Source organism: Ruditapes philippinarum, unplaced genomic scaffold (assembly GCF_026571515.1).
Source record: "Ruditapes philippinarum isolate M1 unplaced genomic scaffold, ASM2657151v2 ctg370_1_1_1_1, whole genome shotgun sequence".
Taxonomy (NCBI): Eukaryota; Metazoa; Mollusca; class Bivalvia; order Venerida; family Veneridae; genus Ruditapes; species Ruditapes philippinarum.
The window spans coordinates 280,250-545,000 of NW_026852008.1; the positions used below are offsets into that span (position 1 = coordinate 280,250).

General features: G+C 32.2%; 9 protein-coding genes across 14 annotated transcripts in view; 4 read left to right on the plus strand and 5 right to left on the minus strand.

Annotated features, from left to right (window-relative positions):
• Positions 1 to 4,869: 4,869 nt before the first annotated feature.
• LOC132746260 (methionine-R-sulfoxide reductase B1-like) lies at positions 4,870 to 11,917 on the minus strand. The gene is made up of 4 exons (XM_060735352.1): positions 11,748 to 11,917; positions 8,995 to 9,137; positions 8,269 to 8,390; positions 4,870 to 6,543 (listed from the first exon to the last, which is right to left on the minus strand). The coding sequence occupies exons 1-3, from the start codon at positions 11,800 to 11,802 to the stop codon at positions 8,274 to 8,276; spliced, it is 315 nt and encodes a 104-aa protein (XP_060591335.1). The 5' UTR covers positions 11,803 to 11,917; the 3' UTR covers positions 4,870 to 6,543; positions 8,269 to 8,273.
• An 11,457-nt stretch (positions 11,918 to 23,374) lies between these two features.
• LOC132746264 (uncharacterized) lies at positions 23,375 to 142,104 on the plus strand. Its single transcript, XM_060735367.1, has 163 exons — positions 23,375 to 23,533; positions 26,172 to 26,309; positions 26,765 to 26,836; positions 31,023 to 31,201; positions 31,508 to 31,582; positions 33,786 to 33,884; positions 34,497 to 34,601; positions 35,499 to 35,624; positions 36,130 to 36,306; positions 36,696 to 36,813; positions 37,307 to 37,461; positions 37,877 to 38,083; positions 39,140 to 39,289; positions 39,999 to 40,169; positions 40,477 to 40,691; positions 41,303 to 41,432; positions 41,803 to 41,888; positions 42,372 to 42,474; positions 42,893 to 43,018; positions 43,637 to 43,689; positions 44,038 to 44,302; positions 44,778 to 45,002; positions 45,279 to 45,419; positions 45,629 to 45,769; positions 45,984 to 46,172; positions 46,786 to 46,938; positions 47,377 to 47,571; positions 47,984 to 48,130; positions 48,421 to 48,621; positions 49,263 to 49,406; positions 49,893 to 50,222; positions 50,568 to 50,753; positions 51,174 to 51,344; positions 52,887 to 53,069; positions 53,200 to 53,346; positions 53,903 to 54,100; positions 55,006 to 55,152; positions 55,820 to 56,023; positions 56,556 to 56,690; positions 56,876 to 57,205; positions 57,479 to 57,664; positions 57,873 to 58,010; positions 58,485 to 58,670; positions 59,217 to 59,354; positions 59,753 to 59,944; positions 60,406 to 60,564; positions 60,809 to 60,991; positions 61,334 to 61,462; positions 61,884 to 62,078; positions 62,634 to 62,786; positions 62,969 to 63,157; positions 63,601 to 63,732; positions 64,019 to 64,687; positions 65,052 to 65,249; positions 65,765 to 65,881; positions 66,204 to 66,380; positions 66,621 to 66,755; positions 67,305 to 67,496; positions 68,556 to 68,696; positions 69,051 to 69,371; positions 70,164 to 70,346; positions 72,542 to 72,670; positions 73,276 to 73,473; positions 74,031 to 74,174; positions 74,416 to 74,601; positions 75,358 to 75,498; positions 75,950 to 76,144; positions 77,717 to 77,851; positions 78,549 to 78,734; positions 79,276 to 79,404; positions 79,658 to 79,843; positions 80,191 to 80,319; positions 80,676 to 80,855; positions 81,263 to 81,406; positions 81,645 to 81,833; positions 82,155 to 82,280; positions 82,755 to 82,940; positions 83,286 to 83,414; positions 83,686 to 83,883; positions 84,548 to 84,794; positions 85,325 to 85,416; positions 85,740 to 85,862; positions 86,073 to 86,264; positions 86,912 to 87,043; positions 87,247 to 87,432; positions 87,733 to 87,903; positions 89,753 to 89,956; positions 90,185 to 90,319; positions 90,925 to 91,116; positions 91,434 to 91,577; positions 92,285 to 92,461; positions 92,805 to 92,933; positions 93,216 to 93,416; positions 95,152 to 95,271; positions 95,560 to 95,751; positions 96,232 to 96,366; positions 96,797 to 96,982; positions 97,239 to 97,358; positions 97,722 to 97,907; positions 98,156 to 98,287; positions 98,822 to 99,013; positions 99,455 to 99,586; positions 100,127 to 100,321; positions 100,728 to 100,862; positions 101,599 to 101,775; positions 102,135 to 102,254; positions 102,527 to 102,733; positions 102,922 to 103,047; positions 103,400 to 103,585; positions 104,091 to 104,207; positions 104,851 to 105,051; positions 105,457 to 105,606; positions 105,881 to 106,066; positions 106,737 to 106,880; positions 107,937 to 108,122; positions 108,511 to 108,624; positions 108,989 to 109,171; positions 109,444 to 109,566; positions 109,952 to 110,137; positions 110,676 to 110,807; positions 111,232 to 111,414; positions 114,115 to 114,240; positions 114,438 to 114,641; positions 115,086 to 115,214; positions 115,581 to 115,763; positions 116,203 to 116,334; positions 116,840 to 117,028; positions 117,295 to 117,414; positions 117,787 to 117,972; positions 118,940 to 119,065; positions 119,553 to 119,744; positions 120,252 to 120,374; positions 120,888 to 121,070; positions 121,604 to 121,726; positions 121,929 to 122,249; positions 122,952 to 123,137; positions 123,644 to 123,775; positions 124,250 to 124,429; positions 124,719 to 124,847; positions 125,115 to 125,297; positions 125,971 to 126,102; positions 126,388 to 126,576; positions 127,274 to 127,402; positions 127,846 to 128,028; positions 128,245 to 128,373; positions 128,637 to 128,819; positions 129,552 to 129,677; positions 129,913 to 130,095; positions 130,584 to 130,892; positions 131,278 to 131,397; positions 131,719 to 131,910; positions 132,628 to 132,765; positions 133,270 to 135,228; positions 135,462 to 135,583; positions 135,973 to 136,223; positions 136,442 to 136,623; positions 137,220 to 137,450; positions 137,979 to 138,067; positions 138,371 to 138,469; positions 138,907 to 138,990; positions 139,561 to 139,782; positions 140,218 to 140,448; positions 140,967 to 142,104. Exons 2-163 carry the CDS (start codon positions 26,207 to 26,209, stop codon positions 141,034 to 141,036), a joined length of 28,776 nt encoding a protein of 9,591 aa, XP_060591350.1. The 5' UTR covers positions 23,375 to 23,533; positions 26,172 to 26,206; the 3' UTR covers positions 141,037 to 142,104.
• A 1,059-nt stretch (positions 142,105 to 143,163) lies between these two features.
• LOC132746271 (DNA repair and recombination protein RAD54B-like) lies at positions 143,164 to 178,594 on the minus strand. Of its 2 annotated transcripts, none has more exons than XM_060735387.1 (26): positions 178,572 to 178,594; positions 170,774 to 170,922; positions 169,784 to 169,863; positions 168,882 to 169,072; positions 168,380 to 168,447; positions 167,799 to 167,820; positions 163,942 to 163,996; positions 163,494 to 163,581; positions 162,695 to 162,782; positions 157,438 to 157,595; positions 156,956 to 157,110; positions 156,430 to 156,477; positions 155,907 to 155,988; positions 154,962 to 155,042; positions 153,885 to 154,034; positions 151,879 to 151,990; positions 151,249 to 151,428; positions 150,659 to 150,882; positions 149,883 to 150,053; positions 149,112 to 149,238; positions 148,628 to 148,734; positions 148,269 to 148,334; positions 147,324 to 147,440; positions 146,281 to 146,430; positions 145,148 to 145,222; positions 143,164 to 143,696 (listed from the first exon to the last, which is right to left on the minus strand). In XM_060735387.1, exons 2-26 carry the CDS (start codon positions 170,870 to 170,872, stop codon positions 143,595 to 143,597), a joined length of 2,796 nt encoding a protein of 931 aa, XP_060591370.1. In that variant the 5' UTR covers positions 170,873 to 170,922; positions 178,572 to 178,594; the 3' UTR covers positions 143,164 to 143,594. The 2 variants fall into 2 exon arrangements, with proteins under 2 accessions (XP_060591370.1, XP_060591362.1); XM_060735379.1 differs by lacking the exon at positions 178,572 to 178,594 and adding an exon at positions 174,640 to 174,736.
• Positions 174,715 to 185,177, plus strand: LOC132746288 (uncharacterized). Its single transcript, XM_060735395.1, has 5 exons — positions 174,715 to 174,921; positions 179,984 to 180,019; positions 180,355 to 180,501; positions 181,054 to 181,208; positions 181,829 to 185,177. The coding sequence occupies exons 1-5, from the start codon at positions 174,828 to 174,830 to the stop codon at positions 182,033 to 182,035; spliced, it is 639 nt and encodes a 212-aa protein (XP_060591378.1). The 5' UTR covers positions 174,715 to 174,827; the 3' UTR covers positions 182,036 to 185,177.
• A 1,296-nt stretch (positions 185,178 to 186,473) lies between these two features.
• Positions 186,474 to 188,128, minus strand: LOC132746298 (tripartite motif-containing protein 29-like). Its single transcript, XM_060735407.1, has 2 exons — positions 187,700 to 188,128; positions 186,474 to 187,520 (listed from the first exon to the last, which is right to left on the minus strand). Exons 1-2 carry the CDS (start codon positions 188,017 to 188,019, stop codon positions 186,890 to 186,892), a joined length of 951 nt encoding a protein of 316 aa, XP_060591390.1. The 5' UTR covers positions 188,020 to 188,128; the 3' UTR covers positions 186,474 to 186,889.
• Positions 188,129 to 199,375: 11,247 nt separating this feature from the next.
• On the plus strand, positions 199,376 to 204,952 carry LOC132746305 (uncharacterized). 2 transcript variants are annotated; one of them, XM_060735426.1, is made up of 4 exons: positions 199,376 to 200,122; positions 202,438 to 202,526; positions 202,738 to 204,021; positions 204,558 to 204,952. In XM_060735426.1, exons 1-3 carry the CDS (start codon positions 199,785 to 199,787, stop codon positions 204,012 to 204,014), a joined length of 1,704 nt encoding a protein of 567 aa, XP_060591409.1. In that variant the 5' UTR covers positions 199,376 to 199,784; the 3' UTR covers positions 204,015 to 204,021; positions 204,558 to 204,952. The 2 variants fall into 2 exon arrangements, with proteins under 2 accessions (XP_060591409.1, XP_060591403.1); XM_060735420.1 differs by lacking the exon at positions 204,558 to 204,952 and having other exon boundaries at positions 199,377 to 200,122; positions 202,738 to 204,217.
• A 15,806-nt stretch (positions 204,953 to 220,758) lies between these two features.
• LOC132746321 (uncharacterized) lies at positions 220,759 to 226,569 on the minus strand. The gene is made up of 3 exons (XM_060735437.1): positions 226,191 to 226,569; positions 225,439 to 225,527; positions 220,759 to 222,325 (listed from the first exon to the last, which is right to left on the minus strand). Exons 1-3 carry the CDS (start codon positions 226,529 to 226,531, stop codon positions 221,040 to 221,042), a joined length of 1,716 nt encoding a protein of 571 aa, XP_060591420.1. The 5' UTR covers positions 226,532 to 226,569; the 3' UTR covers positions 220,759 to 221,039.
• Positions 226,570 to 240,590: 14,021 nt separating this feature from the next.
• Positions 240,591 to 251,281, minus strand: LOC132746330 (evolutionarily conserved signaling intermediate in Toll pathway, mitochondrial-like). Of its 4 annotated transcripts, none has more exons than XM_060735447.1 (6): positions 251,221 to 251,281; positions 248,433 to 248,924; positions 247,253 to 247,364; positions 243,093 to 243,316; positions 242,067 to 242,280; positions 240,591 to 240,947 (listed from the first exon to the last, which is right to left on the minus strand). In XM_060735447.1, the coding sequence occupies exons 2-6, from the start codon at positions 248,922 to 248,924 to the stop codon at positions 240,670 to 240,672; spliced, it is 1,320 nt and encodes a 439-aa protein (XP_060591430.1). In that variant the 5' UTR covers positions 251,221 to 251,281; the 3' UTR covers positions 240,591 to 240,669. The 4 variants fall into 4 exon arrangements, with proteins under 4 accessions (XP_060591430.1, XP_060591443.1, XP_060591452.1 ...); XM_060735460.1 differs by lacking the exon at positions 251,221 to 251,281 and adding an exon at positions 250,992 to 251,214; XM_060735469.1 differs by lacking the exon at positions 251,221 to 251,281 and adding an exon at positions 250,866 to 250,889.
• Positions 251,282 to 251,304: 23 nt separating this feature from the next.
• The window catches only part of LOC132746359 (caspase-3-like), a 25,675-nt gene continuing 12,228 nt past the window's right edge, over positions 251,305 to 264,751 (plus strand). The window contains exons 1-3 of the mRNA XM_060735479.1: positions 251,305 to 251,455; positions 262,152 to 262,248; positions 264,429 to 264,676. Coding sequence (XP_060591462.1) covers positions 251,443 to 251,455; positions 262,152 to 262,248; positions 264,429 to 264,676 — 358 coding nt within the window. The 5' untranslated portion in view covers positions 251,305 to 251,442. The remainder of the gene's footprint in view (positions 251,456 to 262,151; positions 262,249 to 264,428; positions 264,677 to 264,751) is intronic.

A 264,751-nucleotide genomic window follows, 5' to 3' on the forward strand; every position in this document is an offset into this window, starting at 1 on the left:
AGTAAGGGTCTACAAGACAATGCCTTATGCAAAATATCTAAGCTCTGGGCCTTTTGGATCTTACAAGAAGGTATTTTAAGTTTTTACTATATGTACATATAGTGAAATTCAATGACCCCCCGGGCGGGGCCGATTTTGTTTCCAGGGCTATAATTTGAACAATCTTAGTAAGTGTCTACAAGACAATGCCTTGTGCAAAATATCTAAGCTCTGGGCCTTTTGGTCTTTACAAGAAGGTATTTTAAGTTTTTACTATATGTACATATAGTGAAAATCAATGACCCCTGGGGCGGGGCCGATTTTGACCCCAGGGCTATAATTTGAACAATCTTAGTAAGGGTCTACAAGACAATGCCTTATGCAAAATATCTAAGCTCTGGGCCTTTTGGATCTTTACAAGAAGGTATTTAAAGTTTTTACTATATGTACATATAGTGAAATTCAATGACCCCCCGGGCGGGCCGATTTTGACCCCAGGGCTATAATTTGAACAATCTTAGTAAGTGTCTACAAGACAATGCCTTATGCAAAATATCTAAGCTCTGGGCCTTTTGGGTCTTTACAAGAAGGTATTTTAAGTTTTTACTATATGTACTTATAGTGAAAACCAATGACCCCCGGGGCGGGGCCGATTTTGACCCCAGGGCTATAATTTGAACAATCTTGGTAGAGGTCTACCAGACAATGCCTTATGCAAAATATCTAAGCTCTAGGCCTTCTGGGTCTTTACAAGAAGATTTTTTAAATTTATTCTTATAATTCCTTTTGGTTGCCATGGCAACCAGATTTCTGCATGGAATGAAATTCTTTGAACAACTTTGGGAGCCCTTCACCCAAGGATCAATCCTGCCAAGTTTGGTTGAAATTGGACAAGTGGTTTTTCACAAGAAGATCTTTTAAGTTCACTATATAATCTATATAACACACACACACACAAACAAACAAACACACACACACACACACACAGGTGAATCGCTATATGCCACCGCATCGCAGATGCTGCGGTGGCATAAAAACGTGTTTTAACATTTTCTTTTAATTATCATACATTTCCTCATAACCATGTAGCTTTAACAGTGTTTTATTATTTTATATAACATTACATTAATTGATAAATGTATTTATTAAAGGCCCATTATGACCCAGAAAGGCTTTTATTTTCATTCCTTAAAAGATTTTTATTTTTTTGAAGTAATTTCATAGTTTCCAAAAAGTTACTCATTAGCCAATTACATGAATCAGGATTTTCTGTTGCTTTTTGACAATTAGTACTGTTATAGTAATTAAACAATTTGTATAGAAGTCAAAATACTACATTGTTTACATTTTGCTATTTAATGACAAATAATTTTATACTTGGCCTTAATTTTTTCAGGTAACAAGCATCCTTCATGCTTTAAAACTATTATTTCAAAGTTATAAAACTCATGCTTGCCCTTTCCAAAGAAGTAAAAAATTATTAGGCATAATGAACCTGTAAGAATAGCAGTAACTCCATCAGTAATACAAAAATATATGAGCAATAATGAAAGACCATGCAGAATAAAAACATTCCAGTGCAATATATAATACCTTTTATTAATACATTTTAATATACACCAGTCAGATAGTCAAAAACAATTTAACATAAAATGTAAAAACAGCGTCTTTCAAATAGAATTATGCCCCTGCCTTGATTGTTAGATCAGTTGTACCCCTGCATCTATTTGAAAGACACTGGTAAAAGGAAGAAAAACTAGAACTATCACTAAATGTGATTAATACCCCCACAAGTCTGCTTCGGAAATGAGGATGTTACTAGTAACAGAATACCTTGTAAAAGAATTGAAACATAGAGTTATGGTTGTGGGCAATTAAAGATAATTGTGGTTCATGTATGTTGCATTTCCTTTCAATGTGGTTGGCCATTGATGAAGTTTAATTGAATTACTCTGTAATAAGTCCAGAAAGACAAAGAAAAAGAACAAAGGGCAATAACTCTATAAATACTGAAGATAGAGTTATAGTTCTTGTGCACTGCACTTCCTCTTATTATGCTTGACCATTGTATGAAGTTGTTTTGGATTCCAACCAGTACGTTTTAAGTTATGCTCCGGACAAGGAAAAGTATCAAAGGGCAGTAACTCTGTATTTTGTCAAAATGGAGTTATGGCTCTTGTGCACTGCACTTCCTTTGAATGTCCTTGACAACTGTATGAAGTTGTACTGAATTCCAAACAGTAGTTTTCAAGTTATGCTCTGGACAAGGAAAAGTAACAAAGGGCAATAACTCTGTAATTAGTCAAGATGAAGTTATGGTTCTTGTGCACTGCACTTCCCCTTATTGTGCTTGACCATTGAATGAAGTGGTTTTGAATTCCAACCAGTAGTTTTCAAGTCATGCTCTGGACAAGGAAAAGTAACAAAGGGCAGTAACTCTGTAATTAGTCAAGATGGAGTTATGGTTCTTATGCACTGCACTTCCTCTCAATCTACTTGACCATTGTATGAAGTAATAATGAATTCCAACAATAAGTTTTCCAGTTATGGTCCGGACAAAAGAAAGCAATGGAAAAGTAACAAAGGGCAATAACTCTGTAATTAGTCAAGATGGAGTTATTGTTCTTGTGCACTGCACTTCCCCTTATTGTGCTTGACCATTGTATGAAGTTGTTTTGAATTCCAACCAGTAGTTTTAAAGTCATGCTCTGGACAAGAAAAAGGAACAAAGGGCAGTAACTCTGTAATAAGTCAAAATGGAGTTATGGTTCTTGTGCACTGCACTTCCTCTCAATGTGCTGGACCATTGTATGAAGTTATAATGAATTCCAACAATTAGTCTTCAAGTTATGGTCCGGACAAAAGAAAGCAATGGAAAAGTAATAAAGGGCAATAACTCTGTAATTTCTTTAGATAGAGTTATGGTTCTTATGCACTGCACTTCCTCTCAATGTGCTTGACCATTGTATGTAGTTATATTGAATTCCAACCATTAGTCTTCAAGTTATGGTCCGGACAAAAAAAAGAAGGCAATGGAAAAGCAACAAAGGGCAATAACTCTGTAATTACTTTAGATAGAGTTATGGTTCTTGTGCACTGCACTTCCCCTTATTGTGTTTGACAATTGTATGAAGTTGTTTTGAATTCCAACCAGTAGTTTTCAAGTTATGCCACGGACAAGGAAAAGTAACAAAGGGCAATAACTCTGTAATTAGTCAAGATAGAGTTATGTTTCTTACGCACTGCACTTCCTCTCAATGTGCTTGACCATTGTATGTAGTTATATTGAATTCCAACCATTAGTCTTCAAGTTATGCTCCGGACAAGGAAAATGCAACGGACAAAAAAAAAGCAATGGAAAAGCAACAAAGGGCAATAACTCTGTAATTACTTTAGATAGAGTTATGGTTCTTGTGCACTGCACTTCCCCTTATTGTGTTTGACAATTGTATGAAGTTGTTTTGAATTCCAACCAGTAGTTTTCAAGTTATGCCACGGACAAGGAAAAGTAACAAAGGGCAATAACTCTGTAATTAGTCAAGATAGAGTTATGTTTCTTACGCACTGCACTTCCTCTCAATGTGCTTGACCATTGTATGTAGTTATATTGAATTCCAACCATTAGTCTTCAAGTTATGCTCCGGACAAGGAAAATGCAACGGACAAAAAAAAAGCAATGGAAAAGCAACAAAGGGCAATAACTCTGTAATTACTTTAGATAGAGTTATGGTTCTTGTGCACTGCACTTCCCCTTATTGTGTTTGACAATTGTATGAAGTTGTTTTGAATTCCAACCAGTAGTTTTCAAGTTATGCCCCGGACAAGGAAAAGTAACAAAGGGCAATAACTCTGTAATTAGTCATGATAGAGTTATGGTTCTTGTGCACTGCACTTCCTCTCAATGTGCTTGACCATTGTATGTAGTTATATTGAATTCCAACCATTAGTTTTCAAGTTATGCTCCGGACAAGGAAAATGCAACGGACGTCTGGACCGACCGACCGACCGACCGACCGACCGACCGACCGCCCGACCGACCAACCGACCGACCGACCGACCGACCACCGAGTGACTCCTATATACCCCCCCAAACTTCGTTTTTGGGGGTAAAAAATAACATAACTTTAAATCCAGTGAAAAAACAGCAGATCATAACTTCATAATATATAACATGTATCTGCATACTTGTTCATAGTATAACCCTTATAGGCTGAATTCTTTAAGTGCAATTGTCCAGCTTCCATGCTTGGAATGGCCAATGGGGAATATGATGGTCAGAATGCATGTAACTGCAGGCTGACCTAGCTGTATACTGGTGGTAAAGGCTGACAGCAGGTTCAGGGCTATTATGAGGACAATAATATTTTTTTTTGATGTTTTAACCTGCTACTGTCTATATTATCAGCTGGATAAAGCCTTGCCAGATAAACTTACCTATCTCCAGTCATTATGTCATATGATCATACAGATGACATCACATGGTTAGCAGCAAAACTAAACTACATATAGATGCTGTTTTATTGAGGAAAGGAAAAGTAAGAATGAAACCATTTAAATAATCAAAAACATGATCAAAGTAGACTAAAACAGGATAAATCAAATACATGGTTGATTTCCAGATAGGAGAGGGTCTATCAATTCGCTGCGAAAGGGAATCTTGGCTCACTTAAGCTTGCCAAGTTACACTTTCTCGCTCACAGGATAAACCTTTTCCATCCAGACATGATCACATCAACCATGTTTTCTCTATTTATATATTCAAGGCTTCAAATGCAAGATTTTTACATTCATAACAATTTAAATATTAGTTATCACAGAAAAATCTTCAGGGAAGCAATTCATGTAAATCCTCGTTAAAATACTCTTTTTTTTGTATACTTATTTAACTCAAGATATAACCATCTTTTATAATGGTTTAAAGTTTAATTAGTTTAATTTCCTTGAATACCCATACAATGACTTTCTTAAGGTCAAAATATTGGTTAATGATTTCAGCTTATTTGGAAGATTTACAGAAAAGCTTGCCTGGATAATAAAACTAGATAAATTAATACAGGTTGAAGTTTTTAACCAAAAAAATGTTATACATACACATAATATAGTACTTTATTCACTTTACTTGACAATACCACAGCTTGAATACTACAATTTCAAATTCTTGAAGAAAAAACCTAAGGCAATTAAATGTTCTATTAATACAAAATATTTTTTAGTTATACTTAACTGATTTATAATGTACATGCCATTTTAGTCTAAAATCTTTATCTTACTAAAATAATGATCTAAAAAAGCTTAAGAGAGCATTCCTGCCAGTAGCCATCATTTCTATGCAGTCCAATTCTTAATGCAAAATTCTTAATGAATATTAACTCGCTCCTTTCTTGAAAAAGAATCACAGATTTTTCATGACACTATTCATACTGTGTTAACTATAGTTTTTTTAAAGATTAAAACATAACTTATCTTAACTTTATTTACTCAAAAGATGTTTATTTTCATTTAAAAAGAGAATGTACAGCAATTATTAGTATTTATCAAATATAAGACAATTGACATAATACAACTTTAAATTAATTTTATTTATAATACATTGTGTATTTTATTAAAAGTATTGTATGTATATTTGTAAAAACTTCATGCTATATTAACTTGTATTGTTGTACGAAGAAACATAACAAGCAATTACCATCACTCTGACTGGCTATTTTCCATCAAGGAGCCCTCCTACTGTGAGGGTTTATGCTCCTCAACATCATTCTGCCATCAGAATGGGTCATTAACTCTTACTCATGCCAAATGTACAACACCTATTAGATTTCCAGCAAGCTTAGCTATCTTTTCTCAGAATATTTCATGTGTGTGACGCTTTGTTGTTTCCCTTACACATTTTCTATCATACAGTTGCTAACCCGGATCAAAACCAGTTGTATTCTTGACATTTCCATGGCACTTTATCTGTTATACAGTTGTTAACATAACCAGATGTCTTCTTGATGTTTCCATTGCACTTTATCTGTTATACAGTTGTTAACATAACCAGATGTCTTCTTGACATTTCCATGGCACTTTATCTGTTATACAGTTGTTAACATAACCAGATGTCTTCTTGACATTTCCATGGCACTTTATCTGTTATACAGTTGTTGACATTACAGTTGTTAACATTACCAGATGTCTTCTTGATGTTTCCATTGCACTTTATCTGTTATACACTTGTTAACATAACCAGATGTCTTCTTGATGTTTCCATGGCACTTTATCTGTTATACAGTTGTTAACATAACCAGATGTCTTCTTGATGTTTCCATGGCACTTCATCTGTTATACAGTTGTTAACATAACCAGATGTCTTCTTGATGTTTCCATGGCACTTATCTGTTATACAGTTGTTAACATAACTGATGTCATTGTGTTGTTTATCCATACATGGTCATTGCTTGAATGTTAACTCATTACCTGCCATCATGATGTTCCAGAGACAGCTCAAAATTGCCTTTGATCCAATTTTTGTTAAACCTGATTCTATGCTTGCTGGAAATCCAATTTTATCTTTACATTATGAATCTAAAAGATAAAGAAAATAATTTGTTTACTTAAATATGTATAACAAGGGCCACTGCTGGACGAGGGCAACGCTCGACTCTTTTACTTTTTCTAAAAGCAAACAAATAAACGGTTTAAACAAATCTTTAAAAAAGAAAAAAAGTTTTTCCTTTCTTTAATTTTAATAGATCTTTCTAATATTACTTGTTTTGTTCAAGTATGAATCCTTTCCATAAATGTCAAGGTCATATTTACATTATTTCACATGTCTGTTTGGTCATATGTGTTATTTTGTCCCTGTATGAATCAAATCCATACATTAATAACAAAATTATGACAACTTAACCAAAATTCAATACTTTGACCTTGATGGTCAAGGTCATTTAAAGCTCAAAAAATATGATAAACAAGATCAACAAAAAAAGGCGGCGTTCAATGAACCCAATCCCCATATGACCCAGCAACAAGAACCAATGGCAAGGAGCCCAGGCGGACCCCAAACAAAAACAGGACAGGGCAAAGACAGAGCACGGACAGGCCAATCATTAAATGATAAATAATTTGTAACTGATTAGGAATTCAAAGAAAATAATAATAGGCCCACAAAGGGGAAGGGGACAGGAGACGGGGGGAAGGGGGGGGGGGGTAATCAAAGAAATAAAAACTAGAGGCAATGGGGAAGATACTTACCGTAGACGAGAAAACAACAAGGGACACAAGCTCAAAGTTAGTCTGTTCTTCTTGAAGGTCATGACCCAAGGGTTGTTGTGGCCAAGTATGAAGACAATAAACCCAGAACAACCTTTTAGAAGGTCTTGTCCAAAATGTTGCTTTGTCAAAGTATGAAGATAATCCATTTATTAATTACCAAGTTAGTCAATTATAGCAAAAATCAAAGAAAGTTCAATTTAACCTTCAAGGTCAAGGTCATAAAAGAGCCAAGGCCAATTTGAGTTTGATATACATCAAGATCTTATTCTAAAGAATGTTATGTTATAATATGAAGTCAACCCATTCATCAATAACAAAGTTACAGCCAGTAACAGCAAAACAATGAAAATTCAATAATTTGACCTTCAAGATCAAGGTCATTCAAGGTCTGTCTGGTTAACTTGAAGGTCTATCCTTAAAGATTAATATGGCCAAGTCTGAAGACAATCCATTTCAAATAACAATGTTATAAAATCAGCAAAAAACAAGCAAAATTTAGATATTTAAGTTTGAAGGTCAAGGTCATTTATGAATGAAGGTCAAAGTTAGTCTGTTCTTCTTGAAGGTCTTGACCCAAGGGTTGTTGTGGCCAAGTATGAAGACAATACACGTTATGATCAAGGTTAAAGTTTGCGAATGACAACGGCAACGTCGACATGTACAGTACCTCTTTTTTTTCCAAAAAAAAATCAAGCTAATTATTTAATTAACTGCTTATAAAGTTCTTTTAAGACTTGGCTATATGCAATCTCACCTTGACTTAGTCAAAGTTAAAATTGAATTGTTTAAAGCATCTACACAACCTACCTACCAAATGAATTTTTGTAACAGACAATTCAAAATCTTATATTGAGTAATATTGTTTGACAAACTATTGCCAAAACCTACAATCAATATTATGTTGACTTTATAAATGATGTAATATAACTTAATATGTTCTCTAAAATATTAAAGTGAACTGTAACAAGAGCCCATATGAAAATACTAATGAAAGTCTATAAATGATACACTGATACAGTAAGTAATTTCACAAACCTATGCTATTTAGGTACAAATTTCAAAGAGGCACTGAATATTCAGAAACGACTTTGGCCTTTCTTTGGTCCATCACCCAAAAATTCATGTCCAAGACCATTTCCACATTTTGCACAGGAAACCTGCAATTATGGAACTTCCATTTTAAATATAAAAATATGCTGGACAAAAAAGTTTATTAATAGTGTCAAACAAATGTTTTTATTTTCTGTTAAACTTAAAATGATGTGAAATATGTTCTCTCCTTCCTTGGTCTAACACAAAGATTTTGATATTTTACTTTTATTGTTTTCTCAGGCATGAAGAAATTGTTGATTCATTGTAACATGCTGATGATGAATGAAAAGTGAAAGCTAATCATGCTTAACTTTGAGTGCTAGAGCTTAATCAAAGCCCATTGCAACTTGACTTATAATACAATTACATACATAAACATATAATACTGTATAATATAAGGACGTCAGTGGCAGAGTGGTTAAGTTCGTTGACTTTAAACCACTTGACCCTCACTGATGTGGGTTTGAATCCTGACATGGACTTTGGACTCTTTCATCTGAGGGGGCAATCAGCTAGCTTATGTAACGTCGGTAGTTCTACTGTGGTGCCCGATTTGTGCCTGAAGGGTCACCTTAGGTCTTCCTCCACCAGTAAAACTGGAAAGTAGCCATATGACCTATACTGTGTTGGTTTGATGAAAAGTTCATCCTACAAAAAAACATATAATACCTTTAGTGCCCCTGGTGATTCTTGTCGTTTAGAAAGACAGTCTGGTGTAATAGGATCAAAAAATGCAGGCCATGGTGTTTGGTGCTCATACTTTTGAGAACTGTGAAATAATTCTGCCTCACAGTTGGAACATGAATACACTCCTGTAAACACAACAGATCATCATATCATTATATCTTTTGCAGTTCAAAATATGCCATGTATAATTATTCATACAAGGACATGATAATAAATGCTGCCAGAAAAATGGTCTCCTGCTGAAACATATGTCAACTTAAAACTTGTTTCAATTTGAATACAAAGCAAATTGTGTATTGCTTAAATTGCTTTAATGGTAAATTGATTTTACGGTTGTAACAAGACTTTGGTACAGATCAAAAATAGGCAGCTATTTCTAATATCTTATTGAATCTAGCTTGACTTGAATTTTGAAATCAATATTTACACTAGAGTTTCATTTTTATATTACATGTATTATCAAAATGTAGTAGATACACTGTAGTATGTTAATAGCTGAAAGAATTCTCTAACGAGCAGATATATTGACAGGTTAAATTTGACATTGTGCAATTATTTTACTCAATTTTCAGCGGATGACGGTGTAAACTGTAATGGCTGTATGACCTTTATAAAAACTAGGAGTTATTTGGAGCAATGAAACCAAAAAACATAGGATAACTCATAGCACGAAGTGGAAAAAAGAACAACTTTAAATATGAAGTTGTCAAGATGACTGCAACTTCAAGTGAAATTATTTCCTTTTCACTGATTTTATAAAAATATTGGAATACACTTTAAAAATATGATTGTTAATAAAAAAAGTAGAGTACACTTTATGATTGTTAATAGTAAGTAGAAGAGTTTTAAGAATACTCTGGAGGTAAGAGAAACTAAGATCTACAATATATAAATGATTTTGGACCAAACCCATTTTCAACAATTCATGCCTGTAGCGTGTATCCAAGAACCGTCGGGGGAGGAACTAGGAATGGGCAGAATAGTCTGACAATCATCTGAGTGAAGTCACAGTATTTCTACTTGTACTTGACACTCCTGAATAGTCAAAGAAGATTATGACTGGGTGGTGCTGTCAGGGAAAAACAGTATTAGTCAAAAATAATATAACAGTTTAAAGATAAAAGAACAGAGTGCAGTAATCAAAAATAAAATATTAGTCTTTCTGCTGGGACTAGATTGGATATGACCTGGGAGACTATTCCTATAGCTCTTGGACAGGATGAGTTGAAATGATACTGGGTACAAAACTAGGGTTTAAAAAACGGTCAGACGGTGAAGGCAAATACAATATGTCTTTGTGTCTGCCAAAAATTAAGACATAATAATGCAGTTAATTGTTTTAGAGTTTATACCATAGGCGGATAGTTTAAAGATGACTTTATGATGGTATACCTTATCAAATGCTTTGGAGAAGTCAATTACTATAACATTTAACATCAGTCTGTTGACTTTTGTCTAAACTGACAGTAAAGCTGACTAGTTCAGAACACTTTGACCTAAACCATGTCAGAGGGGGCGAGGAATATTATATTTATCAAAATAATTCATCATGCTGGAGACTGCAATATGGTCGATAATTTTTCGAAACAATACCGGTTAGTGAGGTTAGTCTGTAATGGCTGGGTTTTATCTTTGGGCCTTCGTGTACCCTGGGACAATAACAGTTTTTTCCAATCCAAGGGGACAATATTGGAATTATGGAATTTTACAAAGGATGGGGTCATTTCAATACACAAGGACGGGAGAGATTTCATAGGTCCATTTGCTTGCAGTGTGTAAGAACACACAATAATTTATCAATTCTTTCAACAGTAATGTTAATAGATTGTGTGTGACCTAATTAGAAACTTTCCAGCTCTAAGCAAATCTGTGTCATGGAAAGGGGTTTGGGCTGCAGAAGATTGATTCAAATAAGCTATTCAATTTTCATTATCAATGGGTTTTGTGTAAGTACTAAGTAACTCATTCACATCTGAGTGGGTGATACATCATACTCCAACACAGTTATCTGTAATTTTTTGAAGTCCTTAAAAAATATGTTGCAATGTAAAATTCTTAACAGAAATGTGTTCAACATCTTCATTTTGATCAAAATTATTGCACCAGGCCCAGTACCTTTATTCTATATACACTGTATTTGGATTTCATATTCTGTTTCTGGCATAAATACTTTGACAATTCTTTGACACTGAACATTATACTTTGAAGTTTCCTTTGAAAACTGAATGAAATGTTTGCTGACAGGTGTTGGCACAATGAATTGGATCATAAAGAAGTTATTTAACCTATTTTGTTTTATACTTTGGATAAGTAACATATTTTTTAAGGACTTGGAAAATTATGTGTTATATAAACATGAAAAAGGGGAAATAATTCTCACAAAAGTGACAGTTTCCAAATATTTTTCTTTCTGTTTAGGTTATACATTATGCTCAATAAACAAACAAAGTTTAAAAGAAATCTCATTACTTTTCTAGAAATATGATTTTTTATGTCATAAGCCCAATCCGGCATTTTCACTAGCCTGTTCAACGAGGCCCATAGTTTACAGCTGCAGATAGTCCAGGAAACGTTTGTCTTAGTTCCCTTTTCTTCTAGATAATTACCACAGATTATTTACTGGGCCTTCAAAATTCATAAATTAAACAGAAACAGAAAGTTGAGCAACAACATAATTTTTTATCCGAAAGGCATTGTATCCGAAAACATTACAAAAACACACAACCGTTTCTCACCTTTCTCGAAGTGATCTTTATATTTTTCACCGCCAAACCACGAACAAAAAGACATGTCTATTTGACAAGGTAGTAGATATAATTTAAAAATTATATATATCGATATATTTGTATATATATTAAAATTAGTGTACAATTACATAACGAGTCACATGCCAACTTATCACTGGTATACGGTACTTCGCATTGTGACCGGTATTACGGTTTGGGTGGTGTAATTTCAACCTAATTAAAGACACTTAAAAATACATAACTACTTAACGCAGAAATGGTTAAGGAAGAAACAAGCCGTTAAAAGTTGGCAGTCTAGTGACGTTCTTGTATTAAAATTCCTGTGTTGAAGGATTTTTTTTCACACTTACAATGGCAATCACTTTTCATTTAAATACAATTTTGAATGGATTTATTTATGCACAATTCTTGAACAGAAAATGTAGCTAATTTGATATTTGAGGACCAATTCCGCAGCTGAATTTATTGAAGTACTTAAATGTCCAGTGTTATTATCACTTGTTTAATAATACACAATTGACAGTGCACACAATTCACAGATTAGCCCAATTGTTGATGAAGTCTATATGCCTTATCAGCTAGGGTCTTTCAATTTTATTTGAAATACTCTGGCTTAATGAGGGTCCATTTGTCCAAAATGCAGCTTTTGCTTTCGAGTACGAACCCGGATATGTCGCCAGTCATGCCCTTTAAAGGCTTCATTTTGAAGCACAAAGTGGTGATAATATTTACCTTCATGCAACTACCACGGATCGAGTATTAGCCAAATATATGAATTTTGAGCAAAAAATAATTAAGAAGGTTACTGTACGACGGCCAATGAGCATCTTAATGTACAGTAATTTAAACATAGTTTATTTTTTAAAACAAGTATACACGTTAACAATCTACAAATAAAACTTAACAACACATGAAATGAATGAAAATGGATCAGAACCGAAAGCTGATGCTTATATATAGGTCTTATCCACCGATTTATATTACAATTGTTATTAAATTGCTAAGTGTTTTTAGTTTTATTTTAGCTCGAGTAGGCGCGTCAATGAAAAATGACTCTTTTTTTTTTCACTTTAAACGGTCTTTGTTTTGGGTATGTGATAAAAAGAATATTAAATTCGTGTAAGTTCATTACTGAATTTATTACACCAGAGGCTCGCATAATATGATTTTATTCAACTCGTGTAATAAATTCAGTATTTAACTTACACTCATTCAATATCCTATATCTAGAAGTATTGCCGACTAGAGAGAAAATTAAGATAATTTGGTGTACAAGATCGTGAGTCATCTTGTAAAAAAGTGTTAGCTTAATTGTGGGGTTTCCTTCGAGTATGGAGCGTTTCCCATGGTACTTCCTTCTGAAGTTCATGGAGAGAAACACGTTTTGTAGAACCAGAAACGATTCGAGCTGCATCGTTTTGGATTTTGTCTAGTTCTGTTTTGAGTTCACCTGAGCACAAAGTGATCAAAGATCACAATTTGTTTGGCGTCCATCGTCTATCAGTGCGTCCATCGTCAACTTTTTATTCAAACGACTTCTTCTCAGAAACCTCAGGGCCAAATTAAATTAAATTTTCCTGGAATGTCCCAAGCATGAAGCTCGATCTACACTAAAATAGTTCAAATGATTTGTTTTATTGGAATCTGAGTCAGAAGGGCTAAAATAGATTTTTGAAATCTTTAAAAAATTTCTTCTCTAAAAGTGCAATGCCTAGTCTGTAGCCAGAGATGATTTTGTCATTCTCTGCATATATTAAACGATGATTCTGTATTAAGTACGTTTAGTTATATTTATTATACACAGGTACACAAAATGTATGGGTTAAACTTTGTTCAAAGTAGGATATACAATGTAATTCATTATTAAACATATGCATGCATAATGCTCCGCAAACCGTTATCTTCTTAAACTTTACGGAGCAGGAACAAGACACTTTACTACCCCCCTGTCCCCTATAAGCACGCCCGTTTAACTCACAACGAGTGAAAAATGTCCAAGGTCTTGCCTAAAGGGGTGTTGTTTCAAAATATGAGTAGAATCCGTATACTAATAAGGAAGTTATGACCAATTTTTAAGTTTTTGGACAATTTGACCTTCAAGGTGAAGGTCATTCAGGGGTCAAGGTCAAAAGAATATAGGATAGTTGAAAGGCCTTGTCCAAAGATGTGTTGTGCCTAAACATTATGCCAGGACATTATGTTTTTGGACAATTTGACCTTCAAATTAAAGGCCATTCAGGGGTCAAGGTAAAAAATACAGGTCCGTAGGAAGGTGGTAAGTAATGTTGTGTTCAAATATGAATCAAATCCGTTTACTAATAAGGAAGTTATGGCCAATGTTAAAGTTTTCGGACAGATTGACGAACTGACAGACGGACAGTTCAAAACTAATATGCCTCCCTTTGGGGTATGCACAACGTCTTGCAAAGAAATGCTGCTGTGCAAAAACGTTTTAATTGCTGTGGTAGATTGAAAATTATATTTTCACCATCTGAATTACATATTAAAACTATACACGCACTGCGCTTGTCTTGCTCACAACGAGGTTATGGTGCTCGCAACGAGGATTAAAGCAAAAAAGGTATATCTTCGTTTCTATGAAGACTTTCAGATAATAATTTACGCTGAAGACTTGTGGGCATCTGTTTCAGGTTAGAATGCACAAAACGTCACCAGAATCGACGTTTTCAATGTTAAATTAGGTCCAAAGAGAAGTTGTCTCCAGTTTTCCAGCTACCCCGAGTGACTGCGTCGCACGGTATTTCCATCAAATTGTCCACCAACAGGCACTATCTTTACATGTGCATACTCGGAAAACACATCGCTAGCTAACTGCATTTCGATATTTTTACATAAATGTCTGTAATCTTCAAAAATTATGAAAAACCCACCTTGTTTATCGTGTCATACGTCAAAGATGGGTGCTCACAACGAGGAACGGAAGTTGCTCACAACTTTTTTACCGATGGACATTTTTCACTCGTTGTGAGTTAAACGGGCGTGTATAAGGATTTAATCATTTGAAACGGCCGAAAATGGATAAATTGCTCGTTTTGTTCAGCTAGTTCGTATGGAAAACGTAATCGTTAAAGCCTTTTAAAATTTTGATATATATGCTTGTTGTCGAGTAAGTTTTTTTCGAATAGCTGTAAAGCAATTTTTCGGGATACATCGCCAATGCTTACAGACACCTCACCCTAAGACACTGTACACTCTAGAAACCTGACACACTTTATCAAAAGGTGAAGTGTGGCGGCATTGCCGTGTGACTAGTAGCCTAATGATCGCTAGCCGCATGGGTTCAAACCCCGTTAGGCGCAAGCCGTTGTTTCCTTGAGCAAGAAACTTTACACTCATTGCTAAGTACGTACTGGTTGCTTCCAGGAACGGATTCGAAAGTGTGTCTATAAGCTTATAGCTTCCTACACAATCAAACTTAAATAAATTCTGTATGAACCCAAAGGTGAAATGTCCTCTATATTTAAGATTTGAAATTTTCATTATGTACATATAGTAATTAATTCGAAATACTCTGGAAATTCGCGAGAAAGGTTGTTTTGGTGATTTCTAGGGCAGTTTCGAATATAGGTCATTTGGGGTCGAAAACTACGTCACACAGCCCAAATATGGAAGAACCTCATTAACACTTTAGAGGCTACAGTTTTGATCCAAAACTCCTGGAAATCGATTAGAAAGTTTGATGTATTAGATGTATTTGATGGCATTAGATGTATAAATGTCACTGATTCAAAATATGTTTAAAACTTTATATTATTAAACATTACTATATTCTAGAAATAAATACAAAAATTACAAAAGTTTACCATCTGTTTGAAAAACATTGACGAATAAAGTTCAACTTTTGTTTCGGCTTTAAACAACAACAACAACAACAACAACAGTAACAACAAAGTTGTTTTCATTATCTGTAGAAAAGTTTCTCTTATTTGAAATTTTCCTTACTTTAGGAACTATACTTTTTAAATAACTTCAAATAAATCAATGTAATGTATATGGAGAGATTTTTTTGTTTGTACCTGTCATTTTACATCAAATAAGAAAAGGGTGGGGTATGAAAAACCGTCAGATTTTGTCAAATGTAATCGGGGGAATCAAATATTTTTTAATAATAATTATCTAGAAACTATTCTGAATTATTTGTGCAAAATTTAAAGAAAGTTTACCGTGTTGATTTTAAATAATAATCATTTTAATTCGTTATGCTTTCCAATTTCATACATTTCACAGTAAGAATTATACATAAAACTTCAAATTTTTTCTTAAATATTACAAATTTTAGATATAGATTATTATTAAGAAAGAAAATAATAATCTGACAAAACAAAAAGAAGAAAAAAGACAAAAATTAAAAAAAGATATTGCATCGTCTAGATGGGATTTGAATCCATGCCCTATCGAAACTCTGCAAGTTCAAAAAATGGCTCATCTTAGGTCAAAAAGTAGATCATATAGCCCAAATATTGAAAATACAGTCCGAATATTGAAAAGCCTCGTTAAAACTTTAGAGGATAGTTTTTTGGTCGAATTCTCCTGGAAATTGGTCAGAAAGGTTGTTTGTCTAGGCAAGATAGGATTTGCACAAATTGTAATATGGAATGGTCGAAAATGAATATCATTTAGTTTGTCCCAAACACACAGTTATGAGAAATAAATATCTAAAACATTATTACTGTAAATGGCCTTCATTAAAACAATTGAATTTTTTTATTAACAACGTCACCTGAAGAATTAATTGGTTTAAGCAAATACATGTATATATGTTTGTTTTGCATTTTGCGATAGACACAGAATTTTATTTCATCCTTATACTTCCTGTGCTAAGCTTTGTTTATGGTATTTTCTTGTATTTGAACTTGTACCACTGTTAACATTATTTCATGTATAGGTATAATGTTGTTATAACATTTGTGCAAATAAAATGTTGTTGTTGTTGTATGATTTCTAGCTCAATTTCAATTATAGTTCATCAGTGGTCAAAAACTAGGTTACGCAGTCCAAATAAGGAAGAACATTGCTAACACTGTAGAGGATACTGTAAATAGGTCCAAGTTTCCTGGAAATTAGTCAGAAAGGTTGTTTAGATGGTTTCTATGTCATGTTTGAATATGGGTCTTCTGGGGTGAAAAACCCAAATTATGGAAGAATATTGTTACATTTTAGAGGTAATATTTTCATCCAAAATATCCTGAAAATTTGTCAGAAAGTTTGTTCCGATGATTTCTAGCTCAGCTTTGAACATGGGTCATCCATGGTCAAAATCTAGTTCACACAGACCAAAAATGGAAAAAAACCTCCAGCGGTTACATTTTAGTCCAAATATCATGGACATTGGTCAAAAAGGTCACCGCTGGTTTGAACGATTTCCAGTTCAGGTTTGAATAAGGGTCATCTGAGGTCAAAAAAGGACACAGAACATAAAAGGCATATATTATAAAAACTTTAACATTTGCATTATTTCAGGTGCAGATATATGTTATGTTATATATGAATGTTATAATATCAGTTAAAGTTTATAGATTATATGTGCCTTTCACTCATTGCTAACAATAAGAATTCAGAGCCTCAGGTGAGCGATATAGGGGTCATTATGACCATTTTGTTTCATATTGGATACAATTGTCATATAATACGTCTGCATACTCTAATGTAGGTATAGGGTGGAAAGGGATTTTCTATCTAGCTGAAATTTAAATGATCTCATAATGTGAATTCTCTGCCAAGATAGTTCTATAATAGAATTGATATGTATATGCCACGAAACGCCGTAAAATGTTTGTGATAGGCTACTGACGATATCGGAGTGTCATTCATAAATAGTTGTGGGTGTAACGTTTTCCAGACTTTCGAGAAATTACCATAGTTTCAGATTTTGATGGATGGAAGGTAACTAACCAACGAGAAGCCCAAACAAAATTTTTATCAATGACAGATTGCATAATTTTGGCATAGTCTACGATGATATGGAGACTTGTATGGTCAGCAGATTGATGAACATCTGAACGTAGATTATCGACAATGTCGTTGATATATACCAGAAACAAGGGACCCAAGATAGAGCCTTGAGGAACTCCAGCATTGACAACTGACCAGAGACAATATGAAAAGGAGGTAGCCCTGAAAAGGGCTGTTGGTGCCAAGCAGAGGGCGTGCCTTTCAAGCTGACACTGTCTGTGCCAGGGGCTCACTCACCAAAGCAAACTTTTTCGTCGTCACTGCCTACTTTACAGGACCTTTCCCGTCGGCATTAGTCATGTAAGATACAAGTTTCGGTTATCTTTCAAGTTCTTCAAATCTTCTGCCGATGCCATGTGCCTTTATTGTGAGTGCACGTTCCGAGGGGAAGGAAGAAGTATTCGCCTGGTTATACTACCTTATTTCCTTATATATCAGTTTCTTCTGAATTATTGAGATAAGCCCTATATAGTAGTAGTTTTACAAGGCTGGTCATTTAATGTCCCAGTACATGTAAGCAACAACTATGTGTCATTCATTACTTTCATAACAGACAAAAAAATGAGTGGAAAAGGACAACGTCAATCCTTTTTATCTTTTATTTTCTGCTTTAAATACCTTTGGGCTGTACACTATTAAAACCCATCAAAGCTCCACCCCGCAGCACCCCACCCGGATGTTTAAATAAGCTTATAACATTTAACACAATCAAAATAAAATAAATTCGTATAGTGTAAACTAAATTATAAAGAGCCTATATAAGGTCCCTGCTATATACATGTATATAGTGGAAATATCATTATGGTAGGTCATTTTTTCACTGGCTGGGTTTTACGTCGTAACAACACAGTAGAGGTCGTATGGCGACTTTAAAGCTTCACGGGTGGAGGAGGACCTCGATTGCGTCTCCGAACATAACGGGCTCTGGACTAAAACTACCGACGTATATTAAACGGATAGCTTCCTCACATTAAAGATCCCATCGTGTCTGACGGGATTCGAACCCTCAGCGGCGAGGGGAAAGTAGTTGAATGTCAACGACTCTCTTTCACCACTCGGCCCGAACGCACCTCTTATAAAACACAATTTAATTCACAGTGTTACATCTGTATCATATTTTGTATTATTTATCTAAGAACATGTTCAATGTGCTTTATTGTGATGGACTATGTCCGTTGTGCGTTGTGTATCATCTTTTTTTTTAACAACATCTCTTTTTAAACGGTTGGGTGAATGTTGTTATAATTTAACGGAACGTTCCTTGTACGATGCTTCATTTATTTTAAAGGTATACTATGCTCATTCTTAAGTAAGGTATCACAGAAATTTATTGAAATTTATGAAATTCTTACTGACTACGTCTAATTTGACAAAAAAAAAAACGAATAAACTATGTATGGGAAGCCAATATATTACAGATATACGAATTTACATTTCATGTTAATAAATAGAGGTAATTAGAAATTCATTTCCTATAAAGTCTAAGATAAATTGTATAGTAAGAAATGAATACATATATTTTAATGATTGCACATAATGTGGACAAATATCTGCAGTACATATTTTACATATTCTTCGATGTTTGAAAATTGTTTCAGAAGCATAATTATATACATATATAAAATTTCACTAAAGTGTGGTAACAACCTTAATTACAACATGCAGGATTTTTAAAGATCCTGTATGTTGTAATTAAAAATAAATTTCTAATTACCTCTCTTTATTAACATGAAATGTAAATTCGGTAATATCTTTACAAATAATGCTTTTTGGAACTTACAATATTGATAAATCTTTATTTGAGCATTAGATTTTTGATATGAAACCATAACAAAATGCGTTACAGGATCTTTAATTATTCCTTGCTATAGTAATAATAGGATGAGTGATATAAGGGCCGTCTTGTCCCCTTTGTTCACTTCACGCTTTGTTGCTATTGACTATGTTATCTGTCAATGTATTATGCTATAATGCAGATAAACTGTATTGTATCGTATCGTATCGAATGGTATCGTATCGCATCGCATCGCATCGCATTGTAATGTATTGTATTGTATGTATTACGCTGCCATGTTGATATACAAACAAGTAATACAATTTTTTGAGCAATAAACGAAATTATGCTACCAAACTTTGACGGATATCACAAACCGTGTGCACAGTTTGTATATACAGTGACAGAAGAAATGTCTCGATTGATTAAAACAGATGAAATAAAAAATAAAGTAAAAGCAACGAAAGCACTTGCGAATAACTAACAATAATGAATTTATTTTTAAAACGGAATACTTAACATATGTCAGCAAATTTCTACCATTTGTTAACAAATACTGTCAAATATATACAAAAGGTGTATGATCTTGCTCTGCGTGAATTATACGGGTTACTGACAAAAAAGTTTAACCGTTTCGTCTCCGTCAATAAAACTGGAATAAAAGTGTACAGGTCGATTAATTTTAATAGATTTTAAAACAAAATCAATACCTATGATGTAATATAAACATTTTCATAATCTTCTTTTCAAAAACTGAACGCCCGTTTACATTGCCTTAAATAAATATGAATGAATAGGATACCCATGAATAACTTTATGAAATGATTCACTGACATGAAAAATACATTTTATTCAGAGTAGGATGTGCAACTTGTAGTGGTTGTGATTCATATTTAAATGTATATATTACGCATGTACTAAATATCCACCCGCCCTTTCAGACATAAGAGTACGGAACCCGGACCCCATGGTTAGTTATGGCAAGCATGTATCGCCTATCTAGATCGAGAACCTGTTGTCTGAGACAGCCTTATCATTGTTATATATTTCGACATTAACATCCATTTAAACAACAGTATAAAAAAACATAGTAGGGATCCAACTCGTGCAGGGTGAGCGTAATGATTAATTTGTAAACATTGATGATCGAAGTACGACATACAATTACTAACAGATTTCAGATGAGACTTTAAAACAGAATGGAGGTTCAGTGCAGATGTACTTAACACTTTGTTCATTGAAGATCCAGTTGTGTTTTACATAATTTCCTAAAGAAAATTCCTTATCAGACGTCTTTTTATGAAAAAAAAAATATTGTGTCACGGATCAGAACTGTTCACTATTATGGGAAGATGATGTATAAATGGTGGAAAAGCCGCGGCACAGTATTCCGAGGGTTCTGGTTTCGAGTCCCGGTCAGGCTGCACATTTTTCTCGCCATGTACGTGACATTGGCACTCAACGAGGGACCGTGACTGCACATAGCTCAAAGTTTAATTTTCATTGTTCTGTAACCCTGAGAAATTCGAGGACGAATTTCATGCAATAGAGTATGTCACCGTTCAGAACTGTTAACTTATTTACTTTATTTAGGAGTGTAAGCTGCCGGAAAGCTTGGTCGGTATGGTCGCGGAACGGTGTTCTGAAGGTCCCGTGCTCGAGTACCGGTCAGGCTGCACATTTTTCTAACCCTGTGACACGTCAACCAAATGGGTTTGATGTGGCGACTCTATACTAGTAATAACTTGTATAGAAAGTTTTAAGGTATTTTACTATCAAACTATTTTACGGTATGTAGCGACTCTTAGGTGTAGGAGGTCACGTGTTCACTAATATCACCTGTTTTTCGCCCAATGTGACAGACGCCAAGAATATAGAATATGTAACGCTTTTGAATGCCTTGATGAGGTCATGGAATCGATACCCAGTTAGTTATATCAGTACCTGAACGTATTTCTATTTATCTCTTCTAATATAAGCTTGTCAGTGATATGAGTTCGTCATATTTCATTACCTCCCTTTGACCGCTTGTACAAGTTTTACGCCTGTTTATGCACTTGTTATCGTGCTAAAGTTTAAGTTAATTTAAATTACAGTTGAAATATATTAAACTATTTTTATTTTGTAATAAATATATGTATTCAAAGTAGCATTCTGTATAGAAGGATTAGCTTTAGATTAATATTTATAAACATTACCATGTTTTTATACTATAATAGCTTTTATAAAAAAGCAATAATTGCTTTAAACAATTGACCTAGGTTTTAGGAAAAAAGTGGTTATACATTATCGGCATCGTGAACAATGCAGGTTTATATGTGCAATGCACATGTCTAGGGAAATACTCTTCTTTATTTATTAAAGGCATATTATACCTCAGAAAAAGATAAATATGTCCTTCTTTACAATGGACAAACAAGTGTTAAAAAATGTTTTAGAGCATGTAAGATGTTTATCGCCTGGAATAAGTAGCACTGAATGTTAAATTATTTGATATCAAAATAGCAAATATAAACAAACTAGTCATTTGACTTACATGCAAAATCCTTAACACTATAAATGTACTAGCAGCAGCAAAGGCTGGTTTAGGCCAGTGAGTATTTTTTAACTATAACTGGGCGCAGAAAATATAAAGAAAAAAACTTTGTAGAAATAAACGTTAAAGCAATTCCGGGGGAATAATAAGCCTTTCACCGAGTGCTCTGGTCGCTTGTTAATGCCGATGTTCTGTGGTTTGGTCACTTTTCGACGACATAATGGCCCTTTGTTGCTGTCCCTTTTCACCTTTGTACTACAGCTCATACTGCCTTTTTTAATCAGGAATTTAAACCATTTAATGATCAACATTATTTTTTGTCCAATCACATTGTAGTATTTTTCAAATTTCTGCTAAGTCTAACTTTGGTTAATGTGACTACTAACTAAATGAAATTTACTTAATCTGTCGTCTAACCTGAGTCTAACAAATTTCAATAATGCATTATATTAGGGAGGAGTTAGAGGTGTGATTTGCACTCTGAATTGTAAAATATCTAGGTTAGCAAAACAATGCCAACGAAAAAAACATTAAGTAAAGGTTAGTGTTTGATAATATTGTATAACTATTGTCAGCAAGTGCCTCGTTGCAAATTATTTATTATTGTTCAGTTGTTACTTCTGGAATAATTTACCACTGGCGGGAAAGTGCAGGCAGGTATGCCTATATAGAGAAATCTACTGATGTTACTGATACATAGACAAATATGAAGATTTTTACAAACGATCATTTTGTATAAGCAGAACATGTTTGTTTCATTACATTTTTTTTCTGTTAATATTGTTTAAATTTCTGTTTTGACGTTGTTGGTAAGGCGAATAGTAAAGCATATGTATATGGGTAAGGTTTCCTATGATTCACAAATCGTCATATAGAAACGAAGAAAAATCTTATTTATTCATTAATTTTACTTATTTTTTTGGACGATGTGTCATTTTCTAAAAGAGTGACAATGATAAAAGAATGTCCAAACTGTCTCACGTATTATTAATTTGCAGACTAGCCCTAAATTACTATGTCTACTGTCAGGCAGGTTTCAAAATTATATAATTCAATCTATTTTGTGCATGTAAAAAACAAAATGTCATAGTATCTATTTATGGTTTAGTTTAAAACTTGTTTCCCACGATTTTGAAAGTAGCGCCATAAAATCTTTAACAGTCCAGTGAGTAACGTATTCCGATTGGCTGCTATTTTTATGTACGCCCTCGACTATGTTATGCAAATGTCTAAACTTGAGCTGTCAAACCGGTTTTACCACTTTACGCTTGAATGCGTTCGGTATACTATACGTTCTAAAAATAGATCAAAATACAGCATTTTCTTTAATGAAAACGCCGGTAGACAAGACACAGTTGAATACACAAGGTGTGGTGTTATACCCAAACTAGAACCAGGTGTGACGGTTCGCAGTTTTGAGTAGTGTCTTAAAGCATCAACACTTAGAGGCTGGATTTTTCGTGAAAATTTTATATAATCTTTGATTCAAAGGTAATTAATTAACATTATTTTTGTATTTACATGCTTTTAAATCAATGATCAAACAAATGTTTATCATCTTAATTATTAAGAAAGCAAGAAAAACTGCAGAAAGTTAACTACACAGCTACGATTTAAATTTAATTGTTTAGTTGTTTGATCTTGTTTAATTTATATAGTCAGAGACATATAGATTTATCATTACTAGTGAACAAGCATTATAGAAATAAGTACAAATAGAAGATCATGTTGATACATTAATTTAAGTTTAAGAGTCTATTGTTTAATATAAATCTGATAAGCAAGTGTCACATAATTGTAGGCGTGAATTACTATGCTTGAAAATATTTGGCATGTTTAACAAGCAGGGCTGGGTATTTAGTTGCTTGTATATAAATCAATGTAATATTTTTTATTATTTCTTGGTTTTAAATGTTTCTTAAAAGCACACATACTATTCTTATACCTGTGATTTCTTATACGACCTATTTAAACATTTTTGGGTGGATTTGATAGTTTTAGCTTGGGGTGTGAAAAAAGAATGTGTAATCACATGAGTTTTGTGATCATACACATTAGGTTTGTTGATGAATCAAGATTTAATAACAATTTACCATTTCTTAAATTTAAACATTCAATTTTTCTTGAGTTTTCAATTATTTGTGATCTAAGCAATACCATGAGCTTAATTGTTTGTTTTAATCTTGTGAATACTTGTGAAAATGGGTTGATAATTTAAGTACCAGTGAGTCACATCATGATGCTTAACTATAATGTCCATATATTGCATGGCAATGGAAAGCTTTTATTGTACATGAAAAATGTAATATTCCATAAAAATGCTTAATTGAAATAACTTGCCCAGATCCTGGCTTTATGTAACAGCTAGTAGGTGTTGGCTTTTCTGATATCAGAAAAAAACATTTTCACAGATTAAGTAGAAATAGAATAAAACCTATTTCATAGGAGGGAATTATTCGATGATTTATAAAAGTTAAAACTTTATAATTTTATTGGAAGGGTTTGAGGAAAAGAATATTATACTGTAATCATATAGTTAATGATGCATTTAGTGTACAAATAATCTTCATCAGCTATATTATAACAGGTTTATATGATATATTTTGGTGTAGTTAACATTTGGGTAGTTGTAATTTTCAGAATGATTGCATAAGTTAAGTCTTGCATACATGTGAACTCTTCCACTTTAAGCGGGAGACTCCCACTTTTGGCAGCCATATTTTCAAAGATTTTTCTTAAAATAAGGGGTATTTTCAAAAATATAAGAAATCTCCCTACTTTTGATGTCAAAACTTCCTTCTTTGTTTATTGCAAATTCTAAAATCTCCCTCTTTTTGAAGTATAATCTCCCACTTGATCATCAAAAAAAGTTCACATGTATGGTCTTGATATATTATTAAAGCTACGGTATGTCTTTATTTATAAAATATTTCAAAATACGAAATATTTCAAATGAACATTATTTTGTAGGTTTTGGAGTTATTTTGACTTAAATCTATATTTTAGAAATAACTTTCTAATGCTTTATCATGGAATAAACATGGTTCCAATCCCAGTCAAATCTACAAGTGAAAAATCCAGAAATAAACATGGGACCCATGAGACAAAATAAATAGTTTTATTTATTATATACTTTTAAATGAAATATTGAGAAATATTGATGAAATAAAATGCGTATTTTCATTTTCCGTATTTTCACTGTAAAAATTTATTTTTCACTGCAGTGAAACATATTTTCCGTATTTTCACTGGTGTCTTGCCGGACTACTTTCTTTTAAATTCTGCCAGTACTCAAAATTTGAGGGAAAGTCTTGCAAATTTTAATGTCCAGAAAGAGAAAAATGTATATAATAAACAGAAAATTCAAGTTTTTTCTATAAATACATGATTTATTTTCATCTTGTGGCATGAAAATTACCATATTTCACTCGTGGCTACCGCCACTCATGAAATATTTATTTTCATACCACTCGATGAAAATAAATCATGTATTTATAGAAAAAACTTGAATATCCTCTATAGATTTTACCTCCTTAAGCAGTGTATATCATTGCAACTTTCGCCAGACTGAGTGATTTGTTCCTTCTTACCATAAACATAAAAATGGAGAGCCTCAGTACAATCCATTATGATCCTGCCTTTTATTTGGAAGTAGAAGAAGAAATCGATAGTAAAACTACAATTCTGAGACAAACTTGGGACAAATCCCTGGTAAAACTACAAGTCAGAGATAAATTTGGAACAAATCGCTGGTAAAACTGCAAGCCTGAGATGAAATTGGGACAAATCCATGGTAAAACTACAAGTCTGAGATAAATTTGGGATAAATCCTTGTTAAACAAGTCTGAGATAAACTTTGAACAAATCCATGGTAAAACTACAAGTCTGAGATAAACTTGGAACAAATCTGTGGTAAAACTACAAGCCTGAGATGAAATTGGGAATAATCCATGGTAAAACTACATTTGAAAATAAACTTTGGACAAATCCCTGGTAAAACAAGTAGTCTGAGATAAACTTGGGACAAATCCCTGGTAAAACTACAAGTCTGAGATAAACTTCCAAGAAAAACTGCAAGTTCATTAAACAAATTCAGACAGTTACATGATTCTTCCTTTTTCTTTTTCAGTCATTGGGGCACCAACGCCTCAACAAAGCTCTAAAATGGCGATTCACGCCAATTTGGCGTGCCAACTGTTAATTCTACTGGCAATGTTTAAGTATGTCCATCTTCAAGCTCAAGTTCAATCATCGGCTGTCAATCCATGTAAGTTTAATTGCCTTTTATACATTTAAACAAATATCCCACACTCAAGATAAGAAACATACAAATACAATATAATTATATATATTTTAAAATTCAAAGTAGAGTTGTCCTTTTGCTAAAACTTGTTTGATGACATACAGATAGGTTGTTGGACGATTAAATGTTTTTGATAGTGCAAAAAGTTTAATTATTAATAAAACATATTTGCTGAAAATTATCAGTTAAACTCATTATGTGTCTTAAATAGTTCATGAAGAAGCACCTTATGTCATTTACCAATAAAGCAGTTGGAAAGTTACTTTGTGAAGTTTGAATTTAAGCAAATTAAAAGAAAATATATGAAAGAGAAAATGTGACAGATCACTGTCCTTTAATTCAATTAAATTATTGTTTCTTTTTAAATAAATGTTGATGAAGGATAATTTTCAAATAATTTTTTCTTTCCCTTTTTATAGGTGAAGTATATAATTTTACTACTGGACAAGTGTTGCTCACTAAAAAAATTAGTGTAAGCATCCAAGAAACAGGTAAGATATTTGAACCTCTTTTTTGCCATTTCAGCATGTTAAACTTTGCAACAACACAATGATTCATTTCTGTTTTAGCCTACATGCATGTTCAAAAATAGGGCTGGGGCGAGTATCCGAGTACTCGGATAATCACGAATCAAAGTGAAAAATCGAGTTTGAATATTCGTAAGCCCAGAGATCGTGGATCGATATCTTATTTGCTTATATACATTTACGGTTTCTCACACACTAAAAGTCGAGAAAAATACGATTTGAGTATAAATTATGGGAAGTTAACCTATAAATACAATTAGCCGGTTAAAGACCATGTACCATGATGACGAGCTAGGAAGTAATTGGTTTCAAAAAACAAAACAAAAATACTCGGCCAAAGAATAAAAACATAAACCTGGTTGCATATATGTTTAATGTTTAGTATTGTTTTTTTTAAATAAACATGTTTTTAGAACTAATGTACATGTTTTTATGGGTGTCTTGATAACAAAAGATTTGTGGTTTGATTTGTGAATCGTAAGTGCTGAATCGTGGATCGGATTGGATCGTCACTTATCCGACGATCCACACCCCTATTCAAAAAATAAACGTGCTCAATTTTAAGCCTTAACTTGGTGAATTTGTTAAATGCATTTGCTGGGCTTTAAATTTGACAAAGTTTAATAGAAAGTTAAGGAAATTTCAATAACAGAGTACAAAAAATGAGCTTCCAGTAGTATAGAACCTGTTATAACAGCACAGCTGTAAGAGCAGGCCAGCCTGGCTGTATATTACTGGCAAGTTTTAACCCCTTTCAGTTACGTTAACAATTCAATTAGCATATCATGTTCAAATAACTTATTCTTTATTAGTACAAACACAATGAAATTTATTTTTAGTGAAGAAAAATGATTCATTGGCACAAATATTATAAAGTGTTTTACTTACAAAACACAAAAAGAGTTCCTTCATTTGTGTTTTACAGTTGTTTTTATGCCCTCGAGCATATAGTAATTGAACCGTCCATTTGTATGTCCATCTGTCCATCCGTCCATACAAGCTTAACCTAGAACCGCAAGTTGGATTTTTCTACCAGTACTAATTGTTCCATAATTTGCACAAATACAAATCAATACAAAATACATACATATCTATGGCTTCCATATTTACCAAGTTATTGCCCTTTTCAGCACTTAGAAAATGAATAATGGTGAACCTAAACCAGCAAGTTGGAAATATCTTTAGTTCTATGTATACCAATGGCTTCATAATTTCCACACTTACTTATCAATACAAAGTACATGATATTGCCAAGTTATATAACTGTGCTATCCATTTTCCAAGTTATTTCCCTTATTACACTTTGAAAATAGGGCCTGGTCAGGATAACCTATTCTGGCAAGTTAGATTTATCTTAAAATTCTCGTATTTGCTTAATTTATTTATTGATGTTTTTCATATTTGGTAGGTGGATACCTTAAATGGTCCTTTAATTTTTTGTGGCGTTAGGGGTATCTAGGGTAAAGGTCAAGGTCACTGGTGCAACAAATAAATTTAAACATTTTTGCTCATACAGCCTTTATTTTAAGGTAGATGTATTTTGTGTTTAATACAAACATGCTCGAGAGGAGTCATTTGGATCTAGGTCACCAAGGTTAAGGTCACCAATGTCAAAAATAGAATTTTACAGGTTTATTGACTTTACTCTATTGACAGATGTCATATCTAATAGGAACATAAAATTGAGGTCTTCTCCTTTGGATGGAGTTAGGGGTCTGTTGGGTCAAGGGTCACCAGTGCTAAAATAGATTTTTACATTTGCCCATACAGCCTTTATTTATTGACAGATTTATTTCATATTCAGCAGGAAGATAACTTGCATGGTATTTTTCCTTTTGATTAAGATAGGGATCAGTGGGTCAAGGTCACTACTGCTCAAAATAGAATTTTACACTTTTGCCCATACAGCATTTATCTATTGACAGATGTATTTCATATTTGATAGGAAGATTCCTTGCATGGTATTCTGGCTTTAGATGGATTATATGTCAGTTGGGTCAAGATTACCAGTGCTGAAAAGAGATTTTTCCACTTTTGCCCATACAGCCTTTATTATACCCCCGCACAACGAAGTTGTAAGGGGGGTATACTGGAATCAGCTTGTCTGGCTCTCCGGACGTCTCCCCGTCCGTCCGTCGGTTTTTTTTGTTCGCCGGTTTTTCCTTGTCCGCCCAATAACTTGAGATTCCTTTGGCCCTCAGTCTTTATATTTGGCATGGAGGATAGTCATGATTAGTAGATGACCCCTATTGATTTTGGGGTCACTGGGTCAAAGGTCACAGGGGCCTTGACTTTAAAAAGCTTGTCCGCCCAATAACTTGAGATTCCTTTGGCCCACAGTCTTCATATTTGGCATGGAGGTTAGTCATGATTAGTAGATGACCCCTATTGATTTTGAGGTCACTGGGTCAAAGGTCAAGGTCACACTTGATTTTTAAATTTTCACATTTGAAGCATGGAGAATACATATCTTAGCAATGCGCTGGCTTAGAAACTCAGATTTGGCAGGGTGGTTCTAAATGGTCACTGTTGATTCTGGTATGCGGGGGTATTCAAGCCATGACAGTGGCAGTTCTAGTTTATTTACAGATGTATTTCATATTTGGTAGGAAGATACCTTACATGATAATCTTCTTTTTCATTGAGGTAGGGGTCAGTGTGTCAAGATCAGATAGATAGATATTATATCTGCTTTTTTTATAGTTTACAATATTACCTGTTATTTGTCATGGAGAGTATTAATATTCAGGTGCCATAATGGTCCTCTTATTTGAAATATTGATACTGACAAGAATCTGAGCCAGGGGCACTTGTGTTTAATACACACAGTCTTGTTTTTTAGCTCGACTATTCGAAGAATATGAGAGCTATTGTAGTCGCCCCGGCGTCGGCGTCGGCGTCAGCGTCCGCGTCGGCGTCTGCGTTGGTTAAAGTTTTTTTGTAAAGTCAAATATCTCAATTATTACTTGAGATATTCAATTGAAACTTACAATACTTATTTATAGTAATAATGTACATCAGATTGACAAGTTGGATAACTCTGCCTACAATATTGACAGAATTATGCCCCTTTTTAACTTAGAAATTTTGGTTAAAGGTTTTTGTAAAGTCAAATATCTCAATTATTGCTTGAGATATTCAATTGAAACTTACAATACTTATTTATAGTAACAAGGTACATCAGATTGACAAGTTGGATAACTCTGCCTACAATATTGACAGAATTATGCCCCTTTGGAACTTAGAAATTTTGGTTAAAGTTTTTTTGTAAAGTTATTGCTTGAGATATTCAATTGAAATTTAAAATACTTTTTTTATAGTAACAATGTACATCAGTTTGCAAAATTGCATAACTCTGCCTGCAATATTTGCAGAATTATTTGCCCCTTTGAAACTTAGAAATTTTTGTTAAAGGTTAAAGGTCTTCAAAGATATTTACTTGAAACTTTACACATGCACTTAGGGTCATAATTGGAATGTCATAATTGTATGTCACTGACCAAGTTCCATAACTCTATCTTGCATTAAGGCTGATTCATATCCCCTTTTCTACTTAGTCTCTTGGTTAATGTTTACATGCAAGTTTTACATATCTCAATAACTATTAAAGATATTTATTTAAAACTTCACATATGCATTTAGGGTCATAATTGTAGATCACTGACAAAGATCCATAATTCTATCTTGCATTTAGGCTGATTTTTCTCCCCTTTTTCAACTTAGAAATTCATGGTAAAGTTTTGCTTGTAAGCTCAATAACTACTGAAGGGTTTGTGCCTTTTTTGGGACAATTTTATGCATTCATAATAATAAAGCGGTGATTTACTTGATAAAGCATCTTAATAACAAGCCTTTGTACCTTTTCTGTCAAATTTATGTATTCGTAGGTAATTAGTATTATTATACTCAATAAAACACCCTTGTGACAATACCTTCCGAATAGTCAAGCCAATACTGTATAATTAGACTCTCTCTTAGGCCTATAACTTGAATTTATAAAAAAAAAATTAGCCCTTTTGTGAACTTAAAAAATTTAACACTATCAAGGCTCTTTTACTATCAAGCACTTAGAATAGTCGAGCGTGCTGTCCTACCGACAGCTCTTGTTTTGTGGTCATGTTTCTTGAATGATTTTATTTTCTATTTACAGACACACAAGCAACTCAATCACAGAGTGTAAATTTACCGATAGGTGGAGGAAACATACCGACACTAACTGGCTCTGAACAAAATGACAGAGACACTTTAGATCTATATGGAATTTCTGTCAGCTTCAATCCATTATCTGGATACATGACATTGTTCATTGATAAGGAGATTGATAGAGATGTAAGTTAAATTTTATAATTAAGAATTAAGTTGATATTGTTTAGTTGCTAAAAAAACATGATGTTAACTTTTTCCCACAACATTTACATGCTTCATTAATTGCAATATTATAAACCATTATGACATTAAAAAGACTAAACCATTATGACATTAAAAAGACAATACAAGTGAATTTGTAACAAAAATCTGATTGCATTATATAGGGAGTGATGAACATTCATGTCTAACAATTTTATGATAGTTCTTAATAATTCATTTGTATCTGATTTAAAGTTATGTACTCTTAAATATAAATGTGAATTTCAGGGTACCAGTCCTCTCAATTTTGATGATTTAGATGTCATCTCATTCCTTCTACAGTGTGTATATACGGATACAGTGGTAAGTAATATTTATAACTAGTGCAGCATCAGCTTGTCAACTTGGTAGTCTTCCAAGGTTTATCATGATGAATACTAAGATGTTTTTATGCCACCGCAGCATCTGCGATGCGGTGGCATATAGCGATTCACCTGTGTGTATGTATGTGTGTGTGTGTGTGTGTGTGTTTGTGTGTTTGTGTGTGTGTTATATAGATTATATAGTGAACTTAAAAAATCTTCTTGTGAAAAACCACTAGTCCAATTTCAACCAAACTTGGCAGAATTGTTCCTTGGGTGAAGGGCTTCCAAAGTTGTTCAAAGAATTTCATTCCATGCAGAAATCTGGTTGCCATGGCAACCAAAAGGAATTATAAGAATAAATTTAAAAAGTCTTCTTGTAAAGACCCAAAAGGCCTGGAGCTTAGATATTTTGCATAAGGCATTGTCTGGTAGACCTCTAACAAGATTGTTCAAATTATAGCCCTGGGGTCAAAATTGGCCCCGCCCCGGGGGTCATTGATTTTCACTATGTACATATAGTGAAAACTTAAAATACCATCTTGTAAAAACCTAAAAGGCCTAGAGCTTAGATATTTTGCATAAGGCATCATCTGATAGACCCTTACCAAGATTGTTCAAATTATAGCCCTTTGGTCAAAATCGGCCCCGCCCCGGGGTCATTGATTTTCGCTATATGTACATATAGTAAAAACTTAAAACACCTTCTTGTAAAGACCCAAAAGGCTTAGAGCTTAGATATTTTGCATAAAGCATTGTCTGGTAGACCTCTACTCAGATTGTTCAAATTATAGCCCTGGGGTCAAAATCGGCCCGCCCCAGGGGTCATTGGTTTTCCTTATATGTATATAGTAAAAACTTAAAAAAATTCTTCTAGCAATCAACAAATACTAAAGGTTAGATATTTTGCATGAAACATTGTGTTGTAAAACTCTAGCAAGATTGTTCAAATTATAGCCCTGGGGTCAAATTGTCCCCGCCCTGGGGGTCATTGATTTCAATATATACATATAGTAAAAAATAAAAAAATCTTATTGTCTGAAGGTACAAGGCTTAGAGCTTTAATATTTGTTAAATAATATCATCTAAAGGTACTCTATCAAAGTTTTTCAAATTTTGCCTCTTGTGTCAAAATAAGCCCGCCCCTGGGAGCCACAGGTTTATCCTATATGTATATAGTTAAAACTTAAAAAATCATCTTCTCTAAATTTACAAAGGATAAAGTTAAGGTATTTTGCATGAAACATTGTGTAGTGAACCTCTAGCAAGATTGTTCAAATTATAGCCCTGGGGTCAAAATTGGTTCCGCCCCGGGGGTCATTGATTTTCATTATGTACATACATGTATAGTGAAAAAAAAAATTTTTGTCTGAAGGTTCAAGGCATAGAGCTTTGATGTTTGATATATAATTATTAATATCATCTATAGGTCCTCTAGTCCAAAGTTGTTAAAATGTCAAAATTTGGCTCTGCCCGGGGACAGTGATTCTCATTATGTACACATAGTAAAAACAGAAAATAAAACAAATGTTTTCTGAATGGGAGAAAGCTATAGCTTAGATATTTGACTTGAAATGTTGTTTGGTGGACCTGTATCAAGATTGTTATTAAACCCTTGGGTCAAAATTATGCCTTGCCCAAGGGGACAGTGACCTACTTTCTTGTCCTTTGATGTACAGCAATGACATTTTGACCATGTGCACAGTTTTAGTTGTAAAATTGAACTTTGACCTAGATTTTGATGATGTGACCTACTTTCTTGTCCTTTGATGTACAGCTATGAAATTTGAACCATGCGGTGGCATAGCATTTTTCTCAAATGCAATCTTGTTTGTTTTTTTTCCCTTCAACCTTCAATCATATGGTACATGCAATTGACCATAGCAAGTTACATACCTGTGATCTTTTCAGCATAAAAGCTTTGAAGAACAAAAAGCATTGTCATGGTACTTTACAGTTTTGAGGTTTGATGTTTGAATACTTTTCATTTGTTATAAGTAGCAGCCCTCTGACATATAGGTTAATGCTTCACTGAGTTCAACATAAAGTTATCTGATGTATGAAAATAAAAACTCTGATTTTGAAGTGATTGCACTTTTTATTTCAGTTTCAGATTTGTTATAATACTTTTCTGCTGATGGTTTTTGTCGCAAATAAATTTTGACAATTACAGATTATTTGAAGATATGTTTCATTTTTTACAGACAAGAACTTCATTTATAGATGTGACTATCACCGTGCTGGATGATAATGACAACTTTCCCATATTTTCACAACCCGCATATTCAGAAACCATTAAAGAGGTAGGTACAAGGATGCATTTTTATAAATAACATGTGAAGCTTAATTTTTTGGCACTGACATCATCAAATTTGGGATATCAAGATAAAATTTCGAAGTTGGTGACTTTTGAGCAAAATATTTAAAACCTATTCAGAATGTACTGACATTACATACTAGGCCAACAAATGTGTTTAGTTTTTGTTCAAATGTATAAAGGGTTTTGAAAAATCTCTGGCTTACAAATTAAAATTCTTATCATGCAGAACTTTTTGTTGCAGACACTGTCATTTTAGTATAAACAAAAATGTTGTTTATTTATTTGTTATGCAACTGCTGCTTATATTATCATTTCTATCATTCTAAAGTTTAATTCATACATGTACCTATTAGGTATGCATATTTAATTGACAACCAATGTTTGTCTTTCCTTTATCAGATTCTTTTTTGAAAATGACTGAAAAGAGTGAAAATTAACCTTTGACTATTATTTATTTGGCCTTTATTATGAAACTAAATGATAAGATGTAGTGATCTGGAGACAATTTTTTTATGTACAATATATCTACATTGACACCATTTATTATTGTTGATGCTTAATTTTAAGCTAAATCTGTAAATTTGTTCATTTTCAGCAAACTCCAATTGACACCACGGTTTTGGCTCAGATTAGTGCAACTGATCTAGATGTTAATGAAAATAAGAATCTTGTGTATTCTATCATTGCAGGCCAGAACTATGTAAGTCATTCAAAATTTTAATATCTTACATGATTGTGTATTATATATACCGTTTTGTTCCCATATACCCCCCCCCCCCTGAAATAATTTCCCCCCAACCACCCATTACTACCACATGTTGTAAAAGAAAAAATCTTTCCCCTGCCCCCTAACAAAATGCCAACCCACAGGGCGTTAAATAGAAATAATACGGTATATTACTATTGTGTATTATTACAGCAGTATTATAATATGTATCTGCATTTAATGGATACTGAAAATAGCTTAGTTAATATGAATATATGTTGACTTTTAAGGGAAGAAAAAAAAAAATTTTTATTTGTAGTAATTAGTTGTATAACTTGTTTAACTTGTTAGATGTCTCAATATGAAAGAAGTTTATAGCTACACTGGCCATATATTATTTCTTTCTTTAAATTTTCTTATGAAAAAAAAACAAAACAACATTCTTTGATATTTTATGTAATTTATGAAACTTGTCGCAGACACACTTTGTATAACTTTCCTAGATTATATTAGTGTTGATAAGATTATAAATAAATAAATGAGCCGCGTCACAACAAAACCAACATAGTGGGTTTGCAACCAGCATGGATCCAGACCAGCCTGCGCATCCGCGCAGTCTGATCAGGATCCATGCTGTTCGCTTACCAACACTATTACAAGTGGAGAAACTGACAGCGAACAGCATGGATCCTGATCAGACTGCGCGGATGCGCAGGCTGGTCTGGATCCATGCTGGTCGCAAATCCACTATGTTGGTTTTGTCGTGACACAGCTCAAATGTGTCATTAACATCCTCACGTACTTTTCAGGCCACAAAAGAGCTGGCTTTGTTCAAATCTTTTTAAAGCAGTTTCACTTTATGTTTCACCCTATGATTGTGTATAATTCCAGAATGGCGAGGAAATTTTCGTTATGCCACCTAATGCTCAGGGAAGGATTGTTTTAAATAGACCAGTTGACTATGAACTTTTAGACCAGAATAATGACTTAGATTTCACTCTTACAGTACAAGCTACGGTAAGGAACATTTAATTTGTATGCTGCAGTTTGTACACTTACTGAATAATTTGATCAATAATGCCAGTGTAAGTAATATATATTACATTTACAAGGATGTATATATACACTATTTACTGTGAGAATAATGATGATTTAAGGTTTACAAATAACCAACAAAAGGTCTTTGTTTGGCCCATTAAATGTGATTTTTGATTGAATATGTTGTTGTCTTCTTGCATCATGTAGCAAAAAAAACGTAAATTAAACTTACAGCTGGTAAGAATTATTTGCATAGTCTGTCCATTTTTTCTTTTCCTTAATTGGTTAAAAGCTCATTTTTTCTTTTCCTTCATTGGTTTAAAGCCGTGGCCTATGAAGAGAACAGTTAATGGTTGAAATAAGGTTATTTACAACAATTCTTGTTGATACTAGTAAATGACTTTGTGTTATCCTGGTTTTGTTTGATATGCCATGTGTACAAACATTGAGAGTTTGCCTAAGACATTCTTTACTATGTTTACAGGACAATGCAGTTGATCCAAATGAGCGTAAAACGTCAACTGTTACAGTTACCATAACAATAGCTGATAGTGATGATTTAAATCCAACTTTCTACCACCCTGGTTGTCGTGATACTTCAACTCTGGCAAATTCCTGTGATGGTGTTACGTATCGTGCATCTATAACATCTGGAGTTAGGGTATGTGTTTTCAAAAAAATTGTTCAACTCTGCCTGTCTGACTCAAAATTGATTACTCTTTATACCTAAACTATGATTTAGGCAAGCTTGCAAATCTAATGATCTAGGCTCAAAACTTTTGATAGTTCAATTTTTTTACTTTTGATGTTGAAATTCCTTAAATTTTGAATCGACTGTGCCGTCTTTTAAAGTAGACAATGTCAGTATATAAATTCAGCAGATTAAGAATTGTTGAATATCTCTCTGGTTTAAAAAAAATACTTTCTGTAACTTTATAAACATGTACAAATGTATGTATACAGGCAAATCAATGAATAAACATGCTCAAGATGACCTCATTAAAGATTGATAGTTTTTTTTAATAAATTTAAATTCTTCAAACTTTACAGGCAACTGATCCAATAGCAGTGATACCAACAATATCTGGAGCAGAAACAACACCAGGACCCCTTAGTGCGTTTGATCTTGACAAACTAAATGCAGCAATAGGCTTTGAAATTATTGGAAGTGAGTTGTGTTTTTAACATATTTTTTTTATTTTGTACATGTTCTAATGCATGCCTTATGAAAATGGGTTGAGTACAAATAATTTTGTTCAGTATTTTCACTTGAGGTCACATTAAATCCTTTGCAAAAGGCCAGCCTATATGGACATGGTTTTTTGATAAATTCAAAACTAATCTATAGTGAATTGGTGATGTGGTTGACCAGTCTCATACAAGGAAGAACAACTGTCCACCAATGTCACATTTTATATCCACCGATAGTCTCAATGAAATAGAAATATATGTACCACCCAGATAGTTGTCATGTTTATATGATTATGAAATTCCTCTTTTTAGCAAAAAGTTTCTTTCTTTATTTAAGTTCAGTCACTAGAGAAAAGTAATATGTATTATAATTCTATAAATCAGTTATTAGATAGAATAAATTACTTAACTTATATATATAACTATATACTTTGTCACAATTTAATTATGTAAATTGTCTCTTTCTTCAGCTCTTCCTTCTGGATATGAGAATTACTTTACTGTTAGCACGTCACCTGCACCAGCAGATGCAAATCTTCCTGGTAGGAATATATACACTGCCAGTCTGACACAGAACACAGCCATTAACAGGAATGTGGCCAAATCGTTAGATGTTTATCTAAAGGTATTCAAGCATTTATGAATTGTTTTTAATACTGAATATATTTACTGTATATAAGTTTTGATTTCTTAAAAAATTTATCTTTTTAACAAAAACAAGTTAAAGATAAAAGTTATGTTTGTTGGATATATATATCATATATTATTGTCTGCTTTCTATTTATCTTTTAATTCTTTTTTCAGAAAGATATTTGTTTAAAAATAACTTAAGCTACTGTTTTATTATTGTCAGAAATGATTGATGGCATTCAACTTTGCTTTCCTTTGTTTTTTTTATCACAGGAGATCTGATCATTTAGATTTCACTTCTTTTTAATGAAAGATATTTGTTAGTACAGTATTGGTTCTGTTAAAAATTGTACTGTAAACTTTGCTTCGGCAGATTTATTATTGTTTTTTATTTATATAATTCACAATAGGCAAGGCAAACTGATAACAGTGAGAGATACCGTATAGCAACTATAAAATTCCAAGTTGAACCAAATAATGCCAATGATCCAGTCGTGTCAATAGTTACCGGTGGAACAACTGGATATATCAAAGAAAATGTCAATTATGGTACAAATGTCCGTTCTGCAGCAGATGGAGAGGCTTCCATGCAGATTCAAGTTACTGATGCAGATGTGGTAGGGACTTTTGTACAACTTAAAATACATGTATTCCTATAATCATAATTGAAAATCATTATGATGTTGGACTGTTCTATATGAGGAGAATTGTAGCTAAGTTTAAAAAACACAGTAAGAGACATATTTACCTAAAAATATAGATTAAAGTTTACAGTTGAACAGTGTCATCTACAGTTTCATAACAGATCACTTAATTACAGTTAAGGCCACACCACATCTTGTTAATACCAGAACTTTTCATAATTGTTATGGGACGGGGGTCCAACCTTGACTAAAATATAAACTTAATGTGTTTTTTTTAGCTCGACTATTCGATAAGAATAAGTAGAGCTATTGCAGTCACCGGAGCGTCGGCGTCCGCGTCGGCGTCGGCGTAACCACTTATGTTAAAGTTTTTGTAATAGTTCAAATATTTTCAAAGTCCATAAACATATGGCTTTGAAACTTTGCACATTTGTTCACCATCATGACCCCAACCTGTAGACAGGAGGAGGTAACTCTATCAAGCATTTTGACAGAATTATGCCCCTTTTTCGACTTAGAATTTACGTTAAAGTTTTTGTAATAGTTCAAATATTTTCAAAGTCCATTGACATATGGCTTTGAAACTTTGCACACTTGTTCACCATCATGACCCCAACCTGTAAACAGGAGGAGATAACTCTATCAAGCATTTTTTTTACTATCAAGCACTAAGAATAGTCGAGCGTTGCTGTCCTACCGACAGCTCTTGTTTCTTTGCTTGCTACTCAGAACTGAGAATTTGTAACAAAAATAACACAAAATTTTTTTTTTGCTTGCTTGCACATCAAAAAATTATGAATTTAGAAAAATAAAAAATCTCTTTTTTTGCTTGCTTGCCCTATATTTTCTGTAAAAAGTCCATAGAACAAGAAATCAATTTGGTTTGGCCTAACTGTCCACAGTTTTTTAAATCTGTAACAAACCAACTGAAAATAATGTGTAGCTCAACCTGAACAAACAAATGAACATGAAATAAAGTAACTAATGTTTAAATACATGTACACTTATTTTTCTCGCTTTTAACATTAGGTTGATGGAGATGTCCAAGGCTACACATACAATATTATAACATCAACACAAGTACCTTTTGCTATCCTGCCAAATGGAAATGGTGAGACTGCCACTATTTATGCAACAGGACCATTGGATAGAGAGACTACACCTTCCTATACTTTTACTGTAAATATATAATACTTTCTAGAATTCATTTACCATTTTTTTGTTTTTAAAAGTGGGAGATAAAGGTCATGGACTAGGCATCTCTTGTGCCTCAACACTGAGGGTGGTTGTGGTGTTGGTAGTTTTCACTCCGAATCACGGCAGTAAGCCACATTGAATTCAGTGTCATGCAGTTAACCGGTACTAGTTGCCTTCACTTACACAAGGAACTGAAACTTCTGTACATACCAGAGCAGAGCTACAGTACAAATAACAGTAGAAAAGATTTCATAATCTATCATAATGATAGTGACCTGCGCCTTCAGTGAATAGAACCTGGGTCGCCCAATTCACAGTCCGATGCTCTACCTTATCAGAATTATTTTAGGCTTTATTATTTTATTTTATTTTGTAGATTTTTATTACTGATAAAAACAGTTGAAACTGGAAACTGGTAGAATGTGTTGTTAAATTCTTGCCTTTTTTATTGTAGAGAACATATCTTTCATGAGCAACTTTTCCTACATTTCATTACACCATAATTGTCACAGTTATCCTTGTGCATGTAATTGGGCGCTTGTAATCATTTCGGGGATTTTTTCCCTTTGTAGTTACGTTTTCATATGTTAATGATGAAGAAATACACTTCCGTGGTAAAGGTCTCCAACATTTGTGAAGGGACAATTTCTGTCAGTCATTTTCTGTAAACTTTTTACCTTACATTATCCAGGTTCGTGCAACAGAGGATGTGGGTTCATCTCCACGATCAGGTAACCTCCAAGTCACAGTTATTGTTCAAGATGAAAATGATAATCGACCTGTTTTCACTGGAACTGATTACACAAGAACAATTACAGAAGGGGATTATAGTGGTTTGGGCAATAGAATTCTCCTGTCTGATGTAAGTTCAATTTATATACATTGTATGTGTATCTGCTTAAAAGACAACCCATGATGTTAAACATGAACAGATATAATAGAAAGTCTTACTAATAATAAAATACAAAATATTTATCCATATGATTTCTATTGTATCAATCACCACTAAATATATTTCTTTATCTATTTTCATTCATGATAAAATATGCTTAATTTAAATATACTTCATCCTCTTTATGTATTTTACCTATACTTTATGACTTGCAATCTGGTAAATTTTCCTTTTTTCCCCACCATTTGTTGTTTAACTTTTTACATGTTTTTCATAGCAAATTCGAGCAACTGACGATGATGTTGGTGATAACGCATTGATCTCCTACAGTATCAAGAGTGTACGAGTAACAACAGGTTCTGTTACTGCTCAAGATCTTACTAATATTTTGGCGATTGAGAATGGAAATGTTTATTTGAACGGAGCAGTTGCTGCTGGGCTTACATTTGTTGTGTTTGTTGAAGCCTCTGACAATGGTGCCATAAAACCAAGGTTCGAACTTTGTTATCATTTAGAAAAATTTACCTTTGGTAATGTTGAGATGTACAAATAAAAAACATACATGTCTTGTTGATGCTAATGAATGTCATTGTTTGAAAAAAAATCAATTTTAGTACATGTAGTTTTGTTAGTAGTAAAGTTTGGAATACAAATTGTTAAAATGTAATAAATTGGGTGCAATTGTGTTGATTTATAGAATTTGTTTTGATTTTATTAAAAGGATAGATATCATAATATAACATATTATGTGTATATTTTTATTAAGGAAAGATGAAATTGTATTAAATGTAGAATGTATTTAAAATTTTTTGCCTAGCTAGCTAAGTCTGATATAGGTTTAACAGTTGTGTATGAGTTCAATAGAATCAGTATTCTTCTGACCTACTTATTTCACATTTTTAAGATTCTGACAGAATTTTGTTACTTCAAGTACAATACAACTGTGTATGATATTTTGACCCATAAAATGGAAATGAGACTAGATGGGGTATGATATGCATTTGATAAATATGTTTTAGACTCTGAAATTTTTAGATGTATTAGGTTAATAAGTTATACTGTATACATGTATTGACAGCATAACATTAATATGTTTAATACAGGACAGAGGTTGCTAGTTTGACAGTTACAGTGGTTGGTGATGGAAACAATCCTCCTGTGTTTGGTGCTAATAACTTTGTAACACAAGAGAGTGAGGCTGCACCAGGCCAATCATTGGTCATGACTCTCACTGTAAGTTTTTATTTACACATTAGACTTAGTAAGCTGTTACTTCATTCAATTTTGATCATCCCTCAGAGGTGTTTCTTTTTGTGATTACGTGAAATGGACTAGTCCTGCAAACAGAAGAAAACTATATTTCCCCCTTGTTAATGTTAAACCATTTTTATAGACTAAGACATTGCGCTTTAAATCACACTGGTTGAATGCTACCAGGTCTACCTCAGGGTCCAAATAAGTTCTCTGTGCCATTGTCTTAAAAATGATTTTAAAGAATTGCAATAACTGGTTTGATTGAAATAACTTTCAAATGTATTGCAACATGTATTTTACATAATTCTATAGGGTTGCACATGATTTACACAATTTTAAATGATTTCAGGCCAATGACAGGGAGGATTCAACATTAAACTATGCTATTACCTCATATACAACAGGAACTGATAAATTTGATATAGGAATTAACAAGTATGTCTAAGTTTTTATCTTCTGTATAGAATTCATGACATACCGATTTATATCAGATGTCTTTTTTTACCATAGATTTTGATCTATTAAAGGAAATTGTCTTTTTGGTGTTTTTTTTATTACATGTATATGAGGAAGGTTAAGCTTTTTGTAATGTTAATATAAGGTTGGTGTTATTATCCTGGTATCCTATACATGAGATAATGCCAGGAGGAAAAAATGGAAATTTTCTACAAAAATTTAACCTGTAAACTCATTCAATAAACATTTTGCATTCATTAAATAAGAAAAAAAATTATAGTATTCACAATTTGAATGAAATATAATTATTCTTAGAAAGAGTATACAAAGACAAGTAATGATAATATGTGAAAAATATCTTGCTTGTTATAAGATTTGAATACTGAATATTCAATGACTTTTGTAGTAATGTTACATTTCAAAAAATTGATGAAGTTTTATTAATGCCAATATATTTTCTAGCGGAGAAATTCGAATCACTGGACCAAACTCTCAACAGCCATTGGACTTTGAGACAGAGCCTGTAATAGTGTTTATTGTTACAGCTACAGACAGTTCAAACTTGGTAAGGATTCTTTTACTAGTTTCAACATTAGTGTTTTAATTATAGAATGATTATGAATATTAAATAACAGTTACTCTAAATACTTAAAGGGAATTGGAGATTGTATACAATATTAGTGGAGTTATTTTTATGCAAATGATCTGTGTGCAAATCATAGATTTTTAACAATTTTCACATTGCTATTGAATGCTGTAAAAAAGAGATATACCTGGCAAGCATAGGGAAGGTAGACATATATCCATGTTACTGGTCTCATGTCACAAATTATATATCATAATATTATAGATCATTAATTATGTAAATGTAATAGTTAGCAAACCAAAAAAATAAAAATGAATAAATCTACAATATTTCATTGTGTAAAAACAAGTCATTAAAGAAATGAATCTGAAAAAGAGTATATATTTATATGTCGCAGGTTGGTACAACAACAGTTACAGTGCAGGTAACAAACGTGAACGATAATCCTCCTCAATTCACATCTACAAGCTATGTGTTTAATGTGGATGAGGGGCAAAGTAATGCAGTTGTTAACACCATCTCTGTAAGTAATATGTGTTACAAGTAATATTGGACATTAATTTTCACCTCCACTTTTTGATTAACAATGTGATAATTCCCACAAGCCATACCCATTTGAAGTTAAAAAGTTCAAGGTCAAGGTTTACTATCCAACAGACCAACACTGAAAATATGGAGCTGATATCTCCTCTGAAAGCTTTTGTTATTTTTTCCAGTAATACATGCATAGAAGTTCACAATCTCACCATGTGAGAATATTTTGTCAATTTGTGTAAAAATACTTTTTTGTAGTGAAATAAAATACTATTGTTTGACAGAAAAGTACATACTGATATTGTTGCAATATAAAATGGACAATGTACTATAAAACTACGTTGACAAAAATGGCTTAAGATATTCACTCGGATTTGTATTTTTTCCTTAATGTAAATATTTTAGTGTAATTCATCAATTATCATGTCCATTTTGCATAATTTTGCTGCTTTCTTTTTCTTATAGTCTTCAATAAGACTAGAACCAACATATTGTACCTTTAAATGTACATGTACATATTATTTGTATTTTAAAGAGTGAAATGGTTGTAACAAAATATTTGGGCTTTATAACTTTGGTTTAATTGACAACACTTGCTTTATTATAGGCCAATGACCTTGATGGTGACACTGTAAGCTACCAGCTAATCGACACAACAGCGTATGTAGTCTTTTATGATAACAAATAAATATTTAAATTTAAAAATCTAAGAGTCTTATGTCTGTGATTCCGTTAACGAGTCATTCTTAAGGTAATTGTACATGTCTTACACAAATCTGGAAAATGTACCTTGATGATGACTTAGCTTCATATTTACTGGCAAATTTCCTCTTGCCATGATAAAGTAGATAAATAGAAATTTTTATTCTAAATAGAGATTAACAATGTTGTATATTATATTTATTTGCTTTGTAAATGAGCTTGATAGTCACAGTTTGACAGAACAAAAATTTTACAATGTTTGTACATGTGTTTTTTATGACTTTGTTTTCTTTTTTCCCTAAATAGATTTGGCATTAATGCAGGATCTGGTGAGATTCGAACTTCAGTAGCTCTGGACTATGAAACACAGTCACAGTATGTATTTTTGGCTCGAGTAATTGATAGTGGGAATCCCAGCTTATCAAGTACAGTGCAAGTGACAGTGAATGTTAATGACCTCAATGACAATATACCATTGTTTGTTGATCAGATTTACAATGGTGTAGTTGTTGAAGGACAAAGCGGTATCGCTGTTACAAGAAGTGGATCAACTGAGAATCTTCAGGTTGTGGTAAGAATCTATTCAAACTTATCTCTTTTCTTGTTTGACTTTTTTCATGGCTTGACATTGTAGGGGCATCCACTGCCTTTGATTCTAGTTAGTAGTGTCTAAAAACTTTAGGTTTAAATCCCTCAAGGGACTTTGGTTCCTTTCATGTGAAGAAGCTTTCCAGCTACCTTATGGAATGTTAATGGTTTCTACTTGGTTGCCCGCTCATGTCTGAAATAATTCATGGAAAGGTTACCTGCGGAAAGGTGTTACATTTCATTTAAAAAGTAATGTATAAGAGCAACATGAAAACAAGGTATGCTGGACAGTTGGACCTATCTGTGTTCTGTAAAAGTATTGTACTAATCTGTAGGCACGTTTACATTTATTTGTGAAAAAAAAAGGAATTTTGGGCTGGAAATTGCCATAGGAAACCAGTACTAATATGTATATTTAATTACAATATCTACTTGTTTTCTTTTCAATCTTTATACAGGCCACTGATGCTGATGCCACTGATCAGATCACATACAAGTTCCAAATTTTGCCGAATAATGACTTCAGCATTGACCCTATCACAGGTGTTATATCAACTGCTCGTGCTTTGGATTTTGAGACACAATCCACTTATTCTTTCTACGTTACAACAACACAAGGAGAATCAACAGCTCAGAATTCACCAAACAGTCAAGCTCGGGCACTTGTTAACATTAATGTCATAGTATGTATATTATAGATTCGATTTGTTAACTGACTGCATTTACTTCACATAATTTGATATTATTTGATATTATGTTACTGATGAAATTTACCACACTTAGTTAATGAAAAGCTTGCTATAAATGCATCAATAGCTTATATTAAGAATGTTTTTGCAACACATGCTTTTAAGTGATTTTTTCTCAAGAGACCAAATATTTCTTATGCACAGCTTTATGAATTTTAAATTGTAAAGCAATTTAATGTTGTTAAGGCAGTTAATGATTATGTTTTTCAGAATGTCAATGACAATCCTCCAATAATTGGTGCAACAAATCCCACTAGAGATTTACCAGAAGATTTCGTTGAATATTCCTCAAGTCAAAACATTCCAAGAGAAATCAATTTTGGTATTTTCGGAACAGATCGTGATGCTCCAGTAAGTTTGGTTAGAAATAATCTATGAAAATGTTACTTTGATAGTCTTTTTTAAAAGTAATATAATTAAGTCAATAACAAAAACAAAAGCGGAGTATGTAAATCAAATTTCTTTTTACAATGCTTTGAAAAAACTCAATGAAAACAACAATAAGAAAACCAGCTTATTGATCATTATTTTAAAATGCTTTATGTAATTTTGAATTTCAGGGTGCTGGAAATAATCAGATAGATTATTCTATTGCATCTGTGACCCCACTTTCAGCTCAGGGCAAGTTTATCATATACGAAAATTCTAACCTCGTCACTGTTATTGGCACTTTGACTGACGATTTTGCTGGACCTATTACGGTAAAACTTATATTTCCTTGTGATAATTTAATTTGATATAAACATTTTTTCTAAATTTCTTAAAATGATTATTTATAAATATATATTTTCATTCATTAATGTTATTGGCAAATTCTGAATCCTCTAATATCACTTTTAAACAGAGATTAATTTTTGTTAAGTATGATAATCTTTTATATTTAATATGTATATATTTTATACATTTATTTTTTAGCTTACTATCAGAGGTACAGATAAAGGAACACCTCCTCGACCAGATAATGATGACCTTAAAGTCACAATCAATGTGATACGTAACTCAGCACCACAAACCAACCCTGCCATCAGTAGTACTGAAAACATTAATGATAATATAGGAACTAATACTGTTGTGTCATCCTTCACACTTATTGACAATGATCTGGTTTGTATTAACTATTTGTATCTTATCTCTGAGAAGACTAGTTCCTTTTTTAGTATACATTTAATGAAAATAGTTCCATTTTTAGTGTACATTTAATGAAAATAGTTCCATTTTTAGTACACATTTAATGAAAATACATATTTTTATTGTATAAACAGATTTTGATAATGAAACTGGTTCAAAATGTTGAAACAACTTAATAGGCAATTTATTGCAAGTTAATCTCTTAACCATTTGAAAAATTTCTGTCAATGACCAGACAACAATTTTATAAGATTTGTAAATAAATACAAGATATATCCTGAAGAAAAATTTGTATATGTATATTACTGGTCCACACCTGGTATAGTGCAAAATTATTATTCTTCACGGGACACTTATTTTTGTGGTTTCCGTGGATACCTCCTCTCACAAATTTAAGATCCAACAAAATTTCATTTTGTCTGCTGAAGGATTGTTTTGCATCACACATTATTTATATTTTACCTTTTGTTAAAATAGGCAGTCAAGGAATTTCATAACCCATGAAAATGTTCTTTGTGACAAAACTATGTAACTTCATGCCCACGAAATTAAGTGAATTCACAGTAGTAATAACTGAATATTTTTGCAGGAGGTTAGATTTCAAGAGCTGTCAGTGGAATTCATTGGTGAGGCAGACTCCAAGAGGTTTTTCAGTTTTAACAGACGTTTTAATGATGACAGTATTATTGATATTTCCACTACCAATGAACCTTTGACAGCAGATGATGCCCTCCAGTACATTGTAAGTTTTTTCCCATCATTGTTACTTGTAATATTCTATCAAACTAAAGCTATTTACTGGTCTAGTTAAATACAAGATTTTATTACACACCATTTGTTTTCAAGTTAGCACAATGTGTTACATAATTTTTTATTTATTCATCTTCATATTTTATTTGTATAATATACATGTCATATTTATAAAACATTGTTCATCCACATTTTTTTTGCAAACTAATTATATTCATACAAAGTCATTTTTAAACAAAAGCAGGACAGATACATGTCTGGAGAAATTGGCAATTTTATAGAAAATATAAAAATTTTAGAATAGAATTTATTTGGGGCTGGTGGCAAACCCATTATGTTGGTTTTGTTGTGACACGGTTCATATAAATTAAGAAAATATTGTCACAAATTGAAATAGAAACATTGATTTATTTTTTATATCTTCCTGCAGCTATTGTTTAGAGTCACAGATGGAGCTTATGGTGATGCCAAAAAATCAACAGATTATACACTAACATTGAATGTAGATAGGAACAGAAATAGTCCAGAATGGCTCTCTACATTTACTGCACCTATTAGAATCCCTGAAAGCCTGGATCTTAGTAATCCAGTAGCTTTCATCAATATCAGGGATCTAGATCTCAGTGTAAGTTGGGTTTTGCTTATTTCTGTCATATGATGATTAAATTTTGTACTTTATAATATTGTCTAAATGTTAGTACTGTATTGCATAGATATGATTTAATGTATATTGGCTGAAAGTTTGGCAATAAAAATGGCCTTTTGTTTTGAAAAGATTGATTGTCACTCAGATTTGTTTCTGATTCAATATTATTGATTTTTAAAATATTTTAAATCTATAAACAAGTACCTGTTTCTCATGTGGATTATATTTAAATATTGTTTATGAAAATAAAAATCATTAGAAGGTAAAATATGAATATATACTAATAGTAAATATAATTCTGTGCAAATATATTGTAAATAAGAGTGCCATTGGTCACATATATGATACAACAAAATACTGTAATGGTTTGATAATTATTTCATGTTTATAGGAACCCCATAATTTGATGGACTGCAGAATTATCCAGGATCAAACTGCTATAGAATATTTCCGAACAGAAACTGACAACAATCTTGATAGATGCAACATCTACATGAAGAGATCACCAGCTCGTGACAGAACTTTGAACACATTCAATGTAAGTTATATCAAATTAATAAATCTTGGTAACGATGTACATTTGTATGTAAAACATCCAGTCAGATTTATTTCAAATACATGTGGGCAATATGGCTATGAGTACACAGTGATTATGTGCTGGTTATAATTTAAGCGATATTTTCCTTTTATGATACAAACACATGACCATAAATAATAATGACTGACTTATGATAGAGTGAAAGCAAAAAAATAAAAGCATTAAACTTAAAAATTGTAAAATCATCTTTATTATTATTGTTATAACAAGAAATATTATATTGTTTCTAGGTGGAATTGAGTTTGACAGATAGAGGTACACCAACACCGAGATCGGCTTCACCTCTAAATCTTGTTTTCGAAATCACCCGAAATGATGAAGCTCCGATATTCTTTGATCTGGTTTCTGGACTGTTTTTAGCAACTATTAATGAAAATAGTGCTATCGGAAGCGAAGTAAAGACTGTTTCAGCCTCAGACTCTGATCCAGATGTAAGTTATTACTTTTTTTATATTAGAAATACTAAGTACATCCATGATTTACTATTGTGCTTCATATCTTTGATTTTGTTAGTCACTTGATCCTTCCTATTGTGAATTCAAATAGATAATTGCACTGTGAATTTATTTTATATAAATGCAGTTATTCCAGTATTTAATAGAAGATTATTGATTGATTTTACTTAATGGTCTATTTTAGTTGATATAATACACATAGATGTATCTCACAAGTTAAACTACTTTTTTTCAAATGATTTATATCGTTAAAGCTATCGTTTTTAACCTACTACATTCCTTTTTTTTAATCACAAGTATCATTATATATAAGCCATTATATAAAAGCTTAAATTTTACCAACTTAAAAATATATTATGAAAGTATTAAAAGGCCAATTTATTCCATTTAATTATTATACACAAGTTCATCACTTGTAGATACTGAACAGGTACTATTTGTTCAAATAGAAGAGAAAGTAACTATCATGGTGTTATGTTTGATGTTGATCATATACCACCTATTTAAATGTTTAATTTTATACAAAAATGGTGTTTTCTTTACTGACCTACCAGAATCATTATAGATTTCTTTTATATATACTAGTACATTGTATTATTCATTTTCTTCTTTTGCAGACTGAGAACAACCAAATTTCATACAGGATTGTTGCAGGTGCAGATCAGTACTTTTCGATTGAATACTTATTTGATAATGGAAGACATCTAGGCGTGGTGAGAGTAAAGGGGGATCTGAGACAAGACCCTGCCACCTTATACCAAGTATGTTTCATTTACTTCAAACAAATTTCTACTAATTTTTAGCTACTAATTTTTAGCTAACAACAAAAAAAACAACAACAAAAAAAAAAAGCAGTAAAAATTTAATCTGCCTTGCTTATATTTGTGTGACTAATACCTTATATTATTTATTTTATTACATTTACATGAACATAAAAAGTTATGTAGAAAGATTGAGGAGTTTTTTCAATATTGCTGAAAAAATTATTGACAGACCTTTGTCTTATTTTACTCATAATTGAAAGATGGAAATAAAAGACAATAGAGAAACTAGTTATGTAAGGCTGGTTGATGACTATATAAGATGAAGAAGTGCACCACAATTTCTTGAGTTTTTTTGTGACTTTTATTTGTATAAAATCTAAAATGATTACATTAGCTTAAGTGGGTGAAAGTGGGTTGTTTTTTTTAGATTATGAAGAAGTAACGTTTTATCAATTTATATTATTCTATTATTTTGTGTCTCAGGTAATAATAGAAGCCTCTGACAATGGACTATTCAGAAGAAGTGCAACAGCAACATTGTTGGTGACAGTGAGAAGAAATTTCCAAACTCCTGCATTTACATCTGGATCTTTGAATATAGATGTTATAATTGCAGAGGATAAGGAGCTAGGTGTTGGTATTGCAGAGCTATCTGGCACTGACGGTGACTTACATTCACCAAACAATGTGACTAACTTCAGATTTTCTCCAGCATCTGTTGGACAAGATTATTTCCAGGTCAATCCTGAAACTGGTATCATATCTGTACTGAAAGATTTGAAGGCAGACCCTCAAAGAAGAACTGTTTTTACGGTACTTTTCTTTTTTGAATTTAACTGAATTTAAAATATCTCAGTATTTTTTTTTTTTAATTTTTATGTACATGTATTGAGTTTATTAAGCTATTGGGTTGTGTTTTATAGTACCTTTGATATGAAGATCTATTTGTGTAATTTAGTATGAAACTAGTTCTGTTTGAGTTTTTAATTATTAAGTATACATATATAATATACATGTATATAATTATATATATCTAGAGTTTTATTATGATGGAAAAAAAGATTTTTGGAATAAACAATAGTTTTCTGATGAATTGAAATAGTTAAATAATATCAACATGTAATTTTTTATTATTTTTGTTTTGTTTTGCTCTGACAGCTTCAGTTTCAAATATACGATCTCGGAGAACCAGAACTATCAAACACTCAGACAGCCACTGTTACTGTTAGAGTAGTGAGGAATAATGCACCAGGATTTACCGAACCTCAGAAGTCTGCAGTAGTTGATGAAGATGATCCAGTGCCAACAAATCTGGGATCATTCACTTACTTTGACTCTGACACGGTACAAGCATTTGTGACACTTTTTAGTAGTTATTATTCTGAATGTTAACTTAAAATTCTAAACATTACATTGTCCCTTGTCAATGTTCTGCTTATTGCGAATTTTTAGATGTATTAAAATATTATTAAGTTCGCAAAAAATATATATGTATCTCCTAATAATAGTATTGAAATATCAATACTCATGGCATAAATAATCAGTAAAAATTTCATGATTTTTATAGTTGAGCATGAGAAATATCTGTAAACAATGATTATAATTTCTATAGATTTTTATGCTTTTTTCTTAAGTAATTTTTTTTTTCTTTCATGTTATATATTGAAATGTGTTTGTAAAAACACTATTTGTTAATTTTTTCTGCACATTCAGGTATTAATTAATTATAAAAATGTTATTTATTTCAACTGTTTGCCATTTTAGACAAATGGACTAAATGGAAAGTTCTCTACTCTAAGTTTTGACATTGTGTATCCAAATGGTGCAGACAACTTCTTTAGCCTTGTGAATGAGCCAAACTCCAATACACTGACAGTACAGACAAATCGCCTGTTGCAGGAAATTAACAACCCAAATAGAGTGAATGAATGGGATGTAAGTATAAACTGACAAATATAGTATAAACTGACAAATGTAGTAAATGAATGGGATGTATTTTAGTATAAACTGACAAATGTAGTGAATGAATGGGATGTATTTTAGTATAAACTGACAAATATAGTAAAAACTGACAAATATAGTCTAAATAAATAGGATGTATTTTAGTATAAACTGACAAATATAGTTTATGAATAGGATGTATTTTAGTATAAACTGACAAATATAGTAAATGAATAGGATGATGTATTTTAGTATAAACTGACAAATATAGTAAATGAATAGGATGATGTATTTTAGTATAAAATGACAAATATAGTAAATGAATAGGATGTTGTATTTAAGTATAAAATGACAAACGTAGTAAAGGAATAAGATGTATTTTAGTATTAAACGACACATTAATTTTGCATTTTAACCCTTAACCTGCCTGAACTGAAAGCAAACAGTCTTTGCCACCAGCATATAGAGCCATATCACAGTATGGATAAATTCAATTCAATTCATAAAGAAACTTATCAAATCAATATGCTCATACATGTCTGTAAAGAAACTTTAAATGATATATCAATAGAATGATATTTAAATACCTAGGATATGATATTTTTAATTTAAACAATGCTTATAATTGTTCAGTGACATACTACAAAGGTTAAGTTATAATCACAAATAAAAAAAAATGATGAGAAATCATTTCCTAGAAATGGTGTTTTTACATTTAGTTAGTAAATAGATCATATGAATATTTTAGAGAAATGTATTTGTGAGATCCAGTCTTTAAAAATAAAAAAGCTTATTATTGCAGATAGTCATTTATAAAAAAAATTAAAAGATGTAATTTAGAGATTATCTTTAGGATAGATCTACTGGTCGGAGACCATCAACTGGACACTTTTGGAGCATTTTTCCGTACAGATTTCTTGATTTTTAACATAGAGACCAAACAATTTGACACGGTTCAGCTAGGTTCTTCTCCTAACTAACAAACTAGTTTGTTTATATCTGATTGTATTGACACTTATATCTGAGGCTCGACAAGGAGGGTATCAAAATTACCTAAATTGTCTACACTACAGTACCATGTGTCCGGACAGATATGTACATGATGTGATTTAATTCAGATAAAAGCTTTGGTGTTTTGATTTTTTATTTGTAACATGATATACAATATGTCAGCCACAAATGCTGAAGTTTTGGATATTCTATTATTCACTCTGCAAATGATTATAGCTGATATATGACGTCAGGCATTGCTTTCTTGACCCCCGAATTCAACGTCAACATTCTTGAAATAGACATTAAAATATTACCATTTACGGAGGTTGAAATAAATTTATTTACTTAATTTAAAAAATAAAAAACATGAACTTATTGTTGATAAAAAAGTGACTGACAACCACTGAACAAAGAAAATACTAAAATAAGCATTTTCGGGGCCGTCCGGGTTTGGTGGTTGTCCGGTTTTGGTGGTCCCCAACCAGTAGTTGTTAATGTCAGGAAAGAAATGATTTAACCTAACTTAATTGCTTTATATTTCAGCTTGTATTACAAGTGAAAGATGATGGTGGTCTAACAGGGACAACAAGGCTTACTGTGAGGATAAACAGAAACTTGTACCAACCTGTAATGGCAGAATCATCCATGTCAGTCACAATTAAAGAAGACCTAGCTGGTGGAGAAACATTTGGTGATCCAGTTACGGCAACAGATTCAGACACTTCAGTATGTGTGTTATACAGCTTTGTATTTATTCCTGTTATTGAGATTGCAATCCAAATTACATAATACTTTGTGCATATTTTGTATGTTATTTTAATGCTTTTTTGATTTTCAAACCTTTTTTTATTTTCAGTCTCCATACAATGTACCAGAATATTATATTGCTGGAGGGTCGCAAGGAGCTACAAATTTCTTTGATATAGACAAAGCTACTGGAAGGCTTTTTGTTAAACGAAAACTTTACACTTCTGGTAAACCAACCTCTGACTCTACATACACTGTAAGTAAATGTGTGAATTACCCAAAATAACTTTAATCTTGCTGAATGTACATATATTTGTAAAAAAAATATTTTTTTTATATATAGACACATCTTTATGATTAGGGTTTGCAGCACTGTTACTAAATATGACAGATTCACTTTATGATGTAAAGCCAGACTCATCATCTCTGTTGGTAGTTTAGGAAGTTTAAATAAGCGAACAAATAACTATTTTTTTATTTTTGGCATTTAGGATTATCAAGTGAATTTTTGAAGGAATTCAGTATCGTCAAATATTAAATATAAGCCACCAACCTTTTAAAGTCTTTTCATAAAAGCTGACAGTGCCCTGTCTTTGTCAAATGAAAAAGTACTATTGCTTTCAGCATTCAGAGAATTTATTACCTTTGATCTGTTGTCGTAACAGTTTAATTGTATATTGAAACAATAAGATTACTATGAGAAAGAAACATCAGTGAAACAATTGATTGTTAGGCTTTTACTCTTAATCCTTGTATATTGTATTACTTTTAAGAATTACACTTAAACAATATGACTTAATTTTTTGTTTTAGCTAAACATTGGAGCAAGAGATAGTCAGGATCTTCAGTTGACTTCTGTGACCAACACTCAGTATACTATTAATGTATTGCGAAATCTCGAGGACCCTGTGATAGCCAATGCTGCTACTGAGAGAATTTCTATTTCAAAAAGTGAACAACCTGGAATTATTATGACAGTCACTGCAACCGATGCTGATGAGACAAGAAGGGTACGATAAAAACTAAAAACCATATGAGCCGCGTCACGACAAAACCAACATAATGGGTTTGCTACCAGCATGGATCCAGACCAGCCTGTGCATCCTGCGTTCGCTCACAAATCCTACAAGTAGAGAAACTGATAGCGAACAGCATGGATCCTGATCAGACTGCGCAGATGCGCAGGCTGGTCTGGATCCATGCTGGTCGCAAACCCATTATGTTGGTTTTTGTCATGACACGGCTCATATATTCTATGTTCAATTTACATAAAAAAAACAACAACAACAAAAATCATGAATTAAGTTCATTTTGTAGAGTTAAGTTAAATTGAGTTTATTGTAATGAATTCAATTATTTCTCAAGATGATTTTTCAAAGATTGTATTTAAATTATTATTTTTTATAAATGTTTTTTTTTTTTTTTTAATAAAAGTACACATGTTATTTGGAACAATAAATTCAAACGTGTACCTAGAAAATCTGGTCAGATATCATCTTAAACAATTTTATGTTATTATCCCTTTTCATAAAAGGAAATAATTTTATTTATAGTAGAAAAGTTGGAATTGTCTTTATCTGAAGATATATTAAAGATTTTGTTGTTTTAAATTGTTGTTCAATAGTTTGTATAAAGTAAATAATTCAACATCATTTACCAATAATGTCAAATAAAAATGTGATGTTTATCAATCAGTAGAAGCTAAAATAACTTTCTCATTATCACTTAATTTCATTTCAAAGTTTTGAATTCAAAGCTAGATCTTTGGTTAAATGGAACTTTTTTATGGTGACTATTATTATTAAATTTAACAAAGTTAATTGATGAAAATGAATGTGAAAAAAGTTAGACAAAAATATAATCTCTTTGTTATCATATAATATGATTGATTGTGTTTTGTTTTATATTTTCATAGTTCCCATTCAATGATATAACATTCAGTATGCCATACTATGAGGGAAATATGTTCATCATCAATACAGTGAATGGACCTGTTGCAGGAACTAAACAAGGCACAGTTCAGCTTGTAGGAAATCTTAATACAGGCCTATCTGAATACTTTGTAAGTACTTCACCTATTTGTTCTTCACAAAGATGCAAAGTGTTTACGCGAGCATGAAATTCTGTTAGTTTACACACATTGGGTGTTCTCTCAATGTATCAGTGTATAAACTAAAAGGTAGATATTCTGTTAGTTTACACACATTGGGTTTTCTCTCAATGTATGTGACCGCCTCCGTGGTGCCTCCGTGGTCGAGGGGTTAGAGTCGATGACTTCTAATCCAGTTACCTCTCTGGCGTGGGTTCGATCCCCGGGAGATGCTTTGGTAGTTTAGCGCGGAGGAAGGTAGTCTAGTACTGGTAACTCTCCAGGAACGATGGTTAGGAAACTACCCGCCTATATGACTGAAATACTGTTGGGAAAAGGCGTAAAAAGATACAAACAAACAAACAAAGCCTCCGTGGTTGAGGGGTTAGAGTCGATGACTTCTAATCCAGTTACCTCTCTGGCGTGGGTTTGATCCTTTGGTAGTTTAGCATAGAGGAAGGTAGTCTAGTACTGGTGTAACTCTCCAGGAACGATGGTTAGGAAACTACACGCCTATATGACTGAAATACTGTTGGGAAAAGGCGTAAAATGAAAAAAACAAACAAACAAAGTTAATGTATCTATCAGTGTATTAACTTAAAGTTAACATATATATATATAAATAAAATGTTTATTTTAGTTGGACATTTATGCATGTGATGGCGGTCCAGTTCCACGATGTGATGTTAAATATTTGACAGTATCTGTAGATAGCAACTTGTCACCACCAGTCATCACCAGACCTGATGCTACAAATAATTACAGAGACACTGTTGTTATACTAGAAGATATTTCATCTACTAACACTGTCTATGACATTGATGCTACAGATGGGGACACAACTGTAAGATTTGTTAACTTTTCCCCATATAACTTACCTGCACTGCTTCATAAACCATAATGAAACTTTAATCTATCCTTTATTTTCTACAAACTAATGTCTAAATATTATTCTTAAACTGGCATTATAGTATATTATAAACAGTTAGTTTACAAATAAAAATCAAATCAGTGTGCATTGCTTCATAAGTTTTCAATATAGTTTTTCTATTTCACATTAATGATTAATTTCTTTCATAATTTTTGAAATTTCTGTAAATGTTCTTTAGAGATTATCAGTTTAAGGTTTAAATGAAAAAAGGTGTTGGAGGTTTTTCATAATTTCTAACAATTGTGATTTTCAATAATCACTATTATGGTAGACAGTGTTTAGAAATACATACGGCTTATTCAGCTCAATGAAAAAAAAACCAAAAGACATGTTAATTAAAGAGATTAAATATGACCAAAGTGTCAGATATGTAGATTTCTAAAGATGTTTTTCTAGTTATATGTACTATGTTCACTTCTAATTTTTATGTAAATATTTTTTTCAGAGTCCATTTGGTGATGTTACATTTGAAATAGTTGATCCTACAAATACTGAGGCTAAGGAGCAGTTCATTGTCAATAATGATGGTGTAATCAATATCAGAAAATCTTTAATTGGAGTTGCCCAGGATAACTTTGAGGTATGTAATTGCTTTAAAGTATGTCTTAGTGCTCTTAAATTTGACAGATCAAATTATACATTTGTATATATTTAAAATACTGTTCTTTACATACCAGTGGTGAAACTAAATTTCATATTACAATTATCTCAATACTTAGTATTTTTTTTATATCAAATTCATCAATTTGTTAACATTATTTACAGTTACATGTACAAGCAGTGGATGGAGGTGGAAGGAGGTCTCAGGTTACTGCTATAATCACAGTAATCGTTCGTAGAAATGAGTTCCCACCAATTTTTGTGAGCTCTGCCACTAACCAGTATCCATATGCTGTAACAATTGAGTATACAAGACAGGCAGGTTCAACAGTGGTAGATGTTGATGCTGTGGACAACAGGGACACTTTCAACATAGTCAAATATAGACTGAATTCAGCATATAGCCAGTACTTTGGTATTAACATCGATACTGGTGTTATCATATTGACTGGAGATCTGAGTGACACTGCTGTTTCCTCGGTTACACAGTTTAGTGTAAGAAATAATTTGCTAACTTATCTAAATCATCTTATTTAATACAGTAAAATATCATAGTTATTGTAATGCAAAAATTCATTGATAACTATTCCAGAGAAATTTAACTATTTAAAAAGCTTCTGACTTTCTGACTTATTAAGTTTAACCTTTGTTATAGAGTAATAATCCTTGTTTTAGAATAGATATACAAAAAATGTAATACGTTTGTAAGTATCAACAACACCTGAATACAGTAAATTTAATAGGTATACATAATTGATTACATTTCAGCTTCTAGTGACTGCTTTTGATAACGGTACACCAAGTCTGGAGAACATAACAACAGTTATAGTGAATGTGAACCGCAATCAGAATTCACCAAGGTTTGCCATTACCAGCTCTATAAAAAGATTATCGGAAGAGACTGCCCTTGGCACTCTAGTGGAAACAGTCAGTGCTGCAGATGATGACCTTACAGTTAGTATTTTGTTTCTTCAATTCATTTATAATGTAAGCTACCATAAAAGTTTATATCCTAACTTTGTATGTTAGTATTTGATTTATAAAAGTAAATGCTTGAATTTTATAAGAAAATGTGAAGATTTTAGATATTTATTGGAGAAAAGAAAGAATTCCAATTGCAACAAGAAATCTCTAAACAAATATGTGATTACTTCTTTTTCAGTCACCTTACAAGGATGTGTACTACACACTGGTTGGTAGTACAAAAGCCCAGCAGTTCTTTTCAGTAGACCGTAATAATGGGCAAATTACTGTAAAAGCTAATTTGCAAGGAGATGTTGATCGTCAAGCTAGTTATGAGGTAATATTTCACTTATTTAAATGATGTACTCTTTTAGTTTGAAAGTTTAGTTTCATTTATTCAAAGTTCAGCAATTACCAGTTGGAAATTCAATCTTAGGTTTAAGCTAATTTTTTTCAATGTGTTAGGTCTTAAGTATATTGCAGCGATATTTTGACTTTTTTAAAGTGTATTTAGTGATAAGGCATACAAAGCAAGTTTAACAGTATCTTAAGTGCAGTTGTATGAAACAGAATGTATTTGCTAAGAAAGAAATGAGAAACTCAAACAGGATAGTTTTGGTAAAGAAAAATGAGAAATAGGTCAAACGTATTGAAATTAGGTCCTTGGAATGTAATTGGAATGAAATGAAGTTCTTATCATAAAGTAAAATGATACAATTAATGTGTTGTCTTGTCTTAAATATTGTAACTATTCTATATTATGTGTAAGCATGCTTGAAGGCTGCACAGTACGTTATCTGTATCATTTCAGTTGAGAGTGACAGCTGTAGATGGAGATGGTAGGCAATCTATCAACACAGCAACAGTCCGAGTCAATGTTTACAGAAACAATAATAATCCTTTCTTTACTGGTACTACAAGACTGATTAATATAAATGAAGACCTAGGAACTGGAACTAGTGTATTCCAGTTTTTCTACAGTGATGTAGATCCGGATGTAAGATTTTTATCCTTATTTACACTTAGATATAAAAAAATAATGAAACACTTCTGGGCGCTGCAGTATCTGAATGGTAAGAGTGTGGAAAAAATTGAAGCCCACAAAAGCTCTATTTTGAATTAATCTTGCATCTTTACTGATGAATGTAGAATATTGGGACGGTTTGTATAGTTAAGTCTAAAACCTGATTATACAATTACTCTGTAAAAAATATATATAATTTTCCTGTAATAAGATATAAAATTTTCTCAAAAAGAAAATTGATAAAAAAGAGAGCTAAAATTATATTACACAGCCTTAAAGAGAAAGCTTTTGTAGCTTAGACAGTAGTGGTACCGTAAAGTATTCTGAGGGTTCTGGCTTGAAGTTCCATCAGACTCCACTTACTTCTCACCCTTTTATATGTTTTATGAGAAAATTAGTGATAGTAACATATCTACATGTATATGTAAGATTTGTTAAAAAAAATTTCGTTTGTATGTAGAAATTGTATGTATTTCTAGCCATATTTTGTGTTATAAAATATTATTTCTCCCTTTTCAGAGGCCTTTTGGAGCTGAAGATCTTACAATTGAGCCAGTGGGTGATTTTGGTGCAACCAATTACTTTAACTTGGACCGAACTACAGGTGTTCTTTCTGTTGCCCAAAACATTGCACAACAAGAATCTGATGTTTTCTATGTAAGTTTTTTATCAGAATTAGTTACCCATCACCTCACAGATGTTTTTGTTCTAGATCTGTGTGCGACTGTAGATTTCACAGAATTTCAAAAAACTATAATTTAACAACCAACTGCTAAGTGTCTGATCACAGTGAACGGCATTTATTTCATCCCAATCCTCATGCTGCAACAAAAATGTACCTGGTGATGTACCAGGTGATAGTTTATTACTGAGAAAGCAAATATTCTTGTCACATTACATAGCCTGAAACAATTAAATGATAAAATCATTCTGCTCATTATGTTGTCAATTTTTATCTTTGTTTTTTTTATCTATTATAACTTTGTTCTATCATTTATAATACAATTATGTTGATAGAAACATCAGTGTAGCTTTTATTATTTTTATCATTACAGTACCGTGTGAAAGTAGCCGATGGTGGCAATCCACAAAGAACATCAACCACAGTACTTACCATAAATGTTAACCAGAACTTAAATACTCCTGAATTTGATACAACTGGTGGTCCTTGTTCCAGAGAATTTTCAGAAGACACAGCTCCTGGCTCATTTATAGCTTCAGCCACTGCAACAGATTCTGATCCTAAGGTATTGTGAAAAGTTGAACTAATATTCATCCACAAACCATATATGAGGGTTTGCTAAAATTTATGTCCAAAAATGTTTATTACAGGACTTAATGTGAAATTAGGTATTTCTACTTAAATGTGTAAAAAAGGAACAATGTACATTGTTGTTTTGAATATATTAAAAATTGATATCCTAAGGATTCTACAAATGGAACTTCGCCACTTTTTATATCATCTACATGCTATACATAATTTTTGGAATGACACATTATAATAGGCCTACAAGTTAACCTTCTATCAACTTGCTTTTGATAATTTGTGTCTTCACCCAGACTGGAAACAGTGGAGAGTCTACATAATCTTGTTTACTATAAAAGAAAATATATAATTAATCTGTTTAGTATTGAAGTTCTTCAAAATAGTAGAAAATACAAATGATCTTTATTTTGGATTCCTGATTGTATAAATTTCTTATTTTAGGCAAGATACAACACACCAACATACACGTTAGAATCATTGAATGATGATGATCACACATATTTCTCTATCAATGAAGTCACAAATAATGGAAGAATTATAGGACAAATAACCCTGGCTAAAGATTTGAAGGATGATCTATTAGATCGGTCATCATATACGGTATGATTTTATGTTTTAGTTTAGATCCGCTATTAGTAATAAGTGTTCAGAATTTATAATTTTTTTATTATAATTATTAATTATTGATGTTGAAACATTCATTTTTATAAAATACACATTGAGAATTCTTGATGAATCGTTTCTTTCATAAGATCAATATTTACATCATCATCAAAGAGTTACGATTTGACACTCTGAACTGACATAATTGTTTATAAATTGATGAAAATATTATTTATTACAGATCCAAGTTTTTGCTAGCGATGGTGAAAGGACTTCACAGCCACTGACATGCACATTCACAGTTTATAGGAACAATAATTCACCCAGGATAACAAATACCAACTTTGAAACCACCATTAATGAGAACCACACTTTGTTTACTGACACTGTGTTTGACCTTAATGCAGAGGACATTGATGATAGGGTAATTTATACATACATTGTTTTTAACTATTTCCTTTGTGATTTTTTTTTCAAATGTACTTGTCCAATTTTTTAAAGTTGGTAGGCCAAGAGCAGAAAGACAGGTAACAAAGACGTGTAGCCAGGCTTTGGTCTATACTGTTTGCAAAGGTGGTTTAGTTTTGGTCAGAGTTTTCAAAGAGTTACAGTGTGTGAACAATTGATATTCAGAAACAAACTTATAACCCAGTACTTTGGATTTATTCATCTTAAGATATTGCTATTTTTTCCTCTTTTAAAGATTCCTATTCTGTTTATACTCATACAGAATGATATAAAGTATGTTACATATATTCTATTTCAGGCTCCATACAACTCGCTATCATACAGAATTACGTATGATGCTGATGCACAGCGTATATTCAATATAAATAATCTCGGCAATATAACTGTACAACAAAGTCTTCTAGTGGAACCACTCAACCAGTATAAAGTAAATATTTCAATACTTTAAAACAAATATGAAACAAAACTTCTGATTTCTAAAACACTTTGAACGAAATACTTTTTCATGACAATAATACAATTGTCAAGTCATGGAATGTGAGATTCGAACATAATATGTATAAAAGGTTTAAAACATAGCTATTCTAACAATAGCTGTTGATCACGATATACATTATTAAGTATATTTCTTTCTAACGCATAGGCCTACTTTAATAACTTATTGATTTTCTTTTAATCTATTTTTTCAAAAGTTACATATAGACCACATATAAATGTATATAATTTAATCATAGATTATACAGAATTTGGTTTTCATTAATGTTTTCACAAAAGTTTTCATTTTCTCGACTTATCTTTTTGAAATGTTTTTCATTAAATGAAATATAACTATTTTTTTTTAACTTCAGCTGTATATTGAAGTGGCTGATGGGGCAGATGTGCCAAGAGTAGCAAGTGCTACTGTGACAGTAAACATTCGACGGAACTTCTATGAACCACAACTTGGTGTTAATGAAAATTCCAATATTAATGTAGAAATTTCTGAAGTTTCATCAGAAGGATATCTTGTAGTTGACTTGAATGCTCGAGATTTGGATAGAATTGTAAGTTAATATTGTAAAAATGAAATTTTGATGTTATGAAATTGTACAGTATGCTGATAGGAAAGTCAGTTGATCTGCTTTTATACCTGCAACATTCGGATATAATAAATGTAGTGGATTTTTTTTTTGGTCACTGTGGGACTTTAATATTGTTGGTGTGTAATAAACACAGCAAGAAAACCCCAACAAAACTTCCATTCATTTAAAGAAATGATTATCATAATTTTTGGCATAATTTGGATGCTTTGCTTTTTTCACTTTCACTTGTAATATTGATTTTAGGCAATATCTTGTAATTTCTTTGAATGAATAGCGAGAAATTTAGATACAACTTTAATCGTGAAAGAGCAAACAGAAATGATGACTAATTAATGTAACATATATATGTAAAAACAGGCTGAATTTCTTTTTGAACATTATTTTACAGTTGTTTATATAATTTAAAGATATTGCAGTACATCATAATGTATATCATAATTTTTGAAGATTTGACTTTTTCAGATGACATAAATGTTAATGTTTAATCTTGATATTTATTGCTTTACAATATTACAGCCACCCTACAATGAAGTGAGATATGTTCTTACAAGTGTTACAAGTACAACTCCAACTCAAAACATTGCAATGCCATTTATACTGGACAATGACAATGGACAGATTACTGTCAAGGGATCACTCCTGAATCCACCAAGTCTTAATGACTATACTGTAAGTGAATAAATGAAATAATTATCTTTCGTAAATGTACAGAATGCATACACAGTATTAGTGAGATTCATAGCTGAATTTGTACACTAAGTGAATAACAAACATACAAATCATAATTTTTATTAGTACATGTTTTTTTTTAGGCATAAAACTATTGATATCTTATGTTCATAACATTTCAGCTTACAATTGGAACTCAAGATGGTGCCCCCAATCCAAGAACCGGTGTAACATACACTGTTACAATTACTATATATAGAAATACATTCAGACCTGAAATTCTTAATGTAGATGACACTGCCTCCATTGACTCTTCTTTAAGTGCAGGACAATTTGTTTATGATTTTGAAGCACGTGACAATGACACAAGGGTGAGTAGTTTTCTACCAGTTGTTCAGACATTTACTTATGTTTTCAGTGTTTAATAAAAGCTTAAATTTGTTTGTATTTCATCCATTGGGAGGTCATTTCTGTACTGACAATGATACCTTGATAATTAGTATATTAATTGATACCAAATAAACTTTAAAGGAAAAAATAAAATTAATTTTGAATATCTTATTACATGAAATTCTTGAAATGAAATTTGTCTTCTATATACTTGAAACTGTCTGCTGTTCAATAAAAAAATATTGTAGTTAAACGCAAACATAATATTGGACTGCATAGAGATTCAAGCTGGTATGGCAGTTAACTGTAGGAAAGGTTTTGTTATTTCAGATAACTGATCATCAAATTTAGAAATAAATAATAAACAGTTGCACCAAATTTAATGTTGTATGGAATCATCATAACTACCTTGTATATTTTGCAGAATCAATTCAACCAATTTGGATTTTACCTTAGTAGTGTTTACCCAGTATCTAGTGTATTCAGTGTGGATAGGGAAACTGGTGTTGTAAGCTTGAACAGAGATATCAACACTGATCCTCATGAACAATACTTAGTAAGTTAACATGTTTTCTTAACTTGTGGATGTTTATGAGAGAGAGATTGTTAGCAGTAACCGTAGAAATTTATGCTTTAACAGCTTTAATTGCTATAGAAGAAAAGCATGACTAGATTAACAAAAGGTAATAGATATACATGAATTAAAATGAAAAATAAAAAAGTAACCTTTTATCTTGGTGATCATAGAGTTATCTAAAACGGTGATAAATGGATCCAATAAGCAAAATAATGATTTTTAATATCGCAAAAGGAAATTGAAAACAAATAATTTTTGTTTACAGATTCAGGTTGAAGTACGTGATTCTGGAAATACGTATATTGTTGGGCGTCCATATCTGTCAGCATTTAAAACTATAAGTGTTACTGTGAATCGCAATGCTGGTGCACCTACATTTGTTCCTGACACCTATAACCCAACAGAAATTACAGAACATTTTCCAACGTCAGTTGATATCCAGAGAATTACACTGACCGACCCTGATGGTGATGCAGTCGAGATGATGGTGGACTACACAAAAAATAAAGCTGATTACTTTAGAGTTAATGGTGACATGCTTCAGCTGATAAAGCCACTATATGAAGATCCAGATAAACCCACACTGTACACAGTTATTATAAATGGAAATGACATGAGAGATCCAAAGAATCCAGCAACCAATACTGCAACTGTTAGTGTAAGAGTAGATAGAAACGACTTCCCACCAGAATTTCTTAATTTGCCATATACTGGAAGTGTAACACGAAACACTGCAAATGGTACAGTTGTAAGAAGAGTTTCATGGAGGGATAATGATTTAACAGCCCCCTATGGAGAAGTGACAGTTTCAGTTTATGCAGGATCAGGCTATGCAGAGCAGATCTTCAGATTGACCAATGTTGTAGGCAATGCTGGAGATATTGTTGTATATAATGACCAACTTCTGGCTTCTGATGATGCATATGAATATACAGTAGGTTTACACCAAAATATGTTTGTACTCTGTAAGGTTAAACATATTCAATACTATAGAATATTTATTTTGTTTTATATTGTTAGGTATGTGGCTAATGTGTTATGGATTAATACAGTTAGAAGTGCCTTCATTTGATTTATGATTGTAAAACAGTTTTGTTCAGATTAAATGCCTATCTCTAATAATTTAGTACATTATTCTCTTGATTAAAATATTGACTTATTAAGGAAGTTAATCACAAAAAATTGTCATTATCAAGTTCTTGGTATCTATTTGTATTTGTTTTGCATTTACATCCAGTGTAAGATTTTCTGCAAAATTTTATGAAGTATGGACGGATAAAAATTGGTTTAATTTTCAGTTACACCTACAAGCTGTGGATGGTGGTCCAGATCCTAATTATGCAAAGGCTGATGTAGAAATTAGTGTAGATAGAAACCTGCTTCCACCAACATTCAGTCTACCACCTAGTGCTAGCCGATATGTGGTCAATGTGGAAGAAACCAAGCCAGTTGGAACTGAAATTTTAACTGTATCAGCAACTGATCTTGATCCTAAGGTATTTTAGTCCTTTCTTATTTTATCTGATCTTATAATGACATGAAGACTTTATTTACCACTTTAATGATTAAATTGTCTAGCACTTGCATTTATATTGGTAAAATTCTATGTTTTTATTTTTAGGATACATTATATAATTCATGTATAACTTATATTGATTTTCTCATGAGCACATATTTTATGTATTTAGCCTTGGAGCTTTATGGTTATAGAGTTGTTGGGTATATATTTGCAATATGATAATGCAAAAGCCAGCAGTATTGGTCTGGCCTCGGTTTTTTTGTTTTTTTTCTGAGTGCAGTCTCAAATCTCAGGATTTTTATTGGTCAGTGTACATTCTGTGGCAGTTTCTGACCAATCAAAAACCTGAGCTTTGAGTTTGAGCAAGCATTGCAGGCATTGCTTTATACTGTATATATTGTAAGTCCAGTTTATATGAACTATCAACAGACATTTTTTTTGGAAATAATATTAAAATGTTACTTAACTAATTTAAGTTTTCATTCATTTCAGGCACCTAACAACCAATATAAGTTCTATGAAGCGGCTCCGAATGACTATGTGAAAATAGATTCAGATGGTATTATCCGTGTTAAGGGAGATTTGACCGTTCCTACCTCACCATTGATTGTATGTATACTTGAAAATATCATTGATATTACACAAGTAACTCATATATCAACTGTATGAAGTACATATTAATACAAGCAGTTTACAAATTAGATTTTTAACAAAATTATTGTGTTTTCTTTTAGAAAAAGATGCTTTTTTAAAAAATTTCTGTTATCCATTGTATTTCATAATCTTTAAAGAAATTATCAATATTGAAAGATTTGCTTGTACACGTATTTTTCACTTGATATAATTTTAAAAATACTACTTTATTGTAAACTTACTTTTTTTAAGCTATTTTTTTTCCAGAGTAAACAAGTTTTTGATTTTATTCTTCCAGTACAACATATATGTTGAAGATGAAGGAGCAAATAGAAGGCGATCTGATGTTCAAGTTCAAGTGAATATCCTCCGTGACTCTGCAAATTTGAGATTTCAGGTCAACTCTTATAATGGTCAAATTGGTGAAGCTGTTCCAACAGGATTTACCATCCTCACCGTTCGTACAATCCCTGAAGTAGGTTTCACTTCTCTTTCTGATATTATATGTTAAAACTATATAAAGTGATGATTTTTTAATGATTTGTTAAATTGATGCATCAATTGTTAACATTAAGTATTTCTCTTTTATTATGTATATGAAATAATAAGAACATTAATGTTAACATCATGAATTTTCCTAACAAAAAAGGAGATAAATAGACATTGTTTGTTGAGGAAATATCTGTATACATGTAGTATATTTCTTGTGTTTTAGGATGGTGTGACATTTACTGTGGACAATGACAAATATCTGACTGCAGCTGTTTACTTCAATATAAATGCTACAACAGGGGTGATATATGTACAGAAAAGTTTGTTGGAAGACCTTGCAAGAGAAACACTTTATACTGTAAGTAATTTCAGGAAGTTATGATATTGTTTACCATTATTACTGGTATATGCTGCGTGGATATTTAGAATGAATTGAATTTTAAGATTATACTGACAAACATATTCGTTATTACTGCGTTTTGTTGCTTAAGTTTGTCTGCATTTATTGTGAACCATTACTTGAAGAATATTATGAATAACTAAATGCCAGAATTTCGAACAGTAGAACGAATTATAGTCCTCGGAAGACAATTGGTCAATGCAATCAAAATTATATTTCATAAAGAATGTTTATTATTGACAGGTTTTACAGTCTTAAAAATTTAATTAATTTGACTTATGAGCACAAATTTACTCTATTAATTTGGCATTAAAAAGTTATTGAAACTATTTGATTTTTGCATCAAACTGTTGTGAAACTTGGATATATTTTGCAACCTTTGTGACAGATGACTTTAAATTTATATAGATTGACATTAAGGTTAGATTTAGAAAGTTTTGAATTATTTATTTTGAGCCATGACATGCTTATGGTAAAGGTCTTATGTTATTTAATTGCTGTTTTCAGTTGAAAATTAGAGCAACACGTATGTTTGAGGTAACAGAGCAGTCAATTACAACTGATGTACCAATTGAAGTAATCAGAAACCCGAATGCCCCAACTATCACATCGCCTACCCAATGTTTTGCATTTATTTCGGAGACAACAGCACAGGGCACTGAAGTTGTTGATATTGATGCCACGGATAATGATCAGATTGTAAGTTGTTTGTTTTATTTTTGTATTTTTAGCAAAACATTTCAAAGAATAGGGAGAGCTATTGTACTCATCCCTGTTCCCAGTGTTGGCATCATGGATTTAAACTTTACATACGTATTCTCAGTGATTATCTAACATGTTAGGGATTGGTTCTATAACTCTTTGAGGTACCTCTTTACATGTGAGTTATGCCCTTACATAACTGTCAAGCCTTGAGATAAGTTGAGCAAGTTTAGTTGAGATACAATACATCATTTCTGCATTTTAGGTTATATTGGACACAATTTGCTTGCCATATTGATTCATGTTGTCTCTGAATTCATGCTTGTTAAACAAGACCATCATGTTAATGTTATTGTAACCTTATTTTTTAATGTGATTCTTGCCTGAAATAATGCACGGAAGGGCACCTGAGGTCTTCCTCCACCAGTAAAGCTGGAGGGTCGTGATATGACCTATACTGTGTCGATGTGACGTAAAACCCAAAACAAACAAATAATGTGATTCTAATCTTTTTTTTTGAAAGGATTATGTTGTGGAAATACTTTTCAAAATTATTTAATGCAAGAGATGCTTGAAAGTTTTAATTCAGAGATAAACTTAACATTATTAAATTTATGTCATCGGCATACGATGCTTTGAATTGTTATTTATATTATGTCATAATCAAAATATTAACTTGATAAATATTGCAAATCCTTCATCATGTTAATGGCGTGGAACATGTAATTGTTCATATGCTGAATAAAGAATTTAATATAATTAAATTATTGTCATAAAGTTAACTGTTGATGATGGCAGTTAGAACTTGGTTGATACCATCAGTATAGAGCCAGGTCAGTCTCTATACTGCTAAATGTTTAGTGTTTTGATACTGAAATCCCTTAAACTACTAATGGACTGTTCCAAATTATATTTAGGGCAAGTCCATTATATATATTTACCATTGTATTGGATGATGATTACCCTGTGTGTTATTGTCATGATTTCAAAGAAGGTCTTCAACAGTGCATGTAGTTTCTACTGTTGGTTAACATTTTTCAAATTGATCAATTTCAGGATGTTCCCAACTTGCGTTACTCAATAGAGGAATCATTACTGAACGATCACTGGAAATACTTCTTTATTGATCCCAAATCAGGTGTAGTCAGTCTTAAAACATACTTGGACACACCAGGTTTTAATGTAGGGACATTCCAAGTAAGTGCTTTCACATATCTTTATCTTTAAGAACATGTTGAAAAGCAATAGTCTATATTTATTTTTAGTTTTACTCTGACCAGAATGTTAAAGTTAATTGCATTTTATATCAACACCTTAGATTTAAGTTTTCTTTTTACGTTATGAATGAATTAACAAATTGAACAGCTCATTAAAATAATTAATCAATGATAACAACCTTAAAAAGCTTATTTTTTATTATAAATGTATAGAAATAACCTTAAAAAAACTCTAAATAATAAAAAAGGATAGAATTAATAACAATAATCTCTTTTAGTACATGTATGTATTTCTGCAATATTGGTTGTAATGAAAATTTCTTACATTTTTCAGTTCAGAGTAAAAGTTGAAGATATGAGAGGAAAGTTTGACAATATAGACTGCACAATTACTGTTGGCCGCAACCTTCAAAGTCCACAATTCATCAACAATCCACCATACACTGCAGAGATACCATTTAATCAACCTTTGAATGAAAACTTTGCCTTCCCAGAGGCAGTGGATAATGATTTACAAGGGAATATTGTGTATAAGATAATAGGGTATGATGCAGCTCCACAATACTTTGGCATTACATCACCAAATAAAGATGGACCAGGTTCTGTGTTTGTAAAGTCACCAATGCTTGCTAATGATCTGACTCTTACTTATGTGGTAAGTTCTTTATAGATGATATAAGATAGAAAGAAATGATTCTTATTTATACTATAATTTTGTGTTGTTACTCAGTTTAGATAGCACATGCCTCAGGTATTTGTCCTATATAATGTTTATAGTTAATTATTCAAATTTCAATGCATCTTTACTCATCTATCTTCCATCCCTGTATAAAGGGATTTATGGATATAAGTTGTAAGTTTCTTGTAGAAAATTGGGTTATCACTGGTACAAAATCCAGAAACAGTCTAGGTGACTTGCTGGTAAATTATCTCTCGAACCTTAATAATGAAAAGGGTAATGACCTCTGATAACAAGAAATAACAAACACCACACATAGTTCATCTTTTAGTATTAAGCAAAATGTATGTCTCTAAAGCTGTACTTATATTATTTTAAACTTGACAGCTGGACAACAAAAGCTTGAATGACCTGAGTTGTCAAGAATTTGGCATGTCAATAATCTAAAAGCAAACAACCAATAAAAACAATCTCACAAATGTCATGGTTTACTCGAAATAATTAGTTATTTTAGGTTTAAAATATATCCATGACCAGTTCATGATTGGACAAGGACAGGAACCAGCCAAACTAAATTTTCAATTTGAAGAATTGATATTGACCACTGTTTAGGAAACTTCAACTTTGTCAAACATCAACAGGAAAAAAAAATTGTTGAACTTTGTAAGGTTTGATATCTTGTATGTGTAATATGATTATTAAAATAAAGATATAAATCTTTTTTCTTTAAGTTAGAAATTTAGAAAAAGAATCGTTTGTTTCTTGCAGATTGGATTACAAGCCTATGATAGTGTATTAGAGAGTGACTTTGCTTCTACAAACCTAACAGTTACTGTGAACAGAAATCCAAATGCTCCAGTCTTCACCACAACAAACTACAATTCAATTGTTAATGAATATGAAGCGTTTGGTAATGTTGTTGTGCAAATATCATCATCAGATGCTGATGGGGTAAGCCAATTCTTTTTATAGCAATTTCACTTCAATTCACTAAACTGAAATTGTATTGTTTTAGGAAATATCAAATAGATCTACATATATGTATAGATTCTGATTAGACAATTTTTATGTTTATATTGTAAATAACGTAAAAATTAACTTCAAACAGTTTCTTTTTCTATTGTTATTGGTTTTTTTTTTATCAAAAGCTACATTTCATAATTGAATTGAGAGAAACAAAAGCTTTTTGATTGTCATCTGTGCAGTATGATACAAACCTGATTTTGTATTATTGAAATGTCTGCATTAATTTTCAAGCATTTTGTGATTTTCATTAGTGGTATTATATTTCATGCTGTCTTCCTGTTTTTAGCTCACCTGTCACAAAGTGACAGGGTGAGCTTTTGTGATCGCTTTTCGTCCGGCGTCCGTCCGTCCGTCCGTCGTCCGTCCGTCCGTAAACTTTTGCTTTAAATGACATCTCCTCATAAACCACTAAGCCAATTTCATCCAAACTTCACAGGAATGTTCCTTTGGTGGTCACCTTTAAAAATTGTTCAAAGAATTTAATTCCATGCAGAACTCTGGTTGCCATGGCAACCAAAAGAAAAAACTTTAAATATCTTCTTTTAAAAAACCATAAGAGCTAGAGCTTAGATATTTGGCATGAAACATCTTCTAGTGAGTGTCTACCAAGTTTGTTCAAATAAAAGCCCTGGGGTCAAAATTGGCCCCGCCCCAGGGGGGCATTGATTTTCCCTATATGCATATAGTAAAAACTTAAAAAATCTTCTTTTAAAGAACCCAAAGAGCTAGAGCTAAGATATTGGGCATGAAACATCTTCTAGTGAGTGTCTACCAAGTTTGTTCAAATAAAAGCCCTGGGGTCAAAATTGGCCCCGTCCCTGGGGTCATTGATTTTCCCTATATGCATATAGTAAAAACTTAAAATATCTTCTTTTAAAGAACCATAAGAGCTAGAGCTTAGATATTTAGCATGAAACATCTTCTAGTGAATGTCTACCAAGTTTGTTCAAATAAAAGCCCTGGGGTCAAAATTGGCCCCGCCCCAGGGGGTCATTGATTTTCCCTATATGCATATAGTAAAAACTTAAAAAATCTTCTTTTAAAGAACCCAAAGAGCTAGAGCTAAGATATTAAGCACGAAACATCTTCTAGTGAGTGTCTACCAAGTTTGTTCAAATTAAAGCCCTGGGGTCAAAATTGGCCCCGCCCCGAGGGTCATTGATTTTCCCTATATGCATATAGTAAAAACTTAAAAAATCTTCTTTTAAAGAACCATAAGAGCTAGAGCTTAGATATTTGGCATGAAACATCTTCTAGTGAATGTCTACCAAGTTTGTTCAAATAAAAGCCCTTGGGTAAAAATTGACCCCGCCCCAGGGGGTCATAGATTTTCCCTATATGCATATAGTAAAAACTTAAAAAATCTTCTTTTAAAGAACCCAAAGAGCTAGAGCTAAGATATTTAGCATGAAACATCTTCTAATGAGTGCCTACCAAGTTTGTTCAAATAAAAGCTCTGGGGTCAAAATTGGCCCCGCCCCAGGGGGTCATTGATTTTCCTTATATGCATATAGTAAAAACTTAAAAAATCTTCTTTTAAAGAACTCAAAGAGCTAGAGCTAAGATATTTAGCATGAAACATGTTCTAAGGGGTGTCTACCAAGTATGTTCAAATAAAAGCCCTTGGGTCAAAATTGGCCCCGCCGGGGGGGGGGGGTCATTGATTTTCCTTATATGTGTATAGCAAAAACTTAAAAATCTTCTTTGGAAAAACCCAAATAGCTAGAGTTTTGATATTAAGCATGAAACATCTTTAAGTTAATATCTACAAAGTTTGTTAAAATAAATGCCCGGGGGTCAAAACTGGCCCTGCCCCAGGGGTGTCATTGTTTTTAACTATATGTGTATAGTAAAAACTTAAAAAATCTTCTTTTAAAAAAGCCAATGAGCTAGAACTTAGATGTTTAGCATGAAATCTTCTTATGGGTGTCTACCAAGTCTGTTCAAATAAACAAATAAAAGCCCTTGGGTAAAAATTGGCCTGGGGGTGGTGGGGGGGTTCCTATATACAGGTGAGCGACCTCAGGGCCATCATGGCCCTCTTGTTTCCTTATTTCATATGTTTGTATATATATCTTCTACATATGTTTTCATTCATGTGTATATATTTTTATTTTTAGCATGCTGTGACTTACCGAATTGTATCTCCGAACCCACAAGAGTTTCAAGAATACTTCTATATTGACCAACAGGCATCAACAATAAATGTTAAACAGAGCCTTTTGATAGCACCAGAAGATGTGTACAGTGTAAGAAATTTATTAATTCTTCAGCATAAACCTGACAATGAAAGGTACTTTGAAATTAACCCAAAACATACATACACAGGGAAGTAAGCTGGCAAGTTTCTGAAATCAAAATTACCTCTACATTGTTGATGTATGACTGTGTCTGCAAAGGTATATTTCTTCATTTAACAACAGTAGCCTACTTACAAAATAAAGATACTGTAACGTTATGTATTTATTTTATAACCCAGTCTGAATAAAAGTTTTTTTTTACTTTATTTATTCATTCTGTAGTATTATTTTCAATACCAGTTAAGTTTATGATGTAGGGCATCCATGGCGAATGGTTAAAGTTGACTTCAAACCACTATCCCGTCAATGCTGTGGGTTGGAATCCTTACAGGGACCTTGGCTAAAGCTATCCAGCTATCTTCCTGAATGTCAGGGATTTTACTCAGATGACTGTTCGTGCCTTAAATAATGCACGGAATGGCACCTGAGGTCTCCCACCACCAGTAAAACTGGAAAGCGGCCATGTTACCTTTACTGTATTGGTGAAACCCAAAAAAAATCACGAAATAATAATACTGGTGGATAATAATGATGCATGTATGTCTAATTTTTAGGTAACATTAGTAGCTGTGGACAATGGAATCCCTTCACGTTCTTCAATTGCCCAAGCTAATGTTATTATCAATATCAATCGCAACGAATTCTGTCCAACATTTGATGTTCCAGTAGGGGGATTAAGAGGTGTAATACCAGAAAATGCTGGAACTGGTACACAAGTTAATGTGCAAATATCTGTTTCTGATCTTGATACTGTGAGTATAAAACTTCATTAATATTAATTCATTCTGTTGTAATACTAGAAGCTGAAATGTTAACTTTCTAAGTTAATCTAACTTGCTAAGGTAATCAAATTTGTAAAGCTAAACTAAGTTAATTTGATTTATATTCTATTATAGCATGATTATTATGACAGATTTAAGTTAAAAAATATTTGAACAAACTACTTCCTTGTACATTTGTAATTAACTAGTGCTGGTGTCATATAAGAAAACAAGGTGTTTATAGACAACTTAACGACTGTCCCTCATTATCATTAAGATAACTTTATTCAATCCTTACAGTTTTGACTTGGTATCAAACTCGACCTTTGTTAACTTTATATGTAACCTGTTGACCTACTTCTGCATTGCGGAAATATTCTGAGCTTATTCTAATATTAGCTCTCAGATGAGCAATCAAGATCTATCAAAGCCCAGCGGTTTTTGAGTCCATTTGTTCAAATTTGTTTTAGCTCCTTATGATAGAAGATTTGATAGTTTTTTTTTGATAAAAAGTTGATAAAAACATTGTTATTTTTTATATTTTGTAGAGAGCACCTTACAATGTAATAGCTATATCCATGATGGGTGATGCTGATGCCATTCAGTTTTTCGAACTTAATCAAACATCCAACACACAAGCCATAATCAGGACTAGAACTAATCTTGATGTTGCCACGGAAACAATATACAGGGTCTGTATTAATTATTCTTTTTTCTTGTCATTCATTGCCTCTATTGTGAACAACAGTAAACTATGAAGATGAAGACGGCTGAAAGTTTTTTCTCAATAACTCTTTTTTTTTTTAATCATGTACAGTTGTATTGTTTTTATTTATCAAGCACAATAAAACATGTACTTACCAGGTAATATCAACTTTTTATTACCCTGAAATGTTATATATTATATATTGTGATAAATGTGTTTATGAACAGGCTGTTCTTATGGTGACGAATCCAATTGATCCAACATGTAGAGTGTCCGCTACTGTCACATTGAGTGTGAATCGTAACCTTGAGTCTCCCCAGTTCACACAGAATGAGTATGATGCTTCCATCCCAGAAACAGAGGCAAATGGCAACCAAGTTCTTACAGTTAGAGCCAATGATGGTGACAGACTTGTAAGTTGAGCTTTCTAAATATGCTTGTACATTTTGTAGTTTTGTTCTTCAAATTATTAGAAAAAATTGCTTTATTTAATACCATATTGTATATAATCAGCACCAGGGATCTGTGTGAACTTTTTTATACACCTTATTTAAACAGGACTTATAATGGGATCATCCTTAGCATTCAGGCATTTGGGTAAAGCCCAGACTGTGTCTAGTTTTTTCTAAATGCATGGAGGGATCTTAGTATTACATTATCTGAATACAATCATGGAATAAATTGTTCCACACATGATTCAGGTCTCTAGATCAAAGGTCAAGTTCACACTTGGAGGTCAGGGTTAAACAGTTGTCCATAGTGAAATTTCGGCATAAATAGAAGGACTGATAAAAACATGACACAAATGTTAAATGTTGTGACACATAGTGGTTTAAGGTTCATTTTTGCCAAGGTCAAGGTCACATGCAGAGGTTCAGGCCCAGATAGGAATTGAAAATATGAGTATTGATCATTTAGTCATCATGAATTGTGGGATTTTAAGTATTTATTCACTATTGTGAGACTGAGCTTTAGTGATGAGGATATTTGGTGACAAATTAGCTATCTTGTAATCTAAATTTAGGCATGTAAATTTCATTTATTTAGTCTTTCCCCACCAGTAAAGCTTCTAAATCAAATAAAGTTCAATCTATTTTGGTTGTGATTTGAAAGTTAAAACGCAATTTATAATTATATATATAATAAAAGATTACAATATTTTGTCTCAGGCACAGTATAGGACAACAACATACAGACTCGAGAATATTGTAGGAGAGGTAGATACTAGATACTTTGATGTTGACAACAATGGAATCATTTATGTAGATAATAATCTTTACATGGATGGTGCAGACACTACCCCATACAGGGTAATTACTTTAAACTTTTCATCTCTTATATAGTGTAAGGAATTTGCCTTAATTTAATTTAATTTTATTTTAACATTTCCTAGCAATTTTAGATCTTATATTGCTAGTTAATTGTTAGTCAATTTTTATGAAACAATAAGTAATGAAAAAGTTGAGACAGAATTGTTAAGAATCTTAAATGTTAGTACAGTAGTAAGAAGTTGTTTTGCATGATTTGTAAATATTTGTAAAGTGCATGTATCCACTTAATTGTTTTACAATGAATTGAAATACATGTATTATAAAAAAAAATTGTTTTACAATGAATTGAAATACGTGTATTATAAAAAAAGATAGTTTTTTAGTAAATTGAATAAATTTTGTATGAAAATTGTGTATTTTTGTGTCTTTCTTTAATATAATTGCATTGAGAAAGGTATGTTTCATTAACATTTCTTAAATGTATTTATAGTTTAGAGTTGTAGCCGGTGATGGTGGAAATCCAAGTCTTGAAGATACAGCAACTGTAACAATAACTGTATGGAGAAACTACTTCGCTCCTCAGTTCCAAAACACAGAAACATACGAGGAGACAATAGCTTTTAACACCCAGGGTGTTCTCATATCCAATGCTATTAATGCAGCTGATCGAGATTCTGCTGATTGGGTATATGCTTAAAGTTTATCAAAATTTGTAACTTTTATCTATTTTTCTCCTAAAAGTATGTAACCCCTCTTAGGGACGTATAGACATTCCAAAAACTATAAATCATTTATATTTTTCATGTAAAATATCAGAAAATGGCAATCTAATATATTTGTTGTATTTTCAAATAAAGTCTAAAACATAGTTTTTGCTTACAACCTTGTTATAATTTAGTTTTGCGAAAGATATTATAACAAGTTATGCTAAATTTTGTTTTAAGTCCCCTACCGGTTTAACCGGAGGGGACTTTAGGTTTACCCTCCGTCCGTCTGTCCGTCCGTCTGTCAGTCTGTCTGTCAGTCCGAGCCAACATTTGATTATTATGAGCTTCATTCCGTAGTTAAATAAAGAACATAAACTCATAAAATTTAAAATTAAGAGCTATTTTTTGTTTTTATGAGCTTATTTTGCTTATGGACGTTGGTCCAGGTGGTGTTTATGAGCTCATTTGCCTCATAAACATCAAATTTTGGTACGTCCGTCAGTCCGTCCGTCCACAAAACTGGATCCCGCGATAACGCAAAAAGTACTGAAAATATTTTTATGAAACTTGATATATGGATAGATGGCAGTATGGAGATTATGCACGTCTTTTTTTTTCTTCCTATGTTGAAAATTCTGGTTGCTATGGCAACAAATAGTCTGAAAATATGGCAAATTTAACACATAAACTGGATCCAGTGATAACTCAAAAAGTACTGAAAATATTTTTATGAAACTTGAAATATGGGTAGATGGTAGACTAGAGATTATGCACATCTTTTTCTTTTCTTCCTATGTTGAAAATTCTGGTTGCTATGGCAACAAATAGCCTGAATTTCAAGATTTCTGATTTAAATTTTTCAGCTTTTTCACTATAAGTTCTTTAATTCTTAAGGTGTTTACTTCAAACTTTAAATATAAGTTTCTGGCCATCAACCACATCATATGTGACAAGGTTTACAACTCTAGCACAAAAATTATCACTATTACCTCCCTTGAACTTAGAATTTTTATGAAAAAAAAATGTTGTCTTTTTTAAATAACTTCTTTATTTCCTAATGTATCTACTTCAAACTTCATATATATGTTTCTTATTATCACTCAACATTTTTGAGAAGGTTAAATACTCTAGCAAGACTATTTCCAGAATTATCCCCCCTTGAACTTAGATTTTTTTTCGAGAAATTGGTATTTTTCACTCCAACTTCTTCATTCCTTATAGGATTTACTTTAAAATCCCACATCATAATTATATGACAAGGTTGTCTAAACATAATTTCCTTACTAGGCAGGGAAACTTAACACATTACTGTGATATAGACAAACTTAGAACTCAAAAGATTTAAGTTCATTCATGTCATTCATCCACTGGTAAAATTGAATGGCCAATGGTCCATCAAAATGTTGCTGGGGTTCTAACCGGTAGGGGACTTATGGATTGCTTGCAATACTATGATAATTGCTTGTTGATGATGAATTTCAGACGTTTGTTTATAAAAATATGTAAAAATTAAGACAGGAAAATATTGTATGTTTAATTTTTGCTTCCAGGCACCATTTAGAACAGTGACATACAACATTGTTGGACTTCTAGATTCATACAGGACTATTTTCAGTGTGAACCCTAATACTGGTGCTTTGAGTCTTAATGCTAGACTTACTGGAAACATCCAATCTCTATACAATGTAAGTGCAGTGTTATGTCAATGCTATAACCCTGGTGAATTTGTAGTTTTATCTAGCGTAGAAAGACCTTATCCATTGTAAAGTAGCTCCGATTTATGATTATAAATCTTTAGTATCTCTATCGTTTTTTGATCGATTAAAGTCATGGATGGTTGAAATCATTCATGTTATTATGCTTTTGAGTAAACATGTTTAAAGAGCCTGGTTATGTTTACAAGGAATCTGTGCCTTATAGAAAGCTTGCATTAGCTTATAGGGTCTTCTTCCTCCATATCAGTCCAAAGATTCAAAAACAAAAAATAAAACAACAAACTTTTGAGGTTGAAACTGCTTTTTTGATATTGGAGACTTTGTACTGAAATGGGATATCAGTGTAACATTATTTTGGATTGCGACATTCACATTTTACAATATTGAATATAGATGCTGCTTTTTTGTTACCTGTTAAACATTACAATTCAGTCAATTGTCTGTCATTTGTTGGAACAACTTGTTCAGTGTTTATATGAATTCAATAAATTAAATCAAAATAAGTGGAAAAAAAATCAAAATATTCAAGTTGTTTTCATTCTTTGTATTTTGTTGTGTGCTTAACAATCTCTTTGTTTGTATTTTTTTCTTTTTTTTATATATGAAATATTATTGTACTGAAACAACAGCACAAGGTAATATCTATAAATAACTGTACCTCTTACAGATCCAAATCGAAGCTTGCGACCAAGGGGTGCCTCAGTTGTGTGATATTGCTGTGTTTAAATTGTCCATCAATTTCAATCTGAACAATCCAGAATTCATATCAACATCATGTGGACAACAACTGTTGGAGACAAGACCGGCAGGAAATATTCTAGAAACAATTACAACCATAGATAATGATAATGATGTATGTGTTATAACAGTTTTCCTGTCAGAATTTTTGTTGTGAATGTTTCCTTTTTTGAATTTTTGTCATGAACTTACCTTGTTTTATATTTGGAAAAGTCTATTATTTACTTAGAGATTTAAAGTTACTTGTGAAAATTTTAAAGTTTGTAGTAGAGTATGGATGTGTACTGCTGTCAAATACTAGTTGTGATTGTTATGTAAAAATACAATTGCTGAATTACTGATCCTTTACTTTTAGGTATAAACAATCACAATTGATGAAATAAAAATAGATTAGTAAATTTGATGTATAACTCATTTGCTGTTATATTTTCAAATGAAGATTAAAGCCTTGCAGAGCTATAAAATGTTCTATTTAATGTGTTAACAGAAAATCAGTGGTATCTTCCCAGCTTATTGTCCTTGCCTTAAATAATGCAGATGAGAACTTGTTATGCAGGTTATAAAGTCAACATGGTCCTATGTCTGAGTATATATCCACCCCCGCCCCTTTAACACACATATACATGGATATCAAACAATTGTTTTTCTTGTTTCAGATATATGGTGAAGTACATTATACTTTAGCTGAATCAACACCAGGTGCTTTAGATTATTTCGATATAACTAGGAATGGTGAAATTTTCCTTAAGAGATCACTGGTTGGAAGTGGAACAGATACATATGAGGTATTAGATGTTTGATATATTCATTTCTTGTTAAAACCTATGTGAATGCTTTTTTTTTTTATTTTAAACACTGCATATATCCGTTTCAAATCATTATTATGGTAGGTAAAGATATGTTTGTATCATTTCCACAATTATTAATATAAGTTATCTTATTATGGATAACATTGACCTCGGAGGCGATTTGTGGACAACTACTGTACATCATTTACTTTGTTGTTTCTACATTAACCTGATTTTCTTGTTATTTCAGTTCAGTATAAGTTTGGCTGATGGAGATAATAAACCTTCACTGACATCATTAACATGTACCTACACCGTCATACGTAATAACCACTCCCCTGTGTTTGTTAACCTGCCAGCAACACGGGAGATAACATCTAACCTCGTACAGAATGCTGATATTTTCGATGTTGATGCTACAGACCAAGATCCTTCAGTAAGTATCACATAATCTATTGAATTGTATACATGTGTCTTTATATACTATCACTAACTATTTATTATCTATTGTGGAAACTTTTGGATTTCATTGCAAAAATGTGTTAGGAAATATTGGATGTACATCACATCTTTTATGTTTAATATACCTCTACCATCCATATACCTCACATCATTTTGGTTGAATATATTTGAATATTGAATGTATCTTTTTTCTAAGGGAATTTTATTTCCATTTAGTTGCACTTTGCCCTTAAGTATTTTATAGACAAATTTTGTAGATTTGACCTATTATAATGTAAGTTGTATGATTAATAATTAATATTTAATACTGTTTACTTCCAGAATACACCATTTGGAACATTGACTTATTCTATTTGGAGTAAATCAGGAGCATTTGATATCAATTCTGTGACAGGTGTCATCAGCCTGGCAAGGTCTCTCCCAGCACTCACCTCATCATCTGGACTTGGGGTAATATATTATTGTTTTAAATAATATATACATGTATAATAAACATTAGTCTTAATTCATATGATTTTTTCGTTAATTTAAGTGCAATTGTTAATGGTTAGGTAAAAATTATTTAAACTTAATTTAAACTTTATTCAGAATTAATTAAGTAACACAGTTATTACTAAAGAGGAAATATTCAATGCTTTTTTTCCATAAATGTTGAGGATTTTTCAGCTGTCACATTTTCACACTATTTCTTCTATTGATTCTTCATTAAGATACTGCAATTGTATTACCTGTTTTTTTATTCTATATTTTTGTAAGTGACTTGAAAAGTTGAATATCTTTACTAATTATTTTCTTTCCTTGTACAGTTGTATGTAACAGTTTCTGATGGTGGCAATCCCCGAAAATCGAATATGTCAATTTTAGAACTTGTTGTTCAGTCTAACTTTGAGACCCCAACCATTACACAAGCTGTGTCAAAGAATGTGCTAGAGACATTTGATATTAAACAGGCAATTTTCACTATGGAAGCTATTGACCGTGATCTGGTATGTTTGATGTTTGATAACATTTTTATTTTGGTTAAACCATATGTGATGATTCATTTAATGATTTTAGACTTTATTAACACATGTTCTGTTTCAATTACTCGTTGAATATAAACTGTTGTATGCACATTTACTACAAAAAATATAGATCAACTACAAGAAATACTTGTTAGTTGCATTTAAATGAAAATAAGAAAATTGCAAAAAAATATTGTAAAAAAAGGAAAAATTCACTAGTTATAGACAAAAGAAATTTTTTCTTTTATTAACAACTGTATTAACTTTTATTCAAGATAAGATACTCCATCAGATAATTATTTTTTTCTTTTATTCCAACAAATCAATTATTGAGCAAAAATTAATAACAAAAAGGGAAAGAATAAAGTGTTATGTATTGAAATTTTCAGCCACCAAACAATGTTCAACGTTTTGATATTGACTCATCGTCTGAGACAGCAGTGTCTGATTGTTTCCGTATTGAAAACAATGGTGAAATTTATGCTAAATCTGCTCTTTACACCCCACCATGTAACCAATTAGATGAATACACTGTGAGTATTTTTGTTATGTTTTATATTATTTTTAATCTATTGTAGAAACTTTTACTAAAACCAAAAAAAGTTGTTTTAGGTTACTATAGTGAAAATAAGTTATCTCAAACATATAAATTATGAAACTTTAAAAACCTGAACTTCCTACTAAATTGAATAAATTAGAAAAAAGTAAATATTGTATAAAATGTATATATATATTACTTACTGTATGTATTCTGATGTATTTTGGACACAGATCTTTGTCACTGCCACTGATGGAGGTAATCCACCAAGGACATCACTACCTCAAACTGCTCGCTTGATAATCACACGCAATGAATTTCCTCCTGTTTTCCAAAATTTACCAGCTGTTGCAAATCTGCGAGAAGATGCCGCTTCCGGAGCAAGCGTTATTGATGCTTTTGCTACAGATGCAGACACTGTGGTCAGTTCTAGATAATATACCAAAGCTTACATTTTGTTTAGTTTAATCATTTCCTATTCCAAAAAAGTATACATACATATGTATATTCAAGTATTTAACAAACAAGATGAGTCTTATAGAATTGATCTTTTTCTAACACAGCAAAATATAATTCAAATGTACGCTGATTCACTAAATAATTTTGATTGTAGCACCATATAAAAAGACAACAAAAAAACTAAAACGAGTACTACAAAGACATTAATATTTAAATATTTTTTGATACATAATTGCCAAGATGTAATGATTATAAATGTGTTTTTCTTATAAATGTTTTTTCAGAATCCATTCAACAACATCACATACAGCATCAATGAAGTTACAGGATCTTTCTTTGTGATAGATCCAATATCTGGAAGAATATCCATCAGACCTGCTCTTGCTGATCATCCACAGTTAACATACAATGTAATTATCTTTTTATTTTTTAATGTAAAAACTAAAAAACTGTATGCTATATATTGTAAATACTTTAATTACAGCAGACATTTTAAAAAAATGTTTGTAATGGGAACATATTAAATGTGTACTTGAAGATTTAAAGTTGTTTTTTAGCTCACCTGTCACAAAGTAACAAAATAAAAAAAAAATGAATCTAATGGATTTCAGTAAAATCTATCAACAAACTTGAGATAAGGTGCCTAAAACTGTGGCTTTGTGGAATGATGCTTTATACTTTGTGCATTTAGAATAGAAAATATTTCTTTATCTGTTGCAATATACTGTTAAAAGATAAATAAAAAAAATAATTTTTAATTGAATCACTCGTCACTGTGGTGACTATAAATAAACATATTTCACTCACTCTCTATTTCTTGAATATGCTAGTCAACCATTAACAGAGAGTTTTGTAAAATGTTTAATATTATATAATGTTTGTAGGTACTTGTCAGTGCTACAGATGGTGGTCCCATTCCAAAATCTGATCATGAATATCTAACTGTACGTATAGCAAGAAATCTATTTGCACCAGAGATTGACCAAGCATTATATCAATGGGAGATTCAAGAAGATTTAAGTGTTAACTCTCTTGTCAACACGATAACAGGCAAAGATGATGACGACAAGGTAGAGTATTGGTATTATTTTGTACAGAAAGCAGGTCATGAAATAATGATTTTACTTGTAAGGTGTAATGAATTGGATAAATAAATAATATAAACATATATTTTTATTATGATAATACTTGAAAGTGTTTAGTATAATAAGACTCTGTTGTAGAATCAGATTTTAAAGATACTGAGGAGGATTGATGAAACCCATTTGAGGCTTCAAGATTTAAAGTCTCTATAATATACATTTATTCTCATAATTCTCCAAATTCTCAAAATATTACATGGAAGTACATTGTAATTGACTTTATTGTTCAAATGATGTATATTTGAACTTATTTGAAATATTTGAATATTTCAGGCTCCATGGAATCAGTTCATTTTTAGAAGCACAGGAACAGCATTAGGTGAAGATTACTTCGATTTGAACTCCGATGGAACAGTAACTGTTAGACAAGCCTTATATGGAGATAAAACAAATGTTTATGTGGTAATATATTTCATCAGATTTTTTTTTTCAAAAAGAATGAGAAGTTATGTGTTCATTTATATTTCACAGTTTTATATGTTTATGTCTTTAGCTTGAAAGTGTTGATGCAACAGAAAATCAGAATACTTTTTATTGCTCCACTGGTTGTATTCATGTGTTTTTGATAAAAGAAAAATTTGTATCCAAATTGAGCCTATATTAATTTTTGTTTGTTTTACAACTGTATTTCATAAGAGCAAGACCTGAGAAAATCAAAACAATTTTATTATAGTTGAATGCAGTAGCTGTAGATAACAATGGTAACACTGATGGTCAAGTGAGCCAACAAGCAAGAATTGAGATAACTGTCATCAGGAACAACCAATGTCCAACTTTCCAGAATGTGCCGGCACTAGCACCAATAGACGAGAGTCAAACACCACAAACCCTTATAACCTTGTCTGATTTCGTTGTAGATTCAGATCCAGAGGTAATGCAATAGACTGTATTATTTGCTGGTTCTCCATATTGAATATTTTTTGTATACATTGAATATTGATATTTTATGGTTGGTTTATCTTTTATCAAATGTTGGTCTTGATTTGATCAAATGTAGGTCTGGATTTGATCAAATGAAGGTCTAGCTTTTATCAAATGTAGGTTTAACTTTCATCAAATATAGGTGTAGATTTTATCAAATGTAGGTCTAGATTTTATCAAATGTTGGTCTAGATTTTATCAAATGTAGGTCTAGATTTTATCAAATGTAGGTCTAGATTTTATCAAATATGGGTCTAGATATTATCACATGTAGGACTAGCTTTTATCCAATGCAGGCCAAGTTTTCATCAAATGAAGGATGAGATTTTATCAGCTTTATGTATAGCTTTCATCAAAATGTAGTTCTAGATTAAAATGTAGGTCTAGCCTTTGCTAATTTCTAGCATGAATAGTATCAACATCTAGAGATACAATGTATTTCTTGCTCGAGTTTATTTAAATCAATTAATTGATTAAGACATTGTTTGTATGTTTATTTTCTTTTAATTCTTATATTAAATATAAAAGAGTTTTGACAGTACAAATGTATTTTAACATTGTTTTTAACTTTGAGTTATTACATTATGAAGTATATTTTCATTTCGAATTTTCAGACACTTATATTCGGTCAACACAATTTCAACTTGATAAATGAAAACAACATTGGTGCTCTATTCAGTATAAATTCAGCAACTGGTGAACTTAGAACACAATCAAGTCTTTATTCTGATGATGATCTAACATACCCAATTAGAGTTACTGTTAGTGATAGGGGTCCGTCAGCCTGCACATCAACTACTGTGGTAACAGTAAATGTCAACCGAAATTTGGTCGGACCTGTATGGACTAATACAAAAATTGGTAAATTTACTTATTGCTAACATTTATTTTTATGATAAATGACAAGACTCGTGTAAGTTCAATATAAAATCACAAATTTTATTGTAATTTTAAGAGGAATTATTATTTGTCCACTCTGTTGGAATGTTATCATATTAAAAAATGAATATCTGTTTAATTTTCCAAAATCATGTATGATATATATATGATATTTATATTGATTATTTTAATTCAAATGTTTTTAAGGAAGAGAAATTGCTAAGATAAAAAAAATAAAAAGGTTATATTGGACTTATTTGTTTCTTAGAGAGAATCAAAGCTTTGCAGTTAAGTATATAGATATAGAGAGAATCATATAGGCCTCTATGATCAAGTGGTTTAGATCATAGACTTTGAAACACTTGCTTCTTATGGCTCGGGGTTCAAAGCCACCAGGGACTTTGAGTTCCTTCCATCAGGGAAGCTATTCTGCTAGCTTACTGAAGGTTTGTGGTTCTACACTGGTGCCTGCTTGTACGACATGATATGAAAAAGGAAATTTCTATTTTCAGGTACCACTGATGAGTATGAATATAGAATAAGTGAAACTCTCAACCCAAATACACCATTCTTTTCTATCTCTGCCACTGATGGGGATAGCAAGGTAAACTGTCACATCACATTTTTGAACAATGAATTTGATTTTGACTGTTCAGGAAACTAATTCTTACTTATTGAAAGTCTCACCAAATAATTAGCTACATGTCCTTGATGTTAAATTTGACAGATTTTATTTTTTTATAATAAAGAAAGGAAGAAAAGATTGTGACTGATAGTTAAATTGAAAGTCTTCAACATGGATACTTAAAGTTCAGAATAAATTAAAATATTCAGGTGTAAAAAGAGCAACAAAATTTAATCTCAAGAATTTTTCGCTTGTCTTGAAAATGTTTTGAAAATGTATAAATGTTAATAATTTTTACACAGGTTCCACACAGAACTGTGAATTACGAAGTGGTTACATCAACCAATCTTTTTGGTGTGAGAGCAAGCACTGGTGAAATTTACTTACTTGTCAGCCAACTTGGACTTACCCAGGAAGTATATCAGGTAAGCCTATCTGTTGGGTAACAAGCTAAATTTCTAAAATTGTCATTTGTAACTTGTCAAATTTTGTTCTGTTTAAAAAAAATACCCAGAAAAAAGTCATTTTGTAATAATTGTAACATATCCTTTTACATGTAGATATGCAACCTGCAAATAATTATTTTGTATTGATATCTATAGGAAAATACAAACGTTTTTTTAACCCTTTTGCAGTTTGATATTGCTGCCTATGACCTTGGTACACCATCTAATAGGATCAGTGGTAAGATGACATTAAACGTAGATCGCAATAGATTCCCTCCAGAAATCACCAACTTGTATGCCATTGAGGACCTGATTGAAAGCACTCTAGCCAGGCCTGACCAGTCCATCTTCAGGGTTACAGCTCGTGACAATGATACTATCGTAAGTTTAAGATATAATTGTAGTGTATTCTTCATAATGTACACGGTGTTCTTACTGTAAGTTTAAGGGATTTTATCTGTACAAGATCATAATGCTAAATTTATGCACTTGCATGCATAGAACTGAAAACATGTTCAAGCTTGCCTGGGTCTACACTTTGGCACTTGTAAGTATATAGTGCTGCCAGTGTACAGAGAGTTAAATTCTTCTCATTAGCATTTTATTTTTTTAAATCATAGATATGTTTAAAAGGAGAAAAAGATAAAAAGACTAGATTCATATAATTGATTTTTTACATTATTCCGTTCTTTTTAAATGTGAGGAAGCTATTTAGATTGCTAATGAAAAGATTGCTATTCTACTTAGGTGTCTGCTTTTACTTAAGGTAGTGCATAAAGCCTTAAAGGTGCACCTGAGGTCACCATATGATTTCTGCATTGTCAATGTGACTTGAAACTTACACAAAACAGTATTTTTCATGCATTTTTAAGGTTCATCAAAACATTATTTATACTTAACTTGTCAATTTATGTTTAGAATTTTCTTATTTTTACATAATGCTTACATTTCAAAATCATTTGTGTGTAAGCAATTCAAAATCATTTGTGTGTAACATAACATTTCAACATTATTTGTTTTATTTTAAGCCTCCATTCAATGAAGTTACATTCAGTCTGATAGGAGATGGTTTGGCTCCACAATTCTTCAGTGTGGCCAGTGATGGAAATGTTTACCTCACAAGATCTCTCGAGACTGATAATAGCTTTAATACAATACAGGTAGATCACCTTTATATTTTTCAATTTTACTTTTAATTGATTTGTTTATATACCTTCACAACCTTCATAACATTAGAAATTGATTTGCTGTGAGTTGTAGTTGGACTTGTCTATTGTTCTTTTAAAGACAATTTCACTCGTACAAATAAAATCTGATGAAGTGAAAAGAATGTCATAAGTTACTATATTTCATTGTTTTACAGTTGAGAATACAAGCACGTGATGGAGGGCCTTCACCAAGAACAGATACAGAGCTTCTTGTTTTCAACATATTAAGAAACAGGAATGCTCCAACATTCCAAAATCGTGCATACAATGTTCGTATCTTAGAGACAAAAACAACAGGGGTTGAGCTAGTGACTGTTTCTGCTACAGACCCTGATGAAGAGGTATAAATAATACTAAGTTTCCAGTTGAAAGAAAAAATAAATTAAAAAAAAAAAAAAACATGTAAAAAATGACTTTGAAAAACAATGTTGTGCCTTAAAGAAATTCGAACGTTAATATAAATTTATTCAGAGTTTGACTATACATGTATTTTGAATTACCTTGAAATATCCTCCCATGTCATTGTTCTGAAGTGGTTTTTTAAGCAAAGTCTTAAACAAGTGTTTAGTATCAAGTTTTTATTCAAGTTGTTTTGGTTTTTTTTTATGGAGACAAATACTAAAGTGATTTTGTTATTTCAGTCACCAAACAATGACGTTGACTATATCCTTGATGCTGCCACAAACAATGTTAACATCAGTGAATTCTTCAATGTCGGACGGAGGGCTAGTGCAAATGGAGACTTAGGTATTTTGTCCTTGAAGAGGTCAATGAGGGAATATCCAAACTCAAATGCTGAATTTTCAGTTACAGTAAGTTGCTGTTTTTTATTAGGTAATTAATACAGGTACTTAATCATCTTGATAATTGCCTTTATAATGTTATGAAATATAAACTTATTGTGATCTATGTAAATATGAAAAACTGAACAACCATTGATTTGGCTGCTATTATTTTTTGCGCATAGAAACTAAACTAGCACATGGTGAAATCATATCTGTTGGTGGACTAAAAGTAAATTGTTTGTGAAAACATTTTTTGTTATCTTTCTGACACACAATATAAATTGAAATTAGAAACTGATAATTTCCAAAGTTGTCAGATTACCATGTGCAACTAGTTTTATTTGACATTTGCAATAAGAGAACTATGGGATAAGAAAAAATGAGAAATAATTACACTTTAACTATAACAAAATGATCTTCAAATAAGAATGGGACTGTTCCATACTGTGACAGATTATAGATTTGTATTTTTATTTGTCATTTTTAGCTCGACTTTTCTATGAAAAGGGGAGCTATCCTACTCGCCCCGGCGTCGGCGTCGGCGTTGGCGTCACACCTTGGTTAAGTTTTTCGTACCACCCCACTTTATTTCAGAAGTATTACAAGTATGGCTTTGAAACTTACCATACTTGTTCACCATCATAACCTCCATCTACAGAAAAGAGTACATAACTCTGTCAAGGTTTTTGACAGAATTATGGCCCTTTTTTGACTTAGAAAGTGTATTGAGCTTGGTTAAGTTTTTTGTACCACCTCACTTTATTTCAAAACCATTGGAGGTATTGCTTTGAAACTGACCATACTTGTTTACCATCACGACCTTCATCAACAGACAAGAGGACATAACTCTGTCAAGGTTTTTGACAGAATTATGCCCCTTTTTGACTTAGAAAATACATTGAATATGGGTAAAATCCACTTATTGCCTTAACCCTTTGAGATATTGCTTTGAAACTTTTAATGCTATTTCACATCATTACCCCCATCTGTACGCAAGAGAAGGTAACTCTGTCAAGGATTTGTTTTAAAAATTAAGGCCTTTTATCGACTTAGAATCTTGGTTAAGTTTTTAGTACCAGTCCACTTTTTGACTGAACTGTTTGAGGTATTAATTTGAAAGTTGGAATACTTGTTTACAATCATGATTCCCAAACATGTCCAGGAGAAGGTAATTCTGTCAAAGATTTTATTTGAATTATGGCCCTTAACTGTCAATGTTTTGTATTATAGGCAAGCACTAAAAAACTTAAAAAATCTAAAAAAATTCATTCCTATCCACTTGTTCACTTTACCATAAATTATGTCATATAAACATTGCTGTAATATTCAAGGGTATCAAACAACTAGTTATTTTTCTCTTTTTGTACTTGAAATTAAAATCAGTAGTATATGCATATTTTACATTTTATCTCGCCTATTTGATTGGTGGACAAGTGACCAGCTACATTGTACAAAAATATACTGCTTCCTTGGCATAGATTTCTTGAAAAATTATGTTATTATGTCATTTACCAAGGTGTTCTGAGTGACGTAAAAATACCTTATTCTCTCAAAGTGGGTTTAATACTATTAAATTTATTTAAGGCTCAACTCAGTTTTTTTTTCTTTCTTACCAGCCCTCTTTTGACTTAAACATTTCAAACTTTGCTGCAGTGTTCAAGGGTATCACACAATTCAGTAAAATAATTCTTCACTAAATATCTTAATGCTCATGGCCATTGTTCACTTTAAAAATACAGAGATTCTTGTATTGCCTTTTACTGCAAAAACTTTTTTTATTGGCAAGCAATAAAAAAGTCGAGCGCGCTGTCTTACGGACAGCTCTTGTTTTGTATGATTATTAGACTCTCTTTAATCAGTGTGTTTGTTTTGACAGGTAAATATTCTAGCACGAGACAGAGGAACTCCAGCAAATCAATCTCCACTTGCAGCGCAGGTTGTTGTCACGGTAATCCGTAACACAGCACCAAGATTTATTAACACAGATCAAAACGATGCATACCAGTCAGGTGGCATACAGATGGATCTACCGGCAGGAAGCACAGTGTTCCAGACTACATATTTAGATACTGATACTGATGTAATTATTGTTGTTATTTCATAAATACATCTATTGCATGCCTTTTTTTCCATCTTAAAATGTTTCTTTAATAATATGCTTTCATAAAGGAACATAGCTTAAAAAATATAACTCATTACATTATTTTTGAAGTCTTGGTTATATATATTCATTTGTATATTTATGACAACCAGAAGAAAAAGAATTGATGATTGTGAAAATAGTTTAAACTGTATTTTTTCGTTTCAGTCTCCATTCAATAGACTAGAGTTTGCTATCAAGGCAGATAATATAGCCATGTCTGTGTTTGATATCACTTCAAATGGAAGGGTTATTACCAAGCAGGGTGTCAATCTAGAAACACAACCATATATAGAATATAATGTAAGTTTAATTTTCCTTATAGTATTCAAGAATAATCGGAAAATTTCCTTTTAGCATTCACTTATTTAATGTGATTCAGTAAAATCTAATACATGTATATATATATATATATACAAAAAATGAAAACTTTTTGCCCTGATGATCATAAGAGAAACCGGTTGGCAAATAATTAAATAAGTTAACTCATGGACTGTGTTTTTTTGTTTTATATATATATATATATATATATATATATATATATATATATATATATATATATATATATATATATATATATAAATAACACTATATATATATTTAATTGGCGAGAATAAGTGTTCATACAGTGCTTACATATAAAATACCCTAGTACTTTTGGTGTATAATGCCTTTGTCAGGGGTGTATTACATGAATTATATATACCCAGCAAAACATAAAATCTATACATGTGTATTGTGGAAGTATCAAAAATTGTTTGCATTATTGTATCCTTGGGACAAAGATATTTTGAAGGCTATTTTATAGATGTATATATTTTCAAGAAATAAATTGTTTCTTGATTTTATTTGTCAAGTTATGAAAGTTTATGTTTCACAATGTTAAGAATTGTATTATTTTTTTCAAGCTACTACTGGAGATTAAGGATGGTGGCTCACCACCCCTTACAGACTATGCAAGCTTGTATGTGTTTGTGGAGAAGAACCTTTTCCCACCTGTGTTTGAAAACAACAACCAGAACCTAGAAGAGACTATAGATGAAAGTTTACCTTCTGGAACTACTGTACTCACTGTCAAAGCGGAAGATAGTGATGTTTATGTAAGTATACCATCATAATTATGATAAATATGATTTGACAGCTGTGTTTGAAAATCCATACTAAAAACAAAGACAGAATTTTTAGAAAGTGTAAATATGAATTCACTTTAAAAAATTGATCTTAGAGATGAATCATGATATACAATGTGATAATAGAAAGTTCATTGTCTAATCTAAAGATATGATATATAGAATACAGTAACATTATTTTCATGTGGAATTAAAGTTCAGTTTTGTAGTGAACTCTTTTAGGTATTTAGCATGAAACAATTGAGATTAAGTACATGTTTTATAATTATTTTGCCTTTACATTATAGGAGCCAAACAACCAGTTTGACTATGAATTGAATGACAGAAATAGTGGCAGTGGACACAGCAATTACTTTTCTTTGGATAAGAATGGGAAATTAATCCTAATTGAAAGTGTTCTAAACACAAACATACCAAATGATGAGCTTCTGGTATGTATTTAGTTACATTGTATTGCCAAACTTGTATACCATTCACCACTGAATATTAATACTTGTTTTCCATTGCTTATTTAAGGTATTGTAATATCAAGAACATCAAAATCAAGGAGTTACCATTATAATCATGTCAGACTGCATAAAGTTAAACGGTACTCTGGTTTAATACATATAAAGTGTTACTTTCATTTCATATAAGATACATGTATATGAACTATTTTAGGGATAGTAAAAATACATGTACATGTATAATTGTACATCCATTTCAGTCTGCCTAGGCTTTATACAATTTACATTTAACTTTCATTTTGATATCCCCAATATAGATGACAGACAGTTCAGTTCCAAAAAACTATGTAAGCTGATCAAAGCCAGACATTTAAGAAATTCAGTTGATAAAGGGTTAATGTGTGTCAGGTTTATACATTATATATGTTTTGGTGCATTTCTTTTGACAAAAGTGCCTGTTACAATATTTGGGCATTATTGTAGTAATGTTTTATGATTTAGCCTGCTGATAGCAATTGTTTTAACCCATGTGACCAGTGCAAGCCAATATCTGTGCCTTCTGATCATGGTCTGCATGATAATGTATGTTTGTTTTGTAAAAAAATGAGTAACCAGGTGAATAAATGAATGTTGAAAAACTTGTTATATAATATCAATGAATGAGGACTACAACAATACAACTATTATTTCAGTTGAGAGTATTTGCTAGAGACAAAGGAACACCTCAAAAGTCAGCTTTTATAGATGTAACAGTTATCATAAACCGGCTGGAGGGAACTTTGCAATTTTCGTCACCAAATTATGAAAGAACAATAGACGAAAGCCTAGCTGTTGATTCCACTGTTCTGCAAACAAGAGCTTCACCAGGAGTAAGTTATTCTTTATTTTTTTATAATACATGTATCATAAATTTTATACCTAGATATCCAATTTTGCAATTGTATTTTATAGGCATAATATAGCTCTTTTATACATTTAATAAGTTAAACAATTTTTCTAGAAATAGGGGAAGACAACAAGCAAAATCTGACCTTAAACAAATGAAATGATTTTCAACAAATTTAATGACACACAAGTAAAAATATAGTTATTTACTATAAAAACAGTAATGTAGATATGCAATGAATTTGTAACTATTACTCAGTATTCAATCTTTTCTTCATTACCTCTAAGACTTTAAATGTTTATTTTGATTTTTGTTCCTATTTCTAGGCAAACATCCAATATAGTCTTCAAGATGGCCTTTTTGGTAACCAGTTTTTCAAAGTTGCATCAAATGGAGACATTTTAGTTGCTACTGATCTTACAACAGATATTAACCGTGAACGACCAACCTACACTGTAAGTTTTGTTTTAAGATACTCTCTCACTAGCATTACTGAAGGAAAGGGTGAAATTCTCGTCACTGTTTGCCCTAGACTAAGTCTGCTAGGAAATGTAAAAAATGATATATTGTCCATGGCATAAGCAGACTATAATAGCTTTATTTACAGTTATAATCTCAAGCCCTTTCTTTACATGATATGATTACATAGTCTACTAATTTTGTTTTATCTACCTGAAATATAATGTTTTTATGTATGTTATAGCTTTATTTTAAATGGAGTAAAATCTATATTGCAGTTGACAGTTGTGGCAAAGAAAGAAGAATTGGGCATTACCCAGACTGCAACAGCTGGTGTAACCATCAATGTTAGACGTAACCAGAATCCACCCGTGTTTACATTTGACGTTTATTCTGGACAGATCTATGAAAAAGCAGATCTTGCCTCCAATAGAGACTTGCAGCTAGATAATCCTATCCTAGCCACAGATGCTGATAATGTAAATTTTTTATACATATCTCTATTTTTGTTGTCTAACCACTCAGTATTTTAAAGAATTCAGTTATGGCTCATTATAAAGATAAATAGAGGATATTTGTTTGTTTGTGTGTAAGATGAAATTTTATTTCATCGAGTGGGCTTTAAAAACAGTATTCTCACGAGTGGCGAAGCCACGAGTGAGAATACTGTTTTTAAAGTTCACGAGATGAAATAAAATTACATCTTACACAACAAACAGACAAATTTTCTTTTTATTTTATGCTTAAAAACAAGTTAAAACGAAATTTCCATAATTTTAACGTTAATATTAAAACTGTTTCCCCCATTGAGAGCCCCATTTATTCGGAATTTCTCATTAAAAAAAAGAAGTCTTGAGCTGAAAAATAAGTCCGCCAATCAACATTAAATGACGGTGATATTTATTAATTTTATTAAAAAAATATGAATGATCGCTTGTTTTGATAATAAAAACAAACAATTCTTGTAGGAGAAAAAGTCCAACCATCCATCCATATTTCTGTTACTTAGTGCGAATTTATATTAGACCTGGCTTTGTAAATTGTAAGCGGCAGCCATTTTTTAAAGTTGTGTATTTCATGGGAGGAAAATAATTGTGTAAGATTCAGAGGGATATAATTTGGATTTGTTAGTCATACACATTTTTAAAAGAAAGAAAACTTATTTGAGGATTGTAACAGACAAAAAATAAGTGTTGACAGATGTGAAAACATTCAGAAAAGGAGCTAGGAAAATGGAAAACTTGGAAACCTGCTCAAGAACGCTGGGTTGATTTAACTTATTCTTCGAGTTATGGCTGTCAATGCTTTCAATTTTTCATAAAGCATACGGCAGTTATTGCTCGTAGGATACTTTAATATGCCCAAATGTCATCAAGAGCAGTTTTGCATGGGGAAGGAATGTATTTTTGAGACTGTCAAAATGAAACAAAAAAACGAAATTTGGTGATTGGAATTTCATGAATTTGAATGAATAGAAGTAAGTTTTCTTCTTTTTATTACTTTTGACATTTAAGTTATTAATCAATTTCAGTTTTGCTTTTTCTTTAAACAGCCTGACATTGTCAGAATTGTCAGCAAAAATAAAATTGAGGTACCACATGGGGAAAATCTTAAAAAAGTAGTTTCGTCATTGAAAAGAGTGAAATTATATTTTGATAATTTTCACTGTAAAATTACCAGATATAATTTTCACGGATAAATCAGTAATCCACTGAAAAGCATAAAATAAAGACATATTTGATCAACTTATGTTGCTGTCAGACAGTTAATGAAATATCACTTACTACCTTTTAATGATCAACACAGATGCTGATGATTTGTAGAAATAGTGTTAGTAGCTATATGTGTATATACATCTAGGTAAATTAATCAATAGAATCATTGCAAATATTGTTAACTTGAAAGGTATGAAGAAAATAATAGAATCAAATGCTAAGAGTGGCTAACACAGCTGACAAGTAATCTAAGGATTGCTAGTCATGTGGGTTCAAAACCTGCCAGAGGTAAGTTGTTGTTTCCTTGAGCAAGAAACTTTACATTTAATGCTTAGTACTGCATGGTTGGTTCCAGGAACGAATTCGAGAGTGTTTCAGTAAGCTTACAGCTTCCAACACACAGAACTGAAATAAATTAGTATAAACTAAAATCAACGCTAACATGGTTACAAAATGAGTAATAAATAAATATTTGAATGTCTGAATATTTCATTTCCAGGATGTAGTAACATACAGGATAGTATCTGGTGTCAGTTCTGATAAGTTCTGGATAGATAGGTCTTCTGGCCGATTTTTACTCCTTGGCTCTTTAGAAGGGGAGACAACCTCTGTTTATAGGGTAAGTAACTCTTCTTTTTCTTCCTTGTTAGTTTATCATCATTTTGACAATTACAATGTGCTTAACTTTATATCCTTTTTTCAATGAAATGAATTAGTTAGATCTAATGAAAATGTTTCACATATTATATATAAGTTTACTCATAAACAAATACTTTTTTAAAACACTTATTATAAGAAAGTTCTTATCAGAATTTTTAATGAAAAGTTCCATTTAGCACAAGATTTAACAAATACATGTATTAGCAATTTTACAAAATATTAAATTCTAAATTTAATGTTTTAACAGATAACAATTGAAGCCTCAGACAATCGTAATCCTCCTAAAACGGACACATCTGTTGTTGAAATCACTGCTATTCGAGATGCATTTCCACCACGATTCACCAACTTGCCTGCCACGGCTCCAGCTATTTTGGAAACAAGAGTAGACACTGATGGTGAATTTTTCACCATTTCTGCAACGGATTCTGATCTGAAGGTCAGGAACATTACTTTTCTCATTGATTGAATACATCAATGTTTTTAAATCTTTTTTTCCCACTTAGTTGCACTGATAATTTTCTTATGAGTATAATTATTGTTATCTGGTTAGTACAGGTACAAATTGCTATTTGAATGTTTTACTGCCATAGCTCTCATCAGGTTCTTTAGACCCATTATAAGTGATTGAAGTTAATTACCAAACAGCCCCTAATTATTTAATAAAAGTAAATTTTCAAACTAGGAAATTAGAAATCAAACTTGGTTATAACTTGGTTATCAAAATCTTAGGCACAATTTTGTGCTTTCCAAATAGTCTAGTGACAGTTTTTGCTGTTATTAAAATTTTGGTCTTCTTACTTTTCAGGATATAGAGGATTTAAAATTGTATGATATGAAATATCTTGTGTACATTTTACAGACAGACCAGGTTATATTAATTTTATATTGTTCTAAGTTTATACAATTTCAATTTTAGGGAGTGTTGACATTTGAAGTAGTAGGAGATGACTATGCACCAGCTTTGTTTGAACTGGAAGTTGTAGGAGACACTGCTCGTGTTTCAGTAAAACCAGCTAGCAGACTGCGACAAGATTTTGACGATCAGTATAATGTAAGTACAATGCCACTCATTAAGGTCTTCAATACAGTTTAACCATTTTATTACTTTATCTGATATTGAAAGTGTCTGCTTGTGTGCGTGTGCGTGCGTGCTTGCATGCATGTGTGTGTGTGTATATATTATGGTGCTGCATGGATGCGTGTAAGATATTTATAATAAATATTTGCATGGGAATCACCAGAAATAAATTACTTACATTAAATATATGAAAAAAATATTTATAATAAGTTTTTAGAGGAGCCTCTGTGGCAAAATTTTTTTTAGTAGCTAAGTTTGAATCACAGGTTTGATTATAAATGTGGATTTGAAGCCTTTCAGTGACTTGGATTATTTCAGATGAGGAAACCTATCTATACTGAGTGTAGAGGGTAATTTCACTCCACAAGTAATGATAGTCTTGTATTTGATATGATGTTTTCAGTTACGAGTGCGAGTATTTGACAGTGATTACCCTGCAAATTATGATGAAGATGTACTGTTGATTGATGTGACACGTAACCCATCTAGGCCTAGCATCCTTGACATTGGCAATCTTCAAGCTGAGATCTGGGATACCCATCCAACTGGAGCTTTTATATTAGATGTAAATGCTACAGATACTGATGGTGTAAGTGTCCCACTTTTCTAATGGCATTTTCTTAATGATAATATCTGTATTTCTGCTCTTCTGTATTTCTTATGTAGATAAAAATAATTATATAAAGAAAAAGTGTTTATTTGAAAATTCTGTTATATTCAGTAATACAAGTCTTGCAAAATATAGAAATCTTATATTATTGATTATGCTTTACTAGACTGAGCTTGTATACTAGTATATGTACTCTAGAACTATGTTTAATTAACTATTTTTATTTAATTTTCAGGATGCACTCATTTATAAGATAGTTGACCAAGCCAGCAATATATTTTACTATATTAATCCAACAACTGGAGTAATTACATTGAAACAGAGTTTGTTAGGATCCTCTCAAACAACTAATCAGGTATGTTTGGCTATCCTTATATAACATTAATTAAATTGCTTTTTACTTAGAAAATGTTGACTGAAATTAAATTACCTTTTGGCATGCTGGCTGCAGCAGAATGTAACCATGTGACCAGCGCAGACAATGATCAAGTTTAATTGTTCACTATTCTTTCAGTACATACTTTTGTAATTTTCCCTTTTCTTTTGTATGAGGATTTTGTGATTCAATCATTTTGACAGGTTTTAAGTATGACCACAAGTGTAATGATGTCGGAATATCTGATTTATGACAATTTATTACTTTTTAAAAAAGTTTTTTTCTTGTGTATTGTTTCTTGATGAGTAAAGTTTTTTTAAAAAATATTTTGTTAATACACAGGTATCATTGGAGGTGTGCGATAATCGTGGTCAGTATGCAAAGTGTGCAAGTGCATTTGCCACAATAACAATCAAGCGGAACTCAAACTCTCCAACTTTCCTTGATAACTACTTCCAACTTATCGACAGACTTACACAAGCAGGAACATTTGTCATTGACACTGATGCTTCTGATTCAGATTTAAGGGTATGTAATCATTAAAGTACCGGTATGACAAACTTAATACTGATATTTGATATAGTTAACTATCTACTGAATAATCTGTGTATACAATAATAAAAAAGGGTTAATATTGTTCTGAACTTATGTTTGCTCAGATTTTAAGTAGAAAGAAAATTGAAATGATTAACTGTTATGATTTTAAACATTGAATTTCATTGTGTTGAAATTAATGTATGTTAACTTTTATGGTGTTTTTATGTTTTCTAATATAGGGTACACTGGTATATGAAAGAACAGGACGATTTGATTCATCCAATTCCTTCTTTGACTTAGACAGAAACAATGGTACCGTCAGAACCATTAAAGATATTGCTCTTGATGGAACAAATAATCAGCTATACTTGGTAAATGTTTCTATACAATTTATTAAAGGTTTTATATACAAGTGTAGTTCGTTTTTAGCAATTTCCTCTATACATAAGCAAATACAATATTTTATAAGTACTATTATTGTATGATAAATATGTATATATTTATGTGTATATATACAATCTTTGTTGTGGATCTTAATGCTGACAGTGAGTGACTTTTAATTGTTTCACATGTTGGTGCTTAGTGGTTTTTCCCAGGTTTTTGCTTCAGTATGAAATAATGCACACTTAGGTTTACATCCACTATTAAGTATTTAAAAGCCCTAGTAATGTTGCTAAAACTTAACAAGCACCTACCATTTGAAAAGGACATGAATACAACTAAAGCTCAAAAGTTGTATGACAGTGTTGATGTGTTTTCAAAAAGAAATAAAATATGATAAAAAAGTGATCAGGCTGTGTGTCACTGATTTCTGTTTTATATTTGCACATCACAATCCTCAAAGGTTTTCTACCTGGGTATTAATAAGAGATTGGGTGGCCTAATTAAGTTTGTTTATTTTTCAGATGGAGATTGTAGCCTATGACAGCTTCTATATGAACGACAGAGCAACTGCCACAGTGTCTGTCAGTGTGAATAGAAATCCAGACTCTCCAGCATTCAGAGATAATAATGGAAACAATTACTTCAAATCTATTGATGAAATGCATGAAGTTGGAACAGTTGTACTTCGCCTAAATGCCACAGACACAGATGGGGTATGTTTTATGGACAATTTCTGTTACATTAATCAATTAAAGCAACATTTTGGTATCCAACAAGCTTATGGTAATAAGTAGTTATTTGAGGGTAGCAAGATAATCTAGAATTAATGCACAGATGTACATGATAGTCTTCTTATGTTCTTCTTCAGCTTAAACTTGTGTACTGGTAATCTTAACATTGTTTAAGTTCTATAAAGTGAAGGTAGATAACATGAAAAAATTGCAAGATGGAAGAAATTTGTAAATTTTCAAACAATTTTTTCTGTAGTGTTCAATTATAAGATGCACTGCCCACTCTATATTAGAAATTTTAGTCTGAATAATGCGTCTTACAACCAGAAATGGACAATACATGTACTTGAATTCATACAGCCTACAAGCTTAAGTTTTCATCTTTTCAAATGGCTAAAACTTTGATATTGTTTTTTTTTTCAGGACAAAGTAACATTTGTCAGACATGCAAACTGGGAACAACTTGACCTTGATACTTTCTACCTAAACAAGGACACAGGTGAAATCCTCCTATCAAGAACATTAGATGACGCTTCTGTAACCAGTAGATATCAGGTAAGATATAGATTTTGTTTAACTTCCATAAACTTTTGTTTCCCATATTGTAAAGAACAAAGGTTGAAGGAGGAAAGGTATAATTACTTTCATTGTTTTGTGAGAAAAGCATATTTATCAGCTTCCTATTGCTATTTAAGGTCTGTAATGTAAATGTGTAATGTTTAAGATACCTTTTTGTGTGATACATGTATGTTTACATTTTCAGCTTATTTGAAGATTTATGACTTCTTCTACTGAAGGAGAAGAATTATATAACAGTCATCTTTCATTCTAATCTTTTACATAAATGTAAATACAAGTGTAAAAGAAACAGATACCCTTTTTCCTCTTTCAGATGACATACTTTTTTCTCTCATGTATGTAGTAGTTTCAATCCAACCTTTCACAAAATATAATTTCTGTACAAAACAATTTTATTGTGTTTAAAAAAAATCTAGGACATTTTACCTTCATTGCTTAGAAATAAAAAATACATATGCAGAATTTAAAATGTTAATTGTTTAACAGATGTATTTACAGGAAGTTTATATTTTTCAGTTCCAAGTACGAGCAGAAGACTCTGTTGATGCTCCACTAACTAAGTCAGCAATTGCTACGGTAACCATTGAGGTAGTATTTGACACTCCACCACGGTTTGATGCAGCCAACTACACTGCTACTGTTCTAGAGACAAGAAATATAGGCTATGAAATAACAGCAGAAATTGAAGCAGTTGATCCGGATTCATTTGCTGTAAGTTATAGCTTAAGTATTTACTTATATGATTAAAAGGCATGCTGTATAAATTTGTTATCTATATTTAATATTATATGTGACGGTCTCTAAGCTTGCTGATTGTTTAGAATTAACTGCGTCTGCTTGAGGAACTTTGAAATTAAAGGTACATCACTGATGATTATCATCAATTTTTATTTTGAAAAAGATCTATCCGAACAATTTATCAAGTTCTTTGAACGTGCAAGTCACACATGTAGTGAAAACCCTAAAGGAATGACAGCTAAATGTATGTATAAAATATCCAATCTGACTTGTATTAAAATGATAGGCTACTTTATGCTAAAAGCTGTTTCTCATACATTGTCTTTGTTTCTTTGACTGTGTTTTGCTAGATGTATTTTAATTTGAAATATCTTTACAGGGAGAAATGGTTTACAAAATTGTTGGAAACCTGCGCTCACCATATTTCTTTGATATTAGACGGGATCCAGTAACCAACAAAGCAGTTGTAACTCTGAAAAACAGTCTTCTTGGTGATCCAGTAACTAATTATGATGTAAGTTTTTTTTTGTGAAAAAAAAGAAAGATAACATTATCAGTCCTAGTTAACCTAAATCATTAGTAGCGAATTATATTTTACCTTATGTATTAGTTTAAAAGACAGTTTTATTATAAATACTTATAGGCTTAAATAGAAATTCTTTTGATTTAAAGGGACTCCACTGCATTTTTTTTTACTTGAAAGGGCTGGAAATATTACTTTTGAGATTTGTGTACGATTTGACGTAGGTCTGGACTAATAATTTTGTTATTATCATTTGGAAATGTTTCCATTTTAAATGCATCATTTGATTTAGGCAAGAATTGCAAATTTAGAATTTTTGACCTCAGTGGAGCTACGTTTATTCAATCATTTACATGTATGTACATGTAGATTACTGATTATCATACTTCTTGCTCTTCTTTCTAAAGAATGTTATTATGAAAATCATTTTAGCCGCGTCATGACAAAACTAACATAATGGGTTTGCGACCAGCATGGGTCCAGACCAGCCTGCGCATCTGCGCAGTCTGATCAGGATCCATGCTGTTCGCTATCAGTTTCTCTACTTGTTATAGGGTTTGTAAGTGGACAGCATGGATCCTGATCTGATTGCGCGGATGCGCAGGCTGGTCTGGATCCATGCTGGTCGCAAATGCATTATGTTGGTTTTGTCGTGACGCAGCTCATTTCTAGGTGCATGATTGTGTGGACTAATCTTGTTGAATGTGTAAATTTGTTTTGTTTCTAGGTGCTGATTGAAGCCTATGACTCGAACTATCCTAATAAGAAAGTTTACACACACTTGTTTATAAATGTGGTCCGTAATGTGTTCACACCTCAAGTTAATAGTGCTACTATAAACATCTTTGATTATCACGATCCTAGAATCATGATACATCAGATGACTGCAACAGATGGTGATGGGGTAAGTTTTACTGAACACATCTTGTGCTCTAACATTAAATATTTCTTCACCTTAGTGTAGTAACATGTTAACTCCTATTAAATCTAATAGGAGTTAACGTGTTACTGCACTAAAGTGACGTTTTTTACGTGTAAGATGATAATTACTAAGTTTTAAAGAATTTTCCTTTTATTATGTTATAGATTACTTGTTAAAAACTGATTTTGCTAATTATTTGTAGTGGTCTTTGATAATATAGACTTATAAAATTAGTTAGGAATATTTAATTGGTTTATAATTTTATTGTAATACTATCTTTTTAATGTTGTAAATAAAAGTTGATAAAACTACCATTTATGATATGTTTCTCTTTAATTAAGGATGAATTAGTGTATTCCATGAGTGGACAAGGTGTACCTGAATTATTTGATATTGATTTTCTGGAGGGAGGAATCTATGTAGTTGGAAACCTACGCTATAATGGAACACAGGTTTTCCAAGTAAGTCAAAAAATAAATGTTACACATATTTCTATACCCAAACTACATGATGAAATGGAAATTTATTTTTTGAATAGATTTTAGATGTAATAAATTGTATTTAGCCAGTTTGTTCTGGTGTATTTCATCATAAATTAATAATTTCCCATGTTTTGATAATTTGCAGCACAGATTATTGAATAATTGTAATAAATATTAAGTTTTAAGGTATGGTCCATCGTTATTAATCATTGGTATGAATGCATATTTTTTCTTCTTCTTTTATCTAATAGACTACCGTGTTAGCTAGAGATAGGCGAACACCAGAAAAGACCGGTACAGCTCAGATCACAATCAGAGTTGAGTATGATGATAATGCACCACGAATTGAAAACGCATTAAATGGTGTCATCACAGGATTCATCAGTGAAAATGTTGAGATTGGAACAAGCATAGAAAAAATTACTGCTGTAGATCAAGATATCATTGAAGATGGCGAGGTCAGTTTGATTAAATAATTTATATCAGAAATGTATTCTTAATTATTTTCATGCTTCTTACTGCACATTGTAATAAATGAAAGTTTAAATAGACATCTCATAAAGCTATATTATGAAACTGAATGAAACTAAAAATATGTATTAACAACAATTAGATAATGTGTAAATAAATTAATTTCTGGTTTCAGGGCAATATTGTATACGAATTACTGCCAGGTTCAGTAAGTGAAGGTTACTTCACGTTACTTCCAAATGGTGAAATACGAACTGCAAGATCATTTAATACTTCCCAGCGAAACATATTTCAATATGATGTAAGTTGTCTCTTGTCACCTTTGAATCATTTCTATATGGTTAAAAATTTCAGCTATACATGTTTGCATTGTTAACTTTCTGCTATGCCTGAAACATATTATTTGACAACTGTTTTGTTGCTGCTGTTGTTGTTTTCAGATATTTGTAGAGATGATGAGATTATTAAATAAGTATCTGGTGGATAAATAGAATTTATTTACAAAGGCATAAAAATTACACACAAAAAAGTTTTCAGGATTATTCCTGACTCCAGTACTCAACACCCCTATAAGTCATCTTGTTCCTCATTAAACTATAAACAAATTGGATCCATGACAACCAAGCATTCGTATTTATATTTTTACTTCATAGGTTACTGTGGCAGCTTATGACAGTAGATATCCTGAGATTCGTACCGAAGTTATATTGAGGGTAACAGTGAACAGGAATTTGAATGGACCAGAATTTAACCCTGCAAGTTACAGATTTGAAATTGATGAGACTGTACCAAGGTTTACATCGATTGGACAAGTCTTCGCTGACGATAGAGATATTTTGGTATATATATTGTTGTTTGTTTTTTTGTTTTTAATTTTTATTGTTTTTTTTTAAATTTTAACCCTGAAAAAATCTTATTGTCCATGTCTAGTGTACCTTTACCTGATAGATCTACAAGGGAAATAATTCACTTTCCTTAAAAAATAATCTATCTTTGTAAAAAAAATTATTAGGTAAATGAATAAATTACATTTAGATATTCTGATATCTGAAAAGCATATGAGGGATTTTTTTTTTTTTTTTTTTTTGGGGGGGGGGGGTTGGTGCAATGACTTATACAGAATACAGTTGAGCATTCAACTCGAGAACCTGGGTTTGAGCACCTCTACTGGAACAAAAAGATTTATTCTTTAAGTCTAGTACTAAGTTTAAAAAAAAAACTGTATTAAAATTTTTAATAAGTTGAAGTTACTTTGATTATATAAAAAAAATTCAAAGCTTCCTTAACAATAAACTGGACATAAAAGTAAATGCTATACTTAAAAGACAATAATTTTCGCTACAGGATATAGTTACATTCTCTGCATCTGGAAACGGATTGTTTGATGTGGACCCAGCGTCAGGAGTGATATCTGTGATAGGAGATGTCTTAAATGAACCAACACGGGCAACACAATATACTGTAAGTATTATAAAATACAAGCAACACAATAATGTTTTATGAAATGCAAGCAACACAATAATGTTTTATAAAACACAAGCAACACAATAATGTTTTATAAAACACAAACAACACAATAATGTTTTATAAAACACAGGCAACACAATAATGTTTTAATAAAACGCATGCAACACAATAATGTCTTATAAAACACAGATAACACAATAATGTTTTATAAAACACAAGCAACACAATAATGTATTATAAAACACAGGCAACACAATAATGTTTTATGAAACACAGGCAACACACAATAACTTGTTTTTTTTTTTAAACAAAGGCAATACAATATTCTGTAAAAAATTTTAAAGCACAGGCTTTGAGTCGGTAGATATTATTTTATGCTTAATGAGTTTAACACTATTTTCATACTACTATTCATGTTATCCTGTTTCAGTATGTTGATGTAAGCTGTCATGATCCCCTACCCCTTCATCCCATACCAAAACAAGAAGCTGAAATTACATGTTCTACATATTTTGTCATCATGTCAGTGTTCAGCTATTTATTACTCCATATCATAACATAACACCTTCTTTCAAATACAAAGCCAAAACATAAACATATTTGATTATGTATATGACTTTTGTTGATTTATTTTCAGCTATCAGTTACTGCATCAGATAACTTTGTACCAAATACACAGACACGAACTGTGATTGTTAACATTGTTGTTATTCGTGATACCACAACACAGTTCACAGGAGATGATCCTCTTAGACTGTTTGTGTCAGAAAGGCAACCAGTCAATTTTACCATTACAAATACTAACAATAGGATTACAGCTGTAGACAGCGATCTTACGGTAATTTTTTTTTTTTTTAAATATAGTTTATAAGTTTATTATAACATGTATGTTAATATGATTTTTATATTTTATGTATCAACCTGAAAGTAACATGTATTAAAATGTTCGAATAAATCTATGATTCATATATCAGTATTAGGAGAATATAAGTAAGAATTTTGTGACATTGTTCTTTAATGTCATTTATTTAAAACAGTGTCATGCTGAACTCTCTATTTAAATTAAAAAATTATAATACTTGAAACAGTGATGATTAAAACAAGTACTAGATAAGAGGAACACATTTATCGTTAATTTCATGTTTTAAATTTATAATGGAAGATTATTTGTGTAATATATTAAGACTTCTTTTATTTGTATTGTACTGCTAATTAATTTTTTTTTCTGGTTTTAACATTACAGGATAGCCAAATAACTTTTGAGGTGGTACCATTTTATGCAGAAGATGTTGCAGTCCACTACTTTGATATAAGACGAGTGGATGGAAATTCAGTAGATGTTTATATAAAGAATAATCTGATGGAAGGTTTTAGAGATCGAACCAGTTTCCAGGTCAGTAAAAAACTTAAAGGTTCAAGGTTGAAAGTGAGAAAATATCAGTCAATGTTCAATGTCAAAACGTTCAAGGTCAAACTTTAATATCATCTTCTTTTTCTCTTTTTTTTTCAAATTTTCAATATCATAAAGGTGCTTTAATCTGGAAACTTCACCTTGAAAGTCCTAAAGAAAAGATTTTCAAGCTGCAATATTCATGAATTTACATGTATGTATATGCTTCAGTCAGTATATTTTAGTATGCACTTACTGGTATTATATGTATTTGCAGCTTCAAGTTGTAGCGTACGATGCCAACCGACCACGTAACAAAGCATACAAGCTGGTGATTATTCAAGTACAACGTAATTCTGGAGGTCCTGCTTGGACATTATTTGTTGAAGATGTTAAGATGAGAGAAGACTTACCACAACTTGGGCTAGTAACCAAAGTTAATGCTACTGATGTTTTAGACAATGTAAGTACTCTGGCTTTGCTCTTCATGAATAACTCGGCATAATTTGATATAAGGGTAAAAGAAATATATGTATTTATTAACATTACTTGTTTCATCAACAGAAATAAATGTTTTTGCCATCTGATGATATTTCTCAAAACATACATAGAGAATATTGAATGAGTGTAGATTTGAGTAAATTGTTCTATAAGTTATATCTATATTGATATTATTTTATCCAACAAGTTTAATAAATCTAGTGATGAAATTAAATAAATATAACATTCTATTTGTGACATTCCCAAAAGGAGAACATTTTCATAGTAAAAAAAACAAAACATTTTTCACCTCCATCAACGCACTTACAGATCTACATGTACTTTAACATAAATATTAAGTGTATGTTTATGCTAGCTATGTTTAAATAATGCACATGACATCATGTCAGAATTAAAGCATTGCCATATCATTTTAAAAGAGTCAGAAAAATGGCACAGTTGCGATAAATTGAAATATGATATAAACATCCTGCAAGATTTTCTATTTCAACCAGAGACATAGATAACATCTATGTTATCTATGTCTCTGGTTCAACTATAGAAATGGTACAGAAATTAATATCCTATTAATTAAACATTGTATAAAATATTAAACAATAATGTTTCTGTAATGGGTTATTCTTATATTTCAGGATCGCATTAAATTTGACATTTTGGATGAAAATTTGATCAGATCTCTTGTATCTGGTCCATCAGATTATTTCCTGATTGATGAAGACACTGGACAAATTCAGTTAAAGAAGTCAGTTGTTGGCACTGATATTGACTCTTTCGAGGTAGGCAAGAGTAATTCTAATTTGGTCATCTATTTGTTATTTGTCAGTTGTTGATTTGTTTAATCAGCTTTCCAGCTAAAGCAGTTACCTAGGATGTAGATTATAATTGAGAAAGTGCTTAACACATGTGCAGGTCGTCATTCTGTAATGACATTGACGTCATGCTTGAAAATTGCAGTCTGTTTATCTTTGGTGATAATGTTTACTATTAAAACTTATTTTTATGGCAAGCTGACAATTTTAGCATGATTGGCCATAAAGATGACAATTTAAGCATGAATGGATATAAAGATCATAACTTAAGCATGATTGGACATAAAGATGATGATTTAAGTATGATTGGCCATAAAGATGATAATTTAAGCATGATTGGCCATAAAGATGACAATTTAAGCATGAATGGATATAAAGATCATAATTTAAGCATGATTGGTCATAAAGATGACAATTTAAGCATGATTGGACATAAAGATGATGATTTAAGTATGATTGGCCATAAAGATGATAATTTAAGCATGATTGGCCATAAAGATGACAATTTAAGCATGATTGGTCATAAAGATGACAATTTAAGCATGATTGGACATAAAGATGATGATTTAAGTATGATTGGCCATAAAGATGACAATTTAAGCATGATTGGACATAAAGATGATGATTTAAGTATGATTGGCCATAAAGATGACAATTTAAGCATGATTGGATATAAAGATGATGATTTAAGTATGATTTGCCATAAAGATGATAATTTAAGCATGATTGGCCATAAAGATGACAATTTAAGCATGAATGGATATAAAGATGATAATTTAAGCATGATTGGCCATAAAGATGACAATTTAAGCATGATTGGCCATAAAGGTGATAATTTAAGCATAATTGGACATAAAGATGACAATTTAAGTATGATTGGACATAAAGATGATTGGCCATAAAGATGACTGTGTAACTATGTTTGAACATAATACGGTTAGATGACAATTTAAGTACTAGTATTTATTATAACTGGGTGAAAAGCAATAACTAACATTTCAAGCAGTTTTATTTCATTTATAGCTGACAATTCAAGCATGTGATTCTGGTGTTCCTCCAAAGTGTATTGTAAGAGTTATGACAATCGATGTAGTCAGAGACAGTCAGCCTCCCCAGTTTGGTGCAGATCCATTCCAGTTCTTTATGAATGAGAATGAAAATGTCAGCTATAGTATTGGCATTATTACCTCAACTGATAGCAGTCCAATTGTAAGTATATTTCTCCCTCAATGATACTGAAATATCAAGCTGCACAAATAAACTGCTTTTTACATTCAAATAATCATGATAATTACATAAATTTGTGTGAAACATGAAGATATCCTGAGTTTTATTGCGCAAATTTGAACTATTTGGCAATTGTTCCTTCTAATTCTTTAAATACATATTTGTTGACAATTTGCTTTTATCATACACCTCATATTTACAATTTACCCTTTTTAACTTATCCTGCTTGGACCTTGAAACAAGTCAATAAAGATATCATCTTTATGGCAAATCATACTGAAATAATGAAATAAAATAAGCTGAATTGAATAGGTACTAATGGCATAGGTTACAAGCACTTGGTGTTGAAATGATGTTTTTATGCTTTCAGGGACAAACCGTATATGAACCTATCGATATGCCAATGTTCTTTGAATTGAATAGAACTACAGGCAGATTAACACTGAAGAGGTTATTGCTTGGGTACAAAGATTTATCTTACAATGTATGTATTTACATTTCTTCCTTATTTATTCATATGATTTGATATTAATATAACTGAATTTAATATTAACATTTTCATACTTTAATTTGTTAAAAGCATTAAAACACAAAATGCAAGGATTAAAGAAATCTTATTATAGAACCTGTGTACAGGTGAATATAATGATATTATACAGCATTATGATATATTCCAAGTTATTACATTCCTTTTACAGCTGTAAATGAGGTAGAGAAGGAAATATGTTTTTCTGTAGTAGTGTAACATACATGTTAATGTATCGTGTGTAATATCTAGTGTCATTTTAAAGAATCTAAGTGTTCTTAACTAATTGAATAAAACTTTTATAAAATATTTTTGTTTTTAGTTCCGAGTACAGGCATATGATACTGGAGAACCATTGTATATTGCAACAGCTTCTGTTTTTGTGTTTGTAACAAGAAATCCAAGTGGTCCATCTTTTATTGATTCACCATACTTTAGAAGAGTACATGAGACTTTCCCATCTGGAAGTTTACTTATTGATGTGAATGCTGAAGACACAGATGGGGTATGCTATAATCTTGTTTAGTGTGTTTTTCTTGAATTATTTATTGAGTTTATTTGATTAAATGAATTAAATAGCTACTGGGTTTATGCATAATTTTTAATAGCAATTTTTGCCTATTTTTCATCAGTTTTAAATTCAATTAATAATGTTTTCCAAGCTTTTAAAAAGAATTACAAATACAAATCATTTCATTATCATTTGTGTTGTTTTTTCTTTGTGATTTTGTCCAAAGAAATTCATGTTTAACATTTGTTCAATTTCCATGTTTGCAGGATACTTTGGTTTACAAACTCATTGGTAATGCTGATGATTTGAAATACTTTTACGTCGATCCCAGCACAGGAGAGATCAATCTGAAACAATCTCTGGTTAACCCACCGAAAACACGATTCCAAGTAAACAAATTTTATTTATTTGTGTTTTTATTTACCTGATAAATTGTTGACTACATTTTTTACAAAGGAACTGAAATAAATAAATTATAATTTATATACACCTGTCTTTACAATATTAAAACTGTAAATCTTTAATTAAGGTATTGAAACTGTGAATATGGGAGCAGTTCATATCCCTTTGAGTTTAATGAATTGTGTATTTGAAGTAATATTGTTAAAATTCAACAAAATAGAACCAACCAAATTTATCTGAAATGTATTAATAATATCATAGAGTATGTGAATACACATGTATATGTTTTTATATAACTCTGTTAAATGATTAGTAAAACAAAACTTTAAGATTAAAATGTTGATTATTACATTAAGAACCTTTGCATTCCAGTTTACTATAGAAGTTAATGATCAGCGTAATATTCAAGCAAAGACAGATCAGGCTACTGTTACAATAGAAGTTGATATTGATGACAATCCAAATTTTGTCAGTGGCACAATTATTCCAGCCCTTCCTGAGACTGCTAAAGCAGGAGATTCAGTTCACAAACTTTCAGCTGTTGACAATGATTTGGTTGTAAGTTGTCAAGGACATCTTAATACAATCACTCTGTTAAACAGTTTTCATAAACAATGTCCATATTTTGTGCCCTTACCTGAATTGAAGCTTCTGGCTTCAGCAGTGATGTTATTCTCTGAAACTACTGGTTTAATTTACTTCAAAGTTTACTTTGTTTTTATAGAATGCTTTTTTAAACTGTGAAAAAATGTCATAAAAAGAGAAGCCTTTTAATGATATTAACTCAAATTGGGCTAACAGTCACACAAAAATATGATATTCAATTTAATTATGACTATATTTCTTTAATATTGTTTGCATATCTTTTTTCATTGTAAATGCCTAAAATGGTCTATGTGAAGAAATTAAAATTTTATGTTTTTATTCTTTAGGCTTCATTTTAATTCCTTTTAATAACACTTTCTGACATAAATCACAGAACCAAACCAAATAAAAGATAAAGAAAAAAATAATCTTTATACAAAAGAAAATTCATTATTTGCTAGAATTTAAAAATAGCTTGCGAGATATAACTGTAAAAATAATATATTTACAGGGAAACATGACTTACAGACTGGTTGGTATTTCACCTGCTCCATATATGTTTAATGTTGATCCTAGAACAGGCGAGATAACATTAGCTCAAGATATTCTTACAAGTGGTCTCAATCGACTTAACAGCTATACCGTAAGTATACATCTATGGTTATTCTACTTAGTTTGGTGCTTTTCATGATATTTTTTAAGTTTGCTAATTTTATACTTCTTTTGATGCTTTATAATACTCAATGAATTATTTATTTTCTTTGGTTGATTCAAATTATTATGGTAAATTTTGTTTAAGTTTAAACACAGTATTTTAGTTGTAAACATTTCATTTACATTATTATAAGTGCTAGTAACAAACTGTACAGATTTTATGACCTATTCTTGTTGTGGCTCAAACTATATATTTTGATATTGATGTTCTGTAAACATTGAAATGACTTAATCCAGATTCAAAGCAGGGGAAAGCCATTATGCAAAGTCAGCATGTTAATGGTTAAAACTGCAATTTGGCATTCAAAACTTACTACAACCAATAGCATTTAAATTGTGTTATTATTTTACAGCTTGATGTGGAGGCCTACGACAGTGCATATCCAGAGAACAAAGCTACACAAAGATTGATAGTTTCAGTTATAGTGAACCCAGGTGCCCCAGTGTTCCAACAATCTAATTACCGCTTCCCAGTGAATGAGTCACAGAATCCAGGATTTTTGGTTGGCACAGTTCTTGCAACAGACACCGATGGCGTAAGTTTTTGTTTGTTGTATTTATTCATAAAGATAATCAATTCTTATTTGTCAATTGATTTGGTGGCACTTGTTTGCTGTGTTTTTGTTTTGTTTATAAATGTATTGCCTAAATCTTAATTAAACACTTATTAAAACATTTTTATACTTAATGTTTATGTACATGTAAAAATGACATTTTACAATCAAGGGTTTTTTTGTGTTTTAATGTTTAACAGAAGTTTAATGAGACTCTTACAGTTGCTTTTACAAACCCCATGCTTTCAAACAGTTGTGCATGTTGGCAGGCAAAGTAGGACAGCCATTAGAGTCTTCTTTTTTTTAAAGTGCCTTTTAACAGTAAATTAGATCAAATTAGATCTATACACCACCTTTACTTGATGGTAACAACTAGGCAACACTGAATTATTTACTTAGAATGTAAAACATTAGACAACTTGTTCCTGCTTAAGCTTTAAATTTTCTCCACATGTGTTTAAATATGTACAGGATTTCTTGACTCTTTTTGTTTCCATTAAGACGTTTTGGTTTTGTAACTTATAATATTATATCATGATATTTATTACATTATACATATTTTATTATGTTATTACATTATGCAGTGTAGTGGTATCTGGTGTATTCGTATATATAATGTATAACTACAACATATGACATATTCACAAAAACCCAGTATCTTTCATCTTTAATTCCAATGTGATAAAAGTTAGGTATCAGACCATGTTTTCAGAAAAGAAAGAAAAAATAGAGAGGAAAAAAAAACATTTAAGATAATTAAGTCATTAGTACTGACCACTGACTGACATGCCTTTGGCATTTATTCTATAAATTATTTAAGTTAGATATATATAAATGTGTAATATTGTTACATATTTCTTAAGAGATATTAACCTGATTTGTATAGCCAAGTGCTTCAGAACAAGAAGAAATAAAAGTTAAGAAATTTCTGTAATATTCAAGTTTTGATACTATTTTGATGTGATTTCTATTTTAGAGAATTGTGGTAAAACACGAGTGCTGCAGATTTTAACCTTTCAATATTCATTCAGTTTTGTGTATTTATTTATAAAATTGAAACAGACTGACAAGTTTGTTTTTTTTTCCAAATTATTCAATATTTTCTTACACCTCAAGATTTGTGAATTTTTTTATCAAAAGTCAATAATTCTTAAATATTTGACTTTTTGTGAAGTAGAAATTATTTCTGGTGTAAGATTATTATCAAAATGTGAGGCAAACAAAAAATATCTTGGCTGCTATTTTAAAAAATCGTCAAAACTGAAGAAGTATTTGAAAGGTTTAAGATGAATATTAAAAATCATATATACTTTATTATATAGCTAATTGTATATATTATTATTATATATAATATATTGTTTTTTCTCATTGAAGCCTGTAAAATAGCTATATTGATGCTTAAAGATTTTTCATTGTAGAATTTTACAGGGAAAGCTAGTTAGTTGCTAGCTTTAAACTTAGATGATATAACATTATAGAGTATGTAAATATATATGAGAAAGTTTATAATATATGTACAATAGAAGAATAAAATGCATGGCCAATTTAGCTTCGATATTTCTTTCAGCAATGTTAAGATGTAATTCATCATACAACACATACAAATTTGCATCATTATGCATATGCATGAATATTGTAGTTGTTGGGCCTAGGCAATTGTTAACAGCAACATAGGAAGACAATACAGCTGTAAATAAAAAATTTGACAAAATGATCAAAGATTTAGAGACTTTTTATTATACAACATTTAATGTTTTGGCCTTTGCTTATGTATGTACAATTATGCCAAAAATATACCTTAGATATAGACTATAACTTTAGATGATTTCTTATAGGATCTTAGTATGTGTGTGCCTGTTTTATTTTTAGTTTTGAAATATCTAGTTGAAATGATGGCACACCTAATGAATTTTGGCTGCAATTTTAACAATATTGCTTAAGAAGCATTTGCATCAGGACATAGTTTGCTGATTATACAGAAATTTTTCCAGCAATGTCTTGAATTTTGTGTGATAATTAGAATTGTATGTTAGCATCTTATGTTCACAAAAGTTGTATAAATATTTTACAATTTATCTAGTCATAATGCTGGCATATTCAAAGATAAATTATTCGTGTTATGAGTTGTTATTGTTTGTATTTTTAAGATTCGACAAACCATCTTTTTTTTCTTCTATTTATTTTCTATTAAATAGTTAATCTTGTATTACAATTTTGTTAATAGCAGAACTATCATGTCTATTTATTTCCTACCTCACATTTATCTATATTTTTATCATTTAATGTATCACATGTCTATCAATTCTTAAACATAGTAGTCTTTTTTAAATAATAAAGATTTTTTTTTTCCATACAGTATGGAACAGTCAGTTGTTCAGACTGCAAATATCTGGTGACTGGGTTTTGCTTGTACTGGTGGCATCACCCTGTTACTATCATTGATACACTGCAAATATCTGCATCTATCAATGTTAGATTCTAAAGAGTTTTAGAATCAGTTACCATAGAGATGAAGTGTACTTTTTTATTTTATGAAATACTACATTCCCTCTGAATTAAAGAAGATTCTTCTTGTTTGTGTAAATTTTCTTGTACAACCTTTTAATCTTGTTAATTTATTTAATGATATTTGGTCAGTGTTTCTAAATCAATTAAATTTATTTTATTTTTCTTTAATTGCAGGACACAATGACATACAGGATTATAAGAAGTACAGGTGACCTTACTGACTATATTCTTCTAAATGAGAAAGCTGGCACAATTGTAACAAGAGATGTATTGACTAAAGCTGCCTTTGATACTTACAATGTAAGTGTTTTACTTTTTTCTGAACATATTGTTTAATAAGTGACACTTGCAATGAAATACCCCTTTTTATACATTTTTTCTCTGCATAATGCTCTTTTTAAATAAATTTTGTTTTTGAATTTCGATCATTACTGTATACATTTATAAAAAATAAGATATTTCCCTGTAAACATATTAATTGAATAAAAATATTTCAGATGACAGTGGAGGCTGATGATGGCAGAGGTCAGACAGCCCAAGCTTTTGTTGAAATTATCATACTGCGTAACCCTGATGATGTTAGACCAAGGTGGATAAATTTGGAAGTCAATGGGCAATATAGGGAATTAAACATTCTCTACAACTTGCCTGAAAATACCATTGTCAGTAGAAAGCCGAAAGCTTTTGATGACGATCTTCTTGTACGTTATTTCTTTTATATGTTTTAATGCAGTGTTTCTTTTTTTCAGTTCTTCATAAGTTATTAAAAGATGCATGTAAATCTATATTTTCAAACAAGATTGTCAAATGAAATATTTTATGATGTATGAAAATCATTTAATGATATAAAAGTACATGTTTTACTGTAATACAAGAGTAGGAAATGAAATATTAACTGATTTTATATTTAAGAAGTTTTTCAGCCAACTTGTTCAATTGTTATCTTGAAACAGTGCCTTGATTATTAATAACAGTGACAACATGATGATACTTTGGAAATTTGTGACAATATATCTGTTCATATTGCACATCCTGGCTGTTGATACTTTATACAAGTGTTGAAGTCCTCAAATATTGATTTGCTATTGTAAGAATTATGGTTCTTTATCTAGATTATTTAAGTATTTGTTGTCATCATATTACAGGGCAGATTACAGTATGAACTTACTGGTGACAGTGTGGCATTAGAATATTTCAGTATCAATGCAGATAATGGTGATATTACCTTAACGAAAAGTCTTGAAACAGATTCATTTTCAGCCTTGGTATATAGGGTAAGTATCTATGACATTTTCAAATGCTGCTTTAAAGAAGCGCAAGTTTGTATACAAATGACATATTCCATTAGTTGTGTTACTTTTGCCTTTGTTCTATGATATCGCAGGATGACTGATAATATACATGTACTTTATGAATGGATATAGAAGGCAGTGTTACAATCAAATATTGCGTTTACAAAATTATTAATTAGAGAAAAAGAACTAGCAGTGTTGATCCATGAAAACACAATCCTCCATATTTGATATATGGATATAATGATATTTTGATTAATAATTACTTTGAAAAGTTACGCAAGAAAAAAAAAATACCAAAAAACAATGCAATTTATATTTAACTGTTTATGCTATATATTTTTACAGTTATATCTTGCTGTTTATGACAATGCACGACCTGGAAATAGAGCTGAAACTGCACTTATTATCACAGTGTTACGTAATCCTGGTACACCTTCATTTGGTGCCAATGAAATCCAGTTGAATGTCCTGGAAAATCAGCCAATAGGATTCACTATAAATCAGTTGACAGCAACAGATACTGATAATGTAAGTAAAATAGTTTCAGCCACCTTTGAAGCCAACAAAGCTCAATGGTTTTTTTCTTGATGTCCTTGCTTACAAAGCTGGATTGTGCCGAGAGTAAACTCAAACTCTGTTTTATCAACACATCTTTTAGTATCATCATATTCTGAATATTTTGTTAATGTGGTAATGGTTATGTTGAAATTAAAATGAAAAAAACTTAAATTGACACAGTTCAACAACAAGATCAATGTTTACTGTAAATTTGACTGCTTCACACAAAAGTAATAATAATAAAAATAATTTAGTTCTGACTGACTAAATAATATATATATCAAAAGCACAATGTTTTAAGACATTAAAAATGTGTTCATCTAAACGACATTGTATATACTTCCATCCTCTGACATGCTACACATCATAAATGTTTGATAAAGATAACAAGATTAAAGTAATATTTCAGGATACCATCATCTACAGCATTGAAGGAGCCTCTCCTGGAACAGAAACCTTTTTCGTACTGAGACAAAAAACAGGGTTAATAGTAGTCAATGCTGATTTGAGAAACAGTAAGCCAACTGGTGATGTGTACACGGTAAGTTTCTCTTTACTTACCAACATTTACTTAATTATAAACCTGAGGGAAAACTTTCCAGGACAATGATGTATTTATTACCATCCAGTCTGTACATTAGACACTATTATTAATGTATTTCAATTTTTAAAATGCAATGGTATGAAATATTAGAAAAAAATGCAAATTCAATAAAAAAAAAATAATAATCATTTGAAAAATAAAAATCATTATTGTTCCTTAAAGAGATTTTGAATTTGAATAAATAGGGAAAAGTTGTCTATTATTGCTACATTCATTCTAAAGGTTAACCTTTACAATGCTAAGAAACATCACGATAGCCTTTGCAAACAGGTACCAGGATAAATACCTGAATACATCAATATCTTTATAGGTAACAATTCTTTTATTTCGAGAAAATTGCATAAAGTTAAAGAAATTAAATAAACAACATTTTTTTTACCAAACAACAATTTTCTAAACATAGAAAGTGTAGAGTTAATGCCATGTAAAATGTTAATTACAGTTTACTGCAGTGGCAAATGATCAGGGCTTCCCACCAAAGTATGGTCGTATTTTAGTGACAATAAATGTTGATAGGGATCAGTCTAGACCTGTCTTCCAAAGGACAGAAGTGAATGAAACAATTGATGAAAGACTTGGAGTAGACCGCTTTGTAACTTCTGTTTCTGCCACTGATGCTGACATCCGCCAGGTAAGTAGTCTTATACTGTTTGTACTGATAACAGAAGTTCCTGAAATTTCATTTGAAAGTCACGCAAAAACTACATCAAAGCTCTAAAATGTTTTTTGGGTAAACATTGAAGCATAACATTTACATGTATTTCAGAGATCCTGGTTTTCATGAATTGGTTTTTATTAAAATCTAATGTTTCATTATTAAAATACATGTACATGAAAAAAAAATCATTACCAGATTTTAAATTGGACCTTGTAATATAATGTGATTTATTTTTGCAGGTTATTAACTATAAAGCTGTGAGTGACAGTAGTGCTATGGCATATTTTGAGGTTGGTTTGACAGATGGTTTCATCAATGTGAAGAAAGATCTGATGCTGACTAGACAGACATACTTTAGAGTAAGTTTACTCCTGCCTGGGAGGGATATGTAGTCATTTTAATAGGTGCAAAGATATTTCAATTTGTTATGTTTAAAAATGGTTATATATCTAGAATGTATGTATCATTCTATGAACCATCTAGTGTGATCATCGATGTTATAAATCTTAGCTGAGGACCATCTGCTGTATAAAGTATTAGCTACAGAGGAACATTACATTGACATTGTATTTTGATTTGTTACTACCTTTTCATCAAAAATATTAACATTACCAGTTAAACAAGACAAATTCCCAACTTGGACCTTTTACTATTAACCCAAACTGGTAGTTTTGTTTATATGAATATGACAGTATGGTACAGATATGTTACTTTCATATTTTAATTTTCAGATGGAAATTGATGCTTATGACACCTTCTTCTCCACCAATACAGCTAGAGCTGTCGTTAACATATTTGTGACTAGGAATGGTGATGACATTTCCTTCGTTAACCCATCACAATATTTCGTAACTGTTAATGAATACAGACAACTTGCTGATGAGATATTCACAGTTGCAGCTGTTGACCCTGATGGTGTAAGTTTATTTCTCTTGTAACATTGATAAGCAAAATACTACCTCATTAACCCATTATGATGTTTAATGGAAATAGAATAATGCTATAGAATTGTGCCACTTCATTGTTAATTTTAAATGCAGATTGTAAATTTTAGCATCCAGCATTTTATAGCCAGATCAGTTTAAGGGTAAATGTAAGCTGGCATGGCATTATACTGATGGCATACATGTTGCCTTCTTCTATATTCTGTCCCAAACATGCTAGCTTACAACAAAATATCACATGCAGAATATAAATAGAATCAATAGAGCAAAACTGATGTTTTTGTTTACAAAATAGATATATCTCATGCTTGGTTTCCATGTTTGAGCAGATGTATGAGTTAAAGTAGATTTAAAAGATGCTTTTATTGATTGTTCAAATAGAAGATTGTTGATTGTTTGATGAGGTGCCTTGGTAAATAATCTGTTATTGCTGGGAAAATGTTTGCAAATTTCTTTAGTTTCTATGTAATATATCTTAAGTATCTACTAGTAATTGTCTTGGTATTTATGTCTTATTTCTCCAGTATTTATCAGTTTCTTTGTCCAGTTCTTATGTTATGTCTTAGTTTTCCAGTGTCTAGGTCTTATTTCTTCAGTATCTATAACTTGTTTCCCCAGTTTCTATTTCTTATTTTCAGTGTCTTTGATCAGTTTTTATGTTATCTCTTATTCTCCCAGTATCTATGTCTTATTCTCTCAGTAAATATGTCTTATTTTGCCCAGTTTCATGTCTTATTTCCCCCAGTATCTATGTCTTATTTTCCCCAGTAGTTATGTCTTATTTCCTCCAGTATCTATGTCTTATTTCCCCAAGTTATCTTTGTTATTTTCTCAGTTTCTGTGTTTTATTTGCCCAGTCATCTACAGACAATCTAGTGTTTTGTGAGAATGCTCACATATTCTTGTGTAAACTAACATCATAAATTGTAACAAATTTCAGGATTCAGTGACATACCACATGAAAGATGCAAGAGAAGCTGAACAATATTTCTACCTTAATCCTTACACTGGAGTCATCTCAATCAAGCAGACTCTAGCACAAAATAAAGTCAATGATACATATGTGGTTAGTCTTTTGTTTGAAACTATTTATATTAATACTAGTTCATACATATATTTAACTTAGCATACATATTTATTTCTGGTATTGGTTGGTGTGGGGTGGAATTGCAGGAAACTAAGCCTCTTTCAGCTGCTTGCTATAGCAGGATCAATGGAATCATTAATGTCTTACATTTGGCTTATTTGTCTACATTTATTGTTGTCTTTTACTTGTAGTCTACTGTTTTGTTAAGGTCATATGTCATGACTTTTTGACATAGATAGTGATATAGAAGTTTTTATGAAATGAAGAATTTATCTTGAGACTGTTTGGCTCTAGTTGTACAATTTCAACACACTGTTTTTACTTGATACTGTTTTTTGTGTTTTCTAAAGATAGCAACAGAAGTCTTATGGCCATATTTCAATTTAAATACATGTGACTTTGCTGATTGTTGAATGATCAATGGATTATTGTTTTTTATTATGAAAACAATTTGTTTATGTTACAGTTTATGATTGAAGCAAGGGATTCTAGAATGTATTTTACAAAGACTGCTACAGCAAGAATGACCATCAATGTAGTCCGTAATGTTGCTCCAAGATTTAACAACCTCCCAGAAGATATCACAATCTCTGAAAATCGTGCAACAGATGAGGTCATATTCACAGTGATCGGTGTGGATCAAGATCTCCTTAGAGGAGTAAGTTTTATTTCATCTATTTTTGTCAAAAAAAGTTAATCGTTAGCATTGCAGATCATTTTTTGTTGTGCTTTTGATAAATGCTGATAATTCTTATTACAGATTTTTGTTGACTTTTAGAAAATACTCTTTTCTGCTTGCTATTGTCACAACTATAGTAGTTTCTTTAAAATTGATCCCCTATCTAGTTCACTTTGTCATTTTAAGTTAGCAAATTGCTAACAATTTTGTTGACAGCAGTTTCTTTTATGCCATGTTCTAACACTGCCATTGTTTAATATGACTAATATGCAAAGAAACTTTCATTTTCTTGTGAAAGAAAAACAATTCTGTTCTAATTCACAGCCCTGAAACTCTTTATAAGTAGCTATTTGCCAGTATACATGTGAAGTACAGTAGTTTAATAATGAGTCTGAAATTAACTTTAAAAAAACAAATCTTTGTAGTGAAGCAACTATTGACTTCAGTGTCACAGTGTTATATATGTACATATTTCTTATTTGACAGAGTGTGTTGGTGTATACTGTGGTTGGTGATGGTTTTGCTCCAGGTTTATTCAAGATTGATCCAGATAGTGGACAGGTCTCTATTAGATCCAGCCTCAAAAATGCCAGTGAGCTTGGCTACAACGTATGTCTTTTCCTATTTTTTTGTTTTTTTATATTTACAATGAAAAAGATTAGATATTTATGAATTATTGTAATATAAGATTAGTGTCCAAAAAGATCTAGATTCTCATAATTAAATATCTGTGTGTGTATTTAGTAGATTTATTTTGGTATGGAATACATGGTCATTTATAACAACATGTATGGTACATACATTTAAAACATACACAAGAATAAATAAGCCATGGCATGCACACCAGCACCAAAGATAGCACAAAAAAGAGAGTCTCTTATTTCTATTGTGATCCCGTGTTGGTGGCTTGTCATTTGGCCTGGCCTGAAGATGTGGTGGGTTCACACTTGCCCTTCACTGCTATAGGTTTATGCCATATCGGGCAGCTATCCATCTAGTTTGTTTAATTAAATATTTAATTGAATATATCCAGTGTTAATTTTGATTCCAAAAGAAGAATTGGATTTTATTTCTTGCCTTTGATTTTGAATTGATATATAACAAGATTTGTTTTATATATAGTTGAAAGTGGGAGTTTATGACAGCCAAATACCAAGCATGGTGACATATGGAGACTTAGGTATTATCATGACCCGTAATGATAATCCACCCGTATTTACTGAGAACCCATATGTGAGAGCACTAGAATGGCGTGACGTTCCTGGTAAAATTGTCGTTGAACTGACTGCCACTGATGCTGATGGAGTAAGTACATTTTATTTACTTCTTGTTTTTAGACGGTATTCTTGTATTGTTAGGTCTATTATTAATATATTTAGCATAAATTTTTGACATTCTATATTTGTATAAAGTATTTGCCCAGCTTTGAATTTTGAATTTTTTATCAGCATGTGTAGGGATATCTGTGTAAAAAAAATACTAAAATGTTATAAATAACAGCATAAAGTTGATGTGCAGATGGACCTGGTTTATTTTAAAGTCATAATTATTAAAAGGATTACCTGATGTCCTGACAGGGTGAAAATGATAAAGGTTTTACAACTGTTTTTAAAATGGTTTTATATGAAAGATTTTTTTTCCTCTCTAAAATCCTTTTGGTTGTTCTTATAGGAAGGTCTATACCTTTATATACTGTGGCATATGTCAGGGTTGATTATTATTTATGTTAGTTGACTTACTGTTATTGTTGCAGAAAGTAAAACACAAAAAATGTAATAACCAGGAGACTTAATAAGTGGTTGTACAAGTTATTTTATAAATGTGTACAAATATTTCAGGACACTGTGAGCTATAATTTTGGAACCAATGACCAAGTGATTTATGATTACTTTACTCTTGATACCACAACTGGAGTTATGACATTAAGAGACACTCTACCACCTCAACAAACAACCTTCACAGTAAGTGCTATCCTTTTTTTTAATATTCTGAACAAAAATGATGGGATTATTTTAAATGAAGAACTATCTGACCTGCATTGCTAAATACATGTAGCTGTAATATTAATATCAGCATACAAAAAAAAAGAAAAAAAAAGATTTTATTTAATCCTAAATTTTGTTACCATATTCTGTACACTGCTCACTTGTTTATGTTTTATAGGTGCAAGTTGGAGCAACTGACAACCGTGTCCCAGAAAAGACAGCATCATCTCGTGTGATTTTCAATATTGAAATTGATTCATTTAACCCTGCTTTTATTCCACCAAATGCTGTAATTGCCTTTAGAACAGTAGAGACTCGACCAAATGGGTATGTTATAGGTAGAGTAACCGCAGAAGATGGGGATCTAAGAGGAACAATAGTATATGAAACTGATGGAGTAAACCCAGCTGATTACTTCTTCTCAGTAAACCGAACAACTGGCGAGATCTACATTAACCAAAACTTGAAGGATGATATACGTGCTAGACTGACTTACACTGTAAGATAATACATTAATATATTGTAACACTTTCTACACTAGTAAAAAGAAAATCCTGCAGGTTTATTTTAGGTCTTAAAACAAATTTGGCTGGGATGGAGCTTTAGTTTTTTGGGAGATTTTTAAATAAACTTGAGAAAATTTGTCATTATCCATGGCAAAGAGTAATGGCCCTGTACTGTTGACATCAATTTACAATTTGTAGTACAATGTTTTGTACAACTAAGTTAAGACTTTATTTGTAGATTTATTATTTTGCCTCTGAAACATTAAATAAGGACCTTAAAAGAAAGTTATAAGCCAAGTATATTTGATTACACCTCATTAAAAACAACAAATATTAAGATTTAACAGTAACCATTCATCTGGTCAAATTATGTTAATGATTTGCCCAGCTTTGAATATGGACTTGTCCTTTCAATATTTTAGGTATTTCATTATCTAAGTACAAAAACTAAGCTGCCAACACTAAAGAGCCTGGTCATACTGCACAGTAAGAACGGCTGGCCTGGTTTTTCATTTTGGATCTAAGGTCAAAAGTTGACCATATGGCTGGCTATTCACTAGTGTAATATTCCAATATAAGACTTAATCTGTGTTGGTGTCCCATGAAACAGGATAAAAATGAAATTTTCTTCAACATTGTATTAATCAATTTGCCTATTAAAGTATTTAATGTTTGGTTTAATTTGGTTATTTCAGTTGTATGTAATTGCCTATGATAGTGATGTACCAGAAAACAAGGCAAGGGTAGAAGTCCAAATCACTGTAGACCGTAACCAAGGGATACCACAATTTCAACCTGCTGTTTACAATATACGACTGGATGAATTCTATGATTTAGCTGTCAGCGTTGTCAACATAACTGCAGTAGATCTTTTAGATAATGTAAGCTTACAGCTGCATTAAGCCTGTCAATGTCAAATTTGCAGTCACTTTCTAAGAGTTATAACTTCAACATGAATTTTTATTTTCCTTTGTAAACCTTTAACATATTCCTGCATGGTTCTTGTTTGTTAACAGAAACTAATTGTGATTTCCCTGTGACATCTCATGTTTAATTGACAAACAAGAGTTTTCCATTAGTTGTTTATGATAAATCAAAATACTAAAATCTAACAGCTGTCTGTACAGATCATGATTAGACTGTAAAAAAGAATCATTTTCAATAGCTTAGGTATTTTTAAGAATTTTAGTCATTGAAATTCCTTTCAAGGGAAGCCTTACCAGTAATTCAAAAACAGTTTGATAATTTGTTTTAAAATCTTAAGAATATGTGTTCTATTTTCCAGCATGCTTTTGATTCTAACAATAGAGCAAGGAAATTATGTCTTTCTGACATAAAGGCCCATTAAAACCTGTTAATTATAATTCTATGAATTTTCTGGTTACAGGATAGAATCAGCTATGAGATTCAAGATACCAGCTTAAACAGAATTGTAACGCAATACTTCTACATCAACTCTGTCACAGGCGATATATATCTACGTAAAAGTTTGATTGGCACTGACATTAATCGCTTTGATGTAAGTTCAAAATATCTTTGTGATGACTTTTTTTAGAGCACAACAGAATTCCGTTATTTTGTTTTTTTTTGCAATAGATGAGTTAGTTATATGTTGTAAGGGTTTATTTTATGTATGTCTTCTACATAAGCAATTTCAATTCTCTTTGAGTTAGTATTTGTTGTTCACTTTAACATCAGAACAAAGTTTTTTATGAAAAGTATTGTGATTCATTGTAAACCCTTTTATATGTGTCTGTGTGAAAAAAACTAGAAACTTTGACAGGCTGGAAAAATAATATAAACTGTCTGTAATATGGCTTAAACATGGAAATGAATTAAAAGATATTGAAGGATTTTCTTTCTTAAGTTACATTTCATATAGAACTTAAAAGTTTTGTTACAATAGCAATATGAGCTTTTTTTATTTTGAAGTCTAAGCTTATGTGAAAAAACTTGTATATATATATATATATATATATATATATGTTTACAGTTTACTGTTCGAGCCACTGATGATGGAAAACCTGCCCAGTCTGCCACAGCAAGTGTTACAATTGAAGTGATTAAAGCTGGTATACCAAGATTTGAAGAACCATATGAAAACACAGTTGGAGAGAATATTCGAATTGGAACTGAAGTTATTAAAGTTAATGCTGTCCATCCTATACCAGGGGTAAGTTCTACTTTAGAAAACAAATGGTTTGACTGCTTTAAAGATTTTGTAGATTTTAGATTATGAAAAACTGTTTTACAAACCATTTACTGATAGGAAAAAAAAAAATATCAGTAACTTTTATTATGACATTTGTAGACTTTGCAAAACTTAAGAAATAACAATTCTGAGGGCAAATATGTTAATAGTTTTACACTGTTTTCAATATAAACTTGTCAAAAGTCTGTACAATAAAAGATATAAACATATTTTCTCAGATTATGATAAAATTTCTGTGTATTATTTACAGAGGAATGATGACTTGGTATTTGAGATAATTGGTAATCCACCTAGTGCATATTACTTTGCTATCAATGGTACTGATGGTGATATCAGTGTCATCAGAAGCTTGAAAGAAGACGACAGGGACTTTTATATTGTAAGTTGTTGAATTGTCTATTCATCGATTTAGTAAGAACATCTAGATTATCAAATATTACTTAAAAAGATATAAGTGCATCTCTGATGCTTTTTATATGTTTAACAGTTGTTGCAGAAATTCACTGAATCTATCTTATAAATATCTTCAGATGACAAATGACTTTCTTTCCTTATTTTATCTTATTGACTTTGTCTTTCATAAACATGTAGTATTTTCTGTCATAAATAAACTTGAATAATATATATCTATTCTTTTTATTTTAAGATCAAAGTTAAAACCTATGATCCCAAAACAGAATCTCGCACTGCAACTCAAGACATCAGAATTAATGTGATAAGAAATATTAATGATCCAGTAATACCAGATGACTCGTATACAGTAACTTTATATGATGATGAGCCAAAAAATACAGTTGTCATTCAATTAAATGGAACTGATGCTGATGGGGTAAGTGAAACAAAGCAATGATTTTTCACTCTAAAAATTGTGTAAAATATCTTCATTTTCCAACCATAAACTGATTACTTTGTAATTATTTTGTTCAAGAACTTGTGTAATATTGTTATGAAATATAAAGCACTGAATCCGAGTAACATAAGTATTGAACCATTTATTGTTAGATTGTAGCCTAACGGATATTGGTTGCAAACATCGGCTGTTAGTTTTGATCCACTTGAACTTGTCCCCTAGACAATGTTTTAATAAACAGCTGTGAATGAAAAGTATCAAACACCATTTAAACATGTTTATTGTCATAAAGTTGTGATTTGGGTCCAGCTAGTACATAAAATAATGTACAAAGGGTGACCTAGCTGAGGTCTTCAACAGTAAATTTTCAAATTTTGCTGTAGGACCTTTACAGTTTTTGTGTGACTTAAAACCAAACTAAACCAACAAAAGATATAAGAGAATACCAAAAGATTCTAAGTCATGTCAGTTGACTACTTTCTACATGTTATAATCAGTTATTGTATCAATTTGTTTTGTTGAAGTTGAAATAGAATCTCACAACTAGCAGGATTCGAACCCACGACCTCCACATAAGGAACCCAAAGCTCTACCCATACACTGCTCTTTTGTCACACATATTTAGCAAAAAACAAATTCTTTTGATTTACAGGACCAGCTTGAATACTCTATAACTGGTGACCAGCGTTGCTTTGACACATTTAGAATACAATCAACTATAGAAAACTATGGTATATTATACTTGAACAAGGATCTTGTTGACACAACAGGCATTAACTTTTTGGTGAGAACAATAACTTATTGTAGTAGTGTAACATGTGTACTAAACCATGATTTCAATTCTGTCGGTACAATCACTTCTTTATTTAGTCAAGTCACATACACTTTATCACATAAATTACTAATTTTCAAAATATCTGTTTGTAAATGATAATGACAAGACTATTAATTTCTGATTAATATACAAATATAAGCTAATTTTCATAGGAAGGATTTTTTTCTTACAATCCTTAAAGTAGAGATTTGATTTTTAGAATGTGAGATTTCACATATGATTTATTTTTTGTAGTGCAACATTTTGGTCACTGACAATGGAAAACAGCAGCCCAGAACAGATACCACCAGGGTTAATATAAATGTCATTCGTGTACCTCCACCAGCTTTTGTCCCCAATAATGAATATAGATTTACAATCAATGAAAATGAAAATATTGGATTTGATGTTGTAACATTGAATGCAATAAAAGATGATTTAAAGGTGAGTTTATGCTTACAATATTATGTTATGCAACATTGATATATTATAACAGTATATGCAACATGTTATATTCTATTACAGTATACACAGTGCTGTTATAATTATCATATTTTGCAATTATAGATTTCACTTCTTTTAGTGTTTAGGATTTAATACAATGCTGGGGGGGGGGGGGGGGTGGAAGAGAGATGTTGCACTTTCCATTATTTCTCATATATATTTTTAAAAAGTACAACAACAACAGCTGATATTTGCAATTGTATACAGTAAATTAAGCAATGTGCAACAACATAATATGATAATATTATATAAAGATATAATGTATTGTTTATTTGTATTATTTACATCATGCCAATGTTATTAGATACAAATAGTTAACAATACAGAATGTATTCTTAGTGAGTTATAAACACATTCTGTTTTGTTTCTGTTTTTCTCATTTTTAATCACCAAAATGATAGGGGAAATTGTGTCTAGGCATTATAGTCTATGTAATAGATATTTTTTGTCAAACTCAAATTCCAGAGGTGTGACTACACTAGTGTAGGGACTTGCAGCATTTTTGATATTGAAATACTTTAAATATGTAATAAACAGTTTTGAATTTAAAACATGGAAATATTGTCCCGTAAGTTTATTGGTGGTGGAAGATATTAAAGGCCTACTGATGACATTCGACTTGTTTTTTTTGTTACAGGGACGTATCTTTTATGAGATGGTAGGCAATTACCCAGCAGAATCTTTCTTCCGAGTTGACAACAGAACTGGTCTTGTAGAGTTGTACAATGATCTAAGATTAGATTTATTGCGAACAATGACTTACGTGGTATGTTATTTTAATTATACATGTATGTTTTCCTGTTTTAAAAGATCCTAAATAGTATATATTTTTTCCATTCATAAGTTATATTGTTAAAGATTGTGAAGGACATAGATTATTTTAACTTCATGCAAAAGGATCATGTGAGGAAGCTATGTTGCCATGATGTAGAGTCAGTGATGCCTGACATATTGCATGTATTCTTTCACCACTGAAGCTCGGAAGTGAACAGATGACTATTGTATTATGAATTTCATTTAACCAACAAATGAATGAAATTAAATGAAAGATATATTGTTTAACATACTGACATGAACAGCACAAAAATAATTGTACATTTATGTATTTTAAAAGAATTTTAAATCAAGATTAAAAAAAAAGAGGAAAGATTAAGTGATCATTTGTTTTTTGTTTTGGTTAAAATGTTCATATTTTGTTTTGTTTCACAGATAAAGATTGAAGCCTACGACACAATGCGGCCCAATTTGAGAACAACTGCTACAGTGTATGTAACTGTTACGCGTAACCTCAATCCTCCGAGGATGATTCCTCCCACTGTAGAAATAAACGTTGATCAAGATGTGAAAATCCCATCCTGGGGATATCCAGTCAATGTTACAGATCCTGATAGTGTAAGCTATATGTTGAATGGAATATCCTGAATAAAATATTTTCACAATCATCTCTGTACTTTACAAAATTGCTTGAAAAGATAAAGCAAAGAAAGAAAATGTAGCATAGCCTAAAACTCTTTCTATAATGGAATTGAATCTAAATCAAATCTCGTTTTTTTCTTGAATAATGTTTGATTTGCACATGATTCTAATGTAAGTAATCTTTTGTTTCAGGCAAATCCAACCTGTTCTATCATTGGAAATCCAAAGGCACAAGAATACTTCCAGATCAACCCAGATACTTGTCTGATTACATTGAAGAAAAGTCTAGCTGATGATCCAGATCTTACCACAAGATATGCTGTATGTTTTTTTTCCTTGTATTTTAACCAGTAATTCAAAAGAAAGCGGTGCATTTAGATACTTTATTTGAAAATTTAGAAATGCTTTCTATGTTTTTTTATGTTTGAATATATTAGTTTTTCTACCCAAATGTCTTAAATTATGCACTGAAAAAATATTTTTGAACCTTGTCCACCAATGAAGCATAAAAGACAAATAAAATATGAAATTATAAAAAAAAGAATTAATGAATAGTTTGTTCGTATTTGTTTTCTTTTTCAAAGATTCAAGTTAGAGTTGATGACAACACCTCACCAAATAAGTTCACAACAGGTTTTGTTTATGTGAATGTAGAGAGGGACCAATTTAAACCTCAATTAAATCTCCCAAGGACAGTCACTGTTGAAGAATCAGCTCCAATTGGTTTTCTTGTTTTTGATGTGGATGCCACTGATGCAGATAAAAAGGTAATTGAAAACTGAGTTGTGTCACAACACAAGCAACATAATGGGTATGCGACCAGCATGGATCAAGACCAGCAGTCTGATCAGGATCCATGCCGTTCACTTACAGACCCTATAACAAGTAAAAAAACTGATAGCGAACAGCATGGACCCTGATCAGACTGCGCGGATGCGCAGAATGGTCTGGATCCATGCTGGTTGCAAACCCATTATGTTGGTTTTGTCGTGACATGGCTCAATTGATGCTTCAAGTTGTTTTTGTGGCTATCTAAAAATTGTAAGTTTAAATGGCAATGATGCTATATTTAAGCCTAAAAATGTGGACACAAAAAAACTAGGTTCAAAGCCCTCAAAACAAAGACAACAATTTTTTTGTGTTTTAATTTAAAATTACATATACAAATAACGTGATAAATTTAAGAGCATGCCAAACATATAAACATGTTAAATTATTGCATAGGTGCTCACAAGTATCTGTTACATTTGAAATTTATAATTCTTTTCGGACTTTTACCACATAATATGTCATAGACCTAAAGTGTATTCCAAACTAATTTAATTTTTAAATAATGAAAGTAAAATAGCTTTTGACAAGCGGGAGTGCTCTGATGTGAACAGAACAATAAGCTGTTTTTTATGCATCTTAGTATTAATTGTATACATCATCATCATCATCATTTTTATGTTGTGTGTTATTTTTGTGCTTGACCATAACATTTCTATATATGTTAATAGGGAGATTTTGTATACAACATCATTGGTGACTTCCCAGGTAGCCAGTATTTTGTGATTGATGATCAAGGTAGAATTACTGTCAGATACACACCAAAATCAGACACCTTAGAATCTTCTTCATACACAGTGAGTATTTTTCTTTATATATTTTTTTTTTAAAAGTACAAAAATACAAATGATAGTGTATGTTGTACTGTGAACCCAACAAAGTCTGAGATTTTCAAATTTTGTTAGTAGTCAATATTTTATGTACATTTTTTGTTGTTGTCTTCTGATCTAAAACAGAATGCATTTTAAAAACAATTTTGATAAAAAGCAAGGTATTTTAGGTTCTAAATCGATTTTTTTTTCTCACTAACAGTTACAAGTTGAGGTGTATGATAGTGTATGGCCTAACAACAAAGAGCGTGGTACTCTCACAATAAATATCAACCGAAACCCAGGAAAACCAGAATTCACACAAGATGTCTATGAGAGAACAATTAATGCAGATTTCCCAGTTGGTGATATTATTCTGACAGTGAATGCCACTGATTCTGATCAGGTAAGGACTTTCTTTAACAGTTATGTACATTAACAAATTCAGATTTTCATTGTTGATTTGGTTTCTTTTCCTTTTACCGGTGATAATTAAATATGCTGTTGTAATGCATTGCTGTTCTGAAGGAATTGCATTTTACTTTCTTTACATTCTTTTTTGTTGGTATAATTAATTTCATTACCCTTTTATATACCAAAAAGATTACATGTTTATTTAGATTTATAGATTATGATTTGAGGACCTGTGTTTCAAGGATGTCTGTATAAGTATTGTACTTTGATTTTATGGCTTATGGTTTTTAAGACATAATTTTTGTATATTTTGTTCTTACAAATTGTTCATATGGTGATTTTGGAAGAGTTTGATTTAAAACCCAGCCTAAAAAGACCATGTGTGTTTGTTCTTTATCTGGTCTATGTTGTACATGTAATAGTGTAATGTTTAAAAAAAAAATCAATATGTAATCAGTATGCTATGACTTGTTATTTCAGGACAAACTGACCTTCATCAAACTATCACCTGATCTAAATGACATTCTATACATGTCTGAGAGTGGAGTTGTGTACCTGTTTGAAGATTTGAGTGATTTAACTGTGAGAACTACATACACTTTCCAAGTGGAAGTCCGCGATAACCGTAAAACAAATCTACAACAGGATACTGCCACAGTCCGTGTGAATGTTATTCCTCTGGCTGGACCACCCACCTTCCAAAACCGATTCATCGAAATTGAGGTTCCAATTACTCAAGCAATTAACTCTACCTTCAATTCAGTCATTGCATCGGATGTTGATCTAAGAGTATGTGTTTTGTATTCTTATGAAGTTTTTAATGCTGAATAATTTATTCTTTCTTTATCTCTAATCTGTATGTTGTTTACTCCTGCCAGTTTTAATAACTATATAAATAAGGCATTATTAGAAGTATTGTTTCAGTAGAGAAGTTGTATAAGCAGAAATAGATACAGGCTTTGGTTGTTTATTTAAAGATACAAGAACAAAGAATTGAATTTTCTTTCCTTTTAAATAAAATGCCAATGAAATGAGTTACTGTTGATAATTGGTTTGTTATTTGACTCATAACTTTGGAAAACATTTGTGTTTGTAGCAATTAAACCTAATTTTTGTATCACAATTCAGTGTCATTGTGGGTTAAGTACTAATGTTGCATCATTTTATTCTGCAGGGTCAAATTCGGTATGTTTTGGATGGTATGCCACCAGGGACATCATACTTTGGTCTGAATGAAGAAACCGGAGGAATTTATGTAACAAATAGTCTTGTGAATGACTTTAGACAGTACACGGTAAATGAATTACATTATCATACTGACCCATATATATCTTGTGTATTGCCTGAATTAAGAAGTTTGGCAAGACACCAGTGAAAATATGGAAAATGTGTTTCATTGCAGTGAAAAATAACTTAACAGTGAAAATATGGTAAATGAAAATATGCGTTTTATTTCATCAATATTTTTTAATTTTTCCTTTGTAAGTAGATAATTACTGTATTGTAGTTGATATAATATATATACTCTTTACACATTGCATACATTTAAGAGACAAATTACAGATATGAATAACACTTCATGTTTATTGATTTGCTCTTTTTATTTTATTTCAAGCTCCTTATCTATGCCTACGACACAGAACTTCCAAAAGATAGAGGTTTCATTACAGTTTCCATTAAGATTCTAAGGAACTTGAACGCACCAAGGTTTGACAGTGGGCAGACTACATACTTTGCCACAATTAAGGACTATGACCCGCCTGGAACATCTGTTATACAACTAAAGGCTACTGATAATGATATTACTGTAAGTTTTTACTGGAATTATTGCAATCTTGTACACTAAATTAATATGTCAAACCAAATTATACAATGACTAAATATTTGGGGGGGGGGATAAGTATGTTTACTTTTTGTTTCTGTTTCATTTGGAAGATGAAATGTGCTTTTTCAACATTGGGATGTATATTTTTGATTATTTTATTATGAAATATTAATAAGTCTGCTCAAAAGCCCTCCCATTGTTTAGGAAGTATTATAATGTTATTAGCATTTTTTTCATGACACAGCAATTGCCTTAAATTTTGTATTATAACTTGTTTGCTATTTTATAGGTTTGAGTGTTAGTTTCATTTGTTTTGTTTTCCGAAAAAAAAAGAACAAAAAAACATTTGGTAACTTAATTTTTGAATTTTTACATGGTGAAACTTCTGTGGTATACAACATCCCATTTTATAGTTATTTCTTTGATAAGAAAACATGATATAAGAGAATATATATGTATTTTTTTTGTTGAAAATTTAAAATAGCTGTAGTTTTTGTTGAATTGTAACAATTTGGTAGAGATTTTCTTTTCTTTTCTGTGTATACATGTTTTTATACATAATGACATTCATCTGAAAACTTCTTTTAAAAAACAAAAAAAAACAAAAAAAAAACATGGATGATGTTGTTAATGTACACATACTGTTTTGAAAAAGAAAAAAAAAAAAACCTATTAACGTTATTGTTTTTTTTTTTCTAGTCTCCAGAGAACCTTGTGGAGTATGGGCTGGCTGTTGGCAATATTGGCACAGATTACTTCAGAATTGATCCAAACACTGGACTTATCTCCGTTATTCAGCGTGCTTCATTTGATCCAGCTAAACCAAATACATATGTGGTAAGTTTATTATTGTATATATTATACATGTACCATTGTCACATGTTCCTTATTCAAATTTAAACTTTAGTTTACTTTATTTGATTGACATCAACTTTAAAACCATTAGCACAATAATCTTTGTTGTCAACAAAAAGTTTTTGGTTTTCTTAATTTGTCTACAAATATACTAGTCCATGTATCTGGACATGTTATCATACTGTTGGTTATTTGATTATAACATGACATGATTTTTATGCCCCAACTACTAAAAGTGTTGCTGGAGAATGGTGGTTAGGGCATGGGGAGGGATATGTGTAGGTTCGGCCTTGTTTGACATAACTGGATGTTATATGACATAAGTGATTATGAAACTGCTTGATCTGACAAGACTTGTGAAATGTTAAGGTCTATATGAATGTTTGCCCAAATTTTTACTTTTTATAAAACACCTTTTTTTTTTTAGACCATTTTTTTTCTTGATTAAAATTACATATGTACCTCAGATTGATATTTTATTTTCAGTTATTCATTACTGCCAGTGATCGTAGTGTAGACCTTAATGATGTTCGAATGGTAACAGCAACTGTTACTGTTAATGTAGAACGAAATGTTCCTCCAACAATTTTAGACAGGACAGGCTATGTGAAAACAATAACTGAAGGTATTCCAATAGACACAGAAGTGCTTGTTGTAAGAGCAACTGATGCAAACCCAGCTGACTCATTAAATGGACAGCTTGTATATGATATTATAGATAGTGAAGCAGCTAAGAAATTCCAGATTGACAGAATGACTGGTAATATAACAACAAGAATATCTCTAAAAGGTATAAGCCCCCTCAGTTGGAACTTCAATGTTCTTGTGAGTGACAATGGTATACCCTCATTGAATGATACAGCACAGGTTACAATTAATATTCAGAAAATTGGTGGACCAAGCTTTGATCCAGCAGAACTTAGTGTGAACTTTGATGAGAACCTCGCAGATGATGCTTTTGTTGTAAGGTTGAGAGCAAATGATCCTACACCAGATGGACCTTTGATTTATGTGATCAGAGGAGATGGATTGGCCCCTGAATATTTCAGACTGGAAATGGATGGTGATTCAGCCGTAGTATATCTAAACAAATCATTCTTGTTAGATAGCAACAAAACACCATTTTATAAGATGAGAGTTCACGCATATAGGCAAAACGATCCAACTGTCTATGCAGAAGCAATTGTTTATGTATATGTAAGAAGGAATCCAACAACACCCAGTTTCTTACATGGAGATCTTGTTTTCAACATTGATGAGAACATTCCTGTTAATACTGCTTTTGGAGATGTAAATGCAACTGACCCAGACAAAGGCTCGAATGGAGAAATAAAATATACTATAAGTAACACTGAATTGTCTCCAAATTATCTACGAGAGTATTTTGCTATCAATGAGTTCACTGGCAAACTTATAGTAACTTCAAATCTAATGCAAGACCCAAAAACATTCCAATATGTGATGACAGTAGTTGCTCAAGATCAGGGTGTACCTGTGAGAGAGGCATATGTAAAAGTTACAGTGAATGTGTTCCGTAATCCAAATCCACCACGATTTTTGAGGACTCCATACAGGACAGAAATAAATGAGAATGAACCAGTAGGCTATGAAGTTATCCGTGTGGAAGCTGTTGATGCTGACAATGATCCAGTCATTTATGCAATCAAGGATGAAAAGCCACAATCTCTCTACTTTAAGATTGACCCCAGGACAGGTGTTATCACAACAAATGCAGTCCTGTATGATGACAATGTACTGTCTTACACCATAACTGTAATGGCTAGGGATGATACAGCAGCTTCTAGAGTGTCTGAGATCCCTGTTATTGTTGACATATTAAGAAATCCAAATTCACCAATATTTACTCAAGCTGGGGGAAATGTATCAATTTCTGAATACAGTGAAATTGGTTTTGATGTGATCACTTTAACTGCCACAGATAAAGATAATCCAAACAGCAACAGTGGTATCCTCCGCTACAAATTTGGTACAATACAACCCTCAGATGCAAATCAATTTTTCTCTATCAGTCCAATAGTTGGTGAAATTAAAGTTGCAAAAAGTATGATAAGAACCACACCTATACCTATGTCAGTCTCTCTTGAAGTGCTAGCATACGATTTGTCAGTTCAGCGCAAGACGGCAACAACAACAGTAACAGTGAACATAGTACGTAACCAGTTTGCACCAGTTTTCCGAAACGGAATATCATATGAGGTAACAGCATACGAAACTGATCGTACAGGATTAGTCATAGTAAATCTACCAGCAACAGATCCAGATAGAAATGTGCCACTCAATGCAGATACACCTAATGCTGAAATAGAATATAGTTTAGAGGGTGACATCAACTCTTACTCGAGATTCTTTGAAATAAGACAAAATGGAGAATTGATCATTAAACAACAGCTCTACTTCCCAACACTTCAAGACAACTTTATCACAGTAAGTTGATGATCATTTTGCCATATTTTGTTCTTATTTTCATTTCTGATTGATTAGTATGTCATATTATAAAAAGTGTCTTTATTCCTGGTTACCATACTTTATTTTATGTGACAAAGGCAAATACATTTATGGTTGTTTTTGTTTTTTTACATCTGACTATTGAAACCTGCATGCTTTTGAAATGTTTAAATGACACATTAAAACACAAATGATTATCTGTTCTATTTTAGTTAAATGTCATAGCCTCTGACAAAGGTTGGCAACCAAGATCCACTACTGCAACAATTAAAGTAAATATAATAAAGTACAATGGCACAGATGCAGAACTTGGCTTTATTCAACCAGTCTGGGTGTAAGTTGTTTTACTTTTTTCAGTTTACAAAATTGTATTACATGAATAGAGATCTGGATATTTTATGTGGTTTTATCATTTACCTTCTTCAGATAGCAGAAAATTGATGGTTATTTGTCATGTAAAAAAGTTTTGATTTTGTATGTATAAACATATCTTGCACTGTATGAAGCCTTTGTTCCTTTATAACCGTTTAGTTTATTAAAATGCTGATTGAGAATAGATAGATCTTATGTTGTGTAAAGTAGAAGTAAAGTTCATATTGACAGAAGTTTGTGAGATAGATGTTATGACTGTATGAGGTGTCATATATACTACAGTTTGATGAGATGGTGAATGGAGTTAAGATTGAAAGTCTTAACTTGTATGTCTACTGTTTGCCTTTTCAGAATACCAATTAATGAAAATGAAAGAGCTAACACAATAGTAGAGGAACTTGATGTTGTTAACCAGGATGGTGCTGTTGTATGTACAATCTTAGATGGAAATTTCCAGGGACAGTCTGGCCCTCTGTTTTCATTTGAACCAGATGACTTTAACAAGAATTGCAAGTTAATCTTACGTGGAGAACTGGATTATGAGAAACAACAGAGATACATACTCAGCGTGCAAGTCGCCGAGTCAAGAACTAAACGTCAAGGTATTGCATTACCCATAATAATTACCCTAATAACATTATCTTTAAATAAAAAAACAACCAATTTTTGCATTTTAGCATGGTCAACATTTTGTTACACATTTAACCTGTTTTTTTTGCAGTTATGTATTTTTATTTGCTTGAAAAATGTTTTAGAGGTTAGCGTTGTAGGTTTGAAATCATTATTCTAAACATCAACATTTATGGCATTTATATTTCAGCACCATCCATATACAATGCATGGAGACAGGCAACTGTTTATATAAATGTGATAGATGTAAATGACAACTCACCAAAATGGGTTATCCCTGTTTATCCACAACAAAATGCTGAAACAAAGAATAAATACTTTGGGCTATACCAGACAGGCATGTTTCCACAAACATTGATCACCTCCATCTCTGTAAGTAACAATTGTTGTTTTATACATGTATATTTTTTAATTTTGCAATCCTGTTTGGCTGATTAATTTATGTTGCGACCTACTTGCTTTTTCATAGCTTTCATACCACCACAACAATACAAATGTACACTATCTGTATGAAAACTGTTAAGCTGGTGTTGTGCTTTCTTTTTTGAAATACTAGTAATGCATGGATACAAATCTATGGTATCTATATATGTAAAACTCATCAGTAAAGATAGTGTTGAGGCCTGTCATCACCAGGTAAGCTGGAAATTCACCTTTACAGAGTTGTCTGGTTGACATGTTTTATATAGATCCAACTAATGATAATTATTGTCATAAGTTTTTTTTAATTTTCTTAACCCTTATCCTGCGGATGGTAAATGATTTTACCCATGTAGTTTCTGAAGTTTCAGCATGGGCATCAGAGTTGTCTGATCATGGTGTGTACTCTATACCACTCAGTCAATACTTATTTTGTATGTCCAGATAGAATGATACTACCATAGACAAGTCCGTTTAAAATATTAACATTGATAAAGGTTAAAAGTATCTATTATGAATAAAGAGTTGTCACTTGAATGTTTATCTAGGCTACGGACATTGACTCTGCAAATCTTGGCCTTGTCGAGTACAACCTTGGTCTGGAAGAGAAAAATTTCCCTGCAGACATCAACATGCCATTCTCACTTAATAGAAATAAAGGAGACGTAAGAACTGATAGTGAAATGAAGGGAGAAGTTCCAACCTATAGGTTTCCTGTTCAAGCCAAAGACAACCCAGGCCAATCCACAAACCAGAACAGTATTGATGCTGAAGTTATTGTAAGCTTTTTATCATCTAACTTTTTCATCTAACTTTTAAGATTTTTAGACATACCCATGAATTAAACTTATGATTTGATAATTTTTGAGTAATGATCAGTCAGAGGTCAACAGTTAAGAAATTGTTTAATATCTTACTAGTTAAACAGGTTAAATAACAGGTTATATGGCCATTTATAAATGATCATAAGCTTATATAACATTAACCATTACACTGGGGTTATATGGCAAACAAACATTTGTACATTGCAATATATAACCTGTCAAAGTCTTTATAATGAACAAATAATACTAATACCAACATTATTGTAGTATCTAAAAATGTATATACATTTAAAAAATATAGAGATTCTATTGTTTATGAATGCACAGAATGGAAAACAATAGAACATATTTCACCAGATTTACTTGATTTTAAAGCCAAAAAATACAAAAGGGCAAGTTAAAGCAAAATTAAATGTCAACAAGAAATTATTCAGCATTTATTTTTAGGCATATTTTCATTTTGTTTCTTGTTGTTTTATACAGATTCATCTTGTAGAAGACAAGCATAGATTTATTGCTGTGTTACCTGGTGTACCTTCTAACTATGATGAAGAGGTGGAGACTCTACGAAGGTATATATTAGTTAAATTTTCATAGTTTTTTCTTTTTTATTTCAAAAACTATGGCAACAAATATTTGATGTAGAAAATCATATTTTAGCAGTAAGAAAGGTAAATAAGTATAAAAAAACATCAACATTTTTATCTATGTTTGATAAACCTTCATAAAAGCTCATGATGTTTTTTTGTATCTTTTACCAATTTAATTTTGATTCAAGGATATTTTCTTGATTTATTGATAAGTAAATAAATGATAGTGAATGAGACCAAATGTTAATTATGAAGCTAATTGATTCATGTTATTCATTTTTTCAGAGCAATCCAAGAATTCACTGGCTACATCTGTTTGGTAGATAAATATCAAGATAAACGTGTACAAAAGGGACAAAATGAGGTGGAGAGAATGAATACTGGGTGAGTGAATTTTTGCTTAGCAGTTCTATTAGGCCCCTTATCTGGTCCTTGGAGTAGACTATAGGTTTACTGTCTGTCTGTATGTTAGTCCTGCCAAACATCCAATAGTTTATGAGCTTTATTTTGATCATATCTATCTTAGAAAAAAAATAAGGAAACTATGTAAACTGTCTGAGGTAATTCTCATAGGGTTATGTGGAAAAATGGCAGAGAAATATTAAAGAAAACGTCCATAAACACAAAATGTTGGAATATCCATCTGTCAGTCAGTCGTAAAAAATAGTTTCCTTACAGTCAATTTCTTAATCAGCTTTTGATAATACAATAAAAGGGAGTGGAAGAATATGAGAAAAGGGAACTCATCCATTTCCATCTTCATTTATCTATCTCCTGGCATAGAATGTTCCTTTTGTTAAAACTGTTTTACTATATTTCAGAACTGATATAGTTTTTGCCTTGGCTCAGCCAGACGTCATGCCCAACTTCCCACTTCTTCTTAACACAGACCCAGCTGTTCAAAAGTAAGTGATTTTATTTTATAATTCAATAATTGCTGCAATCAGATTTTTTTAAAGAAGAAAAAATATCTTGTTCATATTTAATAACAAAAATATTGCCATGATATGTTTAACTTTTTTCATTTTTTGTTCACTGAAGCTGGTGTTAGTTCTAATTCAAATACAATGTATGATAATGAATGCATTAAACCATAACCTGTTGAATTTGTGCAGTGAATTTGCCCAGATCTGAATTCAGAACAATCTGTTCAAAATATAAGGAATTCATATGAAAATACAAAAATTGAGCTATCAACAGTATAGAACCTGGTCAGATTACACAGTGCTGCAGGCTGGTCTGGCTCTATACTGGTGGCAGTGATTTAGAGCAGGTTATGATCTTGTGGGATTCTATAAAACCTGTACCTTATATCAAATTGTCAACAGCCCAATGCTTTATTTACTTGCTTTTTTTAAGTACTCATAAGCTTATTAGTCAAATTAGAAAAAATTATATTAACCTTTATATTCCATGAATATTATTCTTAGACACAACTATGATTATTTTAATGAAACACTATCTTTTACTTGCAGCTTATATGATGGTCAGTTTATACGGTTCATTAACGATGACCATAACCTGAAAGTGGAGGAAGTTCACCAACCATATCCTGGTGCAGTCACACGTGACTTTGTTCTCACAAAATCCTATATCTGGTGGACTGATGATCCATGGGCATCCCTCATTGCACTTGTTGCTATATCTATTTTACTGGCTATTGTGGGAATTATAGTCCTTGTGTTCACTCATTCAAGGTATATTTATTTTTAGATCTTTTAGAACTTTATTATTTAGAATATTTAATTAAGTATACATCGTATAAAAAATCATGGTTTTGATGGGTAAATGCAGATTTTTGATTTTACTTTCTAGTATTTTTGATTTTACTTTCTAGTATTTTTGATTTCACTTTCTAGTATTTTACATTAAGATATTAAAACTGGTCATATGCTATGAAACTTTGAGTGCTTGCAGCAAATGGAGGTCACATAATATTTCTATGTACTAGTGTAATATAATTCATTTCTTACATAATTTACATATACATGTACCTTTTATAATAAAAAATGTGATGATTGTATAAAAATGGAGCTGATGGAAGATCTCTATCTATTTTTAGACTTATTAAATACAGTGACCCAAAAGAATCTTTTAAAACAGGCTAATTAATTCAATGTTTAAATTTTCAGATACACTAAATACATTAACAACTACCGAGTCTACCAGACGACTTATCAGACTCCAGAGTTTGTAGAGCCGCCAAATTTCTTAAGAGAATACGAGACTCAAAGTTTAGCTATGTACGTGCCGCCTGACGATGCTATTGGTGCTGATGGAGAGATACATTTGCATTTATCAGCTGAAGGAATCTCATCAATAGATCAGACAGGAACAGCTGCTATAAATCCAGTCTACATTCCGTAAGTATTGTTCATTTATCAATTACGAGACAAAACTTACCAATATAGCTAATTTAGTATTTAGAATTATACAATATGAATCATTTAGTCATTAGCAAAACCAAAACAATTACTGGTAATTTAAATATAGTTGATAACTGTCAATGCAAACAAGTGATGCCTGATAGAGATTTTTTTTTTCAAGTTGACATGTAATGACTGGTCTAGACAGTAAGAATATCGGATTACCTGGCCTCTGGCGAGACTGATAAAGCAGCTATTATATATTGAATAAATTAAATGAAAGAAAACAGTATAATAGATTCATGTCTCTCGGCCATACTGCAAATCAGGTGTGTATAAATGCAAAGCAAAATTGGTAGAGGATTCTATAATAATTTCAATAGGATTGTAACATAATGACCATCTAGAGAACTTGGGGCCTCTTGTTCAACCATATCACTTCTACCCTATGTAGAACATGTTTAAATAATATAAATAAATGGAGTAATAACTATGATTTAACTTGTGACTTTCAGAGACAATGATGAACAAACTGTGGTACAAACAACTTACACTCGTGATGCACAAGACACTACTCTGCTGTAAATACAATATACAACTGCTTGCCATATATCTGAACAATAAAATAATGTGCAAAAACTCTACAACCATGTGTCATTATAATTCTGGAACAAATAACCAGAAGGAAAAAAACAAAAAACTTTGGACTCATCAGAATGTGCAAACAAAATATAGACATTAGTGTTTGCAACTGTTAATGTTGAAAAATCAAAGAATTGTTACGAATTTAGATAAAGTTTATTTTGGATAGAATTTTACTATTTTTTCTGCTTTGTTTTGAGCTTCTATTACTTTACACTTTTCTGAATTTTGACACAAAATATTTCAAAAGGGTTGTTATTTTTTTTAGTATATTAGAGTTGTTAAATTTATAACATGAAATGTTGCAGAATATAGCTGTTGTTTTTTTTTTTTTCTTCAATATTTGTAGTTGAGCTTTTATAGACAGTCAAACTTTTTCAAAATACTATTAGGTCCAGTGATTTTTTAAATCATAATAGTTGTTTGTTTTTTACTATCAAATCACACTTAACATTTATTCTCATTTTTGTTATATAAATGCTTTTCCCTTTCCCACAATACTTGCTTTAGCAGCACCTATTATGAATTTTTAATGAAAAATTTGTCTCAGTTTTAATTGAAAAGAATCTCTTTTGTTAATATTTGTACCTGAAATGATACTCGAGTGTTAGTGAGCTTAGTTTTATTTTAGAATTTCTCCTATAAATAAGTACATATATATTATATATAAAGTTATATGTTTTGCAACTATAGTTATGCACAAATAATGTTTACTGCTGTTCTTATATATATATATACATACATATCATTTTTATTGTTACAGTGCTAAGAATTATTTTTGTACAGTGAGAGAGATAAATCCATGTCATTATCTCCCCTAGACTTATACCTACTGTTTATATACCAGTATTGGTATATACATTAGTTACTGTGAATGGGGTGAACTATTACTCTTTGTATTGTTCAATTTGTGCTATAAATGAGAAAACAATGAATTTTTCATAAATAGCTTTTGCTAAATTTGAGATTTGTATTTTTTTATAAATAAAGTAATAAAAATGATTGATAATATTTCTCCTTTGTTGTTTTTCCCATAAAATGTTTAAAAAGAAAAAGAAAATTGGCCTGATATTTAGAAAGGATTAATTATTTAGTTTGAAATCTTGGTAAACAAAATGGTTTAGAATTATTTCAGTTAGAAACATTAAGGGAACAGTGACCTACTGGTTATGGTGTCTGCCTCACACCCAAGGGATTGTTGGTCTTATTTGTATTATATACAACACTATAAAAATAGTACAAGTTAGTGCCAGGATGTGGATGAGTGTTTTGGATAATATACCGGTACAAGATTTCTTCATAATGGAATTCATATAATGATTAACTGAAAGATATTTATTTTTGAAAAAAGGTACATGCAATCACAATGATCTTGATATGAAGTCACATTAACCTTTTCTTTGAAATTCTAAAATTAATTCAAATCCACAATATTTATGTCTTTGCAACACCCTGAATCGGTGCATCTTAATACTTCATACACTACCAGTCGCTGCTTAACTCTCTGAATACCAACATCTTTATTAGCTTACCTAAAACTCCCCTGTAAAGCTACACCAGCCTTTATGATGCAACTATGTAGTGGTAACACTGCTAGCTTCTAAATTTTAGAACTCTTCCATTGAAAGTCACAAATAGGCATATTTTTCCAACATATTCCATAACACAAATATGGAATAACCTCCAATTCATTACTTGATCTATATATTGATTGGAGTTTGATTGCTGTTGGCTAATCTGAACTACATTTGAACTGAGTATATAGCACACTAAGGATCTTAAAACTACATTTGAACTGAGTATATAGCACACCAAGGATCTTAAATATTCAGAAAATGTGTAACTGTTCCTGTAAGCCTCAACAAGAAACTCATTAAAAACAATGGGGCATTTGTGTCGTAGTCACAAGAAAAATATTCAGTATGAAATAAAATTATTTCACCATTTAAGTAAAAGATGTTGTTTATAGAAATGATGAATGTACAAATAGTGACAGTTTCCACCACTAAACCTACAGTTTATTTGCTTGGGAAGGAAAATGGTAGCATAGGTTCATATATAGTAAAACACTTCTTTTTTTCCAATTGTATTTATTTCAATTGTTGAACAATAAAGATAAATTATGATCTGAACACAGGAGTTGATGAGCATGTAATTTTAGTTTATAGATAACACAAATGTTTGTAGCTAACATGTAGACCTTTGATATTAGTGTTTGGATTAATGTGTGCAATATTAAAATGTCTGTTACTGATTTACTATCATTTACAAAAAGTGATAACTATAAAATTACCCGCTTCAGCTTCTTAAAATATATGGAGCAAACTTTTATTTTATCAATAGCACATCAATAATTCAATTATTGTCCCTGAAAGCGTGTTTCCTTTCTTTTTAAAACACTAGCTCTTCCATAAAATTGTTTTGTTTCAACTGGCAGTGCCAGTTAAAAAATTTGATCACTGATCTAGTCTTGTTTCACATTCTCCCATGCACTGTTATGATCAAGTTACTCCACTGATGTTACTGTCCTGTTTTGTATTTCCATTGATTTCATTGTAGAATACAAATGAAACATTTTGTATTGTATCTTGTAAATACCATGTCTGAAACAAAGGGAAGCAATTCTATATAATTATTCACCAAGAATTTCAAAAATAAAGTAAGTTGAATGAATATAAATTTTATTAATTGACAAAAAGGAATAAAAAATAGTTTACTTGCAATAATTTAAATTCAAAGTTGTCATTTTGTTAAGAATAGACGTGCAAAAGAAACTCTGCTTTGGATTTGGAATAATTCTTTAGTTTCAAATTTATAATTATATGATGTTTGGTATCATAATGAAGGTTATTTAATTTCCTACAGAATGGTATTCTTGTATTCAAATAGTTTTATATAAACGCATGGTTTTCAATTTCGTGTATAAACGGTCAAAATAAAAATTATACAAATTTGTGATATTGACATAGATTCTGATGCTGTGAATTAAACTGCAGTTTATATGACTTGTAATGATTTTGTTGTGATCATTTTGTCTATATCAGGGTATTGCTACAGTGATGTCTAATTAACTGAACAATATGATGTCTCATAGATTTGATGTAACATTGTATGAGATCAAGAAGTATGTTATTTACATGTATTTTAATTTATAGAGCATTCTGCTCACATTTTGTTGACAACATGCTTTGACTTCACTTTACAATCAAGAAGATCCCAAATAAGCTCTATAGAACTGAGGTCAGGAGAAATGGAAGGGTGAGGCAAGATGTTGACACTTATTCTGTTTATGTATTGCTGCTTCACATCATTACACAAGTCATAAAACTTTGTTTAAAGTGTTAAACCATATCACAATTTGTATTTTCATATTGAATCTTACCATACATTCTATACAAACTGCTTTTTGAAAACAAATAATATCAATGTGGTTACTTAAATAAACTAAATTATGGTATAAAACATCACATAATTTCAACAGTGGATATCGCACATTCATACCAAATGCCAGGTGCAGTTTTTCATTTGTGTTTGAGTATTTTCTTTATTTTTTTTGGTTGGGTTTTATGCCGCACAGTATAGGTCATCTGGCAATTTTCCAGGTTTACTGGTGGAGGAAGACGTCTGGTGTACCTCTGTGCATTATTTCAGGCACAAATGAGCACCCCGAGTAGAACCACTGACTTTTCTTATGCTTGCACATGAAAAGATTCAAAGATGCTTGCGCAACTCAGGCAGTGAGGGGCAAGTCGTTTGAAGTCAAAAACCTTAACCACTTGGTCACAGATGCCCCATGTTTGAGTATAAAATGAAACATCAATTGAAACTAAACAGAATGAATGAGTGCACCTAATGTTTAAATAATATTTTGAAATATTATATTGTTGAGACATCCTTTAAATGAGATTCTAACTTTTGAAAGTAAATACCTTTATCCATTGAAATTCATTAAGTTTTTTTTATATATAATTTAGAAACCAAGGAGAAACCATTGTTTTACATTAATAGCATATTTCTGTTATATTATTTTGGATATATAAATATATCTACTTACGGGATGTTTGTTTATGACAGAACTGGGCAAGTGTTTCCATTCCATCAACTCATCCATGCCTAAATTCTGTCTCTTCTGTACAAAAAAATAAAATAATTCTCAGACTTTTTACCAGTAAAATGAAATTCAAACTAATACATTTGTTTTTACTTTATGTTTCATTTGAATTGTTAATAAGGTAATGTTGTTTCCTAATTGCTTGTGCTGCTTAAAGCATTTTTCAGGCACAAGTGTGCACCTTGTAAGAGATAGAACCATTAAAGATCCTGTAACATAAACTTTTTATGGTTTTATATCATAAATATGATGCTCAAATTAAAATTTATCAATTTTGTAAGTTCCAAAAAGCATTATTTATAAAGATATTACCGAATTTAACAGTTCATGTAAATACATATTCTTAGATGTTTGAAAATTGTTTAATAAGCATAATTATATACATATATATAATTTCACTTAAGTGTGGTATACAACCTCAATTACAACATACAGGATCTTTAACTACCAGTAAGCTATCTGAACAGATTTTCTCACATTAAAGACTAGAAACTTGAAGCAGGATGGAGCAAGTGAATTATGGACAACAATCTGAACTTCTTGCTCAGTAAATTAAATACAGGTTACATCCTTACAGGTTCATCATCACTAATGACTCATTATTTTCACCCCATATGTGATCATTTCTATACAATGAAATTTTCCTCTGCTAAAAATATTTCATAATTTCTAATAAATATAGTGTCAAAGTGTGCTGAAACTGTGCAGCCTGACCAGGGAACCCTGAGAATATGGAAATTTAACAAATTTCAAAATATTTCAATATACATCAGTGGAAACAGATTAAATATGACTTAGGCTTCAATGACAAGCAATATAAACACCTAATCTGTCTAAAAAAATAGCAAGACTTGCCAGGTTTTTAGCTCGAACTGAATTCCTATTTCATGGATTTCAATCCTTATTCGTAATAACTTTGCCATGGAGTGGGTAATAAATAAGAAATTCACTAAGGCCATTAACTACTCACTACACAACAAGACTCTTCAAAAACACTGGATTCTTTAAACTACTAAAAGATTGTTCAGTAAGTGGACTGCTACACTTAGAGATATTAAAATGCTTATCATATTTACAGGCATAGCTTTGACCCCTAGTTGACATGGTCTGTTAGTGGCTGTGTGAATATTTTGCTGGACTGGTTGAACAGTATTTCTAGCACCACAATCACAGTTGAGTAGATCATGTGTATCACAGTCTGTTGACATGTTTACAGAAAATAAATCCTGTAAAATTGAAAAACAAATTGATAAACCATCAATATACATGTAATTTGTGACATCAAGATTTTTTTTATAAACATCAGTAAGATTTACATTAAAACTTGCAGCTTATTTAGACAACTGCAAGTCTCCATTCTTTGCTTCACACAATAACATTATGTAAAAGTAAAAATTGCATGATCACCCTGCTAGAAGTTATCAGATACCATGACATTTTTGTTTGTAAAGACTGTACCATGAAGCAAAACCTTAAGCTAGCAGTAAATTCATCAGGAGTTGTTCATCATTAATACTGAATTATAAATCCATTCATATTAATATGTTGTTTTATGTTGACTGTATATAGTTATGTTATATTGTATATCTATGATGAGGCCCACTTGGAAGATCCAGAAACCAAATGTGTAAGACTAATTAAATAAAGTTGTTACTTACTTACAAATCCTGTACTAATAGCTCATCCCACACTGTCAAGGTACAATCAATATCAAGCAATTTGATAAAATATTTTGTTAATACCATTACATGTATGTATATGAACAGGAGCTGTCTGTAGGACAGTGTGCCCTAATATTATAAGTGTTTAAAAGTAAAACAAGTGTCATGAAAATGTAAAATTTTCAAAGTTCAAAAAGGGCCATATTCTATCAAATTTCGTGTAAGAGATATGTACATTACACAGTGACTTCCTATTATGCTTTCAAATAAGTGCTTGAAGTTTCAGTCTATTCCCATAAGTAGTTTTAGAGATACCATTACTTGCACGCAAAAACTTAACCAATGTGCGATACAGACACTGTGTTAAGTACAAAAACTCTCCCTATTCTTAGAATATTTATACCAAAAATTCAAAACACATTCTTGCACTCAATTACATGTAATAAAGTTTCACTAACCCTGAGATCTTCCAATGAGAATTGTACAGCAGTATTTTTCTCCCTGACATCCATCACTGCTCCACTCAATCCTTGTTTACTAATCTGTCTCTGATATATCTTCTCCTCTATACTTCCCTATACATACAAACATTACACTGACAGTAACACAGATTGTATTCTATCTTAGATAACAACATCAGACACATAGTTATGTTTGAGATCTAGGTGACAATTTAACTGTTAAGTTCACTTGTTTACAAATAGATTAATGCCATACATTGTAACAAGCACTCAACATCTGGATTGAGTCTTCAGTGTTTATCAAAAGCTAATGTTTTTTAAGTACGTATGTTCTAAAAGTTAGTATTTTCAGAAGTACAAATGGATAAACAGTATAAAATTAGTTCAATATAAATGACAACTTTTGTGTACCAGCTTGAAAATAGCCCTATATTCTCCATCAGAATTTAAACCTCTAATTTATTACATCATCAAACACATACATTTATCTCTTATTGAGACAAATGAATTCAATCACTTCTAGAATCTCCTACCAAATATGGTATAGATGCTATAAATATTAAGAACATTTGTTTGTTTCATTGTATGTAATGAAAACTACTTTATAGTGAAAGAATTTTAGATTGAAAGATATTTCACAGGTAAAAGCTAAGTACATGTATGTCATATCAAACAAATTTCATTCATAACTTCAACAATACTTACATATTTGAAGAACTTTGGTATATTTTAACAGGTACACAAATGTTTATTAGCTTACAGTTATCATGTACATTTTTTTTTGAATATGTGAAGTGTTTTCCTTTAAATTTCCATTCATTCATGAAATACACTCTTAGTTCATATTCAAATTAAGTGAAATCACATTTAATTAACAATTCTGATAATTTCACCATGAACTCATTGATATACATTACACTGGGATATTTCAGTGCTACTTACTGTGGTCAATAACCTATATATATGAACAACATTTTTCTGTCCATCCCTCCATACTCTAGCCATTGCCTGCAAGTATCCAAAATAAATTAAGATTTCATCATTAAAAGTTTTACAGTCAATAGATTTATTATTTTCATTGAGGTTAAGGTCGTTCTGACACTGTTAAGGTTATATACTTTCTACATGTAGCTTTCCTGGGGGAGGAAGACACCTTCGGTCCACTTTTGTGCATTATCTTGGTACCTCAGTAGTAGCTAGATAGCTTCCTAACACGAAACAATCTGAATGAACATATTCTTAACTACTAAAACTTTTTTTTTGCCATACAAAACATGTAACACATGATTAAATCTGATTACCTGTAAATCATTAGCTGGGTTCCAGTCTATATCATAGAGAACCAATCGTGATGCCCCAACAAGATTCAAACCTACGCCTCCAGCCTTAGAACTCAACAAGAAAATAACTGGAATCAAAGTGTGTAACAGAAACTGAACAACTGGCATAAATCGAATATAAACCCTTTTATAAAGTCAAATAAAAAGTAAGAAACCATGTTATGTATCAAGATGTTTCATAGAAACATAAATGTACATGCCGTAACTTATTCTTTATTTACTAACATTGGAAGCAAAAAAAAAGTTCTTAATTTTCTAAAAATCTGACATACTTCTGACATGATAACAAAAGTAGGAAAGAACCTAATAAAAAAATCTATTGTTATTACATGCACTTAACATTTGTTTTTTATATTTCTTTTCATTTCTATTGAAATCCTGTACATATAAAAACATTAATAGAGTAATAAAAAGCCAGCAGTAAGTATTAAATCAGTAGACTTACATTCTGGAGAATGTTTACTATTAAATCTCTGAACAAGTTCCTGTCTTTTACTGGTTGGAGTCTGTCCATCAAGTCTTAAATATTTATACTGTATCTGATCACATAAACACTGAATTAAGTCTAATGTCTGTAAAAATAAAATGTTCAAATATCATCAACTTCTTGGCTGTACAGCATCCCTTTGTAAAATTTAATTATTTACTATAAAGAATAGAGATATTTCATGCACAAACTCTTTGCCATTTGGCATCTCCATTTAAAGCAATGTTTATAAAATAAGAAATATTCTATTAAATTTCTATCAAAGCAGTTCATTCTCCTTCCTTGACCTCTTTAGTTTAAAAGAACAATGAGTTTGTTTGTTTGTTTTATAGGGTTTTATGTCACACCAACACAGTATAAGTCATATGGCGATGTTCAAGCTTTGCTGGTGGAGGAAGACCTCAGGTGCCCTTCTGTGCATTATTTCAGGCATTAAAGAGCATCTGAGTAGAACCACCGACTTTCCATAAAAGAACTATGAAAGTAATAATGCAAGTAATTTCTTATAAAAATATGTCTCATCATTACAGCATTTACATAACCATATGAGCAGATGGTCTCTTAACTATACTGTGTACCCTCTTTTATTAACAATACTTGAGAGTCTAAAAGGATATTCACAGTTGTGTTCTTCACCTCACTTGGTTTGCTTTGGATTGTTTCTGTCAATAAAGATTTATACACATTATATACACTAAAACAACAACAATAATAAAACAATAAGTATACCTTTGTATGATTGGATACAACAACAATTTTCTCTGGTTTACAAGACTGTACTGAGTTAAGATGTTGTAATAAGGAGCTCAATACAGCCAACTTGCCAGAATGTTCCTCCAGACCTTTATCTATACAGAATCCCTCAGGGAATAAGCTGTGTAAACCTCCATATACTGACCTCTGTAAATTACCAATAAATTCATTACAGTGCTTCTTCCTAATCATATATATATGCTACTTTACATTTTCTGTAACATTATAAAATTAATACTGTAAAAAGTTTTTCTACTATTAAAACATTTTGTTCATGAAAAAAATATATATCATATAATTTTTCTAAATAAATCTTGAATTAACTCCACTTATAAATCAAAGTCTCGGTTTCCTTTACATGTCTCCATGCAAAGAGATTTAAAAAGAAGAGCTGTTGGTAGGACAGCACGCTCAACTCTTCTCAATGTGCGATAGTAAAACAACAGCCTGGATAAAATAGTGCCATAATTCTGTCAAAATCCATGGTTAAAGTTATGGGCCTTCTGTTATGCTCTCGAAAAAGTGTGTGAAGTCAACCAAATTTCTTCTACTAACATGCACCCAAATCCGTAACAAAAGTGTGATGCTGGGGTAAGTACAATAGCTTTTCCTATTTTTCCTAATCGAGGTAATAATTAACAAAAATTACTGCACAGTACTATTATTTTTGCAAAAACAATACTGATGAACTGATGAAAAAAAATAACCACAGAAATTACATAAAGTTTTTGTCACATCATAAAAAGTCTTACATTTTCATCATAATCTTCACAGTTTTTGTTGTCTTCATGCTCCAATGATTTCTTGTATACAAGAGAAGGATGGTTACACAGCTGTTTTAAAGCTCCAATACAAATTAGGTGTGGTGAACCAGACATACTACCAGACAAACAAGACCGGATCAGTTGACAGCGTAACAATTGTTGATACAAGGTAAGTTGCAGGGCAGATGGTCGGCAAAATAACACTATGTCTCCTAGAATAATAAATAAATAAAAAATTATTTTGTAATTGCGAATGTGGTACAAATTGTTTATGAATCACTATCATTAAATAGTACATAAACATACAAATGATGTATCATTAAATATGGAGAAATTTAAAGTGAATGTAAACCAAAGTAGATGTTAAATGATTTTTTTAAAAGCCAAAGTCTATGTAATTCTGGATCTCCTTAGGTAACATACATTTCTTCACTTTCAATATGTCAATGTAATTTTTTTTAAATTTTGATAAATAAGTTATTACTATTTATTCAAGTCTTAATCTATCGCAAAATATACCCATTCAAGTACATTAATAAATATATATTTGAGATATGATAAAATTTCAGAAAAATTACGTTTAGGTGGGAGATATTTGTTGTTGATTTCCTGCGTCCTTCTCAATATAAACATCTGAGTCATTCTGCTAAGCTCCACTCCTCTTTCTTCACCCAATGAAATCTCTTCCTTAGTAGCACCTGGTTGACGAGATGCTACAATTGGATCCTCGTACACTCTTCTAAAACCAGCGCTAGTGCCTGTGCAATACAACCAGGAATTACAAATAGGTTATACGGTCATGTTATAATAGCCTCATTTCAGTAAGAAAGAAATTAAGTGTATATACAAATATTAGACACCACCAGCTTATATCATTATGGAAAGCATCAGAATTGATTGCTGGGTCACTAGTTCAGGTGAAATTTCTCTGTGATAATTGATATCAATTCGAATGGTAATCATATAGGATTAATAATCAGCCACTTTGGGAAAAATTGGTAGTAAATTGTTAAATATCCAGAAAAACTGGTTAGGTGGAGTGACTGGTGGTTTATAACCAAAAATGTATTTCTATTGGCATAAAAAACCAGATAAGCAAACAAAACATGTTATAGACAAAGTCAACTGGAGGAAATTCAAAAAGTTAAGATTCAATAGTTTTATATCATTAAGATAGATTAGTTGTAACAAGTGACTGTAAAGTATACCTAGCACTCCTGGATTACAAAATTCTACTATAGAAAAGAATTCTTGTAAATCATTCTGTATTGGTGTACCAGTCAATACAACTCTTCTCTGTGTAGGTAAACTCATTATCAACTGTAAATAAAACAATACATAACTTTTTCTGTTTCCAGTACCAATGTAAGTACATGCATAATGTAAGTAATAATATTCATATTAGTTAAAATTTCAAAACTTTAATCCCACAAAATATCTGACTTCAACCATATAGATGAAACATAGCTATTAAGTTTAAAGATTCATATAAACTTAATTGATGACAATATTTTATGAGAAACATATTATGCATTGTATAATGGCCATATGATACTGACACATCTGATGTCCTCTGGATTGTTGCATTCAAAAGTAGACACTTCAGTAAAACCACTGGTTTTGCATCAAGAGCTAGGTAACTTCCACAACTTGAAACAAGATTGCATTTGAGAAAAATGCTATGCCACCGCATTAATACAACACTAAATAGTAGTGTAGGAACAGATTTTTTTTGTTTCTTCACAATTGAAGATTGTCATAATGCATAGATCCCTGACCTATCTAATTCTTATTATCAGATTAGTGGTTAAATCTATTGTTAACCCAATAAAAGATCGGAGTAGGAATATATCAATGCACTTGAGTCTATTGAATTTGGTGGTGAAGGTCCTATTTCACACAGCCTAAATTTCATGACTGCATCAAAGGACAACATGTAATACACTTTGTCAAAATCTAGGTCAGCTGATATCAAAGTTCACTTTTAATTTTGACACTAGAGGCAAAATTTGAACAACTTTGGTAGAGTACCTATAGATGATATCATTTAACAAATATTAAAGCTCTAAGCCTTGTACCTTCAGACAATAAGATTTTTTTATTTTTTACTATATGTATATATTGAAAATCAATGACCCCGGGCGGGGACATTTTTGACCCCAGGGCTATTATTTGAACAATCTTGCTAGAGGTTCACTTCACAATGTTTCATGCAAAATATCTAACCTCTAGCATTTGTCAATTGCTAGAAGAATTTTTTTTAAAGTTTTAACTATAAGTTTTTACTATGTAAATATGAGGAAAATCAATGACCCCCGGGGCGGGGTCGATTTTGACCCCTGGGCTATAATTTGAACAATCTGGGTAAAGGTCTACCAGACAATGCCTTATGCAAAATATCTAAGCTCTAGGCCTTTTGGGTCTTTACAAGAAGGTATTTTAAGTTTTTACTATATGTACATATAGTGAAAATCAATGACCCCCGGGGCGAGGCTGATTTTGACCCCAGGGCTATAATTTGAACAATCTTGGTAAGGGTTTACCAGACAATGCCTCATGCAAAATATCTAAGCTCTAGGCCTATGGGTCTTTACAAGAAGGTGTTTTAAGTTTTTACTATATGTACATATAGTGAAAATCAATGACCCCCGGGGCGGGGCCGATTTTGACCCCAGGGCTATAATTTGAACAATCTTGGTAGAGGTCTACCAGACAATGCCTTATGCAAAATATCTAAGCTCTAAGCCTTTTGGGTCTTTACAAGAAGATTTTTTAAATTTATTCTTATAATTCCTTTTGGTTGCCATGGCAACCAGATTTCTGCATGGAATTAAATTCTTTGAACAACTTTGGAAGCCCTTTACCCAAGGATCAATCCTGCCAAGTTTGGTTGAAATTGGACTAGTGGTTTTTCACAAGAAGATTTTTTAAGTTCACTATATAATCTATATAACACACACACACACAAACAAACAAACTAACACACACACACACAGGTGAATCGCTATATGCCACCGCATCGCAGATGCTGCGGTGGCATAAAAAAAAACTCGCTAGTGGGAATGGGAAAAGTTTTCTGACATTAAGAACTTGGCCACAAGGACCTGCATAAATAACATCAAGGTTAAACTTGTATTACTATAATAGAACAAGGCATGGTCACAGAATGTCCAACTGGATATCGAAATGATTTATATAAACCGTGTCAACATACAGATGTAGTTTTAATGTTGGTATTCTTCAGCCTATGACCTTCATCACAAACAATAAGGTCAAATGTTAGCTGTTGTAAGGTCTCAAACATTCTCACAAACATCTCATATGAGATAATCAACACTGGGTATAAAGATGTCTTCATAAAATCCTGCAAGAATCATAAATATCGACAGAACTTTGAGTACTTTCGAGTACTGATGGCCTTATTGAATTGTCTGTTTCAAAAGTAAGAGCAAGGTCAAGATGCAAATACATCAAGCCTGACAGGACTCTATACTGCTAGTTATATGACATGGACAGTTATATATTTAATTTAAAGTGGGGCGTCCGTGGCCGAGTGGTTAAAGTCGTTGACTTCAAACCACTTGCCCCTCACCGCTGTGGGTTCGAATCCCTACAGGGACTTTGGATTATTTCATGTGAGGAAGCTATCCAGCTAGCTTACGGAACGTCGGTGGTTTTACTCGGGTGCCCGTTCATGCCTGAAATAATGCAAGGAAGGGCACCTGAGGTCTTCCTCCACCAGTAAAACTGGAACGTCGCGATATGACCTATACTGTGTCGATGTGACGGAAAACCCAAAAACAAAAAACAAAATATATTTAAAGCAGTACAATACTATAACATAAATTTAGTATGGTGACAGTTAATGTATATTAAATATTGGTAATGTAAATTGTGCTCTTAATATATTGAAAATTTCCTGAATCTATTGTTTGTTTGTTTTGTTGGGTTTGAACCTACAGCTGTGAGAGGCAAGTGAATAATGGGCATGTTAAAACAAGTCTGGCAATTTAAGTGCAGCTTTAACAATTGATACTTCAAAAAGCTGTGCATGACATGTTCTTCAGGAAGGATTTATTTGATAACAAAATGTCTAGTCTCAATACTTTACCACTACTTTTCAAAAAGAATTTGGGAGCATTTTGATGTGCCTTGCATAAGAACAGGCTAGCTAGTGCTCATATAGAATACAGCATATGACTAAATCACTGTTATCTTTAACATCCAAGAATGAAAAACAAGTAAACCCTTTTTAATTAATTTTTCATCAGCTAAAACATTTACTGTTTACCTCAACTTTCTTGTCTGAGCTTACAGCATAAACTTGCAACCTTTCAAATCCAAGCCACTTCTTAAATTCCTGATGCCAATTCTGTAAGTAAAAAGATCATTTTCTTTACATTAGACATAATACACAATAATTTCTTTCAACTGGGTATAGTTTTTAAAATGTTAAAAGTTCTAAATTTGAATGAATACTATGCCTCTAAAGAGCCTTGACTGAGACCTTTGAACTTGATGTGGGTCTGATGGTATATTTGAAATTTTGGGTCATGTTGTCCTTGGCCTTTGACCCATGATGTCTAAGTGGGTCTTGCAGGCAGAGCTTATGAAAGTATATACACATGTAAAATTATAGTTCTTTTAATGACAGCATATTCATTTTTTGACCAAGGTTAATATTAACTATTTAAGTTCATGGTGACCTTGCCTATTACCCTTGTCACCTTTTTGTGCATCTGGTGGGTAAGATGGAAGCACCTGAGAAGTTTGGAGACTATAGGTGGAAGAACTTCTGTGTTACTCACAGTTTAACTTTTGTGACAAAAAGACAAACATGCCCTCCCAATCTATCTATCCAGCAGTATAAAAAATCTTTTTGAAATAACCTAAATATAAATATACACCATAAAACTCTTTAGTTTATACAAATTTATTTTAGTTTAATTGTGTTGGAAGCTTATTGAAACACTCTCAAATCCATTCTTGGAACTAACCAGTACTAAGCAATAATTGTTTAGTTTGTTGCTCACTGAAACAATGGCTTTCCCCTGACAATATTTGAACCCATGTGTGTTTACAGGTAAATTGACTTTAATTAACCTACTATGCTTGAATATAACTTTAGAAGAATCAATTCAATCATTGATAAAACTAAAGACTAGTATGAAAAAGATTCTGACCTATATAACTTGCTACAATCAAACAATGGAAGTAAATAAAACATTATACACACCTTCACTAGACTACCTGGTGTTATTACGAGTATTCTTTTAGCTACAGGCTTTCCTCCATATGGTCCCTGTTTGTACAGTGTCCTAGAGGTGCAAATGATTCCATCTATATCAATTACACTTTATTAAAACTTACCTTCTCCCTTTTTAAAACATAAATGTACAACAACTTTTATCAAATACAACACCAAATAGATGTTAATTATTTTAACCACTTGTTCAGTGTTGTCATTTGTGACTGTAACTTTGTAAGTCATTGCTTTTGAGTTCATATTCAACAAAGAACAATACTATTATTTAAGTTTTTTTATTTATTTATTATTATTATTTAATTATTTTAATTGCAAAATTAAATACTAGTAAGTCTTAACTTTTAATGTACTCTTCATATTAGGTCTGATTAAGTTAATATTTTTGAGACAGCTGCTACTGATTGTACTCTGGAATTCATTATTCATAATAATATATTCAATAGATCAACGACACTCATGCATGGTTGCTAGTGGTGAACTATGCTATACATACCATATTAAAGAAATACACTGCAATGTTTTCCCAAGCCCCATGTCATCTCTGAAAAGAAACACATATATACACAACCAATATTGCAGTAAATAATGCAAAAAGTAGGAAAATCAAATTTCTGTCAGAAAGTTTCAACATGTGCAAAATCCTTCATAGGAAGGAAAAGATCTGGGGTTTTCTGCTTAAATTGGAAGCATGACTTTGTTTCTAAATTCTATCTCCTTTGTTTAAGTCAATGTTAATCATAACCAAATATTTCTTGAATTAAACATTCTTAGAGCCTGTAACCTTGAATGAAGCACCCCTTCCTCTTAACACAAACCATTCTAATTTTCTAATGGAATATAAGTTTCAATAACAAAAATAACCAGACAAATTTATTCAACACTTTTTCCCTATAAAGTGATCAACTCATCTGAGGTGTCATAAAATAATTATAAAAGTGGGTTGAAAACATGTGCACTCTTCTTTTGGAGGAAATTTTAAAGATATTATCATTATTATTATATCATATTAACAAACTTACGCAAGAATTGCCCCCTGCCCACTGTAATTTCTATATCCCATGACACACTCATATAAGAAAGTGACCCCTTCTCTTTGATGAGGTCTGAGATTGGAGGAGAGATAAGGATCAATGACAACATCCACTACAGGAAGGGATCTCTTGTTCCATTGCCACTGTAATATACATTGATTCATACAAGAAATACAAGAGTTTTATTATGACAGACCATATAATAACATTATTCAGTTTTTTCTATGCTAATTTACTGTCAAAGTCTTTTATTAAAAATGTTCCGTTTCTGTATAAATGAATTGAAATTTAACCTTTTTCTTTCCTTTGTAATGAAAAAAAAGCTTACTATATAAATATTTCATACCAAAAACAGTAACAAAATAAGCTAACTTATACTACAAAAATATTGGTTAATAAAATATTGTAGCATCTAATGCATGGCAACTTGACTAGAAAGTATAACAGAATAATGTAAGATAACTTGTTACCTGGTGACTATCACTGGGTGCTGGCATAACAAGGGCACCAGGTATAGTTGGATCATATCGAGGTTTGACCACTACAGGCTCAGGTTTTGATACTGTACTGTCTATGCATCCAGCCTTCAATGGTTTACTGAATGGCTTTGATACATTTTTCACTGGCACTATGAAACACAAAATACCATTCATTGTTAAGCAATAAATTATATCATTGACAAATATATATACAACACACTTAGAGACTTATGACAATAGTTAGGGAATTCAGTCTCAAGAACCAAAACTGTAATCCAGTATGAATAAAGTTGTTGTTGTTAAAGTTATAATTACTATAACATTATTTCAAGTATAAACCTTAAAAACATCACTTGACAATTTGTACAAAACATTGCATCGGTGATGCAAAGTAACAATCAAAGCTAGCATCTTAAAACATCTTTTTAAACACCTAATTTGCTGAATTTTATTAAATGGACTTGTCCAGCTTCCAGTTTTGGAACTGTTCATAACCATTTTGGGGATATCAGGTTGTACACGGTTAGTCTGTGCAGACTTGCCTGGCTCTATACTAGTGGCAAAGGCTAAATTAGGGTATGGGTTAAAGATTGAGTACGATATTTCTTCCTTTACAGTTTACAAGTTTTGAAATAATAATACAATTGTATCAAAACATTTTTTTTGGTCATTTTTGTATTCTTATCTATAGCTGTATATATGATAATTTGACAATTGTATGAGTGACAAATTAACTGATCAAAATTTTGTTGAAATAATCAAAAGTTATGACATAATTATTCTTTCTGAATCATGGACTACTAAAGACTCTGTTTTAGATATTGACGGTTACTATTGTTATAATTACCGTACAAGTGGTTTTTTCTGCGGGCTCCAAATTCTGCGGTTTTTCCAAATTTTGGCATGTTTTTATTTCTGCGGACTTTATTTCTGCGGCACATTCTTTGGACAAAACGTGATTTAAATTCTGCTACTCGTCTTATCAAAATCTAAGTCACATTTCTCAACCTATTTTTTTGCACGTACACATTTCTTTAGCTTCGTCACCGCAAAACAATAAAGTAATTACAAACAAATGTACTGTTTGCTTGCAAACAAATATAATGCGCAACAATAGAAAGGTGTGCAGCTTTTGATCAACGTGAAATGACGTGTGAAAAATATAACCCTGTAGTATCTTTAATTGTATAATTAAAAAGTTGATAGCAGTTGACCGTAAATCAGATGACAATTATAGTAGACGACGATTATTTAACAGTATAAGGGTTGAAATGGTTTGAAATAACTGTATTCTTAAATTAGCATCATTAACAATTAGTACGTCCTTTAAAAAGACAGATTACATAATAAGCCTACAGCAATTTAATACAATTTGAAAACCCCCTTACCGTTATAATACGTTAGTCGTTATTACTGTAGACGAAACAGGTCATAATGCAGGACACATATCGTAGCAGGTGAGTGAAATATTCTGCGGTTTTTATTTCTGCGGTCATGAAACTGACCGCAGAAAACGCAGAAATAAAGTCACCGCAGAAAAAACCACTTATACGGTATTATAGAAAGTTCAGGCATAGAAGAGCTAGAAGAAATAGTGGTGGCATAGTTATTTATATAAAGGAAAACTACACTAATGGTATATCTGTTGTCAAAAATACTCATGACACAATTGTTTGGCTAAAAATTGATCACTCTTATTTTTCACTTGATACTGATATTTATTTGTGTGGAGTTTACCTTTGGTCAGACGAGTCCCCTATTGCTGGTATAATTAATGATGATTTGTTTGATTTATTATTTGATGATGTATCATATTTTGAAACGCTAGGAACAGTAATGGTTGCTGGGGATTGGAACTCACGAGTTGGTAGCCATAAGGATTTTATTTCCTTTGATGTTTGTAATGATCAGCTAGATTTTGATTTTTATACCCCTGATATTGCTCAAGGACGGGCCTCAGAAGATAATGTATGCAATGCTCGGGGGTTTCGTATGCTTGATTTTTGTAAGTCCACATCATTGCGAATAGCTAACGGTAGAATTGGTGATACCAGTTCGTTCACATTTTTTAACCAACGATCATGTAAGTACAATTTGACTATTTGGTTTTGAATGATAAAGATTTTAAGCGGATTAATACATTTCAACTGTTACCGTTTAACGAATACAGTGACCATGCACCACTCTTCTTTGAAATTGATATTAATTCTTTGATAAGTAGTCAAAATATAATTATTATGAAAAATACCTCGGAGTATACATTTTATAAATGGTCAGATGATCACAAGATAAACTTTAGACGTGATATCATTTCAAAGCTTCCGAGTTTAATGCACTTCTACTTAGTAACGGTACATCGGAGAGCCTTTCTATTGATAATTTAGTTGAGGGTTTTTCCTCGTTGATTGAAGAAGTGGCCGAACCGTACTTTAAACATTCGCGGATATCATGTAATATGCATTCTACATCATGTAATAAAGAGTGGTTTGATCGCGAGTGTGTAGAATCAAAGAAACTGTATATTTTAGCGCTTAATTCATTTAATGGAAATAAATCAATAGATAACAGACAATTACTTTTTGAGCGTAAACGTTCTTATAAACTTTTAATGCGCAAGAAAAAAAGAGTGTTTAAGACTAAAAAGTCGTGTGAATTATGCGAACTTCGTAAATCAAAACCAAAGCAATTTTGGAATCATTTTAAGTCAAAACTTGAAAATTGTTCAAACGATGTAAAACCTGAAGAATTTCGTGAATATTTTTCTAGCTTATTCAATGATATAAGGTCTACACGTATAGAAGATGTAGAAAGTTTTATCTCTGAAACAGACTTTAATATAAATACCCCATCTTTTGAATGCCTGAATACGCCTATTACGTCTAATGAAATACTAATGGCAATTAAAGATCTTAAGCGAAATAAGGCACCATGTCCTGCCGATAATTTATTAAATGAGTTTTTCATTGAGACGTCCGACATACTTATTGGTCATATTACGGACTGTTTTAACACTATATTTGATTCTGGTCATTTCCCAAAAGTATGGTCTTATGGTTATATCGTACCATTATATAAAAAGGGAAATAAGAGGGTACCGAATAATTATAGAGGAATAACATTAGTTAGCAATTTTGGTAAATTATTTACAAAGGTATTAACAAAACGGGTTGAAAATTGGGCACGTGATAACAATATACAGTCTGATGCACAATTCTGTTTTCGTTCAGGTGTAAGCACCGTTGATGCAATTTTTGTTTTGCACTCTTTAGTGGAACGAATACTATCCCAAAATTCACGTCTTTATTGTTGTTTTATTGACATTAAAAAAGCCTTCGATTCAATCTATCGTAATGCTCTTTGGTATAAACTTTTTAATCTCGGACTTGATGGTAAAATGATCAGGATTTTTAGAGATATGTACTCTTCGGTGTCTTCCTGTGTTAAGCACTGTAATACTTTGTCAGACTTTTTTGATATTTCTATTGGTCTAAGGCAGGGCCAAAATAATTCACAGATTTTGTTTGCTTTATTTCTGGAAGATCTGGAACAATACTTAAGAAATGATGATAATAATAACGATAAGGGTTTCACTTTTTATGATATATGTATGATTATTTTACTTTTTGCCGACGATATGGTTATATTTGGAAAGTCAATTGAAGAATTGGAATCGAATCTAAATAATTTAAAGCTTTATTGTGATAAATGGGGCCTAGAGGTCAACACAGATAAAACTAAAACAATGGTTTTTAGGAAGAGGGGAAGCATCAGAGAAAATGAAAAATGGTCATACGATAATACTTTATTAGAGACTGTTGATAACTTCAACTATTTGGGTGTAGTCTTTAATTATACGGGGTCTTTTCAACTTCATAATCAGTATGCTATAGGAAAAGCTATGAAAGCCCAAAATGTTTTACTTCGTAATATTAACAAATATGATGTGACCCCTTCCGTTTCACTCCAACTCTTTGATGCATTTGTTTCCTCAACATTAAATTATTCTTGTGCAATATGGGGTTTTACAAAATCTAAGGATATAGAAAGGATTCACTTGAAATTCTGCAAATCATTGTTAGGGGTAAAACACAGTACATGTACTGCAGCAGTTTATTCGGAGTTAGGCTGATATCCTCTTTATGTTCAAAGATATGTTCAAATAATAAGATTCTGGTTACATATTCTTCATTCAAATAATAATATCTTAAAGTCTGCTTTTTATTCATCAATAAGTCTTCATGATAATGGTTATAACTCCTGGGCAGCTAAGGTTCATTCTATTTTAAATGAATATGGATTCACAGATGTATGGCTCAACCCATTGCAATACAGCCCAAAAGAGTTTGTTGAAATATTCAAACGTAGATTAGTTGATTGTTTTATACAAAAGGTAAATGCAGACATTCAGTCTAGTCCACTTTTGTCTAATCTGTATGTACATTTGATTGACAAATTTGAACCTGCATTTTATCTAGATAATTTATTCATTAAATCCTACAGACAAAATTTATCTTGTATCAGATTATCTTCTCATAAATTAAAGATAGAGGTAGAGAGGTATGGTCCTAATAGAAATCAACGTTCTGAAAGAAAATGTGAATTATGTAATCTTCAAGAAATTGAGGATGAATTTCATTTTATTATCATTTGCAATTGTTATACTACATTACGTAGGGAGTTTATTAAGCCATATTTTTACAGAAGACCGAGTATGTTTAAATTTTTGCAGTTTTTGAAGTCAAAAAATAAATCCGAATTAATTGGACTTGCTAAATACATCATCTTTGCTACATAGCGTCGATATGACCTTATTAATATTACCATTTAAAAACTATTTTTACCAGTATGCGCATGATAATTTTGCTCATTAAAAAGCGTCAGTATGGTATTTATCATGTATTTTTAATCGTTGATTAACTACATATTAAATATATGAAAGTCATTTTTGCAACTTTTTAATAAGAGTAATGCCAACTTTTTATTGTTTAAATATGGATTTAAGAACATTCTCCATATATACTTTTGTTTAACAATGTTTGTTTTCAATATGATCGTACCATGACTTATGATTTATGTATTACGTGTTTTGTATTATGACTATGTACAAATATGTATACGTCAATAAATTATATCTATCTATCTGTATGTGCCCTCAACCCCTACAACCTATTCACAAAAATAATAAAGAAAGAAAGGATTATTGTACAGATGTTTTGTTGTTAATATAATTCACAATAAAAACCTATACCTTTAGGTAATGGAGCACTAGATGTCACTGTGTTTCCTGTGAAACATTTACCAGACTTGAATAGGTCTTCTGTCAACAATGACATGACCTGAAAATTAAAACAAGTCCAATTATGTTGATATATATCACAGGGTTAGCCATTTAGCATCCCTCAATGTGCAATGATTAAAAAGGATTAATGAACAACTTCAACATATAAAAAGCTAGTTAACCATTATTCTACTGTCTTAAATGGATTTCTCGATCTTATAGTCTAAACAAGACTATTCTTCATTTTTTATAGAAAAATTTCAAATAAGTACAGATTGTATAGCTAACAGTACTAACTATGATCTGAAGGCACATTTTGAAGGCACAAATGTGCCAACTGATCTTGGTCTGCACTGGATGCATGGGTACACTCAGTCTCTGCTAGCAGGCTAAAGGTTAATAGACACTCCATATAGTTTTTCATGTGACAGAAACCAGATCTTAAGTCTTACATTTCCTGACCATATCATTCAACACTATCTAGAACTCATAACTGTTACAATGACTAAACATTTATTACAACTTGTTAGTCTGTAACTTACAAATATCCTTGCTTATATATAACATAGTGACTAAATTTTAGTAATTATATATATATGTTCTAACATCAAAAGACATTTACTGTACAAATATGACCTCAATATTGATATAGTATTAATCATTGAGGTTTTATAATGATCTTCAGTAACATCTTCACATTTTGAAAAGCATCATTAAAAGAGGAAACAACCTTTCTTTCTCTTTTTAAAGACTATAAATGATTTTTCACCTGAATTTCTTTTCCTCCAATAGGGAGAGTTTCATCTTCCTTCAGAGAAGCCAACTCTGCTGACTTGTAACCAGAACCTTTACCAATCCTACAAGTTGAAAACTTCTTATAAACAAATCATTCATTTTACAATAGAACTCATAAAAGCATCAGGTGCCAGTGGTAACTTTTTCTGATTACATAAACATATTTACATTTCTCCATTGTAATCTGTAACTGGAAAGAAAACTGTTCCGACTTATAACGTTTTTATCAAATAAAGGATATACTAAATAGTTTTAAGAAGCTTTTAGAAAATAACATATTTAATTAAATATCTTTGTTTTATTATTTAATGTTAAGCTTGTAACAATAAATACTCCCTTGTAATTTACAGTCAGACTTTCTTTTATTGACAAACAAACAAACAAATAAATAAATAAGAGGAGGATGAAAGTATTACACTTACTCTTTTCCCTCTATATCATACAATGTAACACTTCTACCTCTTGTTACAAGTACAGCTGTAATAAAATTATATTTATTATTTATACATGTATCATGCAGAAAGTTGTTTGTTTTATTCCAAAACAGTTGTCTTTCTTGCATTATTGATTAAACAAGAGGGCCATGATTGCCCTAGATCGCTCACCTGACTTATCAAACTCATCCAAACAATTACCTAGACAAGCATTCTGACCAAGTCTCATGACAGGTGAGTCAAAAATGTGACCACTACAGTGTTAACAAGGATTATCCATATTTGAGCAGTGCGACCTAGTTTTTTACCCAGGTGACACATATTCAAACTTGACCTAGAAATCATCAAAACAAACTTTCAGACCAATTTCCAGGATACTTGGATCAAAACAGCAGCAACTAGAGTGTTAACAAAATTTTTCTATTTTTAGCTCCGGTGACCTAGTTTCACATGTGATTTCGAACTCATCCAAGCAATTACCTAGACAAGCATCCTGACCAAGTTTGATGATAATTGAGTCGAAAATGTGACCACTAGAATGTTAACAAGGTTTTTCCATTTTTGGGCGGTGTGACCTAGTTTTTCATCCAAGATGACCCATGTTCGCTCTTGACTTAGAAATCATCAAAACAAACTTTCAGACCAATTAACAGAATATTTGGATCACAACAGTAGCCACTAATGTGTTAACAAGATTTTTCTATTTTTAGCTCCTGTGACCTAGTTTTTCATCCGAGATGACCCATGTTCAATTTATTCCCAGCAATGACCTAGACAAGTTTCCTGACCAAGTTTGATGACAATTGAGTCAAAATTGTGACCACTAGAGTGTTAACAAGGTTTTTCTATTTTTAGCTCCTGTGACCTAGTTTTTCATCTGAGATGACCCATGTTCGAACTCATCCAAGCTTTCACCTAGACAAGCATCTTGATCAAGTTTGATGATGATTGATGCAAAAATGTGACCGCTAGAGTGTTAACAAGGTTTTTCTTTTTTTAGCTCCAGTGACTTACTTTTTCATCCAAGATGATCCATGTTCAAACTCATCCGAGCTATCACCTAGACAAACATCCTGACCAAGTTTGATGATGATTGAGGCAAAATTGTGACCTCTAGAGTGTTAACATGGTTTTTCTATTTTTAGCTCCGGTGACCTAGTTTTTCATCCGAGATGACCCATGTTGGAACTCATCCGAGCTTTCACCTAGACAAGCATCTTGACCAAGTTTGATGATGATTGATGCAAAAATGTGACCACTAGAGTGTTAACAAGGTTTTTCTATTTTTAGCTCCGGTGACCTACTTTTTCATCCGAGATGACCCATGTTCGAACTCATCTGAGCTATCAACTATATAAGCATCCTGACCAAGTTTGATGATGATTGATGCAAAAATGTGACCTCTAGAGTGTTAACAAGGTTTTTCTATTTTTAGCTCTTGTGACCTAGTTTCTCATCCGAGATGACCCATGTTCGAACTCATCCGAGCTATCAACTAGATAAGCATCCTGACCAAGTTTGATGATGATTGAGGCAAAAATGCGACCGCTAGAGTGTTAACAACTAAATGTGAACGGACGACGGACGGACGACGGACAATCATCGATCCTAAAAGCTCACCCTGAGCATGCTCAGGTGAGCTAATAAAACAAGAGGGCCATGATGGCCCTGAGGTCACTCACCTGTATATAGGCCCCCCCCCCAACCCCCATCCCCCCCCCCCAACGTTGCAGGGCAAATTTAACCCAAGGGTTTTTATTTGCACAAACTTGGTAGACACCCATAAGAAGATGTTTCATGCTAAACATCTAAGCTCTAGATCATTGGGCTTTTTAAAAGAAGATTTTTTTAAAGTTTTTAATATTCACATATAGTTAAAAACAATGTCACCCCTGGGACCGGGCCAGTTTTGACCCCAGGGCTTTTATTTGAACAAACTTTGTAGACACTTACTAGAAGATGTTTCATGCTTAATATCTAAACTCTAGCTATTTGGGTTTTTTCAAAGAAGATTTTAAGTTTTTGCTATACACATATAAAGAAAATCAATGACCCCCGGGGCGGGGCCAATTTTGACCCCAGGTCTTTTATTTGAACAAACTTTGTAGACACTCACTAAAAGATGTTTTATGCTTAATATCTTAACTCTAGCTATTTGGGTTTTTTCAAAGAAGATTTTTTAAGTTTTTGCTATACACATATAAGGAAAATCAATGACCCCCGGGGCGGTGCCAATTTTGACCCCAGGGCTTTTATTTGAACAAACTTGGTAGACACCTATTAGAACATGTTTGATGCTAAATATCTTAGCCATAGCTCTTTGAGTTCTTTAAAAGAAGATTTTTTAAGTTTTTACTATATGCATATAGGGAAAATCAATGACCCCCGGGGCAGGGCCAATTTTGACCCCAGGGCTTTTATTTGAACAAACTTGGTAGACACTTAATAGAACATGTTTCATGCTAAATATCTTAGCTCTAACTCTTTTGGTTCTTTAAAAGAAGATTTGTTAAGTTTTTACTATATGCATATAGGGAAAATCAATGACCCCCTGGGGCGGGGCCAATTTTGACCCCAGGGCTTTTATTTGAACAAACTTGGTAGACACCTATTAGAACATGTTTGATGCTCAATATCTTAGCCATAGCTCTTTGAGTTCTTTAAAAGAAGATTTTTTAAGTTTTTACTATATGCATATAGGGAAAATCAATGACCCCCCGGGGCGGGGCCAATTTTGACCCCAGGGCTTTTATTTGAACAAACTTTGTAGACACCCATTAGAACATGTTTCATGCTAAATATCTTAGCTCTAGCTCTTTGGGTTCTTTAAAAGAAGATTTTTTAAGTTTTTACTATATGCATATAGGGAAAATCAATGACCCCCTTGGGCGGGGCCAATTTTGACCCCAGAGCTTTTATTTGAACAAACTTGGTAGACACTCACTAGAAGATGTTTCATGCCAAATATCTAAGCTCTAGCTCTTATGGTTTTTTAAAAGAAGATATTTAAAGTTTTTTCTTTCGGTTGCCATGGCAACCAGAGTTCTGCATGGAATTAAATTCTTTGAACAATTTTTAAAGGTGATCACCAAAGGAACATTCCTGTGAAGTTTGGATGAAATTGGCTTAGTGGTTTATGAGGAGATGTCATTTAAAGTAAAAGTTTACGGCCGGACGCGGGACGGACGGACGCCGGACGGACGCCGGACGAAAAGCGATCACAAAAGCTCACCCTGTCACTTTGTGACAGGTGAGCTAAAAAGTTGTATATCTTAATGAAATATCTATTGATGATTTCTGCCTATGCAACAATTACAGAGCCATGCGTTCCTGCATGTCATGCAGTTTGACCAAACATTACTGTTATGTTACCAAACATTATCTATTATGATGACACTGAAATCTTGAAACTGAAAATAGTTTAATACAAAATAAAAACAACACAAGAACATTATAACAATATTTGTCTATAACACTCTTCTAGCGCTTTACAGTAAGAAATGAGGCATAACTTTTAAGTATAAGTGTAAGTATTTTAGAATTATGGGACATGTGCACATCATGTAAGATAATCACAGAGATCAATTGTGTCAAGTTTCAACCCATTCCCTTCAGTTCTTTTGGAGTTTGTAGATACCAACTTGCAAGCTAAAGTGTAACAACATCACTTAGATGAGTACAACTGCTCACCCTATCCTTCAAATAGTCATGCTAAAAATAAGATGTCTAAGTGCGAAACTTAACTTACAAAACTCAGTAACACACAGCTTTACACTTAACAGAAACAGCTCTCTAGAAGCAGTATCTTATTATTTTTGTACTGTCATATTTATATATACACTTACCATCTCCTTCCCATTTCTTATGCTGAAAAAACAATAACATAAACATTCAGACATGCATACTTCAACAAAAAAACTGATTTTTTTAGTTACTTCACAGATAAATACTATAAGATTCTTATTCTTTATAAATAAACTTTCCTCTACAACCTCTTATATAGTATACATGTTATTTTGTTGTAAACAGGAGCCTATGACAAAAGAACTGCGTGCAGTATTAACGCTCTTCTGTTAAAAATTCTAAGTTAAAAAGCAGCATAACTCAAAAAAATATTGTTTTAAGAATTATGCCCCTTCTCTAACAACTGCACTTTGTCATGAGAAGCAAGTTATCAAAGTGTCATGCTGATAACCTATAAAATGTTTGAGAAAGATTTTGTGGGACAACAACGACCCAGTGATCATTACAGCAGGACATTTTTTTTAAAACAGACAAGCTAAAAATGATTCATAGGATTCTGATGAGGGTCATAAAATTTAATAATCTTTTAAAAAAAAACCTTTTATCCAAATATAAGATAATATCTTTCAGAAAATATGGAAAAGTTAAGATGTTTGTAAATATAAATGAATGCAATGTTTACCTTTTTATTGGACCTCTTGCACCAGACAACACTAAAATAACCACTAGCAATACCTTTATCCTCTTCACCTAAAATACAATTAAATAAATAAATATTTTTAAAAAATCAATCAATTAATTTAGTAATTATCATAAATTTATATTCTCCCCATGATGAATTATTTAGTAAATATTACAATGATTAATAAACCCTTCAGAAAATCATGTCAACAAAACATAATCTGGAAATACAAGGATAAGTCCAACACTTGTCACAAAGTTGTAATTAGTTTTAAGATAAGAAACAGTACTTGTTTCAGTCAAATTCTGATGTTAGCGGTTTTATCAAGCTATTTGTGTTGAAATAATGCACAGACAGGACCTTAAGTATTTCTCCATCTATATCGCTAATGATTCGCTTGGATGTCCTTATATAACCAAACAGAGTGACATATATTACAGTATTCATTACTGTGATAACTTATCTTTAAAATCAATTACTTAAAAGAAAACGTAACTTTTACCTATGTTTTCATTATTTGTTTTTAATTTGGTGACTGGAGATGAAGAGATTGTAGGTGTATTAAATGATGGAGCCTGAAATCTTGGTTTCTTTGCCACTTGAGAAACAAAGTTTTCTTCACTATCACCATCTGCCTGTTTACTATCATCCTTATCATCTGATGATGTCTCTTCATCACATTGTCCATTATTACTAAATGTTCATAAAATACAAGGATAATGACAATGAGGTAACATGTACAACTGTAATAAACAATAAGATAAACCATTCAGCAACTCACTATTTCATGTATTTGAAAGGGTATAAAGCTATATCTTACTACATATTTTTTTACCAATATAAATTCAAGCTAAAAGAGTAATCTACACATCAACATTAGGACAGGTTTACAATATTTTATCTATGTCTACTAGTTTCAGTCAATTATAACTTGACCTTCATCAATATGGCATTGTACTTTTTAATAAAATTTATAAGTGGTTTTGTTAAACTTATGGTTGCTGCTGGAAAGAGTTTTTTATCATAGAATGTCTCTGCTATTTAATGAAAACACATAAATATTGTATATAAACAAAGTAAAATGTTTGGTAGCAGAAATATAGCTTTATACACTTTAAAACAATATAATGATGGATGAACCATACTATATTAGGGCCTAATAATGCATTTTACGTAAGTTTTTTTAATTTAAAAAACTTATACAAATTATAAAAAAAACTGCAAATGCTTAAAAAATGATCACAACTACATTTTGTAATTGAATATAAGACATTATTTCAAAAGAAAAACATTTTAATCTTGGAGAAACTTCATTTGATTAAAAAAATAAAATCTCCATATTGGCATGTCAAAATTTAATCATAAACAGAGCAAATGGTATGAATCACTGTAAAAAGAGCTCACCATGATTCAGGAAATATCCTCTTCAATATATTGCTTTTCTGACATGCCTCAGGGACACTTGTATTTGTACAAGTAGGTGCCTAAAAATATCAAAGAATTTTTTATTTTGTTTTTGCCCGATTAAAATGTCATATAGTGTGACCTTTGATAGACTATCTAGCTTTATTGTTACAGGAATACCGGGGTATTCATATTTATGTTTTTCAGACACAAGCTTCCTTATACAAAAACTACAATTCAAATCTTTGTAAGGTATACACGATTAACAGTTTAACTTAATAATGCTTGACTCAACATAGGTTAGTCTTTCACACCAGTAAAGTGCCAGGTCAGACAAGGCTCTGTACAGTTAGCTGACAAACCTTTTATTTTCATCTTCATATGGCTAAAACTGATAATGGACAGTTGCAAAAATGGAAGAATGATAAAATAGATTATTATAAGAGTTATCTTATTTTTGAAAAAAAAAGCCCATATAATTGTCATGTTTGTGTTAAGAAGTGTCCAGAAGTATGGTAAATTTAGTGCAAATCATGCATGTAGGTGCCCTTTTGCTAGAATGCCTCATAACTAAGGTGTTAAATTGTTCAGTTTGAGATAGTCCCCAAATGGGTTATATAACAATTAGAAATTCATCAGGTTATGGTTAAAGTCAATTATCTTATTCACACTACAATAAAGTTATCTAAGTTTAAACTGAAACATTTTACAATGTTATACCAACATTAAAATTTTTTTAATGAGAAATTTTGGAATAATACAAGTTAAAAAAAACTTTGAAAACAAATTCTATAAATTACATGCAAGAAGGAATGAACACAAAAATGTCATAAAATCAAACAACAAAACATACACAATACTAGTATGTTCTTAACACAATTAAAATGACTATCTTACAAGACTACATGTTTTTTCACAATAACTGACATAAATTATAGTATCTATTACAGGGAACATATTTTTATAACTATTAACTAAAATAAAACATACCTGCTTATTTATGACAGTAGTAGTTGTTGATTTTGATAAAAGAATAGGAGATACAAACTTCGGCCGACCTGCTTGACTTGGTGCAGCTGATCTTCTCATTCTGCCAACATACAAGATGTTTTCTACGATTTGACTTTGACTATTTCATTCTGAAATAAAGAAGCAAATCATTTCACTACAGACTTTTTTAAAAGTGAAGAACCTTTCAACATTTTTGTTATTAAGATATGGAAAATGCATGTTTTCTTAATATAAATGCATTATTTCAAACACAAGTGGGCACCTAAGTAAAACCACTGGCCTTGCATAAGATAGCTGACATCTTCCTGACAAAAAAAATGGTTCAAAATCAGCAAACTTTATCATTGAGCAATGAAAGGTCATATTTCATTCAATATCCATGCCAGAGTTATGGGTCTTTGAAAGTTTAAAGGTTACATGAATTATGTTTCATGTTAATGCCTTCAATGGTTTGGAGAATGATGTTGCATGCAAACTATAACGAGAAATTTTCTAAGACAAAGATTATGGTATTTTTGTTGCCTTTCTTAAGTCTTGATAGTTTTACAATGGTATTTGTTTTTCTTTAGCATAGTTGAAATATTTCAATGGCAGTTGTTTTGTCTTAGTGGCATTTAAGTGGTCTTTATTCAGTCCTAATAGTATTTCAATGATCTTTATTCTTTGTGGTATTTATGCAGCTTTTTTCCCAGGCTTTGCAGTATATCATTGGTCTTTGTTCTGCCTTGTTGTTGGTATGTTTTGCAGCCTTTACAATGCATTGTGTTTAAAGAAATTGTCCCATTTTACATGAATAAAATTAAAAGCATTTTGCCAAAAATATTCAACAAAAAAGTCACAAGGACATTAAATCTAAAAATCTTTTATGGTCTTGAAAACAAGAGGGCCATGATGGCCCTGGATCACTCACCTGCGATGCATTGCTAGAAAAGGTCACAATTTTTATTTTTCATGTTTAAGTCAGTATTAATAGTCACTTTGAGTTTGTCATTTTTTTTCAAAGCTGCAAAAAATTTAAATATTTGAAGATATCTGGTACGAAACACTAAATGACAAATTTAATATCTAAGTTCTTGACATTGTAGATTTACAAAAGAATACTTACATGTATTTTCCTATACAAGTATATATAGTCTAATTGACCCCCAGAGCAGGGTAAATTTTGACCCCAGAGGCATGATTTATATAACTTTCATAAAGGTCAATTGGCAATGTTACATGCCAAATATCTAAACTCATGGCAGTGCAGTTTTTTAAAAGAAGACTTAAATGTATTTTCTTATATAAGCCTATGATAACTAACTCACCCCCAGGACGAGGCCATTTTTGACCCTAGTGGTATGATGTATAAAGTACTACTTTGTAGAGGACAACAAGGTGATGCTACAAGGCAAATATTTAAGCTCTTTGCATTATACTTTCATAGAAAATTTTAAGACATTATTCCTATACAAGACTTTGTAAATTAAGTGGCTCCGAGGGTGTGGCCATTTTTGACCCCATGGGCATGAATTATAAAACTTATGTAAATATCTGCTGACCTATGTTATAGACCAAATATCTAAGCTCTATACAAGTCTTTGTGACCCCCAATTGACAGGTGTTTCACTCCCAAGACAGTTCACTTCAAGACATTTCATTCACTTCAAGGCATTTCATTCCCAGACGTTTCACTCCCTATTTCTGTGCCACAATAAATTTGATACTTTTGATTAAATAAAATTTCTAAATATAAATGGTATTTTGATTCATATACATGTATAAATATAACCAAAAAATTTATAAAATTGCCTTAAAAATGGCACTTCAGTGACTTTAAATTTGTGTTCTTTATTTTCATATGCCATATTTGGAGTGAAAAGTCTATACAATTGACTAAATGGAAATGAAACATCTAGGAGTGTACTGTCTTGAGAGTGAAATGTCACCAGAGGAATAATATTTAACCCAGCTAAAAGTCAATACATTCCCAAAGAAATTGTCAATCTGGCCCAACATTATCACTTTTTTGGTTATTGTTTGGTCTGTTTCATGTCAATACAGGAAGATACTAGAGCACTTCATTCATTTGACCTTGACGGTGAAGATCAATTAAAGGTCAAGGTCACGTCTAAATTATTCAGTATGCAGTTTGTTTGTTTAGTTGCAAGTCTTGCTTTGTCCATGTAAAATTTAAATTTGTTTATAAATAAAAGAATTATGGCAATATAACCAAAATTCAATAATTTGACCTTGATGGTCAAGGTAATTTAAAGCTCAAGGTCAATGTCAGTTCAACCTTTTAGAAGATTTTGCCCAAAGATTGTTTTCTTCAAGTATGAATATAATACATTTATTATGATTAAGTTACAGTCAATTTAATATAGCAAAAATATAATAAGTGAAAATTCAATAATATAACTTTCAAGGTGTAAGTCAAAAATGAGCCATGGTCCATTAGAGTTTGATATAGATGAAGGTCTTAGTGTCTTAATATGAATTAAAGACAAAGTAATAGCTGGTTATAGCAAAAAAGAAATTTTCAATAATTTGACCTTCAATCTGAAGGTCATTTATGAATAAAGGTCTATGTCTGTCTGTTTAACTAGGTCTATCCTGGAATTTAAGATTGTCGTGTTCAAGACAATACATTTAAAATTAATAAAGTTATAGGACTAGCTTCTAGAAGAAAATATCAAGGAAAATTAAGACATTTGACCTTGAAGGTCAAGGTCATTTATAGATGAAGGTCATGTTTTGACTAGTCTACTTTTTTTTAAAAGAAAATTTAATTTAGAAAAAGTGAAGAAGTAGAGCTAAATAAATAATATAAAAATGTGGCCAGGTTGACCAGAGATCAGATTTACTTCGTGCCGCATTGATTAATTTGGGGCCGGATAAACTTGGGTCCGCGTTGACTTGGACCATTTATACTCAACATCACTAATTCCGCGTCATCACTTATCTCACGGTAATGGCATATTTTCATGTGACCATTGTTATAATTGGTCAGAATTGACATATTTTATTCAAACACCTTAACAACAAAGTTTTTGTGCAAAATAATCTAAATCTATAGATTTTTACGTAAAACTGAACAACATTTTACAAACTTCTGCAAAAAACAACAAAAATCCATTAAATTTGTGCATATGTCTGAAACAATCATCATTTTCTAAATGTTCTTGTTTGTTGAAAAAATGAATTTTGAGTTACAATGTAAAGATACTTTTAATATTTAAAATTATGCAAAATAACTTAAAGAAATTTTAACTGAAACATGAAAAAACTGAAATAGGCCTAAATCACCATTACCGCGATGTAAATGAAGACATAGTGTTTTCAAAATGGCTGACACACGGTTTACATCTGACAAATTAAAACTAATTTTGATTGAATATATTGTTGTTTCCTTGTGTCATATAGCAGAAATTTGACTAAATGATACAGTTTATAACAGTTTTTGTTGTGTAAGTTTATTGTTTGTGTTCTTTACTGTTTTAAAGTGTTAAGTACCGTGAACTAAGAGGAGCACAGTATACAGTATTATGATTTAAATGGGAGTGAAACGTCTAGCATTCAGATTTGTTTGTGCAGACTTTTTTAACGTAGAAATATCATCAATACATAAATATACATAAATATAAAAAATAAAATTAAGTTTTTCAACTATAGAATCTAACAATAAGCACATATTGAAGACGCGGGCATTTCAAAAATTATTTATGATAGGGCCTAAATCAAAGTAAAGTCTACTGTTTTAACATAGATCTATTAAGTTCTAAATAATTTATCATGTCGGGGAAGTGGTTTAAAACCACTTTAAAAAAGAGTTACTATTAGATTTATAGATTGAAAAAATATACCCTGTTGTTGAAGTTAAAAGACGAGAGAGTTAAAATATTTACAATTTTAACACACATCCAGAGTTAAGTCCCTTCCCTGTCAACAGCTTTGTCCAACTTCCGGTAAAATGACGCTTTATTTCTAGAGTAGACGTGTCTGTAATTGATTGAATGCAAAGGGGGCTTTTATCGCAGAAGAATAAACAGAGATGGAGTTCTATGTAATTTTAAAGATTGTTTTCATGACTTGCTGTGTTGTGGTTTTTGCAGGTACAACTGACAGGCCTAAAAATATGAGTGAAGGTAATTTATTTTATATGGCTCGTTGCATTTAAGATTTCGCAAAGAGGGTACCGATATGGATATGCACCGTGACACTTTCGTCATAAAAAATAAAAGGTACTATGCACATATGGATAGCCCATTAATCTAAATGCTTATTTCCATTGGGGTCCATAGAAATAAAAATACATAATTTTAACCCTTCCCCCCTAAAAAAAACAACAAGATAAAACTATATAAACTAACTAACTTTGGTCAAAATTTTGGTTGAAAAAGAAATATATTTATAAAAGTATGCCCTTTTTAAAATAAGCTTAGTATTACTATCACAGAAATATTGGATCACAGTGCCTAACACATTAGTTGTACACATATCCCGGTGTAACCTGAATTCGGCGATATAAGAATAAAGGTCAATGGCATTTTCAATTAACTACAGTTATCTATAATTATACTTGATATAATTTTACTGCAACTATTTTAAAGTTGCTTAAAGTTGATTTCTAACATTGTAATCGTTCAGCCGTTGCCAAATATAAACAAATATGGCTGATGTAAAATCTTTTACAATCTGAAAACGTCACCTAAATTCGGCGATTCTGATTGGTTGCAGTAAATTTTTAATTTTGGCGGGATTGTGACGTAGTATGTTGACCTAGATCGGTAGTAAAAATAGTAAGATAACAGACGGCGACAGTCAAATTATTTTAAGCAACAATATCAATCAAATAGAGGAAAGTATAGATAAACTTGAAATTGCATCAGGTAAAACACAATTTTCTCCATGTCATATACAATTTTTAGCTCGACTATTCGATAAGAATAAGTAGAGCTATTGTAGTACCCCGAGCGTCGGCGTCGGCGTAACCACTTATGTTAAAGTTTTTGTAATAGTTTAAATATTTTCAAAGTCCATTGACATATGGCTTTGAAACTTTGCACACTTGTTCACCATCATTACCCCAACCTGTAAACAGGAGGAGGTAACTGTATCAAGCATTTTGACAGAATTATGCCCCTTTTTGGACTTAGAATTTACGTTAAAGTTTTTGTAATAGTTCAAATATTTTCAAAGTCCATTGACATATGGCTTTGAAACTTTGCACACTTGTTCACCATCATTACCCCAACCTGTAAACAGGAGGAGGTAACTGTATCAAGCATTTTGACAGAATTATGCCCCTTTTTCGACTTAGAATTTACGTTAAAGTTTTTGTAATAGTTCAAATATTTTCAAAGTCCATTGACATATGGCTTTGAAACTTTGCACACTTGTTCACCATCATTACCCCAACCTGTAAACAGGAGGAGGTAACTGTATCAAGCATTTTGACAGAATTATGCCCCTTTTTTGTCTTAGAATTTACGTTAAAGTTTTTGTAATAGTTCAAATATTTTCAAAGTCCATTGACATATGGCTTTGAAACTTTGCACACTTGTTCACCATCATGACCCCAACTTGTAGACAGGAGGAGGTAACTCTATCAAGCATTTTGACAGAATTATGCCCCTTTTTCGACTTAGAATTTATGTTAAAGTTTTTGTAATACCTTAAATATTTTCCAAGTCCATTGACATATGGCTTTGAAACTTTGCACACTTGTTCACCATCATGACCCCAACTTGTAGACAGGAGGAGGTAACTCTATCAAGCATTTTGACAGAATTATGCCCCTTTTTCAACTTAGAATTTATGTTAAAGTTTTTTTAATACCTCAAATATTTTCAAAGTTCATTGACATATGGCTTTGAAACTTTGCACACTTGTTCACCATCATTACCCCAACCTGTAAACAGGAGGAGGTAACTGTATCAAGCATTTTTTTTACTATCAAGCACTAAGAATAGTCGAGCATTGCTGTCCTACCGACAGCTCTTGTTAATGTTTACCAGCCGTATCTCAATCTTTAGAGCAGAAAATCACTTGAGTTGTAAAAATAGACTGTGGAACATAAATATGATTGACCTTCACCTCTGAAATATCGCGTAAATGACGAAAAACAAAACATCGCTGAATTTAGGAGAACGCCGAATTTAGGTCACGGTACGATATATATCTTCTGAAAGACTTTTATAACTTTCTAGTAGGTACTTTTTAACAGATTTTTTGTATTGCACAAAATTATTAATGGATTTTATATATTCTGGTAGATCATTCCAGTCTTTAATTCTAACTTTCCACTAAGAATATCATGGTCTATGGTGTCAAACGCCTTTTGCAAGTCAAGCATCACCATACCTGTGTATAGCTCTTTACTAGTATTAATTCTTATAACATCTTGTAACATAAATATTAGATCTATTATTAAAATTGAAGTCTGCCAATTTGCATGGGTTATTCCCTGTTATTTGCAGAGCTGAAGTAGATATATCTCATCATCTCATGCCATTTTTGTGCCCGTAGTGGCGACATATAGGGATCACTTCTCTGTCGTCTGTCTGAGCAAACATTTTGGGTTTAGGGGCAATATAACAGTAAAGAGAACAAAAGAGAACAAAAATTTTATTCCGTGATCAAAGGATTTAGGGGCTAGTAGCCCTTAAGAAAACAAAGAAAATAAGAAAGAAAATAGCCCCTAAAGCCAAAATGTTGGAACGTCCGTCTGTCCATCCGTCACAAAACTTGTCCGGACTACTCCTCATATAAACTACTGGTGCAATTTCATCCAAACTTTACAGGAATGATCAGTACCAAATCTAGTTGTGCATATTGTCAGCATTTTCCGGTTCAATGATTTTTGTCAGAGTAATGGCCCTTTGATAATTTTTATTTTTAAAGTTTGTCCGGACTACTTCTCTTATACCACTGATGCAATTTCAATGAAACATTACAGGATTGATCTGTAGCTTAAGTCCTTGTGCATATTGCACAGGTTTTTTGGTTGAATGATTTTTGGCCTAGTTATGGCCCTTTGATAAAAAGGTGTTTTTTTCTGTGTGTTGCCAGAGACACAAAAGCTTGTCCGGACAACTCCTCATAAACTACTGGTGCAATTTCATCCAAACTTTACAGGAATGATCAGTACCAAGTCTAGTTGTGCACTGTCCGTCTGTCTGTCCATCTGTCACAAAACTTGTCCCAACATGAAATTGGCCATCATGAGGCGACACATGTGATCACTGATCGCTCTTGTTTTATTCTGCAGTTCTGTAATGTAGATGTACAGTACTAAACTCAAGTTATATTAATGCAATCAGAATTTTATGAAATAAACTGTTATTGTCAATTGTTTATCAGTTTATTACCGGGTATATTGTTTTTGTATGTCAACAAACCAAGAATAATTGTTTTATGTAATTAAAACAAAACTGTACAAGTTAATATTTATATTCATGATTTAATTTGTTTAATACATGAAGTGTCAAGGGTGTGATAATGTGCTTGTTTTTTTGCATTTTGTACCGTTTTATATAATTACCCACTTTATTTACTTGATCAAGTATATATACATGTATATTGCCTCTATCACATATAATGTTATAATATAATTTGTGCAGCAATATCATATTTACTGGCACCAAGTTATGTTTCTAAATACTTTACTGTTAACTGCACAGTACTGGTGTAAGATTTCATAGTCCTTTACTATTTAAATGGTATATACATGATTTTATGAAAATCTTGTCAATATTATTTGTTGTAATTACAGCATAATTTAAAATACACTTACATTAACCAGCTGTCAATTAGACATCATCATGAGACTGCTTATCCAGCCGGTAGTTGCTTGTCCCATTATATTATGTCCCATTAACAGAGGATTATGAAAACAGAAAAGAAATCTCTTGAAATGCACTTTAATACAATATTTATGTCCAGTTTCTGTTGATGAGTCAGACTATCACCATTATTAAGCGTTACTCCATACAAATGTTTATTTTACTGAAATGATATGTCTCATAAATGAACCAGGTCTCTAAGTCAAAGGTCACACTTAGAGTTCAGAAGTAAACACTTGTCAGGCAAAACCTCTTCATGAATTCAGATATTTTAAAATTAAATGGCACAAATGTTCACTATTTTGAGGCAATGTTTATTAAGGTCAAAGGTTGATAAAAGATATGAAAATGTGTGTAAGGACAGTTTTGTAGTTATTATATCACAAATACATGTATTCATAATTACTGAGATTTACCAGAATAATGGAGGCCAATATATGCAAGGTCAAGGTCACAAGAGTTGATGAAATGTTCAGAATTTATCTGAAGCATATCTTCTATTAGATGAATTTGAGTATTATTTGATGCAAATATTCACCACACTGAGAAGTACATGTAGTGCCATGCCCATGAAGTAGGTCTCTTGGTCAAAGGTCACACTTAGTTTAGAAGCTATAGGAAATATCTTGTCTAGAACAAATCATCTACATCATTGATGGATTTTTTTTCACCAATTGTTGCACACATAATTCGAGGGGCTCCTGTGGCCAAGGTCAGAGTCACACATATATAGGTCAAAGGGCAGATAATATAAGTGAAAATGTGTGTATTGACAATAATGTAGTCTTGAATTTAGGGATAATTAGTATATGTCATGGCAGCATAATTCAAGTCAATATAATTATGCTAGGTCAAGATGCCAGAGAATTTGTCTGGAGTATATCTTTTACTTTCATCGAGAAATCTTAGTATTACATATGTTGTATTTGTAACATATGTTCACCATCATGAGACAGAATATATCACACATGGATCAAAGGTCAATGTCACACTATGAGACTGGACCAGGGAAACACTTGTCCATACAGTATAATAGTTCTACATAGATTGTAATATAACTGCACAAATGTTCAACACTGTAAGTCTTAGTGTTGTGCATAAAAATTCAGGTCCCTTTGGCCAAGTTTAAGGTCACATGCAGTGGACCAAGGTCAGATGAAAAAAAATGAAATGTCAGTAGTGATCATTTAGTCACCATGAATTGTTACATTTTAATGTAAATGTTCACTAGTTTGAGACTGGGCATTTGTGATTTGCATATTAAGTGACCAATTGGCATTATTGTAAAGTTGTTTTTGTTATCAATTAAAATGAACATGTTTTGTTTGAGCCTAGGTTATTAACATATTTTTTCTTTTATTAGAAATGTACTGTTTGGGATGTCAAGTTACTGTGAAAGGTATGTTTTTTTCTTTTATTGAACCATGACTTTATGATTACATTTTAAGGACTAGAAAAAAAGAAGAATTCCTCACAAACTTGTTTAGTGTATTGTTGTGAATAAATAATTGTTAGAGTATTTCTATTGCATACCAAAAACATAACTTTTCAGTATGTAAACTTATTAACAGAGTACCGAACATTTTATTCCCAATTAAATTCTCAAAGATAGCAATGCTTTAACAAAAAAAAAGTTAATTACATATTGATTTTTTAATAACCTTTAAAAGTGTATCCAAATTTGTCTTAAATGTATGATTGATTAAAATTCTTTATTTTCAAATGTAATTATAGAGCTAGACTCGATGTTAAGCCGAAAATTGACACGAGGAATGGGAGAGACGGTTACTCGTGCATTGAAGAGAGTATGTGACAAACATAACTTTGACAAATATGATGTTGATGCAAAGAGAGTTTTAGAAGTTTGTGAACACATCAAAAGTATGTTTTCATTAAATAAATGAAACTTTCTGTTTATAATATATTGTTTGCTACTGTTTTATTATATTCATGAATAATTTAGTTCGAACTTTTTTTTCATAACACTTGTTTGAAAATAGCAATTTTGTTTTATGCTCCCCAAAAGGAGAGCATATTATGGCTATTTTGTCTGTCTGTTTGTCCATCATTTCCTTGTCCTGAAAATTACTTGAAAAGTATTGAAGGAATTTGATTGAAACTTTACATAGTGATAGAGATTAGTTAGAGGAAGTACATTTTCAAAGAACCATAACTCTACCTTGTTTATTGTTTGAATTATGTCCCTTTCATTAATAATGCTGGTCCATAGTGTAACTTATCTGGATTCTTTCATGTGAGGAAGCTATCCAGCTAGATTTCAGACCATTGGTGGTTCAACTCAGATGCCTGAAAAAATGCACAGAGGGGCACCTGAGGTCTTCCTCCACCAGTAAAGCTGGAAAGACACCAAAAGACCTATACAGTGTTGGTGTCAAATAAATAAATAGAATAAAACACATATTTATTTTTTAGATGATGAGGGACTAGAAGCTTTCCTGATTACAGAGTATGGTAGAAAGCATGCTACTGGGAAATATACTCAAACTTACCTTGATATTTCACAAACTATATGCAGTACTGTTATCAAAGCCTGCCGACAAGCTGGTACTCTTGAAATCAATGATGAGGTAGGAACAAATTTTATTTATTTGATACTATTGCTCTGATATGATATTTATAGACCTGTTAAATGTTTTCTTAATTTGATACATATATATACAGTCAAACCTGTGAACAAAAGGATCTAATGGAATGGTTACAGTGATTTTCCTGCTTATATAACAGACTCCAATATAGGGCCTCTTCTCAAATGCATCTTTCCAAATTACCAATTTTAGGGATAATTTTTCCCAAAATCAGGAGGCTAATGCTTCTTCCCATTTAAGTGAGAGAAATCACTGGGTTAAAAATGTTGTTTGTTTAGAGTTTGCCTTTATTTAAGGCACTACATGTATACCCAGATAGTTTTTATATCCTCATAAGTACATAAGTACTTAGCATAGCAACATTTTGTTTCAGGGCACTGATGAAGTATAGTATTACCTTAGGTAATACTATAGTTCATCAGTGCCCTAAAAAAGTCCTTAAACCAGTATGTAATGAACATATAAACATGTTGGATGTTTTTAAAGATTTGTAATACATTTTTGAAGAGTCCCCTTTCCCTTCTACTGAAACTGCTCAAATTGAATTGGTAAACATCAATGTTATAGGAACCAAAAGTTAAAAAGTAGGGTTTTTTTTACAGGATGGTGGAATAATTTACGACCCTGTGATCAAGGATTTTTTCGTTAAAGAAGGGAAGAAAGTTCGAACACCAAAACCAATACAGGAGAAGATACCTGACCCCAATCAGACAGCGGATCGTGCTGATGATGTAAAACCAAGAGAAGAGCGGAAGATGAACGTAGAACAAGCAAGAGAGGTTAACATAGATAGTCATGATGAACTTTAGTTTGATACGTTTTTAATAGAAGAAGCACCAGTATAACTGTAAGGCAATAAACTAAACTGATTTTGAAACAAACCTATTAGGTAGATAAGAAAAATTAGACAGTATGATTACAGAGTCTTAGATTTTTATAAAGTTTTTGTGTTAAATTAATTGCTTAAATTGTGTAAGAAATTTATCAATTGAGTTTCCCTCAAAACTGAGCATCAGATGGTTTCACAATTTTTCAGGTTATTTCATAGTTATAGAAAAAAATGATGCACTTGAATTTTCATGTGTTTTTTTTTTTTTAATTTTGTTTTATTTAAGTTACGATGGTAGACGATTTGATAGATAAAACATAATTTTATTTCTAAAACATGTAGATATTATGTAAATTAAAGTATTATAAAACAAATACTGTTGCAACTAAAATGTCAACTCAGACATAAAACATTTGAAGTGATTTGATGCAGAAAAAAAAGAGTAAGTATACACAGTTCAGCCTAATATGTTGGAATAGAACACAAATAATATTTTATGTGCAATTCAGTAAATTTTGTTTATTTTTTGCTATAGAACTGAAACTTTAAATAAGCAATACATATCATTTTGACAACCCACATTTCTTGTCAGATATTTCTGTGATATTTTTTTTTGTACGCATTAAAGTATTATAAATTGATCTGATTTGTCGATATATACACTTCTCATTCCATTCATATGTACATAGAATAGACATATACATTCTATATTCAAATATTTGAAGTCTGTGATAGCAATTTGAGTAGTACAAATACATTTTATACATTTGTAGGTAAATTTCTAAGGTTAATACCTTAATTTCTTTTTTTTAAAGTGAATTGGTCTTTAGTAAAATATCTGTAATACCATAAACAATTATGTTGATAATGTTGATAGTATTCAGTATCATACAAGATAAATATTCAGTATCATACATGATAAATATTCAGTATCATACATGATAAATATTCAGTATCATACAAGATAAATATTCAGTATCATACATGATAAATATTCAGTATCATACATGATAAATATTCAGTATCATACATGATAAATATTCAGTATCATACATGATAAATATTCAGTATCATACATGATAAATATTCAGTATCATACATGATAAATATTCAGTATCATACATGATAACAAACCACAAAAGAATAATATATGGTTGTTCTTGGCAAGTGTTAGATACATGATCCGATATGACATATCAATATATAGCAAATAATGAAGTGTTCTAGAACAAAATATTATTTTTCATCATATATATATGTTCATACTTAATCACTTTAGAAGTTTATCAACATTCTGTTATCCAGAAATATCTTTATTGTTTTTATCAGAATTTGAAATACTCACGAAAAATATGCCAATTGATACCACCCCCCTTTTAAGTAAATTTACAGTTGTATTCAATTTTTTTTCATGCTCATATGAGGAGTGTTCAATAAATTAGCAGTATTGCTTTATTACTGAAAGTTGGAATAGAAAATGAAGAAACAAATTACATCATGTGATACATTGACCTATGACTAAAATAAAGTTTAAACATTATTATCTATACTCATTGAACAATAAAGTTTACATTAGACATTGAACAATAGTACTATGGTACTTTGTAGTACTTAAAGCACATTGAAATCAATATTGGGTCACTCTGACATTACCTAAATGTCAAAGTGTAATGTCCAGTTAACTTTCTTGACATAATCACTACCTGTGGCAGCACACTTTATGTATGTGTACCTATATTGGGCTTGTCTGTAAGTAGACTCTGCACTGTGTAATATGAGAGATATAGTTGGTCAACAATACCTCACAGGGTCACACCATCTATTATAATTTTGTAGTTCTTAATCTAATGCTGTGTTTCCAACAGTGACTCTTAATATCATCTGACCTTAACTATTTTCATCCAAACATTGAAGTGGTATAATCCTTGAACTGCTCATATATTCGAAAAGTTTTTACTACATTTTTTTACAGGGTACTTGATGTGTTTATTTTTTTTTAATGTAAGGCATATTTTAAGTGTATAAAGCTGTATATACTTCCATGAAAGCAAATTGCCCAAGCATCATTATTTAAAACAGTAACATAATATTTTGTTCCAGATTACATGAATTTTATTCTGTATACCTACAATATTTATGTCTGTTAAATAACAGACATTCTATGTTACAATTTTTTTTTGAAAATGACCATGTTCAGATTATGTAAACAATATACTGTTTACTGTTAATAAATTTTATAGGAATATTTAATCAGATATTGATTTTCACCCTTTAAACCAGTTAAGTAAATAATTAAGTTGCAATTTCTTTGTCAGATATTTAATGAAAAATAATTGAGATATACAATGAAAAATAATTGTCTGATATACAATGAAAAACAATAGTATCATGATTTAGGGGATAATTCATTCAATGTATTTATGAAAATTGTTTTTTGTAATCCTTTCAATTTTTGCAAAATAATACATGTAGATTGTTCTCTGTAGATGTATGTGTTACATTCTTTCCTTTTTACTTAAAAATCAAATATAAAATATGGCAAAAATCAAACATGTTTTATTATATTGTTTTGTACAGATTGTAGCATTATAATATATGTTTATTTTATTTGTTATGTATTCAATTTTTGTTGTTGTTTTTAAATTCTCCATGTATGAAAATATCTGAGAGGTGTCCGTGGCTGAGTGGTTAAGATTGTTGACTTTATACCACTTGCCCCTCACTGCTGTTGGTTCAACAGGGACTTTGGATTCTTTTATGTGAGGGAGCTATCCAGCTAGCTTACCGAATATAAGTGATTCTACTCAGGTGCCAGTATGTGCTTGGAAGGGCACCAAAGGTTTTCATCAGAATTTTTTATATTTTAGGTGTTAAAGCATTTATTTCAATGTTTATTTGTTATACCAGACTGGTATATAGGGGTTCTTTTTTATTTTCGTTATACATGTATGTGCTTTATTTTTCTACCAGTTATGCAATTCTTGTTTTTCTTGTATTAGATCTTTTTGTGTGACATGAGATTAGAAATTGTTAATATATCACTTTTCTTTTCTTTTTTGAATTAGTAGTTGTGTTGCATTTGTCAAATAGTTGCTGTTAAAATAAAGTAGTTAATATCTTAATGGTCTCCCTTTGTCTATCGAATTGCAATGGGATGCAATGAATGAGTCAGTTTTAAAGTTGTATCCGGGTGTGGATTTTGATACATAATTTTCTCCTTGTTTGCCATTGACACATTATTTGTTAGAAGGAATGGAAAAAACAACAACACAAAAACTGTTATCAAGTATGTAATAAAGCTATCCATAAAGATTGAAAATTAATAGTGTTATGAAGTCCATTTCTGATTGTGCTTTTTCCATGCAATACTGATTTTTAGACTGTCTTTTTTATCAATTTTCAGTTACCACTGACATACATTATACATGTATATTAATCTGATTTTAGTAGAGTTGAAGACTTATTAAACCCATAATTCTATTTTTATACATGAGTATATCAATATATATTGGGCACTTGATACAAGAAAGTGATCACTAAAAAATACTTTAAGATCTAGTTTCCCTATGTAAGTTCTAAAATAAATGACTAATGTTGACCAAATTGCTTCATCTTATGGCTACTTTCTTTAAGATTGATGAGTTTATCTGATACACCTCCTTAAAATTAAAATCATTGGCAATCTCTAGTGAAAATAAAAACAACATGATATGCTGTCAGAAGGACCAAGCTTAAAGAGATAGATAGATGCTAGTAATCTAAAGTAAGAATCAAGAAGTGTAATACATTGTATAGCAGGGTATTATCATTGTAACATAACTCTATAACAGAATGGAAAGGAAATGTGGAAACAATAGATGCATGAAACTTTAAATACAAGTATGTAAGTATGTGAAACGGATAAATTCATTGATCCTACAGATACATATAGTTACTCTACATTTATTGTACAGTACTTTGTCTTGTTGCTCTGAAAATAGTAAATACAATTATCCTAGTGTATCATTGGTATTTTGTCTAGATTACATCATTACATGTAGTAAAGAATATAAATCATTTTATGATAACCTCAAATATTTTCCCTGTACAAATCAACAGCTCATAAGATGAGAGCAGAGTGGCAACAAGGGAGGGCAAATTTCACAAAATTAAGTCATTTTTTATAGCACAAAGTTTTATTCATACCTTCCAACTTGTCACCTTTTACATTACCAAGATCTGAGATATACATTTTTAAGAATTTATCTTCATGCATATATGAATCTTGTTGTCTAGTCTATAAGTTTGAGAAGAACATTACACAATGCTGAACTAGCTGCTAGAAATCAAACATATTCTCCAGCTTTGCTCAAGTCTTGTATCTGTGAAACTCCAAATTTGTTCGCTGTTTTTATTTAACGCAATCAATCCATTTTGTAAGTCAGTAAAGTAAATTCTATTTAATTTTATCACGTATTGCTTAGCATCGGTAAACAGTGATTTTCCAGTTATATCTTTTTAAATTGTTTTCAAAAGAGTCCCGTTTTTATCACAAACGCAAACTGAATTTCCACAGCACACAAACAGTTCTTTGCTTTCTGAATCTATGGAAATTCCATAACAATAGTTTTCAGTAGGAAATGAATTGCCCAATGATAATGTACCGGTACATGATACAAACTGAATCATTTTCTCATTACTAAGAGTAAGTGCAACTTCCTGTGACCCTACAACGCATGCTGATGATGGACCTCCGTCTAAATCAATGCTATCATACAACTCGTAGGTTTTGCTAAATCTTTTCAATTTATGGTTTGCAAAGTCACTGATGCCATACATGCCATCTTCTAAAAAACTAGACCACTTTCAACACAGTTCTTTTCATCACTTTCAAGTTTAACATCAAAAACACCATTGTAACGTTCAGAGAGTCCCAGCATAATTGATGGTTTGTTTTTTCGTCGTCAATAAAATGACCAAACGTCTTTAATGTCGTATCATTATGAGGTGAATCATAGTCAATACAGTAATCAAGCTTTCTAATCGGCCAATTACAAGGTAGGTCTTCCATCAATATTTCTGCATCTTTTACAACTTGTTCACACTTTTTGACACTTAAAAACAATTTCCTTTTACTCTGACTGGCGCAGTTGTTTAATGTTTTTAAACTTCCCTCTGTAACTGATGCGACTGTTTCTAACTGCCGGATGTCTTGTTTGACAGCGTTTACTAACTCTTCATGTTTAGACCGCAGTTCTTCACGAGAGGCGTCAGCCATCTTTTTAATCTTTTGTATTATTTTTTCTTGAAAACTGTCAATTTCATTTAGGACTGTTAGTTTTTCTTCATCAAGCTCAGTTATATTGTTGCTCCTTATTTCTTTTTCCAACTTCAGTCTCGAAATGGACGTGTCTAGACGCTCCTTTGTTCCAGTTTTATTTACCTCTGTTGCCTCTGCTTCTTCTATAGTAACGTTTTCACATAACCTGAAAAAATCATTTTTTGAACTTAAAGGATATTTCTACATCAGATATGTCCAGTTGCACCAAATTCACCAAAAATCATAACTGAATTTTTTTTACGCTTAAACCGTAATTTATTCAAGATAAAATGCACATACAGCACTAATGAAATAATTATTATGAAGAATTAAAGATATACATACCTGTGTTTGATAGATACACATATTACACAGCATATTTCATCATGGTCCTTGCAGTAACTTTCTATCGCCTGTCCGTGGTGACTTGCACAATAAACGAGTTTTGTATTTTCATCTTCCGCGATCGTCTCATACTCAAGGTTATCCAAAACTTTGTGAACTTTGAATAATGGGAACTTACTATGGTATTTCAGGCATTCACCACACATATGTGATCCACAATCAATGCAATATTTAACAGTCTTTTTAAAATCACCAGTATCTGAACACAGAGGACATTGTTTAACTAGTGTTGTCTCATTACTCTCCGCCATATTTGACATTCGTTTTATCCGTGATCATTTTCTGAAAATTGGTATATACTTCATTTTATGTTTAACCGTCTGTCGTTATGTAATGAATGGGAATGAACACGTTTAATTATCAGTCCAAAAAATCCGATGAATCAAACATGCGAGGTAATACTTTTTGAATGTCAAGAATAAGAATTTTAGAAAACGAATGAATTTATAAATAACTATTTCAAAGCCGCTTTGAAGACGTCAGATTAAAATTAGCTCCCAAATAACACTACGATTTACAACATAAGAATGTCTGGGTGCGTTTTATAAAGTGCAAAACTTGGATAAAATATATTGCGTTTTTCCAGTCTTAGACAGGATTTTATGTGAAACACACCCTTTAATATTATTCAATTGATTATATATATTGATTGTCACAGAGTTCCGCTTTCAACTTATGTTAAGTAGCTTTCTTTTGTACAGACAAAATGGGTTGTTAAATCAAAAATTCCAAATAAATTCTATATGTATTTGTAAATCCCAGCGCATAAACTTATCACATACATGTATATCAATAAAACCTATAATATTATTCGCTGTTTTGAAGAAGAAAAAAACTGTTTCAACGTCTTTATTATAACAGGAACTTGAAACTCTATCAAATAATTGGTATTTTAGCAGAACTATCAAAAATATATATCCCATATACTTTATACAGGGGTATTTTGGATTTTCTGCTTATCAATTATTTGACAGAATTTCAAGTTCCTGTAACAAATATACAATTATTTTTGATTTTACAAAGTCTGGAACTCCACATCTAATATAGTGTCTGAGGCTGTATTTAGTAATTTAGTTCGGTGCATTTAAGTTATATCCTTGTTATTTTTTGATGGAAATATAATTAATTTCTTATTGTCATAAGGTCTTACTAAAAGGAAATGAGCCGCGTCTCAACAAAACCAACGTAGTGCATTTGCGACCAATATGGATCCAGACCAGCCTGCGCATCCGCACAGTCTGATCAGGATCCATGCTGTTCGCTTACCAACTGTATTACAAGTAGAAAAACTGATAGCGAACAGCATGGATACTGATCAGACTGCGCGGATGCGCAGACTGGTCTGGATCCATGCTGGTCGCAAACACACTATGTTGGTTTTGTCGTGACGTGGCACAAATACTAGTAATCTACCTGTGGAAAATAACTATTACCTTACATATGAGCCGTGACATGACAGAAACGTTACGTCAAAGTTTTCTTCATTTTTTTTTTGGATTATACTGCGCGCTTTTCCAACCAGACCTGCGCAATTTTTAAACAGTGTGCACATCAATTGTATGTAAGCAAAAAAAATTCAATTCGTTACTGCACTAATTCACCAAAATGATGATTTTTAAAGATCTGGGTAGAAATGTATGGAACGCCGTGACTGTCTTATGCTATCAATGTTTTTGCTATCTTGTGAAATGATGATATTATTTTGTCATTTAAGCATATTAACATGTGCAATTTACATCATATCTTGTCTAAAGACAATGCTGACTTGTTCAAACAGCATGTTAACTTGTCAAATAATCATTATGACATGTGTAGACAACATGTTAACTTGTCAAAGTATCATGATGACTTGTGCAAACGACATGTTAACTTGTCAAAATATCATGATGACTTGTGCAAACGACGTGTTAACTTGTCAAGATTTCATGATGACATGTGCAAACAACATTACTGTTAACTTGTCGAATTATCGTGATGTCATGCTCATAATACCTTAACAAGTTAACATGTGTTTTGCGCAAGTCATCACGATTCTTTGACAAATTAACATGTTGTCTGCACAAGTCATCACGATATATTGACAAGACAAGTTAACATGGCATTTGCACAAGTCATCATGATACATTGACAAGTTAAAACTGAGTTTGCACAAGCCATCACGATACCTTGACAAGTTAACATGCTGTTCGCACATTTCATCATGAAATTTTGACAAGTTAACATGTCGCTTTCACAAGTCACCATGATATTTGGACGAATTAGCATGTTGTTTGCACATGTTATCACGATGATCTGACAAGTTAACATACTGTTTGCACATGTCATCATGAAATTTTGACAAGTTAGCATGGCATTTGCACAAGTCATCATTATACTTGGACAAGTTAACATGCTTTATGCACATGTCATAACGATAATTCGACAAGTTAACATGCTGTTTATGTGACCCCGATGTCTTTTTGCCTTATATAAATAAAGAACAAAACTGAGGGTAATACTGGTTCGTCGATTTAATTTGTAGTGGACACTAGCTATATATAATTCCAATTCAGTACATCTCAACATCAAACATCATATGTCATACATTCATACAACATACATATCACATCACATTTACATCACATCTACAAGCCCTGAAGTATAAATACCAAACATCCCATACTATCATGAAATATATCCAAATATTGCATTTAACAATATTTGCTGTGTTTATTTTAGAATGCCTATATTTTGTTTATTGTATATAAATGCACTCAAGGGAAGTAACTTGTACTGTGTCTTCATATTCAAGGGAAGTTACTTGTACTGCATAATTCAAATATCAAGGGAGGTAATTTTGAACTTCGACCTTGTATCTGTCTGCATTATTACCCAAGATGCAATAAGCCTATCAGCTTCCTTTTCCTGCACTCAGAGAACAGCAGCACATTTTAATCAAAATAAAAAAAATCTTTAATTCATCTTTTGTAATATAATGCCTGGAAGAGGTAAAGGGAGGAAAAGGAAAATACACAAGCTGTAGATCCTAAATGAGAATCCTCCAGAACAGGAAATAGGAGATTCAGTCGAACCAGTGTTGCTTGGTGGAGATGGTGACCATCAGGAGCCATCAGGTAGGCAAAAAAATCAAATAAATCATTTGACAATATTTTGGTAAAATAAATTTTTCAAGGAATTTTAATGAAAAGAGAAATCATTAGGTGTGGTGGGGATGAGTTGGCAAGCCATATTCCCCAAAATTTTGAAAGAAAAATTATAAAAGGTCAGTTTATTAAATTTAAGCTTATTGTTAAAAGGGTCTATGGAGCTGTCTGACATGCATCATGGAGCGTCCCTTTTTGTTAATGATCAAGGTATGCTTGAAACTCGCCAAAAGGCATCAAATCTATATGTAAAGAACATCGAAGAATGGAAGACGCATTTTTGATATACATGGTCGATATATATATTCAGCTCACCCTGAGGAAGTCCAATCCTTTGATAAAATACATGACAATAATTACGTGATGCGTCTAAAAAGTTCCCACACTCTTGGCGGATGTATGACGAACAATTTAGACTTCGTCAGGGCTCGCCTGAACTTAAAGGTAACTGGGGATTCAATTCACCATGAACTATGGTCAAGAGTAATGTCTATCCCCAGCCATGATCAGATTACTCCATACACCCACAATAGAAATCAGTATCAAATCTAATTTTGGATATCAAGTTAAAAAGAAACAGTTTGCTTGCAATGACTTCAATGCAGGAGATTGCAAATGGACATCATGTAAAATTTTTCCCACATATGCAGCATATGCAATTCAAATATGCATAACAAACCCAGTGTCAGCATTTAGGGGCTGAAACAACAAAGCCAAAACCTAATCACAACACAAAGCAGCTTTGTGGGCAAAGGGGCACTTTTTCGTGGCAGACCCTATTGGAACAAACAATGAAAAAGCCTTAATGACGACAAAACAAGCAGATTTTAGCAACATATCAGTTTTAGGAAAATCACCAATTAAAGTTAATATTTTAGAAAGAGCATTGGACGGATATCCTTTAAAACTTTGCAAAATTTTCATTTTAAAATGGTTTCAAATGTGGTTTTCTCCCTGGAATATACAGGTGACATATATTTCATCATGTCTAAAAATCTTAAGTCTGCATTGCTAAAACCTGACATTTGTCAAGCAAAAAATCGAAAAAGAGATAAATGAAGGTAGGGTGGCTGGTCCATTTGACAAGCCACCTATTACAAACTTTACGCATATACACCCTTGGTTTAGTAGAAAAGAAAAATATGCAATGATTTAAGATTGATCCATCATTTATCATACCCCAAAACAATTCAGTGAATGACTTTATTGATCCAGAATTATGCCATGTACAATATACTAGTTTTGACGAAGCTATAGCAATAATCCAAGAACTAGGTCACGGCTGTATGCTTGGTAAATCAGATATCAAATCAGCCTTTAGGCTTATGCCAGTAAATCCAAAAGATTTCGATCAGTTAGGCTTTCATTTTAATGAAACAAATTCTACTTTGACAAATGTTTACCATTCGGCAATGCTCCATCAGTCCAAAAATATTTGAAAAACTTTTTCTACATTTCTTGAATGGTATGTCCGAGGCAAATCTACAAAAGGCAAGCTTATACATTACTTGGATGATTTCTTTTTGGCGGTAAAAAAAACTTACCAATGACTGCAAAGAACTGATGAACAAATTTGATACATTATTGACTGACCTTGGTGTCCCTATAGCACAAGACAAAACTGAGGGTCCCACCACTAATATCGTGTTTCTAGGCCTTGAGCTAGATTCTGTTAAAATGATAGTAAAAATCCCAAAGGATAAAATTGAAGATCTTATTTCAAAGATACATGAAATACTAAGAAAAGATAAAACCACATTAAAAACAGTACAATCCCTTATAGGAAAATTACAGTTTGCATACAGAGCAATTGTCCCGGGAAGACCTTTCTGCGCCGACTTATAAACTGTACACGTGGTCTCACAAAACCTTTCCATCACATCCGCCTCAATAAATCAATAAAGAAAGATTTGAAAATGTGGCTACATTTTTTTCCAACACTATAATGGCATATCTGTCTTTCATGATAAATTTTGGACTAGAACCGTTGATGAAGAGTTATTTTCAGATAGTGCAGCAAGCATAGGTTTTGGACTGTTTTTTTAAAGGTAAATGGACTCAGGGCAAGTGGCCCCTATCATGGTCTCAATCAAATTTGATTAACAATATCACCGTACTAGAGTTCTTTCCAATATTAGTGGCCATTTATCTTTGGGGCAGTAGCTTTCGTAACAAAAAAATACTTTTTAGATCAGATAATCAATCAGTTGTACAAGCAATCAATACAATGTCTAGCAAATGTGATGACTTAATGGTATTAGTAAGAGCCCTTACTTTACAATGTCTCAAAATTTAACATTGTTGCAAAAGCTGAACATATCCCAGGCATTCAAAATAAGATAACAGATGCCTTATCCCGGTTTCAGATGGAGAAATTTTGGAGGCTAGCACCACAAGCAAACAAAAAATGCAGAAATAGTCCCGAGCCATCTTTGGCAGATCTTCGAGCAGGAGCAAGACACCTTCTAAAATCCAGTATGGCTGAAAACACACGAATGGCGTACACAAACGCAATAAACACATTTAACAAATTTCGAAAACAGAACAACATAAACACCAATTGGCCAGCTTCAGTTAACCAAATTACTTTATTCATATCTCACTGTTATAGCAAAAGTTATCCCCCTTCAACCATATCAACTTATTGCTCTGGTATAAGCTTTTATCATAAATAAAAGGCATAAAAGACCCTACTGAAGATTTCTTGGTCAAAAAGTTGCTTGAGGGTTGTAAACGGTCCACCAGACAAGTGGACAATAGAAAGCCAATTTGTGCACCATTGCTAATGAAAATATGTGAAAAGTTAACTTTCATATGTACAGACAGGTATGAAGAAAATCTTTTTAGGGCGGCATATACACTCTCTTACCATGGGTTATTTAGAGTGAGTGAAGTAATAAGCACATCAAACTCAAACCAACCTCTTCATTATAAAGATATTAGCTTTATGGGAGACACTCTAGTTATTACATTGAGGAAATCAAAAACCAATCAGTGTGGCCAACCAACCATTCTAAGAATAAAGGCTTCCACAAATAAAACAAATTTGCTGCTTACAAGCCTTACAGAATTACATTATTTTGAGACCAAGATTTGATGGATGCCTATTCTGCCACTTAAATAGAACCCCTCTTACCAGATACCAATTTTCAGCAATTCTATCAAAAACTCTTCAGTGCATTGGGATACCAACAACAAATTATAAATCACATTCTTGTCGCATAGGTCGTGCAACAGATTTAGCCAACATGGGCATCGACAAATCTGAGATAAAAAAAATGGGCAGGTGGTCATCCAGCAGCTACTTAAAATATATCAGATCATAAACCAATCTGCCATCACAACAACAACAACAAAACAAAAAACTACTCTTTGATGCCATTTCAAAACTTTTAATATCCAGCGAATAGATTGACTTACACACTTCTTTGTATCATTACAGATATATGGTTCATGGGGGACTCAATAGTTAAACGAGCACACAATTACTCTATCACAGATAATTTCACTTTGACTGACAAGAATGTGTGGTGGTGCGGCAAGTCTGGCATGAGATGGGAAGGGCTTCTTCAAACCATCCAGCTACAAATGCTTCATAATCCACCACCCAAAATCCTAATCATACACCTTGGAGGTAACAACATCCACAATACTAAAATTACAAAACTAATATCAGTCATAAACAAAGACATCAAATATTTAAGAAATACTCTTCTTGACACTCATATCATCTGGTGTGACATCCTACACGACTAAAATGGCGGAACAACCTTTCAGAATCACCCAAACTACTCAACATAAAAAGAAAAAGAATTAATCGTGCTGCTCATCAATTCTCGAGACTTTTAGAAAATACTTCTGTAATATCCCCAAATATACCATGGCATATGTCAGAACTCTTTATGACCGATGGCGTCCATTTGTCTGATATGGGTAATATGGTATACCTTCAAACAATTAAAGTTCACTTAAAAAATGTTACTTAATCATGAAACTGCTAGAATTTGGAGAAAATGTTTCTAAATATCTCAACATTTTGTGGCGTAAATTCTAGGAAATTTTAGTCTTTTGGAGGTCAGCCTATCATTTCTGGTAAACAAACTACAAGTTTCTTGTACTCTATGTAGTTGGAGGTTGATTACTGCACCAAACCAGCACATAGAAACAAGGTCTAATTAACTATGTAGCGTTTACTAGAGTAAAAAATTAGAGTGCTTACTTGCTAAACTCGCTGTAAAATACAGAGGTAGGGTGTTCTGTCCGTACTAATAGTGTGCAGTCACCCGCGTACCCTCTAAATAGCTAGAATAACACATTATCTGGTTGCTAAAATATTGGTTGCTACATACTGGTTGCTATTTGTTGGTTGCATATACACTGGTTTAAAAAATTGTCTCTATTATCTGGTTGCTACATACTGGTTGCTATTTGTTGGTTGCTTTACAATGTTTTCAAAAATCGTCTCTATATGTCGCTAGTAATTAATGGAAAATTACTGATAGGCTTCACTTCCACTGACTAAAATTTTTACATGTTGCGGCCAAAATCATTCCATCCTATAACCAAACTATTGGAATAAATTCAGTAAATGTAAACTTGAGTTTTTGTTGTATTTCAATATATGCTTAGCGTATTGGGTGTTATCTATTTCTTAAAATAAATCTAAATATTGCATTTAACAATATTTGCTGTTTATTTTAGAATGCCTATATTTTGTTATTGTATATAAATACACTCAAGGGAAGTAACTTGTACTGTGTCTTCATATTCAAGGGAAGTTACTTGTACTGGCATAATTCAAATATCAAGGGAGGTAATTTTGAACTTCGACCTTGTATCTGTCTGGCATTATTACCCAAGATGCAATAGCCTATCAGCTTCCTTTTTCCCGCAAAATCTCAAGAGAACCAACCCCCCCACCACCCCCTTTTTAAAAAAAGTAAAGGATTTTTATTTGTTTTAAAGAAATAAAATAATTAAAATTTTTCATCATATACATGTATCACTTTATGTGATTCTGCTGCCGAGTTATCTATATTTCAGAGAATTTCAAGCTGCATGTTCGGTCAATGAGGTCTAACTAAACTTCCTAACAGCAACAAAAAGGTGGCAATAAATCGGATTCTGAACAAGCGGACTTCAAAGATTAGAAATTGAAAACATTCTCCATGTATCACTCCTCAACATACGCAAAGGATAGACTCTAAAAGTTGCAAAAGTTAAATAGTTGCTGTATAAAGACATGAACTTTAAAGTTATATGATACATTATATTTGTAGTCACGACTACCTATTCTGTTTTGTCGCAACTTCTCGTAAATTCTAGGAAATTTTAGTCTTTTGGAGGTCAGCCTATCAGTTCTGGTAAACAAACTACAAGTTTCTTGTACTCTATGTAGTTGGAGGTTGATTACTGCACCAAACCAGCACATAGAAACAAGGTCTAACTATGTAGCGTTTACTAGAGTAAAAAATTAGAGTGCTTACTTGCTAAACTCGCTGTAAAATACAGAGGTAGGGTGTTCTGTCCGTACTAATAGTGTGCAGTCACCCGCGTACCCTCTAAATAGCTAGAATAACACATTATCTGGTTGCTAAAAATATTGGTTGCTACATACTGGTTGCTATTTGTTGGTTGCATATACACTGGTTTAAAAAATTGTCTCTATTATCTGGTTGCTACATACTGGTTGCTATTTGTTGGTTGCTTTACAATGTTTTCAAAAATCGTCTCTATATGTCGCTAGTAATTAATGGAAAATTACTGATAGGCTTCACTTCCACTGACTAAAATTTTTACATGTTGCGGCCAAAATCATTCCATCCTATAACCAAACTATTGGAATAAATTCAGTAAATGTAAACCTGAGTTTTTGTTGTATTTCAATATATGCTTATGTATAGTTTTATACATTTGTATACACTACAGTACCTTAAATATACTTAATCTAATATTCTATAAACAGATCAGTCTATATGAATAGTCCATTCATTGTATCTCATCTAAATATATCATGTACACATAAAATACATCTTTAAATGTATTACATCATATTGTACCTGCATCTAGTGACCACTTATTTACTTATAAAACAATATAAATTATGCTTAACTTAAAAATATACATGTAGGTCCAAAAATATAAACAATGACATATAAATATGATATAACATACCAATTGTGGATCAGACTCTGTAACTTTACCTCTATCACTCACACTGTGATATTATCTCTGTACTGCAATTACTGTAAAATACAAACATCAGTGCATAACAAATAGAAACAGTGATTTCTAGGAATAACTATATAAGATAAGAACAAATGGTGCCATCTTGAATTCTAACACTCAAGAACAATACAAATTTATCAAAATAACTTTTATCAAATCCACAACTGTATTTAATTACTATAAGTCTTCATTTAGTTAACATTAGAACTTTTAAGAACAAATGAATAAAACATACAAATACCAATTCCTCAATCCAAATCCTTATTAATAATATAATTCTAATAATATAATAAGTAAAACCAACACATCTACATGTCACAATGACCACACAAAGAATGACCTCAAGTGACCCTAACTTTAGGAGGGAAACGTTATGGTTGAGCAAATAGCAAATGTGGTCAAGGGGACATAATCACACAAAAAGTTAAGATTAAAATCAAACAAGGCCGACAGAGTTACCTTTCTTGAAAAATAGCAAAAACCTTAAAAATAGCACTTGGTTACACATTTACACATGTCATCATGGAATTTTGACATGTTAGCATGGTATTTGCACAAGTCATCATGATACTTTGACAAGTCAACACTACGTTTTGACATGTCAGCATGATACAAGATAACATGTCATTTGCACAAGTCATCACGATTCTTTGACAAGTTCACAGGTTGTCTTCACAAGTCATCATGGTTATTTGACATGTTAACATGCTGTTTGCACAAGTCATCATGATACTTTGACAAGTTAACATGCTGTTTAAGGGGAGCGGTGGCCTAGTGGTTAAGGTGTCTGCCTCTCAACCCAGAGATCCTGGGTTCGAGCCCTACTCGGGTCACGACCATGTTTCTTCATATGACACCAGTACTGGTTGGTTCCAGGAAGCGGACTCGAAAGTGATTAATATAATTTGAAAGAACTTGTTTCGCAATCGAGCTAAAATAAATATGTTTAAACCAACATGCTGTTTGAACATGTCATCACGATAATTCGACAAGTTAACATGTCGTTTTCACAAGTCATCATTACATTTTGACAAGTTACCATGTTATTTCCACAAGTCATCATTATACTTTGACAAGTTAACATGTTGTTTGCACAAGTCATCACGATACTTCGACAAGTTAGCATGTTGTCTGCACATGTCATCATAATAATTTGACAAGTTGACATGCTGTTTGTACAAGTCAGCATGTTCCTTTGACAAGACATGATGTAAATTGCATCTGTTAACATGCTCAAACGACAAAATAATATTATCGTTTCACAAGATAACAAAAACATTGATTACATAAGACAGTCACGGCGTTCCATAGTATGAAATGACTCATTTTAACAGCGTAAAGATTGCAACTGCGCTGATAAACTTGTTCTGGTAACCAAAACACTTGCTGTTCAAATCGTGACCTTAAGTATCAAGGAAGAAAATGTCAAGGAAAATATGACTTGACAAATCAAATTTCATCTATTCAAACGACATTTTGACATATTGTCCTTGAAACAGAAAACACTTTCAGGGCTTATTTACTTAAAATAATTAAACAATAAAATTTTATTTCCAGTGTCAAGATGTTTTCCTGGTATTTATCTTTATTGTAACATGTAAATAAATTGAAATAAACACTTTAATGTAAATAGAACAAGGAATATATCACATCACATGGATATCATTGTTTTATCAAAACAAGAGACAATTGTTAAGTGTAGTTGATCTGTGCGGCTGTAAATTTGTTATATTTAAAAGGATTGTTTTAAGCATCACACAACAATCTTTTAGGATAGACCTCTCAAGTTAAGTTTTTAACTTTTTAAACATCTATATAAAATTCAGAGCTTTTTAAAAGAAAAAAATGGATAAATATAGAGGAAAGCCAGGAGGGTAGAATCACATTTCTATTTTCTTAAAAAACTTTGAATGTTAAATAAATGTTTAAATGTTTAAAACTTATCCGATTGACCTATGCACATCTGGATCAGCGGAAATTCACATACATGTATATTTTTTTACCGATGCTCAAATTTGAGATCCATATGGGGTTCCATTGTAACACTGCACTGACAAGGAGTTAAAATTTACAATTTCAACTTGGAAGTTGTAGATTAGAATCTTAATAAAATGATTTATATTATATAGTTTGCTAATTGACTACAGTACTATGTTTTGTACATTCAAATAACGTTTGAAAAAAAAATATATTGTACAACTTTACATATTGGATTTATGAATAATAACATATAGATGTATATACCAAAGTTATGAAAACTAAACAAAGACCCCAGAAATTAAGCAATTAAACAAATAATTCATCCACTAATGCTGCATATAATTAAAATAAAGTTAAAGAATTCATATTAAATCTGAAAAAAATGGTTTGTGGAGAATTCGAATTTGCAACTTCAATCGTACTTTACGCAAGGCTATCGATTAGGTATTGTGTACTATGCTATCGTTAAAAATCATTTAATTACGGAAACTAACGAACGTTTATCAATCTTAGGCAATGCAAAGTGCTTATCCAAATGTTCACGAATACGCATGAATGTCATGAATGTAGAACAAACAAGATGTACAGTTATCTCTACTGGTTCCCTTCCCTATAAATGGTTTCATTCAGCGACAAACAGTTAGAAGGGGACCAGTCTTATATACTTTTCCACGATGGAGACAAATGTTAATATTCAATCTATTGACACAACAGGCAATGATGAGTATATTGATAATTACTGTGCTCCGTGTTCAAAAGACGGTAAGTTTAAAGAAGGTTCTAAATTCTGCGAAGATTGTGGAACGTATATTTGTTTACAGTGTGTGGAAGATCATTGTAAATTTTCATCTATGGAATCTCACCAGATTTTGGACGACGCAAATCGTGGATCAGAAAGTAGGATCAAATCCGGAACAGAACTTTGTGACAAACATCATGGGCGTTTTGTTAACAAATACTGCAAGGACCACGATGAAGTTTGCTGTGGGGCATGTGTTTCTGGCAACCATAGGTAAAACAACAATTATTTTTTTACACTATTATCCTGATATGTTTTCTTATTTTCCGATGCTAACTCAGATATAAAGTGTGTAATACCCAGATACCGTGACAGCTGCATGATAGTCTCGACCATTAATGTTTACAATTTCAATTTACGATATTAACATGGATTTTCATTTTCTAATTACTGAGTTTTAACATATTTATTATAGCTCGATTATAAAAAAGTCTGCTTCCTGGATCTACCAATGTATAGCTTATATAGATTGATAAAAAGAAATATGATAATGATCCAAGTCGGTCTCGAACCTAGGACCCCTTGGTCACTGTAATGAGAAGCTGACCGCCGACGAACCACTAGGCAACCTATCTTTTTGAATAATTATTCTAGAATTCATAACCTACATTATATAAGTGTAAGTAGGTACGGTGGCACAAAGGTGACATGTGTGTGTTTTTATTTATCTCGTGCGCACGAGATATTATGCGTGGCCATAAGTTACTAAGTCGTGGCCACGAGATAGCTAAGTCGTGGCCACGAGATACTATGTCGTTACCACGAGTTACTAAGTCGTGGTCATGAGATAGCTAAGTCATGGTCACGAGATACTATGTCGTGTCCACGAGTTACTAAGTCGTGGCCACGCGATACTATGTCGTGGCCACGAGTTACTTAGACGTGGCGTCACTGTGACCCTGATTTTTGACCCAATGACCTCGAAATTATTAGATGTCATCTTCTGATCAGATGCAATGATCTTTCTGGGTTTTATAAACCGTGGCTTATCCCTTCTAAATTACCATCCGACAGGTAAGGATTTTACATGAAGTGTCATGTTTACCTTGACCCTAAACATTGTTATAGGCTATCTACTGTCCATGGACAATGCCCCAATCCAAATAAAATAAACCAGGACATATTCCTTCTCATTTTATCGTATTAACAAGGCTAACAGGCCGAAGTACGTAAAAACTGACCAATTCGATCACAAAATTGTCCCAACAAATTTTATTGTCTGATGGGCATTGGAATGTGACTTTCTAATATGATCCTAAAGACAAGTTCAAAGTGAATATCTTCAGTATTTCAAAGATTATGGTGCATGTAAAAGTAAGTTGTTAAGTTTTAAAAAAAATCATGATATATATAGTGTGTTCTGATTGGTTAATTATCTCGTGCACACAAAATAGTTATCTTGTGGCCACGACTTAGTAACTCGTGACCACGACATAGTATCTCATGCCTACGACTTAATTATCTCGTGACCACGAGTTAGCTATCTCGTGGCCACGACTTAGTAACTTGTGGCCAAGACATAGCATCTCGTGGCCACAACTTACTAACTCGTGGCAACTACATAGTATCTCGTGGCCACGACCTAGCTATCTCGTGGCCACGACTTACTAACTCGTGCGCACGAGATAAATAAAAACACGCACAATTCACCTTTCTGCCACCGTAAGGAAGTCTATATATGAAAAATATCAAACAATAGACAAAGAAAATGAATCATGAATAAAAGATGCCCAAAATTTAATCTAAAATATCATTCACGTCAAAATCTAATCTGGTCTGCCATACTTCTTGACAATATTTCGACCTTTCCGTCAGTCTTCGGATAAGGACCTCGCAAGCGATACATCCTCAATAACCTCGTGAGTGTAATCTTCGATAATGTACAACGAAGTATATACATTGTAGTTATATAGTTGAAATCAAAAGGAAAATTAAGTTTGTTTCAGTTTAATAATGATTAAAAAATTTGATTACTATTTGTTTACATGTCTATAGTTAGACCGAAATACCGCATCCGTTCTGTTTATTCATCGAGGTTCCGAAGACTGACGGAAAGGGCCAAAAATTTGCGATTAAAGGACCTCGAAATACACAGAACGGATACGGTATATATGTAAACAAATAGTAATTAAATGCTTGGACTTGTTGACAAGTTCTTTTCCAATATTTCAAGTAAGTCCAACTATGATATGTGAATTCATAGATACAAGAGCAAACATATTCATAATTATGATTGTAGAAAACGAAAGTTTAAAATGTCAATCTGTTGATATTAAGTCAGAATTTATTTAAAATTGTACACCAGTGGGCATATTTAAATTAAAAAAATGGTTGTCACACATATTTTTATTCATAATTGTACCGAAACAGACTTTATCTTCGTTTGGATTTCAAATATACACCCATGTTTACACTCTCTGTTTCTGTTAACATCTGAAACGTCATGTACTTTTCAATCCGTATTATCTCTGAGGTCATTACAAATAAGGACGTTCCGATTGACTTTTACATTTCGAATCTCTTTTAAGGTCGTGTGTTAATATAATGGAAATAGAAGAGGCTGTGAAAAACGCTGATGCAAAAGAACAAAAAGAAGCTAACGAATGTATAGACAAAGGTACTGAGTCTTAAATCATTGATTTTCCGTACAAGGTTTTATTCTTATAAGTTGTTGAAAATAATTTTTTCAGTCAATTCATTTGACCTTTACATACATTGTATATTGTTATATATGTTTTGTTGTTGTTGATAATTTGCATCATAATTATGATATTCTACAATGTACATACAAATGGAATAAAAAATATCCTTTCTTTTCTTTTTAAAAGTAGTAGCAAAGATTATAGTGGAACAAGATGAAAGAGGGTTGCTTTTATCATCGATCAATCAGGAGGCGTCTGTCATTTTAAAGGACATAGATAAGCACGAGGAAAGTATCATCAAAAGAATTAAAGATCTTGCAGAGGCGTCTCGAAAAGAAGTGGTTTCCAGACATGCTAAATTTGAAAAGCGTGTAAAGGCTGATGTCAAGGAGTTAGAGTCGGTGTTGTCAGTGTCTGAGGAAGTTTCAAAAATGTTAAATAACTCTAACTTGAGTGCTAAACAGGCATTTGTCAATGTCAGAAAAAGTAAAACGGTAGCTACAAGCATTTCAGATACATTGGACGAAATGTCTAAAAGTCGCAGTCTTTCAATTGATTACTGCTTCAACAATGAGCGAATACAAAAGTTTGTGGGTATGAAGTCTCTAGGTTACTTCGAAGAAACTGCAAATATACCGTATAAGGCTAAAAAGCAAGGAATGATAAATGTAAAGTTGGGAAAAGATGGAGACTGCATCATAACTGGTATTTGTTTTCTTGAAAATGAATCCATTGTCATTGCTGACTCGAAAAACAAAAAACTTAAAATGTTGAATGAAAATTATGAGATGAAAAATAATATTGCATTGGCGGGATATCCTTCCTCGTTATGTAATGTAGGGCCACTTGAAGTAGCAGTTGCTTTGAGGAATGAGGGAAAAGTTCAGTTTGTATATTGCGATGGTACATTATCTTTAGGATTTTCATTTAGTACTTCTCAAAGATGTGCAGGACTGTACTTTGACACAAAACATGACGAATTGTATGTTTCCTGTGATAGCTGGGGTCGATTTAGTACATCCAAGGTATGCGTGTTTACAAAAAGAGGTGTTCCCACCAGAACATTTGAAAAAGATGAGACTGGCAATATTTTATTTCTTTACCCCAAGAATATCACTATGGAGCCTATTACAGACACAGTATATATTGCAGATGAACGGAATGGAGTCATTGCTTTAAACAGAAATGGTAAACTTAAGTGGAAATACCAAGACCCTAAAGTACGTGATTTAGCAGGGATATGTATGTTACCGGGAAACCAAGTGCTAGTTACAGGCTGTTCATCCAAAAATTTAGTTCAAGTTGGAGATGACGGAAAGAAAGTACGTGAGCTACTTGGTGCTTCAGAAAAGCTGCCTATTCCATATACTGTGGTCTGTGATAAAAGGAATTCGAAAATTATAGTAGGAGGCGCTTCCAATGAAATACTCATGTATACAATACGGAGGGAGAAACACATCTAATGCATAAGTAAAAGTAATTTTCAAAGTTGATATTTTGAGAACAAACTATGCATACTGTTTGAAAAGGTGTATGAAGCCGTGTATTAACAATTATAATACATGTACAGTGTGTAGATAAAAGATATTGCACAGACCTTAAGAAATTTCTACACAATGTTTTAAGTTGTTGTTGTCTATTGCTTAAATTAAATAATATTGTTTGATTTGTGGTATTTATCATATTTATTTAAACATAATTATGTAACTTATCTAATTGAAATAACGAAAAACTGCAAAAAAACATTGTTTCTGCATCAATGCATTTTATCAAGTGGCGTCGAACCGGGTGATGCTCCCCGAATAAGTTTTGGAAACAGAAGTAGTTTCTCGTTGATATCTCTAATAGTTTCAGAATTATGTCCCGGGCAAAGTTCAAAGCGTAAAAATGAAAACAATGGATAGAACTCCAAAATTAGGGAAGGCAAAGTCACAGTTCTTATGCACTGTACTTCTACTCAATGAGATCTATCTACCTATAAAGTTTCTTGTTGATACCTTTTGTAGTTTCAGAGTCATGTCACGGACATATGGACGGACAAAGCGGCGACTATATGATCTCCTTTCGGGGAGCATAAAGTGAGTTTTAACGTTTAAGGAAAAGCTTACAGTTTATTAGAAAACATCATAATTGTGAAGTATTTGCAAAAGCATCTATATTATTGTCATCGTGTAACTAACCGAAAACCAAATATGAAAATAAGTAGACGTAAATGGTGCCATACTCATATAAATTAATCTCTTTACCCATGGAACAAATCGTTGGTGACAAACATGACACAGATATTTTGGGTTTATTCATTAGCTTCTCACAAAACTGCCAACAATAAAACAATACTCGTGGGCAATGAAAACACAGAGTTGAAAATTGTAGACAAGGTTTTGTTGGGCCTATTCGTTCATTTTTAGCTCGACTATTCGATAAGAATAAGTAGAGCTATTGTAGTCACCCGAGCGTCGGCGTCAGTGTCAGCGTCGGCGTCTGCGTCGGCATAACCACTTATGTTAAAGTTTTTGTAATAGTTTTAATATTTTCAAAGTCCATTGACATATGGCTTTGAAACTTTGCACACTTGTTCACCATCATTACCCCAACCTGTAAACAGGAGGAGGTAACTGTATCAAGCATTTTGACAGAATTATGCCCCTTTTTCGACTTAGAATTTACGTTAAAGTTTTTGTAATAGTTCAAATATTTTCAAAGTCCATTGACATATGGCTTTGAAACTTTGCACACTTGTTCACCATCATTACCCCAACCTGTAAACAGGAGGAGGTAACTGTATCAAGCATTTTGACAGAATTATGCCCCCTTTTCAACTTAGAATTTACGTTAAAGTTTTTGTATTAGTTCAAATATTTTCAAAGCCCATTGACATATGGCTTTGAAACTTTGCAAACTTGTTCACCATCATTACTCCAACCTGTAAACAGGAGGAGGTAACTGTATCAAGCATTTTTTTTACTATCAAGCACTAAGAATAGTCGAGCGTTGCTGTCCTATCGACAGCTCTTGTTATGTCATTCCTGTGGGTTCTGGTATATTACTTTATGGTGTTTCCCTGGCCCAATGTCATTAGTTTAAAGTCCAACGTAAGGAAGAAAATGAAACGCTGTAAGCCGGGTTAAATATTATCATACATGTAAACACATGTACGATATATGCATTAAGACAAGCTGATGTTGATATTCAGATAACGAAGAGATAAAGAATGTGGTACGATCACGTAATGTCACAATATGCTTAAATCTAATAATATATTATCATGCAACACTTCTTTCAAGAATTTGCGACTTTGACAAGATATTGTTATATAATCAAGACATCTTTATTTTATACAATCAAGTTTTTGACATTTGGACAGAAATTGATTTGATATGGAACTTTTGACTGTCTAATTGATGATATATGATACAACAATTATTTAAATTGGGAATCATGGTGCAGATACTTGAAGTTCATCGATTACATTTGTGTTAAGATGAAATCGTAATATTAATTTCCTATTTCATCTGCAAAGTATACAAACAACAAAATAGTCACTATAAAACACTTCTTTTATGTAATAGTGTAACGAAATGGCGACAAAAACACTCCACACTCACGAAGTGAACACTACCACTATGCTTTTACGCTGAATTGATCAAATATAAGTAATTGTTTTGGTGGTTAAATATTTAGGTAATTAATACATGAAGTATGCTTTTAGACACCCATATTTGTCAATATTGATGTAAGGAACAGCGAATTCGAACTGTAAATCCTGTGAAAATAATCATTAAACAAAACAAGAGGCCATGATGACCCTAATATCGGTCATCTGAATAATGTTCATGAGAAGGAACAAATTAATAATATTGTTAACAATAAACGAAAGCAGAACTATAGAATATAGTTTAAAAATTAGATTGATAACACACAGTTCATATATTGTGTAGTGCACGTGTAAAAACATCACTGGTTGCTATTGCTAAGGGAAAACAATAGTTACTAAAAAAAGTCACTGGTTGCTATACAATATTCATGTAAAGTGTTTCCTTTGAAGTCAGTGAAATTCAATGGTAAATTCAATCATTGCTATAGAAAGTTAATGTTTTCTCAGGAATATGAAATCATTTGTTGCTATGGAAGTCAATGGTTGTCATGGAAAGCAAACGGTTGCTATGGAATTAAGTCATCGGTTGCTATGAGGGTCACATATTGCTATTTGAAATCACTATTTGCTATGGAAGTCAATGATTGCTGAAGAAAGTCACTGGTTGCTATGGAAGTATATGGTTCCTATGTAAATTTAATGGTTGCTATGGAAAATCAATGGTTGCTTTGGCAAATCACTGGATGCTATGGAAATTCACTTGTTGCTATGGAAGTCAATATGGAAGTCATTGGTTTCTATGAAAAGTAATTGGTAACTTTGGAAAGTCACTTATTGGTATGAAAAGTCAGTGGTTGATATGAAAGTCAATGATTGATATGGAAAGTACATGGTTGCAATATTGATCACTAGTGGAAAGTCATTGGTTCCAACGGAAAGGCACTGGTTGCTATTGAAAGTCAATTGTTGCTGTGGAAAGTAAATGGTTCCAATATTGGCCACTGGCTGCTATGGAAAGATAATCATAGTGTTGCTTTGGAAAGTAAATGTTTGCTATGACAAGTTACTAGATGCTATGGAAAGTCATTGGGTGCTAAAGAAGTCTGTGATTGCTATGGAAAGTTAATGGTTGCTATATGAGTCACTGGTTGCTATGAGAAGACAATGGATGCTATAGAAAGTCAATGGTTGCTATGGAAAATCAATATTTTCTATGGCAAGTCACTGGATGCTATGGAAAGTCATTGGGTGCTAAAGAAGTCTATGGTTGCCATCAAGTCGCTGGTTGCTATGGAAGTCAATGGTTGCTATGCATATTCACTTGTTGCTATAGATTGCTATACTAGTCAATGGTTCCTATGAAAAGTCATTGGTAGCTATTGAAAGTCAGTGTTTTATATGGAAGTCAATGGTTGCTATAGAAAGTCCATGGATGCAAATTGGTCACTGGTTGCTATGGCAATTCACTGGATGCAATGGAAAGCCATTGGGTGCTTAAGAAGTTTGTGGTTGCTATGGAAAGTAAATGGTTGCTATGTAAATCACTGGTTGTTATGGAAAGTTTATTGTTGTCATTGAAAGTCACCGGTTGCTATTGAAAGTCATCGGTTGCTTTGGAAGTCAATGGTTGCTGTAGAAGTCAATGGTTCCAATATTGGCCAAGTGTTGCTATGGCAGGTCACTGAATGCTATGTAAAGTCATTGGGTGCTAAAGACGTCTATTGTTGCTATGGATATTTTACATAATTTAAGATTACATTCCCTGTTTCTGTTTAAATCTGAAAAATTTGACACTTAAAACAATTTCTTTTTACTCTGACAGAGCAGTTATTTAATGTTTTTAAACTTCCCTCTGTAATTAACTGATGCGATTGTTTCTAATTGCCGGATGTCTTGTTTGACAGTGTTTACTAACTCTTCATGTTTAGACCACACTTCTTCACGAGAGGCTTCAGCCACCGTTTTAATCTTTTGTATTATTTTTTCTTGAAAACTGTCGATTTCATTAAGGACATTTAGTTTTTCTTCATCAAGTTCAGTAATATTGTTGCTCCTTATTTCTTTTTCCAACATCAGTCTAGACGCTCCTTTGTTCCAGTTTTATGTACCTCCGTTGTCTCTGCTTCTTCTATAGTAACGTTTTTACATGACCTAAAAAAGAACATTTTTATAACTTGAAGGATATTTTTACATCAAAAATGTCCAGTTGCACCAAATCCACCAAAAATCATAACTGAAACATTTTTTTTTTCACTCTGAACCGTAATTTATTCAAGATAAAATGCACATACAGTATACTTAATGAAATAATTATTATGAAGTATTAAAGATGTACATACCTGTGTTTGATAGATACACATATTACACAGCATATTTCATCATGGTCCTTGCAGTAACTTTCTGTCGCCTGTCCCTAGTGACCTGCACAATAAACGAGTTTTGTATTCTCATCTTCTGCGATCGTCTGATACTCAAGGTTATCCTAAACTTTGTGAGTTTTGAATAATGGGAACTTACTATGGTGTTTTAAGCATTCACCACACAGATGTGACCCACAATCAATGCAATATTTTACATCCTTTTTAAAATCACCAGTATCTGAACACAGAGGACATTGTTTAACTGGTGTTGTCTCAAACACGTTTACGTTACCCAATTCATATTTTAATATAAGTTTTTGTGACTTTAAAATAAAAATGCCGCATCTCAACGGATAGTGTGTTTATATTCAGTCAAAATTCACGTGAAGTAAAGCTTGCACAGGGCCAGAAATTCGTTAGCATGCTCCTTTGGACGTTGACTATAAATCCATAACATTGATTTACTCGAACACAGTTGGGATATGTTGATGAACACTTACCGTCCGTGAATTGTGTTTTCTGCGCCGACATGTATATACATGTATGTAATGGTACAGCTGTCGACGCTTGAACTGCTGTCTGCCCATTTCATTGTACGGTGTGATAGTGACGTAATAAAGTGAATAATAATGATGCCAAATAAAGCTTGACACTAAGTATGTTAGTATTCATCCGTAGCTGTTCTACAGAAATTAGAAACATTCTCCTGTCGCTATCGCTCCCGTCGAAGTTTCTAGTTTCTTTAGAATAGCACGGATGAACACTTGACATATACTTAGAATTTTATAAAAACAACATTTATAAATAATTACAGTAAAGGTAAAAACCTCAACCTTTCTCGCCAGTGAAATGACCGAGCGCAAAAAGGTGGTTTAATAAATAAGGAATGCGAAAACAAACACAGAAGCGATTGCGGTGAAAAAAGCGAAAATGTTTAAAAAGGGCAATAATCCAGTCGATGAGAGTGTTACTTTAGATGACTTTTACAATCATTTAAATCCCTGGACAAAAATGTGGAAGATAACGACGATAAACAAGAGTTTCTACGCGAATTTGGCAATAATGTAATTAACACAGAGGAAGTTACATTCGAGGAACTAGACATGCCAATTACGGAGAATGAATTGCATAAAGTTGTTAACTATTTGAACAGAAACAAAGCCGCTGGGTTAGACAATATGAATATTTCAAAGAGTGTATTGATATCCTTTCCGAACCGTTGTAACTAATATTCAACAAAATTCTTGACGCAGGTAGAATCCCAAGTCAGTGATCAGAGGGATTAATAATACCTATTTTGAACAAGGGCCATCAGTGATGACATTGTGTCGCCTCATGATAGCGATAACTCAGCAAAAAATCATTCAACCTATTCAACCTGTGTATTATTCACATGAATTTGAACTATCACTATCGATCAATCCTGTAAACTATCATTGAAATTGCATAAGTGGTATAACAGGATTAGTCCGGACAATTTTCTAAACTAAAATCATGAAAGGGCAAAAACTCTGACAAAAATCAATGAAACGAAAAAAGTTGATGAGATGCATAACTAGACATGGTATTGATCATTCCCCTAAAGTTTTGATGAAATTGCACCAGTAGTTTCTGAGGAGTAGTCCAAGCAAACGTCTGTGTACCTGGCAACACAAAAAAGCACCTTTTTATTCAAGGGCAATTTCTCAACCAAAAAATCATTCAAGCGATAAACTTGTGTATTATGCACAAATATTTGACCTACCAGTCAATTCTGTAAAGTTCCACTGAAATTGCATGATTAATGGTATATGAGGAGTAGTCCGGACAAACTTTATTAACATCCTTTTCATTCAAGGTCCTTAACTTGGTCAAAAATCATTGAAGCGGATTACCCGTGTAATATGCGCAAGTACTTGACTTATAAATCAATCCTGTAGAAATTCCTTGAAATTGCATAAGTGGTATAAGAGTAGTCCAGACAAACTTTTAAAAAAAAATGAAAATAATTAAAGGGCCATAACTCTTGACAAAATTCATTGAAACATAAAATGCCGATGATTTGCACAACTAGACTTGGTACATGTACTGATCATTCCTGTAAAGTTGTGATAAAATTGCACCAGCAGTTTTTGAGAAGTAGTCCGTACAAGCTTTTGTGTATCTGGCAACACACTAAAACACACCCTTTATAATTAAAGGGCCATAACTCGGCCGAAAATTATTCAACCGGAAAACCCATGCAATATGCGCAAGGACTTGAACTACAGATCAATCCGGTAAAGATTCATTGAAATTGCATAAGTGGTATAAGAGGAGTAGTCCGGACAAACTTTAAAAAATAGAAATGGGCCATAACTCGAACAAAAATCATTGAACCGGAAAATGCTGATGATATGCACAACAATACTTGGTACTAATCATTCCTGAAATTGCACCAGTAGTTTATGAGGAGTAGTCCGGACAAGTTTTGTGACGGACGGACGGACGGACAGACAGATAGAAAGACGGACAGACAGACGACGGAGAAAATAATGATCCCTATATGTCGCCACTACTCCATAGAGGCGACACAAAAAATAACCACCTAATATTGCAAACAATTATAGGGGAATCACGCTACTAAGTTGCCGGGTTAAATATTTACAGGAATAATAAGAGAGCATGAAAGTATGGACCAAAACTAACAAGTAAAATGGTTTCCTGCGGGGAACATTTTTAATGATATAAGATATTTCATTTAACTACATTTATTGTATTTTCAACATTGTTTGGGGGGACAACATATAGTCGATCAATCTTTGGAAACTGGTACCCTTGATGCCCGGGAAAGGGCGAAAATAAAAAAATTTTTCGTTTTAAGAAAAAATTATTAAAAAAACCTACCTTTTATGAATAAATTCCCAGCAAAATAAAAAAAAGTTAACACAAAAGTTTTTGCAGAAAATATCTGTATTTTTTTGGAATGCCAACCCAAACGAAAAGGTTTTAATTTTGTAATTTTTGTATAAAAAAATTAAATTTTCTGTAAAAATTTAGATAATAAAGAAAAAACATTGATAAATTTTTAAAAAAATCAAATTCAAATTTTTCAACCCTTTAAACGGTTTAAAAATTTTTTAGAAAAAAAAGAATTTACGTAAAAGTTTTTTCTAATTAGATGTAATTCTGCTAATTCCCTAGAGGTAAATTCGTCACGTACCGGCAAACGGTATTTAGCCAGGTTTTCGAAAGGGTCAATTAACCAATCATGTAAGGTTTACAGATCACATGCTCCTCCATGTACCGAAAACAGGTCACGTGCTCCTCCATACGCGTACCAATACCCTGCGGTCTCCAGACCGCAGGGAATGAGGTCACTGTACTACTGACGCCATTTTCTTTTTATCTACTATCATACAGAAGACTAATATGCTTCAAAAAATGTGCTTTTGTTGACAATCAGAAGTGCTTTTACACTATATATAGAAACGGTCTCTGGTATGACGGGAAATTACTTATATTGTTAAGGTCCATGTATAGTGACGTACGATCTGTGTTAAACACGCAAACGCCCTATCAGATTTCAAGCGGAGCTAACTTCGCCATTACTATTTTGCCAATTCGGGAATGACCTTGAAGTATGCCTTCAGGAAATATATACACACTGGCCATAGCTTTCGCAGAAGCGGTGGGTCTACCGGTGCGGCGATGGAGAAATCGTCGCAGAAGCGGTGGAAAAACATGGCTGTCGGATAGTTTTTTGCTGGTGTCGGTAAGTTTATGACTTATTTTTACGTTATGTTTATTTGTTTAACTGATAACACCTAGTGAGACTGGAGCCCACATATGTACTCTTCCAACTTATTACAAGCATGAGGTGCAAATCATGACCAGTTATGCAAACACTTCTGTACAGTTTGACGAGGGGACGCCACTTTTGCCTTATTTTGTTTATAACACTACAAATGTACTCAAAACTACCCCTGGATACACTGGCATCGCATCGTATGTATGATAATTACACAAAACAACCATATTTTGGAACTTTTGGAAATTGATATTACCATTTTCATAAAAGAATTGACAAAAATTGATTACAACGCAGACGGCGGTGGATTCGATTGCAACGCAGTGCGGTGGGCGCGATTTCATTTATGTCTTTTTTTTAACGTTAAAATCATAGACACTTAGGAGTTGAGCTCCAAACGCCTTAAAATACAAATGAAATATATATTTGTTAATCCTAACACATATAGTTGTTATATATATAGATGAAAGTAAATATACGCTTTTTTGAAAACAAAATGACTCTCAGATATGCTGTATATAAATGCGCTTTGAACCAGCCTTGCTATAATCGGAGTCATTTGGGTCACATTCATAGCGCAACGCATTTAAATACGACAGAGCTGAGTGCCACGCTTGAATTTGTTGAAATATTTTGTAAATAAATAAAACGGCGATAGTTTAAATGTTTTCACATAGTGTGTTTGTATATTGAAGATGAAGTTTGATATTGTTGAAAAATAAAAATATGATGAAAATATATAATAAGTACCAGTAATATATGTTTAATAGATGACTCGTGTCGTCTGTGGACAAAAGGATAATGTGAAAATATTGGAAATAGAACAAATTGCAAGGTGATTTGAAGGATGTGCGAATTTTTTCTAACAAATTTTAATTTGTTTTATCGTGTGTATATTTCTGACGTATAAATATCTACTTTTTCTTCAAAACAGCATATATGTAAGTTTTATTGAAATATATGATAAGTATATGTGTAGGAATTAATAAATATACATTTATTTGGATTTTAAAGCAGCACGCCTCAATATTCATGTTTATTTTCATGAAAAGTTTGAAAATGTATTTAAAAGCAAAATATGTGGCAGGTATTGGACAATGGATGAATGATACTGATAAATACAAAAATGGATAAATAAGAAATGCACTTTACCTACATTGTGCAATCGGCACCTACAATCTACAAACATTACCAAAAAAGTGGTCAACATATGCAAAAACAGTTCTTACTGCGTTAGTAACGCAGTAGAAATATGGTGATAAAACACTGCAAAATCAGACTTTAACCGCATATAAAGTGTAAAATATAACTTGGATCTTGAATGTTTCTAACTTTCTTAAAATCGTAGTATGTTTTCTAACTATTGATGTTCTTGAAATATTTTGGCTCATCTGGTGGTTTCCACCTTTAAGGCTTTTGCAGCTCCAATGTGTCTGAGATTTAAGTATAAATAAAGATATTTATACTAATTAAATGTTCATAGATAATAACATTGACCTTTATATTTCGAAATTTAAATGTACCTTCTTGATATGTTTTTTTAAATCACTGTGGAAACAATTAATAAATAGTTATAATAATTATAAACCTCCAAAGTTTCGAGGAGTTTAAACACTATTATCTTATTTTCTACATGACATAGCGTAAGTTATAAGAGGATAAATACATGTATGTGCATGATAAAGAAGGGAACACTGATAAACTTTTGATGTTTTAATCAGCAATTTCTTATTAATCGTTTCTTCTTTTTTTTTCGTCAGAAATTGTACCTGTACAGCATAATGTCACGGAAGAAATTGAGGTTTTATGTTTCATCTCTAAAACATTAAAGAAGAAACAAGTATGCTTCACAAAAAAGAAAGTCAGAAATCCATGAAACGGTCAACAAAAAAAAGAAGTAAAGTCACCCTACAAAATAGCATCCATCAGAATATTGACAACGCCACAAAAATATAAAGAATTCTTACTCCAACTTCTAGCGCCAAGAAAGCAAAAAGACAGCTGATTAAAACACCTTCTAAATATAAAGAACGGATTAACAATCAAAAGGAAACAGAAATGGACGTTTTATTCGATATTCCTGATGACAAAAATGACACAAAAACGGAAGAAAAACATTTTCTGGAAATTTGCTGTGATACTGATGTACTAAGAAAACTTTCAGATGCGCGAATTCTTCACTTTTTCACAATATTTCTATGTCTAGTAAAAAAGGACAAATATATGAAGCTAATTAAATAAATAAAATAGCAAATTAATAGGACTTTTACCATTTTAATGTTCGGATTTCAGAAGTTTCCGGATTTTACGGATTTTAGAAATTTCGGAATTAAGAAGTTACACTGTATATATATTTATATATACAATCGGACATCTATTTGTATTTAATAATACTGTTTTAAACACCAAATAAACACGTTTCTGTGAAGTCAAAGAAACCTAAAAAGTTGCACTTCATTAAAAGTGCGTTGTTACAACATAAACCCTCAAATTAGACATTAATGGTATCGGCCCACCGCACTGCGTTGCAATCAAATCCACCGCCATCTGCGTTGTAATCATTTTCGATCAATTCTTTTACAAATAGGCAGGGACAATTTTCAAAATTTCAATTATATAAATGTTTTGTGAAAGTATCATACATACGATGCGATGCCAATGTATTTAGGGGTCGTTTTGATTACATTTGTACGTGTTATTACCAAAATTAGTCAAAAGTGGCGTCCCCTCGTCAAACTGTACAGAAGTGTTTGCATAACTGGTCATGATTTGCACCCCATGCGTGTAATAAGTTGGAAGAGTACATATGTGGGCTCCAGTCTCACTAGGTGTTATCAGTTAAACATAAAAACATAACGTAAAAATAAGTCATAAACTTACCGACACCAGCAAAAAACTATCCGACAGCCATGTTTTTCCACCGCTTCTGCGACGAATTCTCCATCGCCGCACCGGTAGACCCACCGCTTCTGCGAAAGCTATGGCCAGTGTGATATTGACCAGTTATCTATACACTTAATCCTTTTCGCAGACGACAGTGAATTGTTGAGCGAAACGCCAGAAGCTCTTCAAACCAATCTTAACCAATTAGAGGTGTATTGTAAAATATGGCACCTAACACTTAAAACGTTGAAAAGACTAAAAAGGGTGGTCAATTACCAAGAAATCAGGCTTGCACATATAACGGCCAGAACATAGACATTGTTGAAAACTTGAATTACCTAGGCTTTGTAATGAGCAGTGGTGGTTCATTTTGGAAAGGCATAGAAGCATTAGCTCTTACTTAAAGATGCAAATACCACTGCATATAAACTTTAACCTTTTCGATGCTGAATGAAATGAGATTTTGTGAAAGGGCGACAGCAACTTCTCGAGCCTTTTATAGTTGCCAATAATAAAAGCCGATCATTCCGATCGGTATGAGGGTGCTTGATTATTATAACATCTATAATGTCATATTGTTCTGAACTGTGGGGATTCAGCCAAGCAGGAAAGCTAGAGCGACTTCATAGAAAATATCTTAAAAATGAGAACAAACGGTCCCAGTTATGCACTTTTTGGTGAAACGAGACGTTTCCATTAATTTTAAATAGAAAAGTAAAAATAATAAAATATGTTTTCAAACTATTCAATTTACACGATAAGAATTGTATTTTATATTATGTTCATAGTTTTCTATTTGAGTTGGTTGTCAAGACTATGTTACAAGAGACGGGGTTTAATGATGTCTGGTGCTTTCCTACATCTGTTGTTAACATAAAGTGCTTTATTACACACTAAAGACATTTATATATCAACGGCATTGACTCAATATAAAAGAAATAAAACAAACTTTTGAAATGTCTTGACAATACTTAATTATAACAAATTCAGAAATGTCTTAAATTGGCTAAATTTAGACTTTCTTCGCACTGTTTAGCCAAAGAGCAGGGTCGCCATAAAAACAAGAAATAAACGATAGTAAGTAGGTTATTATGTACCAAAGACGATATTGAGGGCGATTTTCATTTTGTGTGTATATGTGAGAAATATGAAAACTTGAGAAAATTATATATCCCGTCCTAAAGTACTACAGAAATCGTCCTGATATGTTCAAGTTTATTGAACTGTTAGACTGTAATAATCACAAAATATTGTGTAGACTGTCTTTATTTATTTCAAGAGCTCTAAAAGTAAGAAACATCGCATTAATCTCGAAGTATAATAATATAAGTTTGCTTTTATAAAAAGAAGCATACGAGAGGTCTTTTGCAGCTGTTCCGTCTCGATTAATTTCCTATGATTGACCCTTGTCGCCACATTCGTTGATACCCTAACTATAACTCATCATTACAGTATTAAAGGGACACCAATGAGGTTTACTAGGAATAATTTATCAGATTAATGTTCTATATTTGGTGAACGTTTAGACATATTTAGAGCAGGAGAAAACTGGTTATATGGTCAAGATAATATAGAAATTGTAAATGATTTTAATTATCTAGGTGTCACATTGAATTATACAGGAAATTTTAACTTAAATACTCAAACTTTGTATGGTAAAAGTTTAAAAGCCCTAAATAATTTAGTGGCAAATTTGAAAAAATATGAAACAAAACCAAAAATAGCCCTACAGTTGTTCGACTCTTTTATTGGTTCTATTTTAATGTATGCAAGTGAAGTATGGGGTTTTCACTTGAAATTTTGTAAAACTATTCTTGGTGTCAGAAAATCTACTAGTAACGTAACTGTGTATGGTGAACTTGGAAGATATCCGTTGTATATAAACAGATATGTCCGAATTGTAAAATTTTGGTTTAAGATAATAAGTTCAAGTAATATTATTATAACTACAATTGTTAATTCATGTATGTCTGATATAAATATAGGGTATACAAACTGGTTTGCAAATGTACGAAGTCTTTTAGAAAAATACGGTTTTTTTATGTATGGTTAAACCCTTAAAGCGCTTATCAAAATTGTTTTATTGTCGTTTTTAAACAGAGATTAATAGATGAATATTTACAAGAATGGAGAGCTAGTATTAATTGTAATGATGTATTATTTTTATATAAATCAGTAAAGGACAGTTTTGAAATGTCACCTTATTTAGAAAATATTGTATCAAGAAAACTAAGAATAGCTTTGACAAAACTGCGTATTTCAGCTCATAATCTTAGAATACAGACAGGTAGATATTCACGTGAAAGAGTAGAGCGTAATTTAAGATATTGTTTAATTTGCAATACAAATGAAATTGAGGACGAGTTCCATTTTGTGTTTAAGTGTCCTGCATATGAAAATTTAAGAAATATATATATTAAGAATTATTATAGAAATAGACCAAGTATGTTTAAGTTTACTCAATTATTACAAAGTGATAAAAATAAAGAAACAATTATGCTTTGTCAATATATTAATGAAGCTTTCAAATTACGATATCAGATTAATAATATATGTCATATGTTGCGGTTCGGACCGGAATATCCGTCCCGAGGGGACCCGCCCATTGGGCGGTAACGAGGCTTGCCGAGTTACCGAGTGAATTGATATTTATAACAGATATACAAAGTTAGCTGGACTAATAATTCAATGACCAAAAGTCCTGTTCAAGGTATCATACAATGACTTTTTCATCAGTAATTTAAATTGAAACAGCATGGTGTTAAAGATACAATTTTATTACCCATGTATTACATATTATTATATGATCTAAAATAGCTGCAATCTCATTGGTACAAACTGTAGTCAACAGAAATTTTTATAAAATCATATTCACTGGCTGAATTGGATTTTCCCAGTCTAAAAATAGATTGAGACTAATATTCAATGACCATACACCGTGGACTGTTAATTACGCGTGTTAATTAAAAAATAATTATTGGTTTTGTTCTTTTTGGCATATTTCTCGATTAAAATATCATCACTTTACTATTATACTTAAAGGCTACCCCGCAATGATGAGTATAAACTTGAATTACTTTTGTATGCGCAGCGTTCGTGAAGTCGTTGCACGCCTAACACGTGCGTCTTTTTTTTCCCGCGCTTCAACGAGGCAAAATTTGTACATTGTACAAATTGTACAATGTATATAAGATTGTACTTTTTGTGAATGTTTTTAATTCTTAGCATTTTCATATAATAAAACAATTATTGACAAGTGAGCCATTGAATATGATGTGATATTCACCGGCAGAAAGTCATATTGACCGAGGCTATCTGTCACCTGCCGGTGAATATCACATCATATTCAATGGCTAACTAGTCAATAATTGTATAATATTACACAAGCGGTATTCCTTTGAAAGTGGATTGGCAAGGCGGTAAGTGTCAAACGGACTGACACGTGATCGAGTGACCGCTTAAATGTTATTTGCCAGCTATAGTTTTCAGTATCATTCAACCGGGACTCTTTAGTACCATGACATAGTTAATCACATTAAATTATGAAATTCTCGTAATTTAAGTTACTTTTTAAGTTTATACCATCAATGTTTATTAATTTTGTGAAGTGACAAGTAAATAGTGTACGTGACGTGCATTTTAAATTTAAATCGTGGACGATTGTAAGTTAAACTTTACTTTCATATTTTTTGTAATATTGTAAATTACTGTTTTTCGTTAATTAAAAATTTTAAAATTTGTTGCTGCGTTATCTTCACTGTTGCGTTTAGCTCGTAACATAAGCCTTTCTTAACAAGGGCAACAGTGTCACAAAATACGCACGTCACAAAACCTTTTTGCAGAGATGTGAGCATTATAAATATGCATACAGGAGATACCGTGAATTCATATAAATTCGTGGGCATGAAATTTCGTGGTTTTATCAAAAAGGGCATTTTCGTGGGTTCTTAAATTCGTTGATTTTCATTTTCTTGTAAAACAAGAAAACTAGAACTGCCACTATCATGGCGTGAATAACCCCGCATACCACTTTGTCAGAATCAACAGTGGCCATTTAGAGCTCAAGGACAACCTCCCTGCCAAATCTGAGGTTACTAAGCCAGTGCATTGCTAAGTTATGTATTCTACATGCTTCAAATGTGAAAATGTCAAAATCAATACATTGCGGACAGGACATTCTTTAGCAATTGAGAAGAAAAGCTTTTTTTGTCAAGGTCCCTGTGACCTTGACCCAGTGACCTCAAAATCAATATGGGTCACCTTATAGTCATGATCAACATCCATGCCAAATATGAAGACTGTAGGTCAAAGGAATCTTAAGTTAATGGGTGGACAAACTTTTTGAAGTCAAAGTCCCTATGAACTTGACCTTTGATCCAGTGACCTCAAAAACAAAAGGGGTCATCTACTAATCATGATCAACATCCATGCCAAATATGAAGACTGTGTGTCAAAGGAATCTTAAGTTATTTGGCGGACAAGCTTTTTGAAGTCAAGGCCCCTGTGACCTTGACCTTTGACCTGGTGACCTCAAAGTCAATAAAGTCAATAGGGGTCATCTACTAATCATGATCAACATCCATGCCAACTATGAAGACTGTGGGTCAAAGGAATCTTAAGTTATTGGGCGGACAAGCTTTTTGAAGTCAAGGCCCCTGTGACCTTGACCTTTGACCTGGTGACCTCAAAGTCAATAGGGGTCATATACTAATCATGACTAACCTCAATGCCAAATATGAAGACTATTGGTCAAAGGAATCTTAAGTTATTAGGCGGACAAGCTTTTCGAAGTCAAGGCCCCTGTGACCTTGACCTTTGACCTGGTGACCTCAAAATCAATAGGAGTCATCTACTAATCATGACTAACCTCCATGCCAAATATGAAGACTATGGGTCAAAGGAATCTTAAGTTATTGGGCGGACAAGCTTTTTGAAGTCAAGGCCCCTGTGACCTTGACCTTTGACCTGGTGACCTCAAAATCAATAGGGGTCATTTACTAATCATGACTAACCTCCATGCCAAATATGACGACTGTAGGTCAAAGGAATCTTAAGTTATTGGGCGGATAAGCTTTTTGAAGTCAAGGCCCCTGTGACCTTGACCTTTGACCTAGTGACCTCAAAGTCAATAGGGGTCATCTACTAATCATGACTAACCTCCATGCCAAATATGAAGACTGTGGGTCAAAGGAATCTTAAGTTATTGGGCGGACAAGAAAAAACCGACGGACAGCCGGACAGCCGGACGGACGGACGGACAAGCTGATTCCAGTATAACCCCCTTACAACTTTGTTTTGCGGGGGTATAAATACATGTGCAAAAATCTTTCATCGGTGTAAATTTACGATTGATGTACATGTGGCGTAACGTACTACGCTACACTGGGTGTATTACGTCGCTAATTAGAAATGCACCGTGTGGCGTCAATAACATTCCCCCCCCCCCCCGAAGTTTCATTAAAATTCCTCTATGCGTATAGGGGATATACTCCGGACAAAATTGGACGCCGCCCGCCGGCCGATCCGTTTTTGAATCGGGTGTATAAAAATGTTAAAACTCATATTTAATGTATTAATGTAGAAACCATTGTTTTTGCAGCTTTACTTTATTCCCATTTAGATAAGATACATAATTATGTTAAATAGGTAATTGCAAAAAAATGATAATAATCATAATATCTGATTAATACCACAAATCAAACAAAACTATTTAGTTTAAGCAATTCAACAACAACTTCAAACATTGTTTGTGTATAAATTTCTAAAGGTCTGTTCCACATCTTTTATCTACATATTAGAATTGTTAATACACGGATTCATACACCTTTTCTAACAGTATGAATAGTTTGTTCACAAACTATCAACTTAAAATTACTTTTACCTATACATTAGATATCGTTTTCTCCGTCCGTAATGCATAGATATGTATTTCATTCGAGGCGCCTCCTACTATAATTTTCGAATTCCTTTTATCACAGACCACAGTATATGGAATGGGCAGATCTTCTGAAGCACCAAGTAGCTCACATACTTCCTTACCGTCATCTCCAACTTGAACTAAATTTTTGGATGAACAGCCTGTAACTAGCACTTGGTTTCCCGGTAACATACATATTCCTGCTAAATCACGCACTTCAGGGCTTTGGTATTTCCACTTAAGTTTACCATTTCTGTGTAAAGCAATAATTCCATTCCGCTCATCTGCAATATATACTGTGTCTGTAATAGGCTCCATAGTGATATTCTTGGGGTAAAGAAATAACATCTTGCCTGTCTCATCTTTTTCGAAGGTTCTGGTGAGAATACCGGTTTTTGTAAACACGCGTACCTTGGATGTACTAAATTGTGCCCAGCTATCGCAGGAAACGTACAATTCGTCATGTTTTGTGTCAAAATACAGCCCTGCACATCTTTGAGAAGTACTAAATGAAAATCCTAAAGATAATGTATCATCGCAAGATACAAACTGAACCTTTCCCTCATTCCTTAAAGCAACTGCTACTTCATGTGGCCCTACATTACATAACGAGGAAGGATATCCCGCCAATGCAATATTATTTTTCATCTCATAATTTTCATTCAACATTTTAAGTTTTTTGTTTTTCGAGTCAGCAATGATAATGGTTTCATTTTCAAGAAAACAAATACCAGTTATGATGCAGTCTCCATCTTTCTCCAACTTTACATTGATCATTCCTTGCTTTTTAGCCTTATACGGTATATTTGCAGTCTCTTCGAAGTAACCCAGCGACTTCATACCCACAAACTTTTGTATTCGCTCATTGTTGAAGCAGTAATCAATTGAAAAACTGCGACATTTAGATAGTTCCTCCAATGTATCTGAAACGCTTTTAGCTACCGTTTTACTTTTTCTGACACAGACAAATGCCTGTACAGCACTCGAGTTAGAGTTATTTAACTTTTTTGAAACTTCCTCAGATACTGACAACACCGACTCTAACTCCTTGACATCAGCCTTTATATCCGTTTCAAATTTAGCATGTCTGGAAACCACTTCTTTTCGAGACGCCTCTGCAAGATCTTTAATTCTTTTGATGATACTTTCCTCCTGCTTATCTATGTCCTTTAGAATGACAAATGCCTCCTGATCGATCAATGATAAAAGCAACCCTCTTTCATCTTGTTCCGCTATAATCTTTGCTATTACTATTACAAAGAAAAGAACATATATATTATTCCATTTGTACGACAAATTACTACATCATATAAATATGATTATCATGAATAATTATATATAAATATATGTAAAGACAAGAGCGATCAGTGATCACATGTGTCGCCTCATGATAGCCAATTTCATGTTGGGACAAGTTTTGTGACAGACGGACAGACAGACGAACAGTGCACAACTAGAACTTTGTATTGATCACTCCTGTAAAGTTTGGATGAAATTGCACCAGTAGTTTATAAGGAGTAGTCCGGACAAGCTTTTGTGTATCTGGCAACACACAGAAAAAAACACCTTTTTATCAAAGGGCCATAACTCGGCCAAAAAACAACCAACCGGAAAACCCGTGCAATATGCGCAAGGACTTTAGCTACAGATGAATCCTGTAAAGTTTCAGACGGACAGACGTCAGACAGACGACGGAGAAGTGATCCCTATATGCCGCCACTACTCCGTATAGGCGACACAAAAAACCATTAAAAAACAAGAACATGTTTATTAAACACAAATGCCCCGACTCAGATTCTTGTCAGTAACAATTATTCAAAAAATGTTTACCCACTCACTCAGTTAAGGACGAAATATTGCCAAATAAATTGTAGGCACAGTTATATAACTTGACAGAATCGTGGCGTTTTGTAATTGTGAAAAATATAAGTTGGCAAGTCATTTCTATGAATTGTAATGAAGTTAAAAAATATTCAACTTCATCAAATACTAGTATCTTTACATGAAAATGCAATACTTTAACTTGAGCCATGTGACCCCAAACTTCATCCGAACTAAAAGGACCACCTGTAAATATATGAGACATTGGTAAAAAATACAGAGGCTGTATGGTATAAAAAAGTGTAAAAAAATCTATTGTCGTTACAAGTGACATTTACTTTGTGACTCCTAGCACTGGACTATCCAAAATATATTCCTTTCAAATATGAAAAGCTTCAGGCTATAAATAAAGGCTGTATACGCCAATGTATAAAAAGTAAGGCTGTATAAGTAAACATGTAGAAATCTATTTTTGGCACCCTTGACTTTGACTCACTGACCCCTTACTCAATCCAAAAACTATTCACGATATCTTCCTACCAAATACGAAAGACATCTGTCAATAAATAAAGGCTATTGAGCAAAAGTGTAAAAATCTATTTTTAGTACCGGTGACCTTGATCCAACTGACGCCTTAGTTACTCATTCCAAGGATGCAAGTTTCAAATATGAAAAATATATAAATACTTTTTGGCAATTGATTAGAAATCTATTAGGCTAGAAAGGCTATATGGGCAAAAGTGAAAAAAAAATCTATTTGAGCACTGATGACATTTCTTCAAATTTAGGCAACCTATCATTTAAAACTGAGGTAAATAATTTCCCAAGACAGCTCATAATCGTAATTGGCCTACACTTTTCCGGTAATTCAGTATTTCCCTTTCCCTTAAAAATGGGACATTTTAGCTTTCATGTCAAATGTAGGAATGCACCGGTATCAAGAATTACATAAAAAAGTTTCGTCAACATCAACATATGCTCTGTAGATTAAAGAAATTATCCGACTTACTTGCTGCTTTACAATTTTTTTTTATTGAATTAGAAATTTCATTTTCGGTAAAAGGGATATTAGGTATGTTAATCAGTCTCATAAGATTCAAACAGGTCTAAAGATGCTGTATGTTGTGATCAAAGTGGTTTACCACACTAAGTGAAATTATATATATGTACATAATAATGCAAATAAAACATTTTTCAAACATCGAAGAATATGTAAAATATGTACTGCAAATATTTGCGCATATTATAAATATGTAATCATTAAAATATATGCATTTTTATTGTAAAATAAATTTCTAAGTACCTCCCTTTATTTACATGAAATGTTAAATTCGGTAATATCTTTATAAATAATGTTTTTGGAACCTACAATATTAATAAATCTAAATTTGAGATTTAAAACGTTACAGGATCTTTAACTGTTCAGTGTTCGCATTTACATTTTTTAAATATTCGTAAAAGTCATTAGTCGAAGGCAGTTTGCTCTAAGACTATATGAATATTTCCAGTGTGATTTGGGGTCGGATTTCTTTATTTTTCTTAGCTTGGTCTGATTGTTAAGCGTAAAATTTCATTGCGTGTTTATAATCGTTCCTTGCACGCTTCAGTAGATATCGATTATTATCAGATTATATATTATACCTCGCTTGTCAGACAGTGGGGCCCGTACAAGGGTTTATTTTAAATTGTTGACATACATGTGTGTATTCGTAATAAATATGAGTAATTTAATCTACAATATGATTCAGCGATAAATTCGGATCCAGGTCTTAAAGAAAATTATTTTAAAAGGTGTTCTGCGTTCGCTATCTCATTCAAATTAATTTTATAAATAAATTCGCCTTTGCAGCTGTTTTGCGATTTAATCGCGTTGCTATTAGCAGTCGGGCTGTTGACACCATTGCTATCATCTTTTACAAAGCTAATTTCTAAATATCATTCAAGTCATCGATAGCAATAGTTTCTAAATAACTTACATAGCTCAATTCTCTTATATGTTACTTTGCACAAATGCAAAAATGTGGGAATGATATATTACACTTTCCTTTTAAATCTTATTATCTAAAGACCAGTCATCTTATACCAATGTTCATCGTACACCAATGCAGAACAACAGTGTGTCAATAGTTTAAATTCTATATAAATTTCCAGCATGCTTGCCATTTTGTGTCAGAAGTATTCTCAAATATTCAGACAACATTGAAAGATAATCTCAAGAATAATAACAAGAGTTTACTTTAATAAATATCATATGGATCGTACAGTGCAATGCACTTTTAAACAGTGGAGTGTTCTATTAAACAATATACATGTAAAATGTACTATCTCATCTACAAACATGAAACCTTCAGTCCGACTCAAGTTCACATCTTATATATGTGTAATATTTGGCAAAATTGTTTTGCCATCTAGGCACTATTTAGATCAGAGGAGCGTTCCTTTTAATCAGATCGACGCAAACCTTGCACCAGAAAATCAATGATAAGTTTTCAATTATATGTTGAGTACAACACAATACAATAATATATTTAAGACTTGGTACCTTTGTCCATACATTCGTTGGCTTCTTTTTGTTCTTTTATATCAACGTTTTTCGCAGCCTCTTCTATTTTCATTATATTAACACATGACCTTAAAAGAAATTAAGTTTTCAGAAATCGAAATATAAAAACTCAATCATCAGAAGGCTGTACATTATCTGCTTATTTTAAACCATATACCCCGTCCTAACCTATGAATATTCTATGAAATTTACCTACATGTACAACGGTATACAATGGTATTTTACTAAAAACCACGGTACTAACCGCGGTATACGACGGATTTTCATTGCAAGCTACATATACAGTCATTTTATTTATCTCTAAAATAAGTTCAAGGTAGGCTGATATCAAATTTAAGCGGATACTGAAATTAGCACAGATGTGATAAACAAGGAGCAACTGTGATGACATGTGTCGCCTCATAATAGTCAGGACAAGTTTTGTGACGGACGGACAGACAGAGGAGAAAAGATCCCTACATGTCGCCACTACTCCTTAGAGGCGACACAAAAAGAGAAAAAATCTTTGAAATACCCAAATAAGCGAACTTGTTTCATCATCGAGCAAAAATAAATACAGTATGTTAAATTTAAAACTCAGTGACCCATGTTTATATCGTAAATTGAAAATGTAAACATAAAATGATCTCACGGTATTACACACTATAGTCTTGAGCGTGGGGAACAAACAAAAAATGGAATATAATTCATTTACTGTTACTGGTGTATAAAAAAGATAATTGTTGTTTTACCTATGGCTGCCAGAAACACATGCCCCACAGCAAACCTCATCGTGGTCCTTGCAGTATTTGTCAAGAATACGCCCATGATGTTTGTAACAAAGTTCTGTTCCGGATTTGTTCCTACTTTCTGATCCACGATTTGCGTCGTCCAAAATCTGGTGAGATTCCATAGATGAAAATTTACAATGATCTTTCACACACTGTAAACAAATATACGTTCCACAATCTTCGCAGAATTTAGAACCTTCTTTAAACTTACCGTCTTTTGAACACGGAGCACAGTAATTATCAATATACTCATCATTGCCTGTTGTGTCAATAGATTGAATATTCACATTTGTCTCCATCATGGAAAAGTGTCACATTTGTACAATCTTCTGCAGTTTTATTTTATGCGTGCAACTACATGTACTAATCTAACAATTAACATATAGACTGGTCCCATGCTAACTGTTTTCCATATGAATAACGATGAATGAAACAATTTATTGGGAAGGGAACCAGTCGAGATGTAACTGTATACGTTGTCAATTCTCCGATTAAAAAATCAAAGGGCTGCAAGATCTGTGGTAGTAATCTAAATCGTACTGTATATCTGTATGTATTATCTTGTATTAATTAGTATATTTTTATGTACTATAATTCATCTTGCAAGGCACCAGAGTTTGATACATACGGAATTTTGCATAACTAGAGTTGCATCAAAAAATCATTTATGTTCATTTTTTATGACATCCACACTTTATCATTGCATATCATGGCTACTTCTTTAACAAAGACACTTAATAAAGAATTTAAAAAAAGATGCCTCGACTGGGATTTGAACTTCAGACCTCTCACAAGAAACGAGCGCGTTACCCCTGCACCACGAAGAAGTTATACAAACAATGCCTGAATAAAATCAAGTCATTCTAAATTTAGAACTTCCATTGCATTTCGGGTTTGTAATCCTTATAAATTTTGAGGTATTTTGTTCAGGATAAACCTGTTGTTTAAAATTTAAGTAAATAATTTAGCGAAAATCGTCTCGCCTAAACAGTCCGACATGTAGAAGCTATATATTCCACTACTCGGCAGTCAGATTTATTTGAGTAGTATTCGGTAATCGACATCGCTAAAAATAGCATTTTCATTGATTAAAATCATATTCATAAGCGTAATTTGTGATTGTGTATTTATTGACAATTCTATAAGCCAACGCTACTTTTAAACTTTGAATGCGTTGTAATTTGTTGGATACTTGTAACAAAATTAAAATATTTCTTTCTTTTAAATCGCTAGTTTTAAGCTGTTTTGAGAACTACTTGTTGTTAGGTCATTCGTGAAATTCTGTGTCAGAGATTGAATGTCCGCTTTGTATTTTACTGATCTTCGATGGGAAAATACAACAATCCTGAACTATTTACATGTTTACCTGTTTTATATAGTAATATTTTGTACATGTAAAAAGATATATATATATATATATATATATATATATATATATATCTATGTTTGTTTGTTTTTTTTTTAATCAGACTTTACAGCGATTATTGACAGATGTGATTCTACATTTCAATCGTTCACAGTAAATACCCCTCAAAGTAAACGTCAAGTTCACCTAAAGGCCTCAACAGACGGTAGGAATTTGAAGTACAAAACCAATTAAAGCTAAGATGTACATGTACAAGCAAATCTTAATGTGTGAAGGCTACTATTTCTTGAATTCGTAAACCTTAAGTCTAGATGTAAAGGCCACAACAGACGGTAGGATTTAGTTGTACAGCACTAATTAGAGATAAGATGTACAATTTTCAAAGCAATACAACACTTGCATTCAGACGGTAGAATCATCTCAGGTTTCCCTAAAAAAGTTCCCTCCCAATTGATCCCTTACATACTTTACTCACTAAATTTTTCTCTCCATGGGTAATGATTGAAACACCTCAATTTTTTTAAATTGTTAATTTTTTTAATGTGCAGCCTGATCGAGATTCAAACCTGGGACCCTCGGAATACCGTACTGCGGTTCTACTGAATGAGCTATCCGGCCGTCTACAAACTACCTCCCCTGATTAGAGACCAGTTCAATACCGTGACATTTTCATTTTCGGAACAATTTGGGATTCGAACATACTACAACTTTTGGTCTCCTGAAGAGTTTTTCAACATCATTTTTACCCCATCTTTCAACTATGTTTACCTTTTAGCCCTAATTGTTCTGGAATTTCATTCATTACACCCATTATCAAGAGATAATTTGGTAATCTGTTACTTAATTGTCATTGTGGGAGGTCTGTAGAAATTTGTACGACAAGATTTTCAAAATAGAACATGTCCTGTCCCTTACGTAAACGAATTCAAGAAATAGTAGCCTTCACACATTAAGATTTGCTTGTACATCTTAGTTTTAATTGGTGTTGTACTTCAAAATCCTACCGTCTGTTGAGGCCTTAAGTACGGTGGCACAAAGGTGACATGTGTGTGTGTGTTTTTATTGATCTCGTGGCACGAGATATAATGTCGTGGCCACGAGTTACTAAGTCGTGGCCACGAGATAGCTAAGTCTTGGCCATGAGATACTATGTCGTGGCCATGAGTTATTTATACAACTTATTGACTGGTCAATAATTTTTCATTTAGCGTCACTATGACCCTGATTTTTGACCTAATGACCTCGAAATTATTAGATGTCATGTACTGATCAGGTGCAATGATCTTCCTGGATTATATAAACCATGGATTATCCCTTCTAAACTATTCATCAGACAAGGATTTACCATATAGGCTATCTGCAGTCCATGGGCAATGTCCCCCTTCCAAATAAAATAAATCAGGACTTTTTCCTTCTCGTGTTATCGTATTAACAAGGTGAACAGGCCATAGTGCGTACAAACTGACCAATTCGATCACAAAATTGTCCAAACTAAGAGCTATAGTCAAAATTAATGTCTGATGGGCCTTGGAAGGTGACTTTCTAATGTGATCCTAAAGACAAGTTCAAAGTGAATATCTTCAGTATTTTCAAGTATAAATGTTGCAAGTTATAAAGTTAAAAAAAATCATAATATATATGTAGTGTATTCTGATTGGTTAATCATCTCGTGGCCACGACTTAGCTATCTCGTGGCCACGACTAAGTAACTCGTGGCCACGACATAGTATCTCGTGGCCACGACATAGTATCTCGTTGCCACGACCTAGCTATCTCGTGGCCACGACTTAGTAACTCCTGGCCACGACATATTAACTCGTGGCCACAACATAGTATCTCGTGGCCACGACTTAGCTACCTCGTGGCCACGACTTAGTAACTCGCTGCCACGACATAGTATCTCGTGGCCACACACACACATGTCACCTTTGTGCCACCGTACTTAAGGGATAGGACTCTTGACAATGCAGAACCACGTCTGAATGCAAGTGTTGTATTGCTTTGAAAATTGTACATCTTATCTCTAATTAGTGTTGTGCAACTAAATCCTACCGTCTGTTGAGGCCTTAAGGTAATATTTCAACTTTGTTTCAAGTATGAGTATAAAATAAAATAAAAAATAGAAGTATTACTACGGTCATTTCGGCGTCCGCAAACTGTAATCTGATCTTGGTGCATTGTCTTCATACTTGGCCACAACAACCATTGGGACAAGAATTTCAAGTTGACCAGACTAATCTTGACCTTCATTCATAAATGATTTTGACCTTCAAGGTCAAATGTCTAGATTTTGGTTGTTGTTTTTTTTTGCTGATTTTTGCTATTAGTGGCTATAACTTTGTTATTTTTTAATGGATTGCCTTCAAACTTGAACATAATAATCTTTTAGGATTCACCTCAAGTAAAGCAGACCTTCACTCATAAATGACCATGACCTTGAAGGTCAAATTATTGAAATTTCCTTTTTTTGCTGTAACTGGCTATAACTTTGTAAAAAAAAACCTTTTTAAGGATAATACCTTCATGTATATCAAACTCAAATTGACCTTAGCTCTTTTATGACCTTGACCTTAAAGGTTAATTTATTGAATTTTCTCTGATTTTTGCTAAAGTTGACTGAAACTTGGTAATTAATTAATGGATTATCTTCATCTTTGGACAAAACAACAATTTGGACCTTCTAAAATGTTTTTGTTATATTATCTGGCTATAACTTAATTTTTAGATTCAACACATTTAAGGTCAGTACCTTAATGTATGTCAAACTCAAATGGACCTTGACTCATGTATGAATTTGAGTGTCAAATTATTTTATTTTCACTGATAATCGCTATAGTTGATTGTAAGTTGTTGATTAAGCAATGCCTTATTTTGATACTTGGACAAACGAGACATTCAAAAAGGTTGAACTGACCTTGACCTCGAGCTTTAAATGAAATTATTGAATGTTGGTTAAATTGTCATAATTTTGTTATTTACGGATTTAATTCATAGCAGACAAAACAACACTTGTGACCAAACAGACTTGTGGAATAATATAGATAAGACATTGACCTTTAAATAACCTAAGTTCTCACATATTTATTAACATTCATTTAGAAATGACAAAATACTATGAAATACTAAAGAAAAATTCAGTCAAGAAGCTTATGTAACTTTAATATACTGATTACTATACACTTATATAGTGAAAAAACGTGATTTTTTTCTGAATTTTCTTTATTACTTTATTTTAGAATTTTTCACTATTTTTTTTTCTTCATTCTACTTACACTTTCAAACATGTTTTTGTTTTATAATTTCAGATACAGCCAGAGACTGATTCGAATGTGTTTCTTTTGTCACAGTCATGCCACTGACTTAGATGGGAACTTTGCTGAACTTAATCCGGTATGAGCATTGAAAACCAACTCATAGAGATGTTAAGTGGGTTCACAAGTTTTGATATTAATGACAATACACTTAACAAAAGTTCTAACCGATCACTTTTTAAATTTTGATTATTTTATAACGGGTCAATAGATCCTTATAAAATTTTGCAGAGGTGATTTTTGTGTCATTTTCTACCGATTTGTGGAATGAAAAATAATTTAATACGGTTCCATGCACTCACGCGGGAGGCAGGGGGCGGTTTACACATTTTGGCACGAAATGTTCGTGGAGAGCGTGGTGAGTATTAAATTTTATATTGCATAAATCCTTGTTAACTGTATAAGTGAAAAAACATAAAACATGGCACGAATGTTGATGCAGGATCGTGCCGTAGCAGTTGGAATGTTGAATGCTGGAGCCTCTATCAGACAGGTGAGTGGCTGTTCATAAAAGTATTTTTTTTAAAATATCGATAAAGTATTATTTAAATAGAAAAATGTTATAATTTTATTATTCTCAATGTGTTCATTCTCTTCGAAATAAAATAAAAGTCGGATCTATTGCTATAACTCTTTTTCATATATAAGCGAAAACTCAGGGTGATCGGTTAGAACTTTTGTTCAGTGTATACGTATACAATGTTTTATCGCAGTTGCCAAATTTTCAACTGAAATATTGTATTAATATCAGCGGTGCCAAAGAAATCTCAGAAAATCGTTAAGAATGATTGTTCTATTTATCCATGCCAAGGATTATCTAACAGTCATATGTCAATTAATGTATGTTGCTTTTTCATTGCCATATGTAAACTTTCATGTATGATAAATGTTTTGTTAACAATCATGTCATTTGTTTAGGAGGTTTATGCTTTATTAGTCATTATACTAGTATATTGACTATCTGTTATAAATTATATTCTTACTTTGTAGATATAGAATCATATTTGCATTATAACATGTAACTCTTCAGTATTGGAGGAAATAAAGATATAAATATATACTTAATATCTATAATAATTGTTAACAGGTGTAAATTAAAAATCCCTCTTAGCGCAGTTGGTAAAGGGTTTCACTTTAAACTTCATTTTTTCTTTTTTTGGGGCATTTAGATTTACCCTTGTCCGTCCGTCCTTCCGTCCGTCCGTTCTCTTTTGTGTCGCATGTAACTCAAAAAGTATTTGACCTAGAGTCATGAAACTTTACAGGAATGTTGATCAGCATGTGTATTGAGCACTTGGGTATTTTCGTGTAGATTTATTTAGTATTTTTAGAGTTGTTGCCTTTGACTTAGTATAATTTTGCAATTTTCAACTTGTGTCGGATGTAACTCAAGAAGGATTTGACATAGAGTCATGAAAAAGGATTGACAGAATCATGAAACCTTACGGGAATGTTGCTCAGCATATGTAGTTGTGCACCTTGGATTTGGCTTGTGGATTTATCCAGTATTTGTAGAGTTATTGCCATTGACTTAGTAAAAACCATTTCATTATGTTGTGTTATTTGTCCTTTGAGAGCTTGAGTTAGAATCAACCAACTTTACAGGAATAATGATCAACATCACTGTGAAGCTATGAACCTGGGACTTTGCATGTGGATTTTTTTCAGTTTTGTTCAAGTTATTGCCCATGACTTACAGTATTATAAATTTACAATTTTGAACTTGTTCATGCATAGCTCAAAAAGTATTTGACTTGTAGGCCTGAAAGTTTACAAGAATGTTGGTCAGCATGTGTTCTTATGCACCTTAGGGTTTGCTTGTGGATTTATTCAGTATTTGTAAAGTTCTTGCCCTTTACTTAGTAAATGATTTTTAGTTTTCAACTTGTGGCACATGTAGTCCAAAAAATATTGACCTAGTGTCATATGATTGACAGAACAGTGGCGTGTGGGCGCACCCGTGTCCTTTGGACAATTTTCTAGTTTATTTTAATTTTAAAATTGCCATTCTCTTAAAACTATTGTAAACCTTTTTATTGTGTTTACTATCTAAGTAGTCTTTTAATAACTGCCTTTATAGCGTGATTTCGCTAAAGCAAATACGATTGCATTATGTCACAAAGAGATCGATCAGTTGAAAGATACTAGCGTAATGTGTAATGAAATAAAAAAATAAAATTCTTTATAAAAACACCACATGAAAGTAATTATAATACCAAGTGTTCTTAGTAAAATGATTTCAAATAAGTTCTGCAAGTTAATTAAAAGAATCATAACGTGGTGTTGGTAAGGAATCCAGATCGGTAGTCCGACATCTATACCAATACACCACACATTTCTGACGAGCGAAGTTAACAAATTCATTTATCATGTTTTGTAGTTTACTGTTACTTGAATAAAGTTTTAGGTATTAGAACGGAGTTATGTTTCCTTCTTCAAAACTGATTTTCTTTAAGTTCTAATAACTAAGTTCTAATATCTTAGTTCTAATGTCTAAGTTCTAAGTTCAAATAACTAAGTTCCAATAACTAAATTTTAAGAACTATATAATAAGTTCTTATGTCTGTTTAAATAACTTAGTTCTAATTACTAAGTTTTAATGTCTAAGAGTCTAAGAACTATAAGTTCTTATGTCTAAGAACTAAGTTCTTATGTCTAAGTTTTAATATGTAAGTTCTAAGATAGTTTGAGCACGTTTAGGCCACTTTGTAGGTCGTTCACTGCCATGCCCCCTATTTGAACCACCTGTTTGAAGCCAAAGCTTTATTTCGATCGACCGAGACAAGATCTCCGCTTGGTTATATATGTACTTCATTATTTTCTGTCTGCACCGCATTGTTTAATCTGTGTTTCTACGCGTAAAAATGTTGATGAGATGCACAACTAGACATAGTACATGTATTGGTCATTTTTGTAAAGTTTTTATGAAAATGCACTAGTTTCTGGGGAGAAGTCCAAACTTAAGTAGCTGGCAACACAAACAAGAACACATTTTTAATGAAGGGCCATAACTCTGCCAAAACCATTAAGGTGGGAAACCTGTGTTATATGATAAAGTACTTTAGAACAAGTACAAATTACATTTTCATTGTAAGTCATTGTTAATGCTCCACGATCATCTGTAAAAAATTAAGGTACAATGTTAACGATTCGTTTACTAGTAATAGCTGTCAACAGCGTTCTGTTATTTGACGACAACACTCAAACAAGTTTATCGGTTTCGTTACAATGAAGCCATTTAAGTGATCCATAAAGTTCTGGCATATTTGTATGTCTTCTTCATCAACACGATGTTATGCCAACCATAGATTACAGGTACAAAATACATTATACCAGGTATTCCGTTAGGTAAAAATTCTTTTGGGTTTAGCTTATGTTGTATGTTTTGTTTTAGTGACAAGTATATTAACAAGAATATTATATCTCAAATGAGATGTCCAGTAAAATATACTATTGTATAATTTTGAACTAGAAGAGACAACAAGAGTACGTCTTAATATTCCAAGATTTAATACACAAGTGATGTTACATGTAGCATGCTATGGAGGCGGAGCTTATCAGCAACTAAAGTCTGTTTCAATATATATCAATATAGAACAGCTTATCATGTAGTTATGTTTGGATCTAATCCATTAAACAATATTTTACGCATTCATTGTGTACACGATTTGTTATATCCAAACTTTGAAATCAATATGAAATCCATCAGTGCAACCTTGTATACTAGGATTCTAAACGCTGATTTGCTATACTGTTTCCTTTCAACTCTGATACGCTTTCTGTGTCATTATATCTGAAAAATGGTTGAAGCAATGCTAGCGTTGAATTTGCAGTTCCTCTATCGCAACGAAGGAGACGAGGGGCAATTCCTATTTTGTTTAATAATATGTCTGGGTAGTATGACGCTATCACTTCGGGCGAGTTGTCGCTGTTTGATACTTCGAGTCGATTATTCAGATCGCTCTGTGGATGCAAAATCAACATGACAGCCAAATTCCAAACCTCCATGCCCATTTAGAGTCTATTTTCTTTGTCCTGAAGAGATGAAGAAGATTCTGCAAAAGAAAAAATAATCAAATTTAAAAGTTTCTATGAAAGTCACTTGCTATTTGAAGTAACTGTTTGATATGGAAGTCAATTATTGCTGCAGAATGTAACTGTTTGCTTTGGAAGTCTATGGTCGTGATTGAAATTCATTGGTTGTTATTGTGGAATGTCAATGGTTGCTAGGGAAAGTCAATGGTTGCTATAGCAATTCAATGGATGCTATGGAACGAACTTTGGTGCTGAAGAAGTCTAAAGTTGCAATGGAAAGTCAATAGCTCCGGTTGCTATGTATGCCAGTATAAGTGCTATGTATGTCAATGGGAACTATGGAAGTCTATAGTTACTATGGAAAATCAATGGTTGCTATGAAAGTCAATGGTTGCTATGGAAAGTCACTTGTGGCTATGGAAAGTCACTGGTGCTATGGAAGTCACTGGTTGCTGTGGAAAGAATGTTGTTGCTATGGAAGTCAATGGTTGCTACAGAAAGTCAATGGATGCAAAATTGATCACTGGTTCCCATGGAAAGGCATTGGTTGCTATGGAAAGTCTTTGGTTGGGAAAGAGGTTTAGGGCTGTTATGGAAAGTCAATGGTTGCTATGGAAAGCTTCTGGTTTCTTTGAAAGTCAATTGTTGTTATGGAAGTCACTGGTTGCTATGGAAAGAAATTGTTTGCTATGGAAGTCAATAGTTACTATTGAAAGTCAATGGTTGCAATATCTGTTACTGGTTGCTATGAAAAGTCACTGGTTGCTAGAGGTCACCGGTTGATATGGAACAATTTTTAGCTCGACTATTGTATACGAAGTACATTGTATATGGAGAGCCCCGGCGTCGGCGTCCAGATTAAAGTTTTGGTGCAGTAAAATATTTTTCCCAATTACTTTGTCATTTCTTAAGATATCATCTTCAAACTTCAAATATATGTTCCTTATTATCAACCACATCTTATGTAACAAGGTTCATAACTCTAGCACCAATATTTTCAGATTTATCTCCCCTTGAACTTAGAATTTTCCTTAAAAAATACTGTTTTTTACTGTTACTTCTTTATTACTTAAAAGATCAACCTCATACTTCAAATATAATTAACTTATCATCATCCCCATCTTATGTGACAAGGTTCATAACTCTAGCACCAATATTTTCAGATTTATCTCCCCTTGAACTTAGAATTTTCCTAAAAAAATATTATTTTTTACTGTTACTTCTTTATTTCTTAAGGGATCAACCTCATACTTCAAATATATGTACCTTATCATCATCCCCATCTTATGTGACAAGGTTCATAACTGTAGCACCAATATTTTTCAGATTTATCTCTCCTTGAACCCTGAATTTTCCTTAAAAAATATTATTTTTTACTGTTACTTATTTATTTCTGAATGGATAAACTTCATACTTCAAATATATGTACCTTATCATCATCCACATCTTATGTGACAAGGTTCATAACTTTAGCACCAATATTGCAATAATTATCTCACCATAAACTTAGACTTTTTTACTAGAAAAATGTTATGTTTTACTATAACTTTTTTAGTTTTAAAGGTATCTACCTCAAACTTCAAATACTTATCCCTTATCATCAATTACATTTCATGTGACAATGTTCATAACTCTTGAAGCAATATTTACAGATTTATCTTTCTTTGAACTTAGGATTTTCTTTAGAAATATTATAACTTCTTTACTTTTTAAGGTATCTTCTTCAAACTTCAAATGTATATTTCTTATCATTACACACGTTTTGTAACAAGGTTCATAACTCTAGCGTGACTACTTCTAGAAGTATTCCCCTTGATCTTGAAATTTATGTTAACAAATGTTGTTTTTTTAGTTTAACTTAATACATAATTATACATAATTGATTTTTCTTTCATAGTTTTGTCCTCCTTACTGCGTCCAGTATTTCACTAGTCGAGCTTCGCTGTCTCCTGTGACAGCTCTTGTTAAAGAGCTTCATGCCAGGAACATCCCTGCTCAGTTAAAACAATATTGGCCTATTGGTACAGAAGCAGATGTTGTTTTAAGAAAAGGTTTGACACTATTAACAATGCATGACAGATGCAGTGTGTTTCCAAAAGCTCTCCCTAGAGCACTTAGTGCTCAGGTTAGCCAAAAAACCACAAAAAAAACCCCAAAAACAAAAAAAAAGAACAAAGTTAATAAATAATCACAGCTTTTACACAGAAATTGCGGATAACAATGGATGACATCCACCGCAAAGCCCACCTTTCAGAACTTTGTGCTTAGGGGCACTAAAAATACACAAAACTGTTTCAAAGTATCTTTATTTGCTTTGTAAATATAACTTAATGAAAAACACAAAAATGATATGGAGCAAGTATAAATTTCAGAAGTTTTACAGACAAAAGAAAACAGGAGAAATCAAGAACTGACAATATAAAATTTTGATATATTCAATAGAATACAATTTTTGTATTTAAAGTTGAAGGCTTATGAAGCATAATGTTCGAAAATAGATGTTAGCAAAAACTAAAAGCAGACAGCTGGAAGTTCTATTTGCAACTGACCCAACTTTTCAAAGTATCCTTCATAAACATAATTATAGGGAAAATAGAAAGCCCTCTCTACTAGCAACAATGTTTTTTTTTTTAATTCAAAAATATTTGAACAATGTTATGATCATATCTGTAAATATACTGTAAATATAATCTCGCCAACAATTTTTAACAAGAAGAGTTTTATAGTTTTTTTCTGTTTGGTTACTATGCAACTTTGAAAGAGGATCCCCTAGGAACTTTACTGTAAGTTTTGATGATATTGGCCAAGTGGTTTTAAGAAGCAAATGTTGTTTAAAGAAAAGTGTGGGTAGACTCAGACAGCGAGATATAACAATGGCTCACCTTGTGCAAATTGTGCTCTGTGTGCAACAAAGTGTTCAAATCTTGACTTAACAAGAAATTTGTCAAACATTTAAATTCTTCAAACTTTAGAAAATTTAACTGCAACCTATACAATACATATTTAACAAGCAATTATCATAGTATTGCAAGCAATCCATAAGTCCCCTACCGGTTAGAACCCCATCAACATTCTGAAGGGCCATTGGCCATTCACTAATGTTTCAATTTTCTCTATTTTAAGTAAACTTGTTGGAAAAGTTCTTTAAAAGTGATCACAGGAAACAGTTTTTATGAACAGACAGACAGACAGACTGAAGGACACTCTAAAGTTAATATTTGAAACATCCTTGTTACCAAAATATAACATTTTAAAAGCAAAATTCTTAAAGAGGAGATAACTCTTGAATCTAAAGTTAATATTTGAAACATCCCTGTTACCAAAATATAACATTTTAAAAGCAAAATTCTTAAAGAGGAGATAACTCTTGAAGCTCTTTTTGACTAATCACAAATATTGTTATATTTGCCATGTTTTAAGCCTATTTGTTGCCAAGGCAACTGATATTTTTTCAAAATAGGAAGAACAGATAAGACATGCATAATCTCAAGACTGCTATCTACCCATATGTCAAGTTCATAAAAAAATTTCCAGTACTTTTTGAGTTATCACTGGGTTCAGTTTATGTGTAAAATTTGCCATATTTCAGTCTATGTGTTGCCATAGCAACCAGACTTCTCAACATAGGAAGAAAAGAAAAAGACGTGCGTAATCTCAAGACTGCCATCTACCCATAATTGTCAAGTTTCATAAAAATATTTCCAGTACTTTATGCTTTATCACTGGATCCAGTTTATGTGTAAAATTTGCCATTTCAGCCTATTTGTTGCCATAGCAACCAGAATTCTCAGCATAGGAAGAAAAGAAAAAGACGTGCATAATCTCAAGACTGCCATCTACCCATATGTCAAGTTTCATAAAAATATTTCCAGTACTTTTTGCTTTATCACTGGATCCAGTTTATGTGTAGAATTTGCCATATTTTCAGCCTATTTGTTGCCATAGCAACCAGAATTTTCAACATAGGAAGAAAAGAAAAAGATGTGCATAATCCCAAGACTGCCATCTACCCATATGTCAAGTTTCATAAAAATATTTCCAGTACTTTTTGCGTTATCACTGGATCCAGTTTATGTGTAAAATTTGCCATATTTTCAGCCTATTTGTTGCCATAGCAACCAGAATTTTCAACATAGGAAGAAAAGAAAAAGACGTGCATAATCTCCATACTGCCATCTATCCATATACCAAGTTTCATAAAAATATTTTCAGTACTTTTCAAGTTATCGCGGGATCCAGTTTTGTGGACGGACGGACTGACAGACAGACGGACAGACGGACGGAGGGTAAACCTATAGTCCCCTCCGGTAAACCGGTAGGGGACTAATTAAGCATAATCTTAGGGAAATTTGTCAAACATTTAAATTCTTCAAACTTTAGAAAATTTAACTGCAACCTATACAATACATATTTAATCGAGCATAATCTTAGGTACAAAGTTATACAAATTTGTCAAACATTTAAATTCTTCAAACTTTAGAAAATTTAACTGCAACCTATACAATACATATTTAATTGAGCATAATCTTAGGTAACTAAGTTACAGAAAATTGCCATAAAACCAGGTTTTCTGCTAATACTACATTTTCAACTAGACATGTGTCCACAAGACAATAAAGCGCCCCACTCCACCCACCTAACTTTATTTGCTGTCTTAGTCACATATATGTTTACATATGAATATTTTTTAGTGAAGTGTTATATAAATAATACATATTTACATATACATATTAATAGTATTATAACTAACAAGAATTTGTAACAAAGTTACTAACTTCCTCTGCCAAAAGGAAGTTTTACGTTTTACCTATGGATCTGGACTTTCAATGCAAAATCTTGATAAATGCTAAATGCACATGTTACAATGAGTTCATCAAATTCATCTTTAGAAACATAATGAAATAACTCTTGTGTATGTGTCGATAGAAATATATTTGAGCAGCTTTTATAACTAAGAAAATAAGTTCATTTGGTTATGATTTAAAATTATTTAAGAATGAGTTAAAGTTCCTTTGCTGTGCACGCACTCACACTGTTTTTATTTTTTAAATGTTCACTGGAATCTTTCTTTTGGACAATAAAAATACAGCCCATGTTTTGCTTTGACTTATTATCATGATGTTGACATTGGTGGTAGGGGTCTGTGTGTTGACACATTTTCTTAATATAGTGAATATTTGTGAAAACTTATCTCAAAATCCTTTGATAAATGGAAAGGTTGTGAACCAAACACAAAAAAATCTCTATAACATACCATGTTAAGCTTTGACCTTTTAATGTGACAAGGGTCTGGGTGTTGTGCATGACACATTGTCTTACTATAGTAAGCATTTGTGCCAAATTATTTCTATGTTGACCCAGAAAAGGAAGAGGTGGCATAAATGGACAAAACCTTGTCACTGAGTAATCCAACTTAAGTGGGGCACAAAAAAAAAGTCTGCAAATCATGAAATGTTACTAGATGCACCAGAAAAAGTAAATGACAACTCTGGATGTTTGATTGAAGTCCCAAACCATATAGGTGTTGCAAACTTAACAATTGTTTACAACCAGCCAGACAACCCTCAGCTTGCATGGAGACATATGCCAGCCTGCCTTAATAATCAAAGTTTTTGTCAGAACAACAGATTGAAGAAGAAAAAACTAAAATCAAGTCACCAAACCACTTTATTTTATTTAAAAAAAAACAATTTTACAATTCTTTAATTAACTTTAATTTAAGTGTTTATCATTGACCAGGTTGTGTTTGATGTTCATTACTCTTCTCTTCATTTACAGGCATAATAACGCCTTCTTCTGCTTGTTTTAAAGCAAACACTATTGGTATTTTATCAAGGCTAGGATTGTCTTCCTGTAGACATCGTATCCAACTGATTAGAGAGTCTTTTGTACTTGTTTCAGTTATACACATGCCTAGGATAGTCCCATCATCTTGCTGATGAACATTTGGCATAGGTGCTAGTGATGATGGTTCCTCGCTGTCAAATATAGTCTCAAACTCCAAGTCTGAAAACAAATAATGATATACACTGTAGTTAATTATTGTACACTTAAATAGTGTCAAAAACCATCTCTGAGAGAAAGACATGAAAACACGAGATACTCCAAGTCTGAAAACAAATATAGATATACATTGTAGTTAATTCGTTATTGTGAAAGACCACATATCAATGAAACCATTACATACAGGTACTTAAACTCACATTAAGTTGTAATTAGAAGAATCACCATGCAAAAAATATTTGTTTCAAAAGCCTTCTTGATAAGAATTACAACATTGTCTACTTAAAAGACATTTTATATAAGGATTATTTTCTACAACTTATTGTTATTTCAGAGTAATGGTGGAGAAAAGTGTTTCTTTAAAGGTACACATTTTCTTCGAGACTACATAAGAGGGAGTTGAATCCATACATAAATGTTAAATTAAAATCTAATTCTTACAAAAAAATGCAGAATTTTACATTTTTTTGTTTGGTTTTATGGTGCGCCAACACAATTTAGGTCATGTGGCGCCGAAACAAGAAAGATGATTTTGGCTAATCTGATTTATAACTGCAGTAATTTAAACCCATTTAGTTGCCATTTTATGATCATGCAGGATCTATGCTGACTGCAATTCTGTCTCAACACTTAAAGGCAACTCCTCAGCCACAAGTGGATAGAATTTTACAGAGGAGAGATATTAGTATAAAGGTATAATAAAAGCTTTCAGTTCCAATTTTAACTATTTTACATTATTCATGTACATGTACTACTTAAGTCTTACAACAAAAATCAAAGCACAGCAAAGAAGCAATTATAATTTCAAAAACTTAACTTTACTCTAAGAACTTTATCTTTTGCCAAACAAAAATATGGATTATATGAATGAAATGCATTGCTTCTTTTAAGCACGCATACAAATGTATTTGCAACAGGAAAGCTATTTTCATCTGACTTGAAAACATGATGAGAATGGCTTTGTGCTTCCTGTAAGACAAGATGCTTTTGTCCATCTTGTCATTGTTGGATTGAGGAACTTTAGTCCATCTCCACAATTCTCTAGGCAAATGAAAGTATTTTTCCATAATTCTATTTTAAAGGTAGTGAAATGTTAAAGGTAGTGAAAGTATTGACCCTAACCTTCCTCATCCTGCTCTTCTTTAGTTGGATATTTAAACAGTTTGGGATCACTATCTGCCTTTAGTATGAAGTGTGTCAATCTTTTGTCCCGAAGCCAAATAGGAAAACCTCCCTCTACATACAAGGGCACAGACTCAGGATGTTTCTTGATCATTTCTCTCTGGAGTGGACTCTGTGCTGAGGCTATAAAGATCTTCTCTCTATCATCTGTTACCTGTGAATTTATCAGAAGTTTATCTAAATTGATCACACGAGCATAGTGATATTCTCTTAGTCTCATAGATAGTCAGATTTTTATCAATATAACAACTCTTTTTCAAAGGAGACTTCACAATTCTGTTAATTGATTTGGTTTAACTGTATCTCTTATTGGCTGTAAACCAAATAAAAAAACATATAATACTAATTACAACAGCATCTTTTAAGGAAATAATGAACAGTTTATACTTTCAGTATATAAATTTATTTATAATTTTTCATACAATTCATAAATGATATATAATTGCTTAACCATCACTGTACTGGTTGCAACTTAATATACCCATATTACCACAATCAGCCAACACATCTGTGCAATCTAAAGTGGGCATGCAGTATAGGCTATTCAGTCAAATTATTTTTTAAATTTTCCCTAAAAATGATAAATGATTTAATCCATATTGAAAGATGGAGATGTCAATTCAAGATATTTAGCCTAGTATGGGTAAAATAATCAATGCATTTGAGGAATTAGTATTTACAAAACATATCTACTGAGCACAATCTAGTGATATAATTGGATAAAAGATTTATTGTATAAATTAATCATTTAGCTGTATATCAGTTGGGTGTTACAAAAAGAAACAATGCTAGTTTCTTAATTTTTCATATCATCAGAAGACTGTACAATGAAGTATCTGCTTATTTTAAACCATATACCCCGACATGACCTATGAATATTCTATGATATTTACCTACACCAACGGTCAAGGAGATACTCTAGACATCAAACCTTCAGAACACCTCAATATCAACAAAAGAAATTACCTTAAATACTTTTATTTCATTTTCAAGATCCACTGACATTTTCTTTAGTGCTAGGATTGCTAATTTGATAGGATCTAGTGGTAGATGGTGTGGTAATTTATACGGGTTGGCATTTTGAAACTTCCTCATCCAGTAGATCATTCGTCTAACCTTCCGTATCACATGTGTCTGTTTTCCAAACCTCGCTTCCAACAGATCACGGGTTTCTTGATCAGGTATTAAAGCTTAAAACAAGATAAATGAAAAAATTAAACCACTTTTCATACTTAAAGCTACATGCATCCAGATGAGTCAAAATATCTCAATAAAATTTAAACTTGAGCAAAATGTACTAAGGTGTAAGGAAAAGTAAAAAAATTCAAGATTCAAGTAATATTTTAAATATTAATGACCGAATTTTCAATATTTACAACTATATTTCTACTCCGTTACTAATGCAGTAAAGACTATTTATGCATATTTTTACCACTTTTTGGTAATTTAAGTGGTTTGTAAGTGTCATTGATAATATGTAAATTGCTTCCTTTTGGCTACTTCACAATATTACACATTCAAATACATTTTCAAAATTTTCATGAAAATTAGCATGCATTTGGCTTTAAAAGTTTTAAATAACAATATCACAAGAATTCAAACACAAAACATTATTTTGGCAAACATTAGCAGGATTATGTAGACTTACTAGCAACCTTTTGATGGTTTAAAATAGAACCGGGTATTAAACTGGTTCTTTGATAGAATGGAAAAAAGTTACATAAAGAGTTTTTCTATTATGACTATACATGTATATGCATGTAAAATCAAATCAAGTGAACCTGGAGAGGGCCAATTTTGACTCCAGGGTCATGATTTTAGCATACTAGATAAATGTTGCTAGAAAATGCTTCACACAAAATATCTAAAGGCAAGATATTTGGGTGTGTAAGAAGAAGATTTTAAAGCTTTCCTTGTATGACTCTACATAAAATCAAGTGACCCCAGCTGGTTAGGTACCAGATTAGAACCACAAACGTTTCCATAAGCTAGATAAATAGCTTTGTCACATGAAAGAAATTTTATCATGTGAATCATTTCCTTACTGAAATACACATTCACACTAAGACATAATATTATCTAGCACAATAAGACTGGCGGAAAATGACTTTATTAAACTTCATATGGCCATAATTAAAAAATTCACTATGAGACTTTGGTACAATTTTTGAGAATCATTTCCTATTTAAGGTAAAATCTCAAGCTGAGTTTCACTACATTCTGATAACAAAGGGATATAACTCAGAAATATATGATAATGCCATAAGGTCTCAAGTACTGAGTGCTATTTCTTACATTTTACTGCAATGTACTAAAACAGAAATGGACTGCTGATGTAAATGTGAATATTAATTATTATATTATTATAGATAATACATGTATAGATAAAGAAGAAACAATTTTATGTAAGCTATAATACTGGTAAATAATGTAGGGCTGTGCATTGCCATTTTTTTCTGTCACGATACATATCACGATACTTGCATTTCCAGACGATGCGATTGTTCTATATGTATTGTATACTTTGATAAAATGCGATGCATATTGCGATTTTTATGTTTCGATGCAATACATATCACAATACAGACTTTCAGACTTTATCTATATAAAACAAGAGGGCCATGATGGCCCAGAGGTCACTCACCTGTATATAGCCCCCCCCCCCATGGGCCAATTTTTACCCAAGGGCTTTTATTTGTTTATTTGAACAGACTTGGTAGACACCCATAAGAAGATGTTTCATGCTAAACATCTAAGTTCTAGCTCATTGGTTTTTTTAAAAGAAGATTTTTTAAGTTTTTACTATACACATATAGTTAAAAACAATGACACCCCTGGGGCAGGGCCAGTTTTGACCCCCGGGCTTTTATTTGAACAAACTTTGTAGATATTTACTTAAAGATGTTTCATGCTTTATATCTAAACTCTAGCTATTTGGGTTTTTTCAAAGAAGATTTTTAAGTTTTTGCTATACACATATAAGGAAAATCAATGACCCCCGGGGCGGGGCCAGTTTTGACCCCAGGGCTTTTATTTGAACATACTTGGTAGACACCCATTAGAACATGTTTCATGCTAAATATCTTAGCTCTAGCTATTTGGGTTCTTTAAAATAAAGATTTTTTAAGTTTTTACTATATGCATATAGGGAAAATCAATGACCCCCTGGGGCGGGGCCAATTTTGGCCCCAGGGCTTTTATTTGAACAAACTTGGTAGACACTCACTAGAAGATGTTTCATGCCAAATATCTTAGCTCTAGCTCTTTGGGTTCTTTAAAAGAAGATTTTTAAGTTTTTACTATATGCTATATGCATATATATAGGGCTTTTATTTGAACAAACTTGGTAGACATTCACTAGAAGATGTTTCATGCCAAATATCTAAGCTCTAGCTCTTACAGTTCTTTAAAAGAAGATTTTTTAAGTTTTTACTATATGCATATAGGGAAAGTCAATGACCCCCCCGGGCGGGGCCAATTTTGACCCCAGGGCTTTTATTTGAACAAACTTGGTAGACACTCACTAGAATATGTTTCATGCCAAATATCTTAGCTCTAGCTCTTTTGGTTCTTTAAAAGAAGATTTTTAAAGTTTTTACTATATGCATATAGGGAAAATCAATGACCCCCTGGGGCGGGGCCAATTTTGACCCCAGGGCTTTTATTTGAACAAACTTGGTAGACACTCATTAGAAGATGTTTCATGCCAAATATCTAAGCTCTAGCTCTTATGGTTTTTTAAAAGAAGATATTTAAAGATTTTTCTTTCGGTTGCCATGGCAACCAGAGTTCTGCATGGAATTAAATTCTTTGAACAATTTTTAAAGGTGACCACCAAAGAAACATTCCTGTGAAGTTTGGATGAAATTGGCTCAGTGGTTTATGAGGAGATGTCATTTAAAGCAAAAGTTTACGGATGGACGCCGGACGGACGACGGCCGGACGCCGGACGAAAAGCGATCACAAAAGCTCACCCTGTCACTTTGTGACAGGTGAGCTAAAAACTTGGTCATTTGTTCACAGCATAATTACGAATGTAATATAAAACTTTTACAATAACAAAACAATAAAATCTTCAACTTGTTATTATAACTTATTTTCAAGTTTTGATCTTTCAACAATTTACATTACTTATTGCTAAAGGATTTTTACTTTTTACTTAAGGATTAAAGGTATTTTTCATTATACCATAACTCTTAGTGTATTGCGATACTTTCCCGCTTTATCGATGAATCGGGTGGTGAAATATGTATTGCATCCTGATATATTGGAATTCATAAATTCATTACGATGCATACATCAAGGACAGGGCAGATCGTGATGTATCGATGCATCGATGAATCGTTACACCTCTAAAATAATGGTTTAAAATAGTGATTTTTCTTCAAAATGCCTTTTTTTAGTTTATACAGAATTTATCTTAGTTCAATTGTGTAGGAAGCTATAAGCTGATAGACACTCTCTTAACCAACCAGTTGAGCAATGAGTTTAAGTTTCTTGCTCAAGGAAAAAAATAGGTTGCCCCTGACAGGGTTTGAACACACACCGCCAGAGAGTCTTCAATCACTAGTCTGATGTGTTAACCATGCCACCACAAATGTCTTCTTTTGAAATAGATCTTAATTCAAAAATGCATATCAAAAGTTTTATAATATTTGATGAAAATCACTTCTTTAGTATTATAAACATTCTTGCCGAGTTTTACTACAATATCATTGACCATTTGTAAAGTATGGTTTAAGATTAAAGTAATTTTCCTTAAAAAATACCCTTTTTAAATAACAGAAGGATATAACACGGATTTTAATGAAACTTGGTGATCCTCATCCCCTTTTTAAGAAAATTGGACAGATATGTTCTAAGTTATAGCTCTGTACGTAGAGATGGAAGAACAGATTGACTGAAGGACAAAGTCGAGATAATATACCATTTCATTATACCTCTACTGATTTCATTGGTGAGAGGTAAGAAATCAAATAGATATGTTATTCATATGATGTCTTGTAAGCAAAAAGAGGATTATGTTAACGGGAATCATGGTAAACCTGGTACTTGACACACAGACTGTGATTAAGTAAAGTTTCTAAGACTGGTTAGTATTATGAATTATTAAAAAACAAATTTACTATTTTCCTCCATCTGCTCAAGGATATCTTTGGCTTTATCTTGCTGTACAGGATAGTGATAGAATTCTACTTGGTATGCAGTTGTAGGAACCATAATATCTTCTGGAAACACCTGAAATATATAGCTTCATTTATAGAATTTGAATGCTTAATATTAAATCTTAAGCTTTTCTTTAGCTTTTTTATGACAGCACTAATAAAATTGGCCCCAACACAGGGGTAAAAAAAAAATTGATGCCTAAATCTTGCATAATTGCTGTATATACACACAGCAGTTATTACTCTACCAATCTCAACTGACTTTACAACAAATTACTATGGTGCTTTAATTCATATGACAAATATCTTTAAAAGCGTCACGTCTCTTGCAGTTATACTTTTAGAGTTCCATAAAATACAATTCTAAAAATGATTGATTTTTTCTTGTTTTTTGTTCACTAAATCAGGCAGCATGTCTTGGTCAATCTCCAATAAGTTTGTGTGAAAATACCTAGATATAAAAGTTTACATGCTGGCAAGTGTTCTTACAGTTTCTTGACTTTAATATTATACTTTTTAGTTACACATGACACATACCTGTCTATATCTGGACAATGTGACAGACAATGACAAATCTATATCTCCCAAAGTGCTGGGGACATAAACAAGAAGGCCCAGATGGCCCTAGATTGCTCACCTGACCCATAGAACTCATCTGAGCAATTACTTAGACAAGCATCCTGACCAAGTTTGATGACAATTGATTAAAAATGTGACCACAAGAGCGTTAACAAGGTTTTTTCATATTTGGGCAGTGTGACTTATTTTTTGACCCCAGGTGACCCATATTCGAACTTGACCTGTAAATCATAAAAAAAAAACTTTAAAAACAAATTCCAGGACATATGGATCAAAACAGTAGCCACTAGAGTGTTAACAAAATATTTTTCTATTTTTAGTTACTGTGACCCAGTTTTTCATCCAAGATGACCCATGTTTAAACTCATCCGAACAATTACCTAGACAAACATCCTGACAAAGTATGATGATGACTGAGGCAAAAATGTGACCACTAGAGTGTTAACGAAGAAATGTGGACGGACGAAATCCGAAGGACATTCAACGACCCTAAAAGCTCACCCTGAGCTAGCTCAGGTGAGCTACAAAAGTTTTGAAATCAAACAATATATAAAGATCACACCTGTATTAATGCCTTGTAACAGGCAAGGTCTCTGTGCACACCAAGATCTTTCATTCTACTTAAAGCTTGAGTAATAAACTCAATATGTCCTCTTCTAAGACCCGAGTGATGAACAGTTTCACTCTTCTGCTTATAAATATCAACTGCTTCAATAAACATCCATCTTCTTATCTCAATGTTGCGTTCTGTTTCATCGTCAGATGTCTGACTATATTTATATGATATTAATTTCTCATCTAACTTGTGAGCCTCTATAACAGCTGCGTAATATGTATCAAAAGATTTTTGAACTTTAGCATTTCTTTGAATGTTTGATGTATTAAAATGCCTATTTTGCTGATAATTTTCAGAACTGTAACACTGATTCTGTGTTTGATGGCAAGTACACTTTATATCTGTTGCTCTCTGACAAGCCGTCTGAATTAATGGAAGAAATCGAACTCTATATCCACTTCTTAAAACAATTTGCCGCAGTATACAGGTACTCATCATCTGAAAATATTTTTAAAAAATAACTAATATAATGAACAGTTTTACATACCAAATCAACATCATTATATCAGCATGTAACACACATCAACAAAATGATCATAATAACTTAAATAACTCTTTAATTGAATACTGAATATCTGAGGGATAATATGTGAACTCTGATATTATTATTGTTGAAGATAGTAGAGATTTTATTGCATGTATGTTTGAAATAAGATGAATAAGGGATCAATGATGCCAAATTGTACCAATGATGCCAACTATTATGTTGTTTGACCTTTATTCAGAATGTTCATACCACCTGGTGCATTATATGGGAAAAGGACAAAAGCCATCCAGGACAAAAGTCCTCCCATTCAAAAATGACAAGGAAGACAAAAGCCCTCCCATGAAAATGACAGGGTGGACAAAATCCCTCCTGTGAAAATTACAAGGTGGACAAAAGCCCTCCCATGTACACGACAGGGCGGACATACCTCCCTGACAAAAATATATATGTATGTTAAATACTTGTTGTTGTTTTTTTTCAATGCACTCAACATATTATAATTGGCCAAATTTTGTATATATGAACACAGTTATGCTGTATTCTGGAACGTTCCAGACAGGCATCTGAATAATTAAATGCTAAAATTTGTAAATGCATGAGATTTAAGCATTTTTTATTCAGATGTTCCGGAATACGCCATAAGTGTGCTCAAGGTCATACAACATGCCTATGCCAATGGAAATCAAAAATATTCACGATTACAATTTAAATATGTTCAGTGCATTGAAAAGAAAAAAACAAGGTATTTAACATACATAAATATATTTACTGCATGCGGGTTTTTGTCGGCCCATTTATTCTCACAGGAGGGCTTTTATCCACCCTGTCATTTTCACTGGAGGGCTTTTGTTCGCCCTGTCAGTTTCATTGGAACGCTTTTGTCCACCTTGTCACTTTTGGACAGGAGGGCTTTTGTCCTACACTCCCAATATGCATGTAAGAGGTGTTAGACATATTTTTTATTTGCGGGCTGGTACATGGAGTAAACCAGTTTATAAAGATGACCACAGTAACACTTATAATTATGCATCTCCTTTTAAGAAGTGTTGTGTCCTTCATTAGCAATTGTTAATTATTAAGTGTTGTAATAGTTTAAAACCATCTACATGTATATCTACCACAAAGTCAATAATTTCATTGACGTCAGTAGCCTGTTGGAAATCACTATCTATTATATCCATGATGTCATACATATTTATGTTTATAAAAATGAAGCTACTGTAAAGCAGTAAGTTTTTACATCTATAAAACAAGTGATGATCTTTTGTATAAAAAGAGGCAAAATAAAGGGCTGCCCTTTTCCACAAAAACAATATCAGTGGTAAAATGTTTCTTTATTCATCAGTGATTTGTAGCTGGATATTAAAGTAGCGATATTTGCAAAAACACTCTTAACACAGCAAGAGTCAAGTTGATTTGCATATTTTTGCCCACTTTCAAAATGTTATTGTATAGTATATTAATTTTGGAGATTCTATTTGATGAAAGCTTGTATGGGCTGCAGGATGACCTGCAATAATACCAATCCAAGTCTACTCATCATGACCAGCAAACAAGTTCAATTTTCCAGCCCTGATTATCCGGTGACATAAATCATGGATATAGTCCCAATAAGGGCTATTGGTGCCAACAAAGGGTCTGCCTTTAAAGCCATCACTGTATATAAGGGGCACACAGAGTCTAATACTCTTCCACCTCATACCCACCTACTATGTAGGGCCACTCCACTTGGCTTCAGTCAGGGTATTGGCAGCTAAATCCAGTCACAGCTTTAATTCAATTAAAGCCGAAAACTCCAATCAACCGAAGTTGTGCCACCTAATACAAAACCACAAGCTGCAGTATCAAATGCAAACTTGCCATTTTACATGTAGCAATAGACCTTTAATCACCTGCTATTGTCATGCCACTGCATGTACATCGGTGATGAGAAATCTGGTCTTAATGCAAAAAACAAAACAAAATAAGATCAATTCTACTTTCGTAAAGCAATGATATCAGGATCATCTGATCCTGACATTTTCTTAGTTAACACGGGCCTGGAAATGTCCTTGGAATATCTTGATACATGTAAACATCCGAGCACTATCCCACCGGCTTCTACTCGAATAAAATAAAATGTTCTGAATAATTTAAAAAAGAAAGCTTGAAGTCTTAAACACTTTGAAAAATATAAAACATTTTTCAATACGTTTCTCTGGACCTTGATGTATGTCAATTTATAATTTTAATGAAATAACAACTTACAAAAAATTGTATTCAAGCGTCTGCTTGACATTGAATCTTATGCGAACATTCGGGATACTGCGGGGATTACCCTTTAATCAGAGCCTACTGTACCGAAACGTTGCGATAAATATTGGGAAATCGTTTGCTGAGTCAGATGAGATTAGGTCATCAAAAACAAAACAAGGGAAATTTTTTAGATATTTATTAAGTATAAGGAAGAACAAGTTATTACCTCTTAATATGAGTGGACAAGGTACGTTGTAGAATTATGGCAATTGTATTTTTTGTAATAGTTAACATTATACTGGTTGGGGACCACCTAGTCCAAATATTTAGACGTAACCGCGGATTTGAAGCTATTTTTTACATGGGTCAAATCCGCTTTAACGTCTAAAGATATCTATTTAAAAATCCATAGCAAAATGAAAAACAATAAACATGCACAATCATTCAAACTTCCGATGTAAACTGTTTCAAATAATCATAATCCTACCACAAATGTGTATTTTCCTTATCAAAATCAACTTATTCAAATTTTAAACAATTTAAAACAAATCCCGTGTTAAAATTGTGTAAACAGCATCCATATTGTGTGCACTACGCAAAGCGGGGAATACTGGAACCATATTTTTTAGACGAAATTTTTACTGCGTGCACCTGTCAGCGTCTTAATTCACAACAGAAAATGTTTTCGTTCAGACTAATTTCGTACTATTGTTTTTTGAATGACGTCACAGCATGACCGGGAATTTCCAATATGGGGGTCACCGCAAACTGTCTTTCATGTGTCTTCTAAAATATATGGATAAATAAACTACTTATCGTGAGTAATTATTGCATATTTTTACAGGTTTTGGGAAAATATGCTTCCGTCTTTTATGCAATCAATTGCTTTTTGTGATAAAAAACATTTAAGTTGTGATTTACCGGTAAATTCAAATCGACTCGAGAAGCGTGTCGATTTGTGCTATGGGAAATTAGCCAATTATGGAAAGACTTCGCATTTTCCGATAAACGTCAAAATGTAAAAAAAGAAAATGCGATGTCTTTCAATGAAGGACTAGGGACCACCAAAACCGGACAACCACCAAACCCGGATGTCCCCGAAAATGCTTAATTTAGTATTTTCTTTGCTCAGTGGTTGTCAGTCATTTTTTTATCAACAATAAATGCATGTTCATTCTATAATTAATAAATAAATTTATTTCAACCTCTGTTAATGGTAATAGCGAGCATGACGAGCTGGCCCGAAGGGCCTGCTCGCTAAGCGAGCTTTACGGTAACGCCAGTACCTGCTAGGTGATGGTTTTGAAAACATCGCAACTTTTCGAATTGCAAGATAACGATAAAAGCTGATGTACCATAATAGAAAGGAGGAAAACTAGTTTGTTAGTTAGGAGAAAAACCTAGCTGTACTGTGTGAAAATTTTAGATCTCTGGGTTGTCAATTATGAACATGGATGGAAAAATTTTAAAAAAGTGTCCGGTTGATGGTCCCTGACCAGTATTCTTAACATTATATTCCTTAGCACTGAAATGCCTTTGAATTATTCCCTGCGGTCTGGAGACCGCAGGGTATTGGTACGCGTTTAACTTTTGAGGCATGGAGGAGCACGTGTCCTGTTTTCAGTACATGGAGGAGCATGTGATCTGTAAACCGTTAATGATTGGTTAATTGACCTTTTCGAAAACCAAGCTAAATACCGTTTGCCGATACGTTACGGATTTACCTCTAGGGAATTAGTCCGAACTACACCTAATTAAGAACAATAAACTATAACGTGATATTTCTAATTTTCTATAATTATTTTACCGTTTAGGTTGCAAAAACTTGAATGATGTTTTTGAAAATTATCAATGTTTCTTTAAAATCTATCTCAAATTTTACAAATACTGAAAATCTACAAAATTAAAATATTCGTAGTGGCATCTGCCATAATAAATAGAGATATTTTCTGCGTAAACTTGTGTGTTTACTTTATTTATTTTTACGCGGAATTATTCATAAAATGGTAGGCCTATTTAATCATTTTCTTAAAAAGAAATAATTGTTTTATCTTCGGCCTTCTCCGGTCTTCAACGGTCACCACTTTCCAAAGACCTTCTTCTAATTGATCGATTATTGTTAACTATATTCCTGATACAAACGTTTATTTACCCCCCCCCCCCCCCCCCCCCCAAAAAAAAAAAAACAAAAAAAAATGTTGAAAATAGTTAAATGAAATATCTTTTTATCATTAAAAATGTTCCCCGCAGGAAACCATTTTACTTGTCTTAAAACTGGAGATATTATCTTAGCCCAATGTATCACAGACGCTTGGGGGTTATCTAAAGAGACTTCAGCGAACAGGTTTTATAGTACTGCTAAATCTGTTCTGTCGCACAATGTCAAAATAAAAGCGACATATGAAGTTATGGAAGCCAGAACTTCTTGGGGGTCAGATTCTGTCCCCCCCAACGTAATACACCCCTGTAAACACTATCAAAAATATTTTAATATTTAATTAGGCAAAGCCTATGAACAGGGAAGGCAGTTAAAAGATCTTTTATTATTACGTTTTAAAGGTGTCATTCGGTATTTCATGCATGCTTCTGTTTTCACTCGGTACACTCGATAATCATTATTTAACCGAAAAGTTGCGATTGTCTGTTATAGGAATACCTGGCTTATTATGATTGTGTTACTTTGAAAATGGCGGCGCCCAACTAGAACTTGCACTAAAAATTTCATTGATAGGTATAGAATTCTTTATATGTTTTGATTGCTTTCTATTTAATTTCCTTTTAAATATACACATGTAGTCTATTGCAGGGCAAGCCAAAGCTGGGGCCCGCTTCCCGATCCCGTCTTTGACTTCCCCATAATATTTATACATGAATTGGACATCTGTTACAACGATAAAACTGATTTTCAAACAATTTTTACGTATATGAAAAAAATACCGTATACCATCAAGTCTTAAAGGAATAGGAATGGATGGATTGATGTCTGTCTAATATAAATAATCATCATTTAAAAAGAGGAACCATGGCAGTTTTCCTATTGACATCAACCCTATAAGAGAGAAATTCGTGTTTTAAGACACTATTTTTTACTTGAGAAATAAGTTCATGGGCGCCGCCATTTTGGCGTTATGTCATTCTCGCGAGACAGACGAGACCGAGATTGTGACGTGTTATACCCACTTCCGGTATAGGTGTACACGCTGGTACAACTGAAATATATCTTGACGAAGAACTTATTAATTTTATTGCGTACATTATATATTATTTATGAAAACATCATATGGAACTGAATTGCTTTAATTAATTAATTTAATGATTTTATTGAAGACGCCGCGACATTAATTATCATTTGTCCGATATTCAAGCTTGCTGATGATCCCACCACATGATTTAAGCAATGACTGCTTAATTTTCAAACATAAACCATAAATTTACTTTGGGTACTATGAGAAACTTCTTCAAATTGACGATATTTCCTTTTATTTTGTACTTGATTTTCGCTAGACAAGCTGTCCAAAGATAGGTAATTTAGGCACCCAGTCAAAACTGGTACCAACAGCAACATGTTGCCCATTCCCCTATAATTACGCATATTCTCGGGTTTATCCAGCTCCCTAAAGCTTTTTTCCACGTTATCTACTTACCAAATTACTTTCCCGACAGATACGCATTACTACTACCGTAAATTTAATCCAATAACACAAAAAATCATAAATCTACTTAAAATTTCAAATGATTATTGATAACTGAAAAAATGTGTTGCTATGTTATGACGCGCTGTAATTTACTACAGTATAATTTGACAGGTGTGGAACCTAATTCCCCCTAAGGTCATTCAGTTCACTGATGAAGCGTAAAAAAATAGATGTCTATTTCGTCATAAGAATATTTGACAAGGGTGATTAACCAATCAGGGCAACATTGTGCATGATCAAAAGGTCTGTCGGCACAGAGGCATACAAGGAGCAATAAAAATCGTCAGTACACAGTGTGACAGGAGCATTTGGTGCAAATTAGGAACAATTAAAATGGACAATGCGCAGTATTAGACATAAGTAGTAAGAACCAGCAATTGTGTGAATAAATTATGCAAATTAGATTTTTGAGCAGCCAATAAAAATGATTTGCCTGCAGTTAATATTAGGCTATGATTACGATGCGCAGCATCATACGTTGACAGATGTTAACATTTTACTTTTCAAAAGAGTTGCTTATATTTTTGAAATGTGTACATCAATTATAACATATACGATTTAGGAGGGTTTTTATAATGGAAGTGGCTATCGTACGGGCCCGTACGGCTAGCCAAAAGTTTTAACAGTACGTGACACGTACGACTAGCAAGGATTCGCTGTATTGGCTAGCCGTACGGCGCTTTTCAAAATCTTATGGAAGTCGAAAATGCAATTGTTATTTTATGACTTTAAGCGAGGATTTTAACCAAGAAACAGCATTAATTGTCTTTGGATGTTAACTTTTTAGAGATTAATCGCCTTGATCGCTATATATATCGATCTTTGTCATCGCAAGATGTCGAGAAAAAATAGCCTTTGCTTGCATTTACACCAATTGAAATAGTTTACAAAATTTTGATAATAATCCTTTTTTGTTTCATTAAGTTTAATTTTCGACACCTTTTATATGAAAAAAAAACAACAACAAACACTGAAAATGATTGTTGTTAGGCTCTTGATAATTGCGACAATTACCGACGGTACTGTATAGAAGTTTGTCCATCAAGGAAAGTTTGCATGTTCCGTGAAAGGCATACTAAAATTCTATTGTCAGTCCCTGGATAGGTTTTAATTAAGGCTAATTAATTGATTGACTGTGCTTTTATATTCGATATTTATCTACTCTTTTGAAAATTATATAATTATTTTTGCATTTCACCGTTTTTTTTCATTCAATGATCTTTTTATTTATTTATTCCACTTCGATCATTTTTTATTCGACCCATGTGCTTAAAATTAACAAAAATGATTTAATAATTCATACAAATAAAACAAAAAATGATAAGCATGAAAATCAACAATTTTATAACGTTCAACTTCCATATAATTTTGAAAAGTGCCGTACGGCTAGACAATACGTACAGTGCGTCCTGGCTAGTCGTTCGTGACTCACGTACGGCTAGAACTTTTGGCTAGCCGTACGTTTCTTTATTAAGTATTATTATTATTATTATTATTATTATTATTATTTTGATATTGTTACGTATTTTGAACCATAAAAAATCTCCTCTACACCTCCTGTGAAAATTAAATTGTCTGGTCAATACTTTATTATATTAATATTTCCTTACGATTATGAATCTAAAGATGTGGGGAAATGACATCACGCGCACCTGTTTTTAAACGGCCAATACACAAACATGGCCGCGCTTACTGATTTGTAGAAATCGGTGATTTAGCGATTTAAATTTTGTTATCATTCGTTTAATATTATTATTTGGCGGCAGAAAATTTGCAGACTTATTATTTATAGTATTCTTTTTCTGAAATCAAGTTTTTATTCCAACCTTGTCTTTCCCTTTAATAAAGTAAAGATTGCATGCAGACTCCAAAATGTAAACAGTCCAACCAATAAGCTTGAGCCTAAGATATGTTTGTGCTCTTGTTTAGCTTTTTGAGCCGGGCCCAAAACTATAATTTTCTCATGACTTAACTTGTATCAAAATCGTCACTTTCGGGAGACCCAATTTGGCCACCAAATTCAAATATTTATATTGTACATTATATAGAATTTAAAAAAATAGAGAAACAACAGTTACACACTGTGCATCTTTGTAATAGTTTTATTACAAATTAAATATCTTACAAACGAGTGCTTGCAGACAGCTAAAACACAGGAAATGACAATGGAATGCTTGAGCAGTCGAAAACAAGTACACTGTTTGTGTACCGGCTTGACAAGCGCTCAACGCAGAGCCAGGAACTCTTCTCTAATCAGTGTTTTTTTTCCATATATAACTGATACCGGAAAACGGCACTGTTCACAATAGAAAATAGACAGCAAATTTCCCAATTCATGACTAATAAATTCCCAAAATAACACTGAAAATTTCCTCAAAAATCGGCAAATTTAAAGGTAAACAAAAACAGTAATGGATGCTTCCATATTGATAATTGATATACGATAAAAACCAAGTATAACTGCATGAGTTATATTCGAACCCAGTTCATTTTGTACTTTGAATGTTTTACTCCTAAACATTATTGATGCACAATTGTTATGATTATCAATCTTAATATTTTCAGCCTCAAGTAGCCAAAAATTAAATAATCATTAATAATACATGGTTTTAAAGTGATATTATGCAAATTTTTCATGTCTCCTGGATTAAAGATATTCCTAATAAATATTTTGCATCTACCAATTTGAGACAAACCAATGGATTTTTCCTCAATCTGTCAGGTACTGGCACCATTCGCAAAGGAGCGAATTAAAAACACTGCTAATTGCCTGGTCAGAATGCCAAATTTACTTTCGATTTTAATTTAATGTTGATTTTCATATTAAAATGTGTTGTATAAATGTTTATTCTGATTGCACCTGATTTCATTGAATGTAATTCGATCTTCTGTTGATTTACACTGGAAAAGTCACGGTAAGGTCTATTAATAATGATTTATAAGGTTTTATTAGTTTTGGGAATTTGTATTTTAATACATTTTGGAGTGTGCAATCTTTACTTTATTGATAAAATTATTCTTTGTTTCAGACTAACAAGTTTTGATACATTTTTAGCTAAATCAAATATTTTCAATCGAATAATACACAATTTTTGTGAAAAGGGTATTTGCAAATTAAAAAGCTTAAATAAAGTTTGTTATTCTGGTTAGGTTCCATATCACCTCTGATCCAAATAATAATCATGGATCACACTAGCCCTGTATTTTAAGGAGATTGAGACCCTTCAGAGTAAATAGGGAGAAAATTTTTGGAACAGAGATGAGTGGATACATTTACATTGATTGAATGTTTATGTTCCCCTGAATCCTTCATAAATATATAACAATCAGAATGGTCAAATATTGAAATAAAATATTAATAATGTAAGTTTGAAAGAGTTTATCAATTATTTTTGAAATGAACTGAATGCTTGCTGATAGTCTTATTTTTTCTTAATTATTTTAATTATAGGTTATTGTGTTGCTAATTTTGATTTTGTATATGCAGTTAGATGACTTTCATTTCAGTAATTTCTAAACCCTTAGATACAAAATAAAAACAAACTGTTAAGGGACTGTTTAGAGAGTTAGAAAATCTTTATTTTTTATAACTCATTTGCATTTAAATTTTGTGACATGCAAAAATAATCAAGACAATCCATTGATGCAACATTTGATCTTTCATTCAAATTAATACATAAAACTTAGTTTATTATTGACAAGGATATTTTCTTAATACACAAATTATTAGCTCAACAGAACCGAAGGTACAGGCTGAGCTATTAGTATCAAAGGGGGATGGTCTGTTGTCCATCGTCAAGGGTCAACAATCATCTTCTTCTCTGAAACCGCTGGACAGATTGACTTCAAATTTGCTTCCTTGTGAAACTCACACCTAAATTTGCTCATATAATTTCAATTGGCCCCTTTTAGGGGTCATGAGATCTAAAAAATAGAAAACCTTTAGACATCTTCTACAGAACTAATTATGTCTCCCCCACCTCGGGGGGAGACATATTGTTTTTGCCCTGTCCGTCCGTCAGTCCGTCCGTCCGTCAGTCCGTCCGTCCATTCTTCGTTTCCGGACGATAACTAGAGTTCCTTTTGACCTACAGCCCTCAAACTTCATAGGATGATTGGTCTTATAGAGCTGATGATACATGCGCTTTTTTACAAAAGCATCCTCTAGTTGATGGATGATCAACAAAGTTTGTCTGTAGCATTCTTAGGTAGTCTTTTATCATATTTGCTCCTTTTAATTTGATTGGCCCCTTTAAGGGGTCTCTAGAGCTAAAAATAGAAAAACCTTTCAGCATCTTCTTCTATAGAACTAATCGATAGATGATCACCAAACTTTGTCTGTAGCATTCTTAGGTAGTCTTTTATCAAATTTGCTCATATGAGCTTGATTGGCCCCTTTTAGTGGTTCCTAGAGCTCAAAATAGAAAAACCTTGAGACATTTTCTTCTACAGAACTAAATGATGGATGATCACCAAACTTTGTCTGTAGCATTCTTGGGTAGTCTTTTATAGCATTTGCTCATATTAATTTGATTGGCCCCTTTAAGGGGCTGCTAAAGCTAAAAATAGAAATACCTTTAAACGTCTCCTTCTACAGAACTAATGGATGGATGATCACCTTTTTATATGCCCATAAGAATTTCGGGCATATTATGTTATACCCCCTGGCGTCCGTCCGTCCGAGCAATCATTTTGGGTTTAGGGGTTATATAACAGTAAAGAGAACAATAGGTTCATTCCGTGATCAAAGGGTTTATGGGCTAGTAGCCCTTAAGAAAACAAAGAAAATAACAAAGAAAATAGCCCCTAAACCCAAAATGTTTGAACGTCCGTCCGTCCGCACTCACAGGACAGTAATTATGTGGCTAGAGGGACAATAGGTAACTGTTCTTTCTCTTTGATGTTATTCATTCCATAATGCTTTTATGTGGCTATTTTCTTTTGTGTGGCTAAAAAGAACAATAGAGAGAACAATAGAGAAGCCACATTATTACTCTCCTGTTAGAACGTCTATCCGTCCGTTAGCAATTTGGTTTCCGGAGCATAACTTAAGTTCCATTTGGCCAACAGTGTTCAAGCTTCATAGGATGATTGTCCATATTGGGTACGGGATCCCTATTGATTTTGGGGTCACAAAGTCAAAGGTCAAGGTCACCATTACCTTAAAACTGAAAACAGTTTCCGGAGGATAACTTAAGTTCCATTTGGCCCACAGTGTTCAAACTTCATAGGATGATTGTCCATATTGGGTAGAAGACCCCTATTGATTTTTGGGGTCACAAGGTCAAAGGTCAAGGTCACTATGACCTTAAAACTGAAAACAGTTTCAGGAGGATAACTTAAGTTCCATTTGGCCCACAGTGTTCAAACTTCATAGGATGATTGTCCATATTGGGTTGAAGACCCCTATTGATTTTGGGGTCACAAGGTCAAAGGTCAAGGTCACTATTACCTTAAAACTGAAAACAGTTTCTGGAGCATATCTTAAGTTCCATTTGACCCACAGTGTTCAAACTTCATAAGATGATTGTCCATATTGGGTTTAAGACCCCTATTGATTTTGGGGTCAAAGGTCAAGGTCACTATTACTTAGAAATTGAAAACAGTTTCTTTAGCATAACTTAAGTTCAATTTGGCCCACAATATTCAAACTTCATAGGATGATTGTCCATATTAGGTAGAAGACTCCTATTGATTTTGGGGTCACAAGGTCAAGGTCACTATTACCTTAGAACTGAAATCAGTTTTATGGGGCGTAACTTAAGTTCTATTTGGACCACAATATTGAAACTTCAAAGGAGGATTGTTTTGTGAAGGAAGTAATACTTTATTTAATTCCCATGTCTTACAAATGCTTCATCTTTACTTTAAAAAAAAATCACTTTCGGGCATATAATGCTCCGCCTAGCGGTGCTCTTGTTTGTCTGTAGCATTCTTAGGTAGTCTTTTATCAAGTTTGCTTATAATTATTTGATTGGCCCTTTCTAGGTGTTGCTAAAGCTAAAAGTAGAAATACATTTAAATGTCTCCTTCAACAGAACTAATTGATCACCAAATTTTGTCTTTTGCATTCTTAGGTAGTCTTTTATCAAGTTTCCTCATATTGGTTTGATTGGTCCCTTTTAGGGGCCACTAAAGCTAAAAATAGAAATACCCTTGAACAAAGTTAATTTGGAAAAAATAATTTCCAATTTTCAAAAGCAGTTGTTTATGGTGAGTGACTCATGGGCATCATGGCCATCTTCTAATGATTTTGTTTCCAGTATAAAAACTCTAGATCCTTTAAAACTTTTCTTGTTTCTTACTAAAAAGTATGAAAGTTGTTTAAGGATAGTCTACAAGGTAGAGCAATTGCTACAAAAGGTGATGTCACATAACAACACTTCCTAAAGTTACAGTGATAGTACATTATCTGAAATTTCAACAAACTGGGCATTGACCTGCTTCTTTATTATATAAAATGTTTGTCTAACTGACCAAATGTTACCAATGCAATTAGATAAGTCAGAAAATATAAACAGCAAACTTTAAAGCTATTGTTAACAGGTGTTAAAAGTCTAAGATTAAAATTTAAAACATTAGCAGGAAATCTTTGATGTTATTGACCACCTTTCATAGGAATGTAGTGTTATTGACTTGAAATGACCGGTCACATATGGCCAGTTTATTTTCCTAAAATGGTCAGCAGTATTAAAAAAGCATTATGTTATTATGAAGGTAATGGAGTATCTATATTAAGTGTATTATTTACTGGAAGGGTCATTCAACTTGATGAGTAGGGTTGAAAAAGCATTTATATTGAATTGGAACTGTACTTTTTAACAGTATAAAAAGAGCTACGCGCATGTTATAAACTGAAATTAAAGAAATATAGACCTGACAGGAATATATTATTTTTGGCTATAATAATGGAAGGCAGGAAAAATTTAAATTATTTTAAGTATAATTTTTTTTTCTTTTTTGGCTTAAATTCACATGAAATTATTATCAGAGCTTGAAAATGGTACTAGTATACACAGTGTTTTACTTCTGTACTGGATTTGTAAATGATAAAGACAGCGATAAATTTTAAATTAAATGGGTTACGGTATATATTTTAGTTTTAGTTTTTCAAGTCCAATGAGATAGTGTGTATTTTATGCACCTTCATTTATATTGTTGTATATCAGTTGAAAATGAATGGTTTGGATTTGATCTATTAATTTAGCTGATATCCTTATAATAAAACACATTATATGATTGTTTCAGGTGAACAGTCACAGGATGTGGTAGATGCGAAACCCAGTGATAATACTGATGCCAAACCCAGTAGAGGGGCCAGTGCAGGGAAATTTCCCGTCACAACGTAAGTTTCCTACATATGAATACCCTGTAGTTTATTACTGACAGGTTTACTGAAAATAAAATGTGTAAAAGTTAAGAATTGATATAGGTAAAATTTGATTTTCAGATGATTTTCAAAAACTTAAAAATGATGTTTTTTTCTGGAACCTTAGAGCTACAGTTAAGATAATTAGCAAGAAAAAATCATCCAATGAATCTCTACCAAGAGTGTTCAAATGAATAATGATCCGGAAGTCGACACTGGTCCTCTTCTCAGGGTCATGGGTTTTCAGTATATGTATACAGTAAGGACTAGAGCCTAGATATTTAACATGAAACATTATCTAGTAAACATTCTACAAGGTTGTTAAAATTATGGCAATAGGGTAAAGATTGGCTCTGTCACAGGGGGTCATAGGTTTTTCTTATACATGTATGTATAATTATTACAAGTAAAAACTTTAAAAATGATCTTTCTGAAATCCCATATGCTAGAGCTTAGATATTTGGTTTTATCGAACATTATCTAATGGATCTGTATCAAGATTGTTTAAATTACCAGTATGGACCTCGGGTCAAATTTGACCATACTTGTGGGGGAAAAATGGTTTTTCTTACATGTTTATAGTAAAGCCTTCTTTTTTTTAAAAGCCTGATGGGCTAGAGCTTAAATTTTTTGCATAAAACATCAGCTTGTGGACCGTTACCAGGTTTGCCAAATTTATGGTCTGGAGTTGAAATTCGTCTTCTCTGAAAGTCTAAAGGCGAAAATTTAGATATTCTGGATGAAATGTTGTCTAGTTTACCTCTAACAAGATTATTCAAATTATTGTTCCTTTGTCAAAATTGGCTCTGTCATGGGGTGGGGGTATGCCATGTGTTTTCCGTTTATGTACTTAGTAAATAATAAAAAAAAATCTTCTTCTCTTAAAGCATGTGAAATTAAGTGCTAAGGTTTGGGGTTGTGGGTAGTCATGACTAGTAGATGAACACAACTGTCGATCAAAGGTCAAGATCACAGTGGCCTTTACCACTATAAACTTTTAACAATTTAACCTTTTACCCCATGAGCATATTGCGAAAAATGGCCGTTTTCATTGAAAAGCCTCACTGTAACAAGTTCAAACTGCTATGAAACTATGAAAAATGCTTCAATACTAATGAAACTTGGCACAAATATTGACTACACCATAGCCTCTGTAACAGCATGCTCAATGGTAAATTTCCTGATACCATGGCAACGGGGGGACGTCTCAAAATTGCCAAAAATCACTATTTGGCATTGTTTTTTTTTATTTCAAAGTGCTGCAACTTCTCAATGAATTGAGATAGAGTAAAAGGCTTTTCAGCGTCGGTTACAAGTTACCCTAAGATCGACCTGAGGCCATTTTTAGCCTGTCACATGTCCAAAATTTTCTTGGCGATGAGGGGGACTCCGCCCCCCCTTCAAACCCCCCAAACAGAAGGGGGCACATATTTGGATGGGGGACGGCGCCGAAAAAGTGGTCACTTTTTTTAACAACATTTCTCAAACGAAAAACAGTGTTTGGGGCCTAAATAGGACATTTTTTCACTGTTTGAGGCCTCAAAAAGGGGGGGGGGGGAAAGCCGTCGAAACACGCTTATATAAGGGAAAAGGTTAACTCATAACAATTATCTTATAACTCTAGGGAATATTATACCATGTTTTGGGGCCAATGACTCCCTAGTAATAAGATAAAGAGGTTTTATATCTAGTTTATTGAAGGATGGTTGTTATGCTGTCACTCATGTGTTCATGTTTACCTGAACAAATGGAAGGTACCTTGGGTCTTGAAATCATGTTATTAATATTTATTTTTAATTTTTGCAATTTTTAAATCCTGTGGTGTTGCTGCAGTTTAACAACAGGTGTACCAATAATTTCTTTTACAAGAATGAGTTTACAGTAACTATTAAAGATGTGGAAATGGGTTCTTGGATTAAGTAATTTAAGTTTCTGTGCCTCTAATCTGTGGATTTGAATTTTGGATTCTTTCATGACAGGATATTATTCTGCTAACATACAGTATGTTGGTGATTCTACTTTGGTGTCTGCATGTACCTGATATAATTCATTGTCATTAAAGTCTGAAAGTTGCCATATGACTTTTACAGTTTCTGTGTTATTTAAAACCCTATAGAAAATGATATAGAATTAATAAGATACCATTTATTTTTCAGTGGTGATGGGGAGCCGATTATGTCAGCAGAGGAGTTCTTTGCTGATGAGTACAAGATGGATTATCCACAGAGAGGGAGGGCGATAATCATAAACAACAGGGAATTTGACCGTGGTCTTGGACTAGGGGAGAGAACGGGCACAGACCAGGATGCTTCTTCATTGCAGATGAGATTTATGGACATGGGTTTCGAGGTTGATTTATACAACAATCTAGTTGCTGGAGAAATGCAGAAAGTTCTTGTTAAAGGTTTGCGATTCATTTTTTAGCTCGACTTTTTTTTTTATGAAAAAAAAGTAGAGGTATTGTTATAGTCAGGTCGGC

Bases quoted from the DNA above. Each gene is read 5' to 3' on its own strand.
- LOC132746264 (XM_060735367.1), top strand. From the start codon at position 26,207: ATGGCGATTCACGCCAATTTGGCGTGCCAACTGTTAATTCTACTGGCA. The intron at 96,983-97,238 runs GTAAGTGTCCCA...TTTAATTTTCAG, and splicing joins ATGCTACAGATACTGATGGT to GATGCACTCATTTATAAGAT. The intron at 135,584-135,972 runs GTAAGTTGTTTT...TTGCCTTTTCAG, and splicing joins TTTATTCAACCAGTCTGGGT to AATACCAATTAATGAAAATG.
- LOC132746305 (XM_060735426.1), top strand. From the start codon at position 199,785: ATGGAGACAAATGTTAATATTCAATCTATTGACACAACAGGCAATGAT. The intron at 200,123-202,437 runs GTAAAACAACAA...ATCTCTTTTAAG, and splicing joins TGTGTTTCTGGCAACCATAG to GTCGTGTGTTAATATAATGG. The intron at 202,527-202,737 runs GTACTGAGTCTT...TCTTTTTAAAAG, and splicing joins TAACGAATGTATAGACAAAG to TAGTAGCAAAGATTATAGTG.
- LOC132746330 (XM_060735447.1), bottom strand. From the start codon at position 248,924: ATGATGAGTACCTGTATACTGCGGCAAATTGTTTTAAGAAGTGGATAT. The intron at 243,317-247,252 runs GTAAATTTGTTT...TCTTGTTTTAAG, and splicing joins TGAGCAGATGGAGGAAAATA to CTTTAATACCTGATCAAGAA. The intron at 240,948-242,066 runs GTTAGGGTCAAT...ATTTGTTTTCAG, and splicing joins AGAAGAGCAGGATGAGGAAG to ACTTGGAGTTTGAGACTATA.
- LOC132746271 (XM_060735387.1), bottom strand. From the start codon at position 170,872: ATGAGAAGATCAGCTGCACCAAGTCAAGCAGGTCGGCCGAAGTTTGTA. The intron at 168,448-168,881 runs GTAAAAGTTACG...ATTGTATTTTAG, and splicing joins AACAAATAATGAAAACATAG to GTGAAGAGGATAAAGGTATT. The intron at 151,429-151,878 runs GTATACTTTACA...TGTATTGCACAG, and splicing joins TTGTAATCCAGGAGTGCTAG to GCACTAGCGCTGGTTTTAGA.
- LOC132746298 (XM_060735407.1), bottom strand. From the start codon at position 188,019: ATGTCAAATATGGCGGAGAGTAATGAGACAACACTAGTTAAACAATGT. The intron at 187,521-187,699 runs GTATGTATATCT...TGATTTTTTCAG, and splicing joins TGTGTATCTATCAAACACAG to GTTATGTGAAAACGTTACTA.
- LOC132746321 (XM_060735437.1), bottom strand. From the start codon at position 226,531: ATGATGGAGACAAATGTGAATATTCAATCTATTGACACAACAGGCAAT. The intron at 225,528-226,190 runs GTAAAACAACAA...ATTTCTTTTAAG, and splicing joins TGTGTTTCTGGCAGCCATAG to GTCATGTGTTAATATAATGA. The intron at 222,326-225,438 runs GTACCAAGTCTT...TCTTTGTAATAG, and splicing joins CAACGAATGTATGGACAAAG to TAATAGCAAAGATTATAGCG.
- LOC132746288 (XM_060735395.1), top strand. From the start codon at position 174,828: ATGGAGTTCTATGTAATTTTAAAGATTGTTTTCATGACTTGCTGTGTT. The intron at 180,020-180,354 runs GTATGTTTTTTT...ATGTAATTATAG, and splicing joins ATGTCAAGTTACTGTGAAAG to AGCTAGACTCGATGTTAAGC. The intron at 181,209-181,828 runs GTAGGAACAAAT...TTTTTTTTACAG, and splicing joins CTCTTGAAATCAATGATGAG to GATGGTGGAATAATTTACGA.